This window comes from Sphaeramia orbicularis, chromosome 20 (assembly GCF_902148855.1).
Source record: "Sphaeramia orbicularis chromosome 20, fSphaOr1.1, whole genome shotgun sequence".
In the NCBI taxonomy this organism is placed as follows: domain Eukaryota; kingdom Metazoa; phylum Chordata; class Actinopteri; order Kurtiformes; family Apogonidae; genus Sphaeramia; species Sphaeramia orbicularis.
Genome location: NC_043976.1, coordinates 22,361,247 through 22,647,636, shown reverse-complemented (window position 1 = coordinate 22,647,636; position 286,390 = coordinate 22,361,247). Strand labels below are relative to the sequence as shown.

The 286,390-nt window shown below is 37.8% G+C and overlaps 7 protein-coding genes, 1 long non-coding RNA gene and 1 other non-coding gene across 14 annotated transcripts in view; 3 read left to right on the top strand and 6 right to left on the bottom strand.

Annotated features, from left to right (window-relative positions):
• oplah (5-oxoprolinase, ATP-hydrolysing) overlaps positions 1-14,794 on the bottom strand; it is a 29,160-nt gene extending 14,366 nt beyond the window's left edge. The window contains 12 exon segments of the mRNA XM_030123329.1: positions 191-303; positions 1,289-1,429; positions 1,537-1,712; positions 3,079-3,146; positions 5,403-5,541; positions 5,693-5,858; positions 6,681-6,876; positions 7,404-7,527; positions 7,769-7,883; positions 10,808-10,999; positions 12,419-12,612; positions 14,704-14,794. Coding sequence (XP_029979189.1) covers positions 191-303; positions 1,289-1,429; positions 1,537-1,712; positions 3,079-3,146; positions 5,403-5,541; positions 5,693-5,858; positions 6,681-6,876; positions 7,404-7,527; positions 7,769-7,883; positions 10,808-10,999; positions 12,419-12,589 — 1,601 coding nt within the window. The 5' untranslated portion in view covers positions 12,590-12,612; positions 14,704-14,794.
• A 4,987-nt stretch (positions 14,795-19,781) lies between these two features.
• shrprbck1r (sharpin and rbck1 related) lies at positions 19,782-37,173 on the bottom strand. 2 transcript variants are annotated; one of them, XM_030123331.1, is made up of 14 exons: positions 36,494-37,173; positions 31,961-32,135; positions 31,308-31,358; positions 30,086-30,224; positions 28,153-28,243; positions 27,729-28,044; positions 27,049-27,152; positions 26,768-26,938; positions 25,692-25,852; positions 24,755-24,866; positions 23,164-23,343; positions 22,765-22,863; positions 21,889-22,032; positions 19,782-21,068 (listed from the first exon to the last, which is right to left on the bottom strand). In XM_030123331.1, exons 1-14 carry the CDS (start codon positions 36,752-36,754, stop codon positions 20,988-20,990), a joined length of 2,085 nt encoding a protein of 694 aa, XP_029979191.1. In that variant the 5' UTR covers positions 36,755-37,173; the 3' UTR covers positions 19,782-20,987. The 2 variants fall into 2 exon arrangements, with proteins under 2 accessions (XP_029979191.1, XP_029979192.1); XM_030123332.1 differs by having other exon boundaries at positions 27,049-27,149; positions 36,494-37,171.
• A 2,498-nt stretch (positions 37,174-39,671) lies between these two features.
• On the bottom strand, positions 39,672-39,744 carry trnar-ccg (transfer RNA arginine (anticodon CCG)). The gene has a single exon. It is a non-coding gene; the product is annotated as a tRNA-Arg (tRNA).
• A 3,488-nt stretch (positions 39,745-43,232) lies between these two features.
• Positions 43,233-44,924, top strand: prlh2 (prolactin releasing hormone 2). The gene is made up of 2 exons (XM_030123310.1): positions 43,233-43,566; positions 44,558-44,924. Exons 1-2 carry the CDS (start codon positions 43,326-43,328, stop codon positions 44,758-44,760), a joined length of 444 nt encoding a protein of 147 aa, XP_029979170.1. The 5' UTR covers positions 43,233-43,325; the 3' UTR covers positions 44,761-44,924.
• A 73-nt stretch (positions 44,925-44,997) lies between these two features.
• myripb (myosin VIIA and Rab interacting protein b) lies at positions 44,998-230,818 on the bottom strand. Of its 5 annotated transcripts, none has more exons than XM_030123304.1 (18): positions 230,680-230,815; positions 217,252-217,477; positions 147,253-147,474; positions 100,102-100,238; positions 78,087-78,167; positions 73,912-74,009; positions 73,623-73,703; positions 71,587-71,748; positions 66,402-66,570; positions 61,998-62,524; positions 60,159-60,308; positions 59,200-60,000; positions 58,810-58,872; positions 53,970-54,161; positions 53,726-53,887; positions 51,683-51,778; positions 51,437-51,497; positions 44,998-47,391 (listed from the first exon to the last, which is right to left on the bottom strand). In XM_030123304.1, exons 2-18 carry the CDS (start codon positions 217,359-217,361, stop codon positions 47,348-47,350), a joined length of 3,156 nt encoding a protein of 1,051 aa, XP_029979164.1. In that variant the 5' UTR covers positions 217,362-217,477; positions 230,680-230,815; the 3' UTR covers positions 44,998-47,347. The 5 variants fall into 5 exon arrangements, with proteins under 5 accessions (XP_029979164.1, XP_029979165.1, XP_029979167.1 ...); XM_030123305.1 differs by having other exon boundaries at positions 53,970-54,158; XM_030123307.1 differs by lacking the exon at positions 58,810-58,872.
• LOC115411256 (uncharacterized) lies at positions 152,336-163,913 on the top strand. The gene is made up of 3 exons (XR_003934183.1): positions 152,336-152,482; positions 158,443-158,452; positions 163,903-163,913. It is a non-coding gene; the product is annotated as an uncharacterized LOC115411256 (long non-coding RNA).
• Positions 230,819-257,681: 26,863 nt separating the features above from the next.
• LOC115411585 (sperm-associated antigen 16 protein-like) lies at positions 257,682-264,705 on the bottom strand. Its single transcript, XM_030123773.1, has 2 exons — positions 263,969-264,705; positions 257,682-257,722 (listed from the first exon to the last, which is right to left on the bottom strand). Exon 1 carries the CDS (start codon positions 264,678-264,680, stop codon positions 263,994-263,996), a length of 687 nt encoding a protein of 228 aa, XP_029979633.1. The 5' UTR covers positions 264,681-264,705; the 3' UTR covers positions 257,682-257,722; positions 263,969-263,993.
• Positions 264,706-264,761: 56 nt separating this feature from the next.
• Positions 264,762-266,831, top strand: ndufb4 (NADH:ubiquinone oxidoreductase subunit B4). Its single transcript, XM_030123774.1, has 3 exons — positions 264,762-264,985; positions 265,663-265,806; positions 266,673-266,831. Exons 1-3 carry the CDS (start codon positions 264,809-264,811, stop codon positions 266,733-266,735), a joined length of 384 nt encoding a protein of 127 aa, XP_029979634.1. The 5' UTR covers positions 264,762-264,808; the 3' UTR covers positions 266,736-266,831.
• A 430-nt stretch (positions 266,832-267,261) lies between these two features.
• Positions 267,262-275,877, bottom strand: hgd (homogentisate 1,2-dioxygenase). The gene is made up of 14 exons (XM_030123772.1): positions 275,685-275,877; positions 274,466-274,537; positions 273,751-273,839; positions 273,554-273,659; positions 273,414-273,473; positions 272,383-272,474; positions 272,215-272,249; positions 271,999-272,078; positions 271,574-271,673; positions 270,215-270,339; positions 268,319-268,423; positions 268,075-268,201; positions 267,577-267,758; positions 267,262-267,487 (listed from the first exon to the last, which is right to left on the bottom strand). The coding sequence occupies exons 1-14, from the start codon at positions 275,697-275,699 to the stop codon at positions 267,344-267,346; spliced, it is 1,332 nt and encodes a 443-aa protein (XP_029979632.1). The 5' UTR covers positions 275,700-275,877; the 3' UTR covers positions 267,262-267,343.
• Positions 275,878-286,390: the final 10,513 nt, after the last annotated feature.

Here is a 286,390-nt window from a genome sequence, read left to right as displayed (position 1 = left end):
AATATATGGGTATCTGTGTACATAGAGAATATATTACTGCAATAATGTAATGCACCTTTGTATGTTATTTTGTTACTATTGAATTTTAAGGTTTTTATATTTTAACTTACTTGTGTGGATGCAGCACATGTTGAAGCTTAAGGCAAATTTCCCTACATCGTGGGAAAATAAAGTGAACCTTGAGTCTTACTTGTGAATAAATACAGTTTTCATCCCCAAAGCTCGGGCGATAGCACAGGCATGTTGGCCCCCGGCGCCTCCGAAACACGCCAGCACATGTTTGGAAGTATCGTGACCTTTGGCCTATGAGGAAATGGGATGTGGGGGAGGGGTGAAGGTAACAGAAAGAAAGCAATGCATCATTTTTAACCCTGTAAAACATGAACCATCAAAAACCAGCCACAAAATCAGAATTTTTTGGAATTTAAATATTTATGAGCCCCTTTAACATAATTGAAACAAAAATTTTTGCCATATCATTTTGTTTATGATCTATTTTTTTGTAACACATTTGAAACATTGGGCATTTTTGGCATCTTTTTGTTCACAAAAATGTTAAATTTAGAAAGAAACATTAAGTACCAGTACTATTTTGAAACTATAGAACATTTCAGGTTGGTAACTTTTTTTTAGTTTTTTTATTTTGCTCGAATGGCAATATATTTAACTCCGCCAAGGAGGTTATGTTTTTGTCAGCATTGGTTTGTTTGTCCGTCTGTCTGTCTGTCTGTCCGTGTCCAAGATAACTCAAAAAGTTATGGACGAATTTGGATGAAAATTTCAAAAAATGTTGATACTGGCACAAGGAACAAATGATTAAATTTTGGTGGTGATCAGGGATGGGGGTGGGGGGGCCATGGGGGCCTACTAATCTGCCTTGGCGGAGGTCTGCACTCTCCAAGTGCTTCCAGTTTCATTATTTTTAATTTTAACCAAATAACAATATAAATTCTTTTCTTAATGTAACTTTTTGACAATTAAAGACTTTCCGACAAAATGTGTGTTGGATGATTTATCGTTAATGGCCATATTTAAAAGTGCAAAAAAAAAGCCTTTCCACTGGCTGTAGTGGGATGACAATCCACCATGGGGCAGAAAACACATATCAGGTCTTTTATCGGGTCTTCTTTTTATCGGGTATTTTAAGGAAAGTATTGATCGTGTTGATAGGATAAAAGTCTCAGAACCATAGACATAGCAAATATGATACAAAAGACTTCATAGGGTTAAGGTTAGAAAACACACTACACTGTATATTAATTATTGGAGATAAAAAACCCCAGAATACCTGTGTCAGAGCTCTGATTGGTCGACACATGGCCTCATTCGCAACACGAATGAATCCCATGGCAACTTCCTCCACACTCATTTCTGATTGGCTGTTTGGGACTGTGCTGCGGTGTGAGTGGTTGGTCCCATTTGCACTAGCCTGAAAGTGAGCACATCAAAAATGACTATAACTATATCAATAACACCGCCTTACAGAATACTAAGAATATCAGACCTCTGGCTTAATATCTCAGTGAATTTGAGTGCCTGTGTTTGGTTAGAAGACAGGAAACTGTTGATCTCCTGTGTGAGCCGATGAAAGTGTTTCATGGTCTCCTCCAGGGATAGAGGTTCATTCTCTCCAGGCCCGAAGATTTTTGGGAAGAAGGACGGCAGGAGGCGACCCAGGGCTAAGTTAGCATCAGTCACAGTCAGGGGGCCACCTAAGGAATTATTTTAGCAAGTTTAGTTTCATTTCAAGCACATAGAATCATCAGATAACAAAGAACCATAAAACATGGTCGGACAAAATTTTTGGTGCTGGAAAAGGAGTGGGCAGAAGTATAACTTAGACTCCTACCCCCTTTAAACAAAATAATAATTAAATTAATTCCGCTTCCTTTGCTTTGTTAACACACTTTTTTTTCCATATATTTTTACAATAACACAAAACATCTGTACAAACCATTAACATACACTTTTTTTAGTCACCTCACACACAACCAGATTTGCATAATCAACCGTTTTTAATATAAACTATAATATTTATATGAACTTTAAATATTTACTTCAAATACAATCATTAATAAATGTGATAATATCTCCTCATCATGATAGTCTATATTAGTTAATTAATTAATTAATTACAATAATATCTTACTTATGCATTCTTCTATATTATAACTAGATATTCACTTATTCAGATAATGTTCTATATTTTGTTATTGTAGTGGATTTATACATCCTTTTTAAATGCACAAACGGAAGAAGACATTTTAAAGTTTTAATCCAGACTGTTCCACAGATGTACCCCTCTAACAGAAATACACTAGCTTTTTATGTTTGTTCTACACTTAATTTTCTTGAAGATTTCAGTTCCCCTTAAATTAAAACTACTTTGCCTTGGCTTAAATATCTCCTTTTCACTGAGGGGACGCTTTGGTCATGGGCTTTATACATTAAAAGAGAGTATTTAGGTCAACAAGATCGTGTAGTTTTAGGGCATTTAATTTCATAAATAGGGAATTTGTTGGAGCTAAGTACCGTGCTTGATTGCACAATTCAAAGTCTTAAAACTACACACCACAATGTTCGAGTACCCAAGATACAGTATGTGCAAATTATATAAAAGAGAATAGAAGAGCAAACTGTGGAAAACAACAGGAGACTGTGACGTATGTAAGACGAGCCTCGTGCCGCCTTTATCTCCTATAGGAAACATCAATAATGGAGTCAAATTCTGTTATTGTACACACATTATGGATCCGACTGAGAAATATGAGGCAAGGTTGAGTTATATAATGTAGAGCATAGTCTGTTAATGTATGATCTCTGTGGAGCTTAAGCAGAAGGGGAACAGAACCTAAGAACACACAAATCCCACTTCGTAACGTGTAGATTTACTCCTGACAGCATGAAAGGTGGATTCATAGGACGTATGAGAAAGATTTAGTAAGTGAAACCACAAAGGGTTGAAAGAGCAAGGATATGAACTGAAAACAAGCACAAAGGCAACGAGAGACTGACAGAATAGAACACAGAACTAAGCAGAACGCTGAAGGATAGCAGAGGAAATGTGTTTTCTGTTACCTTTTCTGTAGCAGGCTGGTCCTGGGTGTGCTCCTGCAGACTCTGGACCAACTACAAACATCCCTGATCTGAAAGAGAAGAAAAGATGGAGGTAACAGGTAACAACTAGTTGCACAAATTCACCCAGAGAACCGCAATTAATATGAACTCCAACATAACAATGAAGTCATTAAGTTAATTTATTATTACATCATACTTTCTATTCTAGGACATTTTAACTCAATCCTCAGACACATCAGGTGTTAAAATGACTTAGTTATTCTTTGACAGTCTAAGTTATAAAAGCATTTCCACGCTGTAAATAATCAACAGGAAACAAGGTGTTTGCATAAATTACAGAGTCGCTGTTCAAGGTATTATGTTTTTTTTAATGACACCAAATATGGATCGGTCAGATGTTCAGCAAAGTTGCAAAACTACTGTAACAGTCTTCTCACTGGACTTTGTAAACCAGCTGGAAGACAGCTGCAGTACATCCAGAACGCTGCTGCTCTGGTCCTGACTAGAACCAGGAAGTACGACCATATTAGTCCTGTGCTCAGGTTTCTGCACTGGCTTCCTGTAACTCAGAGAACAGACTTTAAAACAGCTCTGCTCATGTATAAGTCTCTCCATGATCTAGCACATGGGTCGGCAACCTTTGCAATCTAAAGAGCCATTTTAGGACAAAAACAGAAAAACAAAACTGTCTGGAGCCAAAAGATACCCTTGTATATTTCCTCAAAGTGGTAACTGTTTAAGAAGCTCTTTAGGATTAGTTTGTACAGAATATGTGAAGAATAAATCAATGTTTCAGTGCATTAACAGAACCACAAAGAAATTACAGAACTAAAGAAAATGGTCATATTTGTCACTGTTTTCATTCAAAAATCAACTGGTATGTGAAGATTGTCTTTGTAATGAAGAATAAAGACGAACACCTTCAGTGTCTTAAAATTCAAATGTAATCTACTTTTACTGCTACTATTTTTTAAATTCATTTGGAGTATAGTCTACATTTTTACAACTGCATAATATAACGTCAGAATCACTTTATGGTTGCGACAATAATAGCAAAATGTGTAAATAAATAAATAAATAAATAAGTGTCATTCATTTCTTTTTGCTTTTTGACATAGCCACATTGAGCCACTGGAAAAGGGTCCAAGAGCCATATGTGGCCCTGGAGCCACAGGTTCCCTACCCCTGGTCTTGCACCAAAGTGCATCTCTGAGATGTTGGTCCCATATGAACCATCTCAGACCCTGAGAACCCCTTGGACTGGTCTTTTTGCTGGTGCCCAGAGTCAGGACTAAACACGGTGAAGCTGCGTTTCAGTTCTATGCAGCTAAACTCTGAACAGTCTTCCTGATGACGTGAGACAGGCCTCTGCTGTGACAGTGTTAAAGTCCAGGCTGAAAATGGATCTGTTCAACTGTGCATAGAACAACTGAAACAGTTCTATCTGTACTCTTCTGTTTTACTTTATTTTAAATGATTATTATTTATGTTTTGATTGTTTTAATTGTAATTGTGTGTTTTTAACTTGTCTCTTTTCTATTTTTGTAAAACACAGTGAATTGCCCTATGTATGAATTATACTATACAAATAAATCTGCCTTGCCAAAAGCAAACATATTTAGACTTATTAGAGATTGTCTATAATTTCATGCTGAAAATACATCCATGAATGCTATGGTATGCTCATATTTACGTTACTGTGTTTCCTCATGCATGCACCACAATCAAGTCTCTTATGATTATATGCAATCAAGCAAAAATTTTGGACAGGAAGCCAATAAGATCACATCATTGTCATAATATTCAGAAACTGATTGCTAAGTTTTGCGTAGTTTATGAAATTTAACTTAAAACTAATGTATAAACGCCTACATAATCAGGCTTCTCAGGCCCGCAGTGACCTTGTGTTTTCTCTCAGAGTCTCAGGTTTAGTAACACGAGGAGGGTCCGATGGGAACTGTAAGGTGCCTTTATGTAAACCCTCACATGGACAAACTGCTTTTTGTGTTCATGGAATCAGTATGCGGAGCTCTTTTTGTGTAATTCAATTTGGAAACAGACTGGAAATACTTCAATTTGATTCAGTTTTTAAAGAGGGAACAGCCATGTCATAAGTCATGAATAAGTCTTGTCTTTCTTGTTCCACTGTGATTTATTGTAAATTACTTTGGATTGTGTATTGTTATAACTGTATATATGTTTTGTACAGTTTTTATGCAGTGTTTTATAAACTTTAAAAGCCCAACTTGGGAATGACATCGCCAATTAACCTATAAATGCTTTGATCTGTGGCATCAATCTTTACTTGATGCATCCTGACTGACCTGAAGAAGAGTCGTGATCCTCCCCCAGCGGCCACAGTGTTGATGTCCAGCTGGGGGGCCTGCAGAGTGACACCAGCTGTGGTAGCCTCAAACACATGCTCATACTGTCCAGCGTATCGACTTACATCTGTGGACGTTCCTGAACAGCAATGACAAAGACGATCTGTGTGAAACCCTGAACAATGTAAAAGTGAGCTTCTCACTGTAAAAGACAATTACTGTACTGTACTGTGCACCTCTTGAACAAAGAATTACAAAACAATACCAGGAAACAGCTGTTCTCCACTCACCGCCCATGTCAAAGCCAATCACAGGTTTCTTCTCCATCTGGTTGTATGAGGTGACGGCGTAACCAACCACACCCCCCGCTGGGCCGGACAGAACGGCCCGTGAACCACAGAACTGCTCCATGGGAGTCAGACCGCCGTCAGACTGCATGAACAGGACGTCCACATCCTGAGGACAGAGAGACATGGGGTGTTTCTCAAAGTTAAGAAAGCAACCTTCAAGGACTCATTTACATAAAGCTACATCTTCTGATTTTGTCCACTGTCTAGAACCCTTCAATGGGCTGAAACCTTACAGATTCATGTTTTTCACTGGATTTATAAAATATCTACATTGTGCTAAAGCTTACCATACGGCTGTACAAAGTGGAAGTGAAACTTAAGACACTTTACTAATTCCTGTATATCTCCTGCTGTTGTGCACCTCATTTTCCTTTTCCCTACCTTCGGAAACTTTTATTTGAGGGGACAGGACATTTGTTGTCCCCGCCCCCCCTTGAACCGGGCCCTGATGACGCCCTGGTGTTTGCTCTGCCACTTGATTCACAACTGTCGCTAAGTAGCGTATCAAACACGTGACATTCCTGCAAATGAACTGCACGCTGTGTGGACAAATGTTTTAGCATATTGATGTTATTTTCCCCCTTTGAAAAAATGGAAGCTTTGCAATTGTTACAAGTGGCCCTGGTGTTATTTTTTTTGCGAGAAAAATAGCCATACTTTGGAGCGCTTCTGCCTCATTCTACACCAAAACAAGGCAGCGCACATGTGACGTCATCATACATGTGCAAAGAAGGCGGAATCGATAAGCAGAGTCGTTATGCAAAATCGTTAAGCAGGCAGGCGAACGATTCTAAGGAATTGAGCTACTGGGAGCCAGTTCTCAAAAAGAACCGGTTCTCGATTCCCATCCCTATGCATAATAATAAGAAACAGCATGGCAGTGTGTCCATCTATAATGATGTACTGATGACAGAACAGGGAGACACACCTTGAGGGAATCCTTAAACCCAGAGGTGAAGCCTTTTAAATACTGATGAATTTTGGGTGTGAGATAAGCGTCGGCACAGACGGTGTAACCTCGAGGAACCGCCCGCACCATCGGCATGACCTCACTGGACAGGGACACTTGGGTGAAGCCGAGGCGGCGCGCCAGAGAGCCCACCGCCTTCTCATGATCAGACCATCTGAAATACAGGGAGGGGGAAAGCATGAGGTGGAGGAGGAGGGAAAGGAACATAAAGGTGTTACGCAATCCCACTGCTGGTGTATAGTACAGTATGTAAACTAGTCACTATCACTTTGAAAACACTTTAATCACTGATGGAGTCAAGTATACACCTACTGGTCAAATGGACATACAGAATCTTGCACTTCTCTCTAGACAGTTTCTTCTTTTGTACAAGGGGAGAAGAAAACCATGAACTTCCACCCAGTTAAACACATGGGTTACATAGAAACATGCTATTGGACACCAGACACCGCAGATCTGCAGTGTAGGCATAACAGTACTCCCACAGAGACAGCAGGATCTCAGATCTGATTATATGATCATTTAAAGAACGGCTATTATCGAGGGACAAATAGAATCTGTCCCTGAAACTGAAAGATTATCAAAAAAGAGAAGAGAGAAAATAAAAAAAAGGGCAGAGGCTGGAGATCCGATCAGGGGCTTGTGGGAATGCATGTCAGTAATGTAACAGGCTGTACTGACGTGTACGAGTGCAACAGCAGAACAGCCAGACTGGTGATCCCACGGGACAGAACAGCTCTCAAGTCTTTTTCCACTTGCTCCAAATCCAACTGCTTCCACACCTCCAAAGAATCACCAGTACTGCCTGAGGGACAGCAGCACACAAGCAGAGATTATCAGGATTATCTCAAATTATGTAAGGCATTCAGTCAGTGCTCTCATCTGGAGCTGCATACCTTATGAGCCAGTGGCCTGAGGTTAAAAGCAAAGCATTACCAACCACAAAAAAAACTGCACAGGGTAATCATAAAACCGAAAAACTAATTTGTTACTAGAGGCGTTTCCAAAATGTGACAGAATGGTGTCTAAGTGTATTTTTTTCCTACCTGTGACAATGCATTTGGGGTCTTTTTTGGGCAACTGGCATCCATCTTGCCTGAGAACAACACGTTCATCGACCTCTATCACCTCCTCATACAGCACTTCAGGCATCGCCACCTCCTGTGTTCACACATAAAGGAACACAAACGCATACACTAGAGGTTATCACATGTGAATTAGAGGCAGGTGCACTTTCAAAAGGGAAAACATGGACTGATATGCGGGCCAGTATGGACAGTATACAGATAAGAATCAACTATAACACACAAGGGTCAAATTATAACACATTGGTTGTACTCGAGTTTTAGATTTTTGTAGTTCTCCTAAATACTTAAACCAGGGGTGTCAAACTCATTTTAGTTCAGGGGCCAAATTCAGCCAAATTTAATCTGAAGTGGGCCAGACCAGTGAACTAATAACACAATTATATAGAAATAATGTCAAGTCCAAACTTTCCTTACATGATGAAAATGTTTACATCTACAAATTGTTCTTTAAAACAATGTGAACAACATGAGCAGCCTAACATTTCTGAAGAAAAATGAGTGCAATTTTAACAATGTTATGCCTCAGTTTATCATTTACATATGTAAATTACAATTTATAGATCACAATGGATCTACAAATACATAAAACATTTAATAACAGGCACAATATTGGTAAAATTACACTTCTCTTAAGACATTTCAGGTTTTTCATATTTGTTCAGGATATTTACATTTTTTGTTAAATAATAGTTTGTTTTAGTGTAAATACAGGAAAATTACAGGGAAATATATACATTTACAAAGAGAAAAAATTGGAGTTGTGAGTATTTATAGGTTATTATGATAGTATTTTACTGCTCCGACCCACTTGAGATTAAATTGGTCTGTATCTGGAACCTGAACTAAAATGATTATGTGTAATTTTTGCATTTCATAAATTCATCCCAGGGGCCAGACTGAACCCTTTGGGGGGCCGGATTTGGCCCCCGGGCCATATGTTTGACACCTCTGACTTAAACTGTTCCTTATCACCTAATTTGTGTTAATTTCCACCTATTTACCATACTAAGTTCCAAAGCTCATAAGTGAAGAACCACAAAGCCAAAATGAATCAATGTCAACTCATATGAAAGGTAATAACTCCTATTTTCAAAAAAAGATTACCTTTTTTAAGCGGTTAAAATACAACTACATCAGGTTAAATTTAGCTGAAAGTGTTTTGTTTTTTTTTCCTTTCATTTAAAAAAAAAAAGGAATTAATCATGGAACAGACCAGTAAAGTGACCTCCTGACCACCAAACATGTAGGGAAATCCCATTAGTAATTATGCTTTAGTACTGAGGAATGCTGTAAAAAAAATTATTGACTCACTTTCAGAGAATCTAAATATTCTAACAAGGTATAGCACATCTTTACTGACAAAAGTTTTATTGTAGAAACTTTAATGTATTTAATATACACGGTTCATACACATTTTTCAAGGTCAAATTCAAGCACTTTTCAGGGTCATTTTCCAATTTTTCCAGCACAGCACCTTATCGCTGGGGTACAATACATATCTACAGGAATGTATATACTCATGATTTTTTTTTCCCACTTTTTATCACAATGATGTACATTGTATTATGCTGTAAACATCTAAAATTATGTTTCATAACAGCAAAAAGGTTACAAATTAAAGGAGAACACAAAAGTTTATCCCAAAAAAGGGAAACCACTTGGCGTTCTTCAGGCACACTCACACTGACTCAAAGATTAAGATAAAAATGTACCTGGAGTTGACCTGAGAACACCTGGTAAATTTCTTTTTTGACATAAAGTTTTATTTTTCAAAATGTATCGCCTCTCTGTAAGTAGCTTAGGTTATAATTCAAAGCACTTTCAAGCACTTAAAGGAGTGATATTTTGCTTTTTTTTTAAATGGAATTATGCATTTTAAAACAATTCCCTGTGGTCTACATAAACTGTAAATGCTATGCTTGGGTCTGAATTCCTCATTAATTCAACTCCACAGGTCCATCTTCAACCCTATTTCTGAGTAATGACACCAGAAAGGTTGTTTTGAGCACTGGCCCTTTAAATGCAAATGAGCCACTTCACACCCCACCCCCCCACTTGTTAATCCAACCTACAACTGAACATTTTAGGTAATTGGCTCGAAGTTTGGACATATTTTCAGTATGGACTACAACCGACAACCGCTGCTGCTGACAAACAATTATGGCGTACTTGGAGAAATGTACATCGGAAGTCTTGACCTTATATTTGTAAATGTTGTGACGTAACTAGTTATAGACATAACAAATTAAGAAGGAATTGAAACGGGTTGTAGAAATCCACTCGATTTTTGTCAGAATGAATATAAAGATAACTTTGCAGCACCTGGAGGGTTCAAATACACAAATATATGTACCAAAGACTAATAAAAGTGGGTTTAGCAAAATATGACTCCTTTAAACTAAAGTTCAACCACTTTTCAGACCTTAAAAACACAACAGTGGAATTCAAGCATTTTCAAGGATTTCAAGCACCCGTACGAACCCTGAATATAAAATAGCAAATGGATCAGCAGCAATCCAGAAAGAATGAAGGGGTTACGGGCTTGAAATCTCACTCTTTTAAATCCAATAAGCACCCTGTATGTTGGATGCGAATAGACAATAACACAAGAATGAAGCTTTATCAACTGCTAAATTCCTGACATCTTCTTCTGTGACATTAGGTTCGCAGATAAGTGACCATTTCAGCCATTAACGTTCCTGGACTGAGTGCAAACTCCAGGACCTGCCCCCAGTCTCTGCTGCACGAGACAATGAGTAAACACTGAGACCCAGGCTGTTCCTGAACACCCTGATCATATAGTTACAAATATAGGATGCTGGTTTGCATGAATGTCTTCTTTGTAAATGAAAGTGGTCAGGTCAGGTGGTAGACTGTTATTTAGGGTCAAATGCACTCTTACACAAGCTGGCTTAAACATTCATGTTACATAAGCGACTGTAACGTAAACATTAACACACTGTATTCTCTTGAGAGCAGAAAACAAGAAACACAAACCAAGTCGAACAGCTTGGGCCTGGCCTGCGTGCCGATATGCAGCAGATCTTTGAAGCCCTTGGTGACCAGGAGGGCTGTCTTTTCTCCTTCTCTCTCCAGAAGAGCGTTGGTCGCCACTGTTGTGCCCATTCTGATCCAACCAATCAGAGAGGTGTCTACAGGCTGGTCGCGAGGACACGCTTTCCCAGTTTCCTGCACACAAGTACCACACAAACACTAAGAAATTACACTTGGAGACAGAAAAGATCATTACACTGAATGGTCAACTACAGAAGCCAAAGGGATCATTACTATGTACATTCTTCCACCACATGATTGCACAGACAAGACCATCTGTCAGGAGTAATCTATTTGAATGTCTAAGCAAGTCCATGTGTCTGCTGTTGAGATTCTACTTATGAATCTGACTCCAATTCTCTATCCCCCACATTTGTTACTTTGGTTATTACCTTGACCATAAAACAGACCTGAAACAGGATTTATGAATAACAATGAATCAATCATTTAGTGAACACAGATCTGTGGTCTCCCAAGGTTACAGAGAATCAGACTCCCTAAACAACAGACATCTGACTCTCAGTCCTCAAGAGTCCAGAGAAACCTTTTTCCTCATCCTTCATAGTCATCCGTGAGGTGTTGTCTCCTTCTGACCTCAACCAATAACTTACCCCCCCCCCCTACAGCTGTCTGCTATATTCTCACCCCCTGTCCATACCCCACAGATGTCTTAAACCAGTGGTTCCCAACTTTTTTTGGCTTGTGACCCCATTTTAATGTCACAAATTTCTGGTGACCCCAGACATTCAAAAAAAGACAGTTTTTTTTGCTAAAATGTATTTATTTTTGATCATGTAATAGGTTGCTATATTATGTTGCAAATAAACATTAATTTTAGATGACATTTAGTCTATATAATGTACATTATTATGGATGGAGGCAGAAAACCCAGGTGTAGATTACTGCACAAAGTGAGAATTTTATTTTATTTTCCTTGGTCAGGATATGTACAGTCAGTCCAGCTTAGATTTACAAGGCTGACAATTAATACTGAAAACACAATAACTCAAACTATGAATTATGAAAGAGATGCAGCATCTGAAACCGACCACAATGAACATTTGAAAGATAAACAGAACCACAGTGCTTCAGTTTCAGCTTCACAGTTTGTCATGTCTTTTATGGATTGTGATTGTCTCTGTCAACTCACCATATATTTTTATTAGTAAGTTTTTATTCTTACTTTTATCAATTACTAGAAATTTCAGGCGACCCCATGAGGGGTCCCAACCCCAAGGTTGAAAAACACTGTTGTAAACGCTTCTCCTAATGGATAGTAAAACAATAAACATTCCACACTCCTAAAAACTAAATTAACCCATCTGACACCCTTTGTATTTTCCATTCCACCCCTTTAAGCTCGTTACCTTCTAATATGAAAATATCACACAACTCTGAACTAATCAGCAAAAAGCAGACATTATAACTATAACATATTATATTCAAATTTTTTAGTGTTTAGGTATAATTCCAACACAGGTCTGTCCTTTTTCACCTCCATCTGTAAAATAAAAACCACAAAATGCACATGTTCTGTTCCTTCACTCGTGTTACCTCCTCCAGGACTCTGCGGATCCCCTCAGTGGGAGCGTCCTTGTAGTTCTGTGGATCTCTGGACAGGAGTTTCAGGACTCTTTCCCGTCCATCTGGCAGTCTGGCAAACACATCAGTGAAGGTGCCACCCCGGTCAATAGCAAAGTCGAATTTTCCTTTAGTCTCGGCCATGCTGAAGAGAGAGCTGTGGTGAACTGAAGAGGAGATTACAATAAACCCACATTAGAGACATGCATGTCAACTCCTTACATTGCATTTATTTATATTTTGTATTGTTAGCATGTTCTTTTGTTGGCAGCTCCAAGAATAAGTCCGGATCCTTTTTTGTCTCATTTTTATAATTTTATTGTTGACTTGATCTGATCCCAAACAAAATATAACTCAGCTGAGGACCCAAACCCCAAGTGAGGAAGTGGACCAAGACATTCCAATGCACATCACTTTTATAATCCTTGTAAATAAAGTATCTATCTATCTATCTATCTATCTATCTATCTATCTATCTATCTATCTATCTATCTATCTATCTATCTATCTATCTATCTATCTATCTATCTATCTATCTATCTATCTATCTATCTATCTATCTATCTATCTATCTATCTATCTATCTATCTATCTATCTAAACTGATCTTCAACCTATGGGCTGACCCCTCATGTTAGGTGGGCTGGGTCACAGAAAATGGACTAGTGTCATTTTATTCTAAAGTCAATCAGATGTAATTCCTCAACTCAATGCAAAACCCCATAATGACTGTGTTTACTTCTTATCTCTTGTTGTTTACGATCATCTATGGGCATGTGTATTTAAAAGTGTGCCTAAGGTAAAGTCCTGTGATCATATATCTGTTAGTTTAGTATGTGACCAAAATGCGACCTATCCTAAGAAATTTACGACTGACCAGTGAAACAAAGAAAATCTAGTGACACAAAAGAATCCTGACCAATACTGACTAACATGTGATTAAACTTAAGAATTCAACTATCTAAATTAAAATAATATTTCAGTATTCTTGAAAAACACTAGAACACAGGTGTCAAATATGCGGCCCAAGGGCCAAATCTGGCCCGCCAAAGGTTCCATTCCGGCCCGCGGGGTGAAAGTGCAAAAATTAACCTGAACAGTCAAAGTTGTCAAAGTCATTTTGGTTCAGGTTCCACACACAGACCAATGCGATCTCAAGTAAAAATAACAACACAATAACCCATAAATAACGACAATGACAAATTTTCTTTGTGAAAAATTATGTGGAAAAAATTAAAGGGAAAAAAATAAGATTACGCTGTGGAAATATTTACATTTACAAAACTATTCTTTCCCAATAAAATGCAAATAAATACATAAATAAAAACAAAGATGAACAACCCCAAATGTGCAATTTTAACAATATTCTGCCTGTTACTAAATGTTTGGTGCATTTATGGATCCACTGTGATCTATAGTTGTGTTAAAAATAAGAGATGTAATATTGTAGAAATTCTTCAAATTTTATTTCCAAACTCCAAAATTTTAACAATACTCTGCCTGTTATCAAATGTTTATGTAACATTGTGTGTAAATGTACATGTATAAATAATAAGTTGAGGCATAATATTGTTAAAATTGCACTAATTTTTCAAATGAAATTTCTGTTTTTTCAGGTTATTCACATCTTTTTTGTAAAATGTAAATATTTTCAGAATTTAACTGTTTTTTGTTTTTGTTGTTTTTGTTCTAAAACAAAAAGAAAAACTTGGAGTTGTCATTATTTATAGGTTATTAAGTCATTATTTTACTGGTCTGGCCCACTTGAGATCAAATTGGGCTGAATATGGCCCCTGAACCAAAATGAGTTTGACACCCCAGCACTAGAACATGAGTGTGTGGTCCTGTGAGGCATAAAGAAGCTTTGTCACTTTATGCAAAGAAGATCAGCTGACTGACAGCTTTGAATGAATGAATGAATTGAGCAGAAAGACGTGATCACTTTGCACTAACAGAATAGTAGTGGACAATAAAGGATTATTGCATCATATAATTTATGCAAATCCTCAATGAGCTCTGCAGGAATATCAATGTCCAGACCGAAGCTAAGATAAGACCACTATAAACCTGCTGTGGACTGGCTTGTGCAATGTCTGTTTGGGTCTTCTCACAAAAAAACAATGCACTTCCAGAGAATAAACGTGGAAACACCGCGATCCAAACACGCTGTGGATTAAAAGAACCCGATGGACGTTCAGCTTTGACGTTCCCGAACCCGAAACAACGATGATCGGAACCGGATCGGACCTCTTTACTCACCTGTGCTCCGTGGTTGCACTGGCACGTTGTTAATCTTTGATAATCCAGTGAGTGGCAGCACCAGGTCCTCCTCTGTCCGTCCGAGGCTGGATCTCACACCGGAGCCGCTTCCGACAGACGCCGGCTTTAACCCCGCCCACCCCGGGATGAAATTTGATCCGCTCGGCCCTGGAGGAGCATGTGGTCAGAGAGGGAGCACGAGCTGTGGAAATAAGAGTAAATGGATTTAAGCACACTAACAGCAGCATTTACAGCCCACATCTGCAACACTGCACAAATAAATACAACTGTAATAATATAAATATGTATATTTAATTTTAATTCTAATTTTGTATTTACATAAAAATTTATATAAATACCAAATTTCTTACTTGTTTCTGTATTTAATTTTTCACTGTTTTTTGTTTTTTTTTCTGTACTTATCTTTTTCTCTGCATTTGGTTGTATGTTGTTGCTATCAACTGTAAAATTTCCCTATGGTGGGATCAATAAAGTCATATCTTATCTTATCTTATCTTATCTTATCTTATCTTAGCTTAGCTTAGCTTATCTTAGCTTAGTTTAGCTTACCATGTCTTGATTTATGTTATCTTAATTTATCATGTCTTATTTTATCTTATCTTACCTTGTCTTATCTTAAATTATCTTATCTTATCTTATCTTATCTTATCTTATCTTATCTTATCTTATCTTATCATGTCTTATTTTATCTTATCTTACCTTGTCCTGTTTTATCTTATCTTATCTTATCTTATCTTATCTTATCTTATCTTATCTTATCTTATCTTATCTTATCTTATCTTACCTTGTCCTGTTTTATCTTATCTTATCTTATCTTATCTTATCTTATCTTATCTTATCTTATCTTATCTTAGCTTATCTTAATCCTATAGGAAATGGGATGCATTGTTAAATGTGCATAAAAATGATTTGTAAATCTCATAAACACACATTTTAATCACATAGAACACAGAAATCACATCAAATGATCAAACTTGTCATTAAAACAGAACAGTGCAGAATTCCCTCTGCTTTTAGCATATCTGTTAACCCTTTAAAACCTGACGTGTCATGGCTGACACACCCTGTGCATATGCAGTTGGGATGGCTGTAACCCTGTCACTATTTGTGCAACTGGAAAAATTCCAACGATTTCTGAAACCTGAGACATTGCACTTTATAGTTTACGGTAATTTTACTCATGTCTGTACTATAAGGTGGAGAAGAAGCTGTTCTAGCAGAATTATAACATGCAGTAAATTGTAAATGACTGCTAGATTTTGAAAGATCTGGAAAAAAAAGAGTACTGGAAAAATGGGCAAACAGACTCACTCTCAGTATATTTTCTAACCTTTTTAAAGTTAAAATAAGAAAAAGAATCCAGGCGCACCATTTTAGGCTTAGGATTTAAAGGGTTAATGTCTGGGACTAAGGAAACCAGTTGATCTAGTTTTTGGTGAGGAATGTCATCCCCCTCTGTTTCTAACTCAGTCACAGACAGATAAGTAACAGCATTATGAGGATATTTGGATGGTATGTAGAATAGGAACAGGGTGTACCCTACTTTGCACCAATGGTAGCTGGGGTAGGGTCTGACACCCCTAAGCATCTGACGAGGACAAAGGGGTCAGAAAATGGATGGATCAGTGGATGGATGTAGCTTTGGAAATAAAACAGCAGAATACAAAGGACACAATTAAGAAAACCCTATGAAGTGTCCTAGCAGTCCCCTCTCACTTAGTATTTAAAGCCCTGGTCTTTACCTAAAGTCTGTAAGTCATCTTTTCCATTAGATTTATATAACTGGCAGTCCTTACAAAACAGTCCATAGTAAGGCGGGGGGGGGGGGGGGTTCTTTCAAGCCAAGCTGTTCTAGTTTATTTTTAATATTTAGGTGGTACATGTCATCTTTATGGCTCTAAGAAACAGAGAGCAATGAAAGGGTGACATGAATTCTAAACCCCCAACATCTTACATATTAAATGAAGGTTTGGGTGTGTGGGTGTGGTCTGCCTGCATTGACCCCTCTCCAGGAAGGTTGTGGGTTCTACTTCCATATTTTTTCCAACAAAAATCCCTCCATGTCAGCATGTTAGAGGTGGAACACTGGGTTTCTGAGGCATGTAGCTGCTGTCCTGTTCTGGTCTGATTGAGGGTTGTAGCTGCTCAACAGTCCTGTGTCATCTTTGTTAAATGTTTAGTTTAATGATGCACCCAGTGTTTTCAGTTGGTGACATTCCAAACTTCATTTGGTGTAACCACAGAGCAGTTTTCCACTTTATGTCAGTCCATTTTAAATCATCTTTAGCCCAGACATGACTATGGCATTTCAGAATCATGTTCACATAAGGCTTTGTCTGTGAATGACAGAGCTTTAACAGTAATAGAATTATGTCTGGTTTTAATGCAGTGGTGGTTGAGGACCCAAACATCACAGACATCTGATGATGATTTTTGGCCTTAAAGAATAGAATAGAATAGAATAGAATAGAATAGAATAGAACCGATTGGAACAGAACCAGTTAGAATAGAATAGAATAGAATAGAATAGAACCAGTTAGCATAGAATAGAATAGAATAGAATAGAATAGAATAGAATAGAATAGAATAGAATAGAATAGAAGAGAACCAGTTAGAACAGAACAGAATAGAATAGAACAGAATGGAGTGAACCGATTAGAACAGAACCAGTTAGAATAGAATAGAATAGAATAGAATAGAACCGAATAGAACCAAATAGAACCAAATAGAACCAAATAGAATAGAATAGAATAGAATAGAATAGAATAGAATAGAATAGAATAGAATAGAAGGGTCATTGCATGTCATTCATACAACAAAATTGCATTGCTCTGTCTCTCATATAAAAACTGTTCCATACACATCAACACACACCCTTAAGTATGGAAACATGTCCACATTCTCAGCATGTTTTGATTATATTTTGTACTGTAGATGATGAAAACCTCTAAGTTTTTTCATTGAGGTTTTTCTCAAATTGTTCCACTATTTGTAGACAGTTATTTGCAGATTGGTGAACCTCTGCTGATCTTTACTTCTGGAGACTCTGTTTCTCTAACATACTCTTTTTTATCCCTGATCATGTCATTCACCTGTTGCCAGTTTACCTATTTATTTGGAAAATGTTCCGCCTGCTGTTTCTTTTTTAGCAACACAGTTTCTGAGCCTGTTTAACTGAACTAACTAAAGTGGTGTGCAAAAGTCTCAGGCAAGGCTCAGGTTTGTTTCTACCGACCACACATCCTGCCTGAGTGTTTAGTATGTACAGAATGAAGCGTAAGTATTTCATGTGACCCCCTTTACTCATGTTTTGAACTGTTTTGTGCAGACAATATGAGAGTAACTGAACTGATCTTCATTTTTTTTTACACCAGCTCTCATTCATCATGTCAAACATTTCCTTTTGTTTCGGTTAAGAACGTCCCACTCAGTATTGACTTTTGCTTGTAGAAGCCATTTAGTCCTGATTTTATATGCGTGTTCTGCACATATTTTCTTGTTGCTTCATAAATAAATTGTAAATAAACATGCATGCTATTTACAGCCCTATAAAAACAATCAAGCTAAAGGTGTTCTCAGACTTTGCACAGTACTGTATCTCTTTTTGACTGCTTTGGGGCATCACAATGTTCTCTTTGCATTAAAATAAAGGACATATTTAATATTTATTCACACTCAAGTAGCAAGACATTTAAGTCAATTCAATAGCTAGAAGTAAGAGTACAGTTTAGGTCCTAAACAGGATAATAGATGAGGAAAAATAATATGTACACATGTTCCTATTGTAAATTCCTGTATAAAACCAATATGTCTGCAACAGTTTTTTTTTTTTAATCTAGTCAATGCTTACAATTCTAGAAACATGTCCTAAACAAAGACATAAAGAGTAAAACCTTCGCTTTTACCATGAATGAGTTCTTGGTAAATTGTGAACTCTTTAGATGATATAGCAGGGTTTTTCCTACACAGAAATTTGCTAATCTCACTCACATTTTGTACTACCTCCAACTCTTGACAATATTGTGATTGGTGCCCTAATGTAAAAACAGAAATAAATGTTGTACTCAGTGGATTTGTCATTTGTGCAAGTGCAACACTATGTCACTGTTAAGTACAAACAGACTGAAAAACAGCTTCTTTCTGAGTCATCACCACCCTGAACTCTCACACAGCCATCAGTATAATGAACAATGTGCAATATATCTATCACTGTCACTGCTGCTGCTACATCATACATACCACCTCAACATTCATTCATCCGGTGCAATACATTCTCACATGTAATTTATAGTCATCTGAGTAGTCATCACCCTGTGCACTGTAATTATTCTGTATATATTCAACCATCCTGGGCAATACACTTTCACATTTATATTCTCAATTTTTATCCTTTTTTCATCATATTTGTATATAGAGCTAAGTGCACTGTATTGTTGGACTTTATCTTGTTCATATTTTGCACCTTATATTTTCTATATAATTACCTGTTTGCACTGAAAAAGGAGAAGCTCTCCAATCTCGTACACGCAGTATAATGACAATAAAGGGCATTCTATTCTATTCAAAGTAAGTTAATCCATCGGACTAAATTACTCAGTGTTAACTATCATGTTATTATAATTATTATTACTGTTATATAATAATTATCATATCTCATTCATAAGTAATTTTATTATATAATCATAAAATAATTAGTACTCCTAAAATATGTAACTTGAGCCAGTCGATGGAACAGTACAAGTGATGTCTGCCTCATTTTAAGCCAGGAAAAAACCTTGAACACCATTTTTTATTTAGAATTAAAGCAGTGATGCACTGAATGTTGAATGCACAAAATCTAATTTTACTGTTCTCAGCCAGTTACACCCTTAGACAAAACTCATACATGTCCAGACACATGACGATGGACACAGTTGATTTTATGACTATTCCAATATATTTACATACATTTGGACAGTTTTATAAAAAAGAGGAATTGATTTAACAAGGTGTCTTATTTAATAAACCAACACTTGTGAAACTGTCTTTTTATTTGGAAATAAAAACATACAAGGAAGTCTGAGTTTGAAGGGTGTTTTATTTATAATTAAGGCACAGCATTACGTCAGCAACACCGCTGAGAGTAAACAGTTATTTATGGCTTGTCAGTGCAGGGCAGTAGTGTACAATATACTCTGTGCTGGTCTGGGATTCATTTGGTGAGACTACAACCACTTATTTTTGTAAAGATCATACAGGAAATCTTGTTAATACATGAATTTAAGTAAGAGATTCATGCCGTGTACACAAATAAGCAAAGAAAAAAATCAAGAATTGTGCCACAAGTGTATCTTTCCATAAATCTAAACAAGCCAATGAAAACAGGACAGGTTGTTTATTTTTGCCAATATCACTAAGCAGGTGTGTGCTTCTTACAGATAACAAAAGCTTATCCACCCAACGTATGTGCCTCCAGTATTATAATAAATATTAGACAATTAATCAGTATGTTGGGACATTAGTAGATGACGTCACTACACTAAACTCAGCCATTCAGCAGTACAACACAACAAACTGCCTCTGTGACCTCTGCACCCACCGGAGAGTGTCACTCTGTTTGTCAAACACAAAAACCCATGTGAGAAACACAGTTTAGTTCCACTCAAAAAGACCCAAAACCAGTCACTACCTCTAATGTCTTTGGTTAGGCCCAAACAGAAACACAACACATAAAACTACATATAACTTATTGACTTCTTTTTATATATCTCTGTGCAGAATATTGCATAATAAACAAGGATTCCATTATATTTCCAGGAAAATGTCATCATAAACTCTGTTACAGCTCTTGTGCTCTACAATAAGGTCACTTTTGTTTAATGCATCTGAGTGTTTACGTGCCAAAACAACACAAATGTATTGCTAAATCTGCTGTGCAATCACTTGAAAAAAGGCACCACAAACAAAGAAAGTTAATACTTTCCCCACACTCTTCTAACCACACTTAGTTTCACTCGAGTCCAATATAATTATACCTTTTCCTTGTTTATAGCAGGCGTAAATGTCGTTAAATCATTTCTGGTATTTTATTACATTGGACGGCCAAGCGGAGATATTTCTGCATCAAGTGCTGGTGGTTAGATGTTAGCTAAGATGAGGGGGATGCACTGCATCTAACAGTTCACTTAAATAATATACTTCAGCCGTCCTCTATATTTTAAAGGAGAGTGAGTTTCAAGTTCAGTCTTCCATTCCATTCCATAATGTCACAGCTCTTGAGTTTCTCAGTGGCAGTTCTGGCATTTCGGGTGGCATTTCTGATTGTTGACATTGCAGCGGCATCCTGCACTGGTGTCTCCCGGACCCTTAGAGGAGATCAGAACAAGATGTCAGGTTCTTCAGAGCTATCATGCAAATATAAGTTCTTAAGTAGCATGGGTGGGTCGTATACTGACACCACAGTGTATTAGCTTTCAAATGAAACAAAGGATAATCAAAACAAAGAGCCGCACCTACACTGAACGGCTGAAAAAAGTCCCCATGCAGATTTAACTAAGTAAATACAGTAGGTAAGAGCCTCCTACTGAATGATTGATGCAGTGACTAATGTTTCAGCTGGAGATGACTTCTTTAACCCCTGCTGATCCAGTGAGTAGCTTCTCATTTCTTAAACAACTATTCATTTAATCGGGAGTTTGAAGATTGGACAGGTCAGGATGTGGATTATTGTGCTTCCCAAAGAGTGGCTCAGGGAGAATGAGACATTATTTTCACACATGGATCTGCCACCACAGAGTCCAGACCTGAACCCCACTGAAAATACTTGGAATGTGCTGGAGAAGACTATACACAGTGACCTGACCCTCCCATTAGGAATACAAGACCTGGGCCAAAAAGTAATGAAACTATGGACAGAAATAAATGTTGTTTTGGACTGTCACTGTACATAAATATTCATTTATTTCAACAATATACCAAACAAGAATAAATGCTATTGCTAATCCAACACATCTTGCAGAATCATTCATTCAATCAATCATTAAGGACATGCCCTTAGTTTCATGGTAAGCACAAACAGAACTGAATTAATATAAAAAATAGCAAAATAAAAAAACTAACCAAATATATCCATGTGCAGATGAGGTGGGTAACTTTAATTGTGAAAAGTAATAAAAAGGTACTTACCTTTGGCCCCCAGCGGGGCCCTCTGGTCACCCAGCAGATCTCAGTTTGGCAGACAGTGCAACGTAACCAATCACATCCATCCCTCTTCTGCACGATGATGCCACACTGGGGACAATGCATCGCTTCACCCGACTGCACAAGAGTCTGTTATGGTATGACATAAAAGATAAGGGTAAGAGATTATTTGGAGAAAAAAGATTACAGGGTGGGGAAGCAAAATTTACAATGAACATTTAGTTGTTTTTTTCTCAGCAGGCACTACGTCAATTGTTTTGAAACCAAACATATATTGATGTCATAATCATACCTAACACTATTATCCATACCTTTTCAGAAACTTTTGCCCATATGAGTAATCAGGAAAGCAAACGTCAAAGAGTGTGTGATTTGCTGAATGCACTCGTCACACCAAAGGAGATTTCAAAAATAGTTGGAGTGTCCATAAAGACTGTTTATAATGTAAAGAAGAGAATGAGTATGAGCAAAACTATTACGAGAAAGTCTGGAAGATACTATTAAAGAAGAATGGGAGAAGTTGTCACCCAAATATTTGAGGAACACTTGCGTAAGTTTCAGGAAGCGTGTGAAGGCAGTTATTGAGAAAGAAGGAGGACACATAGAATAAAAACATTTTCTATTATGTAAATTTTCTTGTGGCAAAAAAATTCTCATGACTTTCAATAAACTAATTGGTCATACACTGTCTTTCAATCCCTGCCTCAAAATATTGTAAATTTTGCTTCCCCACCCTGTACATATTGTGTGGTGTGAGTAAATGAAACATTTGTGCATTTATCAGTTGAATCTAGTCCATATTCATATTTCCTAAAGCTTTTTTAATTTATTTCCACAAACAATATTAGCGTTGCACCTCACCTTTAGTAGATGTGTTGTCCTCCTGGCAGCGGAGTCATTTATAGCACGCACTGCGAGATCATCCTGGTATTGTTTACAGTTCATTCCCTCATGAATAGCCTTAGAAGGAAAAAGACAAAAAAGAGATGTGACATTATTCGAGGGTATTTAAGGCATTTCTGTCTCTCATCAGCCTGAGTCAGTACCTTAAGCCATGCAACGTTACTTTTAAGAAACTTGTCATTATTTATCACCTCAGATGGATGGATTAGCTGTGGCACATTATTTACACTTAGATGTTTTATGGTAATGCATCTAGACACATAAAGGCACCACTTCATATGTTGACATTTCAGAATATTTTTTGAGATACCAGACAAAGAAACGATCCAACTGTATAACGGTATGAACTGGCTGTACCTTGCAGATTAAGCAGTTGTGTTTCCTGCAGACAGGGCAGTGAAACACATTGACTATGTCCTCATACACACACCAGCCTGGACAGTCTGCAGTGGCACAGTGGTAGCTCCCCTCACATCGAGACTCTGCCACTGACAGACCCCTCTGCAGCCAGCGCTCGTACTCCTCTGCTGAAACCAACTATTAATGAGAAAAAGAAAAGAACGGGTAAGAAAAGGAACAGCACTACAAAGCAAGTTTCTGTGAGGATTAAGGTGTGTGTTTACACTGAATTAAGAGCTCACTTTTCCAGATATGCAGTACTTCAGGCTCCTGTTGACAATTAGTTCTTGTGTCAGAAGCCCTGTTAGCTCAATTTCTTGATCATATTTATCATCTGTTTGTTCATGTGCAGAGGTCTGTTAACTGTGGCTTCATCTCAGTGTGAGCAGCTGAGGGCTGTTTGCAAAGGCAGAGGCTACAGACAGGATGGTAAACAAATCCCTGCATTGGCAGTTAGATAAAGACCTCTGATTAGAGCTTTATGCCTAAAAGTTATTCATCTTTATAGAAAATTACTCCCTTTAACCTGTTCAGCTCTGGGCCAGTTGTTTCCAGATGGAATCATTTTAATGTAACACAAAAAATGGAGTAGCTGTTGCCTGAAGTTTCATTCATATAAAACCAAGTTATGATCAGAAAACAGCAAAGATAAGACAAAATTTGTAACCATCATGTCAAAATGTGACCTTTGTTTTTGCTCTTCTTCCACTCATTCAGTGAGTTTTGGCAGTAGAGAAATAATATTTATACTGATGGATTTGCTTTGTGTTAGCTTAGCAGTGCAACATTTGTCACATTGGTCTGTTGTTTTATGAAATTATTCATGACATATGCTGGTCTCAGACTGTTAGCCTGTTGTTGATATTTGTCCCTTTCAGTGTTTGTTGTTTGGACTGTGTTCTGTTGTCCGACAACTAGTTTTAGCTGATATCCTTCTGCTTATGTGGATATACAGTCACAGAAAAAATTATTAGACCATCAAAAGTCATCAATAACAATAGTTATGCTATCAAGTACTAACTCCTGTGTGTATCATGTGACTAAAACTGGCAAAAAAGCATGGAATGCCTCAAAACACTGTTTTCGGCAGTACAATGCCATCGCTACTGACGTAAGAACTCAAGCGATTTTGGTTATCAAGGAAAACGTGGAAAATGGCTAGATATAAGCTCTTAAATTAAACTCTTATGAGCTATTTTTGTTGCTATCATTATATTTGTCCAAACAAATGTACCTTTAGTTGTACCAGGCATTAAAATGAACAAGAAATTGAAGAAAACAAGGGCGGTCTAAGAATTTTTTACATGACTCTATAACATGTGCATATCGCTACAAGCATCACGTAATATTACCATGGTAACAAAGATGGAACTGTGGCTGCCCTCAGTACCAAGGATAAACAGGCTGCAGAGGCCATAATTAAAAGTGGATATAATAGATTTGTAGAGAGGCTGTCAACTTCTTTTGAATACGCAGGATATAGAATGGCACTTGTTGGACTTGTGTAGTGTTGAGTCTGAACAGAAAATATTTGTTGGTGTTAACTCACAGCTCTGATCTCTCTCTCCTGCAGTGAACAGGCACAGGCATATGTGTCATCTCTGTAGGGACAGGACACCTCCGGCTCCTCGCTCAGCATGATGACCGACCGTAAACACTCTCTGAACAGGTGCACATACACACAAAAAAAGTTCAGAATTTCAAGTAGCATCAAGGGTAAAATAAAGACATTACCATTTTCGTTTTTGACAAGTTGTTTGCTTTGGTGCAAACACGTTTGGCTACATTCCCATGACGCAGATCTGATTTTTTGGGTTTTTTTTGGCTTGTGGCCAATACCAGATTCCAGGCGGGTCTGCACAAAACCAGTGGAGTAGGAAGTGTCCCTCATTCCTTTCAGCAAAAGTACTAAGACAGATTGAAAATACTCCACTATGCGTCACAGTTGTGCATTCAAAACCTTACTTTTTAGTTAAAAGTATTATCAATAATCTTTCAGTAGTTAAAGTCCCTGTCGGTATTTTATTGTGTTTTGTGATGATCTGGATTAATTTTACTGCTGCATTCATGTATATGTTGCAGTTGAACTACTCTATAGCATGTAACTGACTCCCTCAGTACAGAAGCTGCTAAAGTTATATGAATTCTGATCTGAATCTTCAGACTGAGGTCATCTTGTCAAACATCAGATTCGTATCCAACTCAGGACCACATATGAAGGTGGCCTGGATCAGAAATGAAAAGATAAAATTCTGGGACTCCCTGTTCACACTTGTCATGAAAAACAGACATGAGTTGCATGAGTGAAAAGATAAGATTTGGGTCACAGTGTGAACGTAGCCATTGAGTCAATGTATTCAACATGCTGACTTAAAGATCCACTGAATCGGTATTCTTAATTCCACAGTGAAACAACCTCTCCACATTCTATGATGGACCTTTAGTCATTTTTTACGTCGTTTATTCACTGTCACTTCCCTTCTTACCTGCAGAAACAGTGCAGACATTCTCTCAGGAGAACCCCTTCCCCAGGCTGGAGCTCCACGTAACAGATCCTACACTCCACACTTTCTGGATTAGGAACCAGATCCTGACCATCCATCATCACCAGTCGGGCAAAGTTTTCCCTGCGCTCTTCTTCTCTTGCCTGAGACCAGGGGCAGTGTTGTTGGAAGTGTTAAAGGAATAATCCACAAACTACTTCCTTTAAGGTTCAGGGCATATTTAACACTCATGCACAGAATCCTGCCTCACAGCATAAAGACAACATTATTTATCTTCAGACGTACTTTCACAAACACAAGTGCATTATATAGACACTTTATTTCCATCTGTTTGACAGAGCATACTAGACAGTGCAAAATGTACAACTTGATTAATACATTCAGTTTAGTGGCATCCACTGCCTTGTAGATATTCCATTAAAAACCTTTGCTAAAATTAAGCACCAGTGATGATTATCCAAATATTTTAATCAACAGATCCAGAGGTGCACCACACAGTACAGTATATTCTATTTGACCAACACTGTACTATTGGTGCATCTCAAATCAAACTTTCTTAACCTACACTCAACTTACATGAACATATCAACATGCCTGCAGATACATGTGTCTGCATGATGATTTCTGATGTGAGTGACTGTGACAAGTACAACCCATCTGTCGTTAAAATATAAATAAACATGGCTTCTGTATGCCTGTACATGGTGTGTGTATGTTCAGTAGTCCTGGTCCAGGTTAAACAGGAGTGAGTTGTTTTGAGCTCCAGCACTCCTCAGCACCTCTCTTCTCCCTTTCTCCTTTAAAAAACAGAGACAGAAGAGAAGAGAGTCAATCTGAGAGAGCCTGCAAGTTCAAATACAAATGCCAACTCAGAATCAATTGAATGCCTTCTCTTGTATTTGATCATCATTTATACTTTAAACATCTTTGGACACAGGCCTGTTGTGTGCACTATTAATCTTTTATTGGTGGCATTTGTGAAAACAACGTGTATGAGTGTATGTATAAGTGTCTTTGCATGTTCTGCTTGCCGTTACACGTGTTTGTGTTGTTCCTACCTGCTGATATTGTCTGATAGCCTCCTTCTCTTGCTGGATTCGTCTGAGTTCCAGTGCATCGGGCCGGTACCCGCCGGGGATGACGTAGCTCTCAGGGCGGTTTGTGCTGCAGATCTCACAGCCCGGACGAGTCGGTTTGTTAATGTACGTGCAAGAAGGACACGACCAGCCCTGAAACACAGTTCAATATTTTAATACAATACATGAGGAACAGCACCAGATACAACTTCCAGTTCATTAAATGGTATTCTATAACTATTACACACGCTATTTCCTTTTACCTGTGTGGCAGCTGAGTTGGACCTCAAAGCTTCATTGAGCTGGGGCATCTCTAGGTTGATGAGATGTCTAATATCACCAACATTTCCTCTTTCTGACCCGCCTACAGCATTTAAGAGAGAAAAAATAAGCATTACTACTACTACTACAAGCTTTGTATCTATTTATAAGTTTATAAATGTATGAAAATGCAAACCCTCTTATCTAAATAGTATTCTATGGTCAGAAGATAGATCTGTCCACTGACCACAACTGAAGAAATAATTTTTGGTTCATTGAGAATTGTCAGTTTTGGAGGAATAAAACTGAAATTCTGTTGACACCATGATATCCTGTTCAATGTCGTATAGCTGCGGTAAACACTTCAGACAAACATCCACTATTCATTCCTCACAAATCAAAATGCATATGGTGCTTTTTGCATTGGTTAAAATGAGCATTATCAAACTGTAATGCCATTGTAAAGCATTACTGTCAATTCCAAGTTCTTGTATAGATATTCTGACCACTAAATAATAAAGAGATTTTTAAAGGATCTTGTGTATTCTAGTTAACTTAAATGAATACATAAGCACCTTAATAATTAGTATGCATTTAATTCTTTGATTTTTGGATGGACATTTTGTAATGTGTTGAAAGGTAAAATTTCACATGCACATACTTTACTGGAATCATCCCTTACCCATGTTGCTGCTAGTGCTGAGTCGAGGTGGCAGGGTGGTGCACGATCTGCGGTCTTGAGATGTGGGTCCGTTCACAGAGGTAAAAGGAAGAGTAGGACTGGGAACAGATGAAGGACTGAGGAGGAGTGCACTCTCCTGGTCCTGCTGGAGGACTTGGAGTGTCAAACGGGCATGGCGGGCTGACAGGAGGTACAGGAACGCTGTGTCACCATCTTGGCGAACGCCGTATGAGGACAGAGAGCGCTGGTCGGCGCACAAGCACTGACCGATCACCCAGCGCTGCACCTTTGGGTGAAACCCGTATTCAAGAAACATCTGGAATGGAAAAGACACCAGCATGAAAGTGAGAAAGAAGTGTTTATTTTTAAGGTAGAAATCTGTCATGAATAACATATGACAAGGAGACTCAGTCATGAAGCTAACCTGCTGTTTCAGAGCTGCTGTAGTCATTTGTGGGAAAACCTTTACAGTCACACAGCAGGACGAGTGACAATCTTCAACGACAACAGCCAAACTGTAAAATAAAGCACGGCAGACTTTGTATTCATAACAGGAAAATCTATATCTATGAATATACAGTCAAGTCCATATATATTTGGACAGTGACACATATTCTGTTATTTTGCCTCCATAGACCACCTCAGTGGACTTAGAATGAAGAAATCAAGATGTGACTGAAGTATGGACTTTCAACTTTAATTCAAAGAGCTGAACAAAAATTTTGTATCAAAGTCCCTCCACTCCACTTGCAGAGGCTCAGAGGAATTGGACTGTCTGACACCAGCATCATGTCCATATGTGACCTGTTCCCTGGTTATTCTTTGCCAAGTGAAGGAGATAAGAGGTCTGAAGTTAATTCCAAATCTTGTTTTTGCATTTGGTAGTTGTTTACTGGTACGCTCAATATGAGGTCCAAAGATAAGAGACATGGTGAAAACTTTAGGAATGGCCAAAATCAACAATTTGGTACTTTATTAAAAAGAAAGAATCCTATGGTGAGCTCAGTAAAAAGCCTGAAAGAACACTGAAGACAACTAAAGTGGATGATCAGAGAATCATTTTGTTGGTGAACAAAAAAATCCCTTATTATAGATTAATTTATTCTAGCGTTTTGATTGCCCTGTTTGTTTCATTTTAATTTTGTGTTTTGTTTTAGCTCCCTGTTCCCTCACCCTCAAAAGGTCCTGCCTTTTGCCAGGCCATAGTTGTAAATAAGAAAGTTTTCTTAATCTTTTCTTCATTCATTCATCTTCTGAATTCGCTTTACCCTCACTAGGGTAGCAGGGGGTGCTGGATCCCAGTTACCTATGGGTAAAGGCAGGGTTCACACTGGACGAGTCGCCAGTTCATCGCTAGGCCGACATATAGAGACGAACAACCAATCACTCTCACATTCACACCTATGGACAATTTTAGGTTGACCAATTAACCTATCAGTGCATGTCTTTGGATGGTGGGAAGAAGCCGGAGTACCCAGAGAAACCCCACACAGACAAGGGGAGAACAGGCAAACTCCACACAGAAAGGTCCCTGGTTGGAACTGAACCCAGGACCTTCTTGCTGTGAGGCCTTAATCTTATCTTAATTTTAAAAATGAAAAAATTTAACAAGTCCAGAACACACATGAGGAGGTATGTGTGTCATTACCAAATCTACAATCAAAACATACTTTCATGAATGTAAATACAGAGGGTTAACAACAAGGTCCAAACCTCAACAACAGGAAGGATGGATTAGAATTTAGCAGAAAGCATCTAAAAAAGCCTGACCAGTTCTGGAAAAAGATTCTATGGACAGGTGAAACCCAGATGAACTTGGACCAGAATAATGCTGAGAGAAAAGTCTGGAAAAGGACAGGAACAGGTCATGATCCAGAACAGACCAGACACAGGTCATGTGTCCAACATGGTGGAGAACCGGGTCACTGGTGTTTATTGATGATGTGATGCTGATAGAAGGAACAGGATGAATTCTGACATATACAGGGTGATGCTTTCTGCTGACATTCACACTAAGTGCTTCACACTGAGATGGATAATGACTCAAACGATACTATAAGAGCATTCCAAGAGCTTTGGAGGGTAAAGAAACACCCAAAAACAAGCAGCGACTGAAGGCGGTTGCAGTAAAGACCTGGAAAAGCATCTCCGGGGAGGAAACTCAGCAGAGGGATATTGTATAAAGAAGGCTGTAATTCCTAAACAGGTAATAGACTATTTTTGTTAAACCCCTTGAATTATATCTTTAAGTCCACACCAGTCACATCTTGATTGGTTAATATCATCAATTCCACTGTGGTGGTGTACAGAGGAAAAATAAAAACATATAAATCCATATTTAAAGTATGTTTTCCTACTTGATTTCACTATTGGCTTCTTTGGCAGAGGGCTGAATCTTAAGTGTGGCATGTTGACGGGCAAGTGTAGCAGCAAAGACAGAGGCGGCCTGCAGGTCGCCTGCCTCGATGGCTCGGGTCAGCTCTATGCATGTGTCCTCTACATATGGAGGATTCATATACAGTACATGCACAAAAGAAAGACACAGACAAGCCCACACTGGTGAACATAGAATGAGTACACATGACACTGCAGAAACTCCATCCCATTCCCTTTCTACCACTACTGGGTTACTAATACCAACAGACTCAATAAGCTGATCCACATGGCCAGTAATGCTGTGGAGATGGAGTTGGACTCTCTGACGGTGGTGTCAGACAGCGGATGCTGTCCAAAATCAAGACGGTATTGGACAACTCCACTCACTCGCTCCATGACGCACTGGCCAGTCACAGGAGCATGTTCAGTCAGAGACTGATTCCACCCAAATGCACCACTGATCCACACAGGAAATCATTCCTGCCTGTGGCCATCAGACTGTTCAACTCCACCGTATAACCACATAATTATAACTACATACAACAACCTTTTGTATATTTATTATGTATATTTCTTTAATTATCATATTGATAAAATATTGTCTAGTACATATTGTAAAAATTCCTGTTCTAATTTTATGTCTTAATAGAGTGCTTTTATATATATATATATATATATATATATATATATATATATATATATATATATATTTGTATATTTAGAGCTTAATATATGTATAAACTTATCTATTTTTCTTTTTCTTTTATATTGATAATTTCTTTCCAGCTACTTTTTATTATACTTGAATGAAGCGACTGTGACACCCAATAATTTCTCCTTGGGATTAATAAAGTATTCTGATACCTTCAGTTGCTCCCTTTAGGGGTCAACACAGCAAATCATCTACTTCCACCTGACCCTGTCTCCTGCATCTCCTACCTGCATGTCCTCCTTCAATACATCCGTAAATCTCCTCTTTGCCTCCTGCCTGGTAGCTCCATCTTCATCATCCTTCAACCAATACATTCACTATCCCTCCACTGCACATGTCCGAACCATCTCAATCTGGCCTCTCTCACATTTGGTTCACTTAAATATATAAAATAATAATAAGCAAATATAAATGAGGTTTACCCTTTAAATTCATGATCCACACATCACAGACACAATCTATTTTAATAGTTAGAGGTTTAATACACTCACCAGTTTGTTGCAGAGAAACGGTGTTCTGGAAATCAGTATCTTGAGGAGCAACTGCAAACACAGAATGTAAGATGCAAAACTATGTTTAGATTAACTTATCTTTGGATTACTTTTAAATTCTTGCATGCTATATCTCAATAAAAGTAACTGAAAACTTGTAATTATTTATCATGTGCATCCTTATGAGTCATATTTTACAAACAGTGAAAAGGCTTCTGTGTTCACTGCAATGAGGATAATTTGTCTATTATATGGCTCCTTTCAACACTGATATTTTCACATACTTTAATTATTTCTTTGCTGAAAAAACAAGATAGCCAATAAAGAATCTGTCTGTTTTAGAAAATGTTCCTTGATTATAACTGTGGAACAGCTTCAGCTAAACATTTTCTTTTATATCAGGCTGGTTTATACAGTGATGCTCCAAAACCAGCTAGGAAATGCAGAAACTAGAGTCCTCACAGATGAGATGAATTTATGCAAAATTCCCTCTGAAGCCAAAATGTAAATAAGTTGAGACTGATGCTAGTGATGTTAAGAGGTAAAGACAACAGTAATGTAATGCAACTTAACACACAAACTTTACAGGCATCATTCTCTGGGTTGAAATCTCTGCTCTTTAGTAAATCAGTAGGTGAATAAGCACAACTGACCCCTGTGTGCTTCCCTCAGTGATGACAGGACCACCGTCGCCCACTCCTGGGCCTCCTGCTCACAACGGAAGTTGAAGCTGATGCGATCATGAGGCGGCGCTGCCAAACTCAACTCATGGCACTTCGGTGACTTCACCTCATAGTTTACAGTTCTCAAATCAAACACAGCGATGGTCTGTAACAGAGGAAGAGAGAGGGAAAGAGGAACATGAAATGGTTAATGGATTTATTTAAATCATGGGTTAAATTCAGCCGAAGTGGTAAAAAAACTGTGTCACTTAATGAGGTTCTACTGTATTAGAACAAAAAATAAATGCACAATTGATGGATGCAATATACAAAATACAGACTAAAGGTTTATATTACATTAACATAACCTTTGGACCTCCAGTACTTCGGAAATGAATTCCTCATGTGTGTTTCATGAGGTGCATTTGTATGGAATAAGTCTGTTTATGCCTGAATTTACTAACATTATTTCCCTGTTCTGATTTCCAAGTCAGCCTCACCACTTACTTAAAACTATTGAAAGACAAAGAAAGTGTCATGCATCTGATCCGTTTATGAGATGTCATTTCCCTGAAGAATTTACATTTTCTCTTTCACTGAGTATTTGTGCTAGATTACAACTTGAATGCCTAGTGATCACTGGACGTCTGTGTTTTACTGAAATAGGGTAAATCATCTGAAATAGAATTTTCACTATACAACTTATATCTATTATTATTTGTTATTTATTATTTAGAAATGACCAGATGTCCACGGGTAAAACTAGTCCTATGTGAATAGAACTTAATACAAATGCAATGGAATTCTACATCAAATAGGCAATCTATATTATTTCATAGACCAGGGGTAGGTAACCTGTGGCTCCGGGGCCATGTATGGCTGTTGGGCCCTTTTCCAGTGGCTCAATGTAGCTTTGTCAACAACCGTATGGAAATGAATAACACTTTTTTTGGTACACATTTGTCATAGCAAATACTACTCCAAATGAATAAAAATAAAACAGCAATAGTTGCAAATGTAGACTATTTTTTAATTTTATAGCCTAACACTGAAGGTATTTATCTGTATCCTTCATTGCAAAGAAAGCAGTTGATTTTTGCATCAAACAAAAATAATGGCAAATATCACTGGTTTCTTTAGTTTTGTCATTTCTTTGTAGTTCTGTAAATGCACTGAAACTGATTTATTCTTCACATATTCTGTACAAACTAATCCTACAGAGCTTTTAAACAGTCACCAGTTTGAGGAAAGGTATAAGGGCATCTATAGGCTCCAGACAGTTTTGTTTTTCTCTTTCTGTCCTAAAATGGCTCTTTAGATTGCAAAGGTTGCCAACCCATGTCATCGACCAAAAAATCAGATATTAGCAACTTCAGTGTCAATTGTGGAACTGTGATGACCTTTATGCAATTCAGCTGTTTAACAGGCTGAGAGCTCCATGCAAACTCCACAGCTTTTTGTGCTCTATTATTTAATTTCCAAGTTAGTTTTGTGTAATTTTTGGGCTTGTTGTTGTTCTACAGAGTATCATGATATATTTATTACCTTTAGAAACCTGTCTCTCTTGTTGCTGTGCATATTGTTGATCATAAGTGTTAAGTTAGACATACATATTTTTTTTAGATGGATGTCTACTTTGAACCATTATTGCACTTTTTTATGACATATTCGGCATACTTTGCATATATTTCATCATCTTTGCTCACTTTTGCATGTGTATATTAGAGCTGAACAATTGATCAGACTGTAACATCAGCCTGTGCAAAGGTCCAAATTTAGATTTCTTTTTTTAGATTCAGTAACACTAAGCCGAGAGGTACTGTGTAAAAGAGGACAAAGAATTTCACATTTTCATTTATGTATATGTACAAAACACTTGCCTGTGGTCACAGACATTTTATGCACACGACATGGTTGAAGTGATATGAATCTGTGTGTGACTATTTCACACTATAACTATATCAGTATTTAAAGACTGATTTCAGATTGCAAAGCCTGCTGTCCTTGCAGTTGGATCATTTATTGGTTCAGCTAAACAAAAGCAGCCTTTGAGCTACATTACAGAGCTGAAGCTGATGACACAGTAGCTTCTTGAGTGTAGGTGAGGGGTCAAGAGTTTTTGGGGCATGAAAAATTATTCACATGAAATAATAATGAAGTTTCTACATCCAAGCAGCAAAGAACGGACACAGTTAGACTCAGTTTGTTTAAGGATATTTTTTTCTTTTTATAATTTCAGCAGCAGTCAATACACAGGCCTTAGTAAACATAACTGTCACATTGTAAGGTGCAAAACCGCATTGTGGAACTTTTATTCTTTCTTGCATATGTAGTGGATTTTCCCTTGTGGATCAGTAAAGTCCACCTGTATCTGTCTGTATATGTATATACATAAAAAAAAATCTTTCCTGTGCTCACTGACCTTTGTACATGACACAGATGAACTGAGTCTGAATAACAGAAAAACAGCTGAAAGATCCATTGATAACCACAACAATTAATTTCTGTCAAACTGTGGAAAAAAACACAATATGCACTAAACTGTACAGAAGTTGGTACTGTGCCCTTATGTAAATAGAGTTTAAAAGTATGTATAGTTTCTTTTTTCTTATTTTACTTTACTTGCACTTTTTTATTATATCTTGTATTTATAATTTACTAGAGAAACATCTACTGGTAAAGAATTCCTTGAATATGTTTGCGTATTTGGTGAGTAAAGATGATACTGATACATTTGGCTTCAAAAGTTTCATCAATTCAATTATAACTAAGTTGTGGCTCAAAGTCCTATCCCCTACACTTGAGCAATGAAAGGAGGGTTTGAAAAATATATACTTAATGGAGAAAATTACAGCTCAACTTCATATGAAATTTGATCAGTTTAGTGATATTTGGGGCCTGGTAATCATCATTTCAGTTGGACAAAATAGCCTAATATTTTTTTAATCTGTGAATATTTGTTAGGCTGCTGGGGGGGTAGATTGAAATTTAAGGATTTAAACTGATTTCTACTGTACTGGCTGCCAAGTTGCCATTTGTTTACATTGCACTTGTGTTCTGATGTGTTCGAAAGATGTAAGCTATGATGCACATTTATTTAAATAAAATGTTTAAAAAAAAGGTTAATAAATTCATAAAACCTAAAGTTATATTCTTTCTCTCAAGACTACAAATTAGTTTTGCAGTCCATCTAGTACTCATTCCATGTTAATAAATAACATAAATATATAGGCCTAATTTGTTTCTATTTTGACATACACATTTTTACTTTTTGTGGTGGGAAAATAGGTCTTTTGGGGCATGGACATTGTTCTCATTAAATAATAATAAAGTCTCTACACGCAAGCAGTAAAGAATGGATTTAAAAAGAATCTTTTTTTACAATATCAGCAGTCGATACACAGGCCTCAGTAACAAAAGTGTCACAATGTAAAGTGCAAAACATCATTATGTACCTTTATTTCTTTCTTTTCAGATGATGTAAATTGCTTCACTGTAAGCACTTAATACAGTGCCTCTGGTACTTATTCCATGTCAGATAAATAAATGTATAATAATTCAATTGTTGGCACTCTATAGTTTTTTTTTCTTAATTTTATTTATTTATTTTAACTTTTTGTGATAGAAAGAAAGGAAGTTGGGGGCATGAAAAATTACCCACATGAAATAATAATAAAGTTTCTACATGCAAACAGTAAAGAGTGGATTAAAAAAGAATCTTTTTTACAATATCAGCAGTCGATACACAGGCCTCAGTAACACAAGTGTCACAATGTAAGGTGCAAAACATCAATATGTACCTTTATTTCTTTCTTTTCAGATGGTGTAAATTGTTGTTTCACTCTAAGCACTTAATACAGTGCATCTGGTAACTCATTCCATATCAGAAAAATAAATGTATAATAATTCCATTCTTGACACTCTATAGTTTTTTTGTTTTTTTTTTCCACTTTTTGTGATAGAAAGATAGGAAGTTGGGGGCATGAAAAATTACCCACATGAAATGATAAAGTTTCTACATGCAAACAGAAATAATGGATATGTCTAGGCACAGTTTGTTTATAAGAGTATATTGATGGCCAAAAAACAAAACCTCCTATCTGCAAATTTTTAGAGTTTGAGTTTTCACATTAAATGGTGAGAACAAGAATGACTCCACATTTTCAGTCTATCTGCAAGATAATCCCACCCTTTCTTATGACATGAGGTCACCTGACAACAACAACAACAAAGACCATACTATATAAAACTAAACCATCAATCAATCAAATTTTATTTATATAGCTCCAAATCATAACAAAAGTTATCTCATGACACTTTACATATAGAGTTGGTCAAAACCAGACTCTAAGCCAATTTACAGAAACCCAACAGAATCCTCCAGGTTCCACATTTTTTGTTTCCTGAAAAAAGTGATTTTTTCATATAGGAGGTTTTGAATTTGGCCATCGATATAATCTTTGCCTAATGTGTGATTAGTGCAGATCTCTCAGATAAACCCAGGCAGTTCAGTGCTTCTCTCACCACACTCCGTCCAGTCCCGCCGCCGCTGTCCTGGAGCGACAGCCGGAATTCCCCGAACTTCCCCGGGTCCATGCTGAGCTGCAGGCGGAGTGATTCATCCCCTGCCCCCGGAAGACACAGCGGCCGAATTCCAGAATGGCAAACCGACACCCGGACCGACATGAGGACGGTTTGACAGCCGAGTTGCGAGTTCGAGGCCCCGTGGAGGTGAGCGGGGAGGGCGGCGGGGCTGTGAGTCCAACCGCCGGAACTCAACGACATCTTAGCGGCACATGAAGGAGCACCGAATAAACACTACCACGAGGGCTCCCAGGGGTCGGTTACCTCCTGTCCCACGGCGTCCACGGACTGAGAATCCCTGTGTGGGTTTGTCTCACATTGTGTTTCTTTGTTAAAATGTCAATAACCGCCAATAACAGGAAGCAAGTGCGCAGACTCACTCAACTGTTTACAGCGAGTTTAACAAAGTCCCGCTCCGAACACAAGTTTCACTTCTGTTTTCTTCGCTACAAACCCGATTTAGACTAACTTTGACGTCTCTTTTCGATTGTGAAACAATATCCGACACCTTTCCGAACACAAGTTCATGACAGGAACATCTGACTACACACTGCCAACTGGGTTGTTGTTGATGATGGTGCGTTTGCTTTCACTTCTTCTTGCGCATGCGTGTTTTCATGAGTGACGTATGATTTAATAATATCCATACTATTTCTGTCTTTACAAATTATGACACATTAGCTCGGGTAAATCTTTACAGGTTTACTTAATTGTATTGCCCTGATAATTTTCTAATGTCTGTACTTATTTGCAGCACAGTAGAATATACTGATGTTAAATCCTATGTGTTTGGGTATAAGCTTCTTGACCACAGGGAGGCAGCAAAACATGCTTTTTCTCTGGATAAGGATGGCGCAGGGGTTCCCAAAGTGGGATATTTGGAAGTTTGGGGGGGGGGATACATTGAATAAGTCATCATGTACTGAATACAAAAGAAATAATGAGAATTAATGCTGAAATATAAAACACAATAAATACATTCATATACTAAAATTGACACTTCTAACCTTATTTCATTTCATTTTTTTTTTTTTTTTTTTTTATATCAGAATCAAAATCAGCTTTATTGGCCAAGTATGTGAACACATACAAGGAATTTGGCTTCGGTTTTTACAGTGCTCACAACAGTTCCAACATGAACCCAGACAACATGTGGACCAAGACACAATGTAGACAGACAGTCCACTGGAGACGAAGACAACAGTGGGTGGAGATTTACAATGGGTTTACAATGTGATATGTACAGAGTGCAAATTGGAGCTTTTATACAGTGAGTGGGGTGTGTATTAAAAAATATATGTATATATTATTTACAGTGGGTTTTACATTGTATACATTGTACATATACATTGTAATATATTATTAATATTGTCTGTCATCTTTGGTAATATTTTAAGAACATTTCAGTCCCATATTATTGGAGATGAGTTTATTTGAGTAATTAATTAATTATTTTTTGTATATATTCAGCACCAAAAGGTTCATAAATGTATAAAATTCTTTATTTTTATTATTATTTTTTTAAATTTAAAATTTCGGATAGACGTAAAAATAATATACACAGACAAGGCTGGGATGGGGGTGGGAGGTTACAGAGCTCACATTCGTACAATTTGTAACACAAAAAAAGTACAGAACCATCAAATTAATATATTTTTTTAAGCAAACAAGGTTTAACAGTGACCCATAGCCTTAGTGTTTTAAATTCATTGGGAGAGTCCAAAAAAAGTGAGACCTGTTCCATAGAAAGGAGGTCCAGAAGGTCCCTGTACCAATTATCTGTACTAGTACAGTTGTGTTTGAGTTCCTTCCAGTTTATCATTATAATGCGCTTTGCTGATAGAAATCCCTGTGACAGTGTTTTGTTCATTATATTTGATTTTACATTTTGGCTTCTTATTCCCAGTAGGCATTCATTCCATTGGGCATGCTGGTATCTGCACATCAAACAGAAAATATAATTTTTCAACAACAGCATTCCAAAATAACTTCACAGCTAGCATATGCATTAGTGTGCCTTCTGCCCCACAACCATGCCAGCACAAACTTAATTTTTCCTTATTCGTTATAGTTTGCATACAGAGTGTAATATAAGCTCAATGTAATAATTTAAGCTGTATAATTTTATACCTGACACATTTTGATACTTTGGTGCATTTTTGCAGTGCTGCATCCCAATGTGAGGCAGACAGAGGAACATAACAATAAAAGCCAAAGTTATTTTAAGGTCCCTATGTGGTCAGGCTTCTTCTTTACTTAAGGATTTTGTTTTCTTTTTACAATATCAGCATTTGATACACAGGCCTCAGTACACATAGCTGTCACACTGTAAGGTGCGAAACCTCAGTGTGGATCGGCTTATCAACTGAGATAAAAACACAACCCAATTTTACAGTTCATACCATAGGTGTTAAATTGTGGCTGTAACAGAAACAATTTGAACTGAACTTGAATTGAATTTAATGCTGTTACAAATGACAGAACTTAGAATAATGCTTAGAAAATAGTGTTTTCCCTGAATTATCTTTATTATTTCCCTTCTATTAATCATTTTAAAGGTTATTGAACTAATTACTGTATATTATTACAATTATTTTATTTACTCTATGCTTTCTTTTCTCAACATTTGTCTTTTTACAATTTCATTTTCCTGTCAATTTTCCATTTATTTATTTAAAAGCACATTGAACTGTCTTTGTGTATGAATTTCTCTACATAATGTAAGTAAGCCTGTCTCATTTTGCCTAATTACATCCCCTAATTATTTATTATAGAATATCAATTGCATTTAATTGCACTTTGCACTGTTTCATCAATAATACTGAGATTGGCTGTTTATTTTTCATCTTTAAAGATTCATTTGTGGTTGTGGTTGAATCTTTTTCATTTAGCAGCATTTTAAAGCAACTCAGAGGATTGTGGGTAATTAAAGATCCAGAGATGCATCTGAGAAATTTCTCCAAAGTAACAACTCGACATTTAGAAGGATCTTGAACATTAGAACAGGCCTCCAGTGAAATGTGATGACAAAGCTTTATGCAAATGAATCCTTCCTCGAGACTGATAATGACCCTTATGTTTCCATGACCCTAAATATAAAGGTCATTATAATTAATCACGACCCAGGTGGGACTTGAACCCACAATCCCCAGCTCCGGAGGCTGATGCCTTATCCATTAGGCCACTGGGCCACTATAAACCTCATGTTCTCTAAAGGATTAACAAACTAGTCAGCATCAAAATATACTTTCATGGTGGATATGGATCCATTTCTTAATTACCGTCCTCAGTGAATAGTCGGCAATCAAGATATGACATCCATATATCAGTCGTTCCCTGTTTCATCTCCCACTCCAGCCTTTGTGTCTTGATTAAACCTCAAGAAACATCTCTATTTTTGGACGAAACCCAAAAGTTTTAACCAATTGATTTTTGCTTGAAACAAACAGGAAACGCTTGAGATAAATCTCCCTGTTTGCCATTGTTTTCCCAGGTGAAGCTTTTTTTAAGAAATAGAGTAAACATGATCAATGAAGGTGCCTGCCCACACACTCTGCAGTCACGAATCATGAGGGCGTTAACAAAATATACTGTAGCCTCCAAGGGAACTGATTTTATTGGGTCAAACTGCTAATCATTCTGCAAAAAGGTTATTCTCAATCAATACCACAAACACTACAACAGCACAATGTCAGACGTCCAGTGCAGCATAGAAAACCAAGTCTCTGTCTTATAATGCAAACAATGATTAGCATTATCGTCAGTTATTCTTTAAAGTATTTTGTCTTTAAATCATGTTTTTTGTTCTTAATAATATAATATCAGAGATGTGCTTTTTCACGTGGTGTAGTAGAACAGGAGGGCTTGTGGGTCCCCTCACATTTCGACAAGAGAAATGGTCCTCCATTCAGAAACACACAGATGACTCAGGTCAGATGAATATATTCAGTCATGTGCTGATGAACCTGTGATTTCACCCACACAGGAGGGAACCCTGCCACACAAAGGACCAAATCTTAAACAGGAAAACGTGAATGAGGCTGACGTATTTTTTTTACCTAATGAGGCGATTTTAGTTAGTGAGATATGCAGCAGTGATTAAATGACTAAAAATATCTGTACAAAAGAAATCACAGCCATTTATACAGCCACATACTGTCCACATTATGTTTTAATTATGAGTAGTGTTAACATCACAACACATTTTACACAAAACAGTGACGAAACAAACTGTTCCTGAATGCATTTTTGACATTTTATAACAAGAAACACTAGCTATCCGAGAAGAAACAAATCCCACGCTTCTTCATATAAGGACTTGGTGTCATAAATCCAACAGAAGCTCATTATTTAAACATGCTTCCATGTTGCTGTGTAATTACACATCCTCAGGTTGTTATCTTCTCATTATTGTGGTCAAACTCAATCATAGGCTAGCCTTTCGCTGCTTCACACCATCTGATCTCAGTTAACATTTGCTTTATCTAAGGAGGAAAACCAAAGGGATACCCAAGGATGAGACTCCCACTGCATCATGGGAAACATAAAACAATGATATGCTTATATTTTTGCAGTACTTTCACCTTCATCAAAAGCAAGTGCTTTAACAAGTGATGCTAGGCACAACAAACCCCTCAAACATATTGTAGCTTATTTTGGCATCAATCCAGCTGATGTCATCATGTCTATGTCGTGTCTATGTCTGTTGCCTCTATATATGTGCCAAGTGTGAAGTAAACTGCAACAAAATAGATGTTTTCATAGACGTGAAATTTCAGCCATTATAAGCAAATGGGAGAAGAAAAAAGATTTTAAAAATTCATAAAAAATTTGAACTTTGACCTGCTTTTCCCAAAATGTAACCACATCTATTCTGGGTCACTGGCAATGTATAAACCCAGTTTGGTATGAATTCAACCAATAGTTTTGCTGCTACAGACATGCAGAATTTTGCCCATTATAAATAAATGGGGAAAAAAAAGATTTTAAAAATTCATAAAAAAATTGAACTTTGACTTACTGTTCCTAAAATGTAATGAGATCTATTCTGTGTCACTGGAAATCTATAAACCCAATTTGGTATGAATTCAACCAATAGTTTTGTTGCTAGAGTGCTAACAATCAAACAAAAAAACAAACCGAACCAAAAACAACACCCCTTGTTCCTCCCCTGCTTTCTTACAGCTGGTCAACACATCTTGTGCAGAATCAAGCAGGCATTGACTCATATACCTACATCTAGTTATAGCTGCCCTATCAGGTATCTTGACCTTTACAGGCATTGTTTTGGACCCTAAGGGGTCTTTACACCTGAATACATTTGACAGCCAAACATTTTCCTCACCTCAGCCTCTCGCACTTATGATTCATCATAGTCACCTCTCAACCCTGTGGCAAATCACATGCACAAACTATTTTAACAAGTTTAACTTCTCTCTCCCTGCTAAATCAATCTGATATTTTAGTGTGTCTTTCAGACCTAAAACTCTTACACAATTCCTGTGAATTTTGGTCGTAAAACGAGCATTTAGGCGTTTTATACAATATGATTAGCTCCAAAAGTTGGTGCCTCTTTCTAAGAATATACTGAGAATGTTGCTGTAGATAAAAGCTGATTGTACTTGTCTTGTGCCTTGTAATCAAACTGATTGATGAAAGGCTCATCAAAAACACCCACCACAGTCCCGGGGTCAGTGTTTGTCAGACATACTTGAGGTGGTGGGTCTCCCCATGTCGACTAATTTAAAGTTGTCCTTATGTCACTGCCTTCCTGATGGACTGCGCTGCTGCGTGACAGACATAAGGAAAACTCTAAAACCAAATCTTCACTCTCAGTGGGTTGGTGGGATGGTGGCGGGGGATGGGGGTGGGGTGGTGGTGGTGGTGGTGGGGGGGGGGGTTCAGTGAGTGGGGGACTGGGAGGGGGTGATGCATCCTGTAGTCTGGGACCACTGAGTGTGACTGACGTTCTTGATTCATCATCTAACAGCCTAATGTGCAGCTTGAGTATATAAGCTTGTGCACACCTGCTGTTCAATAACATCTTCAGACCTCTGCCAACTGACCTCAGCCTGTCACAAGATCAGGGTAAGGAGCTGCTGCTTATTATGCCATTATATATGGATTTGCATTACCACAAATAGAACAATTTCCTACATGTGCACCATTACATTTGCACATGAGGTTGTTATTTCTTAATAAGATATTGCATTTATTGTTAATTTTTCTTAAAAAAATGGCCAATTTTGCATTAATATAACATAAATTATATTATTTTAGATAAATCAGCATACCACACACCTTACTGATACAGCTGCGATACTGTGAATGTATGTATATACAGCTGTTACATCTATATTTATATTTTTAACCTGTGTGCTGCAAGTGTAAATATTACTTTATTACTACTACTATTACTGGCTGCAAGCACAAAAATGCACTCTACTGTGCATTGTATTATGTATAGGCTAATTGTGCATGTCATAAATAATGTTATTTTAGATTAAGATAGCACACATTATAATATTAAAGCTTATGATATTGATGATCTACTGTAATCTTTTTTTTTTTTGAAGTTATCTGTGTCCTGCTTTTAATATTTCACAATTCTAGAGAAACTTTTAATCTTTATTAGTTGTGTTCATCAGTCCTTCTCATTTGTTGTTCATTTTTACAGGGGTAAAACTCATAGAATAAACTTATAATGGTCTCAGGTGTAGCTCATACCTCCGTGTCGCTTTACACCTGAAGTCTTGTCCATCCTGGATTATTTATGGATGAGTCTTCCTGTATGTATGCTCCTGACTCAGGCTCCCTCCGTGCGTTTCAGTGCCTTGACCGACTCCTCATCATGCTGCCCGGGAGAGCGGCTGACGTGCGGTTGTGCGTCCTGACGCGCCGCTGGCTGCCCGCGGCTCTGGCGCTGCTGCTGCTCCTCTCCTGCAGCTTCAGCAGCGCCCACAGCACCACGGTGGAACACGACTTCCACATCGTCCACAACGTCGACAACAGAAGTAAGACTTTTGACTTCTCTGTCGATTTAACCCGCGGGACGCTCTTGAAGTTGTAAGAGGACAAACATGGAGGGTAAAATTAGGTTTGGAGGTCATTTCCCTGTGTGAGATCTTGACTTGTGTAAATGTATTTCTATTAATCTTACTCTATTTCACATTCATTTTTACACTTGTCTTAGAATTTTACATGCAGGCTAAAAAAAAAAATAAAAAAAATCCAAGAATCTTAAATTTTACATTGAATAATACAGCGCACTATAGTCGTCTAACCTTAAGTTTTACGCACTTTGTGGCGTAATACAATAAATATTTGTCAGATTCAGTATATTTAGAACAGCAGTGTACAAGCAAATGGTTGCACAATAAAAGTAGTGAAACTTTAACAATTTTGGGTCACTAATAATAACAATACAAATAGATATTACTACTAATAATAAGCCAGAAGTGGCTATAGTTTTCAAGATACAGTATTAGGCCAAAATGTGAAATTGTATGAATTTATGCAAGATAAAAAGAGTATCTGTCTCTGAGCTACTAGTTCTACTTCAAAACACTGTCTGTACATTAGGATACATTCATTTTTCATATTCCGTCTATTGCATGATTTATCAACCTATGATAAAAATGTACACAAACCTATGTATATGTAATAATACTTATTAATCTTACATCTTGAAAATATTAGCCAACCAACATTTCCAATTCATTTGTTCAAAGTATAAAATATTTAGCATATTTTATGTCTGAATTATGATAATTTAAAAAAAAATCTTTTTGTTTTGATACCTCATTTTTACTATTGCACAGAATCATATCATCTTGGTTTCACATTAGAGTCTCAGACAGCAGTGGAGATAAATTAAAAGAAAAAAAAACAAAACTCTGATTTTTCAGTTTTCACCAATGAAACCAAAGTCATCAGGTTCTGTCAACGTTCTTTTCTGGACTCGTATGCTTTGATATGAGACTGACAGATTTATTTGTTGAACAGGTCCAGAAATAGATCCATTCTGGTACGTGGGCCGTGGGGTCAGACCCATCGGCCGTTTCGGGAAGAGGGACAGCGTGGAAGTACTGGGCAGCAGAGGGATGCAGCCCGTCGTCAGGACACTGGAGCTGCTCCTCAACAGCCTCAGAAACAAGGAGGACCTAGAGAAAGTGCTGGAGGGAAAGGACCAGGAATGGTTACCATGACAATATGTCCTCTCCGTTTTCTATCCTGACTCTTCTGCTGTGGCTCTTGACTGCATTTTCTGACACTGTCTGTTATGAGGCCTAAGATGGCTGACGAAATCACCTCCAAATGTACATAAAAATGTAATCTATATTGATTAATAAACCAGAATGCTGTGATTGTACGTGGTGCTCATAGTCCTTATGTGTTGCAGTTGAAGCTGCTGCGTATCAAACACATCTTTCACATCACGGACCTTGCTTTAAGTTTGCAAATTTTATTCATTTCATAATACATTTTTTTTCTCAGAGTACTGTGGCACATAGAATCTGTATTTTTTGCTTGTTAATATTTTCCCCAACATGTCATATGGTTTGCAACAAACAATTTGCACGTAAAAGTGAATGGCCCTCCTGTGGAACAGTGCACAGTGAACCAACGTCATTTTCATTCTCACTGGATTGAAACAGGAACAAAATAATATTTGTTTCTAGCTCTGTGCAGCTCTCATCATTTCTGACAAAATATCCTTTAGGGCAAATGAGGTGACACAGTTACAGTAGTAAATTAGAGACTTCCTGTGTGAATCCAGCCTGACAAATCATGACAATTATACACAGTCTCTTGCTCACAACACTGAAAGATTAGTCAACTATGATTGGGAAATACACACATTTTCAATATCATAACCATCTTTTCACACATATACATATATTAACAAATTCTGAGATGGGATTATATCTTTTTTTATATATTAGAAAAATACAGGACACTGATGATTGGACCCTTGTGGCTGTGCTTCTCATGGAGATTTGTACATCAATTCGATAAAACCTGAAACATGCTTTTTATACATCAACACCTTTGGGAACAGGATTGACAAAAGTACAGGATCAGTGTGAAAAACCAGATGCTGTGTTGAAAAGGTCACTAATAAAATGGGCAGAGCATTCAATCAGAAGATCACCACACCTTTTAGTTGAAGCATTTCAAAAGGAAATCCATCCCTGCTCTTATCGCCGAGTGTAGTGGATGCTTTACTGATGTAAGTGGTCACAGAGTAAAGCGAAATAACCGAAAAAATGAAAAGGATAAAAGGCAGTATTCTCAAATCTAGTGTTAGAGCAGTACAAATATAGTATGAGTTGTACTAGCCGCTCCAAAAATGCTTGCTATCTCCTGTGTTTTAGTAACATTTACCATCATCATTACTGGCATTATCAAATGGTAAATGCAAGCATACACTGAAAGCACTTTGAGTCATCACACATGAGAGTCTGACACGACTGAGGAGGGCTCCTGTGAGCAGAGAATAAAGCCTTTAATAATTTGCAATAGTACTTATTTCAGTGATATTGCATAAAAACGTTCAGTAAGTACAAAAATAAATCGCTTGTAACAAAATTATGGTTTTATGGCATTTGTTATAAAGCCTATCAGACTTCAGTATGTAAAAATCTACACACAATTTCCGGACGCAAAGTAAAAGTTTGGAAAAGAAAATAGACTTTTTGTTCAAATAAAAGGCCACGGAGTTTAAATGAAGAACATGATGACAGAGGAAGAGAAAAAGATGGGTTTAAGAATAACGCATGAGGGAATCGGACTGAACCTGTATATGTCAGACATGTACAGTATTAAATGAATCCCCATGTGAGTCTGGACTCAGTTGGATTCTTTTCACTGCCGTATCCCACGGCTTCCTCATTAAGGCTGCAGTGTGTATGTCAGTATTTCCTTTTCCAAATAAACTGGACTGTATTTCTCCTGTAAATTAGCATTATCATTACAGTTCGCCTTAAATTACTATTGGATAAAATGTCTCAGCAGTGTGCTTTGAGTTCCATTATTGCCATAAAGTAAATTTAATGGCAGGAGAGAAAGATAAAAGTGTTTTGGCCCTGATACGTAACACATCTAAACTCTATCATCTGATACGCGTGTGTTTAGAATTACCTTTAAAATGGGTAAAATGTTAAAAGGTACAATCATCCCCTAAATGAGGATTACCATCTGGTAGCTGTATGTGAAAAGTGACAATCATTCAAAAGGCTTTGATGGGGCTTACGGTGAAATTCCTCATGTGGTGAAATGAAAAAAAGATGCAGTATAAAACACAGCTCAGCCTCTTTTCAGAACATGGAATCACAGAAAGGTTTCACATGATTCATTGTACATTTAATCACAATACTCTTGCAAACAGATAGAAAAAAGGAAATGCTTGTTTTGTTTTGTTTTTTTTTCCCACTGTACAGGTTTTCTTTTGGAATCGGCTCATGAGGAGTGTTTTGCAGATCTTAAGGCAGAGACACCAAACGTCGAGTCGTATATGGCGCGCTGTACGGAAAAGGGTAATGCCGGTTATGTCTTCCAGGTGAGAAATGAAAGGAGGAGGAAGAGGAGGAGTGAAGCGTCTGTTATCGGACATGTTTAATTGATGTGATACTGTGCCTGGCTGAGAGCTGAAAGCCGGGTGGTCACACAGGGCAGGTGTTGGCCCCTTCTTAGCCTGGAGCTGGAGGCGGACACTGGGTCAAGGCACTGGATGAGAGGGGCCCCTGTCCCTCGGAAGTGGCCCTGAGGGACTTGTTGTGCTTCGGACTGCCGCTATGGCTGAAACACTTTCACCTGCTGCTCTGGCTCCAATTTATCTAAAATGAAAAAAAAAAAAAAAAAACACAGTTTGTTAATGTCCTGCAAAAATCCAAACATTTAGTTGGGGTTTTATCCAGACTGACAGACTATTAGTAACATATGATCAGCTGTGAGAGATCTAAAATGTGAAGACAGTGTCCAAAAGTCATACATTTAGAGCTCATGATGAACCGATACAAAGGAAAACTCCTCTATAATCAATGATAGATTACATGTCTTGGTCACTGATTTTGTCCCATTGTCCAGCTTGCTGTGTGTCTTTGGAGCTGAGCTGAAAAAGCCACCTTGAATCAGAGCTATTGTGTGAGTGCTGGTGAAGAAAAAAAAATCATACAAAAAGAAAATAAAGAAAGCCCCAACAGAATAAGGCCATTCACTGATATGAAAAGAACTGACTCCTTGTTGATTGAACAGCCTTATCCTCCTGTACCGAGTGTTTCCATTTTGCTGCTTTACATCTAATGGAGCTTTTCAGTTACTTAGTCCATTTCTAGCAGATGTATTCACTTTTAGGTCCATTCAGCAGCCGATCTCTTATTTTAGGACAAAGAGCTAAATGTGTGACATTAACTAAAAGGTGAATAAAAATGTCCCTGTCACTGTCTCACTCATCTCTGTTTCAGTCTGTCTCACACTCACACACAAATACAAGACAGTTAAGTGTTTGTGGTTATAGGAGCGTGAACTGATGGGGATGGAAGACTGATTTTGTGATTAAATCAAGACTATTCATTACTGTCTGGAACTATAGCTTCATATACTGATAACGATGATAATGATATATGGTGGATTTTTACCTGGGAGTTTGTAGAAAACACAAATAGATTTTACTCAGAATGTGAAAGCTGTGATTTTCCTACACACAGATATCATTTTCTCTATTCTACTTGAAGAAACTTTAATAATTTGGAACACTCCGAGTTAGGGTGGTCCAAAAATTTTTTTTAAAAAGATTCTCTGGATTAGAACCCTGCATTTGGTTCCATATCTGGCCAAATTACTTTGGTCCAAATTTAATGCAAATTAATTAATATTTAGAGGTTGCACAAGACACGTGAAGATTGCTCTATATACTATAAAATAACTAGCCAAATGAATAAGGCATATCAGAATAATACGTAATTTTATTCTCAAAATCAAACTGCAACTCGCATAAAAATGTTACTTAGAAAGTTGAGCAACCACTGTTGCTTTATTGAAATTACAAAAAATGTTCCTGTGTGCTTTGACAACTTGGAGCAAGCACTGTTTCTGATCTTGAGTTTTTGTTCGGCTACAGTTGAAGTTTTGAATAAGCTTCACCCCTCTTTCAACAACATCATTGACAACTTTTCTGGAATGCACACTTTGAGCAGCCTTCTGAAAGTCTGCATCATCAGCCCAGTCTTCTGGAGGAATTCTGAAGAATGTTTGTGGCAGATCCAAAGTTTCAAAGAAACGCATCGTGCTGGTGGTGACAAAATCACTGATCTGCTTTCCTTCATAATCTGCTTGATTAAGGGCATCACAACGCTTTAGAGGAACCTCTGAACCTTCATTTTCCATCATGTTGTGAACCATCAGCTGCTTCTGCTCTTGTGTTACACTGGAGTCGAAGAATGCCAGGCCAACCAATTCTTCACTCAAGTACCAAAGATGTCAGCGGCCTTACTTCATACATATATTGCTAGATGAAGCACTCAAGTCTTGGTTTTGATAATACTGCTGCTTCTCTTAACAGGTCAGCTCGGCTATGCTGAAAATGCAAAATTAGTCAATTTCCAGCAACTTGTGCAACCTCTAAAACATCTCCTTTTTCTTCCAATTTTTTTCCTAAATCAGCTTTTGAATGCCCAAACCTAATGCAGGGTTCTAATTGAGGTTATCTGAAACTGTATTTTTTACCATGATTGTTGGACCACCCTACTCCAAGTCAATACTGATACACTGGCAAGAAAAAACTATGCAAACTTTCTGAAGTTTCTCAGTTTTCCATGTGAATTGTTCATAAAATGTGATCTGATCTGCATCTAAGTGACAAAGTACAGACAAACACAAAGTCCTAAACCTGGTGCAACATGAACAATCCTGATATTTCATGCCTTTATTTAACACAGATATTAAACACTGACAGAGCAGCAGAAAAAACTAAGTGAGACCCTTGGATTTAATAGCTGGTTGAATCCCCTTTGGCTGTAATAACCTCAACCAAGCACCTTCAATAGCTGCACATCACACCTGCACAGTGTTCTTCACATCCTTCCACACAGACCTGCTTCAGCTCAGCCGGAATCTCAAGAATCTCAGCTCTTTGTCAAACTTTAGACCAGTAATGATATTTTATCTAGAAAACAGTGTGTCCCTGCGTATTATCCTGCCATGCCTGTTTAATCTTTTGCATATTGTAGATTAATAAACAGAGAAGTTAACCAATTCCAGTGATTGTAAGTCTTTAGCTGTTACTCTTTTTCGGGTTTTTTTTTCCTTAACTGACCATTCTCTGTTATGCCCTTGATTGGATGTCCACTTCTAGGGAGAGGATCCACAGTATTAAACCATCTGCATTTGTAAACAGCTCCATCAGGGACAGTGTTAAATAGAGTTTTGGTGTTATATTAACACCACATTGCTATAAAATAACATTGCCTGTGTTACCATTGACAAATAAAAGCTGTAAAATCACAGTGTTTTTTAACATCAATGTTAAATTTAACCCTGATTGGGGTAGATTAAGCCACGCCCTCATGTAACAGTCCCACACCAGAATAAGCAAGGCCACATTGACTCATGATGTTTCAAAATGGCCACTTCAAGAACAGGTGATCTGGCTGAGTACACCTTCAACCACACTGGTGGAAGACATTAAACACACCTGTGGAGCCTGATTGTTCTGAGAAACTTAAAGCTGCGTATGACTTTCACCACCAATTTTTCATCAGATCTGTAAAACCAGAGTCATAGCCTAAGTATCATGAATCTGTAAGTCTTTCCGTGATTAACCACCTGAATCTCTTCCCTCACAGTGAACAATTTCAAAGTGTACTCCACCATAAACAATCCATTTGTTTGTATTTGGCTATGACTTGGGTTTTACAGATGTGATGAAAAATTGGTGACGAAAGTCATTCGCAGCTTTAAAATAAGGAACCATGACAGAAGGAAAGGATTGAGAATATGCAAGGATGGCAGAACAGGGCTATAGGTTATCTTGGCGTGACTTTTTCAGGGAGAAAGAAAATAAAACGCAAAGCATTGTAGGCTGTCAGCATGGGAGAAAAGTGTTACTTTTGACACTGTATTTCAACACCAACACTAGTGTAGTGTGGTGTTACTTCTTAACAATGAAGAGTGTTGAACCAACTAAACTCGGTGTTAATCTTTTAACATTTTCAAAAGTGTTACCTTGACACTGCACAGTGTGGACACATATAGACACTTTGCGAGTGTTAATTTCAACACTGGGCATTAAGTTAACACTATGTGAACTCTTAAAGAGATTTGCATCCTACTTCCTCCTTTACATCTTACTTTGCATCCCCATCCAGTCTTATGTAAATCGAAATTCTTGATTGAACATCTTTGGAGATCTGTTTTTTTTTGTTTTTTTTGTTTTTTTGCAAGGCATAGTTCACATCAGCAGATCCTAATTAGGAATAGGAAACTCTTTAAGTTTCAGTGTTTTAGTGAGTGAAATAAACTCCATATGTGGCTCTAATCTTGTATCATTGACTGAAAATTTGTTGACTCATGACTCCAATTAGCTCTTTTTGGGGAGTCATTATCCTAAAGATACATTAACTTGTTTCAGCAGCACTGTAAACATCAATACATGATGACATATTATAATTGTTTGTGTGGTATTAGGTCATGAACATCTGTCCTTGTGACTTAGATATGGATCGGGTCACATTTTATAACCAATTCATACAGAAAACCATTGATTTTCACAGCATCCACATTTCTTGCCTTTGTGTGTAAAGACACTGTTTGTAAAAAATAATGAACTAAAAGTTACTGCACACAAAGTCTTACGAGAATGTTTAGTGCTTTTATAGGAGCTACCTTTCATTGGAGGGGCAGGAAGCTTCCTCCTCTGATGCCGTGATGAATCCAGGGTTTGAGGCTGTAACGAGAGCAGACGCTTTATAGACATTGTTAAAATCAATGGTTCATGATGCATAAAGTTACAATCACATTTAGTATTAGATAAGAATGACAATATAAACTCTCCAGGTGCCACTCCTCCTTCAGTGTCATTTTCAGGTGTAATAGTTTCATAAAAAGTACAGATGACAGAGGTAAAAGCACCTTAGCCTTTGGCTTGAACTTGGAGAATCGATTGCAGACAGTCACATTCAGTCCAGCTGTTTTCAGAGCCGATATCCTGGCCTCAATATTTGATATCTTTAAAAGACAAAGAAGGAATATTTACAACCAGCTCAGTCAAACTCAAAACTCTGTGCAGAGACGTGAAGTCCTGCCCTTTCGATGTATGCCACAGGACCTAACTTCATAATCAAATTGAATTACAGTCAAAGGTGAGATGACAAAGTGGAGTTTGTTGTAAAACTGCTGAAGTATAAGGCTGTGAAAAGACACAAATAGAACCACTACACACCAGAGAGTCATGAGGTGACGCCATCATATCTGTCTCTTGATGATCTATTCAGAGCTGTTGATGATGTCTGTAGCTTCAACGTGACCAGACATCTAGTGATTTTCACATATTTTATAAGTTTTTCACCTCACTTTTAAAGTGTGAGGAGAAATATACCAAAGTATCAGCTGTTTTGGTGTTTGTGACTTGTATCACATACAATGACAGATGCAGTCCATTTAGATGTTTCTACACCACCTTTACCATGAACTGTGACTATCTTGGGTTGCAAAATTATCTATTAAATTGACAAATATTAACCCGCAGAGACCCAAAAAGCCACCAGTGACACAAACCATCCACAGATATAAACCATTTAATACCTGTTGATCCACTAATCCTATCAATACATGTAAATAATTGTTATAAAATGCATTTTGTCATCTTTTCATGGTCATCAGATATGACCCATTTGGATGTTCAGAGGCTCCATAGTGAACGTGGAAACATCATCATCTTCTACAACAATGACTCACCAGTAAAACCCATGGAGTTGGATTAATGACAGTGGATGGAGACACTTGTTTTTACATTCAGTTAGCAATATCTTTGCTGAAAACGGACTTTTTTTCAAATTTTTCTGTGTTTTGATATCATTAACTTTGAATTTACACTGCGTTTTCATGAACATCTACATGATCTGTGAATTAATTACAGGAAAATACATGATTTACACCAAAAAAGGCAAAACACAGAGGATAATGTTATAACAAAATTGGTGATAAATCAGTTAAGAAAGGATTCATTTGGAAACTGCCCCAAAAGTAGCATCGGGTCTTTATGGGTTAAATCTGTAAATGGTGACACAACTCAAACGGGATCAAAAACTGATTGGTCTTTTGCCATTGATAATCATTGGCTATCATTCAGATTTTTTTAGAAGCATCAAGCACAGTGAAAGGGGCATGAATTCAGCTCTCATTTGAGCTTCAGGTGTGTAGCTTTTCAGAGTTTGTATATTTTCAGAGTCTGATACAGTGATTATAGATGTAAATGTTAGCCTAATTCAGACTGGATAAAAAAAGAATAACTCCAAATCTCCATTGACTGTCATTTTTTTTTTTCTTAATAAGGTCCTTGAGGAATAACTAAAAAATGCAGGACTTCACCTCTGTTAAAAGTTTCAACCACCTCACAGCAAAAATCAAAATCTAACCAAGTGTATTTTTCTCATTTCTAGTCAAAATATCTCATCACACTTAAAATAAGACATAATCACCTAAAGAGTAACTTTTCAGTGAGATATAAGAACTTATTTTTAGACAAGAAATCTTACCAAGATAATTTTCACTTGTTCCATTTTTGCTTAATTCAAGTTTTTTATTGCTTAATTCAAGCAAAAAAATCTGCCAATGGAACAAGTGAAAATTATCTTGGTAAGATTTCTTGAAATAAGATTTTCAAGATCTACTGTCTAAAAATAAGTTCTTATATCTCACTGAAAAGTTACTCTTTAGGTGATTCTGTCTTATTTAAAGTTTGATGAGATATTTTGACTGGAAATGAGAAAAATACACTTGCTAAGATTTTGATTTTTGCGATGTATAGAGCCCAAGACTATCCCCACATCCTAAATCTTACTTTTCACTTAACAGTTTCAGTGGCTGTCATAGTTACATCGACAGTACCACAGAGCGGTGAATAGCTCAGGGTCACATCTGGACGCTGAAGGATAAAATAGGTGATTTAAGCACCTGTAGCTCTGACTGTTGGACTTGAGCAGCTGCAGTGGCCACCTGGTCTTCCAGAAAGGCCAGCTCTGTGTCAGTGGTGCCACTGCTGATACTTCGGGCACAATGCTCCAGGTCCCCCAGGGCCCCCTCCAGGCCATACACTGCCCCGGCAGCCAGATACACCTGCAAAAGGCACACTGATTTATCCTCCACCATTTAAGAGGATTTAACAGATCGTCCCAAACAGTCCAAAAAGCCAGCTTACATTCTCCTCCATCTTGGTCAGCCTCTGGTCCAGCCGACGGGTTTCTGAGCTGTTGGAGATGGGAGATGCACTTATAGACTCAGACGGGGTGTAGCTCTCACCTCCTGCTTCACCGATCAGCTCCTCTGTGGCGTTCAAAACCTTTAGCACCTCAGTGGTGATGCTGCAGAGAGACGCCGCCGAGTACTTCTGCTTCAATGGATTACACAAGCACAAAAAACAGTCAGTTATGTGAACACTACATCCCAAATAAACAAAGAAACTCTGACTTTTAAGCTTAATGGAGCTTGCTGATAAAAAAACAACAAAACATAATATATTAAGGTACAAATTCCCAAGTTCTCCTAAACCCTTTTAAGACTGCCATTATAAAAGGCTGCTTAGGTGTCTTTGTGTTTTCTTTGCAGTAAAAGTGCCAGAAAAAATATTTTTTGCCAATTCTTTTGCACCTTTGTTTTCAGGAAGAAGTTAATTTTCACTATCTGGTCATTAATTACCATTATTATAAATAATAAATGCTTAAAACTGTGTGTTTTAGTAAAAAAGAAAAAAAAAAAAAAACGGACTTGAAGTTTTTAGCATATTTCTTATCAGATATAACTGTAAATGTCCATAACGAAACTTTTTGAGATTGCAGAAATAAACTTTCAACTATTTTACATCAGCTCAAACATGCTTTCTGGTCTTGAACATTCAGTATCCATATTATGGCTTCATATATTTTGTTATTTCCAGATGTTTTTTAGCCTATGTGAAAGTCTCTGAAACAGTTCCTTTATGCTTCTCATAGAGTCCAACATTGCTGCCGTAAAATGTTATATAGTGTCTGATGCAATTTTGTGGATAGCGACAGGAATTAAAGTAATTGAAATGCTTTAAAGTACAAAATGCAGCACAGGAGAGATTGCCGTTGTTGACGGGTTAGAGGACTTCAACATGTCAGGCCTCGTGTTCATGCTGGGAAAATATTGCTCAAGTGACACATACTTCCTTTCATGCTTAATCAGATGTTCTGTGATCATGCACATCCATGCATTTGTGACCTGTGAGGAGTGATGTAGATGTAGTGATGAGAAGGCAGAACAGAAGAACAAAAGGCAAAGATGGATTTGGGAGTTGAAAAACTAGATAAAACTGTAGGAGCAACAAATTATCTCTGATAACTGTGAAGCTCTTTTTATTCCTTGAATGGATAAAATAGTGATCACAAGACAAGAACACGGTAGTGAAGAGAGACAGATGTTATAATGAATGGATGAAACACCGGCTGAAGCTTTGATCAGAAGAATCGAAAGCGCATCGATCCCTCTCGGTGAGACGAACAAGTCTGAAATACAGAGTTTCAGCTGGTGACAGGAAGAGGTACAGAGATGTGGGACAGGGCTTTGGTTAAGATGAAATACAGTATTAGGCGAGAGATGAGAGGCTGTAGGCAGACCTCTTATGTTTTTTTTTTTTTAAAATAATGATTTAGCTATGATCTTAAAAAGACTGGAGAGGAGATGGATGGACGTCCTTAAGTATTGACTCAGGTGGGTCGATGGAGAAATGCATCTTCGGCAAGGGTCTGTCATTCTCATCCACTCCAAATACCAGACCATCACCATGCAGATCAAACAGATGACTCACTGGTATCTATAGAGAATATGGTTACACATGGATGATGACTGAAGAGGATGTAAAAAAAACAAAAAAACAAAACACCTTGCTTAAGAATGTAATGAGATGCTGTTGTATAACCTTAGTAAAATATTGTAAGATTTAGGCCTATACTAATGTGTGGCTCTTTTTCATACACAGCAATTTAAAAGGCTTTCTAAAACAACATTTATCAGTTTCTAAAATATCTAAAATGGTGTAAACAACAAAATGAAAAAGCACTAATATCACTGTCATCGTCACATCTTGTCCCCTATTCATACCAGACCCACCAGTACTTACACAGTTCAGAATGGGGGCTGAACAGAAACAGAAATAGCTGACACTCGTAGATGTGTCATACACAAAAGTGACTCACGCACACACTTTGTCAATGTGGCTCAGATGTAGCACTGGCAGAAGACATGATCTCACACATGCATGTACAGATATATTACTGATGTCCATCTACCCATTTGATATACACTATATAGACAAAAGTATTGGGACACGTTGAATTCAGGTGTTAGGGCTACAAAATAATGAAAACGTCATAATATAGTTTTATATTGTGATAAAAAACATTAAACTTTAAGGAAATATTGATTTTTATAAACTATATGGACAAAAATATTGGGACACAACATGGCTACAGCTGTAAGATTCCTGTTCATGCTGATTTGAAATATAAACATCATTATTTCCTTAAAGTTTAATGGGAGATTTTTCTTTCTAAGAAACACGTGAAGAAAGTAGATGGTTAATTTGGTTAGAAAATTATTATTTACAGTCAGAGCACAAAAAAATATTTAGGAATTTATAGCTAGAACATTTAAAATCATAGTCATGGATAAAAAAACAAAAACAAAATCAATGCTGAGAGAAATGAAGTAAAAATCATCTCTGAGGCATTTGGAAGCAAAGATAACAACTTAAACGAAAATAACCAATGCAAAGCAAGAATATTTATCACAATATAAAACTAGATTATGACATTTGTCATTGTTGTTTTGTAGTCCAGACCCCTGTTAGAAAGGAAACACATGAATTCAATGTGTCCGAATATTTTTGTCCATTCACTATGGAGCCTCTGAACGTCCAAATGGAATATAGATGCTTTTGGTCAGTGGTAGTGATTTAGGTCTTTGAGGGTAAAACAAAATGTGAAAGGCAAATATTAAAATAAATGGTGATAAATCACTTAGGAAACGTTAAAAGTCACCACAAATATAGTTCTAGGTCTTTGAGGGTTAAAGTGATGAAAGCAACAGCTACAGAAACATCCCTGCTTTAAGGTTTAAGTTGAGGATGATGTGTGTTTCATTTAATCTTTTGAGGCTTTTCCAAACAAAAGAATGGATGAACTTCATTATGGATTATTCTTGAGATTCTTAAGATTCCAAAACAAAGACTGGCTTGTTGTGACAAGGTAGGATGGTCCTCTCTTCAGCGGAGATGCGATTGACACTGGTATCTTTTAACATATCCAGCTCTTACTAGAAAATTGTTTCATTATCTTTCAGATCTGCTTTACTATGGGGATGGATTTTATCAAACACGCTGAAACATCTTCCTCTTGTTGAATGTGTCACACGTTCACTCTGAACTTAAAAAATATGATTTTAATTTTCACCTGAATCATGGAACAAAATATAACATTTTCTTAACCCTATTAAACCATTTGTATCATATTTGCTACGCCAGCTTCTGAGACCTCTATCTAATCAACAAGATCAGTACTTTCCTTAAAAACCTGTTGTATATAACCTGATACGTGTTTTCTGCCCCCTGGTGGATTATCATCCCACTGCGGCCAGTGGAGGGGCTTTTTTGCCTTTTTCAATATGGCCGCTATCGTTCAATCATTCACACACTTTTTGCAGGAAAGTCAAAAAGTTACGTTAAGAAGAACATTTATATTGTTATTGATTAATAACAATAAGTACTTCATACTGAAACAATGCATAGTTACTTCATAATTGAATCTTTGTAGTACAGTTAAATTGTGTTAAAAATGTGTGTATCAAATTTGATACAACAGTACATAAGGTGCTTTATAAAAACATCCAATATACCATAAACAAAATAATATGAAAGAATTTTTGTTAAAAGTTCTAATAAACATCTCATTTCCCAAAAAAATTTAATTTTTTGACTAGTCTTAGATGGGTCAGGTTTTACAGGGTTAAAGTTAACACACTTTTACCTTTTAGACATTTTAAAATTTCATCTAAAACTTCCTTATTTTAATATTTTATTTAATATTTTACTTATTTTAATCAGTCTCATTTTAAATGGTTTTAATTTGTATTATTAACTTCCTCTGGCATGCTTTTTCATTTGTCATAATTTGATTTGATATCTAATGTAAATGAGGGCTCAAGTGTAAATTATGGTTAGATTTTAGAGGCGAACCAATAAAATTTTACCACCGATATCCTCCTGAAACCCAGCAACGCATTTTTGTACTCTGCAGGGGACAAAAGTCTGACAGTTTTACTTAAAAAAATGCTGTACATTGCAAAGGACATTTCATTAAAAAATAAATAAATGAATTAAAAAAAAAACAAAAAAAAAACTTATCTGAAAAAAATGTTGCATTATGCAGTTTCCAATCAAAACAATTGTTTAATGTAAAAAAGCTAAAATTTTCACTTTCCTGGGTCTCAGGAGGATATTTTAGATTTACCAAAAGGAACTTTACGGTCGTGGCTACAATTTTTGCAGTGACACAAATTCACATTTACCACGTGTGACTTATTTGCCAATAAAAGTCTTCGAAAACTATTCTTGAAGGTACCTTAGAAAAACGTGGGGGAAAAAACCTAAAAGAACTGAATAAGCAAATTTTGCAAAAACACAATTTGTATCTCAAAGCTTGAATAATGGTACAGGTATTTTATATCAAGGAATATTTTTGGCAGAAAAGTAAGAATAAGAAGTCTTATTGTTCATAATCAAACAACTACAATTACATACAATAATCATACTTTATTTAATACTTATGTGTGTGTACATTTATGTAAGAAGTAAATGCATTACCGTGTGTAAAAGGTCAAACCTTGCATGCATGTATGAATGAGTGTTATATGGGATTATAAAGACAAGGCAGGAGTTTTAGGGTTGGGTGAAGCGTCCTTAAGTAAGGGATCTTGCTCATATGACCACAAGATGCCTTTAACTTTTATCCTATTATTCTCACCTGGTGTAAGAGAGAGGAGAGCAACTGAAGCCTCTGCTGTGACTCCGAGTCAAACTGTCCTTCCTGACCGACACGCACACATAAAGACCGGCCAAAAAGAAGAAGGAAAACAAGGACAGGAATCGGAAAAACACAGGATGAGGGACACAGAATGACAGCAGCGATTGGCACATATATACATGGGTAAGAGAAGAGGTTGGGTGGGTGAAGAGTTTTTGAGAAGATACAGACGTGTAGACAGGGGCGATGTTGAGAAAAGCGATTTTATCAGAAACCAGACAGAGACAGACAGACAGACAGACAGACAGACAGAAAGACATAACAATAGGGCAACAGAAGCAGCAGATATGCAATGACTGCAAATCCCATCTACTTCCAGTGCATCCTCACCTGGCTGCCGGACAGCACCCCCTCCTGGGAAGAAGGGGTAATAGCAGGAGAGCTGGCGCTAGATCCACTCCTCCTCGCTCCTCCTCCTCCTCCTCTCTCCTTCTCCACATCTCTTTTGTGTTGTCTCTTACTTTGTCTATTCCCCTCTCTTTTATCGCCTCTCTTTTGCACGTGCTCGTCTATTTTCTCCTCCAGACTCTCCACTTCCCTGTCTAACCTCCTCTCCCGAACCCTTCCTTCTTCTCTCAGTGATTGACTCTTTAACAGTCTCTCACTCCTTTTCATCTCTTGTCCATTCACTAGTTCTGCTGTTTCACTTGTTTTCTCCTTTTCCTTACTGCTCACCCTGTCTCTTAATCTGTCACTTTCCCTCTGCTTTTCTTTTTCGGTGTCTTTCGGGCATGACTTCTCTCTCTGTCTGTCACTTTCTTTATCTGTCTGTTTGTCTGCAGGCCACTTTGTGCACTCCTCTTCAGATGAGCTGCTGTCTTTGCTGTTGGCTCGGCTGACCAGCTCGCTGAGTCTGGATCGTAGCTCTTGTTCCAGAGGATCTCCACTGCTTGATCTCAGGCCTGAGCTGCTGGGTGACAGCGCTTGCCCTAAAGCTGGGAAATTAGCTGGAGGAGAGCTGGGGGCTGCAGAATTTGGAGCCACCGTGTCCACGTCTTCAGGCTCCGGTGTCATGGCGTCTAATTTCAAGGCGTCTGGTTCAACTGGAGCTTTTGGTGTGGGCTCGGGTACCGGGTGTTCCTCACTTAAACCCCTCTTGAGGAGTGCATTGAGTAGAAAACCACTGTTCTCCTTGAATTAAAAAACAGAATCAAACATCATTAAGCATCTAAAGGAGAGAATTAATATGGATTTTAAAAGAAAACAGAAGTATTGAGTATTGACTTTCAATGAAAAATAACACATATGACAATTCAGAAGCACTGTAGCCATGATCTGCTGTGTATTACCTGCACTAGTGGGTAGATGGAGTGCATCTGGCTTTGGCCTCCAGACCTGCTTTGCTCTGTTGACGACTCTTTCTTGCTTTTCCTTCGTCTACGTGATCTCCTGATGGGGTCATTCTGTTTCTCCTCAGCCTCACTGCTGTCCCCCATCACCTAAGAATTAGCATATTCTACTGTCAAAGCATCCAACACCAACAATAAGTCTTTTTTTCAAGCTTTTAAGGCTTAATGTAAATGTAATGTATTTTTTTCCAATTCTACATCAAGGAGCAACTTTCTACTTAGTGCCTAGTAATCAGACATGAGCTTATCTGAAAATATGATTTGGACTTCTTATAAAATATTGACAATTTCCCTACATTTCTACTTATCTTTATCATCATGGATAATATGTCAAATATGGCTAATACAATGTGTGGACAAAACACTAGGAGACATCACACCTACAGCTTGTAGGACTACAGTTCCCACTGTTTTGAATTCATTTATAATCATCATAAAAATGTTTTTTTTTTTTGTTCGTTTTAAGGCTGATTTTATCTCCTGGGCAAGTGGTGAGAAACCAGACAGGTATTTATGTTTTAAAATAATTATTTATGGTCAGAATGTGATAAATATTTCAGAATTCAGTGGGTAGAACATTTGAAGCAAATTCAATGATTAAAAAAAGTCAGTGTAGTATGATTAGAAGCTTTTGCATGCAATTTAGATATCAACATAAACAAAACTAACCCTAAAAACAATCTACTTTTTTTGGTACTGATACTTATTTAATTATCTTGATACATTTAAATTGTGGTATTATTGTGAATATTATATTGTGTTACATAATTATATTATGACCTGAATGAACCACATGAATTCAATGTGTCCCAACATATATATAGTGTATTTATGCATGAATGTTAGTATATACAACACTTTCAGCAATAGAAAGTGAAGAGTTGAATGTGTAAATAAAACTGATTTGATGTTCAAAATGACAAACAAAGGGTATTTTTCATTTTCTAGCCAGAAAAAGCAAATGCAACATTTATAAACCATCTATATCAGTGGTTCTCAACCTTTTTTGAACAAACGCCCTTTTACATCATCATGAGCCTCCAGCCCCACCCCGAAAAAACATTTGCGACCTGGGTTGGGGGGGTGTTATAGCACACCACACCATAGGTAACACCCCCCTTACCTCAACAATATCCTCCTTGTTGCATCCATCCCCTATCCGAAACAAGTAGTCAAGTGGGGGGAGTGGGTCTGAGGGAGCTTATATGGAGCATAGTTAGTGCCCAGGGGGCGGGGGGGGGGGGGGGGGGGGGGGGCAGACGTTACCACCGAAGACTTGGGGGGGAGGGGCAGAGCTCAATAAATGAAATTTGCCATCGACATAACATGCTGCTTCCTTTGCTTTTCATTCCAAACAACCCCCCCCCCCACACGGTGTCCCAACGCCCCCTGGGAGGCTGTACCGCCCCCATTGAGAAACGCTGATCTATATCATCTATATCTATATCTATATCTATATCCATATCACTTCTGACCCTTGTAAAATACTTATTTTTCACATATTTTCTACCAGGAATTAGGTGAATATTATAAGTGAAGTTCACAGGTCTGTCTCTTTCCCCTCAACACTCATCTCCATGACACTAACGATGCACAGCAGTGACTGATTTTCTTATTCTCATTGTTCTTATTCTTATTAATAATATGAATAATGACGGATAAAAGCAAAGTCATGTGCGTCATGAATGTTGCATCTGTTATTTCTTAACATAAGAGTGAAAAAGGTTTCCTGAGGGTCAAGTCTTCAAAGTTCAGACACTCGTCATAAGGATGAATCACCTTGGGGTTGAAGTTCACATCCAGTGCGTCTGAATGCAGTGGATACGGAGAGAAGTTCTGGTGCAGATGTTGGTGATACAGCGGCTGGTGGTGTGGATGCAGGTGTGTGTCAGGCGGTCCTTTCTTCCTAAGCAGGTTGTGAGGTGGCTTTCGAGGACACGCCGACAGCACCGAGGAGGCTTCAGAGTCTGAGTTCAGAGTCTCTGTGTTGGTGTACTGGCCTGACGACGGGGAGGTAATGGGAAGGTGTTGGGTGTACGTCCACTCGGGGTCGTGCTGCGAGTCCGTGTAGTAAGTCTCATCAGAGAGTTTGCGGCGGAACTGACGCAACGCCGCGCCCCAGCCGCCTTCATCATCCACCTCCGAGTCTGATCCCATCTCGTCGTAGGCGGACACGACACCGGACTCCTTTTCCAAAACGCTGAACACCAGGCTCTTCCTCTTGGTTAGCAGACTGGGCCGAGACAGCTGGGAACTATGCAGAGCAATCCAGTTCCCGTCTGGGCTCTGGAGAACAGAGGATGCACCTGGATGAACACAGAAGGAAAAGCTGAGAAAACACACCGTCACATTACTGCCTTTTTCCACATGGGTTGTAAGAAGTTCGCAAATTATTCCATAGCTTTCAACAGAGTTCACTTTTTCACAGCACTTGACTGAACTTCTATTTATCATTCTAAAGGAGTTGCTGCTGCGTATTTGTAACACGAAAAGAAGGAAGAATGTGAGGAGAAAGACAGACACTATTTACTTCACTAAGAGCAGTAGATCACTTTATTGCTGACTGAAAATAAGTTGTACAAATATATTTTGTTTTCACTTTTACACATGCAAAAAGAAAAGTCAAGCCCTTCATAAATGTGTCTGTTTCTAGGAATGTGGTCAGAAGTCACAGATATATTTATAAAGTACTTGATTTAGCTTTTCTGTACATATTACAAATCCACTGTAAATCTCAACCCATTGTTGTCCTCGTCTCTAGTCGAATGTTTATTTATATTAGGTCTATGTTAAAGTATGTTTGGGTTTATGTTGAAATTGTACGTCCTGAGCAAAGAAAAACCGAAGCCAGATTCCTTGTATGTGTTCACATACTTGGCCAATAAAGCCGATTCTGATTTATTTATTATTCATATTCAATTCATCAAGCAGGAATATTTGTTTAATCTCATCCATGATGAATGTTAATGAAGATACAAAAAAACAAACGCATGACAAAGATAGAATATTGTCAAAATTTCACCAAATATTTTTTTCTTTGCTCGCTTGTAGTTCACACCCTGGTTGTAATTATTCATTCATTCGTTATCACTCATTTGGCTAAAAGTTTGGTAGGGATCTATCTATCTATCTATCTATCTATCTATCTATCTATCTATCTATCTATCTATCTATCTATCTATCTATCTATCTATCTATCTATCTATCTATCTATCTACTGTATATATTAGCAAACTTTACTTATTCACTTTTTTTTTTTAGATTTTTCCCACATTTCTGAAATTCACTGATCAACAGTTTCAAGGAGTTTTATAAGTTTCAGACAATTTTATTGATAAGTATATCACATCTACAGTCGAGGAAAAAATGATTAGACCATCAAAAGTCATCAAAAACAATAGTGTGTGTATCATGTGACTAAAACAGACAGAAAAGAAAACATGGAATGCCTAAAAACACTGTTTTTGGCAGTACAATGCCATAGATATTGATGTAAGACCTGAAGCGATTTTGGTTATTATCAAGAAAAAACATGAAAAATGACTAGATATCAGCTCTGAAATTAAACTCTTTTGAGCTATTTTTGTCGTTATCATTATATTTGCCCAAACACATGTACCTTTAGTTGTACCAGGCGTTAAAATGAACAAGAAATTGAAGAAAACAAAGATGGTCTAAGAATTTTTTTCCACAACTGTATGCAAAAATATCAATTTGTGTCACTGCCAAAACTTTTGACCACAATTCTACACTTCTGCTATTCTCTGGTTTAGTACATGACAAAAAACAAAGTAAGCTGGTGAGTATTGGTGCATTTAGGTACATTTACCAACATTACTACACTAGTAAACTAAGTGAAAAATATCTGTTTTTACCTAAATCAGGTACATTCATTCTAAATCTGCAATGGGAATTTCTCCAGTTAAATATCTGAAAGAAAAATTTGGAGCAGTCAAAGGTGAAAACTGGATCCAAGAATGAAGAGCTGATTGTTGGTCCTGTTATCCCCTCAAGGCTCAACCCCAGAATTAACAGTTTAGGATTAATTGGTGTAAGTGAAGCAACATTTTCCGGGCAACAACAGAGCCCAAATTCCGATCAACTAGTTGAGGATATGCTAAAAAAATACACAAATGGATGTGTTGCAGAATATCTCTGAAATTCCTTTTTTTTTTTACCCATCTTGAGTGGTGTAAGAGACGGGCATGGTGAATGATTTCATCCAAATATTTCTGAAATGGAATCCAGGGAGCAAGAGGCTTCAATCCAAATATGATCACTGTTATTTCGTATAGTGGAAAACTGTCACAACTACAGTGTCCGTATAAAAATATCTAAGTCAAGCTTGGTTCAAATCACTTTTGCATCCATATCTGCACCACAAAAAAGGAATATCTGACTTAGATAAACTGACTTAAATTTGGAATATTTATCTTGAAAGACATTTTTTTTCAGATTTATTTACTTATTGAGACTTAGTCTTGTTAATATTATTTAACTAGTTCCAAGAATTTTCATCTTGGGCTAGCCCACTTAGATATTACAACTAATTTTAAGCAATATTTATAAAAAAAACAAGCTCCATTGTTGGGGGATGAGTACGGCAGAACAGTAACTGTTTGCCCTTAAGAAGATTTAGTTGTTTTATGCAGTTTTGCCCATACATATCTGTTGAGTCATTACATCTTCATAAGACCATATACAGTATTTATACCATAGATAAAAAAAAAAATCTTATTAATATTCTGCTTAAAGTAACAATTTTTGCATTCTATAATCCTTAGCTAATAGTTTCTTATTTTAAGAGAACTTGATCGGTGCATTTTTCTTACTGCACTGGCAGATAATTTTAGTTGAAATAAGACATTTTAACCCAGTAATGAGTTTAATTTTCTTATTTTTATACAGGCCTTTTTAGCAGTGTGACAATAAGCTTTTACTTGCACTCATGGGTAAAATGCAGTTATTAAATTATCATACAGTACTGTGCAAAAGCCATAGGCCAGTTATAGGTTTGCTGTTTTTGCAGAGTTGAACTGAGCATAAATATGTATTTCTCATTCTCTTTTCTTCAGATACAAGAAAAAACAAGAAATATGTGCGCAGCCTTAAACAGGGTGCATGCTCTTTATCCAAATAAAAATTCCAGACTTTTTCAAAACTGCAATCCCGCCCCCCCCCCCCAAGACCTTGATTTTAAGTACTTTTATATTTGCGTGCCTAATTTTTTGGTTGAGATTGTATCTGTTGTATGTAGTAAAAAAGATTTAGATTTAGATTAGAAAACATATTAATAAATGTATGAATGAGTGAATGAATGAATGCATAATTAGCAGTAAATTATGTTTTACTGACAAAAACGTTCTCAAAATATATGACAGTCACAAAAATGCATGGATATTACACAAACAAGTTCCACTACAATTATTCCAGTACTGACCAGTTAGTGAAATCACATCAAGTTTTTGTTTTCCTCATGTATTTCTTATCTTACAAGATTATGTGCCTTTGTGCGTACTCTAAAATTTGACTAAGATAAACTTTTATCCATACTGTATTATGACTTTCACATAAATTTCCAGACTTTTCAAGGTCTGGAAAACAGTGTTTCAAAATTCCATACTTTTTAAGATTTTCAAGACCTGTGCAAGCACCCTGCTTAAGATGCACAAAAAAGTGAACTAAATGGGTTCCTAAAGGTTAACGTCTCTATTTCGTATGACCTCTGACCCCATGACAAGAAGCAGCACAAACAGTAAGAAACATAACATGTATTTAATGAAACCTGGTATAAAATATAAAACATAAGAAAGTTAATGAAACAAATCTCATTTATTGGCTACTATGGTTCATTTATTGGGGATTAAGGAGATTTGTTCAATTTGGAGCATATTGTTGTTAGACTGTAAATACAAAATAAAAAGGCATTAACACAAGACTGAAAAAGACATCACCTGCTGGAAAAATTCTGATTTCAAATTTGGAATCAGCATGCCTGATTTAATAAAAATCTGATGTTTTCCTTCAGTGGCATGTGATTGTTTTTTTTCTGTTTTTCTGTCCTGTCTTATTACTATATTAGCAGTAAAATGCTAAAATTTGTACATATTTCATGCTACTATTTTCACATGAAGATCAGTCATGAGGCTATTCGATCTTTAACTGTCTGAGTTTGATACGTACTGGAGTTGTCCAGTCGATCCACACTCTTCCAGCTGGGTAAAGACGTGGCTTTGGCCTCCCTCTTTAGAGATGCGTACTCTTGTAAGCCCCCTCCTGCTCCGGCACCCTCGTCCTCTGGACCTTTCTCAGGGGAGTCGTCACTTGTGAGGGAGAACGCTGACCGTGATCGCTGCAAACAGGAAATAATCAAACCCACAGAGAAGAACACACAAAGTTAAATTCTACAAAACAGATAAACACACGTATCTCTGCTGATGTTCTGCAAAGTTATAGTCAGTGTTTAGCCACAAGAGCACAACAGACTTAAAGCTGAATAACACTTTTTTGGTTTTTTTTAGTCTTAATACAGACTGCTTTTCACCTATTTATAATTTAGCATGTTTACAAAGCAAATTAGTGCAATACATCACAAATACTGTTTGCCAAAGTGGCTGTGATATGACATTTTCAACAGCAGGTGGAGCTAGAAAACAACTAAAAACTTAACTAGCCTTAAAAGCCCTTCCAAGTCTCTTAGTGTACAGTATGTTTCAGACAAAAAGAGAGAATTTGTGCAAGTATTCACAGTTACATAAAGAATACTCTCCGTAACTGTCGCTGGGATGTAGATTTAGAGGTTATGTTGATGAAAGGCACTCATCTCAATGTTGAATATCCACATTAAATTATGAGTTAAAGATTAGTCATTCCCCTGTTTCTGGTCAGTGAAAAGGCTGGAGGATTAACTTTATAATATACAGCAGAATAATTAAAGGAAAAATGATCACCTCATCCACTAAGCTTACAGTAAGGATCAGTGCTAAAGCAGCAGAGTTTTGAGTGTTAATCTTCGCGCCCCGTGTCTTGGTGAGTGTGTTTGCAGAGTGCTGATAAACACAGCCCGTCCCATTGCAGGGAGAGCTGTTGAGGAGGATCCCAGCGTATTTCACAGGACTTTGATCTTAGCTGAATGAAACAGCGGGATACAGAATGGAGAGGCCTGGGGAGTGCCGCTTTGATGCTTCGCTCACTCACGGGACGATGACAAATCTCCACAAGTCCCTACTGACTTGTAGTGTGAACCTCTGCCAGGTGTGTGTAGCTGTGTGTTGCAGCATCATCCGGTGCATTTAGCAAAACAGGGCTATGATGTGGAATACAGAGACTAAAAATACAGTAGAAGGCTATTTTTCAGGTTTGTAACCAGGTTAACCCACAAAGACCCAAACAGCCACAGATGACCAAAAGCATCGACTGATCTAAACTGTTTAATACCTGTTGATCTACTAATTCTATCAATACAAGTAAATAACTGAGAGGAAAATAACTAACTTTTGCTGTAAAAACACAAAATAAAGAGGATAATACAATAAATTGTGGAAAAATCACTTAAGAAAAGTTAAATACAGAGAAAAAACTACTTTAGAACTGCCACATAAGCCGCACCGGGTCTTTATGGGTTAATATAAAAAAATCAAATGTAACCAAGGTTGGAACCAGGTACTGATTGGTTCAAACCACTTTTGCATCAGTATTTGATGCTAATGGACTCTTGGGGAAAATCTAGTAATTTCGGTAACATACAGTACTGTGCATAAGACATATGGCAACCATTAGCTTTGTTGTTTTTAACCGTTGAAATTAGCATTCCCATTCTCTTTTCTTCAGAGACAAGAAAAAAATGCATGAAATATGTGCACAGCCTTGAAAGACACACAAAAAAATGACTTAAATGGGTTCTAATGGTTAAAGTAAAGTTGTTTCCAGATTATATCTTAATACAGAGACTGACAAATGCATATGTGTGGTCATTAGAACTTTACCAAACCAACAAACCCAATGTAGGCCAAGGACGTTTGCACAGTACTGTATATTTTTAAATAGATTTTAGCTTGGACTTGGAGCTGGAAAGGCACTGAAGTACCACAGGGTTCTGCTCTTGGCCCACTTGTTTTTAGATTATATATTAATGACGTAACACATTCAGTTCTTGGTAGAGGTGTTCAGATGTATGACGACGACACAGTCATTTACGTTTTGGTCAAAATGATCCTGTCAGTGTCCTCTTAGTGGTCAAATTATTTTGTAGCAGTGCGGTTTAAAAAATCATGTTTTACACTCTAAGTTTAATACTCCAGTATTGAAAACACTGTCTGTTTGCTTTTCCTCCAAGGCTTGATCATTGGAAGCTAATGAGTTAAAGGGGTCATATTTTGCTAAACCCACTTTTATTAGTCTTTGGTGCATTTATTTGTGTATTTGGACCCTAATAAATCATAAAGTTTGAATTTGAACCCTCCAGGTGCTGCAAAGCTATCTTTATATTCATTCTGACAGAAATCGAGTGGATTTCTACAACCCGTTTTAATTCCTTCTTTGTTTGTTACGTTTTATAACTAGTTACGTCATGAGATTTGCACATATAAGGTCAAGACTTCAGACAAACATTTCTCCAAGTACGTCATAATTAGTTGTCAGTAGCAGCAGCTAGTAAAAACTGAAAATATGTCCAAACTTCAAGCCAGTTACCTAAAATGTTCAGTTGTTGGTTGGATTAACAAACTCAAGTGGCTGAATAGGACAAAAAGCACAGCCTGGAGGGAGTGGGGCGCGAAGTGGCTCATTTGCATTTAAAGGGCCAGCGCTCAAAACGACCTTTCTAGTGTCATTAGTCAGAAATAAGCTTGAAGATGGACCTTTGGAGCAAGGTTATAATCGTTAACGAAAACAAATGAAATGACAAAAACTAAAACTGAAAAAACATTTTCATTAACTGAAATAAATAAAAACTCTAATTAAAAGAAAAAAACTATAACTAACTGAAACTGTATTGTGAGCTTACAAAACTATCTAAAACATATAAAAATTATGGATAAAATTCCCTTAGTTTTCATCTTTGTCAATGTCAGATTGATATCAAATTGATTTATTTTGCCCCAGCAATTTTAGCTGGCGGCACTTCACAGTCTGTCATGTCTGGTCACTTGTGGTTTCCAGTCATCTTCTGGTCCCCACTTTACCTGGAACATTCAGACTAAAGCTGGGACAAAGCAGCACAGTCCTGTCTGGGATTTACTTTAGTGATGCGTGGGGTCGGGGTTTTTTTTTTTTTTTTGGCTCACTGTGGTGTGCATGAGTGACAGAGACAGAGCGAAGCTGAATGACAGTGTCAGACAGGTGTTAAATTAACATCCAGATAAAGGCTGGAGAGTTTATCGCCATGAAAAAGTCTTCCAAGGCCTTAACTGCACAGTTTAGAAGAGGAGAGAAGAGGAGGATGAAAAGTAATCCAATTACAGAGGGATGGAACCTGTTAGAATGTTAAAAAACATTTGATGTTACTAGCTACAGCTAGCTGAACTGAAATGAAGCAAATTTGGCTAATAATGGAACTGTAGATGATTAAGAGATGAGATATCTGCAAAAATGTCTGGTTTACTGATGCTGAAATGGTTTATATATATTTCTGTCTGGTTTATGTATGTTTCTATGCGGTTTACTGCTGGGTAGCTGGTTTATATATGTTTCTATCTGGTTTATATATGTTTCTATTTGGTGTATGTATGTTTCTATCTGGTTTATATATGTTTCTATCTGGTTTATATATGTTTCTATCTGATTTATATATGTTTCTATTCAGTTCACTGCTGGTTAGCTGGTTTATATATGTTTCTATCTGGTTTACTGCTGGCTGCTTTGTGCATCTCCTCTCACGCTTCGTACATCTTCGCATTGTTTACACGTAAGTGACGTTGTGTATGGATCGCACCCCCCTCTCCCAACCTGCTATAGGGAATTTATACATTGTACTGTACATGTGTTTGTGTCTCTGCTCAGTCAATGAGCCGCCTTAACCCGACCCCCAAATAAAGTGTCCAGGGTAACCCGCTGATCCGTGCGTCACTAATTTCTTTGAATAGGATGGTGAGGAAGACAAAATATATGAAATAACTAAAACTAATACTAAACTAAACTAAACTAAACTAAAACTAAGCATTCGGAAAAAAACGATAACTAATAAAAACTAACAAACATGATCTAAAAACTAATTAAAGCTAACTGAATTAGAGAAAAAAAAGTCAAAACGAAATAAAACTAAACTATAATTAAAAATCCAAAACTATTATAACCTTGCTGTGGAGTTGAATTAATGAAGAATTCAGACCCAAGTATAGCATTTACAATTTATGTAGACCACAGGGAAATGTTTTAAAATGCATAATTCCATTACAAAAAGCAAAATATCACTCCTTTAAATGTAATGTTTGAAGGGAAATGTATTAAACAGATTTCATGAGAAAAATATCTCAGCTTTACATTACATTTCAGTCTACAAGTCGAAGAACAGGTTAAACTGGTGCAAAATTGCAAAATTGTCTATGATTTCATGCTGCAAATACTTTCACAGATGCTGTTATGGTCTCATTATGTTCTATTATATTTTGTTGTAAATTAGTCTGCACTGTGTATTACTGTGATTGTGCATGTATTTTGTACAGTGTTTATATTGTGTGTTATATACTTTAAAGGCCCAACTAAAAACTGGCATTCCAAATTAGTCTAGGCTATAAATGCTTTGGTCTGTGGGAACAATCTGCTTCTTACTTGTCCCTATGCAAATAAACACTTAATAAATAAAGTAGCAGATTGTCCAAGGGTTAAGTGTGTAACATTTAAAGTGAGTTCCACTCATAATCGCTTGGTTTTATTTGCAAAAAAGAGCAAACTACTGGCAAAGAAAAAACAGAATATAAAGCTAAAGGGAACTGTGTCGCTGTTTGATTTGTGCCCAGTGCTACCGAAAAGTCATTTTCAGCCAAACACAACATTCCTGTATTTTTATAACCTGGCAAATGCATTGAGACGACGGCCTGCCCACCAGTACTGCAAACCAAAACACAGACTGGACAGTGGAACATTATAATGTATGTACCGTGAAATGAAGTGTGGAATGTACAGATTATATACTGGAAACCAAATGACCCTGTTAAAACATACGGTGCACCAAGGAACAAGACAGTTCACACACAGTGAAAGTAAAGGTGGAATGGATTCAGACATGGACCACAGAGGCTGCATATAGACTGTTAAACTCAGGACTGACCTCAGTGTTAGATCTGCGCTACATCTGACAACAAAACCTTCTGGCTACTGCATTTTATATGATTTTAAATTTGTAATATTTGTTGTGAATGCAGAGACTGACCCACAGGGAGTAGGAGGTCTTAAGTGGGTCCTGTGGTCCCTGCGAAGAAGCTTGAGGCTGAGACGGAGAAGGAAGTTCACTGGGTTGGATCAATGACTGAGGCTGAGGCCAGACAAAGTCATACTCTGTCTGCATCTCTGAACGCTTCCTCCTCTGGATGATCTGACAAGAAAATAAATGAATAGAAAGAAACATGGGAAACTGGAGAAAGGAGGCACTGAAACTTTGGGACAGAAAACATACAATAATAGGTGTTTACCCTGTAGCACCGTATTATGTAATAAAAGTGCAATAAGTAATTATGTCATAATTTTTCACCTCATTATGTCATAATGCCGCATTTTGGAATAAAATTCTTGAACGCATTTTGTAATAAACTTTGCCGCATTTTGCAATAATTTATTACATATTGCAACCAACCATTGAAACTGATGCCTTAATTGGAAAAACCATCATACCAGCAGAACAACATTAAGCATTCCAGCTTAATTAGAACTCATCTTAAAAAAGCCAGTTGAATGTTTCATTTGTCAAACCTAAATCAAATGTAACTGTATTCATTATAATGGAGAATGTGTTTGCAAGCTACAGACAAAAGCTGCACTAATTAAGTATTACTGTTAAGAAAATGATTGAAATTTTGGAAGACATACACACATGCAATCTGGATTATGTCATGCAAATATTATACATGATACAAAGCATAAAAAACACAAATACAAATATAGAATAGATTTTTTTTTATTCCAGCTCCATTTGTGTGTTAATGCAACAACAGGGGATAAAAGTAAACAAACATCAAACTGCCTATTAACAAAAAGGTTTGGAATATTTCCAATGAATGTCTGATGAAACATCCTACTAGTTTTTTTTAATAAATTTTAATTAAGCTGGAATGCTTAATGTTGTTCTGCTGGTATGATGGGTTTAACAGTTAAGGCATTAATTTCAATGTTTTTTTGATGGTTTATTACATAATGCACCAAATCATTTTATTTTCTTTAAAAAAAGTGCTCTTGTAATAACTGTTGCGATATGAAATAAGTTATTACAAAACACATTCAAGAATTTTATTTACAAAATGCAGCATGTTATTACAAAATGCGGCGTTATTAAATAATGTGGCGCTACATACCCCTCAAAGACGTAAAGAATCGCTGGTGACCATATGCATCTACTGATCTAAAATGTTTAATAACTTATGAATCATTAATCCCATCAAAAGACAGAAATAATTCAGCCAAAGTGCAGTTTCTCAGGTTTTCACAGGCATCAGATGTGTCTTTTTGGATGCATCTGTAGTCTCCAAAGTGAACATGGAAACACTGTCACCTTCTGTAACATTGATTTATCAATAAAACCCATATTATTTGATGGCAGCGATTGTACATGCTTGTTTTAATGCTTTGTTAATAAAACATTTTGCTGAAAAACTCACTTTTTCTTCAGTTTGAGGTTTTATGAACATCTATATATGATCAGTAAATGAATACAGGAAAATAACATTACACAGAAAAATGCAATACACAGAGGATAATGTTATAATAAATGGTAATAAATCACTTAAGTTGAGAAAAGTGATTTGGAATAGATCTATGTCTTTAAGGGTTAAAAAGAAATGATAATAATAATTGAACACTGGTAAATTCAGTCTCCCAGTGCAATTTACTTTTAGTCCTAGCATGCATAATTTGTCATAATGGAAGTTTAAACCCAATAATCCAGTATCTGCATATAATATTATGCACCAACAGCCTCAAAGGGGATGTAAAAAAAAAAACAACACTTTATACTTTACTTTCAGACTTGATAGCGACAAATGCTAATTAAAGCTGAAACACAATCAAACAACTGTGAACTTAGTTTCCATTTACTATGTGAATGTTAATTGTTAAGACACACAACTTAAAGCCTGTTGGAGAATTTCAATGTACTAGCATTTTGACAAAGTAAACGATCATTTTCAAAGATGATTTTCTGAAGCGGTTCACTAATCCTGATTTCAAAAGGGAGAGAAGAATAAGTACTTGGCCTACTTTTTGTACAATGGTTGTGGCAAGTTCTTCTATGAGTTCTTCTTTGTGATCACGTAGATACCGAGCCTCATTCTGCTTTTCCTGCACACACAAAAACAAAAACAAAAAAAAAAAGAGGAATTTACTCATTTTGACATGATAGCAAAAACTGCGACTGTATCCCGCTGATATTCAAACCAAGTGAGAGGGCATAGCAGAGACAGCGTGAACAGAGGAAATGAAGAGCAGGAAGCAAATTAATGGAAAGGATGGAGATGGAAGGAGGAAGAGGAGCAGAGGGATGTCTTACCAAGCTGTCGCTGAACTCCTCCGCCTTGGCGATGGCTTCTTCTATGGCTTCTTCAGCAACACGCAGGGCGACTGTGAGCGTCTCTGCCATGCTGTGTCCTAACATCACACACAAAGGCAATAACATCTAAGATACAGGCAATTCACACACGTCTACATCATATGAAAAAAGCAAAAATAATGGATTCAGCTTTAATGCCATTGCACATGTCACAAGTACAAGGCAATGAAATGCAAATTGCATCTAACCAGGAGTGCAAAGTATCATAGTATAGTAATAATATATGGGTCAATATATAATTGAGGGACTTTTGAAGACCATGGGTTATATCTTTTTCCATTTCATTTCATTTATTTCGTTCATGGGTGTTGCATTTCATCAGCAAACATTCAATAATCATTCAGTAAACAAACATGTACACACCCATGCTTGAAAAGGAGCAGGATGAAGAAAATCTTACATCTTATATCTTACATACATCTTTATTAAAAGTTAAAAAAAAAATAATAATAATGATAATGATTTTATGTTCATTATGATCATGTCTTTAAAAATTCCAAAATTATTTGATTACTGAAACAATTGATTATTAATATACGATTAATAAATAATTAATAAGTGACTATATATACAGGGTGGGGAAGCAAAATTTACAATATTTTGAGGCAGGGATTGAAAGACAGTGTATGACCCATTAGTTTATTGAAAGTCATGAGAATTTATTTGCCACAAGGAAATTTCCATAATAGAAAATGTTTTTATTCTATGTGTCCTCCTTTCTCAATAACTGCCTTCACACGCTTCCTGAAACTTACGCAAGTGTTCCTCAAATATTCGGGTGACAACTTCTCCCATTCTTCTTTAATAGTATCTTCCAGACTTTCTTGTAATAGTTTTGCTCATAGTCATTCTCTTCTTTCCATTATAAACAGTCTTTATGGACACTCCAACTATTTTTGAAATCTCCTTTGGTGTGACGAGTGCATTCAGCAAATCACACACTCTTTGACGTTTGTTTTCCTGATTACTCATATGGGCAAAAGTTTCTGAAAAGGTATGGATAATAGTGTTAGGTATGATTATGACATGTTTGGTTTCAAAACAACTGACGTAGTGCCTGCTGAGAAAAAACAACTAAATGTTCATTGTAAATTTTGCTTCCCCACCCTGTACACTAAAATGTCAACTAAATAACTGTCTGAATTTAATAACAATCACCTTCTAATTAGCTAAACAATAATAAAATAACTGTGTTCTTTTTTATTAAGTTGAAATAATCACTACAGATATTTGTTTTTTTGGCAATATATCAAATTTTATATGGAAAATAACAAATTGTAATACTAATAATAATAATAAATTGTGATAAATCACTTATGAAAAGTTACATTTAGAGAAAAAATAGTTTTGGAACTGCCACAAAAGTAACACTGGGTCTTTATGGGTTAAAGAAAACTAGCCAAGCACAGTTGTTTACCCCCTTGGCACATTTTTTTTGCATAAACCTGCAGTGCATGATAACAGAGGTGTGGGGATTTAGTTACAACGTCTAGGACTTGTGACTTACTTGATTAGAACTGATGAAAGAGTCAACTTGACTTAGACTTATTGTTCTATGACACATTCTTAGATGTATTCTTGTTCTTAGACGACTTAGACATTTTATTTTATTATGTCTTCAAAGATATGATTATGTGATTTCTAATGTAGCGTGTTCGAATAATCATGAAGGGGCCTCAAATCAAAATAAGAGAATAGGAATTAAGAATGACCATTATAGCGCCTCTCTCCATTGTTGTTTATTGGCTCAATGTATCAACAGATGTTCATGTGACTTGACGAATAATGACTCGAATCATTTTTCACCACAGAAACTTAGGACTTGGATAACACTTAAACATTAATACTGTGCATGTGTGCCTTACTCCCACCTCTGCGTGATCATATTTTGGGCATCATCAAGAACAAACTTCTATTATAACCTTTGAGCATGTTGTTATTCAAGTAAGGTGACAAGTAACAAGAACTCTACCAGTTTCTGTGGGCTGTAGAAAATCTACCCTGTGATGCAGATGCTGGCTAATGACAGGTATTTTCTAACAGGTACGGTTGTTAAATCTATAACTGACAGCTGTAATTACCGACTACTGCTCAGATTCATCATCATATCCTGTTCAGCCCTAAGCCCATTTCTCAACCTACCAGCTGAAAATGACATATGGAGTAAAATAAATGGAGTATATTTCACAAACAACACCATTTTTCTCAATAAATTTGGGTTCAAAAGAAAGGTAATAGCTGTGAGATTGATGTAGAATTGCCAGAATCATTATCGAAGGTTCTGTTTCAGGGTAAATGCAGCTGGAGTGCAGCAAAAAGCTCCATCTAAAAACAAACAAATACCTAGGATGAAACACACCTGTAAGTTACGGGTTAGTAACCTAGGGATCCTCGGCCTGAACAGGATATATGACTCTACAGCTCAACACGGAAGCTTCAAACAGCAGCATAAAAAACGGTGTCATGTCATCAATTTTATTTTATTTTTTTAATATTTGGTCTAGATTTGGACTGAGAGGAGAAAGCTGCAGACAGAAGGAAGATGTGTATTTTTCCCTTCTGATTTCAGCTTCTGCAACATTAATACAAGAAAGTTTGGGTATATTTGATGCATTTGAATGAATTTAAGGTAGTATTTATGCTCATTGTGGAGAGCCTGGTCTTTTTCTTCCATATGTATGTGTTATATATTTGTCTGTTGGGGATTTATGTGAGTCCTGTCTAAATTTAGGATAATATACAGTCATGGAAAAAATTATTAGACCATCAAAAGTCATCACAAACAATGGTTATGCACTCAAGTACTAACTCCTGTGTGTATCATGTGACTAAAACAGACAGAAAAAAACATGAAATGCCTAAAAGCACTGTTTTTGGCAGTACAACGCCATAGTTATTGATGTAAGAACTTCAGTGACTTTGGTTATTATCAAGAAAACCATGAAAAATGGCAAGATATCGGCTCTTAAATTAAACTCTTATGAGCTATTTTTGCTGTTCTCATTATATTTGTCCAAACAAAAGTACCCTTAGTTGCACCAAGCATTAAAATGAACAAGAAATTAAAGAAAACAAGGGTGGTCTAATAATTTTGTCCACAACTGTATACTATACTACAACTGTAATATCCATAAATATATATATCTGTATTTTTCTAGAAGGACTTTTAACCTGTCTAGTTAGTCAGAAGATAAATCCAAGGGGTCACACGGTGATTAACTGGATACAAGAAGAAAAAAAACAATGCTATGCTAAAAAAACAAACAAAACAAAACAAAAAAAAAGCTAAATTACTTGCTGGATATTGTCGTTTCTTGGACACCATTACTTTTTTCAGCCCATAAAGACTAACCACATTAAACAGGACGAGATATGTGCGGGGGGAAAAGAAATCACATCTTGGTTGATGCAAGTGCCGACAAGTTGCAAACAGATGCTTCCTCAGTTAACGCTCAGTGAATCTATAAAGTAAATTGTGTTTGTTGGTGTGCTGGGTTTGAACAGTGCAGCCTAATGAACACATATTTTATTTCCCACACACAGGTATAGACTGTTTGTTTGTGAATCTGTGAAATGCTGCCATTATCTAAATGGCAGATCTTGATCATTGTATAAACAAGTCATAATTATTGGCAAACAAATGAAATTAGCCATATCATTAGATTGGGGCTATCTCGTGTACATATTTTGTGTGTGTGTGATGGTGTGTGCAAAAGGCAGAAGCATGTGTGTCTAAAAATGCTGGGTAGTAGGGTATAATTAAATGTGTGTCTGTGCCATTGTGTGAGAAGGCATGACAGTAGTTTTATGTGTATCCACTAGATTTATATTGGTGTGTGTGTGAGCATTTTAATGACCAGAAGAAGAGTGACAGTGTGGATCTGTGTACACACCTTTTTTTTTTTTGTAGTGTTGTCTAGCATTAAAGTGATTCACCATACCCTCAGAGTAGTTTGTTAAATCAACAATTAATGAACAGCAAACATAAAAGCTAAAAATGCTCAATAAAAAAGTCAATATTGGCAAAACAGCAGGTGAGAAATAACTGCAAGGTACGGAAGAGAATGTCACTGATAATTGTGTCTGAAATTACCCGTCTTGTGCGCGTCTCTCACCTTCACTTTGTTTGTAGAAGGCAGAGTCACTGCCGCAGACGCTGCCATCGTTGTCGTTGCTTCCCTCGTGAACACTGCTTTCTGGACGGAGACAGACAGTGAAATGAAGCCTTCAGATAAAAGCCTTCGAGATGAGGCCTGTCACACAAATCAAAATATTCTTCTCATATCATAACATATAATAATACAGCGCCACACTTTCCTTAGCTACATAAAAAGTAGGTTAGACTGCACACAATACCACTGAACCTCTTTTTGTACCCTTGTCAATTGTATTGTTTTGTTTTGTAGTCATTTCTATTGTTTTTTTTCTTTTCTTCTGCTTCTATTTTCCCAATTGTGCATGAAAAAAAAAAAAAACAACAACAAAATGACAGTGGGAACGAAATGACAATTCATCTGATATTTCACAGACAAATAATACATGCAGATTGTTGTGTTCTGTGGCGCTGTTGAATATTTTCTTTAAAGCTCATTCAGGTCAAGTCCGCTGTGCGTTACTGGCACATCTTTGGGATCTTACGCAAAAGTTTTTAACACAGATAAAATTCAATGATCGTAATCCTCATACAGGTACTTCAAATAATTTATAAAACATTAAAGAGTTTATATATGTGGTAATATAGTCACGGAAAAAAATTATTAGACCATCAAAAGTCATCAAAAACAATGGTTATGCAATCAAGTACTAACTCCTGTGTGTATCATGTGACTAAAACAGACAGAAAAGAAAACATGGAATTCCTAAAAGCACTGTTTTTGGCAGTACAATGCCATAGCTATTGATGTAAGAACCGAAGTGATTTTGGTTATTATCAAGAAAACATGAAAAATGGCTAGACATCAGCTCATAAATTAAACTCTTATGAGCTATTTTTGTTGTTATCATTATATTTGTCCAAACAAATGTACCTTTAGTTGTACCTGGCATTAAAATGAACAAGAAACTGAAGAAAACAAGGGGTGGTCTAATAATTTTTTCCCACAACTGTATATATTACTATTAAAACTACATGTTTACCTAGTGTTTGAACAAACTTTTAAAGTGTCTTTATAGGAGCTATATGTAGTACTTTTACCTCGAAATGATAAAAAATAAGCTAAAAGTATCATTGGAGTGTTTAGAAGAGCTATGAAGTAAAGATACCAATGTATATTAGATTGTACAGATATGAACTGAATATATAAACTCATGTGCCAGAGGATTTATGTGACCACTAGAGGGAGTAGTGAATCATTCTACTGGTCTTCCATGGTGAGAAAAGCTAACACCACGAGCCTTTGACCAAAGTGTCAGAAAGTGGCCAGATGGGATGTGAACCAGTTAGAAACAACTTTCAGAGTCAAATAAAGTGACAAAACGACAAAAGCTAGAAGCACTGTTTTTTCTTCCACATGGGTGACTTTGATTATGAAGCTTATGAACGTATAAAGTTATTAGTGCTGTCAAATGATTAAAATGTTTAATCAGATTAATCACAGGGTTGCTGTGGATTAATTCCGATTAATCACGATTAAATATCATTCATTTTTAATCTATATTAATCGCGTTTCATTTTCCATGAGAAAACAGACTCAAGGAAGAAGGGAATATATATGCACTTAACGTGTTGGTCTCAAGCTGGGCGACATGTTAGCCAAAGTGCTAGCAGAATCCCCAACTAATGTATGATTTGCCTTAATGTGGTATTTTTAACATGGATGTGCTTCGGTGAAAAGAAAACTCCTTCCTGCAGTATCTGCATAACACTTTGTCGGTTGACTGTTCCGTCTTGTTTTTTGTCCTCATATTTCCATCCAGACGGCCAACGTGCTGTTTAGCGTCTTCCATCTTTATGGGTTGGTTCTGCTGCCTGTCACTACTGGATCAACTGCCCATTTGTTTATGCGCAACGCTAGCTCTACATGGACAAACTGCCTGAAATGCGTTGGGAGAGACGTTCAGAGTCATTCTGCCCAGAAGATGGCTTAATTGCATTGAAATTTTTAATCAGATTAATCATGATGATGGATTACTTCGTGTAAATGCGTTAATTTTGACAGCCCTAGTTATTATGTGATGTTATTATCTTATAGTTGTTGTTTGGATAATTCCAAACAGATCTTTAGTGCAGCTCAATACGTTTTTATTTAGGAAAGCTTTTGGTTGATGAATTTATCCTTTTTATTTATTTTATTAAATTATTCTTATGTTGTTTTATTGTGCCCATTTCATGTACAGCACTTTGTGATTTTTATCTGTCAAAAGCGCTTTATAAATAAACTTTACTTACTTACTTACTATTGGCAACACAAACTGTACAGAAAATGGAGGTGATTTGTGTTTTTACTGTGGCTGTTTTCAGTCGAAAAACAGAGCTAAGCTAACAGAGCTATGATGTAAACTATCAGCTGATGCAGCACATGAAGAAAATAAAAACACACTGTTATTTTGTCTGACTGTTAAAATAACCAGCTGTGAGTTTTAGTTTGAAGAAGAAAACTTGCTGATACCATAATACAGATGTGTGTAAACAATGAGCTTTATTCTTTATTCAGTGGCTGATACAGTCTGTGGATACATAGTGTTGATTCATTAGTGGTTTTGGTAGTCTTAAGTATGTTCAGATGACACCCCCCTGCTGTTGAAAGTATGGAATACTTTTACAACATACATGATATTTTAATTTGTCTCTCACTAGAAAATTATTAGAAAAATACTGATTATACTGATTTTGTTGTATACTATACTGATTTTGTTGTATAATGAAATGTAAAGACCTGCTAGATAGATACAAGTTCTCTGTGGAGCAACATTAGGGGACACATGGAGCTGATCAAACAGAGACGGGAGACAGGAGACATGTAAATATGCAAAAGCAAACAGCACTTCTCTTGCCTTTTGGTGGGGACTTTAAAGATTACAAGGTGGAGAGAAAAAGAGTAAACACGGATGCTCAGAGACGGTGTAGTGGTTACAAAATCCCGCCTTCCAAACCACATATTCCCTTAGTGGCCCATTAACTACCGTTAGATATCTCTCCTGTCGTTCTCATTTATTGTGGCTTTCTCGTGAGTCCTGCTGTAAAAATGAAACGTATACGTGGACATGCACTTTATTAAGAAGACAAATTGTCAAGACGACGCAAGAGAGCAATCTGACAGTCCACCAAGGTGCAATAGAAAGCACAAGGAATATGGAAATCAAGTCATCTTTCCATCTCATCTGCCCACAGGCTGCATCCTGAGCACATACACATCCTCAAACATGGCTCCAGACAAAACACAAGAGCAGCCTGGCTCCAGTTCCACCCCAGGTCCTCACTTCAGCTCATTTCCATTCAGTAACCAGAGCCAAAACACAAACACGTCCAAACCTCTACCACAGCCTCATTCCAAAGCTTCAGTCCCTGCTGCTGACAAAACACAAGCGCAACCAAACTCTGCGACTCCCGTCCCCGGCCTGTCTCCTCTCCTCTGACATTAATCTACTGAGTGTCATCCTGTTGTTGCTGCTGCTGGACAGGCTGCAGTTTCTTACTGAATGCACAGAGACAGTCAAACCCTCCAGGTGTTTTCGCTGAGAGTGCCACTTAACAGTCTCTGCCATAGCTGCGACACTGCCAGGAGGACAGGCCACTATTTTCCAACTCCTTTGCACCATAATATTGCAATTGGAAGACAACTTTGTATATCCTTTGAGTATAAGATTTATTAAGTTATAAATACTTTTTTGCAAATAACACCAATAGACTTTGGAAAAGGATTTCAACTGGATTTAATGAGCTTAGGTTAGCCAAAACCAGGAAAGTCAACAAAAACAAATACAAGCTGTCATTTTTTCTTTTCCCGTGATGGCAGCAGTAACACTGCCAGCTGTCAAATATGTTATACTTTTTCGGCTTCACTTCAAGATGAACTGCTGTTTGTCAAAGCACTATGACGTTTTAGTGCAAGCTGTAAGAGTGCAGCCAGCAATCATAAACTCTTATGGTCCTTCACTGTGACATGTGGTGACACGCAGTGGCTCAGCAACAAAAGATTATGTTTGATGTTTCTCGACATCACACCGATTTTAAGGATTTGTGTTGTATGTATTCAGTGCTTCAGATGAAGTAGTAACCTGTCCAATCTCACAAACACACAAACACATTCTTGCCTCATTTTACAGAGGGGTTTTTGGGTTCTTTGGGGATCGGGGATCTTGGCTTAACCCATACAGACCCAGTGCTACTTTTGTTGTCATTCTCAAATGAATTTCTCTCTCAAATTAACCTCTCTTAAGGGATTTTTCATCTTTTTTTATAATATTATCCTCTTTATTTTGCATTTTTTCTGTGAAAATCATGTATCCTCCTATCATGAATTTACTGATCTTGTTTATATTCATAAAAAGCTCAGATTAAAGTTGAGGGTTATTATATCAAAAACAGAAAACTGAAAAAAAAAAAAGACTTTTACAGCAAAGATATCATTAACTGAACATAAACCAAGTGTCTCCATCCACTGTCAATTAATCCAACTCCATTGGTTTTACTGATTAATCAATGTTGTAGAAGATGATGGCGTTTCCATGGTAACTACGGAGCCTCTGTATGTCCAAATAGGTCATATATCTGATGACCATGAAAAGATGACAAACTGCATTTTACACCAATTATTTACATGTATTGATAGGATTAGTGGATCAACAGGTATTAGACATTTACATCAGTAGATGCTTTTGGTCACCTGTGGATGTTTGAGTCTTTATGGGTTAAAGGACCAGTCCTCCCAGTCCAAGCACAGTGTAACAAACCTCTATTACCTGCTCCACCCATCTGTCACTGTCGAGGTTGTCTCACTCTGACTGAAGTGGCGTTCAACAGAGCTGTACCATTCTCGCTTGGTTAGACCTGAATTATCGTTTCTGGCACTGTGGATGGGGACAATAGGTGGGGAAATTACCTGCAGCGCCTCAGGACAATGTAGACACAAAAGCAGCACTGTCATAGAAAGTGAGCTGCCCTGCACCCAACACAGACAAAGCCCTGTAGGGCAGCACACACAAAGACTATGTAAGAAACTGATGCACAAATACACACACCATTAATTATACAGATGCCCTGTCAAGATTATGATCATAATCAACCGCTTCCAGGTTCAGTTAAGTTGTTTACATACCAACACAACCTCTGTCTATCACTATGTTTGCAGCCACACTAATGTCCGTTATTATTCTGAATATGACAATAATCAGATTTGATACAGATCATGCAAACAGCACATTCTGTGATAGAAGATTCTGAATTTGGCTAAAGTATGACTGGAACCTTTCCATTGAAGACATGTGGGATAAACTGATATTGTTCAGGTTTTCTGGAGCATTCATGTCTCAGTTGGTAATGCGTGACCCCTTGTCTGGTTATGGTCAGTTGTAAGCATCAAACACATACACTGTACATGTACAGTGGACAGAGGAATGGTGACATCACACACTGAGTTCAGAACTGTAGCTTTGAGGCCAGTAGTTAGCAGTTTGGCTACTGACATGTTGGGTTTTTGGAGGCAGAAGTGACTGTATTTGGACAAAAGGGGTGGAGCTGCAGGAGCTAATGTTATCTTACTGACTTGGTAAAATGTTAACTGCATCAAGCACCGCATAACAGTCATTTAATGATCTTGTTAGAGTAAGCTATTAACTAGAACCTGACTGATACGGGATTATTGGGGCCGATGCCGATACTAGGGGCTAAAAAAGGCCGATAGCTGTTATTTTGGCCAACAACCAATATATTGGCTGAAATATAAAATGAGAACATTGATACACACAGGATATAATAGTCTTATATTAGATAATGATGGACATGTGAATTAACAGTTGCATCCTTGTTTATCTCACAAAGATAATTTGCACCACTTTAAAATGCTGTTTAATACTCTTATTTAATATAAGAGTATTAAACAGCATTTTAAAGTGGTGCAAATTATCTTTGTGAGACTAGTATGTGACCCATGGGGAACCATGGGTTGTAGATGGGGTAGTTTTTATGCTGGGAAGAGCAGAGTTTTGGGAAAAGATGAGAGTCTATATTTTATAAGTAGTGACATACAAATTGTTTGGTAAATCATTCTTTAAAATGTAAGCGACAATTAATATACAATATTAATACCAAGAATGAAATTGTGAGGTACACAGGAAGTGCACACACAGGGGTGGGGGGATAGCGGCCCATGATTATGTGTGTGTGTGTGTGTGTGTGTGTGTGTGTGTGTGTGTGTGTGTGTGGGTGTGGGGGGGGGTTCCGTGATTGTCAAAGTGAAAGTGAAACTGAACACACTTTACTCTTCCTCTGACTCTCCGGGCAGCACAGACACATAGGAGCAGAGCGACAGAATCTGCAAAAAAGCTTATACATCAGTTAGAATAATCGGTGATACGCTATAATCGGCCTACTCTACAAATAACCGCAGCTAGAGTGGAAAAGGAACTAGAAGAAACTGTTTTATTAAAAACAAACTCCACAAGTGGGACTGAGCAGGTGTGAGCATACATAACCTCCATCCAAAGACCGACATGGATGACATTACAACAGTCTATTTGGCCTAAGATCTAATTAACAGAAGAAAGTTATAAAGAGGGACCAGATGCACTTATTAGAGAGTCTAAATAAAAGTATGTGAACAGAATGACGCCTGGAAAAAAAGAAAATTACTTTTTCAAAAAAAATCAGCCAGACCTCTCTTGAGCCGCCCCTGGCCTTCAGTGGTATTACATCTTTAAGACTGAATTATGCACAAAACAGCAATGAAGATTATAGGTATGAGAGAATATCAGTCCATAGATAATCTGTATAACCAGTCGGTCATAAAACAAGCAACAAAAATCTCTTCAGACCCGACTCATCCATTGTCCTCCGAATACGAACTTCTTTCATCAGGAAGAAGATTTCGTATGCCAAAGTGCAAAACCAATCACCTCAAATTATCATTTGTCCCAACGTCCATTTAGTTGCTGAACAATGTTGAGAACTAGTGCAACAGAGCAACGTGCAACAAACAGACAGTACTTCAGCACTTAGCACTTTTTTCTCTCCCTACACTTAAGGCGTCTTTACATGTTCCGTGTTGTGATTGTCATGTGTAGTCCATGTCTGTTTTATATGAAAGACTAACTGCCTTTGTTATAATGTGTCCATGTGATGATGTTTTTATCTTGTCTGTGAAGCAATGATATGTAGCACTGTGCCCAAGATGAATTTCCCCCAGGGGACAATAAAGTTTATTTTACTTTACTTAATTCCACACTGGCCTCATTTGGATCCTTGGTCCTTGGTTGTACTGGGCTGTAGCTTTTAAGGCTGGGATAGAGATGACAGGATGTCCAAAAGAAAAGCCCACACTTCTCACTGAAATATACTCTAACCATTTCTACAACCTTGGTTATTACCACCTTTTATGTCAAAACGCTGACCTGTACAAGAACGTTTTTGAAGGAATGAAAGGGGGAGTCCCTGTTTGCTCAGCTGAACATGTCTGCCACTAGTGGGAACATTTTTTAGTATTTGATGAAGCCTGAATAGACTGCTCCTGTAAAAATGAAGTAAGGGAAATTGTCTGCGTTTCTGTCAGTCTGTGTGAACTATTACTAATGGCTTTTTTCACCTCCTCATTCATGGCTTTAACTACATTAGGTTCTAATGTACTGATAGTGAGGACATTTTGTGGTTTACTCTGCTACAGCGAGTGGCAAATTCTACACAATAAGAAATAATATTGCAACATGATGCTCCTTAGTACATTTTTAAGATATCAGTGTTTACCAAAGGAATCCCAACACTGTTTTGTTTGTCATTGTTTATAAGTCACTGCTGTTAATCACTGAGTCATAAAATATGACAAGACATCTACGATACAATGTCTAGTGTGACAAAAACAATGATGCGTTTGTTATAAATTGGCCCAGAATGCTGCCTTGTCACCACAGAGATGATGGAAAGCCTGAGAGTGGTCGTGTGTATTTGTCTGGTACATTCCCCCTTAAGTCCAACTTCACGTGCACGCCACGACCACGGTCCAACCTTTGTTCCTCACCACTTGCTACTCTGCCGCTCAGGGAGTGGTGGAGGGAATCATTCAATATTGCCATGGTAACTGCACAGATGACAGCAGCGGCTTGTGTGAGTGTCTGTCATGCACTGTGGCTTGTATGTGAGAGTGTATGAATGTGTGTGTGTGTGAAACAGAGTGGGTAAGGTACATTACTTTGACGGTAAAACTAATTGGACAAGATAAAGTAACAAGTGAGTGATTTCACCTGTCACTGTTGTTACTGCCAGGTGTGGCTATGGTTTATTGCAAAATTAGCAGGGTAATTTGAAATCACTGCCCTCCAGAAATCCACACTTAGCTGATATATTTGACTGTAATGCTTCACATACGCTGCCATGGAATACCTCTTCTAAATAAATAGCCAATCACTCACTATTATTCCTACTCTCCTGTTTATCTGCCATTCACAACATGTGGAAACACTCGCAGTATTTTACCACTAACACCTTTATTCATTCTGAATTGACGGAGCTTTTATGTTGACATGTCTTCACTGACTCTTCATTAGACTGAACCTTATGGTGCGTTTCCATCGCTTGGTAACAACTTGACTTAACTACTTGCTTTGCACATTATACTTTCATTTTCCACCACAGATAGCCTGCCAACTGGTTACTACTGACCAAGGTTATAATAGTTTTGGATTTTTCCTTATAGTTTAGTTTTAGTTAGTTTTGACTTTTTTTTCTCTAGTTAGTTTTAATTAGTTTTTCGAGCAGGTTTGCTAGTTTTTATTTGTTTTTGTTATTTTCTAAATGCTTAGTTTTAGTTTAGTTTTTTAAAAATTTTTTTATATCTTTTATCTTCTTCACCGTCATATTTAAATAAATCCCGTACAAGACTCTGCTGCTTTCTCCCAACTTTAGTCTCCATGTTTCCAGGTAGAGTGGGGACCAGAAGACAACTCTAAACCACAAGTGACGATGAAGTGACGGACCGTTAAATATCGTATGGTGCCAGCAGCTGAAACTGCTTGAGGGAAATAAAGCGATTTCATATCAATCTGACACTGACAAAGACGAAAACGAAGGGAATTTTATTCATAATTTTTATACATTTTAGTTTTGTAAGCACACAATACAGTTTCAGTTAGTTACCGTTTCTTTCTTTTAATGATAGTTTTTATTTATTTCAGTTAACAAAAATGTTTTTACAATTCTAGTTTTCATCATTTCATTAGTTTTTGTTAACGATAATAACCTTACTACTGACACAGCAGGAAACGTCATTCAACCAATCCATGGTTTTGAGGGCTGATGCGCAATCATTGGTAATAATACACCTCAAAATATAATAAATGAATACATTAAATATACATAATATACAGAGTTTCTGCAGGTATCAGCAAATCTAATTTAATGCTTTTTAATGCCACTTTAAACAAATTTAATGCCCATGTCCAACTGCAGATACAGTTTTATATATAGCTTTATGACAGTTTACCATCCACAGGCTTAAACCAGGTTCTGAATAGTCCCTCCTCCAATCACTTCTTCTGAAACTTGTTGAAAATTTTCCCATTTTTCCAACATTTGCTAGTATTCCCTTCACTCTTTCACCACAGTATGAGCACATTCACAGCACATTGCATTCCAAGCATCTGGTGTGGTGACTTTGTGCATCGGCCGTAAACAATAGCCAATTAAAGGGTTCAGCCTGTCAATCATCACACTATATTTTCAATCAAAATTATTAAATGTTTCTAAAATCAAAATAAATCGTGAACAACAGTGCTTTTTTTTCCATCAAGTGTATTTAATTTTTAATGCCTCTGGACATCGAATATAATACTTTTTTATGCATTTAAGGTCTTAATTTTCACAAAATCTATTTAATGACTTTTAATGCTTTTTAATGACCTGCAGAAACCCTGATATTGGTTACTTTGAGTTGAATATAGCACTGTAACTTGGTTATATAACCCTCAAATCTCTAAGCAGCCACCAGCAATCAAATGCATCTACTGATACAAAAGTAACTTTTGAGCCACTAATCCTATCAATACATTGAAATAACTGAGGTAAAATGCGATTTCTGATATGACGCTTTCGGACATAGAGAACATGGAAACACCATCATTTTCTACAACAATAATTCACCAGAAAAACCATGTAGTTTGATGAATGGCAGTGGTTGTAGACACTATATTCTGCTGAAAAGGTCACTTTTGCTTCAGTTTTCTCTGTTCTGATATAATAACCTTTGAATTTACTCTGACCTTTTATGCATATATACTGTCGTGGAAAAAACATTCTTAGACCACCCTTGTTTTCTTCAATTTCTTGTTCATTTTAATGCCTGGTACAACTAAAGGTACATTTGTTTGGACAAATATAATGATAACAACAAAAATTGCTCATAAGAGTTTCATTTAAGAGCTGATATCTAGCCATGTTCCATGGTTTTCTTGATAATAACCAAAATCACTTCCATTCTTACATCAATATAGCATTGTGCTGCCAAAAATAGTGCTTTTAGGCATTCCATGTTTTCTTTTCTGTCACATGATACACACAGGAGTTAGTACTTGATTGCATAACCATTGTTTTTGATGACTTTTGATGGTCTAATAATTTTTTCCATGACTGTACATGATCAGTAAAATCAATATAGGAAAATACCTGAATTTCACTGAAAAATGCAATATGAATAGGATAATATTATGATAAATGGTGATAAATGACCATTTATTTCAGGTGAAATGCAGAGAAAATGAAATTTGGATTTTGGTGTTTCCACTGGGTGAAAGCAGGGACCACAGATATTATTTCTAGCATCATCTTTGCCAAGGTTCAAAACAACCCAAGTTGATACTGTGATAATGATGTATAATAAGAATATATAAATAAGAATTGCAACTGTGTCAATATGTATGCGAGTTATCATGTTGCAGTGTGGGACACTGAACCGAACTAGAGGGAAAGCTCAGAAAATCCTGAAGAATATCGGTGAAAAGTGGGCTCTATCTAGAGCAGTCGACCACAGATTTTGAGTCTAAACCATATTCTCACTTGTAAAAATCTAGAATAAAATTCTATATAAAGTTTTAAATTCCATCCTTCTCTGTTGTTGTCACATAAAAAAACTTAAATGGCACCAAATTTTGCTCATTGAAAAACCAAAAAAGGTGAGTATCATGAGTGAAATTTGATTCATTTGAGCCGTTCTCTTTCTTTTCCCACTTTATTAGCTTTGAGCTTTTGTCAAGAATATTAGGTGATGTTTGTTCCCTCGTGCTCAGCCTTGTTCCTTTTCATCACAATTTTGTCTCAGTTTTGTTGGATTCTACTTTTTTACTCCTATTTACAGTCCAGCTTCATCCCTCAGATTTCTTTTTATTTGATCTTATTGGTCAAATACTCAAGCAGCTGCCAGACAGACGTCTTCTCTTTCATTTCTGTCTGGAACATGGTGGAGAGCCCTTTTATCTTTTGCTCCTGACAGGTAATACACTGTTCTGCATTTGACATGTATCATCTATCTGCAGCTGATTTTCCAACACCTCTACCTCAGGACTCAGAGCCTTGATTTCAGTCTTGCATTCTCTTAGCTGCCTGGTCCACTAGTTGAGAGCCAAGGCTGATATATTCATTCTGAATGCCGTCGCTTCATTTACAGTCTGCATCTCCACTCATCTGATCTATAGTAAAGAATGACTATTCATTGGTATGGCCTCATAGAGCTGCTAGTGTAACTGCAGATTCCAGTCTTATTAATAAACCAACAGTATGTCTCCATGGGTTCATTTAATTCAAAAGAAAATCCTTGAGTTTTTGTAAAATGCAAGGTGATGAGAATCTAGGACTGAGTGAAATAAACAGATGCCGAAAAGATTGAATATGTGAACAAAAAGAACAAAGAGAAGAGAGTGAGTGTATAAATCAGAGAGCCAGTAGAGCTCCACTTAGAGCTAACATTCCTAAAGCGCCAGCAGCAGCAGCAGGAGGAGGAGGAAGGAGAGTCCAGACGGCTTCCTTTCAATTACAATGCAGCATCTGGCAGAACACACAGCCTCATAATAATGTCCTCAGAACAACGGCAGAACCGACAGGATGCCTGTTTACATCATGACAGGCTGGGAGGTAATGGAAAATAAACAAACCAGCACCCAGTTCATTCATCTCTTTAATTTGGGCGATAAAAATGAGGCTTATTCACTTTTTCCTGAGATGACGCCACTGTAAATTAAATCTGCCACAAAATACACTCAAAGTCCGATAAAGTGGACTATGTCATGATAAAGCTGCAATGTTTTTGAAATCAAATGTTTCTATCCACATTACTGATTACATATTCTCAAATATGGGAGTGTGTGTGTGTGTGTGTGTGTGTGTGTGTGTGTGTGTCCGGTTGCAGCAGTTAATTGGTCCCAGGGCAAACATGGCCTTTAAAGTTCAAATAATGGAGGTGGAATGCAAAATGAAAGTGCAAAATGTCTCCACTATAGCTCCATCTATTAGCATTTCATTTACATTTCACATAATAGAAGTATTTCACCTGCATACTGTAACGGGCTTTGCCTAGACTAATCTTTCTCATGCAGGAACCTGGGAATGAACAACGCAGCCGTCAGACGACCCTTTATGCATCCCGGAGCAGCAGAAAATGAAAATGTTCGGCATGCAGTCAGCAGCAGCTGAAAATGCCAATCCAAACACACACTACGATGTACATACTGAACAAGAAATGAACAAAAAGCTTTGCAGTAGAGGCATAAGTGGAGTAAATCACACCATTCAAATGTGTGATGTTAAAAGTACTGCAGCTCGATAGTTGTAAAATTGAATACTTATTAGATTTAGAGGTGAGGGCAAACATCAGCTACAGTTGTAAAACATCCATAAACACTCCATGAACACAGACATGAGCATAAAGTGTGGGTACCTTCTACTGAATCAGTTGCATCATAACACCAATGTGACCTGACCCGTATGAGGGTTTGCTTTTTGGGTATGCGACAGCTCTAGCTGTGGGCTCCTGTTTAACATTCTGCCCTCCAATCCCTACAGATACAACACTGTACTCTGAGTCCCCCAGCTTTAAGCTCAACAAATACAGAAAACAGAAATGGCCTGATCTGTCTCAAGTACTTGAGCTGCAGTACAGTAGGTTTATCTATCAAAATGCTCAGCAGAGGGATTTGTAATAAGTACAAATCCCCTCAAAGAACAGTAGAATCGGGCGATCGTTAGATTTCGTTGTGACATTTAGCTTCTGTTTGGGTATTTTTGCAGAGCAGGACGACAGCAGACTCAAGGTCAGTGTCTGCACCGTCCTGGCAGTAACTCTGTGGATTAGCCTCATTTAACCTTCCCCACTGTAGTTTACTGTTGAAGATTGAGACAGTGTTTGGCTGGATGACAACTCATCAGACCATAAAGCATGACTTGCTTCACCAGGGTAAATGTCATGTTGAACGAGCTCTGACACATCTATTTGTTGGTTTAGTAACAACATCTATGCAACAATACTGGTCCTCACTAATGAAAAGCAGTATTTCATTTGAGTTCACTTACTTTTGCTGCCCTCAATAGCAGTAAAAATGCTGAGGGGGAAATGTAAATGAAATGAACCATTCATTTTGACCTTGTTAGTAGAGTATTTGTAGAGTTTTTATGCAAATGCTATTTGTGTACTGAATTCAGTAAATAATTTTAGTCTTATCTTAATTTGACAGTTTTTTTACAATGTTCTTATACTTGTTGGTTTAAGGTGGTGTGTGTTGTTTTTATATTATTTATTTACTTTTTTTAAATGAACTTAAAGGATTGCACTTCAATTTCATTGCCTGTATTGGACGATGACAATAAAGACTTTTCCATTTCCATTTTCCATTATTGTGCAGCAGGTGCTGATATCTGGTGAGATTAGCTGGTTTTATTTTCTACGTCCTGCATGTATGGAACATGTTTTATGAATATGTGAGGTTTCATACAGCTGTCTGCTCTTTTCAACCAAGGCTGAAACATGAGACGCTCTATATTCAATCTGGTCTCTGATGCACAGTGACTTTTCAACTTGTGACTATTTAGTTGCAGCTTTTTTAACAGTTTCTTGGTCAGACACATGTATTTACTGTCTTGTGTTGTGGCTCTTAATGCTTTTTTTAAATTTATTTTTGTGCTTCTGTTAAGCACCATGAATTGCTGTGTCTGAATGATGCTAAGTATACTTGCCTTGCTATAACATTCTTTCTAACAGATTTGTAAGTACAGTATGTGTCACTTTCTTTATTAAAGTTACTCCTCATGTCAAAGAAATGAACAAGCAAATAGTTTGTTTTTCCCACAGGTAGTACACACAGTTGACTCTACAAGTTGTTTCTTAATGGTTCTCATGTCATCTCGTCACTTTCTGAGGATTTGCTCAAAGGCCAAAGGTGGTGTTTATCACTGCTTCCTCTAGTGGTCCCTTAAATCCAGCGGTCTGTAGGGGTAAATATTTCCAGTTTATATCTGTACAATCCAATACATTGGTATGTTTTGCATAACCTCACAGCTCCTCATTCTGCATATTCCAATGATACTTTTAGGTCATATTTTAAAGTACAAATATTACACCTAACTCCTTTAAATACTCTTGGAATGTTATCCTCATGAACTTCAAATCCTACCCCACCGGGTTTCAAAGTACATCACAGTGTTTTCAACGCTGTTTGATTCTCTATATTATTTCCAAACTTCCACACACCTTCAAGGACATCCGCACTTTATCAAACAGTAAAGTCGACGGCAGCCATACCAAGCTTTTCTCTCCGTTTATCACAGGGAGAATAGCACGTTTGAAGGTGATAATATGTTTGAACAGTTTTAGAGTCGGATAGGTGTGGGAGCCTCCCGCAGACTTTGGAGGCGATGTGACAGAAAACACAGAAAGAAGTAGAAAAGTGGGACAACAGTACTCTCCCATCTGAAATGATTGAGATTTAGGTGTCAAAAAAAAAAAAAAAAAAAAAAAAAAAATCCATCATTTTTGCTTTTGATTCTTTATAACACACTTATCGCGGTGCAATTTTACGACGCTATACCATAAAACCAGACTAGAGAGGTGAAAAGTGATGAAAGTGATGAATGACGATTACACTGGGGGAGAATTTTAACTAAGTGTGGCTGGGCCGTTCAGTGAAAAAACCTATAATAGTCTTGTGACGAGTTTTAGATAGAAGCGGAGTGAATCACAGGACTATAATGCAACACAAAAGAAACACAAAAGATGCTCCAATAGCGTCAGTATTGACTCACAGTGCTGCCTAAATACACTGATTAATAAAATAATAATGATTTTCTTATTTTATTTTTTGTCTCAACTCTATTGATGAGCCTTCCCAAGTTGAAGAATTACTGCTATTAACAGGACATATTTAATATTAAAAGTAGCACAATCATATACATGTAGATAAATGTGAGTGCATGTAAGTAAATGTAAATATGTTTGTTTGCATATAATCTTTATTACTATTCATGTTATTGTTCTACAAAGTAGGATGACCATGAAAAGCAGTGATTTTCACACTTTACTCTTCTGTTATGTTTCACACCGCAAAGTCTATGTTTATATGACAATATTCATGCAACAAAGGTTCACAAATTACCTTTTTTTTTCCTCCAAAAAGAAATAATTAAATAAATAAAAAACAGAACAGTGTAATTTATACCTACGATGCCCTGTGTAATATGTTATGAGACTGTTCTGAATAAAAATTTGAATAAAAAAAAAAAAACGTGCTTATTTTACTTAAGACATTTTCCCCTCCAAGCCTTTATTACCTTTTTCCATGGCTGCAGCTGTTTTCTGTAACATCTAATAAATCCAGTTTGTTGACAAATAGCATCTTGTTCACTGCAGGCTCAGTGTTTTTAACGCCACAGTGCACGGCTCATGCTAGATTAATATATAACTAAACACAACCGCAGTGCACATTTGATTAATTTTGTGCTATATGCTTTCCAAGGCATGAATTAGTAATTTCAGCCTAACTCGGATCAGTGCTTGTCGCCTGCCGATTCACTTAATAAGGTACTTAGATCCATTCTGAAAAAGGGGATTTAGCCCTGAGTGGAAAAAGTACAACAGGTAATGAATCCATTTAATTCCTCACTTTCCCACTTTGATGAATTATTTGTTCCTTTTCTGTTGTCAGCTTTGTGGAAGATTCGCCAACACTTCATCCATGTTTAATGAAAAAAAAAAAAAAAAAAAAAAAACTCTCTAGAGTCCACACATCATACAGTGTAAGAGTCTCACTTTTCGCCTGCGCTTATATGCACAAACATAGTGCTATTAGTTGCAGGTCGTGCAGGAACAGGAGGAGATGATGGACATGAAAGTATAAACGGTTCCTTCCTCCTGCTGGTTTGAAGGTCACACATTTTCTCTGGGGACGTGATAGATGTAAAACAGTCACATCTCTCTAACCCGCTGTCACGTCTGCTGCAATTTCACACTGTATGGAGGAGATTTCACTTTGGGATTCACTCCTTGGTCATAAATTTAAAAAAATGAAACATTTTTTACAATGACACATTTAAAGGTAGCCTATATTTCACATATGGCTGTTATCCATTTTATGGGAGTATTTTATATTCCTTTTCTATATGTATGCAGAAGGGACGGTAGCAGCTACTGGAGTACATATTAAAAAGCTCTTTCTCTGACAGCAAACCACATCAAGCAGGATGGTGTAATATCAGTTTGTTAATGAGCAACATCTTTATCTAATTGAATTTTTTTCTAATCTAGTGTTGATTTACTTGCTGAACTAAAATCTCATTATGTTCTGCTCAAATGAAACCGCAGAGCACTTGATATACATCACGATATAATCTATTACTGTTATGCACTTGTCAGAACTATTGACATTATTCATTATTTGCAGCAAAAGCGGCTTTATAAAGCAGTTCTTCAACAAAATTAAAACGACTCAAATTTTGACAGCTTATTTTGGTTTCCTTTGGTCATGTTCACAGGCTCTTGTAATTAAATCAGATATGTAGTAAAACAGGAGGTGGATGAACGACGGAAACAACAAGATGTTTTCATGTAAACGCAGAACACAATGAATGAAAAAATAGGCCATAACTCATGGGAAGGTTTTCTTAGCCAATAAATCAGAGCTCCTCCTGCACAAACCATCAATATCTGACAGAGGCTTAACATATACACATATATACACAACATTCATATAAGGGACACACGCACATAAACCCCAGTAGATCCTTAATCACAAGGAAAACCAGCCAGTCGGCTATCGCCAGTTAGTGGAGGCAGTGATGTGAGTATTTGAGAATTGGAAGCGGTTTAATCTGTAAGGCTCATGTGAGCTGGGACATAATCCTCCCTCCTCCCTGATGATGTAAGAGAGGAGAGGAGAGGAGTGGAGTGGAGAGGAGAGGAGAGGAGAGGAGAGGAGAGGAGAGGAGAGGAGAGGAGAGGAGAGGAGAGGAGAGGAGAGGAGAGGAGAGGAGAGGAGAGGAGAGGAGGAAACAGTGCAAAGGTGGGGGAGGATAGATGATCAGGGGGGAGAATGAAGAGAGAAAAACCACAGAACTGGAGTTATATAGATGGAGGACCATTTCATCCTCTCACACAAGAAAAAAGGCAGCTAATCACAAAAAAAAAAAAAAAAAAAAAAAAAAAAAAAAAAAAAACCAGCACAAAAAAGGAATTCAAAATAAAATCTAAAATGATCTTGTTTCTGACTTCAGTTTTCTTTCATTTTCGGTCTATGTCCTGTCCACATTAATGCAGATATTTTACAAGTCTGACATTAACCTCCTAGGACCCACTGTCTACATTTGTAGACAAGAGTTTCACAACTTTATACAAAAAACAAAGAAAAGAAAAGAAAACTGTCCACCATAAAGGACATTCCATAAAAATCTTAAAAACTGCATCTGCAAAAATTGTTGCATCATGATGTTTCCAATATAGACACTTAACTAATAAAAACCAAAACAGCTTGTACTTTGCTGACATGTCCTGGGTCTTAGGAGGTTAAGTTGCAAGGTTGCACACTTTTAATCCCCCTCGGCCAAATATAGTGTAAGATTCTGTTGAAAGTTACTGCCCTATAATTTAGTTTAGATTGTCTTTGTGTACAACTTATTGCACACATATTTATATTTGAAAGTACTCCAATATTATAACTCCACAAGGCCATTTGACCTTGAAAAAGTAGGTCAAGGTCACATATTTTCAATAGGCTTCTGCTCCATGCCAAGATGCATACATAGTAGACATTTGGCGCAGATATCTCAATGCATTCTCCAGATAATGCGATTATGTTGTTGAATGGACAGACTGACAGACAGATGACAAAATGATTACATTACCCCTTTGGCCAGAAGTTGGCTGAAGGGTAAAACTGAGAAAAAACGCAAAGTGCAAATTTGTATAGACTCTGTTCTGTGTTCATGTGCGTGTACAGAGAAAACTGACAGATTAGAACATGATGGCGTCACATCATGTTTTGTGTATGTCTTTTGTTGCTTTGTGTAATGAAGCTGCTCCTGAAACATTAAATCCAGGTGTATAAATCTGTGTATGACCTGCAGTAGATCGAGGTCAGCAAGGATACATTTGGGGGACAGAACAGACCAGCGTTACAGACAAGTCTATATCATGTAAAGAATACACTTGGACACCCTGAACCAACTGTTAAGGAAACTTAGGTTTATAACGGAACTTGTTCCTGCTCATGTGCAAGACAAATTCAAGCCTCTGTATCTGCTACATCTAATTTTATCCATGATGTCCACAAGTCCAAATAAGTCCAACAGAAACAATCATTTGTTCAAAAGTTTATACTAATTTCCAGTCATTTTTGCATTGTTGTTGAGATATTTTGTAAAACAAAGGAAAAGTGGACAGAAATTTTAAAAAATATCCTTGTTAGTGTAAGTAGGACATTAACACGCTACATGGAACGACATATTGGGATACAACTGCATTCATTCACTGTTTCATTGAAAATGGTGGCGAGGCTACAAAACCCTAATGATAAATATCAGAATATAATTTAATATTGAAAGATATATCATTGCCATAAACATTTTTATTTCATCTTACGCTAAATTTTATTTGCATTGTCATACACTTACATGCTTTAGTGTTTATTTTTACTCAATTTACCTCAATGTTGAATTTTTTAATCATTATAATAATTTGAAATGTTCTATATATAGATCTCTGAAATATTTATCATATTCTGGCCATAAATAAGCATTCTGAACCACATGTCAGAAAAATCAGCCTTTACACTTAAAATATACATTGATTTGAGATTTATCATGATAACTATTCACAGCAACTGACATGAACATATGTATCATGATAATATTTCAAATCAATGGGAGTGGGAAAAGTTACAATCTATAGATGTGAGGTGTCCCATTATTTTTGTCCATGAAGTGTAAGAAATTCAAACTAATATCAAGTTTGATTTGACTGGTAACAGCCTATAACGATGGTTTTCATAATATGAACGGCAGAGGACCAGGATCTGTTACAATGTGCTTATATTTTCACATTTTCCTCTAATTTGGTCCATTAAAGCCTAAAGTAAAGTAAAGCTGTGTTTCAGTTCTATGCAGCTAAACTCTGGAACAGTCTTCCTGATGACGTGAGACAGACCTCGACTGTGACAGTGTTTAAGTCCAGGCTGAAAACAGCTCTGTTCAACTGTGCATAGAACAACTGAAAGGGTTCTATCTGCACTCTCCTTTTACTTTGTTTTAGTTGATTATTATTTATGTTTTATTGATTATGTTTTAATTGTAATTGTGTGTTTTTAACCTGTCTCTTTTCCATTTTTGTAAAGCACTGTTAATTGCCCTGTGTATGAATTGTGCAAATAAAAAATAAATAAATCTGCCTTGCCTTGCCTAAAAGTGTCAGATGTTTAGTTTAGTTTCAATAAAATGTGCATTCTCCACTGACAGCAGAAGATTTCTTCATATTTAAGAATATTTGCCTTCTATTTTGCAGTGCTTACCCTGGGAAAACTTCAGTAAAAATCATTAATAATAAACAAGTCTGTCAGTAGGAGAGCTTTTCTATGATTAATCCAAACAACTATAAAAGAATAGCAGCGAGTATTAAAGACACTTGAGACAAAAAATGATGCAAAAATAATCCCCTTTGTGGAAAAAATAGATTTGGGCTAAATAGAACTGACGTACCATGTTATTAAACTACATAAGCTTCTCTCTGACCAACATATTTTTGGAACCAGAGTGAGACAAGTTATTTCTAAACCCTAAAGAAAAAATGCTAAATGTGTGAAAAATGTAAAATCATATATACTTATGGTAATAATTTAGAATTCAGACTGATATTGAGTTATCCACATTGTTTATTCTTAGAGCATCAGTTCATATATATTTGGATAAAAAAATTTATGGCCACTGTAGGAGCATTCTACTAGTGAATGACATTTACATTTAATTATATTATTACACCGTGGCTCGTATACACCCTCCGCGAATTCCTCAACGTCCTCTCATGTCGCTCTCTTCCACTTTTGTGTCGTCTGACCTGATTTATCCCCTCTCTGCTCTCTTCATCCATTTAATCCGGCGTACCAGGGTCTGAAATAATGCCTTGTAGTCGGCCTCAGAGACAGACTGATCATGTTGCAGCCCGGTCAAAACATTGTTACTGGATAAAAGCTGCTGTCCTGCAGAGGAACAATCCACTGAGGACGGAGAGCGGACAGAGCCACTGCAGGATTAACTGGTAGAACAAACCACCAAGTTACTTTAGCAACACTGCAAATTATACTTTTAATACAGACGGACACATTACCAATGCGCAAACAGGCATAAGTATTAAAATGGCTAATTAAATTAAGAACCGTAATCCAATAAAATTAACAAGTAAGCATAAATGAAGGCAAAAGAACAAATAGTGACAAGTTGTTGCCCATTCTAATCATGTCTGTGGGTAACGGTGCGTGCCAGTGAGGCGGTAATTAAATCAATCAGCAGGCGAGTCAAAAGAAAAAAATGTGTGAAACAAAATGACGGATCATTTAACAAAGCAAACTAATGAGCAATCATGCGAGCTTGTCTGCGCATACTCGCAATGTCCACGAAAACCTTACATCTTGAATGAAGTCCTTATTTTCCATTTGAGAAGTTAAATTAGGGTCAGCTAGGGGAAGTGTTTTATCACAACATGACAGTGCAGACACACGATTGTGCACTGCAATCAAAGTGGAACACAATAATTAAAAGATATTAATAAGAATGAAAGGGATGACTGTTACTCAAAGACCACACGTTGTTATTACCCTGGGTCATAATTTGTCTATTTTTGTGTATATTTATATATGTTTTCTGTTTAGTGTGCGTGTTCTCCCCCCAGTCCTGTAGTTGTGCTGTGTCTGTCTTGTGTCTTTTGTTTCTGGCAGGAAGCTGATTGGTGGAGCGTGACTGCCCAGCCCCTTTAAATGGCCCTGGGTCCAGCTGTTCGCTCTCTCTCTTGCCTCCTGCCAGCTTCCAACCGAGTTTCCTGTGTGTGATTGTCAGTCTTTGTGTGTTTGTGTGTTTATTCGAGATTGTAAATAGTTGTAAATAGATATTTTGTAAATTCGATCCTTTTCCTGGTAGGGGAGGATGGCTCTTTTATTTTCTCGTTTTCTCCTGTTTTCAGTAGGAAGTTTAAGTTCGTTTTCTGTGTTTTATTTCGTGCATTTGTTTTGGATTAGGCAATTTAGTTTTGAACTGTGAAGAAGATATTTTGTCTGTTGTTTTAGCCGTGCCGTCCCCTAACCCTTCTTTAGTTGTAAAAAATAAATCTTGTGAACTTTAGTTTTTGACTGACGTGTGTGCTTGGGAGCTGGGAGGGGACAAAGAAGAGCATATTATGTTCGCCCTGGTAAACCCCTAGGCCGGGGCGTAACAACATGTGGGGCATTAAAGAATGATGGAAAACATGGGGTTACCTGGGAGATCTGAAAGAGCGCCTCTTTCGATAATGTGCTTTCGGTACAAAGTCTTCAAAACCTTGGCGCTGCCGAACCTCTTGAAGCGACTCTTCACATTGTTATAATACCATTCGAGGGACTGTGTCCTCAATATCCTGCAGATAAGAAAAAAGGAGGCAAACAGGAGAGAGAAAAGAGAGGAAGAAAACATGACATTAAGTAAAAAAAGAACAGATGGAAAAGATACTGGCAGAAATCTGGATGGTAATAATTAAAGTAGGATTATAACAGTGACTCCAAGCCAATACATCTGTTAAAATCTGTTGAATTTATTAAATCTTTTGTTTAGAGGAATGTAGAATTTTTCAGTTATCTTCGGAGAAAATGAAGCATTTGTAAGGGAAGACTGTGGTGTTGTGATGTCTGCATACTTTTAATAAAGATTAATCCATAAAGACCCTGTGAGACTTTTATGGCAGTTCCCAAATTAATTTTTCTCTCTATTGAACCTTTTCTTAAGGTTTCTATTTATCATGATATTATCCTCTCTATTTTAGCATTTTATCAGTGAAAATCAGGTATTTTATTGTATTTAATTTACTGATCATGTAGATGTTCACAAAAGCTGATTAAAATTGAGCGTTATATCACACTGGAAAAAATCCAAATCTTACCAAGTGTATTTTTCTCATTTCTAGTCAAAATATCTCATCACACTTAAAATGAGACCTAATCACCTAAAGAGGAACTTTTCAGTGAGATATAAGAACTTATTTTTAGTGAAAATTATCTTGGTAAGATTTCTTGAAATACAATTTTCAAGATCTATTGTCTAAAAATAAGTTCTTATATCTCACTGAGAAGTTACTATTTAGGCGATTATGTCTCATTTTAAGTGTGATTAGATATTTTGACTAGAAATGAGAAAAATACAGTTGGTAAGATTCGGATTTTTGCAGTGCAGAAACAGACAAAACTGAAGAAAAAGTGATTTTTTTCAGCACAATTTATCAATAACTAAACATAAAGCAAGTATCTCCATCCACTGTCATTGCATTGATCCAACTCCATGACTTTGACAGGCGAATCAATGTTGTAGAAGATGATGGTGTTTCCACGGTAACTACAAAGCCTCTGAAGGTCCAAATGGGTCATATCTGATGATCATGAAAACATGACAAACTGTATCTAACACCAATTATTTACATGCATTGATAGGATTAGTGGATCAATGGGTATTTATCAGTCACTGGTGGGTGTTTGGGTCTGTATGGGTTAATGTTGCTGTGAACTAATATTTATCTTTCTTACATTATTTAATCCACACTCTTTGTCTCTACTGTTTGCATGCAGATATGTAAAAGCTGTACTGAAGATGCTTTTGTGAGTTTTGGTACTTTTATACTAAGCCCAGGCTGTGTATTATGTACAGTATGAATGCACTTAAGGCCTGGGAATCCACACATGACGTCACACCCATTTCCACACTTGTCCTAGTTTCTTTTTTCTTTTTAGTCGTTGGTGCTTGAATACCAACTGGTCAGACCTCAGTAGAGAACAGATGATTATGTAAGTGGGAGTTTAGAATGGATTGTGTTATGAAAACCCTCAGAAAAACGCTCCCTTTGCGCCAGCGCTGCATTGGATTGCACTGCATAAAATTCTGCCAGTTCCGTGTTTAATCTTACAGCCCCTCCTGCTCCAACTTTGGCCTTTTCATGGCACCGTCACAAACATTCATGAGTCAAAAAACAAACAAAACAAAGATGGATTTACTGTTCAGAACACCAAACCACTCTGTTTACACTGAAACACTAGTTGTTGCACCATTCACTCTGTTACACAACATAATTTACTTTAAAAAATACTAGAATAATGGCTGCAGAATATGTTACCCCATGTGTCTACGATGACACAACTTTAGGAAAACATTTGGAATGCCTACACATTGCAACAACAACAGAAAACATGCTGTGCTGTTTTGGACAAGATTTTGGACAAATAAACAACAAAAAAAAAACCAAGATCCCCTACATGTAAATCTAGCTTAGAAACAGAGTTTTTTTCATTTTTGAGACCACTTCTTATTAGTTAACAGGCTTCATAGTGGGGTTTGTTCTCTTAAAGCACTTCAATTACAAGATGTTGAAAGGGAATTTTTTCCTCGCTTTTAAGTTACTTAAATTGCAAAAAACACGCAATAAAAAAAAAAAAAAAAAAGGAACAGGAAAAGAAATTTACACAGTACTTTGAAAAGATTGACCAACTACTACTTTTATCATTCTTTTACCAATTCATCTTATCAAAGTATGTAAGATTTAGCTCTTTTTTTTTTAACTCTGAAGCAGAGAATTTCCATAGAATTGCAGAGCAGTGTAGTAAATAGGTTTAGTTTTTGAAAATTAAACTAAACACAACTAAACCATCTGTTGGCACAATGGACGGTTTAACATCATGTCTCCTGTTCCATGATTCCATAGTGGTACATCCACTGTTGGTGCTTCTGTTTGTAGTGACAGTATGTGTTAATACTTGTATTTGTAGTAGTATTAACTATTAACTGTCATGGACATTTGTTCTGGTTGTTGGTGGGTGTACCAGCACCAGCTGATCTACTTTTTGATAGTTCTGGTTCAGTTATCTGTGCTTCAGCTGCATCCATGTGTCTCCCCCTACTTCCCCCCTTCTCCTCTTCTCCCCCAATCCCTCTCTCTCTCTCTCTCTCTCTCTCTTTTTCTCCTCCTTTACCCTCTATCTCTAACCCCAACTGGTCAAGGCAGACGGTCATCCTCCAGGGGTCAGGGTCTGCTCCAGGTTTCTGCTGTTTAACGGAAGTTTTTCCTTCCAGCAGCCACAAGTGTTTGCTCCTGGAGGATTCTGGTGGGTTTCTGTAAATTGGCTTGAGCATCTGGTTCCAACTGACTCTATATGTAAAGTGTCATGAGACGACTTTTGTTATGATTTGGTGCTATATAAATAAAATTTGATTTGATTTGCATAGTGCAATGTAATGTAACTGTCTTTGGTAAAACCGGTCTTCAAAAAAGTGTTGTTAACAGACTGGTATTGAAGCCAATCCTGTATCTTCATTGTCTGAACTGTGTCTTTCCTTGTTGTTAGCTGCATTTGCATTGACTCTGAATAGCATAAGGACTGTACACAGTGTTTAAGTGTCTTCATGCTGATGCTCCTGTTCAATGAGTCGACAGCAGGAGAAGAGGGTGAAAATAGCCCTGCTAATAAAGGGATCTTGAGTGCCCGGGAGGCCACACGGGCTGCCACATCCATCCCACCCTGCTTCTCAGGCTCCCTTCCACTCTCTCCACCCGCACTCTCTCTTTCTCAGTGGATTTATTATCCTCCGCCTCTATCAGCCGGGCTGCTCAATGGGCCTCGGCTTCTTAATTTCATGCCACGGGTCAACCTAGTCACTCTAATGGTAGCTGCCGAGCTCCGGTGAAGAGGCCTGCCTCTATTTTATCTCCCCGAGGAAGGCGGCGCAGAAATGAATCTGCAAGAGAAACGCAACGCAAAGATGGCACTATACGAGGAAGAAATACAAATTCCTGCTGTGAAATGAGCCGGAGCTGCAGAGAGCGACCTTTGAACTGAAAGCTGTATTGAAAAGCATGCGAGTGCAGCGAGGGTAGTGGAGATACAGTTATCTGAGTGGAATCTTAATCAGGTTTTAAATTAAATGATAGACCTCAGTAGCAGCGTGCTTAGTCGCACTCGGAAAATGAAGATTTTAACAGAAGTGACAAGCTTATTTGTAGTTAGGATAGTGTATTTGTACAGAATGAATGCTTATTTTAGATATATTAAAGGGATTATATGTAGTAATGATATTCTGAATGCTCAACAACAGGGGGTCATGTACCAGAACACATTTAGGACCACCAAAACCAATAACGAATCAATGCTATTTATCCACAGACTATATCACTCGCTAAATAAAGTATAAATCGTCATTATTTAATGTTACACATACACTTCTTTGCCAAAAAAAAAACCCAACAAAAACTTATAGTTGGATATTTTGACAGCTGGCCAAAATAATACTATGCATTACATTCGTCACATTAGCTGATAGTTTACATTATAGCTCTGTTAGCTTAGCTCTGTTAAACAGCCACAGTTTAGTCTGAATCACAGATCAAGAAATGGTGAACATAGTGACAACAGTAATATAACCACTATAAACTTATACCTTCATACACCTCATACTCAAACTCGCCCATGTAGAAGAAACGCTGTGATTTTAGCATCAAACTCCATTCTTTTCATTTAGAGCCGTTTCCAGTGAAAACAACTTTATCACTTTCCTTGAGTCTAATAGTTGTTTCTTAGTGGTTCTCATCCCATCTCTTCACTTTTTGATACTTTGCTTAAAGCTGCGTATGGCATTCGTCACCAACTTTTCATCAAATCTGTAAAACCAGAGTGAAAGCCTAAGTATCACGAATCCGTTAGTCTTTCTGTGATTACGCACCTGAATCACTACCCTCATGGTGAACAACTTCGAAGTGTGACGTATCGATTCAGGTGCGTAATCACGGAAAGACTAACAGAATCGTGATACTTAGGCTATCACTTGGGTTTAACAGATTTGATGAAAATTTGTCACGAACATCATACGCAGCTTTAAAGGGCCTGTTTTGTTAGTTTTCCTTCCCATGTGACACCAGCAAAGTAACTCCCTACTCCCTCTAGTGGTCACATAAATCCCCTGATCTGTCGGTGTATATAAATTCGGTGAATATCTAATACATTGGCATACAATGATAATGATAATTTTAGGTCATATTTGAGTATTTTAAAGCAGAAATAAAATATTAAGCTGCATTACTGTGAGTGCAATTATATTTGAGGTTCAAGAGTAGTTTAACTTCACATTGTCCTCACTCCTCAGCCTCCCATTCATCTTTCAGTCTTTTAACAGATGCAAAGTGAAAGCAAACTTTAACTGAAGAGTCTGCGTCCTTTCATGCTGGCAACACAAACTTGTTGAAATTAACGAGGCTTCCCTTAACAAAAAAAAAAAAAAGACGAAGGATTTAGGACAGTGGAAGAAGCATCTCAATGAATGAAGCATGACATGGCTTCCCCGGAGGAATGTGATCTAAAAAAGAGAAGAAGGGAGGAGAGTGGAGTGGATAAGCAGAGGCTTTCAAGCAAGAGCTGCAGCGCTGCGTGAGCTTCTACAAATACACATTTCATAATGAGGCTGGGAGATTCCCTGATGCTCGGCTGCTGCATGAATAAGTAAAAGGGATTCCTGCAGATGGTCTCCTGATGCTGGGTCTACCCTTCCTCCATCATCCCTCCACTCTTCTTAGCCTTTACAGCTCTTCACTTGTGCACTTTTGCCATCCCCACTTCAGAAGATCGATTTGCACATCTAAATGAGGACTAAATAAAATATATAGAAGAATATGAAGAAGTGCAAGGCGAAGTATGTGGCTTTGCTGAGTTTCCACTTCCCCTGGCAAAGGGACCCATTACCATAATTGACTTTCTGAGCCTTCTAATGAATTGGTTCTGCTTCTGTTGAGGCTGCTACGAAGAGGGGAGAGAAGAGCGAGGGGAGAAAACAGGGTTGGGGTTGCCTCAAACAGAACATCAAATAGAATCTATTCTCTTATGAAAACGTGTAGAGTGACTTGTTAATAGAAAGAAAGCAGGGTGAAATATTAGATTATTCTTGGCTGCAGGGTTAGATCAAAAGACTTGATTTTCGGGAAGATAAAGCTTCGAATTGTGAGGTCTGGATGAGCGACAAGTTGGGCTGAATGCATTATGACTTTTTATATAAACTGTAATATTGTGTATGGGGATGATGAAGAAGAAGAAAGCTATTATGTGCCTAAAATCAATTTTTAGAATACTGGAACTAAAACTAAATATTTATCCATCCATTTCCCATACCGCTTCCTCAATAATAATAACATACTACTACTACTACTACTACTACTAATAATAATAATAATAAAAATAGAATAATAGCTAGAAAAGCACTCGGAGAGCGCAGACCTCCGCCAAGGCAGATCAGTGGCCCCCCTCACCCCCCCCTACCCACCCACCCCCGATCACCACCAAAATTTTATCATTTGTTCCTTGTGCCAGTATCAACATTTCTTGAAATTTTCTTCCAAATCCGTCCATAACTTTTTGTGTTTTCTTTCACACAGACAGACAGACAAACAGACAGACAGACAAACCAACGCTGGCAAAAACATAACCTCCTTGGCGGAGGTAATAACAGAATAGAAGAAGAAGAAGAAGAAGACGAAGAAGAAGAAGAATGATAATCATCATCACAATCATCATCATCATCAAACAGGACACTCTGAACTGATAATGAATAAAAACAAAAAAACAAAATATGGGGAAAAGTGGGCAGTGGACAGTGTTCTTGTATTATTTTTTTTAAGTAAAGCTGTGAAACTCTTGTCCACTATGGATGACAAAAATACAATTCTGGGTCTCAGGAGGATAATACAGGTAAATGCAGATTTACAGTACAAATAATTAACTGACACAATAATTAAAAAGACCAAACAAAAGGAAATCAGTCAGATCACTATCTAACCCTAATATGAATGGGATAAAAAGGTAGAAAAGAGACAAGACCACATCATAAAAACAGTGAAAGTGGTAAGAAAACAATAACTCTACTGGTAGAAACAAACAACCCTGAAGCTAGTAGAAATTAACATATACTCAGTTGACATTTAAGCCACTTTGGCAGTGCACACCATAGCACAGAATCTAAATTCTCCTTTAAAGACGCCTTTCCGTATCAGTATTCAACCTTGTCGTCTCAGAGCCGCTACACAATATGTAAGCTGCAACCCAAATAATTTCTCAGCTGAATCCAAGCCTATTCAAAAACAAACACTGCACACAGCACAGAGAGGATATTAATATTGATTAATCTCTGGTACGACGACTCAGAGTAAATCTAACTCTGAACAAGAATTTATGGCTTTCTATTCACACTTGCTGCATCTGTCGTTGTGTATTTGTACATTTCGTACTCTGGAAAAGGTGCAAATGGGAGGATTTGTTTTTCTGTACGTGCTGTAAAATGCATTTTTAGTGAAAACAAAACTAAAATAATTTGTATGTTTAAAAGAGGAAAACATGGATTCCTTTGCGGATTCTTATGCTCATTATGTCAACCTAGCACCACACACTAGGAATTATTTTGCATGTTAAAACAGATACCCAGGATTCTCTTTGACCTATACTTTCTGTGCCATTACAGTGTGATATAAAAAGCTTCTGCTACACACTCTTTTGGCAGAACAGGCCGAAGGACATAGGACAAAGTCGTAGGTCAACTGATAAAAAGCCATTGAAATTTTCAGCGAACCTGGGCACAACCTCACTAACCTGTCGCTATGATTTAATACAGTGTCTGGTTTGCAGAAAGTAGGAAAACAGCTCTCTCACAGCAGCGGCCCTACGCATAACCTTTTCAGAAGCAGCTGGATATATATCGATCACCTGCCTGTGCCTGTGATAGCTGCTAAGATAAGCAGGAATTTCAATATAAAAGGAGCTCATTCTGCATAATCAAGCAATTACAGATGCCCTTGTGTCTTTTTGTTCCATCAATTCTTGCCTTTTTTATTGATGTACACTAACACATGCGACATAGACACTTTCCTCACCATATATAAGGGGATAGTTAGTACAAAATAACAACAGCAAGTAATGCTTTCAACACATTAAAGTAAGAGACTGCACACTTTTACAGTATGACCACAGAAAAGGGAAATATAAAGCACCTGTTTAGCATTTGGTTTATCCTCCCTGCTGTTATGGTAGACTAGGGCTGCACGATGTTGGAAAAAACTGATATTGCGATTTTTTTTAACCCTGCAATATGAAAAAATATTCAGGAGGATATAATAGCTGTGTGGTGCTGACGTAAATGGTCAAACAAATTAGTTATCTTTTCTCTGAATGTTTCAACAGGTGCACGCCACCGTTGACACTGAACACGTGTTTCAGTATCATCCTTCTTGAAGCCGAAATAATTCCAGATAACTGACGTTGCTTTTCTTTTTCGCACCAAGTCTTCATTTACAGTGATTTTCACTTGCTTGTTGCTCATTTTTCAATGTTGTTGCCAGCGACTCACTCTATGTGGAGGGGCGTGGTCTGCTTCGGCAAACTGATTAAGAACGATTGTGATTGACAATTGGATTGCTGCGTGCAGTGTGTGTCAGGTACCCAGGTTGAAATTAGATTACATTGCGATGATGATGCTCAAATGATATATTGTGCAGCTCTATGGTGGACACAGGGAGATAAATATATGTTATGAATATTCTTTGGAGAGGGGTTGGGATTAAATAAATTGCACTTCTTCCCACCCCTTTTCGGACATGTAAATGAAACTATTGTGCTGTTCTTCTGTCTAAGATTGCCTTCATTGTTGATTTTTGTATTATTATTTTTGCTTTACTTGTTCACATACATGTAAATTTCAATGCATGTTTGGAATAAATCACTAACATAAAAAATCTAAATCATTTCCATGCACTGCACCTCAAATTAGTTTTTTTTTTATTAGCAATGCATTTACAGTAACCTCCTACATAGTCACAACAGGACGTTCTGTACGGCCACTTCACTTACCTGTTCTCTAAGAAGTCTAAATTTAGGAGCAGCTAAGCTCCGGGCTGCGGTCAGGCAATTTAGTCTGGGCATCTATTCCTCCCACTATCTTTTAAGACCTAGAGCTGTCATCTTTACTCTCTCCCTTTCCCTCCCTTCCTGTCTTTTCCAACTTTCCTCTCTTCCTCTTTATCACCCTGTTCTCTCTCTCCAGGCCTTCACCATCCAGGGTGTTACAGATGAACGTGTCAGCAGCCGGTAGAGCCCGTGGCACAGTATGGAAGACTGGAAATGAGTTATATTGGGACAAAATGCTCTCTGACAGAGCATGTATGGAGGGACCAAAGTGAATTACAAAGCTCTTCGCACACTATGCACTTTCCTGAGGCAGTAATTTGGATTTTGAAGGTGTTAACCTGGCATACAACATATACTATTTTTTACTGGACTTCAAATCTGTGGCTCAATGAAAACAGGTCTACACCTTGATATATTCACAGCTTTTCCAACAAACATAACTACTAAATTATATACCTAACATTATCTGAAAGGGTTCCAATACAGAAACCTTCCACAAAACTATTGCAATGAGAATTTCCTCAAATAAATATCTTCTTTTATGTGTTGACACCAGATATACTGGTATCAGTGCATTCTGACACAGCAATAGATTACACTTTCTCCACTGTGTGCTAGAACAATAACAAAACCCTCACAGAGAACACACACTGTAATACAGTAATATGTGATTATTTACCTTCTAAGAGGCTCTTGTTCACTTTCCTGTCAAATAGTTGCCTTAATTTGCTCACAAATCTACATAAAATGCCTTTAAACTAAAGTAGAGCAAATGCATGATGCAGTGCTTGAAACAATCAGGTTAGGACAGTACTTTGACTCCCATAACAGCTGTCCAGATGTCACATTATTCGTTACTGTTCAGTCGTGAATGTGGGCCATTTTAGGAAAAAGGTCTGTTGAAAATGACACTACATATAGGTCACTTGAACGTATGGTTGTGTGTTCATGGCATTTTTTTTTTTTTTTTTTTTTTACAGCCACAAGCATATATGTTTACAGGCCTTTAGTTTGGATGTATAGCGCATAAGGGAGGTGAGCTATATAATCTGTTCTCAGCCTCCTGCTTCTGCACAGCCCTGAGCACCTACAGGGAGCATGCAGAGAAGCTGAGCTCTGCAGCAGTCCAGCTATGTGGGAAATCTAGAGGCAGAATAGGCTGTGGTTAGACTTTCCAGCACTCAAGTTTTTCTCCATCTGGCTATTCTGTGTGGATAATGAAAACTGCTGCTTCCTGCAGCCTTGACCTGACACTGAGAAATTACAGAGATCCAAAATCCAGGAAAAAAAACGATATAATTAGAGGTCGCGAGAAGCAAAAAGGCTGTAAACAAAATGAATTTGTTAAATGTCTTGTCCCAAAATTACATGGTAATAGTAATTAATACTTAATAAGGTGGCATCACTGGTTCTCTGTGAGGTTTTTTTAGGTCACTGTGGAGTGGGAACCCTGGTTTTATCCTCTTACTGTCAACAAACACCTCTGCCAGGAAATGAAAATCCACTGAAATAACAGGATTTTAGAGATTACACAATGATGCACAAGAAAGGGTTTTAAAAGAAAATTTAATATAATCTCAATGGTGCAGTATACAGGGGATGAGGGCACTTTTAAGTGGTCAAGTTGTAATTTTCTGTCGTAAGAGCAAGTCACACTCCATCCATTTGATTGATAGTGCAGAGCTTTCCTCAGGTTTCTGGAGGCTAAGATGTGATGGTTGCAGTGTTGGTGTTGCTGTGGTTGTGGATTTGGGGATCCTTCTCCACAAAAATGACCTTCATTTTCCACATATTGCTGACCACTTTGTCAAAGTTTGTGGAAGACTTATGAATGTGGGTGGACAGCTTAGGGGTCCTCCAACAAAAATGTTCACATCATTTGGGCCCAACACCCAAAAAAGCTTAAGAACAACATTTCTCCACCTGGTTTTACATTAATACGGCTTAACGCATGTCAAAACGTCTATGTGATGCACCTAAGCTCAAGGAAATCCAGCATAATTTATTCTTCAAGATCCACCGGTACTCTTTTGGAACATATGACTCATAATTTCAGTTATACAGGTACATGTAAAGGCTATGTACAAAACATGTAACAGTGAAGGGATGAGAAAATACCAAAAGAGAAAAAGAAACGAGGCACTGGGTAAAGGTCATTAACCTGATTCAAACCCAACACACCCCACGCAAGTCACATTGAGAAAAGGACAAACAGAACAACAGGGGAATAGCATGCTGAAGCTGCCAGAGCCCAATGTACAGAGGTGTCAGTCTTAACAGGCTGTTAGGGAGCACTGGGAACCAACCTGACAACACCAGACCCTATATGCTGTCACCTGTTAGACAGGGAGGAGAGGAGCAATGGAGCTGAAACTGAGGGCAAAGAAGGAAAGGGAAAAGGAAACATGGATAAAACAGAAGAAAAGATGCACGGGGAGCATGTGATATGCGAAGAAAAAGGTCATCGCGTTGATTGGCAACACGGAAGCCGGGCATATGGAGCACTCGTTCCCTGGAGGCTATTTTTAGTAGCCCTTTTCAAAGCACATCCTCAATGTAATCCATGTGAATCGATCCTCAATGGAGAAATGGGAAAAGCTGGAAGACTTTTTTGTGGCTGCAGTCGCCTTTTAAGTTCTGCATGTGCATGTGTGTGTGTGAGCGTCTGCGAATTGGCCTTCTTTTCTGATAAGCTGGGAAGCTGAGAAAAGCACTTTTTCATCCTCTGAAGGAGAATATGGTGCAAGGAAACAGTTTTGGAACAGATTATAGACGAGCCGCAAATATCAAAGTTTGACATTTTTGGCAGGCGCCTGTCTATACAAATGACCTGTACTGTGACACGAGAAGGCTTTTGAGAGTCAAAAAGTTTTACTCACTTCCTTTTTGCCTAAAGGTACGATAGAAACTGTCACAACTTTCCCTGAGAAGCAACAGAGCGTTCTATAGATTAAAAGATTTTGAGCTTGCTTGTCCCACAGATAAAGCCCAGCTCTGGCTTTAAAGATTTTCCATCAGTGTATCAACGTTTTCATTATAAGAACTTTACTTTTTCATATACTAGAAAGACGCTATAGTTATCAAGACATCGGATGAGGGTTGTGGATCGATGAGAAAGTAACTCTTAGGGATCATGTGAAAGAACTGCTGACTAAAATGAGTTTCTTTCATAGAAATAAACTGAATTTTCTGCTGTATTGTAGAAAAATGACTACTGAGGTAACTTTCAGACATTCTGTACATGCATGTGTCAGCCACTGGATGCTGTTTATCACTGTTCTAAAATGTACTGCTGTTGGTAACTACAGCGCTCATCATTGTGAATTTTATACCTCTTTAAAGTGTGTTAAACACAGAATTTTAGCTATCTATAAAGCTCTTATTGGTGCTTTAACTCTATACATACACCCACCTATACACCCATAAAATACACCCAAATGACTTCACTGTGTTGCAAGTCCCACCTGTTTTTACTGATGCTGCAAAATGTAATTTTATTTATTGTGCCGCTGCAACATGAAGCAGCAGCAGAAAAAGCTTTTTTTTTGTATCTCTATTTTGTATTTCAGCATTTTTTCTAATAATTGTTTTTATTTTACATGTTTATTGGTTTTAATTATTTTATTGAATTTCATTGAATTTAATATTTATCTATGAATTGTTTTACTTTTCTTACCAATGCCTACCCATGTTCTGAGTGTAATAACTTTCTGTTTGTTGAGGGTTTGTTGTTGTTGTTCCAGAATCAACTATTTTTTCACATTATTATCCTGTTTACTTGGTTATACGGCTAATGAGGCTTTCATCTTAATATATTCTGAGATTAAATAAAGCTTAGAACTGTTAGCACAGGAATGTGGGTCCAACAGTTTCTTAATTTTATTTTAATTAAGTTTAGTGAATGTAATACAGTAGCTGTGAATTATTTTATATGCATGCTAAGCTGTTGAATTGTCTTATTAGCAGATTGTTTAGCTCTTATATTAGTTTATGATCCAAAGAAGAGTGAATAAACTGAATAAACCACTTCTTTTGTTTGCATCTTTGCCAGTCAAATATCAGTGCATTGGAATATTTTACTTTAGAACTGAAATCCACAAACACATGGAAGAATCATAGTGAGTAGACAGAAATACCTGCAAATTGCATCACTAACACCAGCGTGTTTGGCTGAATTTTATGAAGCCATTTCATGCATATTATAAATGAATTCCCCTCCATGACAGCAATTTACTCTGATAAATTTGAAGACATTTTAATAACCAACAAGCACGCTTCTATTGCACTCGAGTGTGTACTTCATCAGGGGCATTTTTTTGGGCTTAAAAATACATGTATTTTCCTTCTGAAATAAAGCTGTGACCTCAGGGCCACATTCTACGCTCTCTTGAGTGTATTTCATTGGAGGGAAAAACAGGCCAATAAAGTTGGCCATTTCACTGCACTCCCACCAATTAGGAAACCCATGAATGGCCTCCTTCCCAAACAAGCCTCTGGCTGCCCTCATCCTGGGACCAGTTCCCATCAAGTTAGTCACACAACACCAACCAAGACACAGGACCAGTGGTGGAATGGAAAGCCTCCCTCACAGCTCCTGTCTTTGTCTTCTGACTTGCTCTCAGTCTTTCTGCCTGTCAGCTTTCTGTTTCTCACTCTCCCTTTTCTCTGTCAAAGTAGTCCCCTGAAAATTAGTGTTTACACAGATTTTGCATATTTGAATGTTAAATAAGTGGGTAAATTATATATAACACATGCAATATAAATGATGGTTGGAAAAATTAAGTAGAACGCTTCCTGAGCGCCACATTTATCAGCCTTGCAACAGCGCTGGTTCCAGCTACATTTTGCATGCATCCTAAATATAATCACACTGTGCACAACAACTCCAACACAACCACAGAAGGCAGGCTGGTTCAAGAGTTACGGAGCAACATGGCTTCATTTAATGAACAAATTAAAGGTGTAACAGCTGTGAATCCTATTTTTTAGATCAGTCCAAGAGTGTGTTTATGGGAATGTGAGTATCCCATGGTCATGTTTTTTAACTTTCCAGTGTTTGCATTAGTGCATGTATACATCAATCAATCAATCAATCAATCAATCAATTACACAATTATTACAAACAGTTAAAATTGACAATTCATTTACAAGATGCATTTTGTAATAGGACACCCCAGAAGCAGTCCTCAGCTTATAAATGGTGATCCTTAAACATGTGATAAGAGACACAATTTACATTATAATCTTTATTAAATAAAAATGTTCAAAATAAACACATTTTAAAATATTTGTCTATCTGTCTGACGATGTTTCATTTCATTTCCTTTTCTTGAGCTCTATTGTAGTCAGCATATTCTAATATTCTCAGATAATTTAATAGTCAAACATGGGGCTTTATCCCCATAAATAAAGAGTTTACATGATTTGAATATCAGTCATGCGGGGTTTTGGGTCAGGCATATTTTGAAGTAGCTCTGTTTGTTTATGTTTCCTTTTTTTGTTTTGGTTCATTAGGCTTTATAGGGTTACACTAAGCATAGAGCTGCAACGTTTTTTGCTTAAGACGCTTTTTAAATCATTCTTAGTTTCAGACACCTGGATATGCTGTTTCGCTGATATGACAAAACCCACTTCTACAAGCTGGAATAGCCTGATTCAAACCAGGATATTGTATTATCTTACTCTGGTTTCTGACCACTGCTGATTACCTGTGCAAGCGAAGTAGCAGAAACACACACAACAGCAACAAAAGCATCTCATTTATGAAGGGATGAAGATGCAGGGCTTTCAAATATACTTGGTTCTGATGAGAAAAGCAATGAAATGCTGATGTATTAAAGTAGTAGGAAACAGGACACTGGTCACTGGTGGACTATTGATCATGTAGGAATATGAAGACCTTGGTTTTTTTTATGTTCCATGACGCCATATGAACAAAACCAGGATTCTGGCACACCATTACACTCAATCACTGACAAATGACAAAACCAGGGCTCCCCCAGTGGCAAAAGGGAGCCGCTTTAAGTATCTGAACCCTGGCAGGAACATCCAAGGTCAGGTGATTCAGTCAACCCAAATGACTGACAGGTTAAGAAGGAAGGGATCATGTCCTTATCATTCAACTTGTAACTTTGCCCTGACTAATCAGACAAACTGTTGAATAGGATTTTTTTTTCAAATTATGACTGTGCATTTAAACACATTTAAAAATAGAAAGAAATATAACATTATTTACAAGGTCGATTGAATGAGATTTGCCAAAAACCCTGCTGAGATTTGTCAACTGGCATTCTCCAGGCAAAATATTTCATAAAAAAAACATCAGAATTTATATGTATGTATCAAACACAGATGTCTATAAAGATGCCAGAGATCAGTCTCTGTCTGTAACCATGTCACAGCCTCAGGGTCTTCAATGGGAGACCAGAGGCTGATCTGTTTGAATGGATCCAATGGGAGAAGTAGCTCAGTTCCCTGAATTAGCAACTATTTTGTGAAAATTGTTGGTTGCATAACAATCAGATGACCTCTGTTATCTATTACAACTGGAAGTTAAAACACCGTCTGATAAGATGCAACATTCATGAAATGATCATTTTGTGAGACAAGTCACAGTTTTTGGTGTTATGACCAGTGACGTCAATTTGCAGCAGCTCTGCAGCCTGTAACGAAGAAGAAATAACCAAACTCACCAAACATGTCATAAGTCTCACCTCTCACAAGCTAAGAATTCCACCACTGCACCACAAGACTAACTGCTGTAAACATATCGGAGAGCGTTCAGTGACATCAAGGTTCAAGGTTATTTATTGTCATCATACGTTTCCTCAAAACCAGCTTGTAGCGCCGCATTAGGTAATAATGGTGCAATATGTAATAATGTCATAATTTTTAACTTCATTACATAATAATGCCACATTTTGTAATAAAATTCTTGAACTTATTTTGTAATAAACTTTGCCACATTTTGTAATAACTTATATGTATTGTGTTTTCCAAATTTCAGTGCACCAGTAAGTTTCTTGTCAGTAATAATTAATTAGTGCAGTTTTTGTCTGTAGCTTGCCCACACATTCTCCATTATAATGAATACAGTAACATTTGATTTAGGTTTGACCAAAGAAACATCCCACTATTTTTTTTAAAATGAATTCTAATTAAGCTGGAATGCTGGTATGATGGTTTTTCCAATCAAGGCATCAACTTTGATATTTGGTTACATAATGCACCAAAGGCAAAAGGCATATCTTATCTCCTATCTTAAATTATTACTTTTCTTAAAAAAAAAATTGCTACACGCACATTTTGTAATAATTGTTGCAATATTTAAATAAGTTATTACAAAGTGCAGCAAAGTTTATTACAAAATGCATTCAAGAAATTTATTACAAAATGCAGTGTTATTACATCATGAGGTGAAAAATTATTACACTATTACATATTGTACCATTATTACATAATGTGGTGCTACACAGTGGCATACATTTGACAATAAATCCTATAAAAACTATGATTAAAATAACTTTACTCAATAAATAAACCTAATTATAAATGCATAATAAATAACTTTGCAAATTCATAAACTGTTAAAATAAAATGTATTCAAATTAAAGACAGTGAAAGACAGAGCAGTATGAAATAACAACAGAATCATAGCTACACACATGATCATAACTTAATATAACTAGAAAAGCAATCGGAGAGCGCAGACCTCTGCCAAGGCAGATCCGTGTCCCCCCCGCAATCACCACCCAAATTTAATCATTTGTCCCTTGTGCCAGTATCAACATTTCCTGAAATTTTCATCCAAATCCGTCCATAACACCGCCAAAAACATAACCTCCTTGGCGGAGGTAATAATGATCTGGAGGTTAGTCAGTAAGTTGTCATCAAGACTTCACTGGAATCCTTTGTCTTTAGTCCTAGTACCTATGTATCAGTTACTATATTTACTGTATTTATTAAACACATTCAGGTATGGGGTTTACATGGAACACAATGAAACTGGGATATTCATATGCCTACATGATAAATACATGTTTCCAAGCACCTGTAATATTTACAATATAATATGTTAATTCAATCTGACATGTCAGTAACCGTTGCCAACTTTTAAGCTACGTGGTTAGAGAAAATAAGGCCACTTTGATTTACAGCAGATTTAGCAGTATTAAATGCCAACATGTCTTAATGGCATTCATCAAATTCCAGCAGGGGATCAACAGGTAAACACGTCCTCCAGCTGTCATATCTGTCACTGTCACTACATAAAACAAGGAGGTGGGTGAGGATACACAGCCATGACTGTTATCATGATGGAGATCAGTGGCTGGTTTTAATGTTAATCCACAGTCATGCTACAGTAGTGTTTTACACTATGAGCTGAGGTGTTGCACTGTCCAGACGTAGTAAAAGGCATGAATCTGATGACAATCCATTCTACAGTCATCCATCTGTCACAACAGATTATAGCGAACACACACCTCTATATGCAAACACAGTCACTGGGAAGGCAAGGACATTTAGAATAAACCCATGCATAAAAACTAGGATTAGCAGACTGAAAGCTGCCTGAAGCCCCCATGAGAGGGTGTTAAGGAAGCTGTTTATTGGATCCAGAGTATATAAGGGTTCCTACAAGTTTCTACAAGTTAAACTTAAGACTTTTTAAGACTACTTGGAACAGAATTTAATGCCCATTTCACAGCCTGTTTCACAGCCATACTGGCAAAAATGTGTGACTCCTAGAATTTAGGAAAATGTATTTATTTACTCCATGGCCTTGATTCCCACCATTCCGAGTCATTTTCACCAGGGGCTGCAAAGTTAGCGATAATTGGCTCCTAATTTCAATATAAATTGTCAGGTTGGAACGGGTGGAATTGAGTCGACTAACATTACTTTCTTTGTAGCTCGGATATTTCCCAGACTCAACACAGTACAGCGAATAAGTCTAATTTAATACCTTTTAAAGACTTTTTTAAAGTATTAAATGTAGATTTGTAAATTCAAGACTTTTAAGACTTTTTAAGACCCCGTGGGAACCCTGGTATATAGACAGACCATATGGAAAGTGTTAGTTTGGCAAATTCCGGATTTTTTTTAACTCTATAACACCGAACGTATCATATTTAATATGTGAGTTTTGAAGCCCTCTACATGATCAGTGTGCTATTTTTTGTCTAAAAAACCTGATGTATACAATTAGATACATGCAATACATGAATAATCCACCAGGGGGGAGGAATTCATTCACCAAAGGTCTTTCCAGAGACACTACAAGATTGTCATTAATGAGGAAGGAGGCAGAACTTTGGCAATTTTGAAAAGGAATTACCAATTTGTTAGACATGTTTGTGTTATATTATATTTTTGTTTTCATTCATTCATTTTCTGAACCCGGTTTATCCTCACTAGGGTCACGGGGGTCGCTTGGAGCCTATCCCAGCTACATAGGGGCGAAGGTGGGGTACACCCTGGAAAAGTCGCCAGTTCATCGCAGGGCTGATATATAGAGACAAACAATCACTCTCACTTTCACACCTATGGGCAATTTAGATTAACCAATTAACCTATCAGTGCATGTCTTTGGATGGTGGGAGGAAGCCGGAGTACCCAGAGAGAACCCACACAGACACGGGGAGAATATGCAAACTCCACACAGAAAGGTCCCACCCCCCGTCGACTGGTGTTGGAATCGAACCCAGGACCTTCTTGCTGTGAGGCACGAGTGCTAACCACTGCACCACCGTGTTGCCCATGTTTTTGTTTGTTCAAAAAAAATAAAATAAAATAATAATAATAATAATAATAATAATATTTGAGCACTGAGACCTGATGTATCAAATATGATACACAATTGAAAATTATACATGGAAATTGATACTTGAAAAAAAAAATTTTTTTTTTGGTTGTTCAGAAGGACCAATAAAGGCTCCAGTTTCAAAGAACTGGAATTTTCTGTCAATGATTTAATGGTTCAGGCTTTACAGGGTTAAAACTAATGTGATGATAAATTGAGAAATGTAAAGGCAGAGTGTTCAATAGCTTGGATCGTCATGGAAATATGCAAAGTGATATTATTGCAAAATAAGATAAGAAAAATTAATTTAAAAAATTAAAAATCTAAATAGCCTTCATTTATTTATATTGTGGTTGCATAAGCACATGGTGTGATATGGGGGCGTGGGGGGTTCACATGTAAATTTTCTTATTAATTGTCCCCTTGCATCAAAACTGTGAAATCCTCTGATTTTTTGTTTTCAATTGATAGGACGGTTTGTTGAATGTGGCCGTACCTTGAGCCCTGCCATGACACTCATTCTGGTTCTCAGCAGAACAGCACTTTCCCGGCTCAGTCTAGCAGACAGGGCGTGGGAGACGGATAACGATGAATCATTGATGCTTGGCACACAGATCACAAACAAAACACACAAGTACTAATACATACACACACCAGATGACTGCGTGCACACACTCACACACATACACGGACACACAGTAGTCTCCACTCTCTTACTCATCCGTCCTTTCCCATTTACAGCTGGGCATTTTTCCCTGTGCCATCACTGATTTTGTGGTGACAGAGACAGATGGAGGGATCGAGAGGGGAATGGCACAGCAACAGAGGAGAAATCTCTCTCTGCCATTTACTTTGATCTGAAATAACATTAATAGCCACTGTTAGCCTTTGTGTTTCTGACTTGGACGTTTTTGCCTTTTACTTCCATCAATCTTTGCACTTCTTAGTATTTCTTTTCTGCTTTTGTTGTTCCCATCATTCATGTCTCATTCTTTATTTCAAACCAAAACCTGATATTTGGGCCATTTAAGTATAAAAGAGGGATGAAATGATCAAACAGAAATACACACTAAGACAGACTGAATACACTGGTCTACAATTTTTTAGAAATGATTTGCTTCAGACATTAAATGTGCTAAATGTTACGTATTTTAATAAGATTAATAAGAAAATAAATGACAAAAGTGCCGGTTTGCTGATGTTTTCAAGGTATATGATTAAGTGTTATGACACATATATATTGGTTTATGTACATTTATATAATAGTTTTAGAAATCTTCCACTAAATAGAACCTGTAAAGTGAATGTATTCTAATGTGCAGACAGTGTTTTGAAGTAGATCTTGTAGCTCTGAGACAAATATTCCCTTTGAGTCAAACCCATTCTCTCGTTAATTCTTGAGTTTCACATTTGACCCAAGGCTGTATCTTGGAAAGTTCAGCCAACCAGCATTTTTGACTTGATTTTTCTTTATCAGTGACTCTCATGTGGTAAAATTTCATTACTTTTATTCTGGAAGCATTTTCCTTGTAGACCAGTGATATAGGGGAATTTTCACATATTGATAAGTGCAATCTAATGATCATAAGTAGTGTCTTACAGGTGGAGAGTCTTATAATAGAAAGGTTCAAATGAGAGGATGAGCTAAACATCGTTTGATTGTAACATTGTGTAAAACACAGAGATAGCTACTTAATAATCAAGCTAGAGCTCATATAGTTTAAGAGAACTCTCTATTGTAGACGGGTGGGGAGAGTGGATAACATATTGCACGCGGAGATGGACAACATAGATTAAATACAGCACCATCCATCAACTGATGGCCTCAGTGACAGTCTCCAGTGTATGACTTATAGATCAGCATCACCATGGAATTTACCAAAGTCTGACTGGTAAAAATGTGGCCTTGGATCTGTTTAACCATGCACTGTTTTTACATGATACATCCGCATTTTATTTTCTCCAGCCTTTTAATTGCCCACATGATCCTCATTAAAATGAATGAATGAATAAAACCAGGAGCCTGAAATAAAAACATCTCAAGGCAAAAAGCTCAGCAACAACCATTAATAACCACAGATATAATAATGACAGTTGTGTACACAGATCACATGGGGATTACCGACCCATTCAGCAGCGCAAGATGATGCTATTGTATGTTTCTGCAAATTATAGATACATAAAATCTCAAAGCTGCTGAGCCCAAAATATTTTTCATACATAGTGAAAAGGAACTGCACATATTTAACTACTAATTTTTGGATAAATGTTTTTTGGTCATTGCAACCACTACAGAAGGGACCACATTTAGACAAGGAGGTGACTCTGGGGAACACAACCGATGATGGGTGAGCTTATACTACTGCTGATTTACTGACAGAACGATAAACTTCATGAAATAGTTGTGTGACAAAATCATCTGAAGATTGTAAGTTGTTCTTGTCCAGCATCTACAGTCAGGGTGTATGTCAGGAAAAAACACATTTTATTAACCCTTGTGTGGTGTTCAGATTTTTGTTACTCAGCCAGTGTTTGTGGGTGTAGTGGACCCGCTGCATTTGTGGGTTTTTAATTCAACATAATCAAGCAATTTTATGTTAAAATACTTAACAGATGTTTACTTTACCCCAATTACAAGCAAAGTAAAAAACATATGTTTAATATTTGCTTTTTGCCATTGTTAGATCACATTTATGAATTAAAATGCTACTCATTTTTAGCTCGATTTTTTAAAATAAAATGTAATATAATTAAGATATGAGAGGAAAAAATTCATTAAAAAAAAGAATTACTCATCATTTGTCTTTTAATATAAAATGAAAACAGGTCCCACAGACCCAAACACCATACAAGGGTTAAATAACATAAATACATTATTAACTAAGTCTTTCTAGAGACAATTTGAATGAAAATCAACTAGAACCAGGCCTTTCTGGAGCCAACACATAGAGGCCATCAATGATTATCTCTGCAAAGATTTGACAAAATAACAATAACAGCCAAACCAAACATAGCCCAAGTGTTTTATTACCTAAACCTAAATGATGCAAACTCCGGTGGGAGAATCTTGGAATTTTCTCATCCCAATGAGAGCTTGAGGTTATATGAAGGGCAACTGCACACAACACATGGGTTTGTGCTGAAGCTCATTTGGATGTCCAGTGTATAGCAATGCTACTTAAGCTTCTGCACTGGTGCTCTTCTTATTTCAGCTCAGCTTTGATCATTCACAAGAACCTCTGGCCTCTCTCTTTCATGTCAACAAGCCGGCATGTGCACAGTGTACATTGTACTCCACTCCAGATCAGGGGACCACTGCATTATTCATGCCAGTGCCGTCATACAGAGTAATTGAAGCCATGAAGCAGGGGGAGGCAGAGGGTGGGAGCGTATGGACACCTTCCCTCTCTGCCTCTCAGTAGAAATTGTTTTGATCATTATCAATGACCTCTGAGTGTGATCAGTGCGGACATCAAGGTGATACTCCCCCTATGAAGGTGAAGTCAATACTGAACAGCGAGGCCAGCGTACGGACATGCAGCTGTGCCGCGGGCCAGTGGTGAGACCAGTACTGGAACTGAGAAGCTCTTCAAACATGGAATATGTAGCATTGCTAGATTCATCTTCATCTTCTCAAAGTAAAGCAATGACAGACTGCAGAAAAAAACACAAGTGTGTGTTTGTGGCATGTGGAGGTGGTGAGGAATGGGATTAGTGAGCATGACGAGCTTAGCCAGAACGTGTTTTGCCTACACTCTGCCTCATTTCTTCTTTCCTCTTCTTGTTTGTCTCGTTGTGTCTTTGTCTGTCTTTGTACTTGGATTTGTGCATTTGTTTGTTTGTATATGCTTTTTGTAGACTTTGTCCTACTTGTTGTGTTACATCGCTATGTATTCAAGATGTGTGTGTTTGTGCACAACCCCTCAGAAGAAAGGTCTGTGTACCGGAGATACGTGAGGCAATGACACTTGGTAAAAGCCATTACAGTCAGTTTGTGTCACCTACAGGTAGTCGGACGCTCTGATATTTACCAACAGTAAATCACAAGCAGCAGAGAGTACACATCAAAGTTACTGTGGCAAGCAAAAAGTGTTCACTGTAACCAATATTCCCAAGATGTGTACATTTCAGAAAGTGTTGAAGTAAACAAAAACAGAGTGAGGGGATACGAGTCCTGGAGCTGTTTGGTGGCGTGAAAAATGATCCGAGGTGAAGACGAATGGAGGAGATTCACTGCCTTGAAGACAGGGAAAAAGAGATAGAGAAGCAGAGTAAGACAGAATGAGCAGAGGGAGATGTATAGGAGAACCTTCATTCAAAATGCATGAATCCACAAGTCAGACACTACAGAAACTGTAGGGCTTCCTCATGTCGCCTCTGCATGTGAGAGGAAAGAAGGATTTCCTCAATTTTGCCAGTAACTTTATTATTCTTACTTAATATACGGTATAAAATGATGTATTCATACTATGATCACACATCCATAAGAGCAATATACATATATTTATGTAGGTATAGGTATGTATTAATTTGTGTAGATACAGGTGTGCAATACAGATATTTTTCTATATAGGTATTTCCCATTCATTCATTCAAAAAAAAAAAATCTGTCCAAATGAGCTTCACCTTCCAAAATATCTGTGCAAACAATAGAAAGCAAAACAAACCCGTAGAAACACTCATGTCATCATTTTTGTTGTACTGTAAACAACAAACCCTGCAGACACTGAGATAATGTTGGACGCAGCAGATACAGATGCTGTAGTTTTTCATGATGTAAAGTAGCAAAAAAAAAATTATGTCAAACTTAAGTTGACACCACACTCACAGAATAGTACCATCCTACACAAACACAAGCTTCTGAGTTGGGATGATGTAATAAAATATAGGAACATCTGTCTGGTCTTCAAAATCCTGCATAGTTTAGCTCCTCCTCCACTGAATTCATTCATAAACCAACGTAATAATACTAGTCAGATCAGCAGAAGCACCACACAGGGTGACTTATGGGTCCCATTCAGGAAAAGCACATTTGGTCAGTTATCATTCTCTGTTAAAGCAACACAAAACTGGAACTCACTTCCCACCCACATTAAATATACACATACATACTCCATTTTTACAGCCAAATTAAAAACATAGTTTGCAGACAACTACACCTGTACACACTAACATATGGCTGTGTGTTATTTGCATCATGATCATGGATGCTGTCTGTCCATATGTGATGTCTGTTTACATCCCTGTCTGTGATTACATGCTGATGTATCGTGTAATTATATTGTATGTGCTGCTTTTGTATGTTTGGATTATATCTGCTGTCTCTGTATGATTGTTCTGATGCCTCACTGTTCTCTTTTATCTTTTGTCTCTTTTCTCTTTATTGATTTATCTTGTCTCTTAGCTGTCTGAAGTCTCTCTTTTGAATTAATGTGCTGTAATATAGTTTTTTTAGGGTGCCTATTGTCATCAGGCCAGAGACTACAGCAGGATACTAGCCATGTTGGCTAAAGCTGCCCTTTTTACTGTTATAGATACAGTTAATTATTGGGATTGTCCACGATATATTAAATTAATAAACTAAACTAAACTCAAGTGTTGCTTTGGGTTTAATGCGTACTTTTTATTATATCGTTTTATTCAAAAGCATATGTGCTGACTGCGATCTACTGCAGGTAATCCAGTGAAATTTAAACATCTGAAGGACCTTTATTTGATCACTCAGGCGCAAACATATACAGGTGCCTGTTTGTTGCACAAAGCATCAATATGCATGTGCAAAAATTTATTATTACTTTATTTATTTATGAGTTTATTTAATAGGGACCGTCCACATTTACGAACATTGCTGTATGAAAAATACACCCATATAAATATGCCAGAATTAGTAAAAATAACTATGTTTCAAATGGTGTGTACTATTATTTTCTCATCTCATTTTCCACACTGATAAAATCAGGAGTTTGTAAAAAATCATCCCTTCAGGGGGCTTTTTAAAAATGCTTTTTAGGTGTGGTTACGAGATTGAAATGCTGAGAAAACTGTTCATTTTTTCAAAATGTTTGTGTAAGTGTGGACAAGGCATTAGTGTTCCTTCTACACTACATGGACAAAAGTACTGGGACATATTGAATTCAGGTGTTTTATTGTTAATAGGAGGTTGTGCTACAAAACATAATGCTAAATACATTTTACTTTTTCATTTTACATTTTACTTTTTCATTTTACATTTTAAATTTTAAATTTCTGGTTTCTTCCACTCTCACACAGGAGGAAAAATCAGTCTTTGAGCTTAAAAAAAAAACAAAACACTAATTTGATACCATACAGTCATGGAAAAAATGATTAGGCCGTCCTTGTTTCCTTCAATTTCTTGTTCATTTTAATACCTGGTACAACTAAATGTGTGTGTAAATGTGTTAATTTTATGCTTGTTTGTTTCTTTTTTAATATGTAGGTGTTTTGTTTTGTTGTCTTTTTTATATGTGTGTGTTTTGTATCTTGTATTTAACTGAAATAAACATTCATTCATTCATTCATTCAACTAAAGGTACATTTGTTTGGACAAATATTATGATAACAACAAAAATAGCTCATAAGAGTTTAATTTCAGAGCTGATATCGAGCCATATTCCATGTTTTCTTGATAACAACCAAAATCACTTCAGTTCTTACATCAATAGCTATGGCACTGTACTGACAAAAACAGTGCTTTTAGTCATTCCATGTTTTCTTTTCTGTCTGTTTTAGTCACATGATACACACAGGAGTTAGTACTTGATTGCATAACCACTGTTTTTGATGACTTTTGACAGACTAATATTTTTTCCGTGACTGTAATTACTGACAAGTGATGTGAACATTTTTATCAAATAAATGATAATCAGCAGAAATGGGAAGTACTGTAAGCTGTAGGTGTGATGCGTCCCAATACTTTTGGACATAGAGCGGATGTTTAGGATGATATTTTAGCCTGTCCTCAATGTTTTGAGACTTTCTCTTATGGTTAGGATTAGACTCAGGTTAGGGTTATGTTCAGAGTAAAGCGATGCAGAATGGATTAAGTCAATGAGATTTTCCTCACAAAGGTATGAAGCCCTGGCTGTGTGCAGATTGGATATGTATTCACTTCCTGCTTTGATGTGTTTCCTATTGGTAGCCTTGATATGAACGCTTACTTTGATCCTATTTGATTCAGACAGAATCTCCAAGTTCCTCTGGTGCTGCTCTGAACAAACAGCCCAAAAGCCACCAACACAGCCAGCGTAAAGCGACAGAGAGGGACAGGATTCCCATTGTTTTTTGGTTTGCCACTATGGGCCTCCAGGGCTGACACCTGATGTGAAACAGGAACACCAGATGAGACACATTTACCTCTGCAGTGTAATGACTGTGCTGTATATGCCATGAATACCCGGTCATTTGTTAGATTGTAGATGTGTATAAATGTGTGTCGTAAGCACTATTAGGACTGGATTAGTGTTACATGGACACATGGGGTAATGCCACTTTACCACAGGATGTTGGCAATATTACTGCTCAATTCGACAGGATAAGACGTATCAGTAAAACTACCTTAAGTGAGAGGGGCAAATCCATTCACGCACTGCCGTCCCCTCCTGTCGTCATGTGCATATGACATTGCTTCCTTAATATTAGCATTGTCCATCAACGGGATGATTAAGCTATTAACATTTTTTTCCACTAGCCACATAGCCCTGCTACGTTGCTCAGCTTACCTAAAGCAATCAGAAGTCCCATGCCTCTAACAAGTGCTTTCGACCTTCTTTTGTTTCTGAATCGTGTTTATCGTACGCCACTTCCGACATTTCACGAGGTTTCACACACACTTGTCCGACTGCCTACTGGAAAATTGAATGCTTCTTCAAGAGCCCCCATGCTTGAAAATCCACAAAAAACCACTTAGAAACAGCATTTGATGGAATATCGACACACATATTAACTACTGGTCTATTTGAACGGGTATAGTATTACCTGGGGTCACTTTCCCGGACCCTCTTACAGAAGGTCAAAGTCGCTGTAATCTTTACTGACACTGTGCGGTAATGATTCCTGACGTAGCACATTCAGAAGGGACTGAAACCTCTGGCAATTATTACTTTACCCCACCTACCTATGTAAAACTAATCCAGTCCAAATAGGGCTATATAGGTGTTTTTATGTGGATAATGGACAGATATATTTAGTAGTAATAGTAGTTTATTTGGTCATTAATTACTTTAAACAACAAACAAAAACAACATATCCATTGTTCCATATACAAAGCAATCGAAAGGGTTTAGGCTGAAGTAAAGACTTATTTTGCCTAACCCTATTTACAATGACACATGTGTCCACAACACAATGTTTCAACAAGAAAACAAACACATCGAAAAAAATTCAATGTAATCACTGCTAAATATACAACAGAAGAGAATACATATTTAATTTTAATTCAGGTAAATCATGTCCTTATCTCTGCTACCAATATTGATCCTAGTCTTAAAAGTATTTCTTCGCATGACTGAAACCATTATAATCAGATTCTGACTTATCTGTTCACCAGGATGCTAAATACAGTGATCCAAAAAATTCTGTATTTACCCCAAAGCCTTTAAACACAATGAAAAATAACTCTTTTGTGGTTCCACCAGAGCTGGACCTGTGTACATGTGGTATTTTAGCGGGTCACCCTCTTTCCATTTTTTCCCGGCATCACTCTCAGTTAGAGGTTATCTGACTGTTGGTCAGCTGAGTCATCTGAGTGAGTGACATCAACTGTGATAGGATCATCACCAGTGTAATTCAACTACAGTACAGGACCATCATATGGAGCCAAACCCGGTGGTGCGAAGGGAAAAGATGAGAAGAGGAAGAAAACTGACAAATCCAGGAGTAATCTGATGAATGAATATTTATCTGTCATGTTTTACTAGCTTACTTTGATGACTGAGATATCACATACATTTTTATTGATATCTTAGTCAAGTGAGCAAATGTTAAGTCAATGCTTCTCCATTTTCATCCCCATTTAATTATTAATTCGCTGATTAAGAGTCATATGCATTTTCAGTATTGATTTTAGCAAGAAGTGTGCAGTATATGAGACAAACGATATTTGTCTGGGTGTATTTACTCCTTCTGCATCTAAGTGTTGACACATCTATTTATGACACAGGTACTATTACTGGTTGGCTTTTAATATCAGCTGCTTTATTTAATCAATAGAATATAACACCCAGTGGTTCCAAAGTCGTCTCTCCTCTCCTCAGATGCACTTTGGAAATATTTAATCCCACCTGTGCAAATCGTGGATCATCTGCAGACACCTTCTGGCACTTCACCTCAGTACGTCAATGCAGCTATTCTACGTTTTTCTTCAATACGGGTGTGTTTGAATAGTCCTTTCTGCTTAAGGTTCTGAACTGAGTGAAATGACCTGGAAGTATCTGTGTGTCGGCCCTGATAAGAGCTGTCCAAGTTCTCTAAATGCAAAGGCAAGGAGGTTCAATGCTTTCTTTAGTGTCTCCTTTAGCACAGACTACACTGGTTCATCCTTTACTAAAGGAGAAGACAGAATGCCATCCCACAACCAGCCATTTCTATCATTAATGAAAAAAAAAAACAATCAACATGACATGATGGGTATTTTTATCTTAAGCTACAACTGTCCAATATGATGATATATTTTTTACTTGAAACACTTGTAAATGTAAAGTGTCAGTTAATGAAGTAGAACCTGTGCTGCCACTGAATGAGGTAGATCTTGACAGTTTATTGTTGTATTATTGATTTATATATCATGGATTAAACTTCCTTCAGTCTCAGATGTGTTTTTAAAACTAAACTAAACTGTGAAATGACTTGGATCTTCAGGAGGAGGAAAAATACAGTCAAAATCAGGCTGAAGTAAGTTTATCTGTGGGTTAAAATGTTATTAAAAATGTAGGTAAATGATAGTTTTAATCCAGAGTGAATTTAAGAATGAGACTAGGTTTATAGACATAATTTATAACTTTATGCTTATTTTACACAGATGTCCTGTTTTGATAGAATTGCACTGATTCAGGATCTGTACTGACAAATAAGAATGAACAGGATGATGACTATGAATGACTATTAGTGCAGCTTAACATTTATTTTGGCCTATTTCTGTTCCAACTATGACAATGAAATCTAATTTTGACTGTGTTGTCACAGTAAAAACACACCTGGGAAGTATCCAAGATACACTTTGTATTCCATCTTCAGGACATTGTAGTTTCACCGTGACGATTTCCACTGAGGTAAAGGGAAAGTGGTTCAGAAAAGTAAATAGGAGGTATTTTTCTGGCCTTTACAGATGCATCGTACTTCATTTCATGCTATTTAGCTAAAATCTCCCCTCAGGCAGCAGACTGATCAGTGTTCCATCTAAACTGACAGAAATATAACAGACGAACAGATAAAGATATAGTTTTCATCCATTTGTTCATTTTTCCGCTTAGCAACTTCAAGTCTCTTACAGTGATAGTAAACACTAAAACTTGCTTGTTAAGATGTAAACAGAATCATATGACTGATTTAACACAAGAATGCAAGAATGTAAAAAAGATGCACAAATCTGCACTTTATGTGTGAATGCTAGCCACAACTTTTTTTAATCGTTTACAGCCTTCACCCATTTCATGACATAGAGTCATACTTTTAGTCTTGTTTTAGTACGACTCTCCATCATGAAAATTGTCTTACAGACTCTAATCAGAAACCTAATTCAGCCAAACTGGGCCCTTTCTTATTGTTCTAGTCAGGACCAATGGATGCACATGTGGGGCAGTGATTTGTCCTGATAAAACCATCGGTTCATTTGTTATTCGGATTGAATATGAAATAACTTATTAAAACACACTGACACAACAACTCAGACTCTGGGAATTTTTGTAGATTCAAGAGTACTTCAGAGCCTTAATGTCCTGTGGGAAAGGACTGTATAGTGGTGAAAAAAGAGGCAAAAATATTCTAAATATAGTGTGCATGTAAAAGGGTATCGACTTTTGGGTGAGCCTTAGCATGTATTCAGACCTACTTTGTTTGGTCCTTTTAAAAATGGACCAGAGTTCATTTCCCTGGAAAGTCCGGACTTTTTTAGGCATGAATACAAACATGCAAACTCTGATTCGAATCAAACAGACTCTGGGCCAGTTCACTTCTGGTGTGACTATCACTGGTCTTGAGCTGAAACAAACCAAAGAACCAAGAGCCTTTTAGTGCTTGACGAGCCACCGTAGCTGCTGGAAGTAGCCAAGCTGCATGGGTAGTCAGAGCTAATAACAGCAGCCATGAGCTGTGGACAGACAAGGACCAGTGAGACTGAATGTCATTTGGTCAGATGTCCATATTACGAAACTGGCTCCGAATGAGCTGTTCTTGACAGTTAACATCAATTTTTTAACTTTGTGTCTGTAAAAATAGAATACATACTCCAAAAACGATAACTGCACATAGGACCTCCATGTTTGTTTTCATCAACACCCACTGTCTCTGATTCACCCGCCCCCTGACTTTTCTGTCCAATGCCAGCACAGTTTGTCACATGTGTGCTTCTGTTTACAAATTTTGGTTCACTAGCAAAAAGTGCAATGAGAATGCGATCTGACCCAAATGAAAAAAACATTAAGTCCGAAATTTGATCCGAATCAAATAAGCAGACCAAAGGAAATAGTTGGTAAAACAATTACAAAAACTCAAGCCTCATATGATTCTACGAAAGTCTCTTGTGATTCTCTGTCATCCATACAGCCGCTGAAAAAATTATTAGACCACCCTTGTTTTCTTCAATTTCTTGTTCATTTTAATGCCTGGTATAACTAAAGGTACATTTGTTTGGACAAATATAATGATAACAACAAAAATAGCTCATGAGAGTTTAATTTCAGAGCTGATATCTAACCATTTTCCATGGTTTTCTTGATAATAACCAAAAGTTCTTACATCAATAGCTATGGCACTGTACTGCCAAAAACAGTGCTTTTAGGCATTCCATGTTTTCTTTTCTGTCTGTTTTAGTCACATGATACACACAGGAGTTAGTACTTGATTACATAACCACTGTTTTTGATGAATTTTGATGGTCTAATAATTTTTTCTATGACTGTATGTCCCTGAACTACTCCTGTCTCACATTCAGACACTGACACACTTTCAGCCTATTTTCCAACTTTGTAGCTGTATTCAGAATGAAAATAGTAGAGCTCAACTCACAATGAAGGAAATCTTAAACTGTAAGGTCAAACACAGACCAGTTTTCTGTTTCTTTCCACCCTGTTTCAGTTCCTCCTGGAGAAATTCAACTAATCTCATCCCTAAGTGGGGCAAACGTTTGCAGGAAAAATCTATTTAATCCAACTACAGAGAAACAATTGGGTTAATCATTCACATGAGGAGAGGAGCAAATATTTTCCTATTGAAAGGTTTGCATTGTCAACCTTACCAAAAAAAAAGGAGAAAATTCTATCCCATCTGTTTCCTCCAACTAAACAGATTACCTGATGCATGTTTATTCTACTTTTCCTGTTATTACTAGTGGAATGTTCGGGTCCATGTAAATGATCCTATTGCAAAACTTCTCCAAATTGTGCTTTCAGTTCAGAGTCGACCATGTGGAGAACGGTAAGCTTACGGGGGGGTGGCCAGTACTAACCTGTTGGTCCCAGAAGCCCAGAGGGTACAGGTCTAATAACATCAGATGATTTTAAACAAATGAGATCAAACAGCACTCTTTGCTCAGATGGGAAATCATGACTAAACAAGGTGAGTGGAGTGTAGACAGCTCTGAAATGAAGCACCGGCTAAGCCTCATTTAAAGCACTGAAAAATGGGAGGGTAGGTGCAATGAGACAGAGGCCTGGAGCGATGCACAACCACCGATATGCAGAGAGAGAGAGGAATAAGGGTGTGTACATACGCACCATCTGAGGTCCCAGGGAATTCATGCAGTACAGGGAAAGTGGGATACGAAAATTAGCATATTCTGCTAATTGTTATTCATTTACACTACCTACCTCTATTTCCCAGATCATCAAGTCCACAAAGTCCATGTGTGATGTGTTGCATTATATTTCCCAGAATGCATGTGCATAATTAAAGATATTTAGAGATGAATGCTTGTGAAAATGTGGTTTAGACAACAGTGATCTAAGATGAATTGGAAAACAAATCACAAAGTGCTGATTGACTGATGTTTTTCAGATGATAAACCATTACTTTTTGCTATATTAATAAATGTATGTATATTTATTTAACCGTAAAGCTTTGTGATGTGGCCAAAAAAAATTCAATCTCAATTTTTTCCTGCGTCATGCTTGATTTAGCATTTTCCTGCAACAACTGAACATAAATTTGACTGACTAATGTTCTCCTTATTCTCAAACTACAATAAAACTACTTGCAATGTACAAGTGTAGAAACTCATTTCACAGTTACTAAATTACAAGAAGCGAACGGGTTGCAGTTTGAATCACTGCTGGAGGGAAAAAAAGGTCTCCAGAAGACTAATCTGCTTTTCTTTTAGTAATTTTAGCATTTTTTATGTTTGTCAGAGAGCAAAATCTTGATTAATCAGATTCAGTTGATATACTGCACAGCCCATCCCATGACTACATTACATAATAGTCATTCTCTCATCAGTTCTTAGAATTTCACATTTCACATTTTGATCCAATAATGTGCATTGAAAACTATAGCCAAGTAACACTTTTAACTCAATATTTTAATGTTTTACTTTTCTTTTCTTGAAGCATATAGGCATATAGGATTATAGGCCAGTGTGACAATGTTTAAAATAACAATTTTGCATATTCCAAAATTATTTCAACTATTTGATTTATTTTTGTTATCATTTATTCTCCCTTTTGTGCCACGAAAACAAACAGACATTCTCTATATAAAAATATTTGTTTCTGAAATGAGAATAATTTCACTCGTACAGATTTGTATGAAAACTTTTACTATAATACCCAATTGCAATCAACAAGGCTGATGTTGGCTGTTAAAAAGGTTTGGCTGAAATCTCCCTGTACGACCAGACAATCACGTTTCTAGAAGTTAAATTTAAGACTTTTTAAGACCTTTTCAAGACAACTTAGAACAGAATTTAATGCCCATTTCACAGCCATACTGGCAAAAGTGTGTGACTCCTAGAATTTAGGAAAATGTATTCATTTACCCCAGTGCCTTGATTCCCTTTGTTCTGAGTCATTTCTCACCGGTGGCTGCAAGGTTAGTAATAATTGATTCTTAATCTCAATATAAATTGTCGGGTTGGAACAGGTGGAACTGAGTCAACTAACATTACTTTCTTTGCAGCTAACAGACACATTTAAACACAACACAGTGAACAAGTTAATGGCAACATAACTTAAGACCTACCTTATCAAATTTAATATCTTTTTAAAAAAAAGCTTTTTTAAGGTACTAAATGGAGATTTGTAAATTCAAGACTTTTTAAGACCCTGCTGGAACCCTGATAAACACTGTGTGCATAAAAATCCAACTCATTGTATGTGAAGGTTCAGGAGTCGGACCTGCGTCGGACAGATTTACTGTAATTTTCTGTCATTATTTCCTCAGCAGCAGTGAAATAACACATTGCACAAACTCTTCAAATTAACATGAACTAAACCACAACACTTCAGTGCAGAAAAATGTAGCTAAAATAGCACAACATATGACTAGCCTAGCAATGTGTGATACTACAAACCCGCAGGTTAGTGCAACATCGATGTCCAATAGTCTGTGTAAAATCTTATAATCAACCCAATAAATGAACCATTTATAGAGAATGTTAGCTCGGTTGGAAAGTTATTTATTGTTTTAATTACAGTCTGGACCATCCCTATGAAAGTAGATCAAGTGCCAAATTAAGACCAGCCCTACATCTCTTTATTTTCCAGTCTTTGCAGAGATTTTAGCACTATCCTATAGACAAGACATCCTGAAATGTTCTACAATTAGGCTTCAAAAGCTTTAAAGCATGTAAATTACTCATTACAGTCTATGTCAAAGGTGCACTTTTGTAAAATGATTTAGGGATAGCTTTTATGTCTTCTGAATGAATTCCATCTCACGGCTGATTTGTGCGATGCTTTACTATTCATTGTTTTGTCCACTTAATGATGTGAGTCTCAGATACACGCATGCAGCGCAAATTAAGAAGAATTTATAGCTCGTTAAAATTCAGAGCTGAAAAAGGTCTATAATTAATCTAGTGGCACATTCCGAGTTCCATAAATAATAATTTGGAAATCAATGTGAATCAATTAGTTCTTTAATAGATTCACCTCGCTCCGTCTCTAAACTTAACATGCTGATGAGTTTGTGAGTAATAGTCAATATGTGGAATCTGCAATTTGTTCATGTTTAATCGTACGAAATCTTTTCACAATCAGTAATATGACAGTTCTCCCTGCAAGAAATCCGATCCATTTTAACCCTTGGTGTAAATAGCAGTGCCAATCTCCTTAAAGGCAGCTTAGATAATGCCTGATCAAAAAAATCCTCCAGTTATCAGTATAAATGGGAATAGTGAAATGTATGAAAAAACAAACTTTCATTATATGTGGCTTTGGGGTCGACAGGCAGGGGATGTGCAATGAGTAAGAAAATCCTGCGGTGCCAATATCTTATTTCTTTCATAGTCTGGCGAGTTCACTGTGGCAGGAGATCAGACAGTGTGATCTTCCTGAGGGAGGGATAAGGGCACATAAGAGGAAGAAAATAAGTGAGGGGTGAAGTTAGAGAAAAGGGAGAAAGATAACTATTCATACAACACCTTAGCAATGTTCCTGTCATTTCATGCCAAAGGAAAGACACAAATAAAAAGAGCATAAAGCTATGAATTTAATAGAGTTTGTGAAAGACACTAAATATAATGTCATTCTGAATCTGAATGCTGGAAACCACTTCACTGAACTACCCATCATGCAGCTTGCATCCTCTGTTGGCAGCCCACCAGGATATGAAACACCCCCGGCTGCATAGTGGGAGATCTTCTAGGACAGAGATGTTTTTGATAGCTCACATCTGCACAAGAAGCTGTTGTAATCGAGCCAATTCCAAGAGTGGGCAGGATCCACATTAAAATTTCTATTTGAGTAAATGAGCGCCTACTGGGTGGAAGGTTTCTATATTTTTCCTTTTTTTTTTTTTTTATATGTTTGTAGATGGATTAAGCCCGGGGTGTCAAACTCATTTTAGTTCAGGGCCACATTCAAATAAATTTTGATCTGAAGTGGGCCGGACCAGTAAAATAATAACATAATAATAAATAAATAATGTCAACTCCAAACTTTTCTCTATGTTTTAGAGTGAAAAAAGTACATTTACATTATGAAAAGGTTAATACCTACAAACTATCCTTTCAAAAGATGTGAATAACATGAACAAACTGAAAAAATAAGTGAAATTTAACCATATTATGCCTCAATTTATCATTTACACATGTACATTATAACTTACAGATCACATTGGATCTACAAATACACAAAACATTTAACAACATGCAGAATATTGTTAAAATTATACTTCTCTTAAGACATTTCATGTTGTTCATATTTTTTTCAGGTTATTCACATTTTTTGCGAAATTAATCTTTGTTTTAGTGTAAATACATGAAAATATTTATATTTACAAAGAGAAAAATTTGGAGTTGTCATTATTTCTGTGTTATTATGATAGTATTTTACCGGTCTGACCCACTTGAGATTGAATTGGTCTGAATGTGGAACCTGAATTAAAAGGATTGTTAATATCTTAGAGTAATTTTTGCATTTCACAAATTTATCCCAAGGGCCAGACTGGACCCTTTGGTGGGTCGGATTTGGCCCCCGGGCCGCATGTTTGACACCTGTGGATTAACCCATAGAGACCCAAATAGCCAAAGGCGACACAAACCATCTACAGATATAAACTGTTTAATACCTGCTGATCCGCTCATTCTATCTGTACATGTAAATAATTGGTGTAAAATACAGTTTGTCGTCTTTTCATGGTCATCAGATATGACCCATGTGGACGTTCAAAGGCTCCGTAGTGAATGTGGAAACACCATCACCTTCTGCAACATTGATTCACCGGTAAAACCCATGGAGTTGGATCAATGACAGTGGATGGACACCTTGTTTTTACATTCAGTTCGCAATATCTTTGCTGAAAAAGTCACTTTTTCCTAATTTTTCAGTTTTGGTACAATTAACTTTGAATTTACTCTGAGTTTTCAAAAACATCTACATGATCTGTGAATTACATATAGGAAAATACATGATTAACACCTAAAAATGCAAAATACAGAGGATAATATTATAAAAAATTTGGTGATAAATCAGTTAAGAAAGGTAGAAACAGAGAAAAAATTAATTTGAGAACTGCCACAAAAGTAGCACTGGGTCTTTATGGATTAATAGTCACAAAACTTCTTAATTTTTTTAAATTCCTTTTCTATTTTCTTTCTTTTTTTATCCTTATGTGACAAAAAATGGAACCTGATGAAAAGCTATGTTGTCATATAATCTTCACTTTAGTTTAAAATAAAAACATGAAACATAGCTGATTCACATTGTCTTCATAAACATCAAAAACCCCTGAAGTCTGTTTCAACTAGAACTGGACTGTATATTGAATTAATTTAATTAGACAAGGTTTTTCTTTCTGAAAATCATGAAAAATACCAAGATTATCCCTCTGGAGACTTTTCTTGCTGATCAAAAACTTCCTTTTTTGTAATTTATTAACTGTGAGTGTGTTTCTCTCACCATAGCTAGTTAGTGTATTTATTTGTGAACCAATTTTGTCCTCAATTCAGCCAGAAAACTATCAAAAAGAAAATAAGATACAAATGTTTGGCCATATTCCTCAGCTTTAGTCCTAACCAAGGTTATAATAGTTTTGGATTTTTCATTATAACTTAGTTTTATTTAGTTTTGACTTTTTTTCTCTAATTCAGTTAGTTTCAATTAGTTTTTAGAGAAGGTTTGCTAGTTTTTTATTAGTTTTCATATTTTTCTAAATGCTTAGTTTTAGTTGGAGTTTTTTCATATCTATTATCTTCCTTGTCGTCATATTCAAATAAATCTCATACAAGACTCTGCTGTTTTCTTCCAACTTCAGTCTCCATGTTTCCAGGTAGAGTGGGGACCAGAAGACGACTCTAAACCACAAGTGACGAGAAGTGACGGACCGTGAAGTGTCGTATGGTGCTGCCAGCTCAAATTATTCAAGCGAAACAAATCGATTTCATATCAATCCGACACTGACAAAGACAAAAATGAAGGGGATTTTATCCAGAATTTTTATACATTTAGTTAGTTTTGTAAGCACACAATATAGCTTCAGTTATGTTTTTTTTCTTTTAATTATAGTTTTTATTTATTTCAGTTAACAAAAATGTTTATTCAATTCTATTTTTCATCATTTCGTTGGTTCCTTGGTCCCAACCGTCTTGGAAAACAAATTTAAGTTGATGTACCAATGTAAAGAGAAACCAAATGCACCAAATTTATTCTTGTAGCGCTCTGGACATAATCACTTTGGAATAAAATTATGCTAAATTAGGGATGTGATCTCTGAGTGGACAGCCAACTTTGAAATAGCATTTTTACAAATAGAAAACAGGTATGTTTGGATGCAATCTCTGTCTTGCTTTCACTTTCTCTGTGGCAAATAGTGTCTGTATCCAATCCCATTAACTCACAAGAAAAACAAGAAAAGCACTCGGAAAGCGCAGACCTCCGCCAAGACAGATCTGCCCCCCCACACCACCCCACGATCACCACCAAAATTTAATTATTTCTTCCTTGTGCCAGTATCAACATTTCCTGAAAATTTCATGAAAATCCATCCATAACTTTTTGAATTATCTTGCTAACAAACAAACAAACAAACAAACACGCAAACACACAAAGCAAAGCGATCACAATAGCTCCTGGCGGAGGTAACAACAAGAGCTTTGGCGTCTGTTCTGATCCAGTGGCCAACTTACAGCATAAACCGATTTAGGAATCATGAGATTTCCAATCACCTCTGGGCTATGGGCCACTGCGAGAGCACAGAGACCCACAAATGACCCCGTGCATGTGGAATTCTTCTCTACGGTATCTGGTTTCCTCAACAGTAAAAGGACAAGAATCAGCCAAGTAAAAACCTACAGGTACGGTGGGTTGTATCCTCACTGATCCTGACTTACAACAGTGAATCAGATTTAGTGGTTTAACAACTGGACCTGCAGTTGTGTTCAGATCAGAGGTGGAATTGATTCAGTCTCACCCACCTACACATGTATTCACACACAGAGGAGGAGGTCTGGGATCTGGAGGCAGACCAGAGAAGTCAGAGACACATTAATGACTCAGAGCAATATCTGCAAAATGACACACAGCGGTATTCACATGACTGACAGAAATGAACACGCCCACACTGGGGACGATTCAAGGTTCTTACTGTTTATGTGTGCGCTAGTACATGTTTCCATGTGTGTGTACATGTTCACCTGGATAGCAGTGATTTATCACCTACCATAGAACCATGCTCCCTGCAGAGGAAAATGCTTTCATTGAACACAAGGGGGTCATAAAGTGGAGAACACTTACAATGACAGGACTGACACACACAGACACATATAGCAGATACATACACTGGACAACATAGACCCATAAACACTCATTATGTCAGACCTCTTAAAGGAGTTGTACGTAGTATTTCTATTTATAAATATTACAACATGACCTAAAATTATTGTTGGAGCTTTAAAAGAGCTCTGAAATTATGCCAAAAATGCCAATGTATTGGATTATAGAGGTATGAACTGAATAAAATCAGGGATTTATGTGACCACTAGAACTAAAAATAATAATTATAACAATAACAAGTGGTACCAGGCACAACAAACCCCACCCCTCACACATAGTTCACCCATTATAAATAACGGGAAGATTTTAAAAATTCATTAAAAATATGAACTTTGACCTCCTTTTCCCAAAATGTAATGAGATCTATTCTGGCTCACTGGCAATCTACCAAGTCAGTTTGGTATGAATTCAACCAATAGTTTTACTGCATGTGAAATTTCACCCATTATAGATAAATGGGGAAAAAAAAAAGATTTTAAAAATTCATGAAAAAATTTAAACTTTGACCTACTTTTCCCCAATATGTAATGACTTCTGTTCTGGGTTACTGGCAATCTGTAAACCCAATCTGGTATGACTTTAACCAATAGTTTTGCTGCTACAGACACTAGAAATTTTGCCCATTATAAGTAAATGGGGAAAAAAAAAAGATTTCAAAAATTCATAATAAAATGGAATTTTGACCTACTTTTCCCAATATGTAGTGAGATCTATTCTGGGTCACTGGCAATGTATAAACCCAATTTGGTATGAATTCAACCAATAGTTTTGCTGCTAGAATGTTAACAAACAAACAAAGAAACAAACAACCAAAAAAATACCCTTTGCCTCTCCTTCGGGGGGATGAATACCGCATACTGGAGTTTGATGTTAAAATCACAGCATTTCATCCATGAGTGACTCTGATTATAAGGCTTTCGAAAGTATGAAGTCATTATGTGATGTTGTTATCTTTGAAAAGTGTTCCATTTGTTGAACCACAGTTCAGACCAAATCCAAACAGATCTTCAAAACAGCTCTTGACAACACAAACCATTCAGAAAATGAAAGTTATTTATAGTTTCGCTGTGGCTGTATTGTGTCTATAATGTAAACTATCAGCTGACGTAGAACATGAAGATCATAAGACACAGTGTTATTTTGAATGATTGTCAAAATAACTGGCTATGAGTTTTAGTTTGAAGAAGAAAACTTGATGATGCCATAAAAGAGATGTGTGTAAACAAAGAGCTTTATACTTTATTCAATTAGTGATACACTCTGTGGATGCATAGTGTTGATTTGTTGGTGGTTTTGATCCTGAGTGTGTTCTGATAGGCAACATTCTCCTACTGTTCCAAGTTTAGAATATCAATACTACTTTAACCCTTTAAACCCTAAGCCTAATATGGTCCATGTGGACTTTTTTTTTTTCTTATTTTGACTATAAAAAGGTTAGAAAATATGTTGTGAGTGAGTCCATTTGCCCATTTTTCCAGAGCACTTTTTTCACCGGATCTTTTAAAAATCTAGCATTTACAATTTACTGCATGTTATAATACTGCTAAAACGGATCCTCCAGTCACACCAGTACAGGTGTGAGTGAAATTACCGTAACGACCCAATAAAGCCCATAAAGCTCAACGTCTCAGGTCTCAGAAATCGTTGGAATTTTTCCAATTGCACAAACAATTACAGAGTTACAGCCATCCAAACTGCATATCTGGAGGGTGTGTCAGCGATGACACGTCAGATTTTAAAGATTTAAAGCCTGGAGCACTAATTATCAGTTATAATGAAACTCTTGGACACATTGCATTAATAACATTTAGGTGAGGGCTATGTCTCACCACTCACCAGTTTTTTAAAGTAACCAGAAAGCAGACGTTCTCTTTTCCCAGTCCAAGGTGGAAAAACTAAATATAAGGATTCGTGACTGATACTCTTTCATGCTGTTATGGAAAAGCAGCGTCACAGAGTAGAGCAGTAGGATTGCATCCTGGTTGCATCTGTCAGATTCTAATTAACAATCTGTAATTACAAACCGTCAAATAAAAACGCCTGCGATTAGACAAAATCTGTCATGAGGTAGATGTTCTACAGCCTGAAAACACAGGGAAAGAATAAATACACCAGTCGAATGTCCTCTCAGACTATTTGATTCACATTATACTGAAAGGTAATTATGGAATTTTTTTGTCCTGAGTTAAAAAAAACAATCAAACTCGGCAGCTTTAATCTAAACCACCATTGTACAATTTACAATGCGTGCAGGAACATTGTGCAGTATGTGCAGCTTCCCAGAGCCGGAGTGTCTCCTCTCGTGTCTGACTGTGTATAAAGTGCAAATCACCATTAAGAGTTACGATCGACTGGCACCTCCTGTGTCAGCTGATTGGACGAGAGACAAGGCCATAGGTGGGGGGAGCGTGGGGGGGGGTGATTAGTGGCTGTCCGTCCTCTACCTGCATCTGAAGGCCTTTCCTATTACTAGTCCATGTTGCCAATTAAGGAACACCTTTAAGATCAGATATCCGCTTACTCCTTACCTTTTTCAACTCCCACTAGGTCTCACAACTGCAGCTTACCCAGTCCAACAGCAGATTATTGACAAAAAGTAAAAGATCCTGTCATATCACTTCTATTTTGGCATCAGTGGAGCCCATTCACCGTGTGACTCTGGATTATACTGATGCACTTTAAATGCCTTTCTCTCCATCTAGGCTGCTAACAGCTGCTGACCAAAAACTATTAAGTGTTCCATCAATCAGGCTGAAAACTAAAAGGTGAGTGTGCTATTTCTTTGACAGCCTCTCAGCTTTGGTGAGATCAGCAGACTCCACTGCAGTTTTTAAAAATCACCTCCTCAAAGCATTTACACCACGGTCAATACTTCACTTCGCCATCATATTAGTCATGGTGCTTTAACATGGGATATTTTTGGATAAACTCTGTATTTGTGTTGCTTTTACTGGTATTTTTTCTGCTTTATGTCATGTTATTTTACTATTTTGTTATTTTACTTTGTTTTCATGTCCTTTTAGATTAAATTGTTTTGTATTTGTCTTCTTTTAGGTCATTGCTTTGTTTCTTTATAATTTCTTACTTTATTCATTGTTTTTATAAAAATCTGATTTGTACTTTTAATTGGTTTCATTGCCAGACAGGAGAGAGTTCACCGGGTTTACACTCCCATCTATGTTCAGGTAGCTGAAATAAGGCAACACACATCAACTCTGCACAACTTACATTGCCCATGTGATTTAAAGTTCCACGCTGCAAACAGATAGTGCTCCAGTGTGATGAATGGAGTACAGGCTTCCATTCTTTATCCCCGGTGACGTGCGACTTGCTTTTTTTGCTTCGTTCCATGCTCTTACTGCCTCCCCCCCCCCCATGTGTCTTACAAGCAGAACATCATAACAAAAGCACAGAGCGAAGAGGCAGCAGGACAGAAACGGATACAGACATGTAAATGCCCAATTAAACTGGAGACATCAGTGGCGATGTGCTGTAGGGTACACTCTCTCTGTCTAAGACTAGTTTGTGTCACTCGCACTGATAAAAATACCTCTGCAAGGAGGACAGAAAAGGATCACACTGTGACTCTCCTCCTCTCCTAGCCGCAGGTGCATGTCTGGGAGCAGCGACGGAGTTCAGGAAGTTTATCTCACTGGTGTCTTTAAAAACACACACCGTGACTGCTACTGCCATGCTGTTACGGATAATAAAAGAAATTACACAGATGAAACTTCATGTCTTAAAGGAGTGATATTTTGCTTTTTTTTTTTTTAAATGGAATTATGCATTTTAAAACATTTCCCTGTGGTCTACATAAACTGTAAATGCTATGCTTGGGTCTGAATTCTTCATTAATTCAACTCCACAGGTCCATCTTCTATCCTATATCTGATTAACGACACCAGAAAGGTCGTTTTGAGCGCTGGCCCTTTAAATGCAAATGAGCCACTTAACGCCCCACCCCCTCCAGGTTGTTGACTGAGCTGCTCTGTCCCGTTCAACCAACAACTGAACATTTTAGGTAATCAGCTCGAAGTTTGGACATATTTTCAGTTTTTCTACAACTGCTGCTGCTGACAATTATGGTGTATTCGGAGAAATGTTTGTTGGAAGTCTTGACCTTATATGTGCAAATGTCGTGACGTAACTAGTTACAGACGTAACAAATTAAGCAGGAATTAAAACAGGTTGTAGAAATCCACTTGATTTTTGCCAAAATGAATATAAAGATAGCTTTGCAGCACCTGGAGGGTTCAAATTCAAACTTTTTGAACTGTTAGGGTCCAAATACACAAATAAATGAACCAAAGACAAATAAAAGTGGGTGTAGTAAAATATGACCCCTTTAAAAAAGGATTTACATGATGAAATGATACCTCTGTAACGATGTTTATTGACATTAGGGTCATCCTTTAAGCTGTGTACACTGTGGATTTCAGGCACAAAGATGTAAAAATATATTTGGTCATGGCAAAAAAAAAAAGCAAAAAACTGTAATCTCAATTGAATTTCATTATCTCACCATGTGACTTCTGTAACAACTTACATCACTTACCAACAAATATGATGTAAACCATTACTGTATTAATTGAGGTTTATTTTCCTTAGAATATTAACTATCATCACAATTTTGCCTTTTTCCCTTGAGCCAAAACCAGTTTCACACACCTGTGCCCCCTTCAGCTTTGGAGGTTTTCTTTACATATAAACACCACTTTTGTTACATCATTAGCTTACTTTCATTTTTAAGAACAATATTCTAGCTATGTCACAGCTAGGGGTGCATACACCAATACCTATATTTAAAATGATATTTTGGCTGATAGCCAAAGCTAATGCTATGTTACTTTCTGTTTCTTTATTTTGTTTTTGTTGTAATTTATTCCTAAATCCTTAAAACAGTACATTTTCACTCCTCATCATATTATCTTTGAATGAACACTTCAAACATGCAAATCTATGAAAAATCTTTTAATATAACTGCACCTACATAGATAAGACATGCCAACACTGTTAATGGTCATCTTTGTACATGTCGTACACAGGTTTACTAGATCTGTGTCATATGGCCGGTGATAAACTTTTAAGACTGACTGATCTTAGTCTGTCGGAGGCTTTACAGACCATTTTATCTGCTGCTATCAGAATACTCTTGTTCAGGAAAACGCTTTGTCTTTTCTGAAAACAAATAGTTAAACCTCCACTACCCTTAGTCTCTGAAGCTGTCACATGTAACAATAAATCGATGTGACATGCATGTGATATCTGTAAATGTGAGTGAGTATTTATGTGGTAACATATGAAATAAGCTGCTACTGCTATAGCTTCGTACATGCTTGTTAGATCATGTCCCGAGGCCTTGAAGTCATTCAGCTTCTGTTTGGGCTTTAGACACAGGCAGCTCCAAATGCAAAAAACAAAATAATTAAATATGGTGTTGTGTGCGGCAGCTTGTCAGCCACAGTGTTTCGCCACAATGACACGACCAGGGCTTGTTCTGTTTGCTTGGAGTTACATTTAATATAGGACAGACGGTTAATGTCGCACTATAACTGCAGCGGCGTCTGTGTGTGTATGTGATAAACACATACTGTATGTATGGGGCTGGAGTGCAATACACACAGAGTGACAAAATACATGGAGATCTTACTGATGCTGACTAAAATATTTTAAAAGCATTTTTTGGCAAGAAATATGATTCACTAGTTGTCCGCGCTGAGTATGTATTATGTGTGCTCATTTGTGTGTATTAAGTATATATAGTGTAGGACAGTTCTGCAGCAGATGTCATAATCTCCTCACTGGCATGCTTTAGGATGAGATTATGAAAGACATAAAGAGGTAAGAGCAGTTTGTCATTTGTGCTATTACTATTTCTGCTGAAAAACACACACGCAGACGGTATAGGTGCGTCAATCCAAAGCCTGAGGACTGTATAGGGAGCACAATGTAATCCATTTCTGCAGATTAAGCAAAGAGAGGTGCTGTTGCTCAAATGCAAATGTGAAAAACAGAGACTTCAGCCAGCAGAGAGAGGTGCAAAGTGACAGACGAAGACAGAATTTTAACAAAGGACAAAACAAAAAAATGAAAAGAAACAAGGGGAAAAGAGAATGAGGTGGAAAGGAGGAAAATAGCAAACGGAAGAGACGAGAGGAACAAAGCATTATGGGAGTAAAAGAAAGAGAATTTAATTGCATTTTTAAAAATGCACAAGCGCTCTTCCCTCTAATTGGGACAGGCACTTGTCCTCTCTAACACCTTTTATAATATCCTTTCTGTTGCTGCCCTTCCTCTTTCCCTATCCCTCATCTGTTTCCTTCCTCTACTGTGGGCCTGTGGAAACCAAACAACAACAGCAAAAAACACTCATCAGTTTCCACTAAAATGGTTTTGACTTTCAACTGTTTCTGACTGATCTATCCGTGTGTGTGAGTTGCAATGCACTTCAGGATAATGGGCTGAGGATGCTGCTAATCCTACCAGACTGCGAATGGTCATGCTTGTCCCACTCGCTCAGGAGTGAATGCTATGTATGTCTGATGCATGTGCCTGTGGGTGTTTCTTTTAAAGACTATGAAGGTGTTAAATCTAATCTGCTGAATCACTACATCTCTTCTCTTCTTATACCATCTGTTATCCTCTCACAAACATCTCGTATCAAACCAAGCAACTTGAAAAACGGAGTTGTGAAAACCTAAAACCTTCAATGAATCCTCCTATCCACTGCAAGTATAACAATTAAGCCTATACTTACAACAAATAACCAGTGCATGTGTTTGCACATTTGCTTAAACATTTGTCCGATACATGATTTCTTATGTGCATCCATGTGTGAGTGGGTGACTGTAGCCTGAGTGTGTCCACGTGTGTGATGATTGCAAATCTGCTTTCCGTCGACGGATCACACTTATGAGCAGCGTGGCCATGCTCCTGCGAATGTTGATGGACAGCCGGTGCATATGAATGAGACCATTTGGTCATCTATTTCCTTTGTGAATTGATTTTACATTTAGATTCAAAAGCATCCTTCAGAAACTGTTGAAGCCAAAAGCGCAGACAAGAGGAGGGGCTGATGATTTATTAGGCATGAATGAAATTTTTCCCAGAGAACTTGCGAATTTGACAGATGCTATGTTTCATGTATTTTCATTCAAAGTGACAATAACTGCTACGTTTCCCAAGGCAAGATGATAAATTGCTTAATTAGCTTTGCATTTTCTGCATAATGACTCCTATTTAAATTTAAGGATCTCTCCTGCAACAGTGAACTTATTTCCGTACAGTTTTCCTTCACAATTATCAACTCTCTAAATACACAAAGAGCTATTTTTAATATAATGTACAGGCTTTTCTTGTATTAAGCTAATGCTCATAAAAGCTATAAATCACTGTTCCAAATGACATGACTCCACCCAGACAGAGTGGAGTAATTCATGCTAAAACCAGATTTAAGCCTGTTTAATGCGCTAATGAAAAGTGCTGTATTTATATGTTGCTGGTAAACGGCAATGTTGTGACATCAGGCCCATCTGTGACTCAGTCTAAACCTCTAATGAGAACATTACTGGGCCCGAGGCAGAGATGCACCGAGAGGAAAGGAGTGGGGGGGGGGACGGGGGGACGGAGGGATGATCGATGCAAACCTTGCCACCTCTTTTGACTGCCATCATGCCTTTCCCTCCTCCTCCTCCTCCTTCCCTTCTCTGGTTCTCCTTCTCCTGCTCCTCCTCCCTCTTGTCTTATACACCAGGGCTCAGGGCAGCAGTGGGTCTAACTCAATACACCATGCAGTGAAAATCAATGAAGACAGAAAGAATCAGTTTGGGAGGGTTAAGGAGATGGAACAGTTTTTTTGCACAATGCAATCCTGACCATCTCCACCTTATATCACACAAACAAATGGAAAACCTAAAATCCACAACCATGTTGTCAAAATACACCTGTACCTTGCTGCAACCCCCCCTTGTGAATTGTGCTCTTCCACATTCCACAAGATGCATAAACTGCTCATTTACAATTAATTTTCCTCCAGCAAGAAACAGTAGAAGAATAGCACTTCCAACACCCCACCCTAACGCAGACAGACGGAGCTTCATATTCATTCAGCGGCTGAGTCAGAGCACAAGAACAACTCCCAAGACAGTTTTAATAAACACACGCAAACAGTTTTATAAGACGCATTTGCAAATACAACCAGCAGCTGCGGTGTGTTTACCTACCTCCTCTTCTTTTTCTCCTCTGATTACCATTAAATGTACAGTTCAGCCCTAATTATGAGTTTCCTCTGTGAGCAAGGACGCAATTGGGGATATAAAAAAAAGCAGTGATGAGAGGGGAAAAATATCCCAAAATCGCAAAATTTCCCATCAACATATCAGGTGCGTGTCAAAAAAACCTGACAAATTTCTGATTATTCATCTTTCCTGTCCCTCAGTGCCTTATGCCATCTGTTTTCGTTCTCTTTCTAGTAGTATACACACACACACACACACACACACACACACACACACAGAACTGACTACATATATACAGTTTTCTCAGTCTGCTTCCTATTTTTCCCATTTTGGTAATTTAGTAGTCTCCCTTGGTGGCCCCACATTCTCCCTTCTTTGCTGAGCAACTAATAAGGGCATCTGAAAAGCAAAGAAATTGAGCTCCACTGGAAAACAGTCTCTAAAAACACATCAGAACACCTGTCCTTGCAGCTCTAGCTCTGTCAAAGTCCTCCCTCATTCCTCTCATTCATTCACTTTTTCCTCATATTTTTCTACCCACAGTGAACACCTTCCCTCAAACCCCCTTTGAAAACCCTCTCCTACCCTTGAATGCCCCCTTTTATATTTTTAATCTCTGTGTTTCCCCCCATTTCCACTTCAGTATCCTGGAATCTACCAATTCTCAGCCTGTCTTGTATCTCATGCACTTACTCATTCTTCTGTTATTACTCTAACAGCTCCAGTCTCCAGCGCCTGTGTGTGTGTGAGTGAAAACACTAACCTGCCCTTCTGGCATGCAGAGCAGATCCAGGCTTTGTCCCTCTTGCTGTAGGTGCAGCAGGTCTTGCAGACGTTGTACTGACAGTCCAGGCACTGGCGTTTGGGGTTGAGCAGGAAGGTGAAGGGCGCGCAGCAGCGGATGCAGCAGTGCTCGTTGAAGCGGTGCTGCTTGGAGAGGATGGAGCATCTGCTGCCTTCCTCCGCCAGCTCCTGCTTCATCTCACTGAAAGCGAGAGAGAGAGAGAGAGAGAGAGAGAGAGAGAGAGAGAGAGAGAGAGAGAGAGAGGACAGGAGGGGGAGGGGGAGAGAACGAGAGAGTGGTAAGCGTCTGGTCCAGAGGTAGAATGTGAAAACAGGGGAGGACGGCAACGCAGAATAATTGAAGATGCTATGACAAATGAAAAATTAAAAGCAGAGGTAATAAAACAAACAGGAGGTGGAGGGCAGAGGGGTCAGAGGTTTGCTGAGAACATTTCCCCCGCTCCCTCTCTTTCTATCTCTCTTACACTGATTCTGTGGAATTAACATGATGGCTGACATTTCAATTTGGGGGAACCTGTCATCCCCTGTTTGGCCACATCGGTCAAAACACAACTGAGAGAACACAGCATGCACATCTTCTGTATCCTTACAAAACAAGGCAGTACCACAGTTAATTAAAGCATGGATGGTGTTATTTATGAAAATAAATTAGTGTAAATAGTGTTTCAGTGAAGGTCAGTCGCTGGAGATCTCAGACATATTAGCTTGAGAGAAAAACAGCACTAATGAAAAGGCTGCACAGTCACAATGGAGGGTTGAAGAGACTTCAGTCGAAATATGACTGTTTGCACTGAAGAAGAACTAAGGAGCAGCAGACTGCCCAGAGAACTGGTTAAAAATCATAGAAAATGTCTGTGCACTGTGGTTTAATGTGTGCTTGGTCAAACCAAAAGCTGCATTTACATTCCCACAGTGGCATACGACTAAACGCATATAACTGTAATAATTAACTGAACTGGCTTGTTATTTTTATTACGTTTTAAAGTGTTTTATTTTAATGATGGTTTCACAAGTAGAAAAATTAAAAAAAAAAAAAAGGTAATAGGGCCGTTAATCAGTGCTTTAACTAGCAATGCAGCATCTATATTCAAACATTCACATAAATTATGTACATGGGTTCTTCCTCTGTGGGATTTGCGCTGACTTAGCAGAGCAGCACAGGCAGAAGCTATGATAAATTATGTAATGTTTTGCATTTATATCATACACCTATCATCATCAGGACACACTGATTTCATGTCAGCTGTGTTTGAAATAACACAGCAGAGGTGAACTTGCAAATTGTAATAATCCATGTCATCCATCACAAAATCATTCCCCAGTTGTCTATAAATGCGACTAGAGGATGAGATGCAGAAATTGAGCTGCTACAGGCGGAAGGTGAGAAACTGAGTTCAGCTCAAACAGGAAGCGAGTAAATTATTTAAGTCTCTCCTCTACTCACTACAAATAGTCAGGTTAGACTCACTGCTTTAACTGATCATACAGATACTCATGAAATACAATGTAAGAAGAGTAAATGCTTACAATTATGTATGTAAACACACAAAAATATCATTTACAGCAGGAAAACAAGCCCACCACCCAAGTGAAACAAGCACTGAACTTCACATAAGAAACAGCCAAAGATACAGTCTGTGCACCGCAACCTCAGCTAAACCATCAGACACCGAAGTCACTCATGGAATATAACTATATATTATAACAATATGCTGAATGCAGCATATTGTGGATTTCCTCTGTGTGTGTGTGTGTGTGTGTGTGTGTGTGTGTGTGTGTGTGTGTGTGTGTGTGTGTGTGTGTGTATGTGTGTCTATATAGCCAGCAGGGGTGTTGCAATCTCCCGCTTCCCCAAGTTATTAACGTTGCTCCTCAAGCAGATCCTCTGCTGCCTCACTGATTGCTTTTCATATGCACCATTACACGAGGCATATTAACAAGATGAACAAACCATTTCATATATAGTGTCATGTGAGAATGGGCATGGGTGGGTGTAAAGGGGTAAAGAATGTATGTATGAATCCTGACACGCAATAACACACCAACATGATCAAAAGAGGTGCATATATGCATACAAGGTCACAGCTGCTGGGAAATAGTGGCCCCAATCAAGATAATTAAAAAGAACCTCCTGGCAATATAAATAAAAGACCTGCAACATCTGGTATACACAAAAGAGCAACTCGAATATATGCAGTATACATTTACATTGAAATATCTTGGAGGAAGAACTGCCTGAAAATCATTTCCTTCAGTCCTGATTAGGATCAGGATCCATTTTGCCTCTGTGTGTCTGTGATACAAGTTTAATGAACAGCACAGTTAGATGATGGCTGACTCTGGCTATTTAATTAAATGAGTGGGCAAATGTACACATACATCCAAGGACGGGGAGGGAGGGTTTCATGGCTGACGTCCCCTCACATTAACTCACATCTCTGTTAATGAGACATGAAAAGCAGTGCTCATATGCCAGACGTAGCTGTAGATACATCCAGGGGTCATTCAGGTGCTACTGAGGTACAATGAGCTCAATGGAAGTAACACCAATGATCCTCTGTAACTGTTAGACAATGGTATGAAATAGTAAGTATGTGTCTTTTGAGTCAGTGTGGTTAGAGGGGTTGAGAAAGATGTGTGAATGAATGAACGTAGATCAATACATACAGTCAGACTGAAAAGAATAACACATGACTATTATGGTTTTCATTGGCAACTGACAATATCTTATTCTAATTATCAGTTTTACAATCCTTCCTGATCTTACCCTTTTAAATGAGACGAATGCTACCAAACCTCATTAAAGTGTTTTACAGAGGCTAGATCAAGGTCTCAAAGTAAAATTTCTTGAGAATAACAATCACCCTGGTACTTGTTAATGATGTTATCTTAGCTGTATAAGAAAATGTTACTCAGTCAAAAAGAGAGAAGCACTCGGAGAGTGCAGACCCCCCCACCCCCCGATCACCACCAAAATTTAATCATTTGTTTTTTGTGCCAGTATCAACATTTCCTGAAATTTTCATCCAAATCCATCCATAACTTTTTGAGTTATCTTGCACATGCACAGACAGACAGACAAACCAACGCCAGCAAAACCATAACCACCTTGGCGGAGGTAATAACATATAAACACAAGATGGATGGACTACTGACAATATAGCAAAAAGAACCAATTCAATGCATAACTGATATATAGGAAGAATACTGAATGGTTTTCCAGTAATGCTTCAGAAACAGAATGCTGACAGGAAAATATACTGACTGGACAAAAAAAGTTAGACACTATATTTTGTTGAATCATCTTTAACTCTTATTATGCATTCACTATGGGAACATTTATGTCACACACAGCTTGTGCAATATCACAATAGATTTAACAACATCTATTCCTGTCCATAGCTGCATTCATTTTTGGCTTGTATTGACGATGGAAGAGTTGGATTACTGTGTAAAGTCTGCTCTATCACATCCTAAAGATTCTCAATGGGGTTCAGGTCTGGATTCTGTGGTGGGTCATAGGGGCAGTAGCCTAAGCAGAGAGGGCCAGACTTTCCTCTCCCCGGGCACCTCCTCTAGTGCCTCCAGGGGGATTCCGAGGCATTCCCAGGCCAGCTGAGACCCATAATCCCCACAGCATGTCCTGGATCTGCCTTGGGGTCTCCTCCTGATTGGACATGCCTGAAACACCTCACTAGGGGGCGTCCAGGAGGCACCCTGACCACATGCCCAAACCACCTCAACTGGCTTCGATGTGGAGGAGCAGCGGCTCTACTCTGAGCACCTCCCAGATGACTGAACACCTCACCCTGTTTCTAAGCGACAGTCCAGCCCCCCTGCAGAGGAAACTCCTTTCCACCACTTGTATCCACATTCTTATGGTTTCGGTCACTACACACAGCTCATATCCATAAGTGTGGGTAAACTGAAAGCTTTGCCTTTTGGATCAGCTCCTTTTTTATTTATTTAACCAGGTAAGTTAGTTGAGAACTGATTCTCATTTTTAAAAATGACCTGGACATACAGAGACAAACAACCAATCACTCTCACATTGACACTTACGGCCAATTTAGATCAACCAATTAAACTACGAGTGCATATGTCTTTGGATGGTGGCCCTGAGAGAACCCACACAAACATGGGGAGAACAAACTCCACACAGAAAGGTTCCTAGTGTTGGAATCAAACTCAAGACTCAGGACTGCACTACCAAGCCGACAATCTTGACCACATTCTTGACCACAATAGCCCAGCACAGTGTCCACATCACCGCTGATCTACCTGTGGATTTTACTCTCCATCCTTTCCTCACTCTGAACAAAATCCTGAGATACTTAAGCTCCTCCACTTGGAGCAGAAACTCTTCGCCAACACTCCATCCTTTTTCAACTAAGAACCATAGCCTCAGATTCAGAGCTGCTATTCTTCATCCCAGCTGCTTCACACCCAGCCATGAACCATCTCAGTGCAAGTTGAATGTCACAGTATGATGAAGCCAACAAGACCACATCATCTGCAAAAAGTAGAGGTACAACCCTGAGGCTACCAAACCAGACCCCATCCGCCCAATGGCTGAAACTAGAAATTCAGTCCATAAAATTTATGAAGAGAATCAGTAACAAAGGACAACTCTGGCAGTGGCCAAACTGCACTGGGAATTGCTATGGACAATGCAAACCATGCTCTTGCTCTGTTCATATAGGGACATAATAGCCTGCAGCAGGGGGCGATGGACCCCATACTCCCAAAGCACCCCCCACAAGATACAGGGACATGGTCGAATGCTTTCTCCCAGTCAAAAAAACACATGTGGATTGGGTGGGTGGTGGGGGTGGCTATTAAACCCCCTGAACCACTCTTTCACAATGTATCCCTGATGAAACCTGGTATCATCATCTTGGAATATGCACATGCTATCAAGAAAAAAAAAAACACTGATGTCCAAGCCTGACCATTCAGAATATTCAGGTTCAGCTGACCACATTTTATGGACATATAACATTGCTGAACTTTGACCTGATCTGGCTTGTACTGTTGGCACTAGGCATGATGGGTAATCACATCATCCACCTCTCCTCTCACCCTGATGCTCCATCATTCTGGAAGAGGATCAATCTGGACTCATCACATCACATGACCTTTTCACATTGAAACACAGTCTAATCTTTATGCTCTCTATCACACTAATAGTTGTTTAAGAAATGAGAAGCTACTCATCAATAACTTGTTGCAGCTGAAACACGTTAATCACTGCAGTAATTATCCAGTGGAAGGCTCTTACCTGTTTGCTTTGTTAAAACCAGATGGTGACTATTTTTTTTTTTGGCCAGGCAATGTATAAAAAACGACATTGTAATTTTCATAAATGGGGAAATGGGTCTAATACTTACTTGAGTGACTATTGGGTGAAAGAATCGCTCATACTCTGTTTACATTCACAGAATCTGCCATTAGTCTCCTAAAGATAACGAAAAAACGCACATAACACAAAAACAGGAAATCAGTCTAAAGTGAACCATCTTATTTCTTATTTTCTTTGATCTTTGTAATACCAGCCACTGCATTAACAAAAACCTACTCACATCACAGAAAATATAATGTTAGTGGGATTTTGCTTGTAATTCTTAGACGAATCTTATCCCTACAGATAACAAGTTGTGAACAAGGTTTACATTGGCAGCACTACAAACTCAAGCATTGGTTTATTTATTCTGTGTATGTGATGCATTTGCATACTCCCACTTCCATAAACGACATGCATATGAATATTTGCATTTAAAAGGAAATATTCTGTTAGGCTAGAAGAGCTTCTTACATGTTTACTGTTTGAAATGATATCTAATTTTCTATATGCTAAACAATACTATATTTGACATTATATATGCACTCAAATTAGGACTGTGAAATCTGTATTATAAACAACACAAAAAATGTTTTCCACATATGCAGAAATACCAATTACACCAAATGCAGTTTTTCTTTCATTTACTTATTTATCGAGGCTCCTCATCCAATTAAAAACTACTTGAACACACACACAGTAATTCTGTTATAGCGTGAAACAGGCAAACTTGGGGCTGATTATTTCCTTCACTGATTATTAACTCCATCTGCATTTCCTGAAAAAACTGCCGTTCTGACTCCAGACAAAGACAGCCATTAAATGCCCTTTTGAACATGAAATGAGCTATACACAGTAGACGTGCATGTGCCCATTTAGTGCTGTAGATAAAGTATGTTTAGCTGGGTAATAGCATCCTGAGTCAAACTAAGAATACAAAGTTCTGCGGGTGCTGAAAGTTAGCGAGTTAACACACTCTTGAATGAAAAACTATTGATTATGTAGATAAGTGACTGCAGTGTGTGTTGAGGGTATAGTGGCTCTGAAGGGGGAACAGAGCCCATGCAGCTGAATGTCAATTTGTGTGTAATTTAAAACCAGGATTGCAGGATGATAAGTGGATTTAATCATATGCAGTTTGCTCTGACAGGCTGTCAGTCCCGGTAAATATTATGTGTACTGAAGATGTATTGACTCTATTCTCTCCCATTTCTCTCCCTCTTTTTCCATCAAGTCTGCCCTGCTTCCACTTCCTCGCTTGCTCTCTCTGGCTGCTGGTCATCTATAACAATGCTTATTTGTCAGTCTCTCATTCCCATCGTGTTGCCATCTTCCTCGCTTTCTCTTCCAGCTGATAAAAAGACAGGAGTTTTGGCTCAAGTTTAAGTTATGGTCAGATTTGTAATCAAGATAATGGCATCCTGAAGTCCAGCTGAACAGTCTGGGCATGAAACACAAACAAATGCAGTTCTTTTAAAATGATGGATCGCCCTTTCAGCTGATGTTTTCCTGAGCTACAACCCTCAGAAGTGATTGACTGATGACCAAGATGAGACTAAAATCAGCATGTATATCAAGGAAACAGAGTAATGTATAGAATATAGTGCAATAAAGAATATAAAGAACATACATCAACATGTAATTTGATGAATATTATAGCTTTTGTTGTAATTTGACATCAAGTTGACTCTAAAGGCATAATACTGCAGGTTTTGTTTGAAATTAAAGAGATTTGTGTCAAACACAACCAGCTACACAAGAAATAAAAACCCTAAACGAAAATAACATTTATGCAAAGGTGGAATTGTCTGTTTAGAACATGTAGAACAAGGTTAAATGTCAGCTTTGTGAGATGAGTAAATTCCTGTGTACTTCTATTTTAGAAAGTCGACGGGTACATTAAAAGAAAACAATGCACTGCATGAAACAAATAAAGCTATTTTATATTAATGTTAAGTCAGTTTTAGAGGAGCTGAGGAGAGGATCCTCAGAGAACGAGAACACGATATACCTCAGAGTCTTTGATCAGAGCTTTGATCCGTCTGCTGCAGAGGAAAAACCACAACACCAACATCTCCTGTTCACCAGTAAATCACACAGCCCGGAGCAGGGGGATGCAACAGCACACCTGGTTGATAGATGTGTGCATGAATGTTAGAGTGTGTATGTGTTAAATGTGCATGTGTGTCAAGTTTAAGTGTGCCCGTGTAGTTATCGATTTGGGTCGATATGCATTTTCAAGTGTACAGTACCTAAATGCACTTGGTAATTGTGAATTGATCCAGAGCTTTCCAAGCGCTTAAGAGGCTTTTAATTGAAAGCAGGCGATTTCAAATGTGAAGATGTTGCCTTTTCTCTCTGTTTGTTTACCTGCATGTGTGTATGAGCGTGTGCAATGCTACAGTCTACGCAGTAATCTCATCCCGCCTAAAATGACATAATAACACACTATGTTGTGCACATGTTTTTCCAACATTGTATTATGTGTGTACTTATATATTTCCATCTTTGTACACTGTGTGCACCAGAGCTGGAAAAACCCTGATCTACTTCACTCCAGGGTGAAAAAAACCTTTGAGCAGCAAGCAAATTTTGGCTCAACTGATGCGCAAAATTTGCATTTGGACACCAACTGGGTGAATCCAAGTTACACACTTCATCCAACTCGAATGTCGGCTTAAAGAGAAGCCTAAGCTAACCAATGCAGACTATCTTAACTCTCTTTCTCCTCTGCAATGCAGTAGTAGACTGGCATGTGGCTCATAAATTTCAAGGTAGTGAGCTTCTGGCGTTTGGCTATTAGAGTGGTTGGCAAGCTGTAGATTAAAGTAAGGTGTGAGAAGATTAAATCATATTGCTCACAGGTAGTCGGGAGACGACTGACCTGCTATGGCCTAGTTTTCCCAAACACATGTTTTAGAGGGTCTGACAACATAACCATAACAAAAAATGAACTCTGTTTCTGATTTTTAAATATTTACCGGTAATATTTGGAATTTAGAAGCAGAACAAGAAGGAGGAGGAAGGAGAGGAGAACAAGAAGGAGAGCAGAAGTAGAAGAAGAAGAAGAAAAAGGGAGGAAGAAGAACAAGAAGGAGGAAGAGGAGAAGAAGGAAAAGAGCATGAGCAAAAGAAGCAGCAGATGAAGAACAGGAGTAGAAGTAGATGCAGAGAAAGAGGATGAAGCACAAGAGGAAGAAGAGAGCAAGACCAGGAGCCGGTGCAGAGGAATATTAAGATGGAAAAATGGAAGAAGGTCTACTGTAGAAACATGACTCACATTATAGTGGACCCACTCCTATAGAAATAAACAGCTGCTTCAAAGAGGAAGAGAACACAATTCAGGTGATAATTCACTAAAATGATTATTAATATTATATTCAATTTCTGCAATTAGGTCCTTCTAAATAGCCTTACACACTGAACCTATGAGTTATAATACTAAACAAAATAATCAGTTGATGAACTATAGTAACAGGCAAGCTCATTAATATTAATACTAAATGTTATACTAAATGAAACCTAAATAAAAGCGTATTTACCTCTAGACCAGACTGTTTGTAAGAATACCTGTGCTCAAATTCTTTTCACATTGCAGTGTGTTCTTACTTCTGTTGTGTAATCAATGAGATGCTTAACCCATAAGAACCCAGTGTGACATTTCTTAGAGTTCCCAAATGAATTTTTCTCTATATTCAACCATCCTTAAGTGGTTTATCACCATTTATTGTAATAATATCTTCTGTATCTTGTGTTATTTTTTTTCTAATAAAAAAAAAAAAAATTAGGTATTTTCCAATACTTAATTTACAAATTATGTAGATGTTCATGAAAGCTTAGAGTAAAATTGAGGATTATTATATAGCAAAATAGAGAAAACTGAAGAAAAACAGTTTTTTTCAGCAAAACCTATCATTAACTGAACATAAACCAAGTGTCTCCATCCACTATCATTGATCAAACTCCTCTGGTTTTACTGGTGAATCAATGTTGTAGAAGATGATGGTGTTTCCAAGTTCCACTGTGGAGCCCCTGAACGTCCAAGTGGGTCATATCTGCTGGCCATGAAAAGATGACAAACTGCATTTTACACCAGTTATTTACATGGATTAATGGATCAACAGGTATTAAACATTTTATACCAGTAGATGATTTTGGTAGATGATGGATGTTTGGGTCTTTATGGGTTAATGTACTGAAAAGCCGCTCCAGAAAATAACCATTACATATACTTGCTAAACCACAGAAGAGAGTCATGATTAACCCACCAAGTCAACCTTCTGTAACCAGTGGGGTCTCTAAAACAAAGGATTGTGGTGAATTGATGTGATGTGAAATGTAATCTCTGCATTCCGTCAGTGTTGACTTCTGGACATCCATCATCAACACCTGCAGATAACTCACTATAAACACAATCTGGTTGCACATTTTGTCTTGTTTTCACCGTATTGGTACGTGAGAGCTTTTTAATATTAAAAACTACTTTTAAACAAGCTCAGACTTCTTTGTATTTTGGAGGAGAATATGGGTAATTTGTATAACATACATTATTAATCATTCATTTTTCTGTAGTGGCCTTGGTGTTTTATTCATCCACAGCATGTATAAATAGCGAACAGACTTCCTCTCATTTTCTTTCTGTCTACAGCTCCAGAAAGAAAAAAAAAACAGACCATTGGTTTATTATTTATAAAGATGTATTTGAGTAAAATGAACATGAATAAATGAACTGAATAAAATGACTGCGAATAAAAACGGACACCAAGTTCATACTCATTAGTAAAACAGCACAACACTTGTATTTTATTTAAGAGATCAATATTTGGCGCAATAACCCTGATTTTTTTTTTAAATCACAGTTTTCCTGTTTTCACATATTTGTAAGGATTTTGTGCTACTCCTTGAGCAACAAATACAAGCTGTTGCAGCCATCATCCATCATCCTCTTGGTCTCATTTTAGAGGTTTTCACTAGGGGTCAGGTCGGGAAATTTGGAGTGATACCTTAATCTTTGTTCAGAGCAACATATAGCACTCAACATATAGTTGGGTGTAGAAAAAAAATAGAAAAAAAACAACATATATTTGGGTGCTTCTGTGAAACTGGCTTCATTTTGGTACCTGGCACTTTGCCAGCTTTTTAGACCCAATAATAAAAGAGAAATTTAGACATATTTCCCCCCAGGATGTACCTAATGATGACCTCAGATAAATGTAAAAAAAATTATACTCTTGCTCTGAGCCATCCCAAAATTAATGAATTTATAATAAAATATTGGGGCCAAAAATAGGACCAAAATTGGGACAGGAAAAGCTACCTAGGTGTCAGTGCATTTGATCTGGAAAACATGGTCTTATACACCGCTATAAATAAAGACACTGTGTTAAATTTGACGATCCTAGTGGTTTTTCTAATCTAGACATGCCAGTTTTTCATGAATTCTCAGTCTCATTCCAGGTTTCGTGTGTCACCCTTCGTGTCCACTAGTGTTACATGCAGAACCTGCCTATTTACACACAAATAAATCATGAGTGATTTTGCAACAACAGTCATTTTTGTGAAACACTCTGCTTTGCATAATTAGTTCGAGTCCCAAAATGTACCTGTGAGAGAATAAAGAGATATTTCAAAAAATAGCAGCGTGTAATTTTTGTGTCCTTTTTACTGCATTACATGCAGATTTTTGTATAAAAAACATTTAAAAAATATAAAATCTGTTTTATCTGAAAAATAGTTTCTCTTTTATCTCATTAAATATTTATTTTTAAATAGACCCAAAGCGCTTCCAAACTTGCTTCATAACATTAGTCTACATCTGGTTTGAATTTTGACCCCCCATGTCCTGTTTTTAGGACTAGTTTCATAGAAGAACCCAGTTGTATTTTCAAGGCACAGTGGTTTGAATGCACTGAATATATTCTTTTTCTTTTAGCCCACCAAAGGGTTTTTATTTTTTATTTTATTTTTTTTATGAGAAGCCAGAGATGACCAAAGCAGAGATGATTTGATGCAACCGCTGCACAATATATTACACTTAACGCTTTAAGAAAACTAAACACACAGAGGCATGAAGGCAGATCTCACATACCATCACAGCAAGAGTAAATCTAACACTTATTCAGCTGCCTTTAAATGTCACAGCCCTTTACTTGAGTATCACAGCCTAGTGCTAATGCTGTGTGAGTGTCACATGATTATATCCAATGTCTTCCTAAGTGCTCCACTTTATGCATCTGGATCCCAAACAACTACAAGTGGGTACATGTGGTATATTTCCCACCCCTGCAGAATGCGACACTGCTGCACCTGGTGTGGGAGTTCCTCCTACATAACCTCCAACTAAGAACCCACCAGCACATCTTTACCCCTGGGTATTAATACCCCTGGGGACTTATTCTTGCAGCATCACTAAGCACACATGAAAATCTACTCCACTGTGCATCATTTCACATACATCGTATCAACCCTGAAGGCTTTCCAGCTGGCTGAGCTAAGAGGTATGTTAGTAAACACTGCTTGAATAAAAGCCAGACACGCACACATGTAAAAGCGTAAGATGAACAGAGACTTCCACAAATAATATAATCAGTGACATCCACTTGTGCACTGGGAAGCGGTACATACACCTTAACTGACAATCTTTTGGCTTTCCTAAAATGTTGCATAAATTGCAAAAAGGAAATAATCTGGGTCAAATCTGATATAGACTTTAGATTTCATTTTCAATCAAATATATTTAAATCATCATGTGTTTATGTCTTTGGTAAAATAATAAATGATGTTCTGTGATAGTAGATGCTTTTTCTTCATTAATTAGATGCATAACAGTTTAAAACAACACATTATCTCTGCTCTCTGAGCCATTGATTGAGCATTAACCATCCATTTATTAGTGCCAGAAAGGATATTTATATATTGTAAATAAATTTGTGGTCCAAAATTAGATCTAAATGGTATAATGGGTTAAATCAGAACAAGGCCCGCCTATCTGAGGAGCCTGGTATCAATCAGCTCTTACAGCTTAAATCGACAACAACGGTGTGATCTGATAATAATTAAAAACTTGGCACTGGCTCCTTTCTGGCTGTAAAGTAATTACATAGATTAATAACCATATTAAAGCATATGGATATACTGGGATGTTAATATTGACACGGTGAAGTGCATTTTTAATGTTAAGTTTACCCACTGCTTTACAGTGAAGTCACAGTAATTATAGAGTCTATATGCAAAGGAAATATCAATTACACACAGCTTCCAGGCAGATTATCAAAGCAGCAGTGGTCTAAGATAATGTCACGCCTATATTAACACTTCCTCTCTTGCTTAAAGCCTCACTCTTATCTTCATTTCCTTCAACATCATCACTTCATGTTCAACCTTTTCCCCATTTACCCTGTCATGCTTTTTCTTTTAGTATCTTCCATTATCTGTACACGCACTTGTTGAGTTTATGAAGCTCCTCAAACCTGCACGATCAGTTCAAACCTCTGAGCATGTATATGTATATTGGTTCCTTATACACTCCAGATTTGTGGTACTCTGTCATACTCTACTAGTGGAGCTCTACTTCACTGCCCCTCAGCCTCTTTATCCCTCTGCTATTTCACTTCCTCCCCTCTCTGTGAACTCTAGGATAGAATGAAAGCTTGGAGCAATGGGGAGCTTCTCTATGAACCAACTTTGGCCGGTGATGATGATTATCCAACGGCCCAATAATGAGCCCTCACTTTGGGAAACAATCCAAGTCAAATGTGTGCACTGCTGATAACGTTTCCAATCAGAATGGCCTGCCTGCACACCAACTAGGAGAGAAAATAAGAGAAAGATAAAAACAAGGAGAAAATAGTGTAGGCTGACAATTTACTACAAACTCAGCAAGGTGCTGAGATCATTTTGCAATGAAGGAATTCAATTTTGCATCCTGGTGTTTATGCTTAGACCCTCTGGCAACTAATTGGCAGATTGAATTCAAAGGCAGGCATTCTATTTCATTCCACTATTCCTTCTTTGAAATGTGTACAATTATGCTAAAATGAATCCCCAGGACTTCCTCTGTTTCAACAGAGATGATGTGCAAAGTTGGATGTGTTTACTTTTTTACTACAGTCCCTATTTTAAAAAAAATTGGCATATTGTAAAAAGTGAATAAAAAAGGAATACAATGTTTTACAAAATTCTCAATGTGCTACATGCCAATGCTAAAAGCTAATCCTACATCCATTATGCTGTGTATATTACAATGATTAAAATATAGAATTTCCCTGTGCGGATAAAAAGTGATTAAAAAAAAAAGTCCATATTTTATTCACAATATAAAATATTCATTAATGTATTCATTTTCTGAATCTCCTAGGATTGTCAGAATCTATCCTGGCTAGAAGGTGGGGTACAGCCTCAACACCTTACCAGGTCACCACATTCACTCTCACATTCACACTACCAGTGATTTAGACCAATTAAAGGGTACCTGTAGTGAATTTTCATTGCTAGCTATTTCAAAAGATCACATACAGTGGTGGAAAAAAATATTAGACCACCCTTGTTTTCTTCAGTTTCTTGTTCATTTCAGTGCCTGGTACAACTAAAGGTACATTTGTTTGGTCAAATATAATGATAACAACAAAAATAGCTCATAAGAGTTTAATTTAAGAGCTGATATCTAGCCATTTTCCATGGTTTTCAACCAAAATCACCTCAGTTCTTACATCAATAGCTATGGAATTGTACTGCCAAAAACAGTGCTTTTAAGCATTCCATGTTTTCTTTTTCAGTCTGTTTTAGTCACATGATACACACAGGAGTTAGTACTTGATTGCATAACCATTGTTTTTTGATGGTTCTGCGAATGAATAATACTACAGTAGTGGCTCTATTGTCATGTACGCATAAGTACTAAGACACTGCTCCGTCAGTCAGGCATGGTCAGCACCAGTAGTGACGCAGACTCGTTGCATTATCTGATTACCTGGGCTGCGAAGGACTGGTCACTGACCCTGTGCAGCAGATACCAGTCGAAGATGACACATTATTGGCCAGTGCTGGGTCACATCTCTAGGGCAATGTTGGAGTACAGAGCTTACAGCTGCACAAACAAGTGCAGAAATCCACTCAATCTCTCTCACTGACTGCTGCTTGTTTACACACACTTGATCACCCTGAATCAACGGCAGTACGTAATTTACAGCCGGCAATGGCAGCTCCTAATATGTTCTGCTCCTGCACATAATACACATAATAAAAAGGTCCAGTGTGGTGCATTTTTTACTGAATTTACGCCTCTCTTGCTTATAAGTAATACACAAAGCACAATTTATGTCGTAAGCATGACCAGTACAGGTAGACTTTAACCTATTAGTCTTTGGATGGTAGGATGAAGCCTGGACAAAACCCACGCAGACCAGGAGATAAATGTTTAAACCAAGATAATGTATCATCTAAAGAAAAAATAAGGTCAGCTTGAATTTAATGGCAGCAACACATCTCCAAAAATCTGGGACAGAGACATGTTTACCACTATGCAGCAACTCCTCTTCTGTTAATAACACTGTAAATGTCTGGGAACTGAGGACACCCGTTACTGGAGTTTTGGAGGAGGAATGTGGTCCCAGTCATAGGATTCTAGCTGTCATCTTTGTCCCCTTTTCCATTTCATGAAGCACTTACTGTTTTTAATTGTTGATGCTCTTGACTGTAAACAGGCCACCTCAGCACCTAGATTCTTCTGCTACAAAGCCATGTTTTTGTAATAAACGCAATATATGTTGTTGAAATATGCAAAACGTTCTCTTAAGAAAACATTTCTACAAGTTGCTCTAAAACCTATGTATACCTTTCAGCATTGATGGTGCTTTTCCAGATGTGCACAGTGGCCATTTCACAGGTATTAATGCAACCCCATACCATCACAGATGTAGCAACAGAGCACTGATGGTCTCTCTGTTCTTTAGTCTGGAGGATGCGGCATCTATGGTTTGGTTTTGATTTGTCTGACCACTTTTCTACTTTACCTGAGTTCACTCAAAATAACCTTTGGCCCAGAGAATTTTATATTTAGGGAACATTATTAAGTGAACCTCTGCATGTCTTTACTTCTGAGAAACACTACGTCTCTACTCACTTTGTACTCAATCATTTCACATTACTGTTACCACTTAACCCTAAATACTTGTACAATGTTGCTCCACCTATTTCTTTTTAGTGCCATTTACTATTTTCATTATTTTGTTGCCCGCATCCCAACTTTTTAGAGATGAATTTCTGTAATCAAATTCATAATTAGCATTTCTTTTTTACTTTTGATAGTGTTTCTCTGTTCTATTTTAAGTACTATACAGTTTACTGTTTTACTTACAATTTACACAGCATCGCAACCATTTTGGAATAGGGTATTTTTTATCTGTTATTGGACAATTTCAGTAGTTTCTTTCATCCCATCATCTAATTTATCCAGCTATATCTGAGATTAGCAGCTGTAGCCTTATAAAGCACAGTAACAGCTGCAGATTGTTTTTTCCGCCACTGAATAATCTGTCACCACACAGGAAAACACAAAGCAGAAGCACAGGGATAGAGGCTTTAAGTGTCAAACTCACCGAGGGAAAGCAGAGAGAAGGAAGGGTGCAGCGATGGAGAGAGCCAATCTGTTTTCAGAAAGTCACATGGGACGGGAATAATGAAGAATATGCTGCCAATATGCTACCATAGTTTTTCATATGTATGCGCTTTTGTGGTGTGCTGCATTCCTGACAACTTTGCCTGTCTTCTGAGTAGCCTCATTGTCATACACCTCATAAAGCTGTTTCTTTCTCGACCTATACACGATCAACTTGGGAACTTTCTTACCACTCAGTGATAAGATTAGCTGCAATTGCATTACACAGTATGCTGAGTGGTGCTGTATTACCCATGGTCTATGAATTACAAGTGTGACAGAATGTGCCGCTGTATATTAAGAAGAGGCCAGGGATAGCCGCTAGGGAATGAGCGGCTATTTCCGTGGCAACAAAGAGCTACAGAAGAAAAAGAGTATACCGTTCACTGAATTCCCCCGTGATAAAAGGCAGGGAAAATAAAGCAGAATGCACAGAGCAAAGACAGAAAGAGACGAGTAATTAGGGCTGATCCAAGCAGGGGAGAGGAAGGAGTTATTTTTGGGAGATGCCAATTCAATTACAGGGACCAGGGTTTGGCTCTGGTTCTGACATAATGGGGACTCTGGGCTCTTCTACTGACCAAAACTCCAGACTCCTTCTGCAGGAGTGGCAGATGGATGAAGCCCACCTGCAAGAGCTAAAATAAAGCCTTTCTGTTGTTTATGTGAGTTTGTGTTGGAGTCTTTCCATTGTGTATGTGTGTGCTGATGGGAAGTGACAGGTCTGACACTTAACCCACACTCGTCCACACATACAGCACACGGACGAGGTCGCTCTCACACACACTCACATCAAATCAATCTGATACACATGGCCTCAGCACTCCGGCAACATTAGGAGGAGGAGGAGGAGGAGGAGGAGGACATGTCGGCTCCTCACAGACACACAAGGATGTAGACACAGAATTCAACACACACATGAGCTGCACTGTGACTGATGGATATGTGACACATACTAGCGTGGTTCATTTTCAGGTCGTAGGAGAGCAGCTTTGTTCGGAGGCGATTTGGGGAGAGAGAAGACGGAACGCTCTATTGAATGTAGAAGACACGCTATTGATTACAGACTGACAATGAAAGGGGTTTGTTACCATGCTGCACTTTTAATTTGAGCAGCAGATGAACAAGACAAAGGAGAGGCAAACAGTCACATTTTGAAAGCACTTTGCAATTTATATAGCAGTAATTTCAGTTATGATACACTTACAAATGAATAATATGTAAAGAGGTGAGGGAAAAGAAGAGGTTAGACTAAAGACTGGAGCATCAAATCCCTCAGGAAGAAGAGAAACAAAGCCATACTTGCTAGATGAATGTGAACAAAGGAACAAACCCATAGATAAATTCAACTGTGTGTCCGTGTGGCACTGTTTGCTAATGGATCTATGTTGATAACACACCATCAGGGCTAATGCACTTCCCATGGCTCACAGACATGCATATTGGCTTTGTGATAATACAGTGCAGGTGGTAAATCAATAGAGTCAACACGACAGAGACATACTGTGCTTCACAGTGCATGTCAGGCAACATGAAGTTGCTGCAGGTATTTTATACCTGCAGAGATGCAAAATACAGAAAAGCACATACATATCTTTATTCACTTACCTATGCATCCACCTGGAAAGAAAATAAACTAAAGTGTGGCTCGGTTTCAGTGTTTCAGGTGAAGCTGCAGGAGTTGAAATCAGAGGGAAAAAGCTCTCTCCTCTCAGTCCAAACCAAAAGACTAAATATGTATCATACTGTTATGCTGTTAAGCTTACATACTGATAGAGTAAAACAGTAGAATCACATCTAGGTCATGTATCATCAGCTATTGTAATTACAGTTGTCAATCACATACTCAGCCCCCTACCTGTCTGAAAACAATGGTGATTAGTCAAAACCTGCATCATGGGCTGGATTTTCTATAGCCTGAAAATAATAATAACTAGAAGCACTCGAAGAGCACAGACCTCCGCCAAGGCAGATCAGTGGGCCCCCGCGGCCCCCCCTCCCCCGATCACCACCAAAATTTAATCATTTGTGCCTTGTGCCAGTATCAACATTTCCTGAAATTTTCATCCAAATCCGTCCATAACTTTTCGAGTTATCTTGAACACAGACAAACAGACAAACTAACACCGACAAAAACATAACGTCCTTGGCGGAGGTAATAATGGATCAGATTTCTATAGCGCTTTTCAAGGCAGCCAAAGCGCTTGACATTATTTATCTATTATTCATTTGCTCACATATTCACACTCTGGTGGTGGTACAGAAGCGTGGCTGCCAGTTCACACCACCACCTCCAACCACCACCAAACATTCATATGCATTCATACAGGGGTTGGACAAAATAATGGAAACACCTTCACCTCAAGATGATAATGCCCCAATCCATACAGCTAGAATTATTAAAGAATGGCATGAGGAACATTCTAATGAAGTTGAGCATCTCGTATGGCCGGCACAGTCCCCAGACCTCAACATTATTGAGCATTTATGGTCAGTTTTAGAGATTCAAGTAAGACGTCGATTTCCACCGCCATCGTCTCTAAAAGAGTTGGAGGGTATTCTAACTGAAGAATGGCTTAAAATTCCTTTGGAAACAATTCACAAGTTGTATGAATCAATACCTCGGAGAATTGAGGCTGTAATTGCCGCAAAAGGCGGACCTACACCATATTAAATTATATTTTGTTGATTTTTTTAAGGTGTTTCCATTATTTTGTCCAACCCCTGTATGAACCAGTGTGAGTGACACTGGAGGGTTAAGTGTCTTGCCCAAGGACACAATGGCACATGACTGGGACAGAGCAGGATTTGAACCACCAACCCTTTAGTTACTGGACGACCCACTAAACCTCCTGAGCCATGGTCGCCCCTAATGTAGTGAATTACAGGATGCATAAGGCTTGTATTAAGATCAGTTGAATGACAACATGTGGAAAGGCATATACAGGATTTTTGATCAGTGATGCCAAAAAACTAGCATGCACTGCAGTTTTAATGAAAAAAAATGCTGATTATAGATATGTGACCTTTTTAAGAATAAGACTACACATCCTAAAGGAGACTGAAGGGAAATCAAGAGTTTTGGTACAATCTTCTACAAGCTTATAAGGTATTTCACAACATACAGCAATTCTATGCAGTCGGAAAATGCCTTTTAAATTTAGATAAAAGATTTTTTTTTTTTTTTTTTGTATAACAGCCGCCATAAGCTGCGGTGGACTCTTTAATGTTCAAGCATCCTCGGAAAATCCAATAATCCAAACTCATAAATGCAATTACCTCAGTTTGAACCAACATACACCGACACACCAACAGTATTGTATTTATGGTATCTGGACAATTTACCCCACAGGGAGTTCAAACCATACTGTGTGTTGTCCTTTCAAATCACATACATTCATTTCAACGATGGTTATTATGTCCTGAGGCACTTTCAGCAATAAAAGGGTTTTTCGTCTTAGATGGAAGTCTGCACACGGGCGAGTGTGTGTTCTCACAGTTACCCACAAAGAGCACTCAACTGCAGCAAAACACATGATCACGTGATAGAAAATACAATACTCTGCAGCGAACAATTGCACAAGTTAGGCTCTTGGGATTTATCAAGAGAGAGGGAAGGACTGTAGAATTATAGAGAGGAAATCACACCACTGTGTCCTTGGTTCAGTTCACCTTGGGTTTCATGTGGCATCAGACCAGAAGGTAAAGAGAGAGAGAGGGACAGAGAGAGAGAGAGAGAGAGAAACTGAGTGAGGGAAAGATTTATCACAGCTGGACAGGTGTATCCGAGGCAAAGGCTGAAAGACCAGGACTACCTGGGAGTTTACTGCTACATTAAAGGAGGCTTAGCAGCGCTTTGCTCTAGCAATTTCTGCATTTTAATTCACTGCTTGTCCTTCAGAATGAGGCAAAACGCAAGAATGTGTTACAAAAATACACACTGATACACAGAGACAAACGCCGGCACTCATGCATTTTAGCATGCATGTCACACACTTCGGACACTCTCAACACATACCCGCAACGTCTGAAGCTACCAGCCACATAGAATAACAATGATATTGAATTCGACTCGAGGCAAAATATGGCTCATCCATAACAGGATGGTCAGACGAGTCAGTAAGCCATTCCTCATGGCATTCAGCCAGGAGACAAACTGCCTCATTGCATGAAAGCATAATCGGCTGTCAGCTTATAGTGCCAGTCATCAATGATGTGCAGTCAGGTTGAACATATCAGGCTCTGTTTATAATCAAAAAGAAATTGGATGTTTTGTACTGAACATTAATATCCATCTTTATTTATAATTCAACTATAACACTTTATTCAACAATCAATATTTGTTTTAAGGATTTATAGTTAAATACTCACTGCTTTTTTCACTCTTTACTTACACACCTCTAGTGTTTGATGGTCCACAACAAAACAGTAGCAAAGTGAATGGTGCAGTATATGGATGTCAAAAATGAAAGGAATATACTTATGTGTAACTATGTTCATTCAGGAAAGATAAGAGATAAGAGAATCCTTTATTAGTTCCACAGTGGGAAATTCCAGATTTACAGCAGCAAAGCACAAAAGAGCAAAAAAAAGAGCAAAATCAAAATAAAGACAAATCCAAAAAAGTTATAAATACTATTTACAGCTGTGCACATGCTGATCATGTTACAGGTTGGATAGCGGAGATAGGGTAATGATCATTTATTAGAATCTTATAGATAGTTACACAGTGGTCAAACTCATTCTGACCGAATTACGCAGAAGAACACTGGACAGATTACAGACACTCCCATGATATATTTTAGTCTTCTAAGCCTTTATCTCATTAAAAAAAAGTGTGTTTCTATGTTGGTGTGTATGTATATATTTGTGTATGTATGTAGATAGGTATGCATGTTAGTGCAAGCATGTATGTATCTGATATTGTAAACATATGTGTTTGTGTATATTTATATGCGTGAGTGTATAAACTGATATTTTAATTTTATTCACTATTGTGAACATGGCCTATTTTATGCACATGTATTCAGTTAAGTACAGATTGGTATATTTATGTGGGGTGGGTTTAGGGCAAGTGTTTTGTAATACTTTGTTAATCTCCTTCAATTAAATGAAGGTCTAAAAAAAAGACAGGGGAGATACTCATACGTACACTTATACACACATATCTACACACTTAATTATATATATAGACATGTATACAGATTATACATATTAGTATTCATGAGTATTTATAAAAGGTACATAATGTAAGACAGGGATTTAATAGGAACTGCTGAAATACAATGTTTTTCATTAGTGCACAAACATTTGGAAATAAGAGGAAATGTGTTTTGCTTATCTTTGAATGAGCTGACTGTTGTTCAGCTGTTTTTAATTCAGAGGATGACGAACACAGAAGGAAACTTCATTAAGGATCAATATGCATGAGTTACTTTAAAACAGATGTGTATTTCTGTGATTGTGTCAACTACAGATTGATTTAGAGGGTTGTTAGAATGTCAGTTCAGAAAATATATAAAGAAAGATAATTGAGTTTATATGATGTTGGCAGTAATGTTGAACCTTTTTTTCTGTTGTATTGGTTGTTAAGAAACAGGGATGGACAGACCATCTGTGTTTATTTATTTATGGATTCAGGAAGGGGCAGGTAAGATAAAACTAAAACAAAACTGCTCTTTTGAGTCATCGAAACTGCAAAAAGTGTTGCGCTTAATTTATGATTCACTCCTTTTTTTTTGGCTGGAACTGTGCATCCCTATGAACAGAACAAATTTAAAAAAAAAAGAAAAAAAAATTAAATATACCCTTATCCAAAAAGTCCAGAATGCACAAAACAACTAATGGCTGTCTTTTCTTATGGCATCATCATGCCCACCATTGCAAAGCATGAAGTTTAAAGGGGTCATATTTTGCTAAACCCACTTTTATTAGTCTTTGGTTCATTTATTTGTGTATTTGGACCCTAATAGTTCCAAACGTTTGAATTTGAACCCTCCAGGTGCTGCAAAGCTATCTTTATATTCATTTTGGCAAAAATTGAGTGGATTTCTACAACACGTTTCAATTCATGCTTAATTTGTTGCGTCTATAATTGGTTATGTAACGACATTTGCACATATAAGGTCAAGACTTCCGACGAATATTACTCAGCATACGCCATAACTGTTTGTCAGCAGCAGCGGTTGTAGTCCATACTAAAAATATGTCTGATTACCTAAAATGTTCAGTTGTTGGTTGAACTGGACAGAGCAGCACAGCCAACAACCTGGAGGGGGCAGGGCGTGATGTGGCTCATTTGCATTTAAAGGGCCACTGCTCAAAACAGCCTTTCTGGTGTCATTGCTCAGAAATAGGGTTGAAGATGGACCTGTGGAGTTGAATTAATGAAGAATTCAGACCCAAGCACAGCACTTATGTAGACCACAGGGAAATGTTTTAAAATGCATAATTCCATTTAAAAAAGCTAAATATCACTCCTTTAGGGATAGTCAATTGCTTGCAAAGTGCAGCCTCATCCACAGATGGCGCTAAAAAGCACACACTGAGCCGAACCTTTAAGCTACTTTAAGCCCGACTGTGCAACGCCTCGGTCTTACCTGAGGCAGTCTTGACAGGAGCCATGTATAGGTGATGTCCCTGACCAGTCATATGTTCAATAAGTCAGTTTAATGCAGTAACAAATCCTCAGTGACAGTGATGACAAGACGTGACACAGCCCTGACACAGCAGCCGTTCCCCTACATCGGTAACCTGACATTGACTCATAGGTCACCATGTAGCTTATGGCATTAAAGAGCAGACAGAGCCGGATATGTGTACTCAAGTGCCCCTGTCAGTGTGTGTCAAAAAACAGGTGATTATACTTTTTAAATGTCCTAACACATGGGTTGGGAATGTGTTGCAACGATTTTAATATACAGTATTATTCATTTTGTGAGTAGGATGCTGCTACCTCACTTTGGAATTCATTATTTCATTAAGATTATCTGCTTGTTTACATTTTCCAGGTCCACTAATATTCATTACTCTGTGCTCAGTGGGCTGTAGTACTGTGTCCCTGAGCCCATAAACACACTCAGTTATTTGTCGTTATGAATAATAATTATCATGTGCCGATAAAGAAAAGAAGTGGATGAAGTTGAGTTACAGTTGTTAAAATGTATGGCAGAACACTGACAACAAAAATTACACTAATCACCACAGAATAATTGAATTAATTTATCCCATCATATATATATTTAATGCTGAAATATACTACTGTTATGACATATTAAAAAATATTACCTGAAAATGGTTTTGGATTGAAATACATTCTATATCTGGACACCACTGAAACTTAAAACAAGATGACATGTTGTGACTGACAGATTCTAGCACTGTTTTAACTTTTTTGAAGGTTTCCTTAATTTCAGTACAGGTATAAAATTTAAAAAGTGGCTGAAATTCCATGCATCATGCTAATAAGTAGGCTAAAATAGCACACAAGTATGCCTGAAACCACAGCATGAAACCAAATGTAGGTGATTTACATATTATTTCCAGGTAAATATAACAGTATACAAGCTATAGACACTTCAACAGCATAAATATCCAATAATGCAATGTAGTCACGACTACAACAGTCAATGCTGGAAGGGAAACAGAGCCAGCAGTCATTGGTATTACACAGATGTTATACTGTGCAGTATTCCACATATGGTGGTAGGTGATATTTACTGTCTTAATAAGGTTATGTGCCTCCAGCTGGCAAGGAGGCTTTCAGGACGTGACATGTATTCATACTGTAAACATACATCCTACCAATTATTTACATAAAAGTATATTAAACGTGTATGCGGTACATAGAATGGGATTTCAGATGGACCCAACGAAGTAGATCTACAATAGTTATAGAGGTTGACTTGAGTGAAGATCAGCCCATAGAAGAAGAAATACAGATGTCTGTAGCTGACAAGATAAACACTGTCAGACTTATTGACAGGTTCAAGTTCAACGCCCTTTCCTGAATGACTTTAGTAATGCTAGAAACAAGCCTTTGGGGTCTGAAGTAACACAACAGTGGTTTAGGTAGCAGGTATTTCATTCCTCATTATAGTTATGGTGATGCAAGCCATGACTGGAGATTTAAGTCACCAAGAAAAGAACAAATGACAGCCAGTGACAGGACTCGACTACAACTTAGAGGCTTTCCACTGGGCCAAAAGTCTGGACAATGTAATGAGAAGAGTCCCAGAGAGAGGGGAGCCCACTGAGTCCACGGACAGAATGACATATCTGAGTCTGCTGAAGCTGTCACTCAGTGTGGATCTGGATAAAACAATAACTCCAAATGAAGACCTCAGTCTTGTAAGTTTCGTTGACTACCCTCCTGGATCATTTGACATGCCCCTAGGCAGAGAAAGCTTTTGTGTGCTTTGTCGACATATTACCTCAACTTGGACATGAATCTAGAAATTCCAATTGAGACCATTGCACAGATGGAACCATCCCTTGATGATGGCTGTATAAAAAATTCATCTTCTGATTCATCCAAGAGCAGCTCCAACAGTCTATGGCACTATTATCAGTGCACGGGGCAACACTTCAGTGCATGGTTTCTTGGGTATGTTTTTTCTTCACTTAGATTTGTTGCCTCCGCCAAGGAGGTTATGTTTTTGTTGGCAGTGGCTTGTTTGTCTATTTGTGCGCAAGATAACTCGAAAAGTTATGGACGGATTTGGATGAAAATTTCAGGAAATGTTGATACTGGCACAAAGAACAAATGATTCAATTTTGGTGGTGATCGGGGTGGGGGGGGGGCACGGGGGCCCACTGATCTGCCTTGGCAGAGGTCTGCGCTGTCTTTTCTAGAAAAGCACTCGTAGAATGCAGACCTCTGCCAAGGCAGATCAGTGGGCCCCCGTGGCCCCCCCACCCCCGATCACCACCAAAATTTAATAATTTGTTACTTATCAACCTTTCCTGAAATTTTCCTCCAAATCCAGGGCACTGATCTGCCTTGGCGGAGGTCTGCGCTCTCCGAGTGCTTCTAGTTTAGTAAGTAATTAGGGTTTTTGTACAAGCTGGCTACTGCAGTTTTACCAGACCCTTCACTTTCCAGGGATACTTTTAACTATATTTATCTGTGGGATTCAGTTACTTCATGCATGATCTCATGGCTGTGTGGTCCCCTGGTGTTTCTGGACATACGCTGTACACCACTGGATCATGACAGATGTACTATATGTGCAGATATAAGAGATATTTTATATGTTTTTGTGTGTGTATTGTATGTGTGCTGTACATATGATATGTACTCAGGCATATTATAACACTCCCATGTTCATCATGTATCAATTTGAACACATGAACTTTGTACATTATATAGATCTCTGATTTCCTGAAACTCGGGTCCTGACTGAGCTCCGATGACCACCCCACCCTCTGATGGAAGTAGATAGCCCCACCCTGCTCTAGTTCTATCAGAGGTTTCATCAAGTAAGGGAATTTGTAATTCCTACTATTGTGAAGTGTTTGCTTTGAAAACAATGGTTAGGTTTTGATCTGTATAATTTACAAAACCCTGTATGTTATATAAAGATACAGTGAATCAGATGTACAGTTGCGGAAAAAAATATTAGACCATCAAAAGTCATCAAAAACAATGGTTATGCAATCAAGTATTAACACCTGTGTGTATCATGTGATTAAAACAGACACAAAAGAAAACATGGAATGCCTAAAAGCACTGTTTTTGGCAGTACAATGCCATAGATATTGATGTAAGAACTTAAGTGATTCTGGTTATTATCAAGAAAACATGGGAAATGGTTAGACACCAGCTCTGAAATGTTGGGAGCTATTTTTGTTGTTATCATTATATTTGTCCAAACAAATGTACCTTTAGTTGTACCAGGCATTAAAATGAACAAGAAACTGAAGAAAACAAAGGGTGGTAAAATAATTTTTTCTGCAACTGTCTGTCAACTTTTGGGACAATTGGTCTGAAATTCTTAAATTCCACACCATCACACCAGGGCTCATGACTCTGAGAAAACAAAATGATAGAAAAATATATATGTGTATATGTATGCACTGTACACTTATTTAATATGGACTGTATATAAAAAGTGGGCAAAGCCTCCATGATCTCACCCACTGCCTGCATTTTGGCTATCGCTATTGTATTTTGGGGAAAACAAATGTCCATATTTGAACATGATGGTTTAAAGGGCCCATATTTTGCTAAACCCACTTTTATTAGTTTTTGAAACCTTTATTTGTGTATTTGGACCCTAATGTTTCAAAAAGCTTTAATTTGAACCCTCCAGGTGCTGCAAAGCTATTTTTATATTCATTTTGGCAAAAATCAAGTGGATTTCTACAACCCATTTGAATTCCTTCTTAATTTGTTACGTTTTATAACCAGTTACGTCACCACATTTGCACATATAAGGTCAAGACATCCGACGAACATTTCTCCAAGTACGCCATAATTGTTTATCAGCAGCAGCAGTTGTAGTCCATCCTGAAAATATGTCCAAACTTTGAGCCGATTACCGAAAATGTTCAGTTGTTGGTTGTATTAACGAACACAAGAAATGTCAGGAAGAGACTAGCAAAAACAGTAAGTCGATAGGACCAGTATTTTGGGTGATATTAGTAATTTCAGAATACAATAGCCTTACGATCACTTTGCTATGGGCAGAACGCTTTGGCGGTGACTGCTGGACAAATGTGGTACAGCATGTGCACAACAGCATAAAAACTACCACATCTAGAACCGGTGGATCCCCACGGATCAACGTGTTAGTAGAAGAATAAACTAGCATAGAATACAGGATCTATAGATGCATTATCCTTGAACATAGTGTTTGTATTCCTCACTTTATGGATGATTGTAGGTTCAGTATACATCAAAATTTCACTTTATAATTTATCACATTAAATATCCAAACAATCATGCACCTACAGCTACACACTTATGCACAGTATGAATTTGGTACTGCGAAATATCTCACAATTAAAACAAGCATCAGTCAATCCAAAACATATACTATATTGCGTGACAAAATGTTGTCGCTTCAGTAAGAGGTAACGCAATAAAATACCTTACAGTGTCATGCACATCACGTTTAGCGATTTATATTGACATTTCACTGCATAATTTCAGTCGAGCAGAATAGCTGCAAGCAACATTGAATATTAATGTTAACTTAATGAAGGGGATATGACACCACTGAAAGGCGTTCAAATGAAATGTGCCATTACAGCGAATAAATGACAGATTTCTTGAAATTTGAACATCATCTGAAACATTATATATGTATAGAAGTAAAAAAAAAAAAAAATACATCATATATCAAAGACCTGTCTGTTTTTAGACAATTTAACCTGGGACTGCTAATAAAAAAACCACAGTGTTTATTGCAGAGACTCTCTTCCCAGATTGACGACGATGTAATCTCTCTCTTACTTGCACACACTTTCTTGCGCTCATTCACACTGATATGGCACATCACTTGAACACTCAGTTGAGATCCAACACGAGCAGATCAGAGACTTGGCAGACACTCTACTCTAGTCTGCATGCAAGGGCAGGCTGTGTGTTTACTTCACTGATGGCAAGTGTCAACCTTCACAACCCCAACTCTCAGCTGAACAGACAGCCTCGATGGCAGCCATTTATCTCCCCCATCTGATTGCTATTAGCTGTCACCCACTGCCAAGCAATGGGGCTGCTTTAGAAAAAGGGCAAAATACAACCGGCTGATTACTAACTGTAATGTAAACAGTTTTTCCACACGCTGCTATAAATGGATGACAGACAGGAGCTAAATATTCTGTGCATATTGGATTTTTCCAACTCAAACAACTCCACTATTATATGTGAAAGAATAGCACTTAGTGTCAAATTTTAACCTTCTCATTCAGCCGGTTTTACTGTGTTCAAAATCATTGCAAGCCCCAATTAATGTGTACACAAAGGAAATAGAATAGCTTTGTAAAAACAAAAACCCAACAAAAAAAGATAAATTGCCAGCTACAATACCCATGAGAGAAAAAAAACCTTAGATACAAGAAAAGCTGTTTGTAGCATCAAACAGTGTTGAAACTAGTCTGTGATATTTCTGCTGAGCTTGAGGATGACCTTCTACAGCGACAACAGAGACTCTTCCCATTCATCATGACCTCAATCTCAGAGGAGACAAATATTTTGAAGGCAACTTGATTTGTAAACACAGCAATATACAGAAGCCCTTTTGTCTGCTAGCTCCTTTTAATGAGTCGAACGTCATTAACACTGTATTTTGATTTTTTAAAAACCCTATGTGTTACAGATTAATTATTCTCTGGAGGCCTTGTAGTGCTGTATTATGTAATAATGGTGCAGTATGTAATAATGTCATAATTTTCTACCTCATTATGTAAAAAAGCTGCATTTTATAACATGCTGCATTTTGTAATAAAATTCTTGCATGCATTTTGTAATAACCTTTATCGCATTTTGTAATAACTTAGTACATATTGCGACAGTTATTACTAAATGCAGATGTAGCACTTTTTTTTAAAGGAAATGTAATAATTTGGCGCATTATGTGATAAACCATCAAAATTGATGCCTTGATTGGAAAAACCATCATACCAGCAGAACAACATTTAGCATTCCAGCTTAATTAGAATTCATTTTAAAAAAACTAGGAGGATGTTTTATTGGTCAAACCTAGACCAAATGTAACTGTATTCATTATAATGGAGAATGTGTTTGCAAAGTAGAGACAAAAGCTACACTAATTAAGTATTACTGACAAGAAACTTACTGGTGTACTGAAATTTGGAAGACATAACACATATAAGTTATTACAAAACGTGGCAAAGTTTATTACAAAATGCATTTAAGAATTTTATTACAAAATGCAGCATTATTACATAATGAGGTGAAAAATCATTACATTTTTACATATTGCACCATTAATACATAATGCAGCGCTACAGGCCTGAGAGGACAGTTTCAGATACACAGAAAGTTGTGACACACTCTGCCCCTTCCCCCAGAACATCAGTTTTAATTTCTACTGGCTCTACTGGTACATATATGGAAGCAAATAACTAACTAGTTTAGTTATTAAAGCTGTAGTTCCCAGAATTCATGTCTCATGTATGAACTCATCTTGGATTAGTTACCAAGTCACTGTTTGTAGAAGACCTTTGCTTTATGTCACACCTGAGTCAAGACCATCCAATTCCTCAGTTGTAAATTAATCTGTTCTCTAACCACTTACAATACAATCCCCATTGTTGTCTAAATCAGCCAAACCCAACCTATGATCAGCTTTTACTCTTACTGAATCTTGTATAAATTGCTCAGCACAGATTCACTCAGCAGACAGAATATTGTTGCCTTGTTGTGATATAATCTGTCTCCACTGTGCAATGTAAATACTTGTAGAGACCATATTTGTGTATTTGAAATACTCAAAATACATATTAAATACAAACACATATCAATACATATTGTAGCGAGCCGCACTGATCTTGTTATGGTGATAGTTTGTGCCGAGTCATGTGACTCATGTTTACAGTTTCACCGAGTCACGTGACCGTGCGTGATAGAAAAATTCTGTGATGCATGCTGAGACAAAAGATGGAGTCACTGGAGTCTGGAATCAGAAGGCTTTACTTGCAAGGAGTCAAGTACATACAGCAAGATGCACCAATTGACTGACTAACACCTGGAAGTCTAAGATCTTATAAAAGAATATGGATAATACAACCACTGGTCCAAGTGTCCAAACATAATGATGTTGACCAAGTTCACCATTGGCTTAGGTACCCAAAGCACGGTGATGCATGCGTTCAGTGACCACATTTGTACTCTTCTCTCACCTACCCTATGGCCTGATCTCCCCAAGGGCAACAGGCCACTCTGTAGACACATCCTGAGTGGACATGCCTAGACATCCTTACAGGATATGTCATCACAACCCATTCAGGACTCGTGCTCTGGACACCTGGTATTTACAGAGAATAGTCTAATATTATATTCCTCTAACAGTGCGCTAGGTTGTAAATAAGCGTTCAAAGAAAGTTGCTGGTCTGTTCTGTGTTATGTAGTTATATGGCTCATGCTGTGACTGTGGGGAGAGTAGCTGAGCTAACTGGGTGGAGGGAATATTTCAGCTCATCAAGATGACTGAACAGTCTGTGTTGCTGCCATTGAGTCTGTGCTGTTTTCCGTATGAGGTGTGAAAGAAAGTAAAGAAAAATGCCCTCTCGTAAATATGCGGTATATCGAGGCCCGAGAAGTGCGACCATAGTTCTCTCTCCTGTGACTTTATTTGCCCAAAACGTCACAATATAATGTTACTTAATATGCAATTTTATCCTCAATTAAGACACATTTCTCTTCCAAGGTTTGAGCAAACACTGTACAATAATTACCCCAATAACAGTCTAATAGGTTAAACACTAATGAAGTCACAAAATGCTACTTTATTTCCAATTTCCACTGTTTATTAGAATTCTCTTGTCGTACAACCATCCCTATTTCCTAATTTCTTCATTCTAATTTCTATTAACAGACACTGAACTCTGCCTCCTTGTTTAACTGTTGTTTTGATAAATGTAATGAATATTTCAACAACATTGTCTTTAAGGGGTTTTTTTAATGTTATGTGTGTGCTGAGGAATGACATGACTGTGGTAATGATGGAGTGTACACCATAAATGGTCATTTTAATGTCCTTATTACATATTTTGGAAATGCATAAATACAAATTACTTACATTTTAAATCAGCACATTGTACAATAAAAGTATATTTTAATCTTTCAGCATTTCATAAGCAAGTATTTTTACTTGTGATGCAAATTTTATGCTTATCTCTGGTCATTAGTTTCATGAGATATCATACAATCTACTACAGTAGGTTGAAAGTCTGTAAGAGTGCTGTTTTTCCCCCCACACTAACCACACATGTACAGTAAATGAGAAAAGGTTCCCAGGAGTCTCTTGTAGGTCTTAATGAGAATTAACTTGGCATGGATATAGACTGAGAGAATTAAGGCCCAGGGGAAAGTTCAACATGGTTTCAGATACAGTCTATAGATCAGGCTCTGATTTATGTTTCCGTGAATGGCCTCAAAATTGGGCATTGTCTCTTGAAGCATGAAGGCAGATAACTCAAGCTCTTATCAGCCATTTAAAACGCAGTCAAGTCCTTAGAAAGAAAATCAATGAGCTATATTTCCTGCATCCTCTGTACATAGTAAATGTAATACTCTATTAACGACTAAAAGAATCATTAAAACACTTTTATATCTTCTCTCCTTTTATTACTGAGGTCTCACTATTGGGTAAAATACAGATAAAATACCATTGTGAGTTTTTTTTTTTTTTTTTCAAACACACACATGCTTCATTTCTACATTAAGAGAACATTAATAAACAGAGTGGACATCACAACTGGGTGCTGCTAATTGTACTGAAAATTAATCAAATTAACTGTGTAAAATTAGTAAGCCTGCAGTCCTGCTTCATTCTTTTAGCATATGGAGGGACACATTTATGCTTTTCTTTCTTGCCTATACACTGATCAGCCATAACATTATGACCACTGACAGGAGAAATGGTGATAATATTGATTATTTCATTCAGTGGTGTAGTCCAGGGTATATGGCGGTATACTGAGTTTATCTACTTATTTTTCAGTCAGCATTGCTTATACCCACTTCTAAATCCCCCCTAATGCACACCATTCAGTAGTATCTGTGAGCCAAATTACCCATTTTTTTCCCCGAGGATAGTGAAGCCATGACCCTCCCTACTCTGCCTCTAATTGGCTAGTACTCGCTGCCTTCACTGATTAGATTGGTTAACGTTAGGCATGAGGACTGATGAGCCAGTCTGAGATAGAGTACCTCTGGAACCCGATTGGACACCTCAGGTGCTAGTGCCACCCCAGTTGATTGACAGGTCACTGCACGTGTCAACGAAAGATGTGCGATTATTGGAAATGCGAATGAGAAAGGCAGAATAAACATCTTTCAAGTAGGTGACACATATCGAGAGAACCTACTTTCATGGAATACATAATTCTGAGGTCAGTTTTAAGGTAGTTTCAGAATGAGTCACTGTTTTAAACTACTGGCCACATGACTGCACATTTAGAGGAGAAGAGATGCTGTTGCCAATAGTTCAACTGTGTGAGTAGGCTAACGTTATGAAAGGCTAATGTTATGAAAGGCTAACGTTACCTTATGTTTGCCTCATGTTGAATCCATTTCCATTCATGCAGCTGCTTGTGTGACCAGTAATACTAAAACTGTTCCTGATCAAGTCATGATAATTTTATAATAGTGAGCAAATACTACCAACGGATTTTTGTGTAAACTAAATAGAGTAGTCTTACATGCCACTGTTTCTAAAACAGGGTGTTTTTCTGGACTACTTTAAAAAAAAAAAAAAAAAGGCAAAAAATTTGAGAGAATACCCACTTCTTTAGGGACTACTACACCACTGATTTCATTACAATGGTACGTGTACTAGGTTGGATATATTAGGCAGCAAATGAACATTGAGTCCTCAAAGACAAAGTGTTGAAAACAGAAAAATTAGCAACATAAGGAATAGAGTGACTTTGACCAGGTCCATATTGTAACGATGATGAAAGGGTCAGAGCATCTCCACAACAGCAGGTCATGTTGGGTGTTCCTGGTCTGTGGTGGTTAGTACCGACCAAAATTAGACTAAGAAAAGACATCTCAACCTCAGTTGAGCATCTGTGGGGGGTGTTGGACAAATAAATTCAATCCATGGAGGTCCACCTCTCTACTTCCAGGACTTCAGGGATCTGCTGCTAATGTCTTGGACCAGATTCCACAACACACCTTCAGAGGTCTGGTGGAGTCTAGGCCTCAGGTCAGAGCTGTTTTTATGAAAAAAGGGGAAGCTACACAATATTAGACAGATGATAAAAATGGTTTTGTTTTGTTTTTTTACATACTTTTGGTAGGCACTAACCACTTCACACTGGGAATGGACAACAAGGTCTGGAGATGCTCTGATCTAGTGATGTTGACATCTCAATTTCTCCCTTGATTCAGTTGCTCAGGTGCCTACTTTCGCCCATTTTGCGGTTTCAAACACGCAACATAAACACCCAGGGTTAAATGTCCACTTGCTGCATAATATATCCCACCACTGACATGTCCCATTGTAAACAGATAAGCTAAATTAATACCACTTTGCCTGTCAGTGCTTGTTACGTTATGTTACGTTACATTACGTTACATTATGAATGTATGTGTGCTCAGGGTGTGAATGCATGTAACTTACCAGTCCTTACCATTTGGGAACAGATCAGTCTCACCTCTCCCTGCAGGGGTGTAACACTCTGGATTGTACCAGAATATGACAGGGTGTGTGTGTGTGTGTAACACTACTGGCTCCCAACTACTTGGCTCTGATCGCCTTCTGGCATTGTCCATTGCTGCCATGACTGCATTGGATTATGGGATAATAATGCTGGCAAAGTGTCCAGAGCTTCCAAACTGTGATATCTACCTGGACATTGTATGCTATCCACACACTTGATTTCAGTCTAAAAAATCTCACATAGGGTCTTAAGCTCTTCATTATGGAATTTTGATCACCATCTACATGTTCAATAAACCCTTCTTTTATTGTTCTTGTTGTTTTTTTGATGGCACATTTGGTAACACATTCAGAGCAAGTCCACGGCCCACCAGCTGGGAAAACTAGATTTAGTGAACCATTATTTACACTCCAACCATAATCCTGGAGCCATTTATCTCAACTTGGGAGAGGTGACTAAGTTAAAAGAATACTTTTTTTCTTCTTTTTCCCCCTCCGACTTAGAAAACTGAGGGCAAGACTGAGAACAGACGAGATCTATACCAAGGTTTTCACTTTCAATATGATTGATATAGTTCGATATGACCGAAACAATTAGTTATCTTATCTTAACACTGTATTGCATTTACATTCTTCTGTGTTTCCTTTTGGATTCTGTTGTTTCAGATGAATTCTTTGTGGCTTAGGTTGACAAAAATGATTAGAGAATATATGGTTGATATCTTTTCCAGACAGCCACAGCTTCCTCTCCAAAAATGTCAGACAATTACTGGGAATTTAATGATATCCCAGCAGTTACGGTCTTGACCTGTGTTGAAATAAAATCCTCTTTGTCTGAGAAAGAGACAAGAGTAAAAAATACTGTAAATTGCAAGACAAGTCTATAATAAAGTATGTTTCAGGACCAGTCTCACGACCATGACCAAAACGTTGGAGAGTTGAACTATTCTTTTTGTTATGCAACATGGCTGTCCCATTTGCATCTTCTGGTCTGAATATTCTGAATGGGGTGTGTTGAAGGGTGAGGAGAGGACAACGCTGCCTCAAGCAGACACACTATAACAAGCAGAGGATGACAGACAAAAATGACAGCAGATGATATACAAGAGACAGTGAAAGACAGAGATGAAAGAGGATGGGACTGAGCATATTCTGGAAGTGATTTTTACATAAAACAGGACAATCCTGGTTATTTCCATCCATTCCTCCTTTATTGAATTTCATAACTTTTATTCCTTTTCTCTCAAGAAATGTGTTTCTGCACAAGCAGCCTCAGAAGTTGAAGATAAACCTGATTTTGGTGTCCCAGAATATTTTCTCATACAACAGAACAATGTTTTATCCAAGTTTCTACAACCACAGTATTGTGATTACATGCACATACACAGATATACTTGGATTATGTGATCATAACAGCATTACGAATGTGCATGCAGGAAGAAGAAGGAAAGTGTACTGGAGCAAAAAATAGGGATTTCCAGATGAAAGAGGGAGAGAGTACTGAGAAGAAAAGATTATCCTTTGGAAACATTGCTGTTGTGTATGTTTGTGCGTATGCAGTTTACAGCACACATGGGTGAGATGCCTGCTGATTGTGACCAGCTAATATAGAGAAACAACTCAACATTTTCAGTCCAGAAGCGTGCTGTAATGTTTGTTTGACCTCTGCTTTTGTTTTAATGCGTTAAAGTGCATTCAGGAATTACATCCACTGTCACAAACAAGCAGTGCATGTGACTGTGTGTACATACAGCCTGTTTATGTGTCATGTGGATGACATGCAGACATGAGCATCCATGAACTGCAGCTTAATCCTCGATAAATCCTTATCTAGACATTAATCCCTATATTAAGACTGGTTAAGCTGCAGCATAATGATACCTTGTTGGGTATGAGCATGCACAGTGTATTTTCAAGATGAAGAGAAAACAGAAATTTCAGTTTTAAAAAGCTATTTTTATGAGACTCTACAAACTTCCACTTGTGATATTTGGATGATAGCATGTCCACTCTTTGAGATGATCGTGGCCATGCATGTGCTGTTATGATTAGATAATCCAGTACAAAGCAGTAATGGAAGAAAGGTGCTTCGTCATGTCCTATTAGCAGGTACCACTGTTGTTATGGCAACAGGAATTGACTGACAAGGTGGGTACAAGTGAGAGTTGGAGATTAACTGTGGGTAATTAAAGAGCACGTCCTTAAGACCCACACTGACAGACATGCACTTTCTCCCGGCCGCTTCTTGCCCTGATTGGATTTTTTCCTTATTTCTGTTGTGTGCTCTCTCAATATAATTTTCATTCTATCTCATCACTTTTTCCACAGACGCACAATCCTACACACACACACGTCGTAGGCCTGAAAGTCCACACTGTGGTGGGCTGTATTACTCTATGAATCACTGCTGCATCCTGCTGCTACCAGAGCAACATTTGTGTCCCACACAGTTGGATTCACACACAGCTAGAGGCTGAAAAGCCCCAGTAACCCTCTCTACTGTCACTACTGCGCTCTCACACTCCTCACACCAATACACCAACCAGTGAGCAGCACTATTCATACTGTCTACATGGTTGGGAGGGTTACTTCTGATATGTAATGGAACAGCTGTGGCTCAGCAGGTAGAGTGAGTTAACCACAACCTGGAAGGTGGGTGGTTTTATCCCAGGCCACATGTTCTCATGTCCTCAGGCTGGACACTCAACCCTAAGTTGCTCCCCGTAAAGCACTATAAGCCCCAACATGGTAGAGGAGTCTATTAACATAGTACTAGATAAGTTGTAAAGTAAGTTAATTTGATTATTACCTCGCCCCCTGAAGGGGAGGCAAGGGGTATTGTTTTTGGTTCGGTTTGTTTCTTTGTTTGTTAACACTCTAGCAGCAAAATTATTGGTTAAATTCATACCAAATTGGGTTTATAGATTACCAGTGACCCAGAAGAGATCTGATTACATTTTGGGAACAGTAGGTCAAAGTTGAAATATTTGATGAATTTTTTTAAATCTTTTTTTTCCCATTTACTTTTAATGGGTTAAATTTCAAATGTCTGTATCAGCAAAAACTATTGGTTGTATTCATACCAAATTGAGTTTATAGATTGCCAGTGACCCAGAATAGAGGTCAATAAATTTTGGGAGAAGTAGGTCAAAGTTTCAATTTTTTAAGAATTTTTAACATTTTTTTTCTCCTCTCATTTACTTATAATGGGCAAAATTTCAAATGTCTATAAAAACATCAATTTTGTTTCCAATTACTTCAAACTTGGCACATATATAGAGGCAACTGATATGCTGACATCAGCACACGCATAGACATGATGACATCAGCAGGATCAGTGCCAAAATAAGCTACAATATGTGCGAGGGGTGGGGTTTGTTGTGCCTGGCACCACTTGTTTTTGTTTAGTTTTCCATGAAATGTTTACAGCCAGCCATGGCAAACTCAGGTTGTTTAGGGTAATACATTTATTTGATGAGAAATGACGCATTCAGTGAAAAGGACCAATTAAAAACAACACTCAAACATTGGATATTCAGTGTAAAATGAATGTAGCCTGTGTAGAAACAGAGCTACTTGTATGTCACATGTGTCTTGATGCTGTTACACACAAATGTAAGGGCTTGTGTGTAGTATTGATATTAAAACTATTGATGGTGATGGGAGGCTGGGCACCAGAGAGGCTACAGCTACAAAACCAACAAATGATTAATACTACGTATGCTTATACTGTATCATTCATTGAGTTAAGCCTGAAAATTATTCGTTTGACAGTTGGCCAAAATAACAATGTGTCTTCTAATCCTCATGAGCTGCATCAGCCAAGTGTAGATGGTATTTACAGCTCCGTTAACTTCAATGTCCTATTAGGCACAAAAACAGCCACAATACATCTATATACTGTCTCTGTTTTTTATGGTTTCCGTTGTTAATATGGTCAGTTTAGTCCGAATTGTGTCACACAAACGGTAAACTTATCAAAAAAAAACAAAAAACCCTGTGTTGTTAGTTTACTGTTCTGTGGGACACAGGCAGAATGACTCAATACTCCCTCTAGTGGCCACATATATTTACAGTGGCATGTTGGCCTGTGGCTGTGAATAAATCACATATATATCTTTGGCATAATGTCAGAACTCTTGTTCTAATCAACTTAAATCTAATTCTAATCAAACATTTTGAATATTCTAATTTAGAAATAATAAATGTAGCTCCTTGAAGGTGAATATTTTACAAAAAACAATTCATTTGGGTGGAGCCACTTTGAAGGCACACATCAGTAAATTGCACCTGCATGGACAGCACTCCGGAGATTCAGGGATATCTATCTATCTATCTATGAAAAAGAAACTGTAACAACTCAAACTTGATATGGAAAAAGGTCAAACAATGGCCGTGAGGTGCCATCTTTAATGCACATTTGTATGTCTGATGTTTACATGTTAATATTTGAATGATTCTGCCAACAGAAAGTACATTGTGCCTATTTCTTTTTTTTTTTTTTTCAAAATGCAACTTGGCTAAATTATTTCAGTGTGTGTATCAGTACTTTTTGAACATTCTGAGCACAATTTCAACAACACCACAATAATAATGATAACCGTGATAATTTTGGTCACAATAACCGTGATTATGAAATTTTCATATCGTTAAATTCCTAACTGTAACATATTGCATTAATTTTAGAATTGAATTATATTAGTAAGTATTTTTTAGTTGAAGTCATCCTATTATAGACCCTTTTTGACCATAACGCAAACAGTCTTTAACCTCCTAAGACCCAGGAAATGTCAGAAAAGTACTAGCCTTTTTTGTTTTTTATTAGATAAGTGCCTATATTGGAAACATCATTGCGCAACAGTTTTTTCAGATGCAGTTCTTTAAATTTTTATGGAACATCCTTTGTGGTGGACAGTTTTCTTTTCCTTTTTTTTGTATAAAGCTGTGAAACTCTTGTCCACAAATGTGGACAGAAAACCCATAGCTGGGTCTTAGAAAGTTAACGGATTAATAAGTTGGAAAGTGCAGACAAAATGATAAAACAAATCACATCCTCTTCACACTGTGACAAACTAAAATATATATGATGCAAGCAATATCCTGAGGTGGAAACAAAGCTTATAACACAGCTTTCATGATGTAAGTTAAATGGTAAGATATGTGGGGCCCTGAGGAGCTTGTAGTAAACAGAATTTGTGCCACTGCAGCTATCACAAAGTACAAAACAATAAAGCATCTGCAGTTGGGCCAAAGTGAGGCTATAAAATATGAGTGTAATATTAGAAGAGGATTTCAGGGGACGATACATACTGCAACAGGTGCAAGGAGAGATAAGGAAGAGGAGAGGTGTAGAGGAAGGGCAGAGTGGACAAATGCCAAGAGTTTAATGGAGGAGATGGATAACTTAATCAGGTTTTGTACAGCAGCTACATTTGCATGTCTTACAATGACAACAATACAGCAAAGTGTTGTATTTCTGCCTCACACACAAAGCAAGTCACCCACTCCCACAGGGAGTACACACAGACAGTGTCAACATTGGTGTCAGTTTGGTTAATGTCTTTGACTCCATTGTGTTTGTTTTTTCATGACCGTGCAAGTTTGTTGTGCCCTTGAACATTCTGCAAATCACTGAGAAGAAAACACACATGTAAATGACTTCATAAATATGTCCAATTTTCAATGAGGGCGAAGAGAATAATTTGCGTCACCACAGCAGAGACTATGTTAGGATAATAAAGTGTCGTTAATACAAAGTGAAGCCATAAATTACAGTCCAGCTCAGCAAAGAGTCTTCAGCAAAAACTCTTTCAGGAGGAGAATAGAACTTTGTGCAGCATTACCTTGGGAAATGGCTGTATGAAATTACAATTTCAGTCATCTTGTCAGGTAGGGAATTGCTAGAAACAGTCCATGATTCATAATTTATGTAATAATGACTGGGCCTCTGTGGTGCAGACCCTTAGGTTCTGCCTGCGGTAAATCAGTCTTGAAATGAAGAAAAATATGCCATATTTTGCATAATGTCTTCTCTAAGTAGTTCATTTTTGTGCATTACTGTCATTATGTAACAGTGCTATTGTGTTTTATGGTTCAATTAGTCTAATAATGTACAAAAAGTATTACATTAGTCAAAGGTTTGACAGAAAATATCAGGAGACAGTACATTCATTTACAAACACTGGGTCAGGAGAGATGTGATTTGGGTCACCAAATTTCCTAAATGTTCGACAAGAATAATATTTCTGATGGCACTGAATATTTGTATTGTCCTGATAATTATACTTCATGTTTCACTGATGGGAAGCAAATACATACAGTACTATGTAAAAGTCCTAGTCCAACATTAGTAAAGTTATAAGGACCAAATGTACCAAATGTAGTTCTCAGTCTCCATTAAGATACAATCTGAATATATGGGAAATAATAATAATAACAATAATAACAACAACAATAATAATAATAATAATAATAATAATAATAATAATAATAATAATAATAATAATAATAATAATAATAATAATAATAATAATAAAAGTTTCAGAGAAAAAAACAGCTTCTATAAACCAAAGTGATTGTATTTAGTGTATCCTCCCTTTGCTAACATTCCTTTAACTTTTTTTATTCGGACAACATGAGATTTCTTGCCTGAATTTTCAGTTGTTTAATACCAAGTTTCATTCAACACATGTCAGATGTTTCTAACTAACATTTGTGCTGCTTCTCATCATGGGGTCAAGGGTAACAATAAATACTCACTTTAACTACAATCCATTTAGCTCAAATTCAGTTTAATTTGTTTCTTTTAAGGCTGTGCACATATTTCCTGTGTTTCTTGTGTATTTCTTGTATTTTACTGTTACGTATGAAGAAAAGAAAATGAGACAGAAATATGCATGCTCATTTCAACCCTGAAAAACAACAAAACTAAAGGTGGTGTTAGACTTTTGCACAGTATTATATGTTGTGTTACCTTTAAACATACTGTAATATGATAAACGGGTGCAAAAATGATGGAAAAGGTGAGGAATGTGTATGTAAATATATTCTTTTGATGATTTAAAGATAGTACCAATTGGTCGTGATGGTTGTGGATCCCATCACAGTTGTACTTTTGTCCTATCCCTCTTTAACCTGACATATGTCAACCTGCAAGACAATACTGAGGTCAAACATATTATGAGTGAAGTTAAAAAAAAAAAAAAATCCGTGTTTTGGTCTTTATTATAGAACTCCCAACAGCTTCTGTTCTTAAGTCAGATCATGTTAATGTAAATATGTGCAAATATGTTTTCACTGTCATCAATCACACATGGTGTTTCCTGCTGAATGCACTGCTTCTCAGAAAATAGTTAAATCTTCCACTCGAAATGCCACCCACGACAACAAGGCTGACAGGCTGTGGAGAAAAGATGCATCTGCATTCAAGGAAGGTCGTTTACCTGTTTTGTTTGTGCATCCACTGTTTGTCTGAGTGCCCTGTTACCTAACAATTCAAGGTCCTTAAATGCACCATCAAGTCAGACTAACGGGAGTGTCATCGCTTAAAAATGCACAGTATTTACAACAACATTAATCTAAAAATTTGAGTATTTTTGTTTTGTCTTGGGACAACAATGCATATAATAAAAGCAAAGAATTCTCTCACAATTAGGAGGAAATTAAGGAGAACAGTTGATTTATTATCCTCATGCAATATTCATCAGTGGTGCATTGCTTAGTCTTTTCCTAATGCTGGGTCTTTGCTTCAAAGTTGTGCATTTTCCTCAAGGACACAGTTTGGAGAAAGAAAAGAACATACATTAAACTGCCTGTAGTTATTAATGTGAGCATTATGGGAGTGCTGCCAGCATTTTTTAATATCAGATATGGCAGATATGGTCTAAGAGGGTTGATTTTACTCACAGAAACCATCAAAACACACATGGCCTGCAGGTCTGAGGACAAGCCCTTATTAGAGAAGGGCAGCAAATTCATTTTCATTTTGAAGATAACACGGAAAAACAACAAGGCTAGAAGCTGTAATGAAAACTGTTTATCATGATATGGATTGGAGGTGAAGAATCGTTATTCTTAAAAGAAAAAAAAAACACGCACCAAAAGGATGAGTGTGTTCCTCCAGCCTGCTCCAACTTCTCAAACTTAACCCATAAAGACCCAAACAGCCACTGGTAAACCAAAATCTACTGCTCTGAAATGTTTAATAGCTTCCAAACCACTAAAGATATTAATCCATGTCAATAACTGGTGTAAAATGCAGTTTTTCATCTTTTCATGGTCATCAGATACGACCCATTTGGACATTCAGAAGCTCCGTAATGAACGTGGAAACACCATCATCTTCTACAACATAGATTCACCAGTAAAACCCATGGAGTTGGATCAACGACAGTGGATGGACACACTTGATTTATGATTAGTTAATGATATATATTCTGTTTTGATATAATAACCTTTGAATTTACTTTGAAATTTCATGAACAACTACATGATCAGTAAATTAAAATACCAAATTTTCACTGAAAAATGCAAAAGGTAGAGAGTAATATTGCAATAAATGCTGATAAATCACTTGGAAAAGGTTAGATATAAACAAGTCACCACAAAAATAGCTCTAGGTTTTTAAGGGTTAATTAAACACATCTTTAAGATCTTTAATCTATGATCTAGATCAGGGGTGGGCATTCCTGGTCCTCGAGGCCCGGTATCCTGCATGTTTTAGATGTTTCCCTCTTCCAACACACCTGGTTCACATGATAAGCCTTTTATCAAGCTCTGCTGAAGCCTGATAATGACCTGCAGGTGTACTGGAAGAGGGAAACATTTAAAACATGCAGGATACCGGCCCTCGAGGACCAGGATTGCCCACCCCTGATCTGAATAGACAGATTTTACAGAAGAAGTTACTTTTCATGACTTTTCTCTGATTCTGATATAATAACCCTGAACTTTAATCTGAGCTTTAATCTATCAGTGAATTAAATATAGGAAAATGCACGATTTACACAGAAAAAACACACAAAGTACAGAGGATAATATCTAATAAATGAAGATAAATCACTTAAGAAAGGTGAAATAGATAGAAAAATTCACTTGGGAACTACACTGGACACACTGGGTTTATGTTAAATTAATGATATATTTTGCAGAAAAGTCACTTTTTCTTCAGTTTTCTCTGTTTCTGATATAATAACCCTCAACTTTAATCTGAGCTTCAATGAACATCTACAGGATCAGTAAATTAAACACAGGAAAATACCTGATTTTCCCTGAAAATGCACAAAATGCAGAGAATAATATTACAATAAATGGTGATAAATTACTTAAGAAAGGTTAAATAGAGAGAGAAATTCATTTCAAAGTAGCACTGAATCGATATGGGTTAAACAAACACCAATGAGACATGCTGTACCTGAGGTGAGCAGGTATGGAGCTGAACTGTGCTGTGCTACAGTATTGCTGCATTGCAGTGCGGTGACCCAGGCCTCACATGTCACATCGCCTCTAACAGCAGTACAGTCAATTTAACTCCACATACCCGCTGAGCAGGCTTCTAAATCAGTGTTTAATCACTAGAATGACAAGCTCAGCTAATTATTGCTCTCTTCCTCCTCCTCCTCCTCACCCACATCCTCCCGTTCCAGTCCCCTTGTCAACTCTTTCTGCGGTGTGCTCCTTGCCTGCCTGCCTGCCTGCTCAAGTGCTCAGGCTAGAACCGGCTATTTCGAGCCTTGCTGTCGTCTGGAGCTATGTTATATGAGCGTCTTCTTTTAGACTGCTAATTATTACAATCATCCTGTATTGCTCAAAGACACAATTCGCTGCCTATTTGTATCCGTGCCATCCTGATCTCCTGTCCGTGACTGTGATAGCTTGTTGCCAGTGAAAACACAGTTGAGTTTGACTCGATGTCTGCTAGAGTCTGTCAGTATTCTGAGCTGAAGTTGGCGTCGGTCTTGTGAACGCATTTCCAAAGCCAGTTTCTAAATAAATTCTTGTCTACTTTGTATATTTCTCTGTCACCTCCTTCCACTTAGTATAAGTACACAAGCGCAGACCCGATCATGATGAATACTGCATCAACAAAAACTCAGACCAGTGACAATTCGCAGTTTTCTTGTGTGTCTAATCTAATGAAATTATAAGGAAATAAAATTAAAACACTTTATTTTTGCAGGGCCGTGTCTCTCTCCCTGACATGCTCTTGAAAACAAATCAAAACTTCATTTAACTTCACTTGTGTATAAGAACACCTCTTCTTTTCCCACAAAATACATATTATATACTAAGCATGATAACCATATTTATAACAGTATAACTATATAACCTATGACATTAATTCATGTTACGCAAATAATAATCAGTGAGAACATGGAGGATGGTCAAACATCCACCTGAAACCAGATGAGGGTGAACATACCAAAGACTGCAGCCGATGAATTATAAATTACGATGCTCCAAATTATTATGTTTTCTGGTGTAAAAAAGATAAAGGCCATGAGCAATAGTTGAATTTCTTCAATCCTAAGAAAATAAGGATAAAATGCAGAATGCTCCACCATTAAAAGCCTCAAGACAATGAGTTTTAGTTCTTTCAATTGAAGCCACAAAATCTATCTATATACATATGTATGAGCAAACCAGCACAGACTGGGACTACATTAGTTCTGAATAGAGTCTAAAAAAATCAGATTAGAGGCTGTGGTTTAAACAGAGACTGGTAGAAGTGTTTTGTGTCAGTCAGTCTGGTCTGAGGCCTGTGGTCAGCCAGTGGGACAGACAAAGTGCAGCCATGTGTAGACAGTCTAGGCCAGTCCTGACAACGTGGACAACAGTGCTCCCTATGGGCCCAGTGGAGAAGATCATTTAACACGACTACACACAGAGAGGAGGCTTTGGAGGCTGGCAGTGCATTTTAATGGTTTAGAAGGATTTAACTTTCCGAGTCACTGTTCCTTAATCAAGGAAAGTTTAGAAAAGAAGGAAAAAGTTAGTTTCTGGCGAATGAAAACAACGCTTTGGCTCAATTTGCAGTAATTAGCACTAGGAAAATGATGCTTTTGCTGTAATCCAGCAACATGGATTTCCAAAAAAACAATGGATAAAAGGTGCTTATTTCATTAAGATTCTTAAAAGGGGTTATTTTGTGTGTATTGCATGAGGTGTGTAAGCCTCAGGGAGTATATTTACATGAAATGGACTTCAGCGTCTACACATTTCATCCTAAAAATCCTAAAAATAACACTGGAAGTCAGCACTTTACACTTTACAGTCACTGTTTTGTTTTTCAGTCTACTGTGCAGACAGACCCACTTGCACTGCATACTATTACATTTTTTTTTCTCCTTTGAACTCATAAACCCCGTTTACAGAACATATTCTTTGCTTTTTCATTTTCACAATTCAGCTTGCGGTCGCACTTGGCAACCCCCTTTAGGAGCAGTGGCAAACCTCCATTAACATATTTGGGTTTGCATCTCACAACCTGGCAACCGTGCAGTGCAGCTGTGCAAAACCCAGAATACAGAGGACACCATCATAAAAAAAAAAAACAACAATCAGCCTGCAATAAAACAGAAGGAGTCGGCAGGTCAGTTTGACTTCTGTGCAGGCAGGAGAGAGTCCAACAATGAGAAAAACAGGTGCTGCTGCTTGTATTGAACCATCATGTGCTAACATTTCATGAGATTATCACTGTCTTTCCTACTTCAGCTAAAAAAGAGGTTAATCCTGCTAAACATGGCAAGCAGGATGTATCCCAAGGCTACTATATATTTAATTGCAATTAAAGATGAATGTTGGGTTTCCCTAAATGACAAAGAGAAGTCTGGATATATATTCAACATGTCTCCAGATGTCTTCAACTTTACCACTGCTTTCCTTCACCTGACCACAACTATAATTGCAGAGATGGCAGGAATCCAGCACTGAACTAATGTGTACCAGTAGATGAGCAATGCACCGCAAGCTTAATCCACCTACTCAATGATATACTGTACAGCCCCAGAAATTGAGTGTTTATGATGGCAGAGCATTACTAACAGAGTAATGGACGATAGAGGTGAGAGCTGGGGATATTGGACCGGTTTCAATAGAGGGCATCGAGTCTTCAAAGTGGAATATATATCAGGGGGAAGGTATTAGCAGGCCTGCCAAAACCACAAACATCAGAGAGAAATGGAAAAAGAGAAAACCTGAAAAAGACGAGCTGCTGAAAGAGAGGCTGGATAATAGAGATAAAATGGGAATCAGTGGCAGAATAAAAGTAAACTCAAGCAGCATAAAATCATCACGAACAGCATCTCGAGTCTGAGTGGGGCCCAAGTTTTCTAATCAGCTGGGTCTGTAGGCCTCTCCATGCCCAACTGGAGACAAGCGTGGCGCTCCATAACAGTGTGGACCTCCTCTACAGCTGTTGTTCCTTTGACAAGAGAGGATTCAATTAAAGGACTGTGCTGCTGCAATGCATGTCTTGTTATTGTGGTATTTCGCCACATGGATACATCACACTGTCTGTAAAATTGATTTTTTTTTTTTTTTTACTTTTTTTTTTTTTAGGAAAGACAGTATGGTAAGATAAATCATGAGAGCGAGACAGAAGCACTTTGTCTTTTCACTTTGTCTCTGAAGTTAAACCCAAAAAATACACTTTCAATCATTAATACAGTGAAGGTGTGCTTCACTAAGTTACAATCAATCAGTTTCAATATGCCACAACATACAGTGAAATATGGAATAAAAACACACAAATCACATTAATGCTACACGATAGATGGTATTTTGCTACTATAAAGAAGATAAGTCCATATAAATGTATCTCCCTCAATCCTCTAAAGATGCATAATACAAATACAGACATGCACACACAAACACAAACCATAAATGTAATCAGGAACTTGTCCTCCCTTGTTTGCAAACACAGCAGCTGCTGTACCAAATCAGCAGTAGTTAATAGAGTAGAGTTAGAAGCATCTGTATTTCCTTTGTCTAACCAAGGACAGATGAAAACATCCTCAGTTTGTCCTCCATCTCTCCTGCCCTTCTTCTTTCCATCTCCACAGCTCCTCCTCCTCCTCCTCCTCCTCCTCCTCTCACACATCCTTTCAGCCGCCTCATTGTCCTCCACAAACAGACATCACAGACATCATGTTGGACTAGATCGCATATTGCGATTGACATAAAGCAGGTGGAAATCCCAAGTAAGGATAATGAGATTTGATAACAGGAAATACAACAGAAAAAGGCTTTCTGACCTGATAAGACCTGCTTGATGTCTGCACTCCATTAGAGAAAAGCAGAAGCAGTGATTTAGGAATGGGCAGTGATAAAATTAGGCTGCCATCTAAAATGTCCAATAACTTTTGAACCACTAATCCGATCAATACATTCAAGCAATTCAGGTAAAATGTAATTTCTCAGTTATGCTGCAGCATCAGATGAGTGTTTTTTGACATCATCATCCCCTGAAACATTGATTCACCAGAAAAACTCATTTAGTTTGACATACGGCATTGGTTGTACATGTTTGTTTTAATGTTCTGCTGATGATATACTTGTTGAAAAAGTCATTTGTCGTCCGTTTTCTCTGCTCTGATATAATAATAACTTTGAATGAACTTTTGAGCTTTGAACATCTACATCAGAGGTTCCCAGCCTTTTTTGGCTTGTGACCCAATTATAACATCACAAATTTCTGGCGACCCCCAGACATTCAAACAGAGACTTTTCTTTTGTTTGCTAAAAATTAATTGGTTTTTGATCATGTAATAGTTTGCTATTCTATGTTGCAAATAAATGTTAATTTTAGATGACATTTAGTCTATATAATGTATATTATTATGGATGGAGGCAGAAAAGCCAGGTGTAGATTATTGCACAAAGGGAGAATTTTATTTTCCTTGGTCAGGATATGTACAGTCAGTCCAGCTTGGATTTACAAGGCTGACAATTAATACTGAACAAACAATAACTCAAACTATGAATTATGAAAGAGCTGCAGCATCTGAAACCAAGCACAATGAACATTTGAAACATAAACAGTACCACAGTGCTTCAGTTTCAGCTTCAGAGTTTGTCATGTCTTTTATGTATTGTTTTATGTATTGTGATTGTCTCTATCAATTCCTCATATATTTATTAATAATTTTTTAAACATTTTTACCAATTACTAGAAATTTCAGGGGACCCCATGTGGGGTCATGACCCTATGGTTGAAAAACACTAATCTACATGGTATGTAAATTAAACATAGGAAAACACCTGATTTTGACTGAAAAATGCAAAATAGAGAGGATAATATTATCATAAATTCTGTTAAATCACTAAAGAAATATAGATGTTGAGAAAAAAATCATTTGGAAGTCAAGATAAAAAAAATAGTTCTTTAAGGGTTAAAGAACTAAAGAGACACAGATTTATAAAAGTGATCAATATGAATTCAGTGGAGAATGAGAATCCTGACTTTAATCCTGTTTATGGATCAGGCTCCAAAGACTTGATTTTAATAAGTGCATATAAAATAAGACAATAAGGTTTCCAATAAGGGATTACTTACAGACTTCAAAGCATGCTATCTAGGCTAAAGGTTCCTCTGTTCTTATGTGTAATAAAATGTCTCCAACAGTCCACCATTGGTAAACATTTGAAAAAGGAGTATCTGTGACAAATGTTTAGGTTACTCCTGCAGTCACTTAACAGGGGAGGGCGAGCCAGCCGCAGCCCCAGCCGTGACTCATGATCTGTAGAAACCAAACCAGAGACAGTTCCTCTGGGAAACACATGGACTTCAAAAAAACAGTGGTCACCAGTGGGTAAAGTGGTACCGCCAAATGACAGAACAATAGGGTCTAAATAAGTCATCTTTGATTTAAGTGGGTGAGCAACAGCAGTAAGAGTACAGAGAAATGTCACATCTGATGAACAGATTATTGAGGGTTTAAGTCATCCCTTTGAATCTGACTGAGATGAGAAAGCAGGCTTCTGTCAACCTTCAACTTGAGTCTCTGTTCATGTGAAACAGGTACTGACTGACAGGTGTCTTAAAGGAGTTATATTTTTGCTTTTTAAAACATTTCCCTGTGGTCTACATAAACTGTAAATGCTATGCTTAAGTCTGATTTATTCATTCATTATACTCCACAGTAATGACATGAAAAAGGTCATTTTGAGCGCTGGCCCTTTAAATGCACATAACCCCACCCCTTCCGGGTTGTTGAATATGCTGCTCTGTCCCATTCAGCCACTTGTGTTCGTTAATACAACCAACAACTGAACATTTTAGGTAATCGGCTCGAAGTTTGGACATATTTTCAGTTTTTACCACAACTGCTGCTGCTGATAAACAATTACGTCGTACTCAGAGAAAGTTCATCGGAAGTCTTGACCTTATATGTGCAAATGTTGTGATGTAAATAGATACAGACATAACAAATTAAGAAGGAATTAAAACAGGGTGTAGAAATTCACAAAATTTTTGCCAGAATGAATATATAGATGGCTTTGCAGCACCTGGAGGGTTCAAATTCAAACTTTTTGAACTATTAGGGTCCCCAGATACACAAAGAAATCTACCAAAGACTAATAAAAGTGGGTTTAGCAAATGTGACCCCTTTAACATATCATCATTGCAACTCTGAATCATGACATGTGATTCCAGATTTTTGGTAGTGACATACAGTAGGTTTTTTGGATTCATTTAGACACAAGACCATTATAACTTCAAAATACAAGACAGAGTAGCAAAGTCAGAGCATACAGTGATCACATATGTGCAGTGTCTTTGAATTCAGAATATCACACTTCATTTGCTTGATTGATTTAAAGTTTGGCCTTTGACTGGATTAACAGGAAACTACTTCACTATAAATATATGTAGTTGAATTATTACCTCCGCCAAGGAGGTTATGTTTTTGCCAGGGTTTGTTTGTTTGTCTGTCTGTTTGTTTGTCTGTCCGTTAGTGTGCAACATAACTCAAAAAGTTATGGACAGATTTTGATGAAATTTTCAGGGTTTGTTGGAAATGGGATAAGGAAGGAATGATTAAACTTTGGTGGTGATCGGGGGTGGGGGGGCCCCCGGGGGGGCGCAGACCAGAAAATTTCATCAAAATCTGTCCATAACTTTTTGAGTTATGTTGCACACTAACGGACAGACAAACAGACAGACAAACAAACAAACCCTGGCAAAAACATAACCTCCTTGGCGTGGGGGGGCCCATGGGGGGGGGGGCCACTGATCAGCCTTGGCGGAGGTCTGCGCTCTCCGAGTGCTTCTAGTTGTTATTGTGTTAATGTGAGATTATATTTGGACGTTAAGTCTCAAAGAACTAAACAAGCAGTAATGACCAAAAAGCATCTACTAAGCTACAATGTTTCATAACTTTTCCACCATTATCCTATCTATACATGTAAATAAGTGAGGTAAAATTCAGTTTGTCAACTTTTCATCATCATCAGATATGATCCATTTGGACGTCCAGAGGCTCTGCAGTGAATATGGAAATACTGTGATCTACTGCAACATTGATTCACCAATAAAACCCACATATTTTGACAAAAGACAGTGGTTGTTGACACTTCTTTTTATCCTCAGTTAGTTAAATGTTTTGCTGAAGTCACTTTTTCTTCAGTTTTCTCTGTTTTGATATAATAATCTTTGAATTTACTCCTAGCTTTTATGAACATAAGTCTGTTAAACATAGGAAAATTCCTGATTTTCATTGAAAAATGCAAAATACAGAGGATAATCTTAAGAAAATAGTGATAAATCACTTAGGAAAGGTTAAATGTAGAGAAAGTTCAAGTGGAGTTCACCCCAAAAATATATTTTTAAGGGTTAATGAATCCACAACAAGAAGCCAGGAGATGTTTTACATTTGATGGTTTAATTCCTCAACTTAAAACTTTTGGTTTGGGAGTTGGAGTTGATGACCAGCTCAAGTTGTGGGCATGTTATTATATGTGGTTTGGACAAAATTGTGCAAATTATGCCAAACATTAGGACATAGATGAAAACAAAGGGGAGAATGTTAAGTGTTTTTATTTTTGGTTCAATAGCGACATCACATATTGATCAGTTAAATTACCTCGGTTTGATGCTGGACAAGCACTCGACATTTAAAGAAGCTGTCAGTGGTTTAACTCAGCGGGTACAGCGCTGATGTGCACTGAACATATAAACATAGCTCAACACTGGAGCTATCTGGGATGAACACAAGTCTGTAATTCATGAGTGTCTGACTGTGCCTCTGGTTTTTGGGTTTCTGTGAACATTTAAATGATTAGTTATTCATTTTCCAAAGCAGGTTGTGTTACTCTGGGGATTAGCAGAAAAATCTTTGTGTGTAGAGAAAGTGGTCTGCTATGTCATACAAATAAAAATTAAGAACTCGCTGTCTAATACAGAATACCAACAGTGTAAGCATTTAAACCAAACAGAATCATGCTCAGGAACATTATCATTACCCACAGAGACTGACAGAGGATGGAGTGTTTGTTACAGGAGCTGAGTTAAACTGAAACTGAGGTTCATTTTTTATTTTACTGCCATGTCTTTTGTTAAGTTATTTCCATTTATGCTGATTCTCCTGCTTGGATGGTTATGAAATATTTGTACAACAGAAGGGGAGTACTTTTTGTAGCTGTATTTGTCAAGCTTGGGTGCAACGGCAGAATATTTTGCGAAAGACTGAGCTGTAATCTTGTAATGGCATGAGATGTTTGACCACTGTAACTGTACTTTTTGGTGTCTTGTAGACCCATGAGGGATGGGAACGTCGTGTGCATGACATGAAAATAAAGACGCAATCAGTCAATCACAAATATACTGTCATTACTTGGTTTTCATGATTACAAGTCAAGGAACTAATCTTCCTGTAAGTCTGGCCAATTCATGTGGAAGTATATGTTTTGTATTTTTTTTTTCTTCCAGGCTGAGATCCCAAATCTAACTTATGAAACAATTCTTTTCACTGTCTTGTGTATGTTGGTGTATATCAGTAAAACCTTGGAATCACAGAGTTCTGCATATTTTAGATAAGATTTGTTGAAGTTTTAGCTGTGATTAGAGGGGAGGACCGTGGTTAGTGAAGTTTCTAACAATAACATCTTTAATTTGGATAAATTGGAAGTTGCAGTGATCTGGTATGTTCTTCTCTGTATTTACTATGACTGTGGTGTAGGGTCATGAAAAGTGTAAGGAGAGTTGTTTAGTTTTCACAGTGACTTTTCAGCTACCGTCGAGCTTTCATAAAACTGAAGTCACCATGAATTCCCACAAAACGTAAACACACAAAAACACACACGTTTGAAGAGTCAACAAATCCCAAGAGACTCATTAGGTTTTCAGAGTTCTGTCAAAATATCAAACATCACACTTTGAGAAGCCGCAGTTTGATGACAGCAAGGAATTATGGGTAGAAGAGAAAACAGAAACAGTCCGCTCTATTGTGGAGGGCTCTGTCTTAAACAATCCTGATGCAAGTGAATATTTTCTAAGACTTTTACTAAAAGAATCTGTACATCATACACAGACAATGATTTTCTACTGTATACAAATTTTGACAGAAAATCAATAGAAAGATTACTGTATAATCTCCAACAAAAGAGCAAAGCTTACTTCAGTTTGCATGCAGTTTTTGTGAAATGCTTGCCGGGTGACATAAAAATCTAATTAAACAGTAAAAGACTAAAAAAAGAGAGCAAATTAGGAATCATAAAAGATAAATAACTGGAAGCATAAAATAAAAAATGCAATTAAAGACAAAGAAAAGAAGCCACACAAGGCTCAAAACCAATAACAGACATTAAAGAAAGACTAAGTCATAAAAGCATTTTATAAGGTGATTTAAGTATAATCCATGATCCTTATGAGTGTGAGAAAGGAGCAGAAAATCAGTGGCTTTGCTTTAATTGGACATGTTTTATGTGGCTTCTAAGTACTGGGTTTTAACACGAGTAAGAGCCTATTATATGTTTCAAAACCGTGTGATCATATGAGCAGGCATTACCTCAACCTGCAAGTGCAGAGGCTTGGCTGTTAAATACAGTATAGTGAACAAAAACACACAGCGCTTGCATCACAGAAGGGAACGGACAATGTAGGGAATGAGAGGAGAGTCAGCATGTGTCATTCACCGTTGACTGATGGAATACAGGGGGGGCGTCCTCAGGGATGTATTGATCAGGTTTGTCCATTTCCTCTAGAGGTGAAAAAAAGACAGTGGAGACTCACTCACAAACACCAGCGGGGAGGGAAATGAGAACCAAAATAAGCCCAAAGGTCTTTAAAGTGAAATAAAACACCCTCAGCCTCATTTGTCGCAATCTATCACATCTGAAAATCAGCTCCACCGACAACACCAGGTCCTGTCTGTCTCATACATGTATGGAAGTTCATTTAATTAGGCCCAGCTCATGTCATTTGGAGTCTCAGATACAGCAGATCAGATTTTGGAACCACAGTAAACTCTTCATGCTGCTCCCTCATTCATTAAAAGATGTGATGTAAACAGATTACAAGACCCAGCTGATGTATTACTTCGTTATAGTGATCCAGAAGCCTCTTACGGGGAATAAAACCATCTGATTGGATCTCAGAAGTCCCACATATTGCCTCATAATATTCTAAATTCTGAAACAGACCTGAGGATTTCAAAAGTATGCCTAATATTCAGCGAGGAGAAAGGTAAAACACTTTAATCTTTTTGTGGATTACCATTTCAAAGTCCTTATTAATCCACTAAACCAATGGATCTCAACATTTCTGGCCTCGGGACTCATTTTTTTCCCACTTTGTCATCAAGTCATGACCCACTTTTACAGTATTCAAACAAACACAGGCTATATTTCAATGCCATTGTGAGCTTTTCTGTAAGCTAAAAATATATACACACCATTCTGATAATGAAGTGGGTGAATATCATAATTGCACTTACAATATGTCAAACAAAACAGGCTGTTTTTAACCCTTTAACCTCTCATGTGTCTGTGGTGAGCATTCTGAATGTATGATTTATTTTATATATTCATAAAGATTCAATCATTTGCCCAATAAGAAAAAATTCAAAACATGCTGACAGAAATAGACCTTCTTCTTTCCATAGACATGGGGGGCAAAACACAAAGCAGTGAGGGAGACCGACTCGCTATAAAAATAGACAGTTTGGGATTTTCTTTTTTTTAATATCGTTTTCCTTGTTGTTTTTTGTTTTTACAGCTGTTTGCAGTGTTGTGGTGATTTCCCTTTATTTTTTACCTCCGCCAGGGGGTATTGTGATCGCTTTGCTTTGTGTGTTTGCGTGCGTGCATGTTTGTTTGCGTGTTTGTTTGTTTGTTTGTTGGCAAGATAACTCAAAAAGTTATAGACGGATTCTAATGAAATTTTCAGGAAATGTTGATACTGGCACAAGGAAGAAATGATTTCTTGTTTTTACTGTGTTCTACCAAATTTTGACCATGGAATTGCTTTTGGAGTTCAACCAGGAGCTAAAAAGCAGATGGACCAATTTAGGAAACAAAAAGCCCTAAAACAAAAACTACTGGGCCAGATTTCAAATACTTGTTGTTCACTGTGCTACAGTTCACAGTTCATGTTCAACATCCTAAATCTCTTATTAACCCTTAGAGGTCTGAGCCTATTTTGGCCACTTTTGAGTACTTTTGATTTTATCTTTATATACTATACAAAAAAAATGCTTACTCTACCCATGTTTGGTATCTTTTTTTTTTCAGCACAACTTCATCTATCTCATCTGCCTATTATTTTTTCACCTTAACCTACGATATCAACACAAACATAAAAAATATAAAATCTGATTTGAAAAATGTATATAATTTATTGCATATATTTAAGGGTTAATGTACATTCTGAGTGTCTCATTTAGTAAAAACCTGTAAAACTTCAATTCCTGTCTTTGTCTTTTTCTGTTATTCCACCCTGTTTTGACCTTAAAACACACAGTAAAGCAAAACCACTGAAGAAAAAGAACACAAACACATACTCACAGCAGCTTTTACGACACTGAAACAGACTCAAATTCACAGCAGCACGTTTACCTGGAATAATGTCTCAGGGGTTAAAGGGTTAACACACATTGTTAAGTATAAGCAGTTTGTGGCATTCTAGTTTTGATATTTTAGTTCCCATACGTCACGCACATGGTTTTCAGTGGGTCAGTGTTTCCAAATCTGAGTCATATTTGTACTAAAGCTTTCCTACAAATGTTTGCTTCACCATTGTAAGCACCATTTACTGCAGAATTTAGCACATCTGTCAAAATAAAAGACTGCATTAAAACCATCTAAACCCCCAACCCATTAGCTGAGAAAACCTCACTAAACTACAGGTAAATAAACAATAGTTTGACATCTTTACCGTATATTAAAGAGATTTTACAGTAAGGACATGTGACTCACATTAGGATCCACTGAGGAAAAACGGTGCATAAAAAACTGTTTAAAAAATATGAGAAACAGTATTCTTTTCCCGTGCTGTTTGCTGATGAAAAATCTGAAAATGCATGATCCAGCAATATTTTCTCCTTCCTCCTGAGCAGCTTCAATCACTGCCAGAAAGCATACATAAGAGTGAATGATAGAGACCTTGCCTCAGATAAAACAGCTGGGTAAAAGAGGAGAGAAAGAAGATTACTTTGATACAAGGAGCTTTAAGGACACAGTGGTGAACAGGTTATACAAAGGGAAGAGAAGGATTCATTTTCTGTAATGAGTCAGATTGTATTTTGTACAGAGTGTACCATGGTGTCTAATCCTACTTATGATCCATCACTTTCTCTCATTTCATGGACTACTCCAGGCTCCCTCCAAGACCCTCATTCTCTGGAGCTGAGTACTTGAACCTTGCCTTGGTACTTAACACTGCTGCAAACAGTGAAAAAAAACTCACAATTAAGGAGATAAGGCTTGTAAATGACTGGCTTTTGGGAGAAAAATGAATCTTGTATGTCTTGGTCTGGGCGTAATGAGGAGAAAGACAAGGGCGAGTCCAGCTCATTATGTGATTGCACAGCGATTATTCAGACAAAAAGGAAGATTTCCTGCTGTTTTGCCAAGTATCACTCACCTCCCTTGGACAGAGCAGCTCTTCTAACACAACCTTCCATCTTTAACCCTTAAAGACCCAGTGCTAATTTTGTGGTAGTCTCCAAATGAATTTTTCTATCTCTTTCACCTTTCTTAAGTGATTTATCTTCATTTATTATGATATTAGCCTCTGATTTTTTTAATTTTTTTAATATTAGCAGAACCAATAGGGTCTTGTGGTCTTTTAGTCTGCATTGGTATTTATTGATTATTTATTGTTGATTATTTAAATGCATTATTCATAGTTGCTTTCAATGATCTTGTATTTGTGCACTGACTTATTTATTTATGTTTGTCACATTGCACTTTGGATGTGGGCTGATATCTGTGGAAAGTTGCAAATGAATTGCCCACATGGGATAAATACAGTTTTCTGAATCTGTATTGTGCTTTTTTTTCAGTGTAAATCATGTATTTTCCTATATTTAATTCACTGATCAGATTAAAGCTTAGATTAAAGTTGAGGGTTATTATATCAAAAACAGAGAAAACTGATGAAAAACTGACTTTTTCAGTAAAATCTGTCATTAATCCTTATAGGGTACTCATTGAAATACTCTGAAATTCAAAATTTTAACCTTAGTGTGTTACTGGAGGACATAAAAAGGCTTTATTACTTATGTGAAAATTTTCAGTTTTTTTATTCTTATGTAGAAAATCAAGGTTAATGTAATTGACATATTTGGTTCCTTACCAATAAGTGGCAAAAATAAAAAAAATCTAATAAGTATATATAAAAAAAATACAGGAAAACCACATGTAAGGTGAAAGAAACATGTATTGTAGAACATTAGAACACCACTTTTAGAACATTAGACCAACATAAGTGCTGATCCAGACCCCTGTCCACATCCACATGATCCCTTTGAACATTCCTTACATTAGTACCATTAATTCATGGTACCTAACAAAGCAGGTACACTCACTGTTCATGCAGAGGTGGACCTTCCAGACCCTGTAGACCACATTGGACCTGAGATTGTTGCCTCACTGTAACTGTTGCTGTCACTGTCTTGTAATGTGTGCAGAAATTACCAAAAATAGTCACTTGCCCAATAAATGGTTAACTGATCATAAACCAAGTGTCTCCATCCACTGTCACTGATCCAATTCCATGGGTTTTACTAGTGAATCAATGTTGTAGAAGATGACAGTGTTTCCACGGCAACTACAGAGCCTTTCAACGTCCAAATGGGTCATATCTGATGACCATGAAAAGATGACAAACTGTACTTGACACTAATTTTAATTAATGGATCAACAGGTATTAAACAGTTTACATTAGTTGATGATTTTGGTCGCTAGTGGCTCATTTGGGTCTTTATGAGTTAAAGCAGCTACAACTCTGGTGGACTGGGATTAAATCAGAGTTGAAGACAAGAATGGGGATGAAAATATGAACTGAGAAGGATATGTCCACTGAAAGTGAATTGGGAAGGGAGAAACAGGTGGAGAACAGATCGAAAATCACATGTGAAGAGGCTGAAAACTAGATAGAGCGATTCCCAAATAGGCAAATTGAGAAGAAGGCAGGAGAGTGAGATAAAACCACCTTCCTGCTGAAACCAACTATTTTCCCCTGACTCAAAACAGCACTTGACATTTGGCCAGCAGCAGAAGTAATCACTGCAGACTTGGACAAATATAAAAGCAACAGCACAGGCGATTGCTGCGAGTCTGCCTTAGTCTTCCTGTAGATAACTCCAGAGACTATCTTGTTGAAATTGTACACACATTTATCTGAAGGAAGACAAGGCTAAGCAGTGATCTGTTCACCTCCATTTGACCCACAGTGAACAAAAGCTAAAACACCATATTTGCCCACATAGACACACACATCCATGCGGGCAAGGTTATTGAGGAGAAACCCATCTACGCAGTCAGCTAGAACGCTAAAGCGCCGTATGAACTATGAAAGAGACTGTGCCACAAGTAGCTGGGCTGGATTATTTTTCACTATCTCATCAGCTGATCCCGTGGGTTCAGCAGCTCCAGAGGACGGCGGCGCTGCTGCTGCTGCTGCTGCTGCTGCTGCTGATTTGTCACACTCTGGGGAAATCAGAATCTTCCTCCATTAGATGCCGTAAAACACCGTCTGCTCAAGAGGCGAACGCACACAGTCACTCAAAGAGAGCTGTCTTTAGAGATCGCTCACTTTGCTCAAAGAATTTCCAGTGAAAAACCTCTTTCACAAACAGCTGTTTTATATGAAATAAGAAACTGTGTTAAAAGAAAGTGGCACGTCTGGTGCTTTTGCATGAAGTCTTGATCAAAGTATACAAGTTAGTTAAATTTCATTTGACATTTACAAAACATTTGGCGGTCTAATTTACATTAAAATGCATCTTGAGGTTTATTAGGTTGGCTGTAAAGTGAAAATCCAATATGCGAAATGCTCCAACAGTGAAACACTACAGTCATAAATATTTAATCAGGCACAATTTTTTTCTACACTGCAGGAGCTGGGGTTGCATTCTGAAAAGGATAATGCACTGCACATCTTTAAATAAGAACATATTGCATTCTACGAAGCTGCTACACCTTAGACATGTAAATCTGTTTCAGCTTCTTTCAAGGGCTCCTGTGAAGTAAACTAGATCCAAGGGTTAAGGCTGTCTGAAGTCAGACAGCCAGTAAGGGTAGATTTTGGCATGTTGTAGTTGATGTTATGGTTAGAATAAGTCTCCAAGTCTCTGTGAAATCAAAGTGTGTCCTTTCAAAGTCCCACACAGTGATTGAAACAGCTAGGTGTGTGTGTGTGTGTGTGTGTGTGTGTGTGTGTGTGTGTGTGTGTGTGTGTGTGTGTGTGTGGCTGAGAAACAGGCCGAACACTGTATTCACGAGCATGCACACGTATAATTACCGTGGTCAGGGGGGCTATATTTCTGTCTGCTAATTAAGTTTGATTATATTAAATATCATCTACTAAGAGCCATATTAAATACTAATTAGAAATCACAGAGTCTGTGGCAGCTGCACGGATCACCTCAACAGCCCTGAACACATGAAAGCAAATTAAAGAACAACTGCACTGATCACAAGTCAGTACGTAAACTCGCTCTACCTCCATATGCTCTACCTCCAACCTGTATTTCATTTGCCATCTTCTAACATAAATTTAAAAAAAAAAAAAAAAGTTTACAGTGAATACACTGGGTCCTCTACGGTGCATCACTTAAAATGTTGCTGCTGCACAGCGTGAAATGCGATGACTCACCGAATGATACACACGATACACCTGCCAATACAGCTACACAAAAAGGTCAGAGGGATTTGTCTTTCCTGCTCAGTGTGTGCACCAAAACACAAACACAAGCGCTGCTGACGAGATCAGTATGTTCACACACAGCACTTCCACATCAAAAACAATCCACATCAACATGAGTCAGACAAATAACCCACACCAATAACACAGCTAATCCCCACCAAACGAAAACCACGGGCCACTGCCATAACAGCTAGACTGAAATTAACTCTATCACAGACCTACTTCTTTGGCTGCTACATAAAAATACATTCGTTCTAAAGATGGAGGGAGGTGGAGGGATTAGCTACAGAAAGCTGTTTCATTGTTAAGAGTCTTCTGTGTATGTATGTAGTTAGACACTACCCCCCCCCCCCCCCCCCCAATACAAACACAGCTCTGGGCTGTTTCATGTGAAGGAAGGTCACATGTTAACATAGGAACCAACACTGGATTATGGCACAGAGTAAACACCTTAGACATTGGGAAAAACGGAATAATACATGTCTGTTTAACACAATGGCACTATTCAACGACGCACAAAGCTGTGCTAGTTACACGATTTCTGGATTTTGTATTAAGAGAGAGAAGTTGAGGTCATAAGTTCAGTAGTCTGGGGAAAACATTATTAAAATAACATCATCATCAAACCAATCCACCTAATTCAAACCAACGCTATTAAATATTGGACAGTTGCCTGTTCGCAGTGTTTGTAGAGTGAATGTGTAATAAATGGTGAAATCTGAGCAGATGCAGTGAAAGGACATAACCTTAGCTCTTCATCTGTGCCCTTTTTAGTGCTGCTTTAATAGAGGAGATAGCAGTGCAGCTTTACAGTGCAGGGCGTCGACTGCTTCTGCTCTGAAATCTAATTACACCGATTGATCAGTTGTCATAAATAGTCATTTGCGCCAAACAGAAGCTGAATTTTTTTATCTTTGCCCAAAAAAATGAGGCATATTTAATACACACTCTCATCCTCCTGCAGTATGACTCTAATATGGGCTAAAATAGGCTGTTGGCTGAGTCTGTGTGTGCAGTATGTCATCTCAAGACAGAGAGCAAACAGGATAAATACAGGAGGAAATGGAGGTCAGCTGTGTCCCTGACAGAGTGACATCCTCTGCCACCTTCTCTCAAAAGTGTGACTTCTGCTCCCCATACCTGCCTGCCTGTCATACTGTATTTATCAGTGGATGGAAACAACAAAAGGCAGACAAAAAGGAAGAGAAAGAAAAAAAGATGAACCTTGCAGTTACCTAAGCTATAACAGACTCGTTTGTCAAAAATGCTACATGGTCTTTTCTACCTAAAAAAAAAAAAGCTATGTGTTCTAATCCAATACCTTAAAGAAAACAGTGACACATTATTTAATCAACCCTTAAAGACCTACATCTATTTTTATGGTGACTTCTATTCCACCTGTAACCTTTTTTTTAAAGTATTAGTCTTTGGATTTTTCAGTGAAAATCAGGTATTTTCCGATATTCCTTTTTTTTTTTTGTCTCAAACTTTGAAGTAAAAAAAAAAAAAAAGAACTAAAAAAAACAATAAAAGCAAGAAGTCAGTCACATATGCACCCATCACTGGTCATTAATCACAAAAAAAGTAACAAAATACAATAAATTTAACATAAGTGTACATATGAATCAACTCATAAAACACAGTTCGAGAAAGGACATAAAGAAGAAAAGGCTTATCTAGTCCTGCCCTTCCTTACTTTTAGTGTATAACCAAATATATTTCCTTCATCGACTATTTATCACAATAAATTAGATAACAAGGAATATCTATGGAGTAAAATCACATAATATCTTAGAAAAACAGAAAAAAATGAAGAAAAAGTGTTTTTTTTTTGTTTTTTAAGAAACTACATCAATAACTGAACATAAAAATATCTGTCTACAAAAACTACATGGGTTATTCTATCAAGTCAATGTTGTAGCAAATCTGCGTTTCCACCTTCATTACGGAGCCTCTGGATGTCAAAAAAGAAACATACGATGCCACTGAAAAGCTGGGAAAATATATTTTTCCCAAATTATTTCAAAGTATTGATAGGATTAGTGGCTTAAAAGTTATTAAACCTGTTGACAAATACAGACAAACAACCATTCACTCTGATATTCACACCTACAGGCACATGTCTAAGCAACACTATTATGTCAAGACTAAAAAACATGTACCTTTTGACTACTTGTGTGATTTCTGACTCAGTTTTGGTATCTTTGTCATTTTACAGTCCAAACTAGTGGTACATTTTGTCAAAATGGGAAACTGACTTCAAAATCCACTACTGAACACAAGGTATTGGTTATTAGTAGCACTTTAAAGGAGTGATATTTTGCTTTTTTTTTAAATGGAATTATGCATTTTAAAACATTTCCCTGTGGTCTACATAAACTGCTATGCTTGGGTCTGAATTCTAATGACACAAGAAAGGTCGTTTTGACCGCTGGCCCTTTAAATGCACATGACCCCACCCCCTCCAGTTTGTTGACTGTGCGCTCTGTACGTTCAGCCACTTGTGTTCATTAATACAACCAATAACTGAACATTTTAGGTAATCAGCTCAAAGTTTGGACATATTTTCAGTATGGACAACAACCGCTACTGCTGACAAACAATTATAGCATACTTGGAGAAATGTTCGTTGGAAGTCTTGGCCTTATATGTGCAAATGTCGTGACGTAACTAGTTATAGATGTAAGAAATTAAGAAGGAATTAAGACTGGTTGTAGAAATCCACTCAATTTTTGCCTGAATTAATATAAAGATAGCTTTGCAGCACCTGGAGGGTTCCAATTCAAACTTTATGAACCATTAGGGTCCCCACATACATAAATAAATGTACCAAAGACTAATAAAAGTGGGTTTAGCAAAATATGGCCCCTTTAAATTACATACTGTATATAACTTTCATTCCAAAAACGAACACAGAAAACACACGAAACTGGTCAAATTTACAATTCTAAGAAAAAATAAGGCAATTTTAAGTTCGTTGGCAGCAAAAAAAATAATTAGAGCAGATTTTCTGTGTAACAATATTTCCACTTTATGTTGTTTCAACTTCTGCTTCAACTTTAAATTTGGTAAATTTTCACTTTAACCATGTTTTACTTTCAACTCTTTCATCTTCTGCAACTTTTTCTCCACTTTGACAATGTTTTCTACTTCAAACTGTTTCAGCTTCTTTTCTTCATTTTAACAGTATTTTCTACTTCAGCTACACTCGAGACGCAATTAAGCTGCAGTTCAGTCGCATTCATGCGAAGCTTTCAGCTATCAGCAATCAGAGACAATGTCTTCAGAGATTGTAGTTTTTCTAGTTAAATCTGCTGATGCCAAATATCGCCGTCTGATTATCAGTAGTTAGGCAGGGTGGCGGTGGCAGCGTTCTGGTACAAAGAAATAAGGATGGATGAAAATGGAGAAAGAGTGACTACGAAATGTGTCATTGCTCAACCTTTCAGATAATAAAGCCTTCATCATGACGCTTGTTCAGCTTTTTGATTTTTTTTTTTTTTTTTTTTGCCTTATTCTGTTCTCTCAGGGAGGCTGAAATAATACAGAACCTTGTCTGTCAGTAGTAAGGACAGACTTGTCACAGCCACAAGTCAAATCAGTTTTGGAGTACGTGTAATAGGTACAGTAATTGGCACATCCACACAAGGACTTGCCTGGGAAATGTTTAAAGTGCTAATACGGAGCACAAATTACTCCTAAGTGTCACCGATAGCAGGAACATAAGTCGTCTTCTCCCCATTCTGACGGAGGCAGTGGTGGATGCCTATTTCTATCTAGAATCATCCTTCAGACTCTTTCCCTTGGGGGAGTTTGCAGTGTTTGTTAAGTAGGCCCACACCTGTGCTCCCTGGAGTTTCCTGCTGCAACTTAATGAGCCTCTCCAGCTGGATGGCCATGAGACGCAGGAGGCCACAGGACGAGCCGCTCACCTCCTCTAATTGGCAAGATCACACTCTCACCTTTGAACAGACGAACCACTCGGGTGCATCCAGAAGTTAGAGGAAATTTACTTGTACTGCACTATTTCATAAAAGTTATACTGAGCTATGAAAAAAAAAAATCACCGAAAGAAAGCTGAACTAGGAAAAACAAACTATTCAAGCATGAGGAATAAATCATATTATATCCTCTTGCAATGCATTATTGATACAATAGTGCCAAACATCCATATTTATTATTCAAACTTAATCCTATATGCATTTTTTGTTTGTTTTTTGGATCATCTTACTTGTAAAATTCTGTTACAGAGGGTGTATAAGGACATATGTTGACATATTTTACGTCAGACCAAAACATGATCATCTACTTCAGTTGGACTTGACACTGGGTCTGTTTACACACACACTAAAACTCCAATCATCATCCAATTTCTGGAATTATCAGATTGTTCAAGTCATCATGTAAACAGCATGATCTGATATGCTTTATCAGTCAACAGCAGTAATCTGATTATGAAAAACGAGATTAACACATCTGGATTTTTCCCCAATACTCCACTGTCTTCACGCATGAATATCCATTAATCTGATTTAATACCCCCCCCCCCCCCCGAGGGGAGGTGAGGGGTATTGGTTTTGGTTTGGTTTGGTTTGTTTGTTTGTTAACACTCTAGCACCAAAACTGTTGGTTGAATTCATACCAAATTGGGTTTATAGACTGCCAGTGACCCAGAATAGAGATGATTACATTTTGGGAAAAGTAGGTCAAAGTTAAAAATTTTTATGAATTTTTAATCTCTTTTTTTCCCCCATTTACTTAAAATAGGCAAAATTTCAAATGTCTGTAGCAGCAAAACTATTGGTTGAATTCATGCCAAATTGGGTCTATACATTGCCAGTGACCTAGAATAAATGTCATTAAATTTTGGGAAAAGTAGGTCAAAGTTCCAATTTTTTATGAATTTTTAAAATCTTTTTTTTCATCCCATTTACTTATAACAGGCAAAATTTGTCTATGTTGACATCAACACATGCATACACATGATGACATCAGCTAGATCAAAACCAAAATAAGTTACACTACGTGTGAGGGGCAAGGTCTGTTGTGCCTGGCACCACTTGTGTAGTTTTTTTTTTTTTTTTAATCTGTTCATATCTTCAACTTCTTAAGACCCAGGAAATGTCGGCAAACTACAAGCTTTTTTTGTTTTTATTAAATAAGTGCCTATATTGGAAACGTCATGATGCAATAGTTTTTTCAGATGCAGTTTTAAATTTTTTTTATGAAATGTCCTTTGTGGTGGACAGTTTTCATTTCTGTTTTTTGTTTTTTGTTTTTGTTTTTTTTTTTTTTTTTTTTTTTTTTTATGAGAAAGTTGTGAAACTCTTGTTCACAAATGTGGACAGAAAACTCATAGCCGAGTCTTAGAAGGTTAAATAAATAAATAAATAAGAAATCGTAGATAATGGAAGTGACATAGTTAAATTATAGTGGAAGACAATAATAGGAAGTTTGAGCCTACTATCGCTACATACATACGTAATCTGAATGAAATCTAATAATGGACTGAATTGTCTAAACCAGGGTTTTTCGATTATTCTATTTCTGAAGTGCATGTAAACACCTCAGATCTGATTATTACAATTCTCTGATTACTTACAGTTATTGGATATTTATGGTCATGAAAACACGCTCAGTTATCTTATATGTTAACTACATACCCAGTTATGGAATAGAAATCAGGTCCTGACATTTAGAGCTTATTTACATGTGGCATTAAACATGTGACGTGTATCTGATTGTTATCCAGCTAATGAACAAATGTCTGATATTTTAATGCGTTTCTGTTTCTGTCTGGAGAAATACACATACAACTGAAATGATGTCAGTCTAGATGCTTGTTTGTACTTTAATTGGATATTACACAAACCTACAACCTACTATGACACCTACAGTACAACCCCCAGTGTTTATTTTAAGTCTGAGCCCACAGAAGTGACAGTACGAAGATAAAGTCAAACATTTGGTTGAATGTTGTCTAAAAGGAGTCTGACTCAGAGCTTTATTTACTCTAAATATCTCCTCCAGTTTTAGATGTTTTTTTATGTTTATACTGCACTACTAACCCAGTCAGTTGTCTTTCTACTCCTCAGTTGGTGATTTCACCACCACAACAAACATGACCACTATAAACACATTTCTTGCTTTTTGCTTTAAACAGATCTGCCTTTTGTTAAGTATTTTTTCTTGTTCAGTCATGCAGACATTGTGATATATCAAAGATGACTGTTTACCACAGAATTGTTGCATTGGGATACAGTTGTAACTTCCTAATGTGCACTGAAAATCCAATTTGTTCTGTCCATGTAAGAGAGTACTCATTTCTGTCACTCATATTTAATAAAACACGCTCTAGATTCTTTTGTAGTTAGAAGATCAAAATGACTTTGTAAAAAAAATATGCTTTTTTCTTGTAAAGTCTGTCTGATATGATACTAATGAAATACAAGGTTAGCTCCATTTTCTTCTTGTTACACAGGGAATAGAGCGTGTACAACAAAGCACGGGTTTTATGTCATCCATCAGGGAGTAAAAAAATACAGTAATAGTAAAAATAGAGATATTTCCAATATAAAATACATACAAGTTATGATTAATCAAATAAACTTGGACTGAAGTCAGAAATGATTCATCAAAAGCTCAATTTCTTCAGGTCTTTAAGTTATCCTTTTATTTCTCTTCAGTCTGACTGAACTGGCAAACAAATTTTCATTTCAATGAAAAGACAATGCAGACAGAAATTCTGGATATGTAATGGCTCCTGTTTCAACATTAAACGACATATTTAAGGTTAAAAAGCAACCACTTCATGGCTAAAATTACTGCTACATCATGACGGTAACATTAGGTAAGAATGTAGACCTCTTATTGAATGTTAATATTAGCTAATGTGAGTAATGCACTGAATTGGCAATAAAATAATTCAGAAAATGGTCTAATATCCTTCCAGATATTCCAGTGTCCAGAAAAGTGATTGTGATTTGTCAGATTCTACATTTATACGACATAAACACAGCAACAGCAGCATTTACGAATCCCATCCGGGGCATGAAATCACAAAAAAAAGGTCACGTCTTTCTTTGTTGTGATATTTTCATTAATATTCTTAACACAGAAAGAGTACATTATGATACCTCATTAAATGATAGATATATTTCATGTTGATGGACAATAAAATGCAGAAAAGAATAGTAAATATGTTATGATACTATATACAGGTATATGTAACTTAGGAAAAAAACACATTATACTGCACCATTTTTATTAGTGAGCCCACTATCTTCATCAAGTTCATGTACTTTCTTGAAATGATCATATAGTTTAAAATAAATATATAACATAGAGTTGTTGATACTGTAATAAAAGCATTATAAGTTCAGTGAGGCCATAAAATGCATGTGATTGCTTACAACCAAACTTAAGGTGAACTAGAAAACACTACAGATTGGCCCTCACTAGGCCTAAAGCCATGTTTATTGTTTTATTTACATATTTACTATGTCAGTATTTATGAGACAGGAGGTAATATCAGTTAAGTGTTCCAACGTTTATATTATTCAGCATGGAGGAAAATTAAAATGGTGCATTTAAAGTGCCAGCTGAGGCTTATGAAGTATGCAATGAATCCGTCAACGGTATAATTTACAACTCTGCAGGGGTGATTTCATTGAAAGAAGAAAACAAATGCCAGCCATGCATAGAAGAGTAAACCAACAGGGAGACAGCTACCTGCAGAAATACCCAACCACCATCTGCTGTGAACAAGCCGCCTTATTCCTGTTCATATACTGTAAACTGTAAAATACTTCAACTTCCATATCGAAAAAGACAGCTTCTTGTTCATTCTATAACCTCACAGGCAGCAGAAACACACAAGTATTTTGATCTTCCTACAGTTTCCATATTCTACATCACAGACATATGCAAATGGAAACAAAAAGCTGAGTTTTAGAACAAAGTAGACAAATGGGATTTATGCAAAATACGACAAACAAGACAACAGAGACCACCAAAGCCTGACTAACAACGTCATTAAGATGGAATGAAAAAACAATCTTTGGCGGTAAAAAATAACGGACAACTTTGATTCTTTTCTTGCATCTCACGCACGTCATAATTTGCATAAAATCACCGTAAGATTAAAAATAAGATTATTTCAGCATTTTCTGATCTTTCTACTGTATTTACTTGATTATATTACTTTATATCAGTGGTTATTTTAAGAGTAAAAATTGTTTACAAAAAATCTAAATAATCAGTTGACAGTGGTAGTAAGTTAATAGTTCTGACAAAAAAGGTTAAAAATTGTGCTTCTTTGTTACGTTTTACAACACTTGGCAGCAAATAATTAATGTTCCTTGAATGTTTTAAATATAAGTTGCAACTAAAACTAAAACAATCTTATTAAAGCGGTGGTTCTCAAAGATTTTCAGTCAGAGATCCAAAAAATTCATTTTATATCTCCTTAGGCCATAAAATTATAAAAAATATGTTGCACGTTATCCCGCCCCCCGAAGGGGAGGCAAGGGGTATTGTTTTTGGTTCGGTTTGTATGTTTGTTTGTTACTTTGTTAACACTCTAGCAGCAAAACTATTGGTTGGATTGATATCAAATTTGGTTTATAGATTGCCAGTGATCCGGAATAGATTTCAGTACATTTTGGGAACAGTAAGTCAAAGTTTCCATTTTTTAGGAATTTTTAAATCCTTTTTTTTCCCCATTTACTTATAATGGGTGAAATTCCAAATGTCTGTAGCAGCAAAACTCTTACGTGAATTCATACCAAATCTGGTTTATAGATTGCCAGTGATGCAGAATAGATGCCATTACATTTTGGGAAAAGTAGGTCAAAGTTTAAATTTTTTAGGAATTTTTAAAATCTTTTTTTTTCTTCTCCCATTTACTTATAATGGGCGAAATTTCAAATGTCTATAAAAGCATCAATTTTGTTTCAATTTATGTCAAACGTGGCACATACATAGAGGCAATTGATATGCTGACATCAGCACATGCATGGACATGATGACATCAGCTCAATCAATGCCAAAATAAGATACAATATGAGTGAGGGGCGGGATTTGTTGTGCCTGGCACCACTTGTTAAAAAATTTTTTCCAAATGCTTACATACACAAACACGACTGTGATTTTTGTTCTGTGATGTTTTTAATCTTGGTTTGGTCTTGATGTGTCTCTCGCCTTGTTTTTCATCCTTCTTTATTGTTTTTTACATTATTACTTTGTTATTGGTCTTATTACATCCTTTACATCATTATTGTCTCATCTTTTACAACTCTCTTCTGAATTTCACATAGCTTTACTAAAGTCATTTATAAAACTCTTCTGTTTTACTTTGTCAAATAGTGATTGAATAAAACCAGCTCTGTAACCAATTCTTCAGTCTCAAATTGAAGTTTTAGAAAGGCAGGTTTAGATAATAAAATAAAACATCTGAAATATTTCCATTATAAATAAATTAAAGCAAGAGAAATGTGACAAGCTCCATAAAACAGAAAAAAGAGCAGATGTCTGTGCGTGTAATTGCATTAAAGATTAAATTTTTACCTGTCAGTTTCAATCTGAAGTCTCCAAGAGAAACTTTGATCTTAAAAAACATCATAATTTATACAGTTACACCTCAGTAAGTCAGCAAGTATAAAGTCAGACTGCTCTCTGAAAAACTAAATGAATATCCCCCTGCAGCTCCGTCAACATTCATCTTCTAATCCTCTGCAGTAAACACTAGTAATAGTAGTCTGAGAGCCATACATTGTTTTTGATCATTTATGACAGTTTGGTGGGAGAATAATTTGCAGCTCAGTAATTTGGGAAAGCATTATCTGTGATTCTGGGAAAATAAATTGTGTTTTAAGCCCATGGCTGCTTTCTGATTTGTGAAGCAACTTTGCTATGCTCCTCCGAGTACAGCTAAGATGTTTAGTGGTCCACGTTAAGCAACCTAATCACCCATGGAATTCACTCAAAAACAAGAAACCACAAAGGATCAGCATCAAATATGAAGAAAGATATCACATTTCCACAAAAAATAGCTGATGCCAGAGCCTGGTAAGATAGTCCAAGGAACATATTTGTGTTTACAAAATTACAGGGTACAACCAGAGAGAGAAATAGAGGAAAAAACATATTTTAGATTTTGTTGTGAGATCAAAAACACTGGCGATTCAAATCTAAAACCTTCCCACGTAGAGACAAGACACACTGATCTGACCACACAGTCGACGGCAGAACCCCCCACGGACGCCTGTCACAACTGAATTGGTTCCCCCCGGACTACAGGCTGTCACAGGACGGGAACGAGGGGAGTGAAGGACAGGAGCTGGGGAGAAGGAATAAACCAGCACCAGAAGATGTGACACGAAAACAGAGCTGTGAGGTCCGGCTCAACTGACCCCAACGGACCTGTCAGCTCAGAGGCATAAAACACGATAACCATCTTCCTGTTTACAGCCACAGTTCTCTAAAACCCGGTCACGTACAATTTTATTACCCCTGTATTTTTTTTACCCCCTAAGTATAATGCGCATGCTCCAAACCGTCGGGCATGCGCAAATGCATTCTTTTCCCATCATACTGAATCTACCCTTATGCAGATTTTCCAAAGAAAATAGTAAAAATTCAGCAAGTTGATTTCCATAATATTCAGATCACTATAACAGTCAACCATGCGTTAACTTTATTTACCTGGTTGACATTGTTTTTGTCAAATAAAAGTCAATGAATGGATAAAAGTTATGACTTAAGCCATTGTTTTAAAAAGGTGGCGAAATGGAAGAATATCAGACGGTTATGTATGGTTTCAGAAATCTTGATGTAGAACATTCAAAATATATAGCAAAAAAATAAAAATTAAAAAAAGGGAAATGTTTGTTCAGCATCATAATATTCATGAGTATCATCTGAACTCTTACTCTGACTGTAAACAAAATAAACCAAAAAGTCAAGAGAAAAATGTAAATGATACCAATGATTAAAAAAAACTTTTATTATATAGTTACTTATTATCATTCTTTCTTCTTTGCATCTGTTCGTATTATGATGTAAGACGGATATTTGTGCTATTGAACATCATCTGATCCAGCCTTACACCGCTACATCTGAGTACTTCTGCCCACAGGTGGATTTCATCTTTCTTCATCATCTTCTCTCAAATCACCCCGTCACCTCAAATGTGTAAAAATAACAGAAAACCTACTGTCAGGACGTTCCCATCTCACCTTAGCCTCTCCTCCTCCTTCTTCCGCAGCTTCATGTCCCGCTGGACTACTTTCAAGACGTGCTCGGCTTCATCGTCCGTCAGGCCTGAGAGGTCCAGTTTCCGGCCCATCGTTTCTGACTGCGCCGCCGCTGTCACCGTTGCTGCTGCTGCTGCTGTTGGTCCAGAGGAAAAGGAGGAGGAGAGGCACGGGCACTGCTGCTCTGGACGCCGAGTCTGGGACGACCCTGCAGCAGGACAAACGGATACGGACATTAAAGATGTATCTGTACAGTCTATTCACTGCTAAAGGTGACCATTAGATATCAATATGCATTTATAACTGCTATTAAATCCTATTACAAGGCCTATAGCCATCTAGTACAGCTTTAACAGAAATATAAAAGTTAGATTTTTCACGACAGCAACTCTGAAATCCAAGAGACAAATCTAATGTAAACATCTCACTGTGCAAGTTCCATAATGCAGCATTGCATTGAAGATTATGGTCACTTGCATTGGTTCAGTGTAGAAAATGACCATGAACTATGAACTATGCTATGCTACCTATGCTATGCTATAAACCTTAACCCTTAAAGACCTAGTATTATTTTTGTAGTGACTCTATATTTAGCCTTTCCCGAGTTATTTATGACTATTTAATATAATATTATCGTCTGCTTTTTGTATTTTTCAGTCAAAATCTTTTCTATATTTAATTTACTGACTGTGCTGATCAGGGTTTTTCAACCTTGGGATTGGGATCCCATGCGGGGGTCGCCTGGAATTCAAATGGGGTTGCCTGAAATTTCTAGTAATTGATAAAAATAAAAATAAAAACTTACTAATAAAAATATATGGTGAGTTGAGAGCGACAATCACAATACATATAAGACATGACAAACTGTGAGTCTGAAACTGAAGCACTGTGGTACTGTTTATCTGTCAAATGTTCATTGTGGTTGGTTTCAGATGCTGCAGCTCTTTCATAATTCATAGTTTGAGTTATTGTTTGTTCAGTATTAATTGTCAGCCTTGTAAATACAAGCTGGACTGACTGTACATATCCTGACCAAGGAAAATAAAACTCTCACTTTGTGCAGTAATCTACACCTGGCTTTTCTGCCTCCGTCCATAATAATATACATTATATAGCCTGAATGTTGTCTAAAATTAACATTTATTTGCAACATAGTATAGGAAACTATTACATGATCAAAAACAAATTGATTTTAGCAACAAAAGAAAAAAAGTCTCTGTTTTGAATGTCTGGGGTCGCCACAGATTTGTGATGTTAAAATGAAGTCATGAGCAAAAACGGTTGGGAACCACTGGTGTAGATGCTCGTAAAAACTATGAATAAAGTACTATTATATCAGAACACACAGAAGTGAAGCAGAAGATCATATCTGATGCTTTTGGAAAGCTGAGAAACTGTTTTTTTTTTCTTTATTTGTTTCAATGTATTAACAGGATTCACAGTTCAAAAGTTATTAAACATTTTAGATTTTAGATGCTTCTAGTCACCAGTTGCTGTTTAGGTCTTTGAATGTTCAGGTTGATCTCTTTAAAATAATGATCGCTCCATTCTCCAGTTCTTGTAAATTCCAGTCACACCTTTGTGTACGTTTGCCTTTGCCGGGTGATAAGATCAGATTTTTTTTTGCATACAGCATACAAAGGACAAATATAGCAGTGATGAAGTCATCCTACTGTCAAATACAGTACTTATTGTCCTGTGAGGCAAATGTAGCTTTGGGTTTGTGAAGCAGGTCATTTAGCCCGGTACGTGGAACAGTGGGTGTGTGTCCTAGAGTAAACACATACTAGTGCATTTGGCTAAAATCCAGTTTTAAACTTCACGTTAACAGGAAAGCTTATCTGACTTCTTTACTAACTAAACTCCAGATCAAATTTTGATAGAGGCCGCTCACTAAATGGATTCATACTCCAAGGTTACGTTCTGTCTTCGGCTGGTGATTGAACTGACAGCAAAACAGGCCTGACACCTGTTATCTGTAAGGTGACACGGGCCAGACGTAAGCATATTCAGACAGCGCAGGAGGTAAAGAAAGAATGATGGAGAGGTGAGGCCGACAGGGTGGCCCGTAAAAAGAAACCGAGGAATGACACAGGGAAGAGAGAAGAGGAGACAGATGGAGAGATGGTCAGAAGGAGAAGGTCCATTAACTGCAGTGTCTAAACAAGATGGGAGTGCACTGGCAGTGGAGAGAGCAATGATGACTCAGAAGGCCACACAATTATGTCCGTTCTATTATTGGGCCAATAGCTTCATCGACAAAGTGCTTGTCCTCTTGCTCAGCATATCACTCAGTTCCACTTCAGTTCGGGGCCTGCGTCACGACAAACTGCTGAGCAACTTTGCCCATTTTTAATTTTCAACATGAGAAAACAAACAAAAACCTCTATGACTAGTAATTTTTGTCTAAGTTCTTCATATATGTGATTATCTTTTGCATCAGTCAGTGCAAGGGGTGTCAAACATACAGCCTGTGGGCCAAAAACCGGCCCACCAAAGGGTCCAGTCCAGTCCATGGGATGAATTTGTGAAATGCAAAAATACCACTGAAGATATTAAAGGGGTCATATTTTGCTAAACCCACTTTTATTAGTCTTTGGTGCATTTATTTGTGTATTTGGACCCTAATAGTTGAATATGAACCCTCCAGGTGCTACATAGCTATCTTTATATTCATTTCTACAACCCATTTCAATTCCTGCTTAATTTGTTAAGTTTTATAGCTAGTTACGTCATGACATTTGCACATATAAGGTCAAGACTTCAGACGAATATTTCAGAGTACACCATAATTGTTTATCAGTAGCAGCGGTTGTAGTAAAAACTGAAAATATGTCCAAACTTCGAGCTGATTACCTACAATGTTCAGTTGTTGGTTGAACAGGACAGAACAGCACAGTCAACAACCTGGAGGGGGCGGGGCATAAAGTGGTTCATTTGCATTTAAAGGGCCAGCGCTCAAAACGACCTTTCTGGTGTCATTACTCAGAAATGGTGTTGAAGATGGACCAGTGGAGTTGAATTAATGAAGAATTCAGACCCAAGCATAGCATTTACAGTTTATATAGACCGCAGGGAAATGTTTTAAAATGCATAATTCCTTTTTAAAAAGCAAAATATCACTCCTTTAACAATCAAGGGTGTCATAATTATTTTAGTTCAGGGGCCACATACATAGCCTGGCCAGCCATCCGTCTTTCTCATTGAGAAATCCGTCTGGAATTGCAGGGCTTGAATCCATATATGAAGGTGGGGCTAACAGGTGCTGAGTAAACCAATCACAGATGAGACAGACGTGACGCTTTTGTCAGAGAAACTTAAGAATACAAGGTGTAATCTATAATTCAATCCTTATTTTTGAAACCAGTAAATAACCGACAACAGTTGTAAAGAGATTTGCAGACTTGGAACTGACTTTGACTCGAAACAAAAAGAAGTGACGCCTTGTGAAACATCCACCCTGCAGACTTGTGATTGGTTCGGTATAGAATAGACATAGTGCATATTTCACAGCGACTGACCCAATTCCAGACTGTTTTCTCAGTATTTAACACACTTGGAAAACCGGATGGCTGGCCAGGCTACCACATACAGCCCAATTTGATCTCAGGTGGGTCGTACTAGTAAAATACTATCATAATAACCTATAAATAATGACCACTCCAAACTTTTCTGTTCATTTCAGTGTAAAAAAAAGTAAAATTACATGAATATGTTTACATTTACAAACTATCCTTTCACATAAAAAATGAGAATGACCTGAACAAATATAAAACAAGATGAAATGTCTTATGAGAAGTGCAATTTTAACAATATTAGGTCTGCTACTAAATATTTTGTGCCTTTGTAGATCCACTGTGATCTGTAATAATGTCCATGTACAATGATAAAAGGAAGGTTAATATTGTTAAAATTACACTTATTTTTCAGTGGGTTGCTCATGTTATTCCCATCTTTTTTTAAAGGATACGTTGCAGATGTAAACATTTTCATGACTTCATTTTTATTTTATTATTTTACTGGTCACTTTAGATCATATTAGGCTGTATGTGGTCCTTGAACTAGAATGAGTTTGACACACCTGATCTATGCATTTTGGATCATGTTAATTAACAGTGAAGTGACAGTAACTTTTTCAGTGGCTTCACACAATAACAGACAGGAGGAACAAATGTCACAAAAACAATGGAAGACCTATGGACTCTGTGGTTCTAATCATTATAAAAGATACAAAAATCATACAGACAACATATGGAATAATACTGCTAAACAACTAGTCTACCAGGATTGTGAGGAACGTAACATTAACATCATATACAGATGGAAATTTGTGTAGCTTTGTACCTGGACACTGCATATAGGCGACCCAAAATAACATAACACCCTGGAGCATGCATACTGGAGCTCCAGATAACATTGAACTAGAACACATTTATTCAGACTACTGCATCAGATCCAGCATGATGAGTTTTGATAGAGGCAAGTATTATACATGTTTTCATCTGTATACAGTATATTAGAAGTATTTTACATTTCTGTGTCATATTTGTAAGGTCCTTAGTGTGTAAAGGGCTTTGAAAGGTAAGGTCAGCTCTCTTTTTTACATACACAGCTTATAATATTGGAAAGTAAAAAGAAAAAAATGACTGGCTGGCATTTTACTGAAAAAGAAACTACCACTTATTTTCATAGTTATGTTTTTATTTCATCCTTACATACTAGTATAGATTACCACCAGGTGCATTTATGACTCATTAATTTCGTCTGCCGAACCCACAGGGAGAAATGCAAACACAAATACAGTGGATCACAAACACCCACACACACAAAGAGTGAAAAAGGGCTTTTGTCACATTGTCAGCTCAGAGAAACTGCAACATTTCTCAGAAATCTTCTACCCTACCGTGGAGATACAGGCCGTTACAAAGCCATTCACAAACGCTCCTCATTCAGCTGCGACAAGAGACTTTGCCCTTTGCCTCTGGAAAGGCTATCCGAGTTGGACAGAAATTCTTTTTTCTTTTTTTTTCACAAAATTATGACAGACACACACAGCCACATGTGGCACTACATGTGGCAGCAGATCGCCCACACACACACTACTCATACACTATATGGCTGCCAGGCGCTGCCAGTCTTTGACTCTTATTAAACACAAACCTTTCAGAGTCACATTCCACTGCCCCGTGTAGGTGGGTGGTCCTTCCTATACTTTTGACACAAAACCCTGATAATAAATATCACAGGCAGCTTGTTTGTTCTGACTAAAGTGAGAACAACAATTTACAGAGAAATGAGCCTCATCCACTACATTATATATTGGTTTTCTGTCTCACATTGATCTAGAATGACTATGATCTCACAATTCACCAGAAGAAGGGCTAAGACATTGCTTAATTCCCTTGAATTCTGTTCAGTTTTCTATTTTAAATTGGGTGCATTTCTTTAGCGGTTGTGGTGACATTTAGAAATAATGTGTTACCAGTCAATACCGTTATTATTCTGAGAATTTCCAGAGAATTGAGTCCAATACCTTCTTTGAGGGCACTGAATCTAGAATCCACCATGTCAGTCTGGTCTGACATAATTGTCTTTAGTTCTCTCCTAATGTATAGCAGAGATTAATGCACCATTACTCTATCGCCACAAGGGAAGGTAATTATTCAGGCCTCCTTTTTATAGTGAGTGGTGTCAAGGACAGCGATGGAGCATCATTTATGTCTGTGAGAGCGTCTGCCTCTAAAGCCTCAGTGACGCAGATACTTGGGGGCAGTAACAGCCACTGTGCAGACAGCAAATCCATTTTCGCTTACTGGATGACGGTTCCAAATGCATACACACACACACACACACACAAATGCAGAAGTACGCACATAATGCTCTAAATCTATGAACAACCATCCCCATCCTGCAGCGTCACTAACTCACCGTAGACAGTGGCACAGATGAGCTATCAGTCGGTGCACAGTGGAGTGGTGTGTGGGCTTTATGTGCAGAAAAATGCTTCTTCAGTGTACTTCATTAGAGGATACCTCAGCAGTTCAGTGCTGTACAGATTTAATCTCTCTAAAGTTGTGGGATAAACGGTTTTGATGATGTAAAGCATTGAGTAAGGGATTCTTCTAGACTCTGAATTGTCACATGCCTCTGTGGACTTACAGTAGATGTAAGAATTTTACACATTAAAGCTTGAACTGAAGTAGTATAGGTTCTCAGACACAAATAACAGATCCATGTGTACATGTCTGCGCAGAGGAGCATCATACATACACATTTGTACAAAGTCAGCCACCAAGAAGTTATGTATTAAAGCTCTTAACATTATGTACACCTTAAAAATGAACTGCATATACCATTAAACAGACAAACAATGTGATGTAAAAAAGAAAAAGAAGAAAATAGATTTAGCTTTTTCCCACCTCATCTGACTTTTACTCTCCCTAATTACACTATAATCTATACTAATTCTCAGGCTTTTACCTTATCTTTCTTAACACATTCCCAGGGTTGGAGCTGTCACAGCTATATAACACTTTAATGCTCTGTATTCATTTTGCATGTGATTAGTAGTTACAGCTCTAACAATTCTGTTCCCCAATGATAATCTTGATGTTATTCTCACTTCTGTCCTGGGAATCCTAATGATTCGTATTATTTAGCTTTACTCTGTAAATCTAGTGATAACTACTGTCTGAACAAATGCCATAAATCATTTCAAGCTTTAATTAAATATAAGGCTATGTGAAAATATTATACCTCAGTGCTGTGATATTAACGCCTGTGAATACTGTATCTCAAAAACAAACCGTTTTTTAAGCAATAGTTTAGTGTGCACACTGCTTTTTGGTTCATTTTGTGTTTGTTTACACCCCCTGATTTCTTTATTCAAATTTTATGCATATGGTGTTGTTTTTAAGGGAGTTTTCCTCTATCTACATTTTAAAGTCCAAGTAGATTGTCTTGCTTAAGTTGGGATATGATTACAATACATACAGTTCTGTGCAAAAGTCAAAGGGCAAAGACACACCAAGCCAACTGCCAATCGTAGCCAGGAAAAGTAGCCCGATGGATCAGTCGGATCCCATCTCCCCAACATGGTCAAAAAAGTGTGAAGAACACACCAAATGGACTACCAATCCGAGTGTGCATTCTGCGCTTGTGCAAGACCTAAAGCCGGAAATGACGGGACATTTCTGTAAACCAAAACACAGAGCTCGTTGTCGTCAGTCACTGTTGTCAGCAGAGAGTGTTGAGTAGTCAAGAAGGGTTGTTGTTGTTGTACTCATTGAACGGATGGCTAGTAATAAGAAGATACTGGTGCTGTCAGCTCTAGGGCTTCTTGTGGAAGAAGAAAGATGTTGCAGGCGAAAACTAAGGAGAAATTGCACTATGCTAACAATGCTAACAGTGTTTACTTCAAGGAATGAATGAAGTCCATAGAAAACACTGACTGGCACTCATTCAGATACGATATGAGCAGTTCATGGCCTATTATAGAAGACAGTAATAGTGTGAAGTACCTTGGCATAGCTGTATTCACATGGAAACTTCTAGTTCACTGATTCGCTAGTCCAGGGTTATCCCTCCACCTATCAGATTGGTCTGACTGAATGACTTGGCAGTGTTCAATTAGACATGTTGAATTGGCTGAAAAGAATGACGACGGGACTACGGCCGATCGCACGGAACACACCAACCAGACTCATGTTACCGACCTCGCCCAACTGCCTGACGATGTCCAACCGCCAAAAATCAGGTTGGTGTGTCCTCACCTTAACATTAGGTTTGTTGGTTTAATAAAGTTATAATGACCACACAATGCATTTCTTAGTCTCTGTATTAAGATACAATCTGTATATATGGCAAGTATGTACAGCTGTAAAAACCAAGGTTTCTGGGAAGAACAGCCTCTATAAACTAAAGAGGTAGTATTTAGTGTATTCTCCCATTGCACTTAAAAGCAAATTTGGATTTATTGGATTTATTTTCTGATGTTTTATACAAGGTTTCATTCAACACATGTCAGATGTTACTAACTGCTTCTCATCATAAGGTCAGGGGCCGTAATAAATAGTCACTTTAACCTTTAGAACCCATTTAGTTCAGTTTTGTGTGTCTTTTCAGGCTGTGCACATATTCCCTTTATTTGCTTGTTGCTTGAGAAGAGAACATAATGAGAAATAAATATGTATGCTCGCTTCAACCCAGCAAAAACAACAAAGCTAAAGGTGGCCAAAGACTTTTACATAGTGTTAACCACTTTAAACCTATAAATACTTAATATTTTAGAGAGTCATTTTTTTCACATTTGAAAAAAATGTGCAGCACCCTGAAGTATCCTAAACGTATACACACAGTTTCGGTCACTGTGTCATGTTGTGACAGACTCTACAATGAAGCATAGTTGAGTAGCACTGTCAGAATACAAGTGTAATGTGTTTAGTCTGACAGTCCAAGTACAGACAGAGGGAGAGAGAGAGAGTGGCTTGAGAAGGAAAATAGGTCACACTGATGCATCTCAGGAAAACGGAAAAGGACAAACAATGTGCATCAATCAATTAAGAGTCTGTCTTTAATGAAAATATGTACACACTGATGATCACATAGGCCTCAACAAATGCTGAGGACTTGGCTCCGCTGCCGTCTATCACCTTAGAGAGTCGGCACAGGATGGGCGAGCTAAGGACAAGGCCCGACTGGACCACTAAAAGGGCAGGTGCAGTCAAGCGCTAAATGAGCGGCTTGTTTTAGACACTCTCATTGGATCAGCGTATCGTCACAGCCAGAGGGAAGGGGATTGAGAACAACTTCAATAAAAATGACTATTTGGACTGAATGTGAGTACAGTGAACTGACTCTGCAGATGTGCACTTACAGCTGTGTTTGTGTGAAATCTTTGTTGCAGAATGTTTTATACTGATGATACAGATGACATGAGGAATGGCTCATTTTAAATCCTTTAATAACAAAGCTTCCTCTTGATGGGCTGTGTCCTTTCTTTTAGTCTCTTGGGTCATTTATCTTCTTCCACCACATGACAACAAATATGTTTTCAATTCGTTTTTGTGGCCACAGATATGACCAACATCTGTCAAAGTGACAAAGTTTTGGATCAGTGGACCCAAGGAAAAAAGTTATGTAAGAGAATAGATCATTCTGATTCATATCAACTTTGACACATCATCACAAAAGTTATGTTTTTCAAATTTCTCAGACATCTGACTGCAACCAGAGCAGAACAGCAGAAAGTGTGAATAGTCATAAATGAATTAGGTAACAATCAACACACACACCGTAATAGTCTATACTACGATTTAAAAGTAATATCAGAACCAGTCTAATAGATATGAAATAGGAGTCTTTTCGCCCTTTCTTTTCTGGTGAGTGCACTTTAGTTTCACTGGAAAGTTGAAAAACTAGTTTTATCAATGGAGGCTAAAATCAGGGTCTTTCTGACCAGCTCTGGACTGCAGCTCCAAATCTCTCTCTACCATACGAATACCTCCTTTTTTTCTTATTTCTCAGGCTAGGTGGGAAGATGACAATTTCCTTTTTTTCCAAAAGATCGTTTTTAAAAAGCTACACTGTACAGTATGTCCTCTACTAATCCTAATGTTGAGAGTGGGGCTGGGCCCTCTCATGATCTTAAATCATGATCAGGCTTAATTTGTTAGATGATCACAGATTCTCAGAGGGATCATAAAGACCATGATATTAAATACAAATGCTGTCCAAACTTTCCCACTCAGTCATCCTTTTTAAATTATCAGTGTAATTACATTATTTTACACATTTTACTGTTGCACTGTTAGCCATTAGCATTAACACTGCAAGGCTAATTTGTTTACGTCTGTGTAGTGATTCTTTAGCCTCTTTCTGCACTAATGTTTGCAGATTTAGCTCGTTATCTTGCAGAATTTGTGCAATGTGTTGCTTTGCTACTGATTGCAAACAAATCCCATGAATCTGTGAGTCTGACACAGAACTCCAGAGTGCAACCAGTCTGATGGAGAGATGCTTTAAAGTCATATTAGGACGTAAAGACATGCTCTAAAGCCAGATGTGTTGGGGACACATTCAGTCACAGTAGCTATAGCAATAGTTTTGTCCAAAATGAAGAAGAAATGGAGCCATCACACACGCCCTACACTTCCAAAACCAGTGAAAACGTATTACGGTTTCTTTTTAACTCATGAAGAAGTAAGATGTGGAAATATTTTGATTCAGATTACGGATCATCATTCTACTTCCAAAGATACCATGTCATGTGATCTTTTGGCCAGTGTTAAGCTAATCAGAGAGACCACAGCCTAGGTCAGGTGTCATGATGCACAGAGCTTGTTTTTTTATTTTTCTTCAACACCATGGATCCAGAGAACACAACCTACGCCAACTACATGCCAATTCAGGACATGAATCTACTGATGAACTAAACCGAATTATACCATGTGTTATGTGTTACATGAAATGCTCACAAATTCAACATAGTGCAAATACAGTACCTACCTAAACACATGAACAAACTATAAAAAATATCTACAAATATTTACATAATTAAACCTAACAACAGAACAATCCTCTACCCACCTCCCTGCTTCCACCCACCATGAACCATATATCAAGTGAAAGAGCTCCCAGGGGATTCTTTTACCACACACCTAACTGGATTGAAGCAGAGGTGAATTTCTAAATTGTAATTCAGTTCTACAGTTAGCATTAGCTTCTTATATTCAGAATAACACATTAACATATGACACTTTATCTGTTAAAAGTGGGATGCAATGAAACACTGGATGTCTGCCTATCGAAGAAACTAAGCTGATAACAATTAAATGATTAACAAATATATCTGTAAATATAACAAGTGGGTGCGCATTTTTTAACCCATGGTTTCAGGCAGTGCTAAGTGTAATTGATATTAGCCTACATATATATCTACCAACAGCAGGGGGAAGTTGTGCACCAGAACACACTAAACCCTATAACACCAAACATATCATATTTGATACATGAGTTTTGAAGCCCTCTACATAATCAGTGTGATCATTTTTTTCTTGAAACACCTGATGTATACAATTAGATACATGCAATACACGGATGATCCATCGGGAGGAGGAATTCATTCACCAGAGGCCTTTCCAGTGACACTACAAGATTGTCATTAATGAGGAAGGAGGCTGAACTTTGCCAATTTTGAAAAGGAATTACCAATTTCTTAGACATGTTTGTGTTATATTATGTTTTTGTTTGTTCAAAAGTAATATTTGAGCACTGAGACCCGATGTATCACATATGATACAAAAGTGAAACTCATACATGGAAACTAAACATCTGTTTGGAATCATCCAAATGAGGTCAGAACTGTCACAGTTTAGTCTCAACCGTGGATCAACAAAGACAACTTTGCAAAGACAATAACATTACATAATAACTGTATACCTTCATAAGCTTCATAATCAAATTCTCCCGTGTAGAAGATACACTGCCAATTCAGCATCAAACTCCATTCTTTTCATTTAGAGCTGTGTTCAGTGGTGAAAACAACAACAGAGCGTTTAGATGTTATCACTTTGTCACTTTCTTCGACTCTACAAGTTGTTTCTTAGCTGTTTTTATCCCTGTTTTTCACTTTCTAATGCTTTGGTCAAAGGCCCTGTGGTGTTAGTTTTCCACCCCATGGGAGACCGGCAAAGTAACTCACTATTCCTTCTCGTGGTCACATAAATCCACTGGTTCATTAGATTTTTAAACAGTACATAAGCATTTTGGGCATAACTTAGGGTCACTTTATTCTGAACACTCTAATGATACTTTTCGGCATTTTTTTATGTTTAAAAGTAGAAATACTATATATAGCTCTTTTAAATATCGGCGAGTCCATATATTCAAACATTCTGAAGTTTAATCAATTATATCAGTGTACAATTTAATGTAATGCTGTTACAACATCCCATCGGTACAGCTGATAGTAGTGTTCTTTTAATGAAGTTCAACAATATAAGATCTGTTTTACATCTGAAACTTTATTTGGTTTTGACCAAATGCTGATTTTGTTTCCTGAGGTTGACAAAACTTTCTGGGCTCGATTTATATACACCTAACATTTTATAAAGGATGCAACTCCTCTATACTCTCTGTTCTAGGATTAACCTGTTTTCCATCTAATATACCACAACTCACAACATCCCTCCCAGACTTGCAGCTCAACCACTTATGCTTTTAGTAAGACAAGAAGAATCCTGCATGAAATAGGAACAGACTACTGCCACGGTTGTTCTTTTTAGACTGTGAGGATCATTCAAACCTTCGCTGATGGCTTAACAGAAGGCAAACCCTTGAACATTTGTCACTGCATCTACCTGCTGTGTCACATCCATCACTCCCTAGCCAATTACCACTCCATACAGAGCAAAAAAAAAATAAAAAAAAGAATCCGGCAAGGTGAGAATACTGCTGCAGAACTGTGAAGGAAGACACACTCTCTCCACATACAAAGTGCTAAAAACAGATGCTAATTGAATCCACTTCTGAGTCATTGTGCATGTGACAAAGTGTTGAAAATACTAACATTAGAACGGGTTGTAACTCTGTGAGTGGGGGCTATTTTTTCTTTCAATGAAACACACAGATTGACAGGTTGATTCATGTGTTGGGGTGGTGTCCAAACATGATCTGGTGTTGTTGGTCAACAAGTATCACCAGTTCCTGCACACTTCACCTACCTGCACACACTGCAAAATAAGCCTGTTTTTTTTTTTGTTTTTTTTTAAGTGCATTGCATTGCATTCCTTTTTTCTTTGAATGAAACACACAAATTGACAGGTTGATTCATGTGTTGGGGTGGTGTCCAAACATGACCTGGTGTTGTTGGTCAACAGGTATCACCAGCTCCTGCACACTTCACCTACCTGCACACACTCTGCAAAATAAGCCTATTTTTCTTTTCTTTTTTTTTTTGCATTGCATTCCTTTGGGTTAAAGCTTTCTGTGCCAGCATTGCTCTGAGACAAAACATGACTTAATAATCACACTGTGCACCTGCTGAACCTGGTTTTTTCTGATCCTATCCGCCTAAACATGCCGCATTTTCCTATCACTCACACTGCCACGTTAGCTGACACTGAATGATAACATCTGGGTGAAATCCTGCGGTGATCAGAGTCCATATGCACCTGTATGCACGGACAATCAGGTTCCAACGAGCAGCAAAGACTGATCTAGGAAATGCAACAGAAACGTGCATTTTCACATCTAGGTCTGCAAAGCCCGCACGGCGATCTGCGTCTGAATCCCACATCTGATCCGGCCACCTGACACCATCTCAGTCTCCATCCATTCCTGCTAATTCTAACACACATTCACCTCTCCGTTCCCAGTGCAGTGTGTGAGTTGACGTGGAGAATCACTTACACAGAATCAGTGGGTGCCGGATCTCTTTCACTGTATCCCAGATAAAGACGAAAAGACGCGGAGGGATGCGCCCCTGCAAGTGTAAACTTCCGCGGCACCTGTCTGTCTGTCTCTCGGATACTTTAGACTTGCTTTAGCCTGCCCCTTTCAGCTTATTAGTCCCCCCCCCACGCCCCCCCTAAAGCAGCAGACGTAGGCACCGCTGAATGGGTGATCACGAGGTTGTATTAGGCTCCACGGAGGAAGAGGAGGAGGAGGAGGAGGGAGAGGGAGGGAGGGGGAGGGAGGGGAGGGTGCACGGCGAGCGAGGTGAGGGATTGGCACCCAACCTTGATTTCCTCCTGTGTTCATGGTGACACACTGAGTGGTCTCACACTCACATGGCACAAGCTGTAAGAGATATGTGTGAATTGAAAATCACAGGTAGGTAAGCATGTGTGTGTTTGGGTGATGTTCCTCATCTGCTTTACTGCTGGCACATGGGCATCCTGCACTCTAATTTGGCACTGGAGGAGGAGGAGGAGGAAGAAGAGGAGGAGCTGCTGTGCTGGCTGGATGCTCCATTCACAAAGCCAGTCACAAAACATTTCACTTCAGAAATTAATCCAGCATCTACAGCAGTGTTTTTCAGCCTTGGGGTCAGGACCACCTAGAATTCAAATGGGGTCGCCTGAAATTTCTAGTAACTGCCCAGATAGCAAAATCATTATGGCTTAAATCAGGCCTAAAACTGGCATGCCATTTGGCAAAGTTCTGGGTGGATGTATCAATCAATCAACCTTTATTTATAAAGCGCTTTTCATGCACAGATGCAACACAAAGTGCTTTACAGAATTAAAAACAATTACACAATAAAAACAGAATAACAATTACAAAGAAAACCCCTCCCTCCCACCCTCCATACTAGACACGCACACACACACGCACACACACACACACACACGCCCACACACTTACACACATGCACACGCACACAACAGGGAGACATGGCATGGCACTGTGGATCAAGGAAACGCCACCTTTGGGGCCGTCCACACTGGGAGGAGCCACAGGCCGTGCCATCGGGGGGACCAGCACCCAGGCCCCCCGACTCCGACAGACAGGTGGACCCCCCACATCGAAGGGAGCACCCCCAGCCAGCCGGGCCAAAGGGACCCAAGGACAGTACCCCCACTAGCAGACCAGACACAGCTCCCAGTGTGGAGGACCCCCTGAGGAAACACTGGTGTTAAAAGCTAAAGACTAAAAGCATAACATAGGACTAAGAATAAATAAAATAAAATAAATACAGTACCAAGAGTAAAATACGTAAGATTATAAATAAAATAGAATAGATAAAGTATCAGTGATAAATAAAACAAAATAAGAACAAGAAGAGTTTAAAAAATTAGTTAAAAGCCTGATTAAAAAGGTGTGTCTTTAATCTTCTTTTAAAAATAACAACGGTCTCTGCAGTCCTGAGGCTCTCCGGCAGGCTGTTCCACAGGTGGGGGCCATAGTAGCTAAATGCTGCCTCACCGTGGGTTTTTGTTCTGGGTTTTGGTATGGTTAAAAGGCCAGTGCCGGAGGACCTCAGGGTCCGCGAGGGTTGATATGGTAAAAGCAGATCAGATAAATAGGAGGGCGCATGGCCGTTAAGACATTTAAAAACCAGCAAGAGAATCTTAAAATCGATGTATGGGCCCTAAATGGCCCAAAATAGGCAAGCCAAAATCAAACCAGAAGGAAGCCAAAATTCACCCAACACTAATTACAGACTTCCAAAATATAGCCATAATTATCCCAGAAAAGCCCCAAATAATCGTCCATATAATATAATAAATAAATAATAGTCCAATAACCGAAGGGTTGGCGGTTCGAATCCCGCTCTGTCCATGTGCTGTTGTGTCCTTGGCAAGACACTTCCCCCTCCTTGCCTCCAGTGCCACTCACACTGGTGTATGAATGCATATGAATGTTTGGTGGTGGTCAGAGGGGCCGTAGGCGCGAATTTGCAGCCACGCTTCTGTCAGTCTGCCCCAGGGCAGCTGTGGATACAGATGTAGTTTACCACCACCAGAGGGAGAATGTGAGAGCGAATGAATAATGGATCAATAATGTAAAGCGCTTTGGGTGTCTAGAAAAGCGCTATATAAAATCCAATCCATTATTATTATTATGATTATTATTATGATTATTATTATTATTATTATTATTATTAAATCCCCATAATCCAGCCAAAAAGTAGCCAAAACATGCCATACCATCCCTACACTTAATCCCGCTCTTTACCCAGTCTTTAGGTTAACCACACATATGCCATAACTCAGCCATATATTGCTAGTGCCCCCATATCTATTATGGATAACCTTAATCATACCACAGTTAAGCCTAAAGGTTTTCATAATGCCAAAAGAAAGCCAAAAATGCCAAATGTATGCCATAATACTGCCAAAATATTTGCTATCTGGGTGATTTAAAAATAAAAAAAAATTTTAAAAAAAGACATTGTGAGTGTCTTAAATGTCACTATGTATTGGCTGCAAATCTAATGAAAGGAATACATAAACACCAGTCATAGAATAATCTTTAGGCGTTGGAAGTGTGTATTATGTACATATGTATGGGTGACGCATTAACATAAAGTATTGGGGCTCTAGATTAGTTTTAATCTAGTTTACATTCAGCTTCCAAGAGATATTCCCTCACTTCAGTGTTTTTCAACCTTGGGGTCGCCTGAAATTCAAATGGGGTCACCTGAAATTTCTAGTAATTGATAAAAATTAAAAAAAAAACAACAACAAACAAACAAACAAACAAAAAAACTTACTAATAAAAATATATGGTGAGTTGATAGAGACGATCCCAATCCATAAAAGACATGACAAACTCTGAAGCTGAAACTGAAGCACTGTGGTACTGTTTATCTTTCAAATGTTCATTGTGGTCAGTTTCAGATGCTGCAGCTCTTTCATAATTCATAGTTTGAGTTATTGTTTGATCAGTATTAATTGTCAGCCTTGTAAATCCAAGCTGGACTGACTGTACGTATCCTGACCAAGGAAAATAAAACTCTCACTTTGTACAGTAACCTACACCTGGCTTTTCTGCCTTCGTCCATAATAATATACATTATGTAGCCTAAATGTCTTCTAAAATTAATGTTTATTTACAACATAGTATAGCAAACTATTACATGATCAAAAACCAATTAATTTTAGCAAAAAAAAAAAAAGTCTCCGTTTTGAATGTCTGGGGTCGCCAGAAATTTGTGACGTTAAAATGGGGTCGTGAGCCAGGAAAGGTTAAGAACCACTGATCTACAGTATCTCTCATAAAGACTGAACAATTTCATTACACCTCCAATAATTTATCCCACAAGCAAACTTTTACTCTGATAACAAAACAAAAGTGTTGATCTGCGTATCTGTTTGTATCTGTTTACATAATCATACCTATGCATCAGTTGTAGTTTGCTGTGCATTCATGCGTAACCCTCTCTTCCTGGGCTGTAGTCTGGCATCGCACCAGGTATCAGGCTGGGAAAGAAAACCTGGCTCTTTATTAGAACACAGCCTTCAAGAAAAATGCTGACAGTGGTGCACTGCAAAAACTCTTTTTAGGCTGCAGTAGTTTCATGACGAGGTAAATTTAAGTAAGATAAAGAGGTTGAGTCACAGCGTGTTGCAGTAATAGCCTACTATACACAGACTATAAATCAAGCTTGATGTTTTCTTTACCATGTGTCTAAATAAAGCGTATTTTGTGTACAGCGTTTTATTATAGAAACTGTCAAACAGTCATGTATTGCTTATTAGACCTAATTTTCACATACAAAAATACCTCTATGAGTCACTCTGAGCTATTGTAGCTCTGTGCCCCACTCAGGTCACACCCTTCATGTGTTGTGTTTAGAGAGTCTGTCATAATGTGGTTGCAGTGGTAAATCGCTCTTAAATCTGAGATATTAATTTATTATCAGTGTTTCAATGTACCCTTTAAATGCAAACAAATGTACCGCAAATATTTAACACCATATATAGCCACATAGATGCATGGGGAAAAAAAGCTTCATAACTCTGTATGAAGCTTAAACCCCCTTTGCACAGGGGTGGCGATTGTTGAGAGATGAAAAAATGGCCAGATTGCTCAATCTTTCAATGAGCACCCAGCGATCACCAAGATCTCTCAATAATCTTCCAGTGATCTCCACGGTCACCACGACCTCCTCAAAATTTTGACTCGGTCCAAAACAATCTCTCAACGAACACTCAAGGCGCACTCAATGATCTCATCGATCTCCCAATGATCTCTAAGCAATCTTTCAATGAACGCCAAGTTTTTCCACCCTGAAGGTAGAGATGGTTGAGAGATGAATGAGGGAATGGGCACGGCTATCTCGATGACCCCTCCCCTCTGATCCAACTGACTAGACAGTTTAAAGTCGGGGGCCAAAGGCACAACAAGCGCACAAGGATCTCCCAAACATTTACATTAAAAAATGCTTTTTCGAGGCTTAGGAGACCGTTTAGAGATTGGGCCAATTTTTGACCATTCAATGGTCACCCAATGACCTCCATGCTGTGTAAAGGAGCCCTTTACTGCATATTTTATTTGTCTATTTCTCCCTCTCTGTCTGTGAAGTCAGACATGCGCCTCCCCTGAGTCACAGAGGGAATAATTTGGAATACATTACAGAAATACCTATCAGGAGACTAAAGACTGAAACTGAAAAAATACTGTACTGTCCAGAATCGGCTTACTGTATTTGTCTTCACTATTACTTGCAGAAGGTCAAAGGTTATAATTATTCAAAAGCATAACTTAAGCAAATATGACAGAGGATATTCAGTGGTGCTATAAAAAATAAGTGCAATCATTATGGTCCAGTGACTAGCTTAGAGATATAACACTTGTCAGGTCATGTCTGACATGTCATCCTGCAGTAGAACATGGTTAATCTGTTCGACTACATTGCTAATGTTTGTCTCTACATTGTAGATTTGTTAAATATGCAGTTGAGGTCAGACCTTGAGTAAAAGCCAACATAGATCACTGTCTCTTTTTAAAGAGCCTAAAATCCTCTATAAATTGTTGCAATAACTTAAGAAACTTAGAAAAATGGATAAACTTACTCAAGCCTGGTTTTTCATGAATAGCAATCTAGAGGAATTATGTTACTCTATATGATCATTAGTATAGCCCTGTCCTGACTCCAAATTATGAGTAAACTATATAGTGCAACAGATGTAAACACATCCCCAGACAACACTCAAGGAGCTGGTGAAACTGGTGGAGGTAACTGGTCCAAAAATATCTGCATCTACAGTAAGAAGAAGCGTGCTGTATCATCATAACCTGAATGGCTGTTCCCCAAGGAGCAACTGCTACTGCAAAAACCAGCATCATCAGCAACATGTTGGGGGGTTGTTTCACAGGCAAGACGGACCAGTGCAAAACTGATGGCATCGTAAAGAAGAAGACTAATGTGGAAACATAATCTTAGATCCTCAGGAATGGCTTTTTCAGCACGACAGAGTAGGGGCAATATACGGTATTTCTACTTTCAAATATTTAAAAAAAATTTACCTAAAATTATCATTAGTGTTTAGGATACAGAGCTCAGAAGTTATACCAAAGATACCCCAGTACTGGACTGTATATGTGACCTGAAAACATATTACACCTATGGCCCCTCTTATTTTTGTGGCCACTAGAGGGAGTAGTGAGTCACTCTGCCGAACTCCCATGGTGAAGAAAACAAACACCTCAAGACCTTTGACCAAAGTGTCAGAAAGGGATGAGTTTGATGAGAACCACTCAGAAACAAATTTTAGAGTCAAAGAAAGTGATAAAATGATAAAAGCAAGAACACCTGTTGTTGTTTTCACCACTGGACACAGCTCTAAATGAAAAGAATGGAGTTTGATGCTGAAATTGCACTGTTTCTTCTACACATATGAGTGTTTCATTATAAGGCTTATGAAGGTATAAAGTTATTATGTGATGTTATTTTCTTTGCTAAGTTGCTGTTTGTTAAAGACTAAATTGTGACAGTTCTGACCTATTCTGGACATGTCCAAAAAGATCTTTAGTGCAGCTACTGACATCCCAAACCGAAGAGAAAATGGAGGTGTTTTATGGTTTTACTGTGGCTGTTTTCTGTCTAAAAGCACAGCTAAGCTAACAGAGCTATAATGTAAACTATCAGCACATGAAGATTATGACACAGTGTTATTTTGTGTGAATGTCACCAGCTATGAGTTTTAGTTTAAAGAAAAAACTTGATAATGCCATTATTTGTGACTTACTTTATTCAGTGTGTTGTTTCTTTGGTGGTTTTGGTGGTCCCCTTACTGTTGAGAGTTTGGAATATCAATACTGCATATAACCCCTTCAAGTGTAACTGTAAAATGGTAACAACAAAAGGTTAAAACAAACAAAAAAAAAGCAATAAAACCTTGACCTTAATCCACTGGAACAGTTTTTAGCTGAGGTGAAACACCAAACCTTATTCAGGTGCATGAATTCTGCTGGGACAGATGGGGGGAATCCTGTCATTCTATTGGTGGGCTGCACAAGTCAAAGGCAATACAGAATCAGTTTATTTGCCATTTGCAGAAAAACTGCATTGGAAAATGAGTTGCAAGAGCTCGGCATAAAAATACATAAAGGACAGTACAAAGTAAAAAACAATGAAAAATTACACGAATAAGAGTAATAAAAAGACAGGCGCCCCCGTAGATTAACCGACACTCACTTGGACAAAGTGCATGAATATAAAGTGTGTTATTTATACACAAATACAAAAATAAAACATATACCATTCATTGTTAAGTATGTGATATGGAGTTGTTAAGGCTGCACACAGCACTGGGAAAGAAACTGTTGGCAGACCGAGAGATAAAACATTTGATAGAATGATAGTGTCTGCCGGATGGAAGAAGAACAAAAAGACCAGCGCCAGGGTGACCAGTAGGGTCCTTTACAATACCTAAGGCCGGGACAGAAGCCTAGAGCTGTAAATGACATCAAGATCTGGCCACCACCATACCACCATATACCACCATATATTAGCAAAGCCTCTGAGGATAAAACAGAAATCAAAAATTCTACCTACCATTATTCCAAAATTTCTCATCATCAGAACCAGTAGATAGTGGATGCTGGCACTCTAATGAGGTTTACTGTAAATGAACAACAGCTGTGGAGCATGGATGTTGCATTAAGGCAGGAAACTGTAATGTTATGGTTAATTTGCCAAACACAGATTAATTAGATGAACAAGAGGCACAGGACGGAAAAGAGCAACATGACAGAATTGAAATGGCAGGAGCTCTGCAATGCGTGCACGGTCCCACTGCAATCCTCGTCTTCTATTGCGCGTCACTGAGTATTTTCATTAAAATAACAGAGGGTTTGATGGGGGTGGGGGGGTCATGCTCGGGATCCATGTCAGCAGTCTTGGTCACAAGCACATTTTTGCAACTTTAAGTCAACCGCTACATCTATATATGTTTAGGCAAAGCGCATTAAAGGCTTCATGCTGTAGTAATACTGGTATTTACGCGCTGCTGCTGAGTCACTTGCAGTATGCATTCACAGCTGCAGATCTGAGTTCGATATACTGACCTTTTGTAGACAAATCGAAGGAAAATCCTAATGGGAGTGGCCTTGTCCACAGGGCATGAATGCTCACTGAATTTTTGATGAAAATGAGAATGTGAATCATATACTGTAGCCTTCACAATCAGCAGATTTCAACTCAGCTGAACAGCACCATTATAAAAAAAAAAAAAAAAAAAATGGAATATCTTTGGATCTCTCCTGGAGTTCACAGACTTGTACAATCAATGCCAAGAGACACTGGACTGTTTTTAGGTTTTTTTTCTCATGTGGTTTCCTTTTATTTGACAGGGAAAATGGAAAAAAGCAGGAAATGTGGGAGCGAGAGTAGGAGAATGACATGCAGTAAATCGAAGGCCATGCCACTTTCTGTTGGTTTTTCCTTTAATTTGTCACACGTCTGTATATCTTATGAGAGGGCGTCTGCACGGTCTGGTGCATTTTTCTGTATAAAAATTAATTTTCAACAACACATACTCTGACATTCTGTGGCTTACCTCACTAACTTTTTTCATATTTTCAAAAGGCTCGCATTCAATGGAAATTCTTAACATTTCCGTTCAAGGGATAAGGGTATGTGACTTTGCACGGGTTGATAATTCCATCTGGCCAGCAGGTGGGAACTGAGGGAAATATTTATGCAGCCATGTTCAGTAGTAGCCACTGTGTGAAAATCCAATCAGCAAGTCCGACTGGGAGGCTTTAACATACATCCAGAAAGCCTGACAGCTTTTCCCAGCATGGGAGCCCTCAAAGCTTTCCAGGGAGCTATGATTACTAAAGTGGAATATGTAGAGTAACTAAATAGAGCAAAGCATTCTGGTCCTTCTATCCCTGTCACATGCTGCCTGTAATTGGAGCTACAGTGTTGCAGTGTGTGTGGGGGTATGTACATAGTGTGTCTGTGGTGACATTCAGTACTCTTGTGTGTTTGGAGACAGATTATGGCTCCAAAGGCTGAATGTTGGCATTTCCGATCCCTTTGCTCTGAGTGCTTCGCTGCACACTATATGATGTTGTCCTTCAACCAAATGTCAGACCGTGGGGTTATATGTTATATCTATGAATCACAACTAAGTTAGCAGCCACTAAAACTGATTCATTGATGTTTACATTGTGAAACTTGCAATGAATGTTATAGACAGGCAACAAATTGGAGCTACATGTGGCTACTGTATTATTGCTATGTGGTTCTCAGGCTGAAAACACTGACTTTTCAAATGTGAACCCTTAGGAAAATGTAGTGACACAGCATACACAAAGTAATCTGTATATATTGTGCAAATTATTATCATTTTTACACTATGAGCTGTTTTTGTAATATTGGTCCAAAAACAATCAAAACCCTAAATTTCTCATGTTTCCATTTTTTATATTTATTATTTCTATGTTGTCATACTATTTTAACTGTAGAGTACATACTTTTAACTCGTCATAATAAAAGCAGATTGATGGGTCCGTGTTTATGTGCATTCCCAGGCTTTTGCATCTGCATCACCAAACATTGAGTCATTCTTCCGTGATCTATATCGACCCACATACATAATCCAGAGTCCGTGTTATGACTGGTAATGCGGCTCCTGTTTATTTTCCTTTTTCTGGTGAGTCTCTGAAGGGGGAAGCTTTTCCAGGTTGCACCACTTCCTCTGAGAAACAGACATTTGAGGTAGCAGACATTAAATGTGTAAAATAACCCCTGACAGATAACTGAAGCTTTCCAGACATGTGTTCCCCAGCAGTGGGACGGATGAGAATATGAATGCTCTGACATCTTCGTTTTAGTTTTACTATAATCTCACTTGCCTTGCTTTCCACAAATTGTAACCTGAGATTAACAGTAGTAGATACTTGTTGCTTTTCCACTGACCCTTAATATGTACAAATATAACTTGCTCATAAAGATTTACCTAACAAAAAATGACAATTTTGCCAAAACACTAGTTTTTTTATTAAAAGCTTTAGCATTGGCAAGAGGTGGTTTTTCGGGCAAAACTGCAATGGAAAGACCTTTATCTAGCAACTAGAGTCACATGAATAAAAAAAAAAAAAAAAAAACAGATGTTGACAGACGTTGACGGAAAAGCAAAGAAGAAGAGTTTTAAAAGAAACATGGCGCAGTATGTGTGAACACAGGAAATCATTGTTTAATTTAGTACAGAATGGAGGGGTAATATACACTAATAACGAATATATCTGTAAATCCCACGATATCTAAGTTTGTCGCCATGTTTATGGAATGACTTCTCATGTCATCTCATGATTATAAATAAACAAATCATTGCATTTGTGATTTAATTGAAAAACCGACTTTACACACTTGTGTTCTTTTTACATTTAGTAAATATCGGTAAAGTTTTGCGCAGATGTCTAATGGAAAAGCCGCAACTGACATTAACCATAAGGACCCAGTGTGACATTTGTGGCAGTTCCCAAATTAATTTTTCTCTATATTTAACCATCCTTAAGTGATTTATCACCATTTATTGTAATATTATCTTCTATATTTTGTGATTTTTTCTGTGAAAATCAGGTATTTTTCTACATTTAATTTACTAATCATGTAGATGTTCATAAAAGCTCAGAGTAAAGTTGAGGATTACTATATCAAAAATAGAGAAAACTGAAGAAAAAAGTGACTTTTTCAGCCAAATTTATCATTAAATGAGCATAAAACAAGTGTCTCCATCCACTTTCTTTTATCAAACTCCATGGGTTTCACTGGTGAATCAATATTGTAGAATATGACAGTGTTTCCACGGTAACTACAGAGCCTCTGAATGTTCAAGTGGGTCATATCTGATGACCAAGAAAATATGACAAACTGCATTTACATGGATAAGTGGATCAACAGGGATGAAACAGTTTATATCAGTAAATGATGTTGGTAGATGGAGGATGTTTGGGTCTTTATGGGTTAATTAAATAAATGTGCAGAGTGTAATTTCTGTCTCAAACAAATCAGTAATAAAAGATATAGATCATGTTGTTATTTAGCATAGGATCATGGGAGTTGACATCACTGCTGCTGATGAAAATGATGAAAAATATGATGTAACTCAGGCATAAAGAATGTTTGCATTCCAGTGTGATGGATTTTATTTACATTTTTTACTTTCTTTTTCATGAAATAACAATGAATAACCAGAACCAACAGTGTTAGTAGAGTAGATACATCAGTGAAAGGTGACTAAAGCAAAAAGGTTGTTATATTCAACTTTATATTCAATTTGAAGAGTAGCCCCTTTTCCACCACAAAAAAAAAACAAAAAACAAAAAATTAACAGGAACTTTGACTTTTGAAAAATCCACCTCATCGAACATATGCGAAATGCGCTCAAAGTCAGTTCAGCGGGACTTCTAGTTGGTGATTCAAAACGACTGATCCTGATTTGAATAAATCTTCTGGAACTTTGAGGTCCAGTGGAAAACCACAAAGATTACAAACAATTCTTTTACCCAGATAAATGAATCGCTGGTGATATAAGCTCCTGAGAATGTTGGTGGAAAATATCAGTAATAAAACAACTGGATGTTGGTTTCCTTGACATGAACTGTACAACAGGTCAGGTCATGGTGTAAAACCGTTCATCCTTCCCCTTGTCTTCATGGTGACAGTGACAGATTAACAGCTGAAGGACATGTTCACCTGTTGACCTTGTCTCCTGTAGCTGGCAGTAGAAGACTTTGTAAGGTATATGTACGGACAAATAGTGAGAAAGACTGGCAACCATGAATACAGTTAACTCTAATTAACCCCATAACTGTAAATGATTGTGTAAATGAAACAGTCATAGTATGTGCAACAAACCCACAAACCACAGCCTCTTGTTTCTCCATCATTAGAACATAATAAAGTCAAATGATTTATTTACATTAAAAGCCTGCGATACCACAGACCTCTGGGTCAGAGTATTGATTTTGGATTAAAGGTCTTGATTTTAATCCCACAATAATGTGTATGTAACTCCTTCTGCTGTCTCTCTCATGAAGCTGGAATGAGTAATACATTTCTCATATTTTCTCAAGACCATTGGCTTCTCTCAGTTACTCAGCTTATTCCATTTAAACATACATTTCGTAGTGTTTATCACTGATGAGGTGGAGGTGAAGCCTCTGCCTACTCAGCATGACTAATTGCCCATAAGTGGCCATTCCAGGCTCGGAAGCAAAGCATCACAAATACCAAACAAACATACTGAGTCACTCCATGCATTGTGACGTTATTCTCAGTAGAGGAAACAATATGTCTCCGACCATATGGGGAGAGAGTGACACAAGTTTATTTATAAGCAACATCTTTAAATTCACTAAATGCATGTGTGGACTTGGTATTTTTAAGTTGGATAAATACAGTCACGGAAAAAATGATTAGACCATCAAAAGTCATTAAAAACAATGGTTATGCAATCAAGTACTAACTCCTGTGTGTATCATGTGACTAAAACAGACAGAATAGAAAACATGGAATGCCTAAAAGCACTGTTTTTGGCAGTACAATGCCACAGCTATTGATATCAGCTCTGAAATTAAACTCTTATGAGCTGTTTTTATTGCTATCGTTACATTTGTCCAAACAAACGTACCTTTAGTTCTACCAGGCATTAACATGAACAAGAAATTGAAGAAAACAAGGGTGGTCTAATATTTTTTTCCACGACTGTACATTTTTCTAATCCCTGTGGTGGTTAGTGGTTGAAGGAAGCCACGGAGCCATTTCCCATGTTACAGCTAATAAAGATGTGCTAATTGTTCTCTGACTTGAGTAATGAGTTACAACAAGGGCAGAGGAAAATCTCACTCATAATGGAAAACAACTGCTGAAAACCTTTACTATACATAACTCAGGGGTGGTTCCTTCTATGGTTGCATGCAGTCGGATCACTGGAGCCACTATGTTCAGGTGCTGCAAAATACTTTCATACCAAACGCTCATTTAAGACTAACGCTTTTTCTTTTTTTTCTAAATGAAAGCAAAAAATAAAGTCTAACTGTCTGGATGTCGGGAGGTTTACTGCAGGGAAGCTGGCCAGATCCTCTTTAACTCTATTTGTCATGAACATTTACAGTGGCAAAGCCTTCATAAATCAAAAAATTTCTTCAGGCTCCAATAGCCCCTAACTAATTCTTTTCCCTTCCTGTGTTTAGAAACCACAACATATTGACAGTCTGGTCAATCTCCTTCCAGACTATATTAGTCACACAGCAGAGAAGCCCGCTAACCTCCCCCTATCCTCTGTTTATTTCACAAATGTGGATGAGTGAGAGTAAATTTGCCAGCCACTCCATTTCTTGCTGTGCTTGCCAATAGTTTTCTCCAGCCAAATTTGGACACAGCTGTTTACAAATGAGGTGCTTTTTTGTTTAATACTGCTGCTCTCTGTGATATTTCTATAATAGGGTTGAGATTTAGCAACTCTTGTTGACAAAAACCATCAGCTTATGAATACTGATCCCATTTGACCTTCGTGCATTTGGCAGTTTAAAGATATGTACATAAATTAACATAAGTATATGTTTGAGTGCTAATACAAATAGAAGAGAAGAGTCATTTTAGTTGTAATAAAAGCACCAGTTATAGAATGTGCAACAGATGTACATGAATACCAAGAACTGTTTGCAAAAGATCTGTACTGCTTTGAACATCTGTCAGAATCATTGTCCGTTCTAGACAGTAATGAAGACGGTTATGTAATTGTTATATATTGCGCAGTACAGAATAGTGCATTTGTGAGAGCTGTACAATCCAGTCCACACCTTGGCTCACCCAGATACAGATATGGTCTGCTCTCCTCTCCTCAACCCTCGGTGGCATTGTTTGAGTCCAACTCGTTGCTGCCATAGCAACCGGAGTGGAGAGAAGATGAGATACAAATGAGAGGTAGTGAAAGGCCGTGACCTGCACTTTGTCTGACACTGTCTCGTGATATCATTTGGTATTCAGGCTGAAGGAGACATCAGTGTATGTGATCCTAACTAAATGTACCGGGATTAATTAGCACTGTTTTTTTTGTTTTTTTTTTAAACTTTTTATTGTTTTTTTTTATACGATACAATATCGATTGCAGTAGGTCCTTTTATGGTAGAGGTATGTTCATGTTTTCTCGAAGGCACTGACTTTTAAAGAGTAACTGCACAATGTATAAACACTTCACAGTGTTGATACATAAATGTCAGTCAAAAACTTAATTACAATAACTCATCCTGAAGTGAAGCCCTATAACTCATATTTTATACATGGCCAGTAAAACAACAATTGCCTGATTAAACTGCACATTATTTTTTATTTCTAAAGTAACATTTCAGCTTGTGCTTGGCCTGTTTTCTGCATATATTTAGCAAGCTTTTCTCTGTTTATTTTTAGTCACCAAACACATCATATCTCTGTAGCCACGGTGACTTATGATTTAATTGATTTTGTAGAGGATGAATGTTAGCCTTGTAGGAGCATTGATGTCTAAATTGATAAGTTACAGCAATCTGGAGACATCAAAAGGCCTGCATTTGAATTAAAGCAGTATTTCATCTGTGTGGTGCAGGAAAATGAAAGCTGTGATTAGAGACCACCTTTCTATTCAGTTAAATACCATGGGGGGCATCATGGCTACAGATGTTACATTAAAGACAAATGATATTGGCAACTGATGATATATTTAGGACTTGAGTCAGATTCTCCCACTGTGTGAGCATACTAATGCTACATAAATGGAAAGTGAAATTTAAGCCCAGGCTGTGATCTGTCCTTTTCAATGACAAATATACAAATGGTAGTTTGGCAGAGCTGTTTTTACTCAACCTTGTCCTTGTCTTCCTCCACTGTTTCCACTTGAGAGGCTTAAAAGCGCTGCTGCTTTCTCTCTCCAAGCACCTTTCACACAGCTGTTACCAAAGCAGTCACACAGAAAACGACAGTGTGTTTCAAAGGAGTATTGATTTGCAATCAGAAGGGGGGCTCTCAGCCAGACCTGACACAGAGCAATGGGAACGAAATGCATCCAAGAGGGATGAAAATGAATTTCTTGCAATTGACGAAACTGGTTTCAATACGACATTCTTAAACTAGACACAGCAAATGTGATTTCCTTAAGATATTTGCTTTGTAAATATACCAAACCTGTATAAAACATCATAAATAATGATACAAGTCTTCATGAGTTACAGTGGATACACACACAGACACAATGTTTATGATTGAAATGCAAAAAATATTATGGTTTTTGCCCTTCTTCTGAAAAAGACCATACTCCTAATAAGCTGTTTACATATGCTTGTTCTCAGCCTCAGTCAGATTTGCTCATATCCAAAAACCTATTGATGCCCTCTTCCTTAATGTTTAACAGTAGGTGTATCTACTTCCGACCAGAAATGAGGACATTTCCTTGCAGCATCCATTTCTACCACAGAGTATTTCGTCTTTACACCAGCTGAGCATGAACAGGCTGTGTGCCACATCCTGCAGTAAAACCTGCAAATTAGATTCATTTTCAGAAAGCGCTGTATCCATGTCCACCGACTCCTCATAAAGATCAAATAATATCAGCTGATCCTTTCATCGGAAAATGCTCCATTTGGAAAAATTCAGAATATCAAAATGAAATATGTTGTTTGAAAAATCCAGAATATTATTATATTCTGAATGATAGCAAAATGTTATTGTGTATGTAAATCTGCTCAACATTCATTCAGTGCAATTGTCTCAAAATCTATAACAACTGGGTCAAAACTAGCACCAACATGATGTACGACAATTAAAAGAACAGGTATAGAAATGCAACTTTTACAGTAGTGAAAATGTACATAAACTGATGCAAAACCATATAGTTTCTGTTGATTACAACTACATAAGTTTATACAACATTGCATGAAAAGATGTTGAAAGGCATAAAAGTGTTAAACAGCAAAAACTTTAGCAACAGTTAGTTGGAGAGATTACACTGCCCTCTTTTTGCTTTTCTTATTTTAGCCCTCCCTTGGCCCCTTTTCCCTAAATCTAACCAAGATGCATATTCAGATTTCCTTCTCTGCTACGATGGAAAAAGTGAAATCTTACTCTAACTTAGTCACTTGGGGGCAGTATGAGACTGACATTATGAATAAGATTCCTGTATGTTTTAGAACAGGGGTGTCAAACTCATTTTAGTTCAGGGGCCACATTCAGCCCGATTTGATCTCCAGTGGGCCAGACCAGTAAAATAATAACAGTAAAAAAAGTAAAATTCTATTGTGATCAGGTTTAAGTCTACAAAGTTTCCTTAAAAATCTGAATAACATGAACAACTTGAATTGTTTTAAGAAAAACAAGCGCAATTTTAACAATATTATACCTCGGTTTATCAGTTTATCATTTACACATGTGCATTACAATTGCAAAAAAACATTTAGTAACAGGCAGAATATTGGTACAATTGCATTTACTTTTCTTAAGACATTTCCGTTTGTTCATATTTGTTCAGGTTATTCACATTTTTTGTAAAAGTATAGTTTGGTAATGTAAACATTTTCATGTAATTTTACTTTTTTACACCAACAAACAAAGAGAAAATTTGGGGTTGTCATTATTTATAGGTTATTATGATAATATTTTATTGGTCTGACCCACTTGAAATCCAATTGGACTGTATGTGTCTGTATGTGGAACTTGAATTAAAATGATTTTGACACCATTGACTGTTAATATCTTCAGTGTAATTTTTGCAATTTTTCACAAATTCATCCCGTGGGCCAGATTGGACCCTTTGGCGGGCCAGATTTGGCCCCCGGGCCACATGTTTGACACCTGTGTTTTAGAATATGGCATTCAGAGATCAAGAAAACAGAACATTGTTATACTAGAAACAAGAAGAATTACTAGGATCTAGATATTCAGTCAAACACCAAACTGATGTCTACTGTGTGTACATAAATGGACATGGACAGTAGGCAGGTAATCCATGCACTGTTCATGCCTGATCCTTTTCACAAATGGAGGTTTTCTTTTCTGTCACAATTGCACAGTAGAAAATATCTGTAAACGTCCCATTTTGACCAAATACAATGTGTATGTTTGTTCATGTGTATGGCCTCGAAACATAATGAAAATTCACTCACGTAAGCAATGTAGGGCCTTTGCTTCATGCACCAACAAACATAATTCAATTCAGCTGCAATGTGTCAGTAGAAACAAGAGACAGGATCTCAAAAACTGGAAAAATAAAACAATTTGACTGGACTTTTTCAAGAAAATGTGTTTCTCTGGGATTTGAGTACACCATCCCTTTAACTGTTAAATTAACTAAAGCTGCAGTGAAACAGACAAAACATCCATTATTTTATGAGTCACATCTCCTAATCCAGATGTTGTTTCCTATGTCACATTTCCTGTTTTCTCTCATCTGCCATGCCCCTGCCAAACAGCTTTGCTGCTTGCCCACACATAAAGTACACACTTGTACAAGTATTGTGGGTTGCAAATTACCTGTCTCCTCATCTCTGGTCAGACCAGGTAGCGTGCAGTGGAGAAAAAAATGTGTTTTTTTTCACAAGGTTAACAACTGCTAGCCATACAGAATCATATTCAGAAACATTGACAGCAGCTGAAAGCAGAGCAGATGATGAATGACACCTCCTATGGGGAGGCAGGGGTGGGCAGACTCACAATGACTCTGGATTGTAATCAGATAATGTTATCTCCTTGAGAGTCATTAAAAAGTTACTGCAAACTTAAGGTCAAGAGTGAAGAACATGGACATTTGGACAGTTATGAAGGACTGTCTGTGTTTTTATGGAACCCTGGTAAATGACGTTGATGTATATTTTACCCTGAGTTATTTCTACATTAACCCTTTATGGGACACTCATAGAAATACTCTGGAATTCAAATTTTCAACCTTAGTGTGTTATTGGAGGACATGACAAGACTTTATTACTTTTGTGAAATGTTTCCATTTTTTTTTTTTAATTTCATGTAGAAAATCAAGGTTAATAAAGTTACCATATTTGGTTCCTTGCCCGCAAATAGCAAAAAAAAAAAAAAAAAGGTACAAGAAGTAAATATAAAATTACAACAAAAACACATGTAAGGAGGAAGGAGCGTGTATTTTAGAACATTAGAACATCACTTTTAGAGCTTAACAACAGTATAAGTTCTGATCCAGACACCTGTCAACATACACATTATCCCTTTGAACATCGTTCCTTACATTAGTACCATTACTTCATGGTACCTAACAAAGTAGGTAACCTCACTGTTCATGCAGAGGTGGACCTTACAGACCCTGTAGTCCACATTGGACCTGAGATTGTTGCCTCACTGTAACTGTTGCCGTCACTGTCTTGTAATGTGTGTGGGAATTACCCAAAATAGTCACTTACCCGGTAAATGGTTAAGTCACAAAAGTTGATGTATTCTCAAGAAGCAGTAGACTGACATGGACTACTCAGTTTGTCCAGCATAGTTTTTGACATATTTATCCACTTCCAGGCATAAGTCCATTTTTTGGATTGCTTGCCAAGTAAAACTGGCTAGTTGAGGCTCATTTTTCACTCTTCTCTGTCTTGTCTTCTGACTAAACATTCCCTTCATCAATTCACATCATTAGTCTGCAGCGATCTAGCCGGTGGTCTCACTCAGCCTCTAGGGAGACGTTTGCAACAACACTTCCTACAGAGTGTCGAGCATATTTCAGGAAGCACATCATTTGGGAGATGTGAATGAAGATGAATAGCCATTTCATATTCTCCTCACTCAAACTGACAGACATTACAGCTGCTTTTTTTTTTAATGTTAGTTCAGTGAGACATCATTTTCTGATGTGCACCAGAAAGGGAACATGGTTGAACATGCTATACAGACTTGTCTCTGACCAGAAATTAAGTATTAAATGTACAAATTCTTCACATTTTCACAGCACCACATATTTCCAACCCTGGTGGGAGACGTCTCCTCTGTGACCAAGCGCCGCAGGCTCAAAGACATTAGACTGGATTCTCCTCTCTCCCACTCTCTCCCACTCACTCTTTCCGTCTTGTAATACACCTTAAGACAGGCTGCCTATTCATGTACAACTTGTCCCATCAGGAGATGCATTCTTTATGGCCTGCTATGTTTTAAAGGCCACATAAACTTCCACATCGGTATATTAACCTCCCCCAGCATGCTTGCCAGATAATGTAAAACAGATTTAAAGGGAAAATGAGTGAGAAAACAACAAGATTCTTCCTATTTTCAACTGTTTCACAAAGTTTTTCCTTTGAAAAATGAAACCATAATATATTTATCAGGATTTGTATCTGTCTGAGAATGCAGTGTCAGAAGCCTAATACAGAGAACAACCGTCTGTAGGATGAAAGATGGATTGACAGTGTTGATAGCCTTTGTATAATTCTACTAAGAAGTCTACTGAGAAATAATTACTGTAATTCTAAAAGGCTCAGTGGAGTGTTTGGATGTGAGAAGAACCATATAAACAGCTGCTGTACGTATACATTTTGAAAGCGTAAGGAAACAGCTTCATCTTCACAGAGCCGAAGACAAATTTACTGCATAATATGGCATTTCTTAAAGACATTACAAGAACAAAACCACCAATTTTTCATTTGTAATGCACAGAAGTTTGACAGCAGAAGTTTCCTCTGTCTCTCTTCACTCTCTTTGCTCGTTCTCACTCACTCACTCACACAGAAGCGCACACACTTTGGCAGGAATTACAGTGCAGACATAAGTGGAAAATGGCCTTCATAGTGCTCCTTGGGTTGGGGTAGAAGGGTAGGGGGAGGCTCCTCAAGATGTCTGACATGTTTCTGCAGTACCGCAGGCCACTGGCTGGCCCAGAGCACAGGCTTGTGGTGGGCTGTTTGTCTGCGTGAAGCTGGCATGGCCTCTTGTTCCCCTGCATCTGTTCCCCATTAGCAGAGCCGAGAGTATAAAGCAGTGAGCTGACAGGGGCTGGGAACACTCTAGTTCCTGCCTGGATCATGGGGCTTACTATCTGGCTGTGTGCGCTCTGCCTGCAGGCGAGCCTGCTGTCACACGCTCTTGACTGCTCAGGAGCAACTCATGGAGAGCTCTGTGTCAGTGGACAGACCGCAGACGCACAGGTAAGAGGAGCGTTTCAAATGGATGTGATAGTTAGGGAAGATCAGTGGTGACAAGGGTGTTTATTATGTACAAACCAGCTATTCTGTCTATAGTACAGGTGAAATTGAAGCCTGTGAGTCTGGTTCAGTTTGTGTGTAAACTAGACAGTCCTCTATTCTTACATGGAGAATCAAGATTTTCCACATTTTCAAGAAAGCTACAATGCAGTTTCTGACTGTGGAAAGCTGCTATAAATATAAATCTTTATATATATGTTTATAAATGTTGTGATTTAATATGCTGATATGAAAGAGTCACATTTTATTATTGGATAAACACTGATAGAAAATCACAGACAATCAACAAAATAGTGGAATTATTTATCAAACTTTTTAACATAAACTATATTTACTTAACATTAAGAATAAAAACTGATGTATCTTTTGACTAATATTTCTTTTGCTATGTTTGGAGTTAATTTAAATAAGAACATCTTTAAAAGGATATGTGTTCAGTCTTTTCTTTCCAGTAACAAAGACACAGTGTGGTTACTGTTTACACAGTAGCATGGCCAGAGGAAGCCACAACTTTCATGGAATGTACGTTCACTCGGACTCAGAAAGCGGCAGCTGTGACGATAATGGTGGTCAAGTGTATTTCAGGGTGAAAGGAGACGTGTCCAGCGTCTAACTTTTCCTTAACCTAGGGACCCGAAGAGACATATAATTTCTGAAAAAGAAACAAAGTCTCATTGTAATGGTTTTTACAGCCATAATGCCACCGCACCAAAAATATACCCTCGGTGGAACAAACTCTTTCAGCTTTATTTTGGCTTTTCATGTGGCTACCGGCTGTTATACTTTAAACTTGTGGTTAACATTTTTCTGTGGACAGTCCTCATGTTCTGTCCAAAGTAATCATCCTCATCTGGACAACGGCTTCAACAGCTGCACAAGTTGAGAGGATGATTTTTGCTCACACATGAAAGACTGAATAGTTGGGAATTCTGGTTCATATGGGAGTCTCTGTGCCACATATGTGCTTTTCTGCAGCAGTTATTTGTAATGTAATTACAGCATACTCAATTATAAGCTTCAAATGTGGCGAGAACTAACTAATACCCACAACCAGCATCTTTTCATAGGATACATTTGGTTTAGTTTAGTCATGTTTGCCTGTTCCCACCAAGGTCACTTGTGTTTATAATTGAGCTGAAAATATTAAGCGAGTAATTTGTGGGAATCGAGAACACATTATACCATGCAGCGACAGCAGAAAAGCAAATGGACTGGATGAAGACAAAACAATATTTATACCCAAAAAACACACACATATAAAAACAAAACCTCAATTTTATGAGGTTGAGACCTGTACCATCACAATTTGTTTTTGTCTAAATGTAACTGTGACTTTGAATTTAGAATTTAGGCATAATATGTGTGACTTTTTCTGGATTGTGACTGCAGATGGCAAACAGAGGGCATTTATGTTGCTCATGTGCTCGCAAATATATGTAATTCTCTGCATTAATGTATCAGTGCATTGCTTAAGACATAATCTAAGCCCAAAACAGCATGAATACTGACTGACCCTCTCCTTTCCCTCTTCCCAGTCGGATGATGCTAGGCAGCAGAGGGCGCTACCCCTGACTGAGGGACTGGTATGTAACATTATTTACGCTTGTGCTATACTAGATTAGTAGCTTCTGTCTGAATCCTTATTTTCACAGTCAGAGGGCTCCGTGTCATAGAAACTTGAAATTGTGCATAAAATGACTGAAAAACACAGTCATGGCGCTATGAATAACTGAGGAAAATAATGTGGTTTGGAAAGAGGTCTGAGTTCATTCTTTCTTAAGTAACACTAAACGTAATTATGTCAATCCACACTAATACTAGACCTAGAAATTAAATTATTGATGCAAATGATGATGTGATGCAAGTGAGACAAAGCTATCATTCAGGGAAACCACAAAAGCATCACAATTGTAGCACTGGTGAACAAACATTTGCACATGAGCAGTGCATTTATCCACGCAGCTTGACTCAGTGAAACTTTCAAAATTCATGTTCTATGTTTCAATTCCAAAGTTCCAAATATAACAGTTGTACCAATGCCATTCTTAAATATTCCACAAAGCAAATTCCTGTGTTGACAAGTGAAAAATCATTCAAATGTAGGTCAACAGCAATCACAATTCGCTTTTTCAATGGCATCTCAAATGATTGCAATGCAGCTTTTTTGTAGCTAAAGCAGTCGTTTTTGTTTTCTACAGAATGGAAAAAGTGAATGAATAGGAAGTTATTATCCAATCCTGGAAGCAATCATTTTATTTCCTCACTTGCATAACTTGGGGGGAATAGAAATAAAATTGCAGATGCAGTCGAAGCCCTGTGGCGCTGTAATAAATTGACCGCAAAGTCCTAATTGGCAAACTGAAGCCTGTTGTTTCTCGAAGTGACATTCCATTTATTAGAAGAACAAGTGGATCAATAACAGTCTCTCATTTATGTGCGGATCAATGAAAAATGCAGGAAATAGAAGGGTCGGTGATGATAATAATTTTGCTGTTTCCTCCATTTAATGCTGGTGGCTGCCAATAAAACTAACTAACCAAGACTGTGTGAGGAGACAAAGCAGGACAAAACAAAGCAGGACAGAGGTGGATGACATGAGACAGGACAGAGAAGGACAGGTTAGGATGAGAAAGGGAGGGCAGGGCCAAACAGCACAACAGAAGAAAACAGAATCTTAGTACAGTATTCATTACACATAAGACCTGATACCCTTTATTACAAAAAAAGAGTTGTTTTTTTCCTCTTGTGGTTGTGGATGTGGTTATGACTGTCTCATGCCGTAGGTTTTGTTCAGACGTAAGAGACAGTTGGAGCGAAGGGGTCCCACCCACCTGAGTCACGCCGGCCTGCCTGGGGCCGTCTCTGTCAAAGGCTTCCCTAACACTCTTATCCAGGTAAAACACTCTGTTAGTCACACAAGAGTCAGACTGAGCAAAAGCCAAAAGTGGGGGCGGTGGGGACTGTGTTAAGAAAAGTTTTAGTCACACTCTATGACCGCAAAAATGAAAAATTGCGCACAAAACTGATAAAGTATAAAGAAAGAGCATGTTTTTTTTGATTTAAGAATAACAGAAATGTGACTGGGGTGTAGAAGTGTGTATGTGGATGTAAAACAAGCACAAATCTGCATCTGTTTTACTGTAATAACACTTTTCCCTGTCTGTGGTTTCTCAGACTGATAGGTCCAGACGACACTTGGTTCAAGCAGCGAATAAGAAAAAGAACAAGCGTAAATCCCGCGTCGGCTCCTACTCACTCCTTAGCAACGACAAGCAATCCACCCCCCTACAGGTGAGTCTCCATGGCAACCACTGAGCACAAGAACAGCTGGGGCAATGAGGCCGGATGTGTAAGCAGAGTTATAAGGCCACCTCACTTGGTTTTATTGGATCACTTTGATACGCTCACTGGTTTTGTCTTTTATATATATATATATATATTTACCAGGCATTCATCCAGAAAGAGCTACAGTACATGATTTCTGCAATGGAAAATGTACACCACACACAGTGTCACTGCTGTGAAACTAACACTCGGCTATATGGGATTTTGATTTCAGGTGGTAAGAGCACGGAGACAGGTGAAGAACGAGCCTCCCAAACGGAAGTCAGACCGTTCTGGGGCTTTCTCTGTCCTGGTGAGTTATCTTGTAGTGTTTATTCTCCTACACATATTTACTACACGACACTTGCTGAATATGTATGTGATGTTGTTTCATGTTCTCCAGGGGGATCCACAGAATGATGGGCAGAATGACAGACCCAAGAGGAGCATATAGAAGAAGACAACCGCTCCAATATGTGTTTAGCAATTAATGTGTATAGTACAAATCAGACTAGAAATCCTCCAAATCAAGGATTATTAGTGAGAGCAGGACATATGGAATAACAACTATGCTGTTTATTTGATTGAAGTAATTTTCTTGTGTGTTTACTTTTAGTGTTTCAGCTGTAAACTAGCCTCATTATATCACGGATACTTTTTATATAATGGTTCTAATATATGCTTGCATGTCATAAATGATCCCACATTATTCTAATGTGTATAATATTACAACAATAATATACATTATTGTAGTTCAGCATTTTGTTGTAACCTATTTAATCAGATTCCTTAATAAGAGATGGTGGTATATTTTTGCAGAAATATTTCTTGTGTTGTTATATCAGACTCCAATAAAGGTTTAAGTAGAAAAATATGGTGTAAAAGTCTTTAAACTTGAAGTGCTTTATGCTCCATTGGAGCCTTTTCTATAAAATTGGGTAATAGTTTTAACACTCTGGGCTCCATTAAGAAATTGTGTAACAGTTTTGTAGCAGCTCAGTCTTTCCCTCTCTCCTTCCAGAATGACACATTAAATGCACCACAACAGGGTCTGCAGAACTATGTCATAAACTGAGTATGAGGGTGTTAAAGATCACTAAGTCCACAGTTACAGATGGTAAGTGTTACAGGTACAGGCGTGACTGGCAAAGATGGCAGCAGGAAAAAAAACAGCAGGAACCACTTTCCTGTAAGAGTCCGGCTAATTCATTTACTTTACTGCAGCCGGCTTCGTATAGCCTATACAAGAGAGGAAAAAGATCTAAATGTAGCACAGGCCATCTGTTTCAGGAGTTGTCTATTTAAATATCTTGTGTCATTTTTAATTCATTTGGCCAGGAATGGAAACACAGGGCCTAGACCAGATGAATTGTTGAATATTTCTCCAGCCCGCTGACGTCAACATTTGCAAATGAGATCTGCGGGTAGCTCTGCCTGGTGTATTACATCTTTAATGAGTGTATTACGGCATATCAGACCAGTGGTTGGTGTCACAGCTTCTTTTGTGTAGGATCAGTTGATAATATTCCCATACTGAGACAACAAAATGGTACAGTACCCAAAACTGTACTCGTAGTCAAAGCCACTACAAAGTCCAGAGTATGAAGCAATCTGATGAGAAAATGAGCCTGTGTAAAAATGAAAGGCAATCTAAGTGAATAGGATGACTCATCCTCTGCTCATTTACTGATCAAAGCCTCCAGCTCATGACGTAGGTATGCAGTACTCACAGTCTTATTTATATGTGTTTACAGACAGAAACACAAAAAATAACATCCCTAGATGTTTTTTTTATATATATATAAATTTGGCATTTCCCTGGAGCATATGCTGAATATTGTTTCAGCTGCTTCTTATTGGAGAATGTGTGTGTGTGTGTGTGTGTGTGTGTGGGGGGGGGCATATGTAAGGTCTTGAACAGATGACCCACTTATCAAACAAACTGGATGAGCTGGTTGTTCGCTGCTGTGGTGACAAACCACTGCAGGATGCCATGGTGATTTCTCAGAAACAGCAGCGCTTTGACAAATACCACGATCTTATTATTTCTATTTAGAAGCAGCACGACAGAGACAGCCTCGGTTCACTCTCCTGTCATGATATCACACGCACACACATTGATGTGACAGCTGCCAGCAGGATATCACTGACTGACTGTACCCTTGGGCGAATGCATCATGGGAAACTCCCGCTTGATGACCTGATGGAGCAAAGCGAAGGTGTCCGAGTGTGCCTCAGATACAAATGCACAGATTCAACCCATCATCTCACATACAAACAGGCACTAAAATTAGGAAAACGACCATAGAATCCTATTTTGTCAGTGATGTAAATGTTAAATTAAAGTTCAGTCTTCAATCTGAACATGCGTCACTGTGTGTGGTCAACACAAAGGGAATCCTTACAGCTTTTTTCCCAGTCCTCGCGGTTGTGTAATGGTGTGTGGCATTGTTTCCGCTGTGCCTAATGTTCAGTCATCCCCTCAAGAACAAAGCGGATGATAATCATTACTAACAAAATTATTTGGAAGCCTTCAATCTATATGATTGTGGTAGGAAATGGCGCCATTTCAGAATTTCCCATAAATGCTCAGTCAGGTTCATATGTACTTAGTGGCTTCCAGTCAACATCCTTTTTCAAGCACTGGAAACCACTGCGTAAGTATTAGTTTCTTGTTGACAGGAGCATCTCATCCCAAAACAACATGCAATGTGGGATGAAGACAGTCACAAACAAGTTCTACATTAGAAGTGAATGAAAGTTTACCCCTGAAGATGATCATTTCTAATTCAAAACATCAACACTGATCACAGCTTTTCAAAGATTTCCTGCATCAACTTTGACCATAGTTCTTTTCTGTGGAATGGGGGTTTCTAACCAACATTTTGTGTGCCAAGTTTCAGTTGTATCATTAACCCATAAAGACCCAAAGATTCACAGATGACCAAAATTATCTACTGATCTGAAATCTTTAATAACTTCTAAACCACTAAAACTATTAATACATGTAAATAATTGGTGTAAAATACAGTTTGTCATCTTTTCATAGTCATCAGATATGACCCATTTGGACATTTAGAGGCTCCATAGTGAACCTGGAAACACCATCATCTTCTACAACATTGATTCACCAGTAAAACCCATGGAGTTGGATCAGTGACAGTGGATGGACACACTTGGTTTATGTTCAATTAATAATATATTTTGCAGAAAAAGTCACTTTTTCTTGTATTTTGTCTTTCTGATATAATAACCCTTAACTTTAATCTGAGCTTTTATGAACATCTACATAATCAATACATTAAATATAGGAAAATACCTGATTTTCACAGAAAATGCACAAAATACAGAGGATAATATCAAAATAAATGGTGGTAAATCCATTAAGAAAGGTTAAATAGAGAGAGAAATTCATTTGGGAACTGACACAAAAGTAGTGCTGGGTCTATATGGGTTAAATACAGAGCTTTGGGATCTAGTTTAACTGGGGTCTTTTCTTATATTTCTTGGTGAAATAGAATTTATGTGTGAATTTGAGATAAAAATTTCATATAGTACAGAGCTGTAAAACTAACACAAATGATGATAAATCAGAATCATCCCTTAACTTTGTTTGACTGAGCCTTTAAAGGAGGAAAAGGACTCTAGGAACTTGCAAACTTTCTGTAAAGTGTGATTTGTGTGTAATTGACAGTCAAGACAAGGTATTTGGTATTCAGTATTCTTAGAGTGGTTCTACTCGTCTATTCTCTGTTCCAGTTGACCTCAGACTGTGACCATGCTTTCAGGCTGAATTTGGCTCCTTCTTTTCATCTCCTGCCACTTCCCATCAGATCAGATACAGGGCGTTGGCTGTCTTCCCTCACTTCGCGTCATTCCTCTTTGGCCTGACATCACCTCTCCGGATCGGCCTTCCTAACTCGGCCTGTCAAAACTTCATTCAGCTGTTGTCACCGCTGCCCGGCCCTGTCACATCACTCAGGCCCTAATGAAGAAAACCCAGAAAAACCCAGACGTATGTGTGATATATATGTATAACTCCTTGGTATCAGTGAACTAATGTCAGCTCAATATATCAACCATCTGACCTTTAAATATATATGGCAGCAGGGAGTTATTTACGAGCCAATACAGATTTCATTGAGCTTTTCTGGCTCTGTCAGACTCTTATTACAAACAAAGCCTGTGTTTGCACACCTAGAGGCAGTCTACCACCTGCAATCCCTGTATTTTCTCACTAAAAACAAACTTGGAAATGTGCTATTGCTGAAGGCAGCTTCATATCAAACTAATGGTTTAGCTATGAACTGCTATTGTACACTTTATTTTACATTATACACTAACTGACACATCCCTCAAGAAATGATCAGATATGACGCAAACTCTTAATTACCTTACAAATGAATTAAAGAGATTATATGTGATGTTAAAATCCAAACTCTCAATAGTTTGGGGAAGTTGGATACCAGAACACACCAATGAATCAACACTATACATCCATAGTCTGTATTACTCACTGAATGAAGTATAAAGCTCATCATTTACACACATTTGTATTGTGGTATCATCTAGTTTTCTTCAACAAAAACTTACAGCTGGTTATTTTAATAGTCAATCTAAATAACAGTGTGTTTTATAATCAGAGTTGGGTAATCCCAGAGCTCCATAGAGTAAAAGTTCTGTCATGTGTTTGTTCCAACCATTCACTGAACCAGCCCATTTTGATGAGCACAAATCCTCATCCAGGTAGATGGGATACTTAGTGGAATCACCTGTGTTAAGTGAGCAGGTAGAACCAACACATGCAGGACTTTTACTCTATGGAGCTGGGATTACCCACCTCTGCTTACAATCTTCCCATGCTGCATCAGCTGATAGTTTACATTATAGCTCTGTTAGCTTAGCTCTGTTTTTAGACCGAAACCAGCTACAATAAAACCACGAATCACTGTTGTTTTCTGTACAGTTTGGGTTGTCAGTAGCTGCACTAAAGATCTGTTTGGAATCATCCAAACGACATCAGAACTGTCACAGTTTAGTCTGAACCGTGGATCAACAAACAGTGAACTGAGTGAACATAATAACACCACATGTTAACTTTGTATTGTCATAAACCTCATAATCAAACTTACCTGTGTAGAAGAAATGTAGAAATTCCAGCGCCAAACTCCATTCTTTTCATTGCCAAATGGATGTCCGTCAGTCCTGGTTTCATTTACGGCCTGTTCGTCAATGGGAGTGGATCTCTTCTTCACTGTGGTTCTCTCTGAGGTTTCTCTGATCCATTTGCTTTACCGACTGTTTACTAACTGATTACTTCACTGCTCATTTTCATTGTGTGTTTTATTTTTTAATCAATTCAACAATTTCTGTAAAGCCCAGTGAGGCAGCTTAGTTGTGTATTATTGGGCTCGATGAATAAAATTGAATTGAATTGAATGTAGAGCTCTGTCCAGTGGTGAAAACAACAACAGTGCTTCTGGCTTTTATCAATGTGTCACTTTCTTTGAACCTAAAAGTTATTTCTTAGCAATTTTCATCTCATCTTGTCACTTTGTGGTGCTTTGATCAAAGGTTCCGTTGTGTTAGTTTTCCTCACCATGTCTCACTACCTCCTCTAGTGGTCACATAAATCTGTCTGACCATAGATATGAATATATTCATCCTCATATCATCACAATCCAATATATTAGCATCTTTGTAATAACTTCAGAGCTGTTCATTCTTAACTCTAATGATACTTTTAGGCATTTTTTAAATATTTGAACGTAGAAATGCTACAAAAAGCCTCTTTAAAGCAAAATATGCTGGAACAATGTAAACAACAATAGCTGGAAATAAAATTAATATATTTTAATTAGGTACAAATATTAGTAAACAAAAGATCAACTTATGGATCCTCAAGGAGAATCCAGCTCTGTGTAGCAGATATTTAACACTCATAAAGTCATGACTTGAGTATTTATCAGTATTTAATCACATGTTTATGTAATGCACTGAATGCACCCAACAGAAGCATCTGAATTATGGCTTTTACCTACATGATTTTATGAGGTATTTACATGCCAACAGAAAAACACTGCATTCTGGTCTTGGCCTCATCAGTGCCTGGAATCCTTCTATCCATCTTTAGTGATTCTCATGCAATAAATATGTCGTGGTTTGGAACACTTAATGCCGCAAAAATAAAAAAAATAAAAAACCCTGATGCAAAAGTCGGGAACTGAAATGAGCGTGGCAGAAAGAAAAAAAAAGTAGTATTTTGTCAATTCCATTTCTGGGTAATTTGTCTGTGTAGGTCTCCTTGAAGATGATGGATGCCTGCTGAGTCACTGCCAGGGGCCAATCTCTGCTCTGCTCTGTACATTAAAGCAAAAAATATTGCTGAGTTTGACCTGCTGCCCACTATATAGGTCCTGGAAAGCTGATTTATTAAGATGGGAATACTCCCAGACAGTGTGAATCAATTTCATAGGTATAGATTAGAATAGGATGGCAGGGAAAATTGATGATGAATTGAAAGAGCAGCATTTCTTAAAAAAAAAAAATATAAGGAGCCAAGCATCAGCTAGGGAGAGATGTCTCTGAATCAGTGGCAGTTCAGAGCTGTATAAACAGGAGGAAGGATTGACAATGAGATCTAGACAGAAGCACAAAGATAAAAGGTCGTAAGGTCCGGTTAGGTTAAATCTGAGCCAAGTGTGCTGGAAGGTGAATATTCTCTCTCACTCTCCTTTGTCTTTGGTATGACACAAAGGTCACTGTGGGCTGTGAAGTGGACAGGGTTGTCAGCAGAGAGAAGAGCTCAGAGAGCAGCAGCCACAAAGGCAGGGGAGGAATTCCAATCAGCCCGAGGCATTTAAGATGGAACCAAAGTCGAAAACTTCTTACAAAGGCTATGAAAGACAACCGCGTCTCCCTTAGACCTGAATCACCAGTGGGTAGAGAAGGTACAGGCAGGCTGAGCTCAGGAGGTATGGAGCGCTGGCTGATAATAGCAGGCCTCCAGCCACCACCTTGCTCTGTGACTCTGAAGCCATTTGTGGAAATTACAAAGGTCATAAACTGGCACAATTATGTACTGTAGATTAAAACATGGGTGGAGGGGGACATTACATTCCACTGTTATATTCCTTAAGGGCAACAGAGTGATGGAAGTAGCATAACATATTAGGCTATTGCCTCTAAGAGGTGGATTAAGCATTGCCTTAGAAAGACATCCCTCACCTCATTCCAATTCCCCTTGTCTTCTGCATGAACATTCATTCTCTTTTTCTTTTTTCTTTCCTGTATTTATATTGTTATTTTACCATGCATCAGCCTACTCTTTGTGATCTAACTGTTTCTGTAAAGGGCTCATATACAGTATTGACAGCACTGAAAGGTCACATACCACAATGCACCCATAGGTAATAATGATAATTAAAAAATGGATTAGATTTATATAGCGCTTTTCTATTTACGCATATCAAAACCATCAATGAGTTATTGTTGTGTCACTGCAGACTGTATCACTCACTAAATAAAAAGTGAGGCTCATTCTTTACACCCATCTGGATTATGGTATCATTGAGATTTCCCCTTCAATCAAAAAAAATCACACAGTTATTTCAGCCTCCACTCAAAATAACACTGCTGTCTTATAGTCTTTATGAAGGTTACTGCATTAAGACTATAGCTGATAGTTTACATAATAGCTCTATTAGCTTAGCTCTGTTTTTATACAGAAAACAGCCGCAGGAAAACACAAATCATCTCCATTTTCTGTAAGGTTTGTGTTGCCAATAGCTGCACTAAAGATGCATTGTACATTGTTAAAGTGTCATAGTTTAGTTTGAATCATGACTTAACAGAGCAAACATAACATAAAATAGACTACTAATTTTATACATTCATCAGCTTAGTATTAGTTGAAGAAATGCTGTGGTTTCATTATCAAATGCCATTCTTTTCCTTTAGAAATTCTTTCCCTTAGTGATTCCTGCTTTGATCACATTCTTTGACTCTGAAAGTTCTTTGAAACCAGTTCTTGCCTTAATTTGTCATATTCTGATACTTTGTGATCACATAAATCTGTATAAATAAATTCACTTCATATTGGTATCCGATACATCGGCATCTTTGACATAACTTCAATGCCCTTAATTTTAAACACTCATGGTAATTTTAGGTCATTTTTTCACATTTCAAAGAGAAATACAGATAAAGCCTCTTTAAACTCTGCCTGCTTTTCTTTTTTCTCTATCTTACACAATGTTAATATATTATCCTCTCAGCTTATTGTTATATCTAAGCATGTATTATTGTGGTGTTAATTGGTCTGAGTCACTTTATTTCCCCATTTGCAGAGCCATATACATTAGGGTTTTAGTGGCCCCGGGTCTGTCAAAATTATTCCACATTTGCAGTAAAACAATTATTAAATGCTTGTCATTATCATTACTGTTGTATGTTTCAGTAATAGGCTTTGTATATTCATTTAGTTCAACTCTGCCTTATAATTTTATTCACATAGCCCTAAAGGCAAATAGAAATGTATTTTTTATTCAAGTGTTCCCACATTTGATGACAATAATGACTTTTGTTCTTAGGCGTATAAATAACTATTGTTAAGTTTGAACAGAGAAATTTATCAAAATTTCTCAGAACAACTATAAACTACAATATAATTACTATAACAGGTCTAAGTGGACTATGAGGAGAAGTCCACAGACTGATAAAACTATCCACATTTAAGACTAAACTTACTTGAGGACCTTTAGCAAAGAAAAGAAAAGCAAATTCAAAAACTTGCTTCCACTGCAGACTCACATGCAGAAGTCCTTTCAGAAGAACAAACACAGGATGACTGCAGATTACTAGGACTGATTAAGTCTTGCAAGGTTGTACAGAGTGCTGATAAAAATCTCCTGCCTTTCCATTGCTTTCATATCTCTTGGTCTGTAACTGCCTCCATGTCTATATCACATCCTTATCTTTTTGTTATCTGTCAAAGGATTTGCACAGTGAGTATGTCAAAAATAAATGTCAGTGTGCATCGTTGATGTTCTACTGTATGATAAGGAATACCAAACATTCTGCAAGGAGACATATTTATAAAGGATAGTGGCGAAAAGAGTTAAATGACTGAATGATGCAGACAGAGAAAGACATAAAAAAGAGGGGGAAAAAAAAAAGTTTTACAACTGCTCTGCTCCAAGTTCAGAACTTTGCTTAAGTTCAGCCTATGAGGTCCTCTGGGTGGCAGAAGGGCAATGACATATTAATATTTTATGTGAACATGAATCCTTTCCTTGAACATTATGGACAGAGAGCGAAGGTCTCCTGGCCAGGGAGTGAGGTCTGACGTTAGATTTTGAAGTCATAAATGGATGTTTCAAAACTGCAGAGTGGGTGGGGCGTTAGAGGTCCTGAGAGGACAATAAATCATTTGGTCACACATACTGCAGCTATGGCAGGGCCCCTCTGGATCAAAGAGCCCTCTCAGCATCTCTGTAACCTTCTACAGTTGAAGCATGAAGTGCAACAAGAGGGAGAAAATAGCTTCCTTGTGAGAAGCTATTGCGTTATCAAATTGACACAAAGATGTATGCACTGCTTACATAAAAGTACCTCTGGTTCTTGAATTTAGTGGCAATCACCTTAGAAATCACATCACCCAGTGAAATAAAAAGAACGTCATATATACTGTATATGCACCATGTGGCAAATATTCTGATAAAATGCTTATTTTCACTCAGATACCAAGTCCTGCGGGCAACACTGCTGTGAATCTCAAACGGAAATAAATATTTTTAGGGGCAGCAAAGGCACTGGTACTTCAATGGTTTGTGTTTGCGTGCATCTCAGCAGTTTCTTCTTCCCTGCTGTTACCAGAGCTTGTCCTCTGGGGCTGCAGTTACCTGATGTTCACTCTGTGGTGTTTGAACCAAAGCTGGTTAGAGATCGCCCTCTTGTGTTTCATTTATGTAACATGCAACAACAATGACAGAGAAATAAGTGTACTTCTGTCACTTTGACTAGAATTTACAAATCTAAAACAAACACTTGTGACTTCATAAACTTATCTTCTTATTTCTGCTGTTTCTGATGGTTTGAACATGAACATTAAAACCAGTCAATCTTAACCAGTTAGGCCTTTTGGACCTAAATGTGTTTGCTTGTATGCACCACAATGTGACACAAATGTAGGATGGTAGGATGGTCTGTTTATTTCACAAATTTTCTTCACCTGCTTTCCCACAGAAGGGGGCGTGTCAGGGAGGAGGGGCCTCAGTTGACTGACGGCTCACCTGGCCTAAAGCCTTGTCCCTCTCCCGAGTCATAAGCATGGTCTGCTTCAGGACTGTCTGGTATTTTTCATTGATCCGCTTCACTGCAGGTTCGTAGTTATCACACTGGACCTTCAGCTTCCTCATGTCCTCGATGAGCCTGTTTTTCTCCTGGACTACACGTTTGTGCTGTAACCGGTGGAAGTCTCTGGTTTTCTGGACTCTGGCTAGTGTGTCAGCTGCAGCAGAGGATGCCTGTCTGTACTCGTCCCTCTCCCGCTGTGCATTTTTCAGGTCGCTCTCTAAACGCAGGTTTTCTATGTACACATCCGGCACCACCTCGACCCGCCCGGCATCCAGCTGTCCTCTCTGAATCATCTCATTCCACTCTGTCTGAAAGCAGTCCAGGGTGTCTTTCATGCCCATCTGAAGCAGAAAGTTGCGTAAAAACTGGTCGACTGTTTCAGGTCGGCTTGTGTTGGAGGCTGTGGACGTAGCAGCACTAGCTTGTGCCCGATCCTGAATCGCTTTGACCGTCGCCTCTAAGTCTTCCTCTCCTTCTGTCAGACTCCATTCATCTTCAATGGGCACTTCTTCATACTCATAGCCATCATCGCTATCGGTTGGAGCATTTTGGGCTTCTTCTAGAGTATTTATCTTTGCGGAGCTCATAGTTTACTTTGATCATCTAGTTGGTATCTGTGAAGTTTGTGGTTACCATGGTCACAACCACGACTCGAGCAGTCAACGCGATATTTCACCAGTTCTCGTTTGCCCGTTCCGTCCGTCATCAAATAAACATGGCGGACTACAAAGAGGCGCCCTTGGCCACTCGGCCTAGAACACTGGATCCAAATGATTATTTCAATTTATCACAAGAAAAGCGACGTGCCGATGAAGAAAGGGCAGCATTACGAGCAAATCTGAAGCGACAGTACCTGACGCAGCTCAACAACCCGAGCAGAACTGAGCTCATTGTAAGTAGCTACATGCTAGCTAGCGCTGTTACCCTTGAGAGGGGCTCAGGCGTCTGGTAGGGATGCTAACTCTAGCATAGTAGAGGCAGAAGGCATATTTACTCCCATTTGTCATTATGTATTTACTTTTGTGTTAACACGCAGGGCTGGACAGCATCAAAGTTTGCTAATCTCTCTGTTTAATTTTCCGCGAACGACATTTCAGTAACAGCCTGGTAAATCGAGCAGGTTGGTCCTGTGGGTTAATAAAAAGACTCAATGCATGGAGCAAACACAGTATACATTTTATCAAAATAAGAAGAGACAACAACTTTGTTGCCTTGTTTATTAAGATGAACTAAATTGCTAATAAATGTGAGATAGAACTTTGATTGTTTAAACGAGGACAAGACGTTTATCTTTAACACTGTTTGTAAAAAAACGTGTATATTATCCCCACACAAGTTATATTTTCATGTTAGTGTGTGTGTTTGCTGAATACCCTCAAATAAGCTTACCCAGTTTTGTCATGTACTGTGAGAACTTCACCTAATTGTAAGAATCTAAACACATCCAGACACATACACATGAAAGTCATTATTACTGCCATTACTTTACATTCATATTTCACAGTATATGTAACACCAACATGCATTGGTCTTATTAAAATTTCACGTGTGCATATTTTGTTTTTCCAGGAAGACCCTGCCTTGACACGCTGGGTTTATGCACGCGCCAACCCCTTCCCTCACTTCAGGCCTACATTCAAGACATCTCTTCTGGGTATTGTGTTTGGAGTTGTGCCACTCGTTACTCTCTACTACATCTTCAAGACAGACAGGGTATGTGACAAGATGCGCTACACTCTCATGCCCTTCTCATCTCACATGCTTCATTGGCACCTTAAAGAGTGACCTGACTCGAGGCACCTGTAGCATCAAGTTAAAGAACTACACTAACCCTTACATTATGCAAAACTGGCATCCAAACAGCAGTCCTAGACTTAAAATGCATGAAGCACAGGACCAACAGGGGCAGCTGTAGATTAAGTCTTTGAAATCTCAGTGTACCTTTGTGCTACTTCTGTCAGAGCTGTATTTATTTCTCTACTGCTGTTTGTTTTGGTACTGTATTTTATATTGTTGGTTGTTTCATCATATAAAATGAGTGAACAATGCAGCATATGGGGTCACTTTACCATTATATAGGAAGTAAAGTAATAGCAGCTATAAGATGATCTCTTTCACAGAATATTTTTTCCCCAAAATAATACTGCATTATAATAATGGTGAGAAATAATTGCCATACACACCCGAGAGGCCATTTAGTCAAGCTTTCATGTTTATTATTCTCATGGAGGTGCACAGATTTTTTTTTTTTGCTAAGAGTTCCATTTACATTAGAAATAAATACTTCATCCAGAATGCTGCCTACTTTCATTTTCTTCCCTATTGTCATGGAGATTCACCCTCTAAATCCTTTCCAATAGAAGTTCCACATACAATTTGTTGCAATTGTCACACTGCTGGGCTATCATGTTTGCCTCGCTTTCTGCTGTGAGTGAAAAAAAAAAACTGCTTTGAAATCATAAAACACTCTTTTATAAAACATGCGGTTTAGAAAATGTCCTGAAGGTGAGGAGGATGATATGACTTTGTTGCTATGGAAACTGTACTTACCCATAATGTGTTTGTCATCTGTTTTACAGGATAGGAAGGAGGCACAGATTAAGGCTGGAACCCGTGATCGCAAGTTCAATCTGGCATATTGAGCTCTGATCTAGAAAGACCCTCCTGTATGTTCTAATAATGATTTCCATTCATGTAATTATTATAAATCGAATAAAGTTATATTGTCACCAACAGTGTTGTGGCTTTGACTGTGTAAATTTGAATTTTGATGAATTTCTTTTTAATATGGGATTTATAAATGCCATGAAAAAACCATAAATTCCTAATGTATCATTTTCTTTACCTACAAAATGATGTGCTGTAAAGAGGAGTCATTCTAAGTATCAGCCAGTTACATCTATTTTAACAACAAACCTTTGACAGGATGAAAAAATTCTACGGGTGTCATTTGGTTATTTTTTACTTCACACCTTTTGATGCAAAATCAAATCACCAAGGCATTTTCATGTATCTTTAATCACAAAAGTATATTTATATATATGTCTGTACAGTTAATGGAGCCTTTATGTAAATTATCTTTCTGCAAGTCAACTTTTTTAGAACATTTTTTTTCTCTTTATTTCCCCGTATGATGTTATAAAGAGATGAAATGACACAAGAAGGCCAAGCTTTATGAACTTTATATTTCTCCATAGTTATTTAATATAAGATAATGCAGGATTTTTATCTTTATATGTGGTCAGGACTTCTACTTTTTACTGGGTTTCCAGTTGGGGTTAAAGTGGCTGCGTAGAGGTTCCCAGCACTGGTAGTAGCTCTTGTCAAGCTTCTGACACGTTTCCAGACCCCATTTTGTCACTGCCATACTATAGGATGACTCGAACATGAAAGCCTGAAAAATAAAATGTGATACAATCTTTTTTTTTTTTTTACTATTATACAAAAATCTGTTGTTGCGACTAGATATGTATCTGTTTTTACCATTGTTCCCTCAGCCACCCTCTCGGGTTTGAGCTCAGCACTGCTGTTCTTCTCAAAGCAGTCAGCATCAGGACCATGTGGGGTCATCATGCTGTGGAGGCTGGCCCCTCCTGGCTGGAAACCCTCCTCTTTAGCCTCGTAATGACCTTTGATCAGACCCATGAATTCACTCATGCAGTTCCCTAAAGTCACAAGAAGGAGGAGCTATTACACAGCTAAAACAAACTGAAGCATGTAACACTGCCTTCCACTGGAGGGCCTTTCAGGTCTGTGGTTAAAACAGACAAAAGGTGAATAGTCATCACCAACTCTTAACTATTGTTGGATGTCTGCTTACATGCTGGTGTGTGTCTGCCATTTCATGTAAAGTCAGAGTGAAGTCACATGGACATAAAAACTTCAAGTGCTTAAAATTATTTGTTTTGTTCATGTTTTCCCCTCTGAAAAAATCTAAGAATCAAAGCTAAGGAGGGGAAAAAAAGGCATATTGGCTCTTACGGTGATAGTATGGAGGACGGAAGGTGTGGTCAGCCACGCCCCACCGTGGGGGGAAGATGACAAAGTCAGCGATGGCCACACCAGGTCTAGTGGACTTGGCGGTCAGCACAGTAAAGATTGAGGGATCCTACAGGTACATCATTAGGAGTGTAGGTCAGTGGTATTCAAGAACAAGCATGATGTGTATGAAATATTTATACAGAATAGAGTTGGAGCATTCAATTTTGAAAGCGCAGACTCTCACCGCATGGTCAAAGGCCACACAGTTGATAACCATGAAGGTCTTCAGGTTGTATTTGTAAGGTGTGTAGTTTCCATGCCAGGCTACCACATTAAATGGAGAAAAATCCTATGAGCAGAGCACAGAACAAAACAAATAAGACAAGTCTATCCAAGGCGCAAACACAAATGACTTTAAATTGAGCTTTTCACAAGAAAAAAGGAACAATGAATAATGTCTTTGTAATCTTAAATTCCCAGAGAGAGTACTTCTTGACATAAAGAGAAAAAAATGGTCATAATGAAAAAGGCTGATTGTGAAAGAGGGTGTGCTTCTTTCATTCTGTCTTCTCTTTCATTCCCCCTGTTCTTTGTGATACAAGGCTCCAGGTATTATGATGTAATTGGCTTCCCAATCAAACTTTCCCAAACTTTGAGCATTTTGACGCTCGCAGCAGCACAGTTATGGGGGGGAGGGAGCAGCAGTAACAGTGGGTGCAGAGATATTTCTTTATCTTGATTGTTAAAACCACAGCAATTTTATATAGTTTCTCTGTTCTGATAATGTCACTGCGAAAAAGACATTCAACAGCAGCTCTAAAATCAATATAGTTCATTATAACTCAAGCTGCCTTCTGAGTGACCTCCATGTTCTTTACACACACAAACACACACACCGCCACACCTTCACACACTGTACAGCAAAAAAAAAAAAAAAAAATCTACTTAAATCACAGTAAAACCTATGTATATTAAGACATATACATAGGTATATTCACACATATTACATAACTAAAAACCTGAGATGCACATGCACACATGAGGTCTCCATTAGTTGCAGTACAAAAAGTCTGGTGAATGTGGAGCGTGTAATCTCTTGGACATTCATCTATAGTAAGTACACTATTTGATTAAAAATGAAGAAAAAAATGGAAGAGAGCAACCACTTGCACACACATGCACACACAAAAACACAAACATATTGGCCCAGTCAAGCAAATAATAAGTTAATTTGAGCAATTTCAGCACTCTGCGGGGGAACAGAACAGCAGGACCAGGCGGGAGAAGCAGCATCTTTCCTGAAATGAGGCCCACATCCCCCACCTTACTTTCTTCCATATTACCCCAGTAGCCTCAGCCTTCATGCTTGAAGAAGGGAGGACTGCAAAGAAAGAGTGTCAGGTACAGCTCCCAATCTCTGCTTTTGACCCCCAGCACATAACAGGTAGCAGATACTCAGGTAGAGAAAAAGAAAACATGTTTGTTTTGCTACATAAAACACTATCTTGCCCTTTTGTACTCCTAAGATTAATAACAACAGTGTGGACTGACATGGTTTCCACAGTTACAACCTCTCAGCTCCCTCTCCTGACAAACCTCTCCTCCCGCCTCCTCCCTGTCTCAGTAAAAACCTCCTGTCAGACATTATGTGTCGATCCAATTATGCACCCAACAGGACATTTCAGGAAGGGGAGGATCATATCCTCATTGAAATATGGTGAAATTAATGCTGAACTTGGCAAAGGGTTTTTCCTACAATGCAAAGCGTCACAGGTACACTGTCTGTAACTCCAGAGGGCTTTAACTAATTATGAGTGATTAAAGCTCATAAGGGAGTTGAAGCGGAAAAACCCGCTGAATGGGTAACAGTTAATGCTTCGATATTAAATCATCAGGGAGGGCGATTCAGTCTGCAGGAGCAGCTAATGGATCACCTGATCCATGTGATCACTTGGACAGTTTCATGTTAGTCATTGTCATTACAGTTTGATGGTGTTTAGTGAAGCAAAAATAAACCTTAACAGGGTAATAGGCCAAGTGTGCCATAAGGATGCTACTCTGTTCTACAGTGTGTGTGTGCTCATCTGTGGGTGTACTGTCAGAAGCAAACTGGAATGTTTCCAAAAAGGAAAAAAAAAACCTGTTGGCAAGCGAAGAGTTTTCCTTGGTACTTGTTGATGACAGTGTAACCTGTAGCCACTTGGCGATCCTCGTACCATGCAACTGGACACAGGAAATCCCTTGGGTTTGCCAGACCATTGGCCCCTGCGACACAAATACGCTTATGGTCAAATACATATAGATACAAAAAAAAATCTATATCTGAAGAAAAACTGTATTTTTCAAAGGCCAACTAGTGTCAGATTCAGTATTTCAATTCAGTAAATTCACAATGCAACTGAATTACTTCACCTTAACTAGAAGCACTCGGAGAGCGCAGACCTCTGCCAAGGCTGATCAGTGGGCCCCCCCGTGGGCCCCCCCACCCCCGATCACCCCCAAAAGTTAATCATTTCTTCCTTATCCCATTTCCAACAAACCCTGAAAATTTCATCAAAACCTGTCCATAACTTTTTGAGTTATGTTGCACACTAACAGACAGACAAACAAACAGACAAACAAACCCTGGCAAAAACATAACCTCCTTGGCGGAGGTAATTAGATTAACCATATTTTTACCCCACCACCCAAAGGGGAGGCAAGGGGTATTGTTTCTGGTTGGATTTGTTTGTTTCTTTGTTTGGTAACACTCTAGCAGCAAAACTGTTGGTTGAATTCATCCCAAATTTGGTTTATAGATTGCCAGCGACCCAGAACAAATATGGTTATATTTTGGGAAAAGTAGGTCAAAGTTCAAATCTTTTAAGAATTTTAAAAATCTTTTTTTTCCTCCCATTTACATGATGACGCCAGCTGGATTGATGCCGAAATAAGCTAAAATACGTGAGGGGCGGGCTTTGTTGTGCATGGCACCACTTGTTTTTCCATGTTTCATGCATTAATAAAAACTATAAATAAAAATGATTCTGAAATTTAAATCAGTGTTATATATGCCCAGGTATATATTTGTGAAATCCCTTCCTGTCTTCTTAGTGCCAGTGTCTGGTTTGTCTGATTTGGACTACTTTTTTAAAGAGTTACTGTATTTATTTTGGTCTCTATTCAGACATAATATGGAAGTGACCTGTTGCAAAATGGAAAAAAATAAGCAAAGTGTAACAGTACAATACATATAAACAGCTCATTCTACAGTAACAAAATCACAATGGTTCTTATTTTCAGTTGATCATATCCCAATGAAAATATAATTGTGAATATTATATTTTATGTCTGCATTTAATAATTAAATATTAAACATAATGCATGGATATGTTACAAATCCTCTGTAAACTCAGTACACTATCCAAAAAAACTGTTGAAATAAATATATGGATTAATGTGTAGATTTTGGAAAGGATGAACACACACTATGCATCATAAACACTGTACAAACACACACCTATGGGTCCCAGGTCAGGGAGTTCAAAATGTGCTCCATATACTTCCAGTATATACCCTCTGGTTTCTCCAAACACATCCACACTAAAGCGCATCCCTTGCTGGAAAAAAAACAACAACACAATTTCAGTGATAGTGAAATAAAATATAGGGTGCTCTGTATGAAATATGGGACGTATCGATCCTGAGTGGACTTCTGAGCTCAAGAAATCATGTGTTTTGGAAAACACACATGCCCTGAAATCGTTGTACTGCTTTAATGGTCTGGCTTTCTGGAGCTCAAACCGCTTTCCTTGGTCATTTGTTTTCAAGGTCAGGTTGAAAAAGTGCTAAAAGATGTCTTTGTAAATATGGTAAGTGGTGTTACTGTCAGACACTGTGGTTTAGTTCTGCAAAAACAGGGCAGATGAAAAACATAGGCCTCACCTGGATGACACAGATCTCGTTCGGCTCGACCATCATCTTCCCGAACTCTGTGGTGATCAAGATCTTACCCTGCTGGGGGACTACAAACAGAGGCAAACCGGAAATGGGAGGCAGAGGGAAAGAAAATGAGAGAAAACAAGGACTGAGACATGATGTATCATTGTTGTGGTGATAGGTGAAAGCTGCCGTGAAAACCTCAACAACCCTTTTCCTCACCAATCAGAAAGTCTCCGTCAGAGTTGTTGAAACACCTGGAACAAGAAAAATGAAAGAGCTCAGAAATGACTGTCAAAGTGTAATCAGGGATTTTATAGCTGGCTGATACGTGAAAATACATCTATTTGTTACATGATGGAGCACATTTGCACATAAATACATATGTACCTGTCAACCATGGAGGTGTTGCAGGTATATATATGAATCCCAATGCCGTTGCGGGATTTGGCATCTCCAGCCCCACAGATAGTATGTAGACCCTGCAAGATGAAGAAAACTGTGAGATGCTCACATAGAATCAGGCACTATTAATTCCCCCATATCACACCATGCACACATGCAGCCACAATGTTAATATGTGAATAATATTCAATTTATATTCAATATATTTATATAAAAAACTAATTTCTTATTTTTGTCTTTATATTTAATTTTTCACTCTTTTGTGGTTTTTCTACCTGTCTTTTTCTCTGCACTTGCTTGTTGTATGTGGTTGCTGTTAACTGTGAAATTTCCCCGTTGTGGGATAAAGAAAGTCTGATCTAATCTAATCTAATTTTATCTAATCTTGCTTCGTCTTAACAAGTGGTGCCAGGCCCAACAAACCCCGCCCCTCACACGTATTGTATCTTATTTTGGCATCGATCCAGCTGATGTCATCATGTCTATGCATGTGGGGATGTCAGCGTATCAGTTGCCTCTATATATGTGGCAAGTTTGAAGTAAATTGAAACAAAATTTATGTTTTTATAGACACATGAAATTTCCTCCATTATAAGTAAATGGGAGAAAAAATTTTTTTTTAAAAATTCATAAAAAATTTGAACGTTGACCTACTTTTCCCAAAATGTGACCACATCTATTGTGGGTCACTGGCGATCTAGAAACCCAATTTGGTATGAATTCAACCAAATAGCATTGAATAGTATTGCTGCTAAAGACGTGAAATTTTGCCCATTATAAGTAAATGGGACAAAAAGATTTTAAAAATTCATTTAAAAATCTGAACTTTGACCTACTTTTCCCAAAATGTAATCAGATGTATTCTGGGTCACTAGCAATCTATAAACCCAATTTGGTATGAATTCAACCAATGCTTTTGCTGCTAGAGTGTTAACAAACAAACCAAAGCAAAAACAATACCCCTTGCCTCCTCTTTGGGGGGGTGGGGTAATAAGTTACTGATGAATCAAACTTACAGCCACAAAGTCCACTTTCTTTTCTGTGGATTTAGGGATGGTGAATGGCAGCCATCGCAGCTGTGAAACAAACGTCAGCGTCAGTTTGCTTTTATTTTTCAGTGTAGCTCATCATCAGTGACCACAGAGTCTTGCTTTACCTGGTTAGGATCAGGCTCCACCTCGTTCCAGTTCTCTGTTAGATTCCCACAAGGCTCTGGTGTAAAGGGCTTATGTTTAACAGATGGAATAATACGGTACAACCAGCTGGAGGGGAAACAAAGACAAGTTTTTAGTTGATGGTCATAATCTATTAGATGCATTTGCTCATATATGGGTTGATTGATGTTTCAGAGACCTCCTCTTATTGGCTGGACGTGGGCAGGTGAAGGCGGAGCCAGAAAGCTGCTCAGCATAGAGGCCATAGGGACACACCTGAGGGTTATTCTGCAGCGACATAAAACAATATTAAACTATTTATCCTATTACTTTACATATGTTACAGACATGCAGTTTCCTTAACCCAAAAAGACCCATTTTTTTCTCTATATTCAACTTTTCTTAAGGGATTTATGACAATTTTTTATGACATTATCCCCTGTATTTTGCGCTTTTTCAATGAACATCAGGTATTTTCCTACATTTTATTGATAGATCATGTAGATGTTCATAAAAGTTCAGATTAATGTTGATGGTTATTATATCAAAAACAGAAAACTGATGAAAAAGGGACTTTTTTTTTTTTTTAGCAAAGTCTCTCATTAACTGAACATAAACCCAGTGTATCCATCCACTGTCATTGATCCAACTCCATGGGTTTTACTGGTGAATCAATGTTGTAGAAGATGACGGTGTTTCCATGGTAACTATGGTGCTTCTCAACGTCTAAATGGGTCATATCTGATGACCATGAAAAGATGACAAACTGCATTTTACACCAATTATTTACATGGATAGATAGGATTAGTGGATGAACAGGTATTAAACAGTTTAGGTCAGTAGATGGTTTTGGTTGTCGGTGGCTGTTTGGGTCTTTAGGAGTTTAACAGAAGTGAAGAAAATGGAATGCATACCTGTCCCTCAGGTAAGGAGCCAGGACAGCGAGGATCTTCAGACGAGAACTCATTTCCAAAGCCGCTCATGTACTGCAGGAGAAAGACAGACAGACAGATATCTGAAGCTAAAATGAAAAATAAAAAAATATGCATGTAAACACCACGCAGCTTCATTGTAATGCATGATAAATGTGTTCATGCTGGTTATAATTAAATTTGAAGGCTTGTCATTAAGGCTTGTCTTTTTGTTAATTGTTGTCACATTGATTCACATTAGATCTATGATAAAACAAACTGCAGTCATGCCAAATTTCCCCCCTTGCAGTGATCCATTACTTGGTGTTATTACAGAAACAGACTAATTATACTTCCTCCAAAGTACTTTTTGATCGATATCAAATTCATATTTATTCTAATTAATACTCCACTATCCACACTGGCACTTATTTCCAACATCCAACATATTTTCTATCCTACAAAAGTGGAAACTGCAACGAGCTGAACAAATCTCGCTGAGTCATTGTGAGTCTGCAAATAAGACGCAGACAGACAGAGATGACTTCCATATGTGCGCGTCCATGTTCGAGCGCGTTCTCGAGTGCAAAACATTTTGGAGCCTCCGTTAAGTAGCTTGGGGGTAGTTTGCATCATAGCAGGGTAGAAAAACTATTAGCTCTCACTCTTTTGACATCAAATTAGTCCTACCTGATTGTATAACGTTATAATCTGAGTAAAAACATGACTGAAAACTATGCGTAATTCATCTGGAGTAAGTGGAGAAGCGAATTAAATGTCCATAAAACTTACAAATGAGTATAAAATAGTAACTGGACTGCATGACTAAGTAGGTAAATCTAATTTTCACCATAGTAAATTAATTATTTTAACCATTTGTATTTGGCTGCAGTGATATAGGCTGTTATTCCCACATCTGGGCAGCTGCTGAGTGCTGCTCTCTGATTGGTCAGAGCCAACGCCGCCCTTCAGTCAACCGGGCTGTTTCAGTTCATAGTTCAATGCACAGCGTAACTTTGCATATTTGTGGTGAAACAAGTTAAATTTACACCTTAGAAACAACTGAATAAAGGTGTGTTTGCGGGCCTGTGCGTAAAGGCGCATACCCCTGATGTCACTTCTGTAACTTTTTGCGCTTTGCAGAGACGCAGTTTGTAAGCAGAACGGAATAAACATGTCTGCAACTAATAATGACTTGAAATGTAGAAAAATGCTGTCTTACCTTTAGTCCAGCCATCCTGATTTGTGGTGTAACCTGTAGCTGTCGAGAAGTGGTAACAAATTAACTTGTAGTTATATCCTCTTTATTCCCTTCGACCAAACCCCAGTGCAGATCCAGAGCATGCCTGTGTAGACTGCGTAGAAAAGGGGAAAAGGGGGTTGGATTTAAGGACTTTCTCAATATGGGTTTAATTAGGCCTTGACAGGGTCCGTGACGCAACAACGGGATGTCTGGCAAAAGGCGAAAGGACAAGTCAGATGGGCAAAATGTGCGCAAACAAGGAGCGGTGTCACTGCCAAGACAAACAAGAACACATTTAAAGGCTGCATTTAAAGGTTTCTGAGGGCGACAGAGAGGTAACAAAGAGCATTCAAAGATAGTAAAGACACCATGCACAAAAAGGTTTCATCTTATAAGAGATGGTGCCAAATACAGACAGTAATCCTGAAATGACCCCTGTGGGCAAAACCACTTTAGTGTTCGTTTAGAAAGAATAAATAGTACCATCAAAAATCTACAAAAGTATTTAAGTGTATGCATGCTGTGAGGAAGATAAGAATACGCAGTCAATTGATAAGCTTCAAAATTAAAATGCCTTTATTCTCACAGTATGGTCATGTGTACACCTATAGGTCATGCGCCTTGGAGTTTTTTTTTTTTCCGTTTATCTACTTTATGAATCCCTTTTCCAAAGAGCACCTCAAACATACTCATTTATGTTTTTTTTTTTTAGATTTTTTGAGGCAGATTTTGGTTCATTTAGTGACTTGATCCACGTCTGTTTGTGTTGACCTCAAATGGAACCATTGCGCAAATCCCGGTGCCATGCACATCCTCACGTCCTGCTGAACACACATAGAGAAAGAAGCTTAGATCTGCTTTAGGTTTTATTTGTACCTGACTATTTACTCTAAAGCCCAAGGAAAATAGTGAAGTAACCCTCTTTTAAAAAAAACAAAAAACAAAAAATGTGGCACCAACCTGAGCGCCAGGGCCACCATCACTTTAAATTTACTGCTCTGGCGGTTCATCAAGTTGTCCCTAATTTCGTCCTGCTTAACACACGCTGAGTTACCGTTTTATGTAAAGTGAGTTATCATTCCTGTACAGCTGCATGATTAATTGAATTCTATTAAAACCAACATTAGGATACAGGCTGAATAACCCTTACACGGTGGAGCGAGCATTGGATTCTTGTTATGAACAACAGCAAAGGCCTGCAGAAGGCGTGTATACATTAGTTTACGCAAAATTTATTCAGTTCATTTTTTGGAATAGATGGTCAAACGAGGGGTACCTAATGTCCCCCATGCAGCATGTATCAAAAAGAATCAATTTCGTCTCTCTTAGTCTTGCCTCGCTTCCCTTCTTGTCTATTTCTTTTCTTTTTGGGAGGTGCTGGGGAAGGGTAAATGATGGCAATTCTCATAGCGAGGCGCAAATAAACTCGCCGCGGCAGAAGTAACTGTTCTCCGGCGAGGCGTGCAGTCAGGCCCGGGCCCCCCGCTGGCAGGCAGTCAGGGTGCTGTGCCAAAGACGAGAAAGCCCAATGGCAGGAAAATATCACGTCCCAGTCTCCGGAAATTGATCTGCTCCTTGTATGGAGAAAGAAAATGAGAGATTTTAATTTCATCCCCGAGTCTGATGATAGAATACTAGAGTATTTGGGTCCAATCCGGATGGTGCCTGTGTCTTTTAAGAGGAAAGGATGGGAGAGAGGATACTGTTGTCGCCTATGACAGTTATATCTATGCATGCGTAAGTGGGCCATAAATGCTTTGTTATTAGATGCCTGCTGAACTCAATGACTTGATGGTAAATGATACACTCACCTTGCACAGTCTATCCACATATGCATAAACAAGCTCTTTCTCTCTCTTTTCTCTCAGGTCTATTTTGTGATGTGATGACACCTTCAGCCTTTTTTTTTTTCCCCAGAGCAAATGCAAGTGCACATACTTTCACACATATTTGCAATATATGTACTGCTTTTACCCCCTGCCTAAATCCAGCTATAAAGGGCTATTTCAACCAAAACACCAAAAACAGATTATTCACATGTGCCCCATAGGTATCTCAGCATCAAACGGTGGTGAATTACTGTGTGACATTTGGAGCCTTCAACCACCATCAGAAAACAGTAAATGTGAACGGAACAAGACTTGATTCAGTCACAACCACAAGAAAGCGCATTTCAGTCAACAATAAATCTTTTCAGAAACAGCTTGCCGGATAATCTACAAACTTCACTGTTTTGATTTATTGTGTGTTCACAATTTGTATGGATTATTGTACTGGGGGAAAAGCAGAACTTGCAGATATTTCTAAATGTTGCGAAGAAAGGAACAAAAACATTCTGCATATAAGCCAGTGAAAGAGAAAACAGGACATTTAACATGGATGACACCTCAGCATTAAGGCTTTTTTTTTTTGCATGATTTTGTTGTAATCTTCACATTTGATGCATCATTTCTAGATTTTTTTGAGGAATTCTAAAACTCAAAGCCTTCAATGCAGCATTGCATTCAGAGCTGTAACTTTTACAAAAGCCAAAGCCACACATTGAATCTTCCATTTCACCCAGACTACATCCATACTGATATAAGATCAAGGGTACTTTTGATTAAATTAATTAGGCGGTAGCAAGTAGCAGCAACTAATTAGCATGGGTTTACACACTTTCCTGCTCTTGTTTCTCTTAAGTAATGAGATTCTTTCATCTTCTCTTTATTCTGCTTTCAGCAGAGGGAAAGCAGCCGTCAGATATTCTATTTCAGACACAAAGCAAAGCAAACCACCACTTTGTGCAATATATAGAGGTGTTGCATGGAGACAAAAACATGAAATTGAGCCTTTTGTAAGCATTCTGATATATTTTAAAGTTGTCACAGAAAATAAACAATAACTGCAAACCACATGGGCAATTTTCAAAATGGCCACAATACCATTTGTTCTAATTGTATTTCTCTACTGTATAGAGTCACTGCAACTATCTACACTTTTCAATGTAAAAACATCAAACTTAACTTTTTGAAGGGCACAGGTGTGTGTGAGGCATTGTAGCTCATGTATCACTGGTGGGTAACTGCAGTATTTAGATGTCAGATCTAACAAAAAATAGCCTGGATTCTTCTATTTTGTAATTACAGCCCTGTAACAGACTATTGCGGTTTAATGTTAAATGGCTCCTGACATGAGGCATCCACACACAGACACACACATTTGACAGCTCCATTTAACGCTGATTAGATTTGCAAGGACATGTAGTATACCCTCTCTGTGTCTCCTGTGCCCACTCTCTTTCTCTCCCTGAGTAGGTTGAGTATCTCCTGAATCCTATCTATCGCAGTAATGTTATGCAAATGGTTTAATATGAAGATAAAAGACTGTTGCAGCGTGTGGCGCTCTCCTGGTTCACAGCCTCGCGTTTCCAGGACGATAGCTCTAACGAGGAGGGCACTATTTGGGAGTCATTAAATGATGGCCTTCCTGACATGCACCCGCTCACCACCGCCGCCACCCGCCCCGCGTTGGCCATTAAAGCGCCTCACACCCACACCAAGACACACACTGCAGACGCCTTTTAGCGCCAGCTCCCAGTTTCTTACACATCACAGTGTCACAGAATAGAAAATTACACTCTCCTCCCACAGAGAAAATTGCTTTGGAATTGCTTGGTTATAAAGATGTGCTTTAAAGAGAGGGGGTGCATGCAATAAAAAAGGACACACACAAACACAATTACTTAAGCACTCTAAGGACAATTCTTACAAGTTAATCAGAGGATTTACCAATTATTGATGTCAAAAGGATTTTGTTGTGTTTGCAGCTTATTTCTAAACTGCACATGTTTGCCTTTGCATTTGCTGTATTTCTTTTTTCATCTATAAATGTGTACACAAGTCACTACTATATGCAACTACGTACAGAGATGGATATTTTAAAGCAAAAACCTGGTGGGGCTGTTCTCTTCCAGGGTGACATCTGTGGTTGTCAATGGCTCAGTGAACGCTGGTTATTTGTGTCTGAAAATGATGTGAATATATGCTATGGCCTTCACATTCACAGATCTAAACCCTCTGGGAGATTTTGGACTCTCCACCGCCATTATCAATGCACCAAATGAGGGAGAATGGTGTTTCATCCTTCTGATAGAACTTCAAGATTTGTAAATCAGTGCCAAGGTGAACAGAAGTTGTTCCGCCAGTATAAGGGGGTTCATTGCCTTTCTAAGACACTTTATGTTGTATTTTTTTTTTTTTTTTGCTTCATTTGACACCTGTGTATAGATGCAAGTTAAAATGTGACAGCTCATCCATGTGGTTGATGGCAGAATGCAGCCACATCTTCTGTTTCACAAACTGCTCAGTACAAAAAGGCTCAGAATTGCAGAATTGTTTTTTTTTTTTTTTTGAAACAACTAAAATGAATGCTAATGGTTTGTACATATGCTTTGAGATATATATATATATATATATATATATATATATATATATATATATATATGTATGTCTAAGTAATGAAATTAACCTGATTTAATTAATGCCAAGGTGCACTGACACTGATCTAGTGATACATAGATAGTTTGAGTTGTTGCTTAGTTTATGTGCTGATGAGTTATTAAATAAAATATGCCACCAAATGTGCAAAAAAAAAAAAAAGACCACAGCTGATACGAAGATAAAAATAATACAGTTACCATTGACTGGACGTATTAGTTGAAGGATAGATCAATGTCATGACACAAGTAATGGGTGAGAGATGTAATGGGGAAAATATGAAGACGTAAGATAATGTTGAAAGCACAGGTGGAAAGAGTGGCTGTATGACTTTTAAAGTGAATGGTCCTATGAGAGGATGTTTAACGCTCTGAATATGTTCTTTTACTTTAAAACATATGCTGTAGCACATTTCCAAGGGCATTTTGTCTATTTTTCAAGTGATCTGTCCTTTTCTCCACTTCCAATTTTTTTACCTCCGCCAAGGAGGTTATGTTTTTGCTAGCGTTGGTTTGTTTGTTTGTTTGTCTGTCCGTGTACAAGATAACTCAAAAAGTTATGGACGGATTTGGATGAAAATTTCAGGAAATGTTGATACTGGCACAAGGAACAAATGATTACATTTTGGTGGTGATTGGGGGGGGGGGGGGGGGGGGGGGGACTGATCTGCCTTGGTGGAGTTCTGCGCTCTCCGAGTGCTTTTCTAGTTCTCCTTTGTTACTTCCCTCCTTCCTTCTTTCCTAATTGCATTAATTTGTCTCTTAACTTCTTGCACATATCTGAAAATGTGCACATCACTTGTAAATATTGCAAATATACTCACTTGCAGTGAAAAAAAGCTGTTTTGAAGGAAAAGATTAATCTTTCAGTGAGGCAAGAACAGTTGCACTGATTAGGAGTGGGCAATACAGCAAAACTCTACTAACAAGGCACATGTTATATTATACCACAGAAACAGCATCTCCTCCTCCACCTCCTCCTCATCATCCCTTTAGCACCTTGTGGTGTATTGGTAAAGATCAAAAGTAGTGGTCCTTTCATTTCTTGGTGATTTGTAGCCTTCCTTTGTTTCTCCTGCCTTGTGGATTCCAGCTGAGGGATTGTTTGTTGATGTTGTTTGCTGGTTTACAAAGAGTAAACGCCAAAGCAGCTTAATACAGTATAATGACCCACTCTGAAACTTCAAGTAAAAAGTTGTTAAAATTAGGGCTGTCAAATTTGACGCATTAACGCGGATTCATCTATCATCATGATTAATCTGATCAAAAATTTTAACACAATTAATCCATCTGCATCGCAGAATGACTCTGAACGTCTCTGGCAATGCATTTGGGGCAATTTGTCCAAGTAGGGTTAGCGTCGCACATACACAAATGGGCAGTTAATCAGATAGTGACAGGCAGCAGAACCAACCCATACAGATGGAAGATGCTAAATGGCACGTTGGTCCTCTGGATGGAAATACAAGGACAACAAAAACAAGACAGAGCAGTTGTTTCAAGTTGTTTTGTTTCAAGTTGTTTTATGAAACTGCTGAAAGTGTTTAATAAACATGTTAAGTGCATATATATTCCCTTCTTGCTTGAGTTGTTTGCTCATGAAAAATGAAATGCGATTAATACAGATTAAAAATGAATATTTAATCTTGATTAATTGAAATTAATCCACAGCAACCCTGTGATTAATCTGACTAAAAATTTTAGACATTTGACAACACTAGTTAAAATACAACCACCTTAAACAAGCTCCTCTGTTTGTTTGTATTACTTTCACTCCCTCTTCCTGTAAAGCACCTTGATTTTACAGAAATATTGCAGTGAAGAGTAAAGAGTAGTATATAGTTTTCTATTATGACAGACTATATGTCATAATGTTGCCCAACCCTAATACTTTTTACAAGCTAAACAGTGAAATAAGGGTTGTGTTGTTTGGAAGTTATGCTATAGGAGCTACATTAATGTTAAATTCATAGCATATAAGCACCCAGAACGCAGCAATTCAAGCCATCAGCTGCAACAAGCAATGTGTCGTGAATATTTATGCATTGTTCTTTATGTTTGTTCTCATTTTTGCAACCTGTTACCCACTGGTGATGAGCCACACAATGTCACACTACACTTAACATCAAATGGCCTGGCCTGATAATGAGGCATACTGAGCCACATATAAACCCATAGGATATTCTGTCTCTTGACCCAACCCAGCGCCACCTCAGACACCTCATCACAAATAGAATTAGCTCCCTGGACAGAGGCAAAATGACAGAGGCTGGATGTCTGGCAGGAAGCATAATGGCATTGGGGTGCTGGTGGTGTTTTCCTTGTCGGTGAACCAAATGGGCAGGAGTGTGTATCAGTCCAGACACTTAGCGTGGGGCCAGTTATACTATTCACCCCTCCCTTTGGAGTGTGAGGACAGGTAGTGATGGCGCCTCCTCTAAATCTGCAGTTTAGCTAGGGTAGTTTTGAGGGGTGGTATGAGATGTGAAGAGGGAAACTTGAGGTGAATGGTCTTTGGACAAGGAATGAGTGTGTTCAGCATCAGCGGAAGAGGAGGGTGTGTTTATATCTGTGTGGTTTTCTTGTCCAAGTGTGTGTTTGACTGGTGCAAGAGTGTGAGTGATGTTGTATCGATGTATAGGAACGACTGTGCAGAGGTTACAGTGTGTACGGCACGGGCACCTGTTTCTGTGAGTGCATGTGCATGTGTGTGTCTGTCCCCAGCACCATCATTAGATCGTAGGCAGTCCCAGTGTTGGGGGTGTAGCTCGGTTGGTCCTGCGGCCTCTCAGGCCAATTTAGGGGGAGAAAAGCACTTCGATCCTGGCCTGCAAGTCTGAGGGTCCCCAGCGGGAGGCAGCGCAGCCCTGCAATCTATATTGGATTTATTCCTTTCCCATCTACAGGCCCCACACACCCCACAGAGAGGAAGTCTCAACTGCACTCTCTCTGTTCCCTAAGACAATATGTTATGGTACACACATGAGTACACATAATCGTGTAAACACACACATGAAGCCACACACTGCAAGGCACACATACCTAAGTCCATCTTCATGGCACACTCCCCCACAGCAAGGAAGTTATAACTGCACACTTTCTGTCACTGTGGGAGTTGCACTGGGGTCAAGATATACTGAGATTTGTGAGAGACAGACAGACAGACAGACAGACAGACAGACAGACAGACAGACCAGGCAGTCACAGAGAACCATCCAAGCTATTGACACAGTGAGTTATCTGAGGCTGACCATTGTTTCTCTCAAGGAAAATATTGTTCACATTTAGAAAGGCCAAGGTGTAAAATATTTTTTATCACATTAAAGCAAGAAAAAAAGAATTTACATAAAACTCAGACAAGGTCAGGGAGAAACGGTTCTTAATTTAGTCTAATCAACTGTCATTTGCATCGCGCCATTTGCGCAAGGTATTGCCACTAACTGAATAAATGGACTTCTTCAGACTCAAGGGGGGGCACTCCGGTTTTGATAAGCTGGCAACATAACTGATTTGCATATATTACTTTGATTATCTCATTACTAGGATGATTCTTGCGGAATTTTTGACACTCGCGCAATCGAATTAAAATTAAGGCACGCAATCAATAAAAGGGCAACGCGGCTGTAAAAACACACCGCACCCCAGGTTTGTATGGTCAACTAACGACGATGATGATGATGACGGTTATGAAGATGATGGTTTTGGTGATGATGTGGCAGAGGGTGACGGCTACGATGATGACCTCTTCAGCTCACGAGCTCCAGGACCCAGTAAGTTTTTAGGAGAGCCTTGGGTTTCTGATTCCTGTGATCAAAGCAGTAATCAGTGGAGACAATGGGGGCCGTGAAATTGCCGTTCTCGTGTGGGTGACCTCTCCACCTGCCATGAATCCAAGAGTGGCCCGCAGGCGGCTCATGTCCCCACAATCGATAATAGGCTCACATCTTACCTCCGACTCAACCCATCTGTGGAATGATGAAGTCATGCGTAAAGACGCGCAGGATAATTTTGCAATGTGGTAACCACAATAAGAGGGCGCATTCTTAGAAACAGGTGGGCTGCAGGCGTGTGTGTGGGGGGGGTCATCATTTCAGCTCAGCTCTAAGGTGTGGTCTAGTTTGGACTGTCACCTGAACTTCTAGACTCGCTCTTCTGCTTTGTGTAACAATGTCCAAACAGTGGCAGCGCGTAAAGATTTGAATTAGTATTCGTTACGGTCTCGTTTCCCGTTTCTGCATGATTTACCTCATGACATAAAGCAAAAACAAACAGTATTATAATCAAAGAACACTGGGAAGCAGCTCATGCATTCGAGACACACACACGCACGCACGCACACACACACACACACACACACACACACACACACACACACACACACACACTTCAACACAGAAGAACTGGGAGGCCTCCTCCTCTCCTAATAGACTCTCAATCTTGTGCACACTAACCGGGAGCAAAGTCACACGTCCACGTTTTAAATTCATGATGTAAATAATTATAGGCCTGGAAATTGATTTCCTTACGACCTTCTCCAGCAAACGAGGCCTCCGAAATCCCCCCAAAGAAAGCTACTTCTGTTGAAGCATTAAGTCATTAATTATTTTCCTTACATAAGGACAAATTATCGAGTCAGTTGAACGAAATTAGAACCCTTTGTTTCTGATCAGACCGCATTACCGCTGGAAATTACGGATGATGGCTGCGTGCGCGGCTGCCTTTGTTGTTTCGATCATCGCCTGTCGCTCTGAACTCGCGCTAACAAAGTCATTAAATTGACTCCCTCTCGCTCTCATTATGCGGGCTGTTAATAACCGCTAATTAACTTTGCTTACGCGCGCCTTAAAAGCCTCCCTCCCTTCCCAACGCTCCCTCTGCCTCCCCTCTCTCTGCCTCCCCTTCTCCCTTCCTTCTTTTCCTGCTTGGCCTCTCAAGCAGACCAAGTGTCCAATTATGTCAGAGCGCATGGATGGATGGATGGTTGGATGGACGGATGGATGGTTGGATGGGTGGGTTGTCTTTAGGCTGCCGAGGCCGCACGCCAGAGAAGCGTGTCAGGGATTAGCATGGGCCAAAACCGAGTACAGAACATAACAGAACATGCGTATGGTGGAGTGCGCACATACGGGACACCTTGAGTTGCCATGTCTTGGAACACACCTCCTCTTTTCTACACCAGGCAGTTCATGGAGAACAAGCAGGTCAGGGTAGACACGTTAAAGTAGGGTCAGGACAATCTGTTTCCTTGTGGTAATTAAAGTCTTTCTGTTATAGAGCAGTGTGTCCCTTCATCCAGGAGATGGCGCCAGTTGAATGATCTGCAAGGCAAAGCACGACCTGCTGGCTCGAGTGGACTTCATTAGTATCACTTCCTTGGCCTTCACTGAGGTGGACGTGACACTGTGGTGAAATGACACAGAGAGGAGGCCTGCGTTACAGTGGGTTAAAGTCAGGACGCCACCTTAAGTGTTTGGAAAATACTTCAAATGCAAATCTATATATTAATCTGACATATCTTGGGGTGCATGGTGCTTTAAAAAGCCAGGAAGGGTCACAAATGTGGCGCGTGGTCAGGTTTCCAGAATCTGACAGTGGCGCAGCAGTGTTTCTTTTTCCACGTAAAGCATGCAACCTGGTGTCTCCCTTGGGTATTATCAAGTTATGCTGTTATGAAAATACAGTGGAGGCGGCGGTGAGGTGGGACTAAAACGGAAAGGCGCCTCTCCGCCATCTCTTCACCTGCACGTCAAACAGACGGAAAATTGAAAATGTGAAAATTGCGCTCCGGCTATTCCATCCCCCTCTAATGTATGCGCGTAATTAGTGCATTTAAACAAAGCGCGGATGTCCTGCTGGCTGAAATGGCGGCTGACATCTCTTTTTCCACAGGGTTAATAACAGTGTGCGGATAAATGAATCAAATTGTGGCCCCCAAATTACAGAGCGACTCTAAATACCCGTCTGTATTACGCACGTCTGTTTGTGACCGCGCAGGAAAAGGCATAACATTTTATATTGTTATTACACTCATTACATTGATTTGCGTGCAAATAAACAAGCTCGGAAGTTTCTGACACCACAAAAAGTTGAGGATGGATTAAATCTGACACCGATTGCGCGCATCCGCTGTTAACATGATTAGAATATAACCTGTACCTGTTTAAAATGTATGACAACACAAGAACACACTGTTCAGCATAAACATAAA

Coding starts and splice junctions, on each gene's coding strand:
- shrprbck1r (XM_030123331.1), bottom strand. CDS start 36,754: ATGTCGTTGAGTTCCGGCGGTTGGACTCACAGCCCCGCCGCCCTCCCC. Junction 31,359..31,960: donor ACTGAGGGAAGCACACAGGG/GTCAGTTGTGCT, acceptor CTGTGTTTGCAG/TTGCTCCTCAAGATACTGAT. Junction 22,033..22,764: donor GGACAACACATCTACTAAAG/GTGAGGTGCAAC, acceptor ATACCATAACAG/ACTCTTGTGCAGTCGGGTGA.
- prlh2 (XM_030123310.1), top strand. CDS start 43,326: ATGGATGAGTCTTCCTGTATGTATGCTCCTGACTCAGGCTCCCTCCGT. Junction 43,567..44,557: donor CCACAACGTCGACAACAGAA/GTAAGACTTTTG, acceptor TTTGTTGAACAG/GTCCAGAAATAGATCCATTC.
- myripb (XM_030123304.1), bottom strand. CDS start 217,361: ATGGGCCGGAAACTGGACCTCTCAGGCCTGACGGACGATGAAGCCGAG. Junction 147,475..217,251: donor AAGGAGGAGGAGAGGCTAAG/GTGAGATGGGAA, acceptor TCTCGCTTTCAG/TGAGATGAAGCAGGAGCTGG. Junction 58,873..59,199: donor GGGTGCTGTCCGGCAGCCAG/GTGAGGATGCAC, acceptor CGTGTCGGTCAG/GAAGGACAGTTTGACTCGGA.
- LOC115411585 (XM_030123773.1), bottom strand. CDS start 264,680: ATGAGCTCCGCAAAGATAAATACTCTAGAAGAAGCCCAAAATGCTCCA.
- ndufb4 (XM_030123774.1), top strand. CDS start 264,809: ATGGCGGACTACAAAGAGGCGCCCTTGGCCACTCGGCCTAGAACACTG. Junction 264,986..265,662: donor CGAGCAGAACTGAGCTCATT/GTAAGTAGCTAC, acceptor TTGTTTTTCCAG/GAAGACCCTGCCTTGACACG. Junction 265,807..266,672: donor ACATCTTCAAGACAGACAGG/GTATGTGACAAG, acceptor TCTGTTTTACAG/GATAGGAAGGAGGCACAGAT.
- hgd (XM_030123772.1), bottom strand. Junction 272,250..272,382: donor AACACCTCCATGGTTGACAG/GTACATATGTAT, acceptor TTCTTGTTCCAG/GTGTTTCAACAACTCTGACG. Junction 272,079..272,214: donor TGACGGAGACTTTCTGATTG/GTGAGGAAAAGG, acceptor CTCTGTTTGTAG/TCCCCCAGCAGGGTAAGATC.